This window comes from Bos javanicus, chromosome 12, assembly GCF_032452875.1.
Source record: "Bos javanicus breed banteng chromosome 12, ARS-OSU_banteng_1.0, whole genome shotgun sequence".
NCBI lineage: Eukaryota > Metazoa > Chordata > Mammalia > Artiodactyla > Bovidae > Bos > Bos javanicus.
In genome coordinates this window covers 29,089,698-29,378,055 of record NC_083879.1, presented here as the reverse complement: position 1 = coordinate 29,378,055, position 288,358 = coordinate 29,089,698, and the positions used below count along the sequence as shown (strand labels likewise).

The window sequence follows — 288,358 nt, the reverse complement described above, 5'->3', positions numbered from 1 at the left end:
ACAGGCCCACCCCCGCCTAAGAAAAGACCCTAACTGAAAAGCCCATGCCTAGATATATCTATGCAAACTGCAGAAAACCAAAGACCAAGAGAAAATCATGAAAGAGCCCAGGAGGTGTGAAAGTTCAGTGTGTCCGTCTGACCTGCACAGGACAGACAGCCAACTGCTCCTGGAAACCAGCAACATCTGTTTTCTCCCTTCACCCAAGGGTGGCCTGCAAGCCCTCAGATGGAGCTAGGCGTGGGCAGGAAGAGTGGGGTTTCCTGGATTGCCAACAGGGCTGGGCTGGGGCCATAGGGGCTGAATGGTTTGGAGTGCGACAGAGGGCTGTGACTGAGGCCCTGAGTTGCCACGGATACAGGATGGACTAGATTCTCCCAACAGGGCACAGCCCTCAAGCCCAAGGGGCTGCCTCCACCACCTCCCTAGAAGAGGCCTCACCTTGCAGGACCTCAGGCTTCCTTGAGGGCCTGCTGGGAAGCCCTGCGATGAGAAACACCGGAGTGTTCTGGGTGCTGGAGGGGCCTAGGCCCAGACTTTCTATTTGCAAGGGTTCTAGCCCACGCCATCCATCAAGTAGACTCCAAACCTATTCAACAGGGCAATGTCTACCCCTCCCCATGGCCTTCACCTCAGGGGTAGGCAAAGTGTCAGGCAATGCCTCTGGACCAAAGCCCAAGCTGCCCAGGCAGGATGGTCCAGGACCAGCAGGAGCCACCCACTGAGCCTGCATGGCAAATCCGGAGCCTTCCATCCTTTAGTGGCAAACCCCAGGGCCCAAGCCAACCCTCCTCGGGATGCAGCAACCCAAACGTGCCATGCCGTTGCACTCCCTTGGGGGCTGGTTGTTGCTCTGGCACCTGTGAGGTGGCCTGGGTTCATCCCAGGAGACCTGTATCCAGTGAATTGTTCTTCAGAAGTGAAGGAGAAATGAAGACTTTCTCAACCATACAAAGCACTGAAGGAGTTCATGACCAGCAGAGCTTCCTTGAGAGGAATGCAAACTGAAGGGAGAAATGGGTGGTCCTGTTGTTAATATTTGGAGACTATTACCCAATCTCAGTAATGGATGGGACAACCAGATAGAAGATGAGGAAAGAAATAGAGAGCTTGGACAACACAATAAAGCAACTAAAACTAACACACGTATCAGTGAAAGTCACTCAGTGGTGTCAGGCTCTCTGCGACCCCTTGGTCGCGCAGTCCAAGGAATTCTCCAGAATACGAGAATTAGTATTAGCCAGAATACTAGAGTGAGTAGCCTTTCCCTCCTTCAGGGGATCTTCCCAACTCAGGGATAAAACCCAGGTCTCTTACATTGCAGCTGAACCACGAAGGAAGCCCAAAACACATATACAGAGCACTAATCAAAAACAGTACAGTAACCTTTCAAGTGAACTGAAAGAAACTGGAACATTCACAAGTGTGTGAAATTAACATATTCTTAGCCAATGATTTGGGCTCCCCTGGTGGCTCAGTGGTAGAGAATCTGCCTGCTAATGCAGGAGATTTTGGTTGGATCCCTGGGTGGGGAAAATCCCCTGGAGGAAAAAATGGCAACCCACTCCAGTATTCTAGCCTGGGAAATCTTATGGACAGAGGAGCCTAGTGGGCTACAGTCCGTGGCATCATGAAACAGATGGACATGACTTAGCAACTAAACTACAACAAACCAATGACTTAAAGACAGGATCAAAAAGGATATTAGAAAATAACTTAGAGATAAATGAAAATGAAACAAAGATCCAACAAGTTATAGTATGCAGCAGAAGCACTGCTAAAGGGGAAATAATGTAGGTGTTACAGATTTATATGTATGCACATATATGCGTATATATTTATATATAATTTATATATACATTTAATATGTAACATTTAAATCGGTTCAGTTCTGTTCAGTCACTCAGTTGTGTCCGACTCTTTGCGACCCCATGAATCACAGCATGCCAGGCCTCCCTGTCCATCACCAACTCCCGGAGTTCACTCATGTCTATCGAGTCCGTGATGCCATCCAGCCATCTCATCCTCTGTCGTCCTCCTTCTCCTCCCCCTATCCCTCCCAGCATCAGGGTCTTTTCCAATGAGTCAACTCCTTGCATGAAGTGGCCAAAGTACTGGATTTCAGCTTAAGCATCAGTCCTTCTGATGAACAGCGAGGACTGATCTCCTTGCAGTCCAAGGGACTCTCAAGAGTCTTCTCCAACATCACAGTTCAAAAGCATCAATTCTTCAGCACTCAGCTTTCTTCACAGTTTAACTCTAACATCCACACACGACGACTGGAAAAACCATAGCCTTGACTAGACAGACCTTTGTTAGCAAAGTATAATATCTCTGCTTTTGAATATGCTATCTACGTTGGTCATAACTTTCCTTCCAAGGAGTAAGCGTCTTTTAATTTCATGGCTGCAGTCACCATCTGCAGTGATTTTGGAGCCCAGAAAAATAAAGTCTGACACTGTTTCCACTGTTTCCCCATCTATTTCCCATGAAGTGATGGGACCAGATGCCATGATCTTCGTTTTCTGAATGTTGAGCTGTAAGCCAATTTTTTTCACTCTCCTCTTTCACTTTCATCAAGAGGCTTTTGAGTTCCTCTTCACTTTCTGCCATAAGGGTGGTGTCATCTGCATATCTGAGGTTACTGAGATTTTTCCCAGCAATCTTGGTTCCAGCTTGTGCTTCTTCCAGCCCAGAGTTTCTCATGATGTACTCTGCATAGAAGTTAAATAAGCAGGGTGACAATATACAGCCTTGATGTATACTCCTTTTCCTATTTGGAACGAGTCTGTTGTTCCATGTCCAGTTCTAACTGTTGCTTCCTGACCTGCATATAGGTTTCTCAAGAAGCAGGTCAGGTATTCCCATCTCTTTCAGAATTTTCCACACTTTGTTGTGATCCACACAGTCAAAGGCTTTGGCATAGTCAATAAAGCAGAAATAGATGTTTTTCTGGAACTCTCTTGCTTTTTCCATAATCCAGCGGATGTTGGCAATTTGATTTCTCATTCCTCTGCCTTTTCGAAAACCAGCTTGAACATCTGGAAGTTCACGGTTCATGTATTGCTGAAGCCTGGCTTGGAGAATATTGAGCATTACTTTACTAGCGTGTGAGATGAGTGCAATTGTGCGGTAGTCTGAGCATTCTTTGGCATTGCCTTTCTTTGGGATTGCAATGAAAACTGACCTTTTCCAGTCCTGTGGCCACTGCTGAGTTTTCCACACTTGCTGGCATATTGTGTGCAGCACTTTCACAGCATCATCTTTCAGGATTTGAAATAGCTCAACTGGAATTCCATCACCTCCACTAGCTTTGTTCGTAGTGATGCTTTCTAAGGCCCACTTGACTTCACATTCCAGGATGTCTGGCTCTAGGTCGGTGATCACACCATCGTGATTATCTGGGTCGTGAAGATCTTTTTTGTACAGTTCTTCTGTGTATTCTTGCCACCTCTTCTTTATATCTTCTGCTTCTGTTAGGTCCATACCATTTCTGTCCTTTATCGAGCCCATCTTTGCATGAAATGTTCCCTTGGTATCTCTGATTTTCTTGAAGAGATCTCTAGTCTTTCCCATTCTGTTGTTTTCCTCTATTTCTTTGCATTGATCGCTGAGGAAGCCTTTCTTATCTCTTCCTGGATATTTTTTGGAACTCTGCATTCAGATGCTTATATCTTTCCTTTGCTCCTTTGCTTTTCACTTCTCTTCTTTTCACAGCTATTTGTAAGGCCTCCCCAGACAGCCATTTTGCTTTTTTGCATTTCTTTTCCATGGGGACGGTCTTGATCCCTGTCTCCTGTACAATGTCACAAATCTCCATCCATAGTTCATCAGGCACTCTATCAGATCTAGTCCCTTACATCTATTTCTCACTTCCATTGTATAATCATAAGGGATTTGATTTAGGTCATACCTGAATGGTCTAGTAGTTTTCCCCACTTTCTTCAATTTAAGTCTGAATTTGGCAATAAGGAGCTCATGATCTGAGCCACAGTCAACTCCCAGTCTTGTTTTTACTGACTGTATAGAGCTTCTCCATCTTTGGCTGCAAAGAATATAATCAATCTGATTTCGGTGTTGACCATCTGGTGATGTCCATGTATAGAGTCTTCTCTTGTGTTGTTGGAAAGAGGCTGTTTGCTATGACCAGTGCATTCTCTTGGCAAAACTCTATTAGCCTTTGCCCTGCTTCATGCCATACTCCGAGGCCAAATTTGCCTGTTACTTCAGGTGTTTCTTGACTTCCTACTTTTGCATTCCAGTCCCCTATAATGGAAAGGACATCTTTTTTGGGTGTTAGTTATAAAAGGTCTTGTAGGTCTTCATAGAACCGTTCAACTTCAGCTTCTTCAGCGTTACTGGTTAGGGCAAAGGCTTGGATTACTGTGATACTGAATGGTTTGCCTTGGAAACGAACAGAGATCATTCTGTCATTTTTGAGATTGCATCCAAGTACTGCATTTCGGACTCTTTTGTTGACCATCATGGCTACTCCATTTCTTCTAAGGGATTCCTGCCCGCAGATATAATGGTCATCTGAGTTAAATTCACTTATTCCAGTCCATTTTAGTTCGCTGATTCCTAGAATGTCAATGTTCACTCTTGCCATCTCCTGTTTGACCACTTCCAATTTGTCTTGATTCATGGACCTGACATTCCAGGTTCCTATGCAATATTGCTCTTTACAACATCGGACCTTGCTTCTATCACCAGTCACATCTACAGGGAATGTTTTTGCTTTGGTCCATCCCTTCATTCTTTCTGGAGTTATTTCTCCACTGATCTCCAGTAGCATGTTGGGCACCTACGACTCTGGGAGTTCCCCTTTCAGTATCCTATCATTTTGCCTTTCATACTGTTCATGGGGTTCTCAAGGCAAGAATAGTGAAGTAGTTTGCCATTCCCTTCTCCAGTGGACCACATCCTGTCATTCCTCGCCACCATGACCCGTCCGTCTTGGGTGGCTCTACATAGCATGGTTTAGTTTCATTGGGTTAGACAACGTTGTGGTCCATTGATCAGATTGGCTAGTTTTCTGTGATTATCATCAGTGTGTCTGCCCTCTGATGCCCTCTCAAAACACCTACCGTTTTACTTGGGTTTCTCTTACCTTGAATGTGGGTAATATTTATATACATTTAAATTATATATATTACATATATATTATATCTAATATATGCATATATATTTATATATGTTACATTTAAAAAGTTAAACACCCAATCTAAAAAAGCTATGTAACGTATGATTCCAGTTAGATGACACTGTGGAAAAGGCAAATCTATAGATGTAGTAATCAGGTCAGTGGTTGCCAGGTACTGGAGAAGGGGTAGAAGGTTGATTAGGTAAAGCATAGGAAATCTGGGGGGAGGGAGGTAGTGAAACTATCCTGTATGATACTTTAATGGTGAACATAAGACATTATGTTCAATAACCTCAGATATGCAGATGACACCACCCTTATGGCAGAAAGTGGAGAAGAACTAAATAGCCTCTTGATGAAAGTGAAAGAGGAGAGTGAAAAAGTTGGCTTAAAGCTCAACACTGAGAAATCTAAGATCATGGCATCTGGTCCATTCACTTCATGGGAAATAAATGGGGAAACAGTGGAAACAGTGTCAGACTTTATTTTTCTGGGCTCCAAAATCACTGCAGATGGTGACTGCAGCCATGAAATTAAAAGACGCTTATTCCTTGGAAGGAAAGTTATGACCAACCTAAACAGCACAGTAAAAAGCAGAGACATTACTTTGTCAACAATGGTCCATCTGGTCAAGGCTATGGTTTTTCCAGTAGTTGTGTATGGATGTGAGAGTTGGACTATAAAGCTGAGCACAGAAGAATTGATGCTTTTGAACTGTGGTACTGGAGAAGACTCTTGAGAGTCCCTTGGACTGCAAGGAGATCCAACCAGTCCTTCCTAAAGGAGATCAGTCCTGGGTGTTCACTGGAAGGACTGATGTTGAAGCTAAAACTCCAATATTTGGGCCACCTGATTCAACGAGCTGACTCATTTGAAAAGACCCTGATGATGGGAAAGATTGAAGGCAGGAGGAGAAGGGGTCTACAGAGAATGGTTAGATGGCATCACCAACTCAATGGACATGAGTTTGGGTAAACTCTGGGAGTTGGTGATGGACAGGGAGGCCTGCCGTGCTGTGGTTCATTGGGTCACAAAGACTCAGACACAAATGAACAACTGAACTGAACTGAACTGATAAGACATTAAGCATTTGTTAAAAGCCAGAGAACTTTAGAGACCAAAGAGAAAACCTTAATATATGCATATTTTTAAAGTCATTTAGGAGATCTGGGATCCCAGGATGAAATGCAGAATGTGACAGAAGAATCTAAATGCATTATGAATGTATGAAACAACTTCATTGAAGAAAGTGGAGGAATAAGATGCCAACCTAAATAACTTTGGAAATGAATGACTGTTAAGACTCAAGGCAAAAGGAATTATACATAAGGACTGTACTCTAGCTGATAATGTTTTTCCCATGGGGTATGGGTTAGCAGTTCTAAAACCACCATACTGGAACAGAAAATTACGTAAATGGATGTGAAACAGTGAGGGCCAGGGTTCTCACTTGTGGAGTGGGAAGTGACAGGTGAATAGGAGGACTGTGGGAGTGGACTATAAATGGAGATATCAGTATGAATTCATGTGTAACTTATTACAGGTATACCTGATTACATATAGAATAATTATAGACATGTGTGTATATACACAAGTTGGTATATACACATGTATCTCCTTGCCCTGTCAGCGGAGAGGGCCCAGAAGTAATGGCAAACACTCCAGTGGCAACTGGCACACCTACCACCCTGATCTTGGTTTCTAATAAAATTATCCAATAAAAGAAACCAGAGCTCCTTGTAGACGTGATTGATTCTGGAACTGGGCCAGAAATTTGCTAGATGACCCTAGAGCATTTTGTAGTTAGTGCCAAAAATTAAGAAAGTTCAAAAATGTTTTTAAATGCAATGATAGAAGTATATAAAAAGGACCTAGCAGCCAACTCAAAGAGTTTTCCAATAACTGAAAAGGGAAAAATTGAGCAACAAAACAGATATAGTAGTGCAAAATAAATATACATGACTCCACAATACTAAACTGATTAAGTAAATGAGTAAGGCAGATAGACAAATCTTCTAAACAGAAAAATTCTAACTAATTTATGTGCACACTCTTACTCTCAAGAAAATCAAACATAACTCACTACCCTTAAGTGTGTGCTTCACACAGTGACTTTCTTCCAAAGAGTACAGTATGGAAGGGGAAAAAATAATAATTAATTATGGTTAGTGGAGAATCCTGACAGACACTACCTCAATCCGGTGATCAAGGTCAACATCAAGAAAAGGTTATACTGATGGTATGTACCATGCATATGATGTGATAAGAATGGGACTTCTCTGGTTTTCCTCCCACAAACACACTTTTAGTCATGAGAAGACTATCAGAAAAATCCCAAAATATGTGGACAAAATACGAGATTGGTTAATTCTCAAAACTGTCAAGGTCAGCCTGAACAAGAAGGTATGAGAAAATATCACAAGCATGATCTCATGAAAAGGACTTCCCTGGCAGTCCAGTGGTTAAGACTCCAAGTCTCCACTGCAGAGGGTGTGGGTTTGATCCCTGGTCAGGGAACTAGGATCCCACATGCCAAGTGGTGCAGCCAAAAAGAAACTTGTTTACACAAATAAAAGAAAAAAAATCACATGATAAATAAATGTAGCATGAAATCATGGATAGGATCCTACAACAGAAAACAACATTACAGAGAAACGGAGTAGATTTGAATAAACTATGGGCTTTAGTTAATAATAGTGTTTTAATATTGGTTCATTAGTTGTGACAAATGTAGCACACAAACATAAGATGTTAATAACAAGGGAAACTGGGTGTTATATATATGGAAACTCTCTATATTATATTTGCAGTCATTCTGAAAATCTAAAGCTGTTCTGAAATTAAAGTTTCATTTTAAAAAATTTCTTCCTGATATCTGAATGTAAGTTGCAAAGTAACAGATAACCAAAGATCACTTCAGTAATAAATGTTATTTATATACATATCACACACATTAAGCATTTTTTTAATGATTGACTTTTAGGTTGAGTTTCACATGTGTTTTAAAAAAAGTTTTATTTCATTTCTTTAAAGACTTAATTTAAGTAACACTTAATTTTACATTCATTGAATCACATTGAGGAAAATAATTATATGAAACCAGACTGTTCAAGAAAATTTAGAGCGACATAGAGATGACCACAAAGTCAGCAGTTGCTCACGTCCATCAGGAATGCCAGCAAACATCCTGCCCAGTCCTCCAAAGACGTGGTTCTTCAGGGCTGTGCCATTCAGTAGCCATGCCCCGGTGTGCCCTGAAAGGAAATTCTCCATAGGGACTGCCATTAGAATCTCTATAGCATGTCTGTTCTCCCAGAGGCAACCTTAAAATAAAAGAAGAAGAAATTCTTTTATCTTAAGGTTGCCTCTAAGAAAAGAAATGCAAAAAAGCAAAATGGCTGTCTGGGGAGGCCTTACAAATAGCTGTGAAAAGAAGAGAAGTGAAAAGCAAAGGAGCAAAGGAAAGATATAAGCATCTGAATGCAGAGTTCCAAAAAATATCCAGGAAGAGATAAGAAAGCCTTCCTCAGTGATCAATGCAAAGAAATAGAGGAAAACAACAGAATGGGAAAGACTAGAGATCTCTTCAAGAAAATCAGAGATACCAAGGGAACATTTCATGCAAAGATGGGCTCGATAAAGGACAGAAATGGTATGGACCTAACAGAAGCAGAAAATGTTAAGAAGAGGTGGCAAGAATACACAGAAGAACTGTACAAAAAAGATCTTCACGACCCAGATAATCACGATGGTGTGATCACCGACCTAGAGCCAGACATCCTGGAATGTGAAGTCAAGTGGGCCTTAGAAAGCATCACTACAAACAAAGCTAGTGGAGGTGATAGAATTCCAGTTGAGCTATTCCAAATCCTGAAAGATGATGCTATGAAATTGCTGCACTCAATATGCCAGCAAATTTGGAAAACTCAGCAGTGGCCACAGGACTGGAAAAGGTCAGTTTTCATTGCAATCCCAAAGAAAGGCAATGCCAAAGAATGCTCAGGCTACCGCACAATTGCACTCATCTCACACGCTAGTAAAGTAATGCTCAATATTCTCCAAGCCAGGCTTCAGCAATAAATGAACTGTGAACTTCCTGATGTTCAAGCTGGGTTCAGAAAAGGCAGGGGAACCAGAGATCAAATTGCCAACATCCACTGGATCATGGAAAAAGCAAGAGTTCCACAGAAACATCTATTTCTGCTTCATTGACTATGCCAAAGCCTTTGACTGTGTGGATCACAATAAACTGTGGAAAATTCTGAAAGAGATGGGAATACCAGACCACCTGACCTGCCTCTTGAGAAATCTGTATGCAGGTCAGGAAGCAACAGTTAGAATGGGACATGGAACAACAGACTCGTTCCAAACAGGAAAAGGAGTCCGTCAAGGCTGTATATTGTCACCCTGCTTATTTAACTTCTATGTAGAGTACATCATGAGAAACGCTGGGCTGGAAGAAGCACAAGCTGGAACCAAGATTGCCGGGAGAAATCTCAATAACCTCAGATATGCAGATGACACCACCCTTATGGCAGAAAGTGAAGAGGAACTCAAAAGCCTCTTGATGAAAGTGAAAATGGAGAGTGAAAAAGTTGGCTTACAGCTCAACATTCAGAAAACGAAGATCATGGCATCTGGTCCCATCACTTCATGGGAAATAGATGGGGAAACAGTGGAAACAGTGTCAGACTTTATTTTTCTGGGCTCCAAAATCACTGCAGATGGTGACTGCAGCCATGAAATTAAAAGACGCTTACTCCTTGGAAGAAAAGTTATGACCAACCTAGATATCATATTCAAAAGCAGAGACATTACTTTGCCAATAAAGGTTCATCTAGTGAAGGCTATGGTTTTTCCTGTGGTCATGTATGGATGTGAGAGTTGGACTGTTGAAGAAGGCTGAGCACAGAAGAATTGATGCTTTTGGAACTGTGGTGTTGGAGAAGACTCTTGAGAGTCCTTTGGACTGCAAGGAGATCCAACCAGTCCATTCTGAAGGAGATCAGCCCTGGGATTTCTTTGGAAGGAATGATGCTAAAGCTGAAACTCCAATACTTTGGCCACCTCATGTGAAGAGTTGACTCATTGGAAAAGACTCTGATGCTGGGAGGGATTGGGGGCAGGAGAAGGGGAAGACAGAGGATGAGATGGCTGGATGGCATCACTGACTTGATGGACGTGAGTCTAGGTGAACTCTGGGAGATGGTGATGGACAGGGAGGCCTGGCGTGCTGCGATTCATGGGGTCGCAAAGAGTCAGACATGACTGAGCGACTAATCTGATCTGATCTGCATCTAAGAGAGACTGGTTTATTTATAAGAATGCAAATTTTAAAAGCCTTCTGTAATTTGGAAAAGGCTTGTCATTTAAAATCCCTATAAATTAGATACACGCTATTCTACGCAAAAAAAAAAAAAAAAAAAAAACTTCTACATGTTCTTTCTCACAAGATATGCAGCATCAACAATTTGTTAAATGTGATTCTTTCAGGGAGACTTTTGAATTTAGCCTCTAGGTTCCAGAAAATTAAGACCTTACTCAAATGTATAAAAATTCTTTTTTTTTTTTTTTGTAAACATATTTGTGCTCAAAATTTCCTGTAGTATTTTTTGTTTGTTTGTTTCATTGGAAATTAATTGTAATTTTATCAACTGAAGTTTTCATGATTTTAATTCACATAAAATTATGTGAATTCACATGAAATTAATCTTTTTAGAGTGGTTAACTGAGTGGCATCTAGAAAATTCATAATGTTGTACAACCACCTTTATCTAGTTCTAAAACTTTTCTACCATTCAATGTAAAACTCTGTACCCTTTAAGTAGTTTTTTTCCCATTTCCCTCTCTTCCAGCCCCCAGTAATCTCCAAGTATCTTCTGTCTCTATGAATTTATCTCTTCCCTGGTAGCTCAGAGGTTAAAGCGTCTGCCTTCAATGTAGGAGACCCGGGTTTGATCCCTGGGTTGGGAAGATCCCCTGGAGAAGGAATGGCAACCCACTCCAGTATTCTTGCCTGGAGAATCCCATGGACTGAGGAGCCTGGTGGGCTACAGTCCACAGGGTCACAGAGAGTCGGACATGACTGAGTGACTTCACTTTCAAATATTACATATACATGGAATCATACCATATGCTTCACAGTGTTTCTGGAGGCTTGAATATTGACTGGATTTTACTTTGTGATTCTTTAACTCAACTCCTTAAGAAACTTTTAGATTCTCTTATTAAATGATAAACATTTAATCTTATTAAATGATAAGCTTGGGTATTTTGTCTTTTTCTAACTAATCAATAAAGAACTGTCTTTGTTCTCTGACTTCCCAATAGCAAAATTACACTTCAATTACAATTATAAACCAGATTTCACATACAAGGTACTGCTTTATATGTCTGCATTTCCCCCCCCCCCCGCCTCCCATTTGCATATATTTGATGCTCATTTAGAGAACGACAATAGATTGCAGTCACATGAAAAGCACACGTTAACGATATACAAATTTGCCATTCCAAATCTTCCTGATAAAAACCAAAATATTTGAACAACCTTTAAAACATCCAATTTAAACAAACTCCGGAATCGAAGTATTGGGGGCATATATCACCTATAGCTCTATCTATACAGCATCAAGCAATATGGACTTTCAGATTATGTAAGTGACTCAGAGGTAATAGTCACTAATTCCCAACACAGAGATGACCATAAACATAGTTCCATGTCATGGCTGCCTCTTCTTCTAAAATGACACCAACAAGTGGTCTATTTTGTTTGTTATATTATTGAAATTTTCCAGGTATCTGTTTTATATTCCCTGGCAGTGCCTGAGACTACAATATTTTCATTTCTTCCCAGATCAAGCCATACACCTAAAAGCCCTTTTGGAGGTAATTTAACAAACATATCTATGCTCTTTGGCCGTAATGATATTTTCATGACAGCTCTTGGAAATTTTATTCCAGAGGAATGAGGCTAATGATAGGAAATACATGAAGATTGTCTGGGGAGATGTTTTGGAGTAGGCTGACCTTTTAAAACCTTTCAAATCTTCTATCCTGTCCTGTTTAGATTTACGGTTGACTAATTTGAGATATATATAAATCTTATCTTTCTTATGGAGACTTTGTTGCCTTTAACCAAAGAAAGATGAAAATATGAATTCTTATGATTATAGAACCAGGGACCAATGACCTTGATCAGCACTATCAAATCTAAGTAATATAAACTATGTTTATATTGAAACATAGTTTAAAAATTTCTAGAGGTCACATTAAAAAGAGGTAAAATTAATTTTGACAACATACTTTAACTCAATATCTCTATATTATCATTTTAATATATAATAAATACTTTAAAATTCTCATCACGATATTTTAATTCTTGTTCATACTGTCTGAAATCTTGTCCATTTTACACTTACAGCACATCTTGATTTGGACTAGCCACATTCCAAGAGCTCAATAATCACACATGTCTAGTGGCTACCATCTTGGATTGGGCACTTACAGATACAGTGGTGATTAACAGGGAGGACCTGGGCTTGAATGGTTTAAGAGGTGGAGTGAACATGATACAGTGGGGAAAATGTGAGGGTTCAGTTACCAATATTAAAATTCCACCTTCCACAATTAATTAATTAAGAAGCTTTAGAACATTTGCCTTGAATGCTTGCCAAATATTCATGTGGTACAGATAACATTAAATGAGATAATGTGCATAAATCTTTGGCTACACTGCAGATACTCATTAAATCTTATCTTGACTCCTTCAAAGAGAATATATCCTATGAATTTACTAATTCTGCAGCATATCTCTATTACCATGCTGCAGACTGTAGCCCACTAGGCTAATCTGTCCATGGGATTTTCCAGGAAAGAACACTGGAGTGGGCAGCCCTCTCTTCTTCAGGGGACCTTCCCAACCCAGGGATCAAATCCAGGTCTCCTGCATTGCAGGTGGATCTTTACCAACTGAGTCACCAGGGAAGCCCCATATCTCTGTTGACCAATTACTCAACTGTTATACATCAGTGAACAAAACAATTATAGCTAGAAAGTAGAGGAAGACAGACAACAAAGACATAAAATATGTTGTAGTATTTTAGAAGGTGACACAGGAAAGGGAAAACGTGCTAAAGGAAAAATAAAAGGGGTCAAGTATGAAGAGGACGTGACATCATTTTAAATAAAGTGGTCAGGCTAGCTGAGGGGGAGACGTTTGGGCAAAAACAGAAAGCAGGTGAAGGAGTTGACCATGTAGCTTTCTGAAGGAGGAGCCTGCCAGGAGGGGTCGGCTGGAGAAAAGACCCTGAGGTGGGTTATTCCTGGAGGGTTTGAGGAACAATAGGGAGAGCGTATGGCTGGAAGGCAGGGAGCAAGGGGAAAGAGCTAAGAGATGAAGTCAGAAATGTTCTGATTGTGTGGAGCTTGTGAGCCACTGTAAGAATTCAGGTTTTCATTCCAAGTGAGGTAGGAGCTACTGCAAGATTTTAAGTAGGGACCGACATACTCTGATTTCTAATTTTAAAGCATCACTCTTACAACTGGGTTGAGAACAGGCTATGGGTGGTAAGGGTGGGGGGCAAGGGTGCTAGTAGTAAGGGAAGAAGCACAGAGACCCATGAGGAGTTACCACAGTAACTGAGGAGAAATGATGGGTGGCTTAGACCACAATGGTAGTAAAGTGGTCATGGAAGTACTGAGAAGTGGTGAGTCTCTAAATCTATATTGAAGGTAGTATCAACAGGATCTCCTAATCATTTGGTTGTGGCATGTGGGAGAGAGAAAAGCATCAAGAATGACATCAGCATTTTTAAATGATACAACAGAACGTATTTACAAAGCAGAAATAGACTCACAGACATAGAGAACAAATTTATGGTTACCAAAGGGAAGGGGTGGGAGGGATAAATTAGGAGTTTGGGATTGGCAGATGCATACTATATATGTAATAGGTAAACAACAAAGACTTCCTATATAGTTCAAGGAACTATATTAAATGCCATGCAATAAATTATAATGGAAAAGAATATGAAAAAGAACACACCCACACACACACACACATATATAGGATGTATCAGTTCAGTTCAGTTCAATTCAGTTGCTCAGTCGTGTACGACTCTTTGTGACCCCATGAATCGCAGCACGCCAGGCCTGCCTGTCCATCACCATCTCCCAGAGTTCACTCAAACTCACGTCCATCGAGTCGGTGATGCCATCCAGCCATCTCATCCTCTATCGTCCCCCTCTCCTCCTGCCCCCAATCCCTCCCAGCATGAGTCAACTCTTCACATGAGGTGGCCAAAGTACTGGAGTTTCAGCTTTAGCATCATTCCTTCCAAAGAAATCCCAGGGCTCATCTCCTTCAGAATGGACTGGTTGGATCTCCTTCCAGTCCAAGGGACTCTCAAGAGTCTTCTCCAACACCACACTTCAAAAGCATCAATTCTTCTGTGCTCAGCCTTCTTCAACAGTCCAACTCTCACATCCATACATGACCACAGGAAAAACCATAGCCTTGACTAGACGAATCTTTGTTGGCAAAGTAATGTCTCTGCTTTTGAATACGCTATCTAGGTTGGTCATAACTTTTCTTCCAAGGAGTAAGTGTCTTTTAATTTCATGGCTGCAGTCACCATCTGCAGTGATTTTGGAGCCCAGAAAAATAAAGTCTGACACTGTTTCCACTGTTTCCCCATCTATTTCCCATGAAGTGATGGGACCAGATGCCATGATCTTCGTTTTCTGAATGTTGAGCTGTAAGCCAACTTTTTCACTCTCCATTTTCACTTTCATCAAGAGGCTTTTGAGTTCCTCTTCACTTTCTGCCATAAGGGTGGTGTCATCTGCATATCTGAGGTTATTGAGATTTCTCCCGGCAATCTTGGTTCCAGCTTGTGCTTCTTCCAGCCCAGCGTTTCTCATGATGTACTCTACATAGAAGTTAAATAAGCAGGGTGACAATATACAGCCTTGACGGACTCCTTTTCCTATTTGGAACGAGTCTGTTGTTCCATGTCCAGTTCTAACTGTTGCTTCCTGACCTGCATATAGGTTTCTCAAGAGGCAGGTCAGGTGGTCTGGTATTCCCATCTCTTTAAGAATTTTCCCCAGTTTATTGTGATCCACACAGTCAAAGGCTTTGGCATAGTCAATAAAGCAGAAATAGATGTTTCTGTGGAACTCTTGCTTTTTCCATGATCCAGCGGATGTTGGCAATTTGATCTCTCGTTCCTCTGCCTTTTGTAAAACCAGCTTGAACATCTGGAAGTTTGCAGTTCACGTATTGCTGAAGCCTGGCTTGGACAATTTTGAGCATTACTTTACTAGCATGTGAGATGAGTGCAATTGTGCGGTAGCCTGAGCATTCTTTGGCATTGCCTTTCTTTGGGATTGCAATGAAAACTGACCTTTTCCAGTCCTGTGGCCACTGCTGAGTTTTCCAAATTTGCTGGCATATTGAGTGCAGCAATTTCACAGCATCATCTTTTAGGATTTGAAATAGCTCAACTGGAATTCCATCACCTCCACTAGCTTTGTTCGTAGTGATGCTTTCTAAGGCCCACTTGACTTCACATTCCAGGATGTCTGGCTCTAGGTCGGTGATCACACCGTCGTGATTATCTGGGTCGTGAAGATCTTTTTTGTACAGTTCTTCTGTGTATTCTTGCCACCTCTTCTTAACATTTTCTGCTTCTGTTAGGTCCATACCATTTCTGTCCTTTATCGAGCCCAGCTTTGCATGAAATGTTCCCTTGGTATCTCTAATTTTCTTGATATATATATAAAATTGATCACTATCTGTACACCTGAAACATCATAAATCAACTATATTTCAATAAAATAAATCACTTTTTAAAAAAAGAATAAAGCAATAGAAGCTATTTTCATTACAAACCATGTGGAATAACATATCCTTGTGCAGCTTTGCTAAAAATAAAATAATAAATGATAAAAAATAGGACATGATCTAATGATGCAACACTTTATGCTTTGAGTCCTTTCAGAGCTTTCAGAGATCTGCTATTCCAAAAGCCATCTTCCAAACCACTACTAGAAGAACTTTCTAAAACTTGCTTGCTGCTGCTGCTGCTAAGTCTCTTCAGTCGTGTCCGACTCTGTGTGACCCCAGAGATGGCAGCCCACCAGGCTTCCCCATCCCTGGGATTCTCCAGGCAAGAACACTGGAGTGGGTTGCCATTTCCTTCTGCAAAACTTGCTTACATTTTGACTATCTCCAGAGATCCGTTTTGAACATTTTGTCATGAAGTTTTCACATCTCTTAAGCAAAACAGAAAAGTTGGTGTTCAAAGCATGGAGCTGTCATGGAGGCTAGAGCCTTGAGGGAAAAGAGAAACCCAGAGAGCTAATGGGAAGTGAACCAATCTTCCCATAGATTCCCTCGGTGGGGAGTGAGGGGTGGGGTCAGCTCTGACAGAGGCTGCTGTAATTGTTACTGACTTGAAGAAAGATACTCTTTGGGTCTGGCCACTGATGGTTCCTTGCCAACTCCATGGGCCACAGACAACTGCTGACAGACCCACATGTGGCCCATGTGGTAGCCTCCAGGGCCACTGGAGTCAGGCATCAATCTTCAAGTGACCAAAATAGTATTCATTCTTCACAGCTCAGCTGGAGCTGGATAAGGGATTCATTTTTTCGTTGTTCTACTGATCTTTAATCAGAAACCTATAATTGTTCAATTTGGCAAAGCAATGAATACAATCTTTTCTAAAAGAGAAACTGGAGGGGAAATAGCCTAGAAGTGCCAAGTTGATTTGATGCTAAATCAAGGCAAGGATGTACATTTACAGTATAAGTAAAATTTGAGTTTCAATGATGAGAAAAAGAAATTCAATCTGCTGAAGTCATTGAGGCAAACTAAAACAATCAACAACAACAACAAAACACATACACACAAGCAAAAACAACAACAGAAAAGAGAAGTGTATGTTTGCTTCATCAAGTCCAGAAAGATGCGACAATTAGAAAAACTGTAAAAAGTTGTAATCAGTTGTGTGTCCCTTAGGGGAGAAGACACAGAAATGTTTGTTTCCAGCTACACAATGTCTTTTCCATGAGAATAACCATGCAACCACAAATCTTTAGAGTATGCATAAATGAATAGATAAAGAAGTAGGTAGATACAGAGCTACTCAAGAGAGCAGGACAAGAAGTCGGAAAAATGACAAAGAGGGGCAAACTATTAAGTACACGGGGCACTGATACTGTGGTGGGAGAAAACACCAATACCTTGCTATCAGAAGGCTCAGGAAAAAACAAACCCCAGGGCAGCAAATCCATGAGCAAAGCCAGGAGCCAGTGTAAACAGCAAAAACAGTTCTTTTATTGGTGCCAGAGGGGGTGAAGATTATTACTGCAGGAATCACTCCAGTCGACGGAACTTCCTACACAAGCATCCATTTTTACCGAACCAGATAATTTGGAGATGGCTGCTGTATTCTAAGAGTATGACACAGAAATACATCTTTTACATAGCAAACATTTCTAATGACTTTTCTGTTTTTGAGCACAGCTAACCTACCTAGCAGGAAATAACTGAATTGGGAGAGTGGTTGACAAGCAAGTGGCTTTTCTAAAACTCTGGGGAAGGGGGGGTTGTTGCTGACTCTTTCTGACAAGATGGACTGCAGCCCACCAGGCTCCTCTGTCCTCCACTATCTCCCAGAGTTTGTTCAAATTCATATCCATTGAGTCAGTGACGCTATCTAACCATCTCGTCCTCTGTCACCCCTTTCTCCTCCTGCCCTCCATTTCCCCCAGCATCAGGGTCTTTTCCAATGAGTCAGCTCTTCCCATCAGGTGACCACGGTATTGGTGCTTCAGCTTCAGCATTTGCACTCATTTTCCAGCCTGAGAAAATAGCAGAATGCAACGACTATGTTCCACAGTGTCACCTAGTGGCCTTGAGGGACAGGATCCAGAACCCAGGCAAATTCCAGTAAATGTACATACAGTCGGCTTCAGAAGCCTATCATTTCAGAGAGCAGCCTTCTCCCTTGATTGGAGGAGTGGGTGGAACAGGATTAATAGCTAATCTTGTGGCTCAGCAGTGAGGCTAAAATTCCCAAGCCTGACCTCCACTGTGTGTCTCACGGCACTGACCTAGGTTGCTTTTATAAACCTAAAACCACAGCTTTGAAATCACGTTTCCATTTACCTGATATGAAACATCTCAGTCGGGTGTCTCTGAGATTTCTGAGATCCACATAGAGAAAATACCAAATAAACAGATGTGTGAGTTTATCCAAGTGTCATTTCTGAGTTGTGTGGATTTGTGATTTGTGCACCTAGTAGTAAAGAACCTGCCCGCCAATGCAGGAGATACTAGAGATGTGGGTGAGACCCCTGGGTTGAGAAGACCCCTTGAGGAGGAAATGGCAACCCACTCCAGTATTCTTGCCTAGAGAATTCCATCGACAGAAGAGCCCGGTTGGCTACAGTCCATGGGGTTGCAAAGAGTGGGACAAGACTGAGCACATACACACAAACATAGCTTCATTCTCAGGTTCCAGTCTCAGTGTATCTCCAGACCAGTTTGTCACGTGATGAAGAGATCTCAGGCCTCACTGATGTGGAAATCTTTAGTTCAGGACAGTCTCCTTTGTTTTCAGAGTCACTGCAACTGACTTGCCTGCCTGTAGCCTGGACGCTGCAGAATTTATCACCCATAGACCTGCTAGTCCACTTTCTAAAACACAAATGCGATTGTGCTATTCCTGGCCTCAAATCCTTTACGGCTTCCTCTTTGCCCTCCACAGAAAGTTCAGATTCTTTAAGAGACATGCAAGGCCCCAGGCTTCACCCCGTTTACCTGCCAGGTAGAACCAGCCACTGCTGTTCACACTCCACACTGGGCCAGTCTGTGTCCTATGGGACCTCTGGGTGCTGGCTCATGCTCTTACTGCTACAATACCTGTCCCCACTCCCCTTTACCTGGTATTCCTGTGCATCCTTTGACCCTCCCCAACCTCTAGCCTGGGTTAGTGGCCTTTCCCACACTCCCCGAGAGAATCCCACATGATCCATAATGTGACATAATACTCCATTTGGTAATTACTCTTCCATCTAACTACTAACTCCTGGAGGATCTGACAAATCCATCTCTCAAGTGCCTGGAAGACTGCCAGGGACAATAGTTACTCTAGATAAATATTCAGATAAAAGAAGGCATGAATGAGTAAATCAATGCCCTACTTCTCTGTCCCCTTAGTGCCAATCAACTTAGTTCCAAACATAAATGGGATCTGATGCTTAGTGGGACATGCCTGTGACTATTAAACCACAGAGCCATAGACAAAGAAGACACATTCTAAAGAGAGCCCACAAGAAAAGCTAGACATCCGTCTCTCACCCCAGACCCTATTGCAACTAACCACCATCTACTTTTGGCCTCCCTCCTCACCCTAGGCAGGTATCCTCTAAGAGGTCCAAGGAGAGGTAGGAGAGTGGCCATCATCAGCCTTATGGGGGACTGTGGTGTTCCTGTGGGATTTATCCCACTGCCTCTAGTATCACGTAAGGGGGAGAGCCCAAGCCCTCCCTGCCCCATACAGGTGTGAGGAGTGCCAGCAAGAAAGGAAGCCCGGCTCTTGCTCCCCAGCTGGGTGTTGGCAGAGTGTGGTGCGAAACTTCCTGGGAAAGTCTGGGGTGTCTTCGGGAACAGGGATGCAGAAATATGGAAACGGGGGTTTGTTTCTTAGTTGGTTACTTCCAAATGCAGGAGGCTTGATGGTGGTGGTGGTGGTGGTGGTGGCTTAGTTGCTGTGGCCAACTCTTTGTGACTGTAGTTCCAAGGACAGTAGCTTACCAGGCTCCTCTGTCCATGGGGTTTTCCAGGCAAGAATACTGGAGTGGGTTGCCATTTCCTTCTCCAGGGGATTTTCCCAAACCAGGGATCAAACCCATGTCTCCTGCATTAGCAGGCAGGTTCTTGACCACTGAGCCAACAGAGAAGCCCCTATGTTAATATTACATCAAGTAAATTGTTTAGTAAGCAGAAAGGGACTTTATTGAACTAGATTAGTGCCTGGGACCCACTCCAGTACTCTTGCCTGGAAAATCCCATGGACGGAGGAGCCTGGTAGGCTGCAGTCCATGGGGTTGCTGAGGGTCGGACACGACTGAGCGACTTCACTTTCACTTTTCACTTTCCTTCATTGGAGAAGGAAATGGCAACCCACTCCAGTGTTCTTGCCTGGAGAATCCTAGGGACGGGGGAGCCTGGTGGGCTGCTGTCTATGGGGTTGCACAGAGTCTGACACGACTGAAGTGACTTAGCAGCAGCAGCAGTGCCTGGGAAGAAAAGGACAGGAGGATACGGTCCTTCTAATTCCTTAGGTTCTTTGGTACCATGAAGGAGCTCGGAGTAGAGGACCAGCCACATGGGGAAGGGGTCCTCAGGAACAGAAAGGGCCAGAGGGACACAACACCATGTGCCCATCCACAGAGACCACTGTATCAGCAAAGAAAGACTTGATCTAAAATCTGCTGAAGGGACATGAAGGGACCACAAGGTATGCCTTCAAAGAGCATGGTTGGCGGTAATACTCAGAGAAGAGAAAACTGCTCATGTGCAGACTCAGCCTGCAGACTCTTCCCTCCTTTAATCACACCTGGACTCCCAGCCTCTAGAGCTATTGGAACCAAACTCCAAGGAGGCACTGAATTAATCCTCCCTCCTCAGCACATTGTTCATCAGCCTCTTTCCTGTCTCATCTTACTCTGCTCATATCTAACCACGTTCATTTGAGTTAAGGCACATAGGACTGTGTGTGAGAAGAGGACATTTAATTCTTAAATTTCTTGAGAAGAAAAGTACTTTTCAGTAAAAACGTTACATCAGCATGCAGAGGAATTACTTCCAAAGTAACCCTAACTTCGTGGATCTGTACATGAAAGTTCTTAAGTATCTTAATTACTTCACCTTTGAAAATGTCTACTTGGAATTATTTTCACTCTCTCGTAAACACAAAATTCACTCTGATTCCTTTATGTGTACCTAAGTTGAGGAGACCTCTATTTTGATCAATTAATTCAGATATGAACTCCTTCTACACTGCCTTTATGAACAGGTTGGTGGTTTAGATACTTTACTTTTCCTAGTGGAAAACACCACCAGATGCTTGGAAAAACTCCCAACAATTTGACAGATAGTGATGATTTCCATTTGTTGAAATTGGTTTCTCTTTATTTACTCCCTATCAAATAGCAGTATGAAAAGAATTCTTAGTGCCAATGATGATCCAAGGAAATAATAATTTAATATATTAGGCTGGCCAGAAAGTTCCACCCTCTGGAAAAGCCCTAAGGAACTTGTTGGCAAACCCAATATTTTGAATAAATAAGAGAAATTTTTGTATTCTTTTCATTTGTATCAAAGTAAAGTAGGAAAGTTGTGTAATAAAATGCTATGTAATAAAATGTGGTTCTTTGTGACGCTACAGACTGTAGCCTGCCAGACTCCTCTGTTCATGGAATTCTCCAGGCAAAAATACTGGAGTGGGTTGTCATTCCCTTCTCCAGGGGATCTTCTTGACCCAGAGATCAAACCTATGTCTACCTGCACTGCAGGCAGAGTCTTCACCATCTGAGGCACCAGGGAAACCCAATAAGATGTGATATAAAGCTTTATTTCAGATCGTACAGAAAAATTTTGGAGGCAATAAATTTTTACAGTATGTGCTAGTATTCTTGTTAAACTAGTACCAACTCTAGTAGAATACGGAAATTTTCTCTCAATCTCTTCCCCAAAGAAATTTATATAGAGTCCTTTCTTTAATATTCATATGAAACAGAGACTTAGTGGGCTTTGTAAATCTTCTGAGTGGCCTCTATGAATACCTTCATAGAAGATAAACTCTGGTTCATACAAGAATGGTACTTTTGCCATTACTGTTGGAATTCCCTTGCTTGTGCTATTCTACAGCTACTTTGTGAAATGTGAAGAAGCCTCTCATATTTTGTGCAAGTCTCAAGATAACAACTTTGGAAAGATCCAGAGGGTAGAGTCAAAGTATTCTTCCCATTATATCTGCTGAAATGCTGAGCATTAATTGCTCACCTATGTTTGACTTATAAAGTATATTCCTCATGCTCAGATTTTGGTTGGCACCAAATTGAGGTATGGAATTGGGTCTTGTATTCTTGCTCTCTCTTGCTCATTAGCCGAATGATTATGAACTGAATCTCTTTTTCTGGGCCTCAGGTTTTGCAATTATGAAATAAGCTGAACTAGATGATTTCCAAGATCTCTCAATTTTCACAGATTCTGAAAGTGGTTAAATGTATTGTCATGTAAAAATTATACTTTACATCAACAGAATATTGTCTTTTCTTGAACCTCCAAATGATGCTACATTTCAATGATTCAGAATTTGCATGGTGTGCCCTCTGCAATGTTTTTGACCCTGTGCAAACTAAAAAAAACAAAAACAAAAAACCCCACAATCATTGAATCTACTGGCAAGAAGTATTAATCATATTTTTCTTTGAGACGAGGACCTAAAGAAATGTCTGTGAGATTAGCACTTGATTATAATTTCAGTTATACATCCTCTGGCCAACATTTCCCAAAATGTATTTTCAAACTGCCTTTATGAAGAAGTTGGTTGCTTAGAAATTATTTCACTTTTCATAGTGAAAAATACCACTCGATACTCAGAAAGGCTTTAAATGCCAGTCCTGATAAGACAGTGGTGATTTCCATTAGTTGAAATTGGTTTCTTTTACTTTATTTTTAGCTCTACAGTGGGCTAACAGATATTTGCTTTTTAAAAAGAAACCACCACAGTACTGTAATTATCTTCCAATTAAAATAAATACATTACTTTAAAAAACAAACAAACAAAATGGAGTCTTGGGACTTCACTGGTGGTCCAGTGGTTAAGACTCTGAACTTCCAATACAGGGGGCAGGGTTCAATCCTTGGTCGGAGAGGATGCATTGACCAGAAAACAAACAAACAAAAAACAAATGAAAAGGAATCTTGTTGGCAAATGATTTGGAGAGATGATGGGTCGACAAAGCTAGATTCAGATGATTAAATTTTCTAATTTGATTTTCATTTTCTCATACAAGAGTGGTTGTCGCTGTTGTTTAGTCGCTAAGTCTATGTCTGACACTTTTGCAGCCCCATGGACTCTAGCCCACTAGGCTCCTTCACCCATGGAATTTCCCAGGCAAGAATACTGGAATGGGTTGCCATTTCCATCTCCAGGGAATATTCCCAACCTAGGGATCAAACCCACGTCTCCTGGTTAGCAGGCAGATTCGTTACCATGGAGCCACTTGAGAAGCCCATACAGAAGTAGTGTGTCCTGTAAAGGGAGGGGCCTGCTGCCGTATCAATAGGTAACTCCTGCCCACGCCACCTAAACCCCCAATCCCGCTCTCACAGTGGGTAATAAGACAGTGAGAATTTTGGCCGGAGCAAGTCTTTCTGCACCACAGATATACACACTAAGTCAAACTAATTTTGCTTTGAGAAGTAGGGCAGATCTTGAGCCAGTCCAAAAAATGTTCAATTCATAGTTCAGTTTAAGCCATTCCCAGTTCTATTTAAAGGACTCTTTACAAAGCAGAGCTAAGTAAAAATGGAAAGAATTCTTTCTGGAGGCAGTGGGTTTCGGTCCTGGGAAATGTTCATACAGACGCAATCAGGAATTACAGGAACCAGGTACCCTGAGCATTTCCCCTGGGAAAGGTAGGATGTGATTTTCGTTTGGGATCTGAACATTGCAAAGAGCATGATAGGCTTGGTGGCAGTGCTCTGCCATCCAGTCATTTTGCTGGGAGTATGGGTTGATACACCCATTGTGGTGGGTTGGGGGGACAGAGCTTATCTGTATGGCCTCAGGCTCGGGTTGAATACAAGCCAGGGAAAGGAGTAGCATCCTCCCAGAGGTCTCGTCCTAATTCAGCAACTGCCCACCTCTACTGCCATGGACACCTGGCCCAGCCTGGCTCCATGTACTGTTCACAGTACAAAGTTTAGCAACAAGGCAGCAAAATTTGGAGGTTAAGAGCATGGCCTTTGGAGCCAGACTCCCTGGGTTGGACTTTTGAACAGATGGGAACTTTCTATATCTTAGTTTCCCCATCATAAAAAGGACGTGATCTTAAAAGCTGCTCCGGAGTGTCATTTTGAGAGATGAGTGGGTTAGTCATGTCAAACAATTCACAAATGTCAACATAATAATACTTAGCACTTCTACAGTAGATATAATTTTGGAAGTAGTATTTCCAAACCTATTACCTTACTTGAACCTCATACGACAACTCGATAAAATAGGTAGGGCAAATGTAGAGTAGTATGCTTTTTTCCTTCCCTGATATGAGGACATTGAGGGACAAAGCAGTTGAGTGATTCAGGTAGTCAAGAGCTTTAGAATCAGGGAGAACTCCTTCTGAATCTGAGTCTACCACCAACTAGCTCTGTGTCCTTTAGCAACTAACGTAACCTGTGTGTTCCTTTATTTACTCATCTCTAAAATGGGAATAAAAATAGTAACTACTTCATAACGTTGTGGTGAGAAATCAAAGAGTCCATACATGTTAAGCATTTATAATAAAGCCTGACAAGTAAGAACTAGTCTTTTTTTTTTTTTTTTTAATCTTTTGGCCACTCTGCACAGCCATGTGGGATCTTAGTTTACCAACCAGGGATTGAACACTTGCCCCTGCATTTGAAGCACAGAGTCTTAACCACTGAACCACCAGGGAAGTCCCAAGAACCAGTCATTTTAATTGCTGTTTTTTATTATTTCTCCCCTCTGATTAATTATATTCTTTTCCTATTTCCCCAATTCTTGGTATAGTACTTGATACATAAATTATGATCAATCATACTTTGTTGAATGAAAATGCTACAGGACTTCAGAAGAGAAGGAGATCTTGCAACCTGGGGAAAGTCTAGAAGGTTTTATGAAGGAGGTGGGGCTTGGGTTGGTTTTGTAGATAGCTAGAACTTAAATATGTGATAAAAAAGAAAGTTTAGTATTTTTGTAGGTGACAGAAGAGACTAATATATGAGTACTCCTGGATTACATATTTCACCTTTTTCTTTGGGTTTAATGAATTCTACATTATATTATTTAATTTCTCCCATTTGTAGTTAATTGATGGCAAAACCTATTTAAACTGCATTATAAAATGTAGCTTTATCTTACACATATCTTGTGTGCTTGCTGTAAATTCCAGCTAGCATAATCAGAAATCAAACTGAATTTATCGTCATTTTAAGAAATGGAAAAAATTACATTGAAATGCTTTAGGGATATTGTTTAGCTGCATTATAAAAAATAACCCACAATAATTTCACAGAAAGCATTCATTTTATCTGTTTCATTTTTGCTAAATGAGTCCAATTACAGCTCTATTTCTCTTAGTAGCTTGGGATTTTTTTTTTTTTTTCTTAATGGTCTCCAGGCAAAACATCTATGTTTAATTTGCCTGAAGTGAAACTCCGTCTTCAAACGTCAGAAACTGTTGAATTCACCATTTGCTACCAGCCCTAGAGCATCTTGATTTCTTTGTTCAAATGTCTGCCATTGCCAGTCAGGGTGCATTATGCATATTGTAACATAATTAACACTGAGGGTTTTTCAGAAAGTAAAAACGGTTTCTTTTTCCTCTTTTTAACTCTATACTTGTAACCCTTCCCACACCATGCCACAATAGCCAAACAGAAGAGGAAAAGCACAGGAAGCCAGCTGAACATTCGATCTCTCTGATGTTGGTGTCCAGATCGTGTGGTCATTTCCAATGCTCCAGATGATTAACCCCTTGTCATGTGACACCCACACCTTCGGACTTGACCTCTCCCAGCTCCTCTTTGTCGTCATCTCTGGACCCCTCCCTATTCTCTCTCATCCTCTGATGATTTTACCAACTGTCCTCCTCCTTGCTCCTGTCATCATTCTTAACAACTTCAACATCCACATAGACAACTGATTTCAACATTTTAGTCTCTCAAATCCTTGGGTTCTTTGCTTCCAATGATGTGTTTACTTCTTCCCATCTCAGCATCTCTTCTGGAGTCTTTAAAACGTTCTCCCCTTGACAATCACATCTTTTCCTTCCAGCTCTCCTACCCTGAGTATCCACTCCAGAAATTCTCAGACCTACCCAAGCACCGACTTGATCTTTCTATCAGCTTCCCCTTGGGTTTGTGTCCCTTCTTATTTAGTGTAGATTCCATAGATCATAATTAGAAACATAACCCCCTCACTCTTCTCTTCCTAACTTCACTAGCCTTGCAAAGCCAAAACCCTATGTAAGCCCCACTATGCATCTGCTTCCCACCTGCATCCAAGCAGCTCAACAAATGCTCCATCAAATACACAAGCAAGCAGACTCATATCTCCTTAAGTTTATACTGACAACTCAAATGAATATATTTTCTACTATGTGTGCTTGTTCATTCTCCAAAAAAATAATTTCCTGTATTCTCCTTTCTGTTCATTTCTACTCATTACACACGCGCACACACACACAACTCACACACACATAAAAAAAGTATTTCCTTCTTGCTGCAATCTTTGCAATTACCAGCGACCTGGCTTCACACCCTACTAGAAGAAATACACAATCCATTAGGCACAGTACTGATTCACTTTACCTGGATGAATCTAGATTAAGAACTTTGCTCTTAGGTACAGTGATGGATCAAGATAGAGAACTTGTTTAATAAAAGCAGAATTACACTTTTTTTGTTTACCTGAGGCTTGTGAATTGAGAACATTATATCTTCAGTAAAAGCAGAATACTTGAGTGTCTTTTAAATCTTCATTAAAATATACTTTTAAATTATTGCTACAAGAGAATATAAACACAAGGACATCACCAGATGGTTAATACCAAAATCAGATTGATTATATTCTTTGCAGCTGAAGATGGAGAAGTTCTATACAGTCAGCAAAAACAAGACCAGGAGCTGACTGTGGCACAGACCATGAACTCCTTACTGCCAAATTCAGACTTAAACTGAAGAAAGTAGGGAAAACCACTACACCATGCAGGTATGACCTAAATCAAATCCCTTAAAATTATACAGTGGAAGTGACAAATAGATTCCAGGGATTAGATCTGTTAGACAGAATGCCTGAAGAACTATGGACTGAGGTTCCTGACACTGTACAGGAGGCAGGGATCAAGACCATCCCCAAGAAAAAGAAAAGCAAAAAGGCAAAATGGTTGTCTGAGGATGGCTTACAAATAGCTGTGAATAGAAGAGAAGCGAAAGGCAAGGAGAAAAGGAAAGATATACCCATTTGAATGCAGAGTTCCAAGAATAGCAAGGAGAGATTCGAAAGCCTTCCTCAATGATCAATGCAAAGAAATAGAGGAAAACAATAGAATGGGAAAGACTAGAGATCTCTTCAAGAAAATCAGAGATACCAAGGGAACATTTCATGCAAAGATGGGCTCGATAAAGGACAGAAATGGTATGGACCTAACAGAAGCAGAAGATATTAAGAAGAGGTGGCAAGAATACACAGAAGAATGATAGCAAAAAAATCTTCATGACCAAGATAACAATGATGGTGTGATCACTCACCTAGAGCCAGACATCCTGGAATGTGAAGTCAAGTGGGCCTTAGAAAGCATCACTATGAACAAAGCTAGTGGAGGTGATGTAATTCTTGTTAAGGTATTTCAAACCCTAAAAGATGATGCTGTGAAAGTGCTACACTGAATATGCCAGCAAATTTGGAAAACTCAGCAGTGGCCACAGGCCTGGGAAAGGTCAGTTTTCATTCCAATCCCAAAGAAAGGCAATGACAAAGAATGCTCAAACTACCGCCCAATTGCACCCATCTCACATGCTAGCAAAGTAATGCTGAAAATTCTCCAAGCTAGGCTTCAACAGTATGTGAACCATGAACTTCCAAATGTTCAAGCTGGAATTAGAAAAGGCAGAGGAACGAGAAATCAAATTGCCAACATCTGCTGGATCATCAAAAAAGCAAGAAAGTTCCAGAAAAACATCTACTTCTGCTTTACTGACTATGCCAAAGCCATTGCCTGTGTGGACCACAACAAACTGTGGAAAATTCTTCAAGAGATGGGAATATCAGACCATCTGCCTGACTCTTGAGAAATCTGTATGCAGGTCAGGAAGCAACAGTTAGAACGGGACATGGAACAACAGACTGGTTCCAAATAGGAAAAGGAGTACGTCAAGGCCGTATATTGTCACCCTGCTTATCTAACTTATGTGCAGGGTACATCATGAGAAGCGCTGGGCTGGATGAAACACAAGCTGGAATCAAGATTGCTGGGAGAAATATCAATCACCTCAGATATGCAGATGACACCACCCTTATGGCAGAAGGCGAAGAAGAACTAAAGAGCCTCTTAATGAAAGTGAAAGAGGAGAGTGAAAAAGTTGGCTTAAAACTCAACATTCAGAAAACTAAGACGATGGCATCTGATCCCATCACTTCATGGCAAATAGATGGGGAAACAGTGGAAACAGTGACAGACTTTATTTTCGGGGGCTCCATCCAAAATCACTGCAGATGGTGACTGCAGCCATGAAATTAAAAAGACGCTTGCTCCTTGGAAGAAAAGTTATGATCAACTTGATGTAAAGTGAAGTGGCTCAGTCATGTTCAACTCTTTGTGAGCCCATGGACTGTAGGATACCAGTATCCTCCATCCAGGGCATTTTCCCAGCAAGAGTACTCTAGTGTGTTGTCATTTCCTTCTCCAGGGGATCTTCCCAACCCAGGGATCAAACCCAGGTCTCCTACATGGCATGCAGACACTTTACTGTCTAAGCCACCAGGGAAGCCCCCTAGACAGCATATTAAAAAGCAGAGACATTACTTTGCCAACAAAGGTCTGTCTAGTCAAAGCTATGGTTTTTCCAGTGGTCATGTATGGATGTGAGAGTTGGACTATAAAGAAAGCTGAGCACCAAAGAATTGATGCTTTTGAACTGTGGTGTTGGAGAAGACTCTTGAGAGTCCCGTGGACAGCAAGGAGATACACCCAGTCCATCCTAAAGGAAATCAGTCCTGAATGTTCATTGGAAAGACTGATGCTGAAGCTGAAACTCCAATACTTTGGCCACCTGATGCAAAGAACTGACTCATTTGAAAAGACCCTGATGCTGGGCAAGATTGAAGGCGGGAGGAGTAGGGGACGACAGAGGATGAGATGGTTGGATGGCATCACTGACTCAATGGACATGAGTTTGAGTAAAGTCTGGGAGTTGGCAATGAACAGGGAGGCCTAGTGTGCTGCAGTCCATGGGGTCGCAAAGAGTCAGACACAACTGAGTGACTGAACTGAACTGAACTGTGCTCCTATGTGATTGAATAAAAAGAAATCCAGCATTATCTGAAAGATCAGTGGCAACTAAAGATGACCTTTATGTCCTTTAAAGTTTGTTCTTGGATCGATCTCCTTGATATTTTATGGATGAAAGTACATAGATGCTAATAAGTTGGAGAATAAAACTAATATGCTAGATGAAAAAATGTTGAAAAGATTTAATTTACCAAAACAATGGGCTGAGACAAATAAGATACAATTTAATAAGGATAAATATAAAATCCTTCATTTACCTTTAAAAACAAATCTGTGATATAAAGCAAGATGGACAGCACTGCATTAACAGAAACAAATCCACAGACTAGGGGATCCCCAGGTGGCTCAGCAGGGGACACAGTTTCAATTTCTGGGTTGGGGAGAGCCCCTGGAGGAGGAAATGGCAACCCACTCCAGTATTCTTGCCTGAAGAATCCCATGGACAGAGGAGCCTGGCAGGCTGCAGTCCATAGAGGCTGCAGGGTCAGACACGACTGAGCATGCACATGCATGCACACATGCAATTGCACAGAGTAGTCTTTCATTAACAAAGATATACATTAATCACACAAAAATTTATGTTCATCACAAAGAAAACAATAGACCAACTATCCTAGGCACAGACTAGACCTCAGCTGAAAAACTAGATTTAATTCTGGGGACTTAATTTCAAGAGAAAGTTATAATGTCTACAGTACACCAAATTAAGGGGAGATGGGATAATGAAGAATGAAGAGAAGTGAAAGTCGCTGCCGGGGTCCAGCCCCAGTGGATCCAGGGAATTCGAAGGGGAGATGGCTTCGGCGATCAGGAAACAACAGCTTATTTAAATGTTAATTAAAGATATAAAGAGTGGCCGGGAGGACCAACCTCACATCCAAGGAGCCGTGGCTGCGCGGGCGCAGGAGGGCCTAAAGGAGCTATCCCACATTGAAGGTCAGGAAGGGTGGCGGTGAGGAGATACCCCTCGTCCAAGGTAAGGAGCAATGGCTGCGCTTTGCTGGAGCAGCTGTGAAGAGATATCCCACGCCCAAGGTAAGAGAAACCCGAGTAAGATGGTAGCTGTTGCAAGAGGGCATCAGAGGGCAAACACACTGAAACCATACTCACAGAAAACTAGTCAATCTAATCACACTAGGATGACAGCCTTGTCTAACTCAATGAAACTAAGCCATGCCTGTTGGGCAACCCAAGACGGCCAGGTCGTGGTTGGAGAGATTTGACAGAATGTCGTCCACTGGAGAAGGGAATGGCAAACCACTTCAGTATTCTTGCCTTGAGAACCCCATGAACAGTATGAAAAGGCAAAATGATAGGATACTGAAAGAGAAACTCCCCAGGTCAGTAGGTACCCAATATGCTACTGGAGATCAGTGGAGAAATAACTCCAGAAAGAATGAAGGGATGGAGCCAAAGCAAAAAGAATACCCAGCTGTGGATGTGACTGGTGATAGAAGCAAGGTCCGATGTTGTAAAGAGCAATATTGCATAGGAACCTGGAATGTCAGGTCCATGAATCAAGGCAAATTGGAAGTGGTCAAACAAGAGATGGCAAGAGTGAATGTCAACATTCTAGGAATCAGCGAACTGAAATGGACTGGAATGGGTGAATTTAACTCAGATGACCATTATATCTACTACTGCGGGCAGGAATCCCTCAGAAGAAATGCAGTGGCCATCATGGTCAACAAAAGAGTCCGAAATGCAGTACCTGGATGCAATCTCAAAAACAACAGAATGATCTCTGTTCGTTTCCAAGGCAAACCATTCAATATCACAGTAATCCAAGTCTGTGCCCCAACCAGTAATGCTGAAGAAGCTGAAGTTGAACAGTTCTATGAAGACCTACAAGACCTTTTAGAATTAACACCCAAAAAAGATGTCCTTTCCATTATAGGGGACTGGAATGCAAAAGTAGGAAGTCAAGAAACACCTGGAGTAACAGGCAAATTTGGCTTTGAAATACAGAATGAAGCAGGGCAAAGACTAATAAGAGTTTTGCCAAGAAAATTCACTGGTCATAACAAACACCCTCTTCCAACAACACAAGAGAAGACTCTACACATGGACATCACCAGATGGTCAACACCGAAATCAGATTGATTATATTCTTTGCAGCCAAAGATGGAGAAGCTCTATACAGTCAGCAAAAACAAGACCAGGAGCTGACTGTGGCTCAGATCATGAACTCCTTATTGCCAAATTCAGACTTAAATTGAAGAAAGTAGGGAAAACCACTAGACCATTCAGGTATGACCTAAATAAAATCCCTAATGATTATACAGTAGAAGTGAGAAATAGATTTAAGGGCCTAGATCTGATAGATAGAGTGCCTGAACTATGGAATGAGGTTTGTGACATTATACAGGAGACAGGGATCAAGACCGTCCTCATGGAAAAGAAATGCAAAAAAGCAAAATGGCTGTCTGGGGAGGCCTTACAAATAGCTGTGAAAAGAAGAGAAGTGAAAAGCAAAGGAGCAAAGGAAAGATATAAGCATCTGAATGCAGAGTTCCAAAGAATAGCAAGAAGAGACAAGAAAGCCTTCTTCAGCAATCAATGCAAAGAAATAGAGGAAAACAACAGAATGGGAAAGACTAGGGATCTCTTCAAGAAAATCAGAGATACCAAAGGAACATTTCATGCAAAGATGAGCTCGATAAAGGACAGAAATGGTATGGACCTAACAGAAGCAGAAGATATAAAGAAGAGATGGCAAGAATACACAGAAGAACTGTACAAAAAAGATCTTCATGACCCAGATAATCACGATGGTGTGATCACTGACCTAGAGCCAGACATCCTGGAATGTGAAGTCAAGTGGGCCTTAGAAAGCATCACTACGAACAAAGCTAGTGGAGGTGATGGAATTCCAGTTCAGCTATTCCAAATCCTGAAAGATGATGCTATGAAATTGCTGCACTCAATATGCCAGCAAATTTGGAAAACTCAGCAGTGACCACAGGACTGGAAAAGGTCAGTTTTCATTCCAATCCCAAAGAAAGGTAATGCCAAAGAATGCTCAAACTACCACACAATTGCACTCATCTCACATGCTAGTAAAGTAATGCTCAAAATTCTCCAAGCCAGGCTTCAGCAATATGTGAACCGTGAACTTCCTGATGTTCAAGCTGGTTTTAGAAAAGGCAGAGGAACCAGAGATCAAATTGCCAACATCCGCTGGATCATGGAAAAAGCAAGAGAGTTCCAGAAAACCATCTATTTCTGCTTTATTGACTATGCGAAAGCCTTTAACTGTGCGGATCACAATAAACTGTGGAAAATTCTTCAAGAGATGGGAATACCAGACTACCTGATCTGCCTCTTGAGAAATCTGTATGCAGGTCAGGAAGCAACAGTTAGAATGGGACATGGAACAACAGACTGGTTCCAAATAGGAAAAGGAGTTCATCAAGGCTGTATATTGTCACTCTGTTTATTTAACTTATAAGCAGAGTACATCATGAGAAACGCTGGACTAGAAGAAACACAAACTGGAATCAAGATTGCCGGGAGAAATCTCAATAACCTCAGATATGCAAATGACACCACCCTTATGGCAGAAAGTGAAAAGGAACTCAAAAGCCTCTTGATGAAAGTGAAAATGGAGAGTGCAAAAGTTGACTTAAAGCTCAATATTCAGAAAATGAAGATCATGGCATCCGGTCCCACCACTTCATGGGAAATAGATGGGGAAACAGTGGAAACAGTGTCAGACTTTATTTTTTGGGGCTCCAAAATCACTACAGATGGTGACTGCAGACATGAAATTAAAAGATGCTTACTCCTTGGAAGGAAAGTTATGACCAACCTAGAAAGCATATTCAAAAGCAGAGATATTACTTTGCCAACAAAGGTTCGTCTAGTCAAGGCTATGGTTTTTCCAGTGGTCATGTATGGGTGTGAGAGTTGGACTGTGAAGAAAGCTGAGTGCCGAAGAATTGATGCTTTTGAACTGTGGTGCTGGAGAAGACTCTTTTGAGTCCCTTGGACTGCAAGGAGATTCAACCAGTCCATTCTGAAGGAGATCAGCCCTGGGATTTCTTTGGAAGGAATGATGCTAAAGCTGAAACTCCAGTACTTTGGCCACCTCATGCAAAGAGTTGATTCATTGGAAAAGACTCTGATGCTGGGAGGGATTGGGGGCAGGAGGAGAAGGGGACGACAGAGGATGAGATGGCTGGATAGCATCACTGACTCGATGGATGTGAGTCTGAGTGAACTCTGGGAGTTGGTGATGGACCGGAAGGCCTGGCGTGCTGCGATTCATGGGGTTACAAAGAGTCGGACACGACTGAGCGACTGATCTGATCTGATCTGATCAGTGAGGAAATTCAGTGGAGAAAAGAGGATGAAATAAGGATAGCTCAGTGAGGAAATTCAGTGGAGAAAAGAGGCTGAATAATTCAGCCAGAAGGTGAGAGAAAGAACAACATGGGGAGACCAAGTTTCGGTGAACGAGGCCCGCACTTTATTTTCCAATGTAGTTTTTATACCTTAAATTATGCATAGAGGATAATGGGGGAAGGGGTAGAGTCATGCAGTAAGCCAGGCTTTCTTCCTGCAAACTTATCATATGCAAAAGTTCAGGTGATTTGCATCATCTTCTGGCCTGGAGGCCTGTTAACATTTTAAGACCCTTTCTTCAGAAAACTTATTTTTCTCTAAAGGTGATTAGTCAGGCGCCACCCTCTAAAAGCATTAGATAAAGTTGCATTCCTATAGGGCAAAGGTGTGGTGGGCTATAACAAGAAAAAGAATGAACTCAAGGGTCCAAGGTTACAAACATTAAAGCTACTACTTACACCAATTATACTAATCAATACACTGCCAGGGACACAGCAGGTAAGGGATATGGAAACTTAGCAGCAAACATTGGCCCAAAAAGTGAAAAACCCTTCACCAATACAATTTCTAATCAATCTTTTAACTGCTCAAAGGAATCTGTATTTAGACAGTTTAGAACATCTCATGTCTCTCACAGATGGGAGGCTCTGTGCAATCACATGTGGCCGGAAAATCCTATTCAGGCAGGCTAGAGGACTTCCAAAGGAGTTTGTAGGTTGAAACACTGTCACACCCAGGAATTATTAACTGGAGCTGTAAGTTAACTCTTTTTTCAGAGAAAGGTAGTGGGGGACAGCCCCCCATAAAGTCAGAGGTGTAGGTGAGAGCACAAAGCAGAAAGTAGGCAGACTCTGGTTTTGGGGGTAGATGCTCGAGAATTTCCAGGGGGACTCCTGAGGCTCGATCCCGCCTTTTCGTATGCCGAGCCTCCTTCCTCATGACCTTTGTCATGGGCGGAGTTCCTCACGCTGGCTCAAGTCACTCAATCAGACTATACAGTCCATGGGCTTCTCTAGGCCAGAATATTGGGGTGGGTAGCCTTTCCTTTCCCCAGGGGATTGTCCCAACCTAGGGATCGAACCCAGGTCTCTCACATTGCAGGCAGATTCTTCACCAGCTGAGCCACAAGGGAAGACCAAGAGTACTGGAGTGGGTGGCCTATCCCTTCTCCACCGGATCTTCCTGACCCAGGAATTGAACTGGGGTCTCCTGCATTGCAGGGAGATTCTTTACCAACTGAGCCATCAGAGAAGCCCATGGAGAACTTCATGAAACACCTCTCTGAGAGCTATATGGGTGGATCCTGTACTGACTGAAGGGCAAATCCAATGCTGTCTGGCATAGGGGAGTCTGAAGTCCTTCATAAGCAAGCTCATATCGAAGCTTCGTCAGTGATGCACCTTTTAAACTTTAGTGAGTTCCTCTCATCTCCAAACCTCAGTTAACTTCATTTACCAAAAAAATAAAAATTACAAGATAATCTTATTAACAACTGCCTCACTAAAATGTATGAAAACCAAATGAGATAATCCATTTAAAGCAATTTGCCCATTCCTGTGAGCATGCTAAGTTGCTTCAGTTGTGTCTGACTCTCAGCGACCCCAAGGACCATAGCCCACCAGGCTCCTGTGTCCATAGAATTCTCCAGGTAAGAATACTGGAGTGGGTTTCCATGCCCTCCTTCAGAGAATCTTTCACACCCAGGAATGGAACCTGCATCTCTTTATGTCTCCTGCCCTGGCAGGCAGGTTCTTTACCACTAGCACCACCTGGGAAGCCCTGGCCCATTCCTAGTAATAAATGTTAAATAAACATTTGTTCTTGGGCAAGGGAAGAGCTGGCAGAACTGGTAGAACAATAGAGTTCAAAGTTGGTGCTTTCAAAGTTCAGTTACTTTTTATGTTCAGAAAATATTGCTCTATTTTATCAGTTAATTTGGGAGGGTTTTGTTGTTGTCGGTTTTTCTTTTGTATGTCTTTATTGAATTTGTTAAAATACTGCTTCTGTTGTTTATGCTCTGATTTTTTGGCCACTACGCACGGGGGGATCTTGGTTCCCTGACCAGGGATTGAACCCCCTGCATTGGAAGAAGAAGCCCTAACCACAGGACTGCGGGGGAAGGCCTTATTCTTTTTCTCTAATGCAGAAGATCTGATCCTAGTTAGGGGGAAAAGTTGAAAAGAACAGTGTGTTGCTGAGCCAGAGAGCAGAGGGAGAGAAGCATCTGAAAGCATCAGGTGTACAGTACCCAGAACCACGAAGCGGTGACAAACACATGGGGCGTGGGGGACATCGTCAGGCACTGCTTGGTTTCTGTCCCCCAGGGCCTCTTCTGGAAACTTCTGCTTCCATCTGGAGGACATGGTTTTGTCTTTATGAGGGTGGGGTGTCCTTACCTGCCGCACGACAGGGACTGCATTGTGAGCTTGGGGACAGAATGTGACATCTGGGGGAGAAACTCAAAGTGGCCCTTTGACTTGAGCCCCGGCCGAGCCAAGAGCTTTCCGTATGACCGCTGCAGGACACGCCTCAGTAACTTACCAGTGCAACAAATACGGAGCTTCTGTCATCAACCCTCTGGAGCTGGGCCACAACCAGGGGCCTTCTGCCCTGTGCCTGCTCTCACCAATGGAATGAGACTAAGTTCGGTTCCAAAGGCAAGGAAAGCGTTCTCCTCAGATCAAAGAGTGAAGACGCTCGAGCTTCCGCTCCAGAGAAGGTGTTCTCGCCACCCGCCACTGGCAGTTGCTTAGTTGATGGCGACCTCTACCGCCCGCAGGGGCGGGGTAGTTTTGCAGAGGCGCGCAGGCGCAGCTGTACCGCTCAAGCTCCTGTCAGGAGGCGGCGCAGCGCCGCCTCCGCCATCTTGGATGGAGTTAAGTGCGCAGTGTCTGTACAGGAGCCCGAAGCTGAGGCCGCCGTGCAGCTGTTTGGCACCAGGAACGCAGGTCAGAAGGGCCTGGGCGTGAGACCTCTACTCGCGGCACCCTGTGAGGCAGTGAAACTAGGCTCAGCATAACGGAAAAGGAAAAAATGGTTAAACTTTATTTTGTTGTTGTTGTTCAGCCAGTACGTTGTGTCTGACTTTTTGCGACCCCATGAACTACAGCACTCAAGGTTCCCAGGCTCCTTTCACTGCCTCCTCTGAAGGGCTTCTGGGCACCTTTCCACTCTCCCTTGTGTCTTCAGCTTCCCACTGTCTGTTTCAAAAGTGCCTTTCCTGCCTTCTTCCGCCTCCGGCCCACATCACTCACACCATTCTGTCCTTCAGAATCAAGCTTCTCCAGAGAGAAGTCAGCCTGCTTTGGTCCTCACGGTGCAGTAGATGCAGTAGCATGGACTGTGTAGTGTTTTTCAGGTGGATGGTGATATACATTTATCACTGTGTTTCATGCTTGAAAAAGATGAATTGTGAAGTGGACTACTGGGTTCATGAGTTACCTAAAATGCTTTTTTTTTTAATATTTAAATATTTATTTATTTGGCTGTGCCTGGTCATAGATATGGCAGGTGGGATTTTTTTTTCAAGTTGTGCCATTTCCACATGTGGGATTTAGTTCCCTGGCCAGTGATAGAACTTGGGCCCCCATATGTTTCAAGCACACTGTCTTAGCCACTGGACCACCAGGGGAGTCCTCCTGATGTGCTTTTGAAAGTATCAAATAAGCCAAAGGAAACAGAGTGGTCCCATGAGTTGCTGTTGTTTTGTTACCTGGTCTTTTCTTATCCCCTGGAATGTGGCCCTCTCCCCACCACGCCACTGAAACTGCTCTACCAATGTGACCAGTGCCCTTTGGGGTCTGTGCTTGCTTCGCTGGAATTCTCTGCTGTGTTTGATGGAATTAAGGCTCCAGGACTCTTGGCACCCTTTCTTATTTTCTGGACAAACTCTCTCCTTCCTAGTTGGCCTCTTCATCTTTTCCCCCAGAATCTCTTTTTTCCTACTTAACCACCTGTCACCGACCTTATGTGCAACCACTGAAGAAGCTCATCTGCTTGCCTGTGAAGAGGTGCAGTGGTGGGAAAGGGTGAGCAGCAGGGCTTAGAAAGGGAACTGGCTGGAGCAGGGCTGGAAATTCTCCTTCCCAAGGCTGCCGTTCCCTCTGTGAGGACAGGAAAGTGAAAGCAGTGAGTACAGCTGACCCCCCTAACTAGGGGTTACAGGCACCAACCCTCTGGTCAGTGGAACATTCAAGTGTAACTTTACAGTCAGTCCTCTATGTCCATGGTTCTGCATCCATGGATTCCCCCAGCCCCTGTATGTAGTACTCTAGTACTACATGTACAGTACATGTAGTACTCTAGTACATATTTATTGGGGGGAGGGGAAATAGTGTATATATGGGCCCTTGCAGTTCACATCTATGTTGTTCAAGGGTCAACTGTATATAAAATGTGTGGTATATGTTGCTTTTTGATAACTGAATAGAGTCTGAGACTTCCAGATCTCAAAAAATGTAGGCAGGAAGGCATAGAAGGCATAGAAGGGGAAGAGACTTTACAAGTATAAACATGTGGACATGGCTTGAGAGGAGGCCTCAGCCTTTTCTGCACCATGACAAAACAACCATGTCTTAGTTTATTAAAAAGTCAACTGAGTGCCTGCAAGAGACGCCCTGACTCTTCTCTCCAGATAAACGACCCAGTGTAGAATGGAAGCAGGAGATTGTCTCTTGCCTTCCTCCTGCTCCTACCTTAAGCTCAGAACAAACAATCAGTTTTCAATTTTTCTTTCCTGCCCAACCCCTCCAATCTCCAGATTGAAATCAGTGGGAGAAGGTGCATGCATCAGGTCATTTCACAGGGAGAGAAGCAGGCAGGAGAGAACACGGCGGGAAATGCTTCTTTTAAATCAAAATGCCGGTCTAGTCTCTAGCTTTCCTACCTGAGGCCTCTACTCCTGTCTTGTGAGGTCTGAAAAGGACTGAGGACTGAGAGGCAGGGTAAAAGGATAAAGGAATCTATGTTTGCATGGTTCCAGAAGTCCATCCTGAGGGTCCACTCAATCAGTGGCCTGTCTCCAGGGCCTGCTCCTCTCCCTTCACCAGGTAATTCCCACCCTCTCCAGAGGCCACCCCAGGCTGTGCTGTGTTGCTCTGCCAGAGTGTGGACTTAGGCACACTTGAGGACTCAACTAATGCTTGATGGCAATTAATGGAAGACTTGCAAAACAGCAAGTGGAATTTGAAGTAGAAATAAGATGAATGTCTTGGCCCGTTTGGACAGTTATAACAGAACACCACAAACTGAGTGACTTCAAATTTCTCACAGTTCTGGAGTCTGGGAATCCTAGATCAGGGTATCTGGTTAGAGCCCACTGCCTGGTTTGCAGACGGCTGTCAGAGACACACAAACATTCATTCTGTAGCTATGACTCTTTTTCTCAGTGTCTGCATGTTCCAGACCCTCCAAATGGGTCCTTGTAGTTACATCTTTTCTCTGACCCTGGCATGATGCTAAATCTTGCCCCTTACATGGGCAGTGGGCATCTCCTTGACAAATGTCCCTCCTGCATAGTGTCTAGCTTCTGACATATGGAAATGGACAAAGACTTCCTGATAGATACAAGAGTTGGATAAATGGAGAGATTCGCTGTGTTCTCGGGTGGGAATACTGAATCGTTTAAAGATAATGACCCTATTATTTTAAAGGGTTAACACAATTACAATTTTAAAATTCCAACAGATTTTTGGAACTTTATAAATTGATTTGATTGCCAATTATTGAAAAAATAGACAGGCAAAAATTGCTTGAAAAAGATGAATTATGAAACGAACTACTGAGTTTCAAAATCCCTTTTAGAGAAAGCTAGTGATGATGAGGATGACAAACTATCATTTGTTGAGAGCTTGTGATGTGCTGGGCATTATGCTAACCACTTTGTGCAAATTATTTTTTTTCTGTTCTAACTGTAGTGCTGTGAAATAGGCACTGTTATTACCCATATTTTACGGATGAAGTGACAGAATGAAAGTGGTTGTTCAAGATCAATAACTTGTTCAAGATCAAACAGCTAATCCGGGTCTGCCTGATTCCTAGGCTTATCGCTTCACTCCTCTTCACCGACATGGAACCCACATGCTGCTGATTGAAGAGCAGGCAGATGGAGCAGTAGAATAGAACAGAGTGCTCAGGGTAATTTTCTTAAAAATTATGAAATAAGACACAAGGAAAACATGTATGAAAGTAACCAGGCAAAAATTTAAGCCTATATTGTTACAAACACATACACATAGTATACATACAAGTGAAGGCTTAAAAAACCAAAATGGCAGCAGATATAACAAAGAGTTGGAAAGGGGTCAAAGTTAGAATTGCAGTCCATAGCTGGAAAAGAAAAGCAAGTGCAAGCAGAAGGGAGTCAAGGGTGAAAGAAAGTCCAGAAACACTTGGAATCAATTTCTAACTCAGTATCAGCTGCCCTTTTGACCCATGTGGCTGAATGCATCGAAGATAAACCAGAAGATATGTGAGAAGTCATATTAAAACAGTAGCCACTCGTTCTTACCCACTAAACTATCTCCCCTTCTAGGGTTCCACAGCCCCAACCCAGAACAGAGGAGCAACCCCCAAAGGATTGCCATCCTCATGTGTGAATGTGCTCAGTCCCTCAGTCATGTCCAACTCTTTGTGACCATATGGATTATAGCTCGCCAGACTCTTCTGTCCATGGGATTTCCCAGGCAAAAATTCTGGAGTGGGTTGCCATTTCCTTCTCCAAGGGATCTTCCCAACCCAGGGAGAGAACTGGTGTCCCCTGCATTTGGAAAAATTATCCTTTAACTTTGTCACATTATTATTATATATAATATATTTATATTATTATTGTCACTTATCCTTTAACAAATTATTGTTATTCGCCCTTTGACAGACTATGGTATATTTATCCAGTGATTTTCCTTTATTCAACTTACGGAGAAGTTGTGTGTTTGTTCAGCGTCAGGATCTGAAGAGGTTTTGTTTTGTTTTTGAGACTGAAGTGTTGTTCTACATGGTGAGGCCTGAGCCCCGGCATGGCTTGGGGATGGAGCAGTCTCTTGGTCTGGTGTGCAGGCTCTTAGTCCAGGAGGACAGGTCTGACTTGACCCAGCCACCCTCTGGAGGGTAATGACGTGGGCTCCAATGGTTGGCTTTTGCTGCTGTCCAGGGTGTGGCTAGGGCAGCCTGACCACTGTCAGCACAGCCCCACTATCAGCACCTCTTAAGCGGGTATCACCTCTGCACCCCACGTGCTGATTGATGGCCGGCCTTCTTTCTTCTGATGTCTGAGATTTCCCAGGGCTCTTTGGGTATCCTGTGTACCCATTTCCTGGGTGAGATCTCTCCACTGCTTGTGTTGATGTGGGGGCAGTTTGCTTGCATTACAGCTATACAGTCTAAAAACGACTAAGTATTTTCCACTTGTTCACAGTGACGTCCCTAATTTTTCAGGGCTGATAGAGGAGTTCCTCTTTAAAAAATAATAATTCTTTACCACTTTCAGTGGGATTGGGGAAAAAACAAGGCAAATCAGTGAATCAAATAATTGTCAATCTCATTGTTTCTAAGGTTTAACTTGTGTAAATAGCAATGATATCACCTTCGTATGTGTATGATTTTTTTTTTTTTTGGCTGCTGTTCCCTGTGTGGCTAATACTGTGTGACCACGATCAGCAGGAGCCCACTGTTGACCGATGTTAGTGAATATAGGAGTAAAATTGGAGCAAAATCTCCCTAGTCCCATAGTGGAATTACTGGTCCATGTATATTGTCATATTTATGTCTCTTAATACGTAATTGCTAAATTGCTTTTTCTAAAAGGTCAGTTCCTTTTCCAGTGGCTTCAGTGACAGATGAAGATGTGAAATGTCAAGACTAGTTTATCGTGAACATTTTTCCTCCCTAATTTGGTAGCTAAAATAGTACCCACTGCTTATTTTAATTTGTGCTTCTTTTATTCTTTTGAGGAAGAGTCTGTTACCTTCACATTAGCTGCAAGGATGCTAGCAAGCTCCCCTGCTTGCTGGTTTCACCTGTTCCATTTTATTAAATAGCTTCAGTTCTCTTGGGTGATGGAAACCTGGTGTCCACTGTGACAGATCTGAAGATCTGATATTTTTCCTCCAGTCGATTCTTATTCATATTTTTCAAGTCAATGGAAACCTGTGTTTCTCCCATTTCTTACCTCATGTGACTGCTGTCGCTCTGTTTCCTTTTCTCCATTTCCCTAACACACTCTTCATACCAGGGGCAGCAAAAGGAGGGGTGGACGTTTGCAAGGAAACAAAACATCTCAGCATGGCAAACAACCTAAAGATTCGATATAAACCATCTCCATCATAAAGGGGCACAGCCACTCCTCCTCCTGGGAACGTGTCTCTGGTCCCTTGCATTCTTGGATGCTGGCTTCCTTCATCTGGCTGGCCTGTCTCTTCCTGACCACACCTCGTCCACTTCCCCTTCTAGAGCCCTCAGTCTGGGCTGGGCTCCTTGCCTTGTGTTTCTCTGAGGCTTATAGTCCCCTTCTACTACTCACTTCTATTTGGCCGTATAGATTATTATTGTAATATAATAAAATATTGAGTCCCCTTCTACTCACTTCTACTTGGCCATATAGATTATCATTGTAATATAATAAAATATTATTATATTTTAATAAGCTAGAATGACCCATTTAGTGCTTACCTAAGCAAAATGCAATTTCCTCTCCCTAGTAACTATGCCAATCACTTTTAACCATTATTTTTTTTTCACCCTTTTCCTCCAGTCATATTTCCTTTTGTCTGTTTTCCGGTCAGGCTCTTCACTTGTTTATCTACTGATGTCTTAACGTTTCTCTTATTGCTTAATACCCTTTTTTTGTTCACTTAAAGATTCCTGAATTAAGAAAAATATTATAATTAACAGATGTTCTCTCCACAATAAACAGAAGGTACTATTTCTTAGTTTCCAAAGAAAATTACTTTTTCATAGAAGAATCAATAAGTCTTTCAAAATATTATTACATATATGGCTTCAAGCTACAGAAACTCAAATCTCATTTTTTATATATATATATATATATATATATATATATATATATATATCAGAATAAATTTTCCATAGTTGTGTTTATTTATCTCTGGCTGATCTTGGTAATCAATACCACATTGTTACCCATAAAAAGTACAATAAATAGTCAACATCTGAACTTTAATAGGCAAAACAAACATCTTTGTTTTGGTTATTAGATGTATGTTATTTTATTTTGAACCTTATTCTGAATAATTTGAAAATCATCTAATTTTAGAAACTTCTCTGTAAAACTCAAATCTTTGGCTGTATCTTTCCAGAAGTTACCTCATCTTGATGTTTATTATATCTCAGATGAAAAGAGGTAGATTTTTAGAAAATGCAGTTCATTGTTATTGTTGTAGTTCATTCGTTAAGTCGTGTCCAACTCTGCAACCCATGGACTACAGCATGCCAGGCTTCCCTGTCCTTCACTATCTCCTGGAGTTTGCTCAAATTCATGTCCATTGTGTCGAGGATGCCATCCAGCCATCTCATCATCTGTCACCTCCTTCTCATCCTGCCCTCAATCTTTCCCAGCATCAGGTTCTTTAGCAGTTGAGTCAGCTCTTCACATCAGGTGGTCAAAGTATTGGAGCTTCAGCTTCACCATCAGTCCTTCCAATGAATATTCAGGACTGATTTCCTTTAGAATTGACTGGTTTGATCTCCTTGCTGTCCAAGGTACTCTCGAGAGTCTTCTCTAACACCATAGTTCGAAAGCATCAATTCTTTGGCCCTCAGCCTTCTTTATGGTTCAACTCTCACATCCGTACTTGACTATTGGAAAAGCCATAGCTTTGACTTAGACAGACCTTTGTTGGCAGAGTGGTTTCTCTGCTTTTTACGCTGTCTAGGTTTGTCATAACTTTTCTTCCAAGGAGGAAACATTTTATAATTTCATGACTGCAGTCATACTGTCCACAGTGATTTTGGAGCCCAAGAGAAGAAAATATGTCACTGTTTCCACTTTTCATAGCCAGTGCAAATTAATAATAAATGCTCATACCCTTTGCCAGCATTTCTCAAATATACATACAGTGACCCTTTGAAGAAAGCAAAAAAAAATTAAGAAAAAAAAATTTAAGAATGATACACAAAGGCAGACTATAAAGAATCAATGGGGAATTAAAATAAATAGTAGATAAGTGCCATAAATATAAATATTTAAATATATTTTACAAATAAAAAATCAAATCAAAATAAAGGGGTTGTCATAGCAAGAACTTGAAGGTGGAAGTAATTCTCTGCCACCAGATCTCTGTGACTATTAGCAGGCTGCAGAAGAATAAGGAGGCTTCACATGCCATCTCCGAATGGGGGTTAATGAATTCCAGCCTTTTCTGGAGAGGTCCCTCCCACCATCCTAGGCGGAAGATTCACCAACTGACTGTTCTTTATGTGACTCTATCCAGCAGACAGCCTGCCAAAATACAGCAAACCTCTTACCTGTCAAACCTTTCAGCTCCTTGCTTCTGCCCGTATGTACAGGAGTAATTCATATAAACTGAACAGACCTGCCGAATATCTGCAAGAACTTTGACGTGCTTGGAAGGAAACGATAGATCTTAAAAATATAGGTAGTATGTTCATGTTTTCTTTAACTTTCATTCAAAGTGAACAGAAGAGCGATAAGATAGAAGTGAAAACTTGTTTTTATGGCTGCTGTCAGGGAAAGGGATTTGCTAAACATGCGCTCCACCACCACACACTACACTGAACTGTGTACGAGTTTGCTTTTCTAGATTACAGCTCAAACTTTCCAAACAATGGGTCTTAATAAAGGACAGAATGATTATCCTGAAGACCAGGGAAAAAAGCATTTTTCCCCGCTTTCATCCAAATATACAAAGGCTAATTATGTGATTAGGAATGCTCGTGAATCAATTTGGATAAATTATTTTTGTAACCTTTGGTATTTGGAGCCATACTAACTTGTGAGAAGATAAATAGAAGTGTAATTAGTATTCTTATTGTTGGTGAATATATTCTTTGTTTCTGAGCCTGCAACAAAGGATGTTGAGATCCCAGCACCCACTGTATCATCTCCCACATCTTGGTCTTTGCCAGGTCAATGGGTGGCTTTTCCTCTCTTGCTGAGTATATAATGTTGTGGTTGGGGGGGAATGTCAGGTGTGGGAGGCACACAGAAACCAGAACAGGTTTGTCTCCTGCTGTCTTTAGCACCTAGTACAGTTCCAGGATCTACTTTCTATGGATACGGTGAGGATGAGTGGAATAATCGGAAGAATTATATAACATTGTGGAAAATAAAACCCTATTTCAGGGGCCAGATGAGATGGTTTCAAATTCCTTCACTTCCTAACATTACAACTTAACAACAATCACTTAACCTTTCTGTACCTCTAGTTCTTCAGCTGCAAAATAAGAATGCTCATAATAGTCTCTTGTTTTGAAATGTTGCCTCCATGCCAAAAAATAGAATAAGTCCAAATTCCTTATAAGTACATATAAACTTCATATTTTGGCCTCAGACTAACCACCGCTGGCTCTTAAAACCTCCTAATGCACCTTCTTCTCCTAGCATATAACCTGTTCCTGTAGGACCATAGGGTAGAGGAGGACCCCTTAATAACGTGCCTGTTAGACAAGGTTGCTCTTTATCTTTCTGCCTTATAAACTCCTTCTCACTCTTACTGTTGTTGTTCAGTTGCTAAGTCATGGCTGACTCTTTGCAACCCCTTCACTCTTAAATTTCTCTCAAAATCTCTTCACATTTCTGATGTCTCTGCTTCATGGGAATGAGATGGATCCACTCCTCTGAGTGCACAGTGAACTCTGAGTTTCCTGCTCTCTACCAAACATCTGTTTTACGCTCTTTTTGCTTTAACTTGTAAGCATCTTGAGAGCAAAATATGTTTAATTTATCTTGTCTACCATCTCTGGCACTGTAATGGTACATAATGGGCTATTATTTAGTGTTGAGTGAATTAAGTTCTTCCATGTGTATTTTTTAACATGTTTTCTTAAAAGTTAAACAATGTGACAAATAGTCTTATGTAAGAGTTTATATAGTAGCTCAGTTTGATCAATGAATGAAGTGAATGAACCTTCTTACTATTGAACATCTTCGCTGATGTTCAGTTCTGTACCTTGAGGCAGGTTGATTCTAACTTAGCTCATAGAGGAAGAGACACAAAAAGCCAGTAAACATATGAAGGAAAAGGTTCAACTGAACTAACAAAGAAGTTAAAGTATAACAACAAGATACAAAAAGAAAATCCAATAGAATAACTGAAAAAAAATTAAAGATATATAATTCTGGCTAAGGTGCTGTGAAGCAAACTCTTATACATTGCAGGTGGGAATACTGTTCTAACATTTCTGTAAAGCAATCTGATAATATGCATAAAGAGTCTTACAAATCTTATCTGTTCTGCATAGGCAACTTCTAAGAATCTCTCACAGGGAAATAAATAGAAGTCATGACAAAATACTGTGCCTGTAGGTACTCTGCATATAATAACAAAATTTGGAAACAATCCAACTGGAAAGAGTTAAGCAAGTTATAATATGTCCATGCAAGAAATGTTATGTAGCTACTGAAAATTATGACTATCTAGAGTCAGTAATACTGTTGAGAAATGTTGAGGATTACTAGGGCATCATGAACTTTAGCACGAGGATGATGGCGCATAAGCAGTCTGTAATGGCAACAGCACTTCTGTTTGCTATCTTTTATTTTTTTCTGTACTACATTTTTCCTGTCTAGTTTCAGTTTTCTTTAATGAGCAAATATTTTGTTTAAAAATTAAAGCATTAGTTTAAAATTAAAAAAAAAAACTGAGCTTATCAGAGAGCTGCAATCATGGCCTTAAGTCATTTCTTCCATAAATGGATCCTCTAGCCATCTCCCCTTTAAGAGCACCCCTCAGGGAAGGGCTCACTAACATTTAAGCTGAACTTTGAAGAATCAGAAGGAGTTTGTTAGGCGAGAAGGTAAAAAGGCATTCCAGGCAAGGGAATGAATGGCCTTGGCACAGGAGATGGGATATCTTTTGAGATCAGTCTTTAGGTATTGCAGAGTGGGGTATGAGAGATGGGTCTGGTATTGACAACAGGTTCATGGAATATAGGGCACTGGGGTCTGTGCTGTGGAGTTTGGACTTAAGCCTGCTGTTCGAGACAAGCCTGAGGAGTTCTGCTCCTATGTACATACCCAGCTAAGTTGCACACATACGCTCACCAAAAGACACAACTGTGGATGTCCATGGAGCGCCTGTTTGCAGTGGTCACAAACTGAAACGGTCCAGCCAGTCACATGTGAGGGATGATGGATGAATCTTAATGTAGTCTTCAGTAGTGGAAAACAGCGAGACTGGATGAGGTTTAGTTGCAAAATGTAATTGAACTGTGCAGTTTTGGTGTTGAGTGAGGGAGGCTACTCACATAGGGGAATACGTGTGCGATTCCACGGAATTCTGTGTGCAGAGAAAAAGAACAGGTCAAAGACATGTATGCTCTTGGAAGTCACCATGGTGATTGCCCTTGTGGCAGGGGGCAGTGCTAGGAGGGAGACACTAAGAGGGGCTGTCTCTGGTGCAGTGTGCAGTTTCATAAGCTGTGTTTGCAGATCACAATATGATCTGTGTTTGCATCCACTATGTGAAAATATATTCAGCCGTACAATTAAGATTTGCATACTTTTCTGCATGTCACATTTCCACAGTATTTACAAAAATAAAATACAGTAAAATAAAATCAACTCTGGAATAACTTTCCTTTCCTGCTTCTCCGCTGCAGCATATGTAGTTGGAAGCCCTTGCTTTCTGACTGTCAAGGTCTGGAGGAGTCTTCTGCCTTCCTAGCTCCCTTTGTAGTCAGTCAAAGACCCCAACCACTCAGGGGTCCAAATGATTGCTCTGACATCTACTTAATCAATATATTAGCATGGGGAGGAAAGTGCTCAAGTTTACCTTAGACCTGAGATGATGACTGGTCTAATCCAGGAAAATCTACAGCTGCTTATCTGATTTTAGACTTCCTCGTTCATACAGATTTTGACTCTGTCCCTGAGGATTGATACTGTGACGAATCGCACCCCTAACACAGTCCAAATTACAGTGCCTGGGGTTCATCATCAGGCCAGACTTCTATATATATTGCCAAGTAATCCAGATGTTTTTTTCCTATTTCAGTTTAAAAGTTGTAATGTTTTCTACATACATATTCATAATGGATTCCGTTTCAAGCAGAAATTATGGACCAGCCTCTGCAAGGTGGTTGGAGAATATCTTACCCAGAAAGGAAATACATTAAGGTCATGAAAGCCCTTTGGAGCATCCAAGTCTTGGCTCCGTTTTTTGGACTTCCTTCCACTTTCCAGAATCCTTCCTTCAGATATTTTCTTTAGATAAGGTGGCCTGTGATGACCTCAGCACACCCTGATGGTTCCTCCAGATAATATGTCCTCAACACAGAGGAGCCATGTGGTTTATTGAGAGCACATGTTCCCCACTGTCATCACTCAAGCTGCTGGCCGCTCTGTGTGCCAAAGCCACAGGCAATGCCAAAGCTGTTGAGTCAGAGAAATTGCTCCCCAATATCAACATGCCAACTCTCCTCTCAATAATATATGCTGCTAAGTCGCTTCAGTCGTGTCTGACTCTATGCGACCCCATAGACAGCAGCCCACCAGGCTCCCCCATCCCTGGGATTCTCCAGGCAAGAACACTGGAGTGGGTTGCCATTTCCTTCTCCAATGCATGAAAGTGAAAAGTGAAAGTGAAGTCGCTCAGTCGTGTCTGACTCTTAGCGATCCCATGGACTGCAGCCTACCAGGCTCCTCCATCCATGGGATTTTCCAGGCAAGAATACTGGAAAGGGGTTCCATTGCCTTCTGCGCTCAATAATATAAAGAGGTCTTCATTTGCTCATGAATTCATTCACTCAGCCCCTCCAACATTTCTTGAACGTCTACTGTAGCCAAGCATGTAGCAGTAGGTATTGAGGATAGATAATGAAGAAAATGGTCACAAACCTTGGCCTTGAGGAACTTCCATTCTAAAGAGACAAGACTGGCAACAAAGAGGCAGACATGTGAAAGGATTGTGGGTGGAGAGAGGGCTGGGAAAAGAAAGCAGAGAGAGGGGAGATGGCAGGTGGACCTGGATATTTTGGGTAACCCAGTCAGCGGGGCCTCTCTGAGTATGGACCTCAGTGAAGGGAGCTTTAACTCCACCAAGATCCAGGGAAAGAGCATTCTGTGAAGGGAAACAGCCAGAGAGATGTGCACCAAGAAAAAGAATCAGCTTTGCTCATTCACCATGGAGCCCAGGTAACTGGCTTTAAATATCTGCCAAAGAAGAGTCAAAGCCTGGTTTAACTGGTACAAAGCAAGCAAGTCCTTAGGGACTTCCCAGGTGGCTCAGTGGTAGAGAACCCACCTGCCAATGCAAGAGAGGCAGGTTTGATCCCTGGATTGGGTTCCTCGAGAAGGAAATGGCAATCCACTCCACTATTCTTGCTTGAGAAATCTCATGGACAGAGGAACCTGGTGGGCTGCAGTTCATGGGGGTACCATAAAGTCAGACAGGACTTAGTGACTAAACAATAACAAGCAAGTCCTTTCCTGCTTCTCCTGTTTTTCTGTGGCTTCCACTTATACCTTGGAGGGGTCAGAGGCCATACCAGGTATGTAGAGGTACAAGAATACATTCTAGACAATGAAATAGAGAAGAAGTTGGTGGGTGATGTCCTACAAAGCATGACCTGGCAGTGCGTGCTTCCTCTCTCTGCTGCTCTTATGGGCTGAACTGTCTGTCCCACCCCACCCCCATTCATATGTTGAGGCTTTAACCCCCAGCACCTCAGAACGTGACTATTTGGAGACAGGGCCTTTAAAGAGGCAATTAAGGATAAATGAGGTCTTGAGGTGAGCCCTGATTGAATATCACATAAAAAGAGGAGATTTGGTCATAGATATGTACAGAGAGAAGACCATATGACACAGAAGAAGATGGCCGTCTATAAGTCAAGGAAAGGAGACTGAGAAGAAATCAACCCACCTTGATCTTGAATTTCTACCCTCCAGAATTGCAAGAAAATAAATTTCCGTTTTTTAAACTGCCCGGTCTGAGGTATTTTCCTAGGGCAGCCCTAGCAAAAATACTACAGTTGCCCATTAATGTTTAGACTTGGGAAATGACTTAAAACATTGAAGAACTACCTTTGTAAATCAATCTTAGTATCCTACAATGTTCTGGAACTTTATTGGTAAATCAGTCCAATAAGTCTCAGCTGTACTTATTTTCCAAGATCAGTTGAAAAATCTTTAATCAGAGGGGTAAAACAAATGGAGTGCCAAAAATGTCAACTTTTGAAGATATTGGTGAATTGCATTTGTTGAAAACAACACATTTTCTGGCTTTTCCTCTATTAAAGCTGAGGAGGAGTTGAACAGATTAAAATTAAATCCAGTTATGCCCTGCATCTAATTTTGAAAATTTATGAGTTTTGAAACATCTTGACTTGTAGGAAGAGCCTTTGATGAAGCTCCTTTGTACTTAACTGGATACATTTATGTACTATCAGGAGTAAATAGAATAGAGGAGGCCTGAAATTTTTAGCCTCTAAATTTGGCAAAACATTAATAATTATAAAGGCAACTTATGTAATGAATTTTATTTTTTAAAATGTGATTTAAAACCATCAACAAAATGAAAATTGGGGGGAGTGGATGGGAAAATATTTACAAATCCTATATCTAATAAAGGGCTAATATCTTAAAGATCTAATGAACTCCTACAACTCATTTTGAAAAAAATTTAATTGAAAAATGGGCAGAAAATCTGAATAGACATTTTTTTTAAAGGGAACATCCAAATGGCCAACATGTACATGAAAAGATTCTCAGCATCACTAATCATCAAGGAAATGCAAGTCAATAACCACTGTGAAATATCACCTCACACCTGTTAAAATGACTATCACACACAAAAAAAGAAATAGCAAGTGTTAGCAGAAAGTGATGAGAAAGGAACTCTCATACACTGTTATAAATTGGTGCAACCATCAGGGAAAACAGCATGGAGTTTCCTCAAAAAATTAAAAATAGAACTACCATATAAGCCAGTGATTCATATCTGGGCATTTATTCAAAGAAAACAAAAAAACTAATTTAAAAATATCTAGGTAACTGCACATTTATTGCAGTTTTACTTACAATAACCAAGACATGTAGAGACCTTATGTGACCACCTTGGGATGAATGCATACAGGAAATATGATACATATACACACACAATGGAATATATTCAGCCATAAAAAAGATTGAAATATTGCCATTATTTCACAACATGGATGGACTTTCACAGTGAAATAAGTCAGATAGAGACAGACAAATACCATATAATCTCACTCATATGTGAAATACAAAAACAAAGAAACCAAGCTCATAGATACAGGAAACAAATCGGTAGTTGCCAGAGGCAGGAAGGGAGTAAGGGCTGAAATGAGTAAAGATGTCAAAAGGTACAAATTTCTAGTTATAAAAAAAAATAAGTCATGGAGATGGACACCACATTCTGTGTTGTGTATTTAAAAGTTGCTGGGAGAATAAATCTTAAAAGTTTTTATCATAAGAAAATAAAGTTTGTAACTGTGCATGGTGACGTATAACTAGACTTAGTGTGGTGATAATTTCACAATATATACAAATATCAAATCATTATATTGTACACCTGAAACTAATATGTTGTGCATCAATTATACCTTGATTTAAAAAATATATATGAAAAAGAAAGATACTCTTAATGGAGACCAACTACTTATGAGAATATTTGTTTACCCAGGGATTGAGTGAACCTGTGTCTCTTATGTCTCCTGCATTGGCAGGTAAGTTCTTTACCACTAGAACCACCTGGGAAGTCCTATAATATTTATACAGATCAATATTAAAAATAAACTAGGATCAAATATATCCTTCATTTAGCAAAATTTTCTCTGAGCTTGACACTTGGCATGTTTCCTGGGTCCTCACCTACCAATGGGCTTCCCTGATGGCTCAGTAGTAAAGAATCCACCTGCAATGCAGGAGACGCAGTTTCGAACGTTGGGTCAGGAAGATCCCCCAGGAGGAAATGGAAACCCGGCCCAGTATTCTTGCCTGAAAAAACCCTATGGACCAAAGGAGCCTGGTGGGCAATATTCCAAAGGGCCACAAAGAGTCAGACACGTCTGAGCACTTATGCAGGCACCTACCCCACTCTTACCCCCAGGTGGTTTATAAAAGTTAGCCAATTTTAAAACCTGAAATGAAGTTTGGGATCTTGCTTCTGAATGAACTCTTTGATTTGTGCAAAAAGTGCACAAAGGCGTCTCTGAAAAACACACAGTTTTCCTTGATTCACACTCTTATAATACTCCTGATGCCAGATGAGTGGATTTGTTCCCACACCCACCAATTCTCCCACACCAGCTGGATGGTTTATAATTCAAATCACTTCTGACACTAAACAGATTTATCACAGACCCCACCAGATTGCCCCCTACTCCAGATCAGATGCTGGTCACAAGCAGTGAGTCCCCAGGTTGGTACCACTTATGTCCTTCTTGGCTAAAATTAGAGGTTCCCGCCACCTTCTCCACTGGTTAAGTAATTTGCTAAAGCAGCTCATGGAACTCAGGAAAACAGTTGACTTACTATTGCTGATTTATTACAGAGGATATTTTAACGGATACAAAGGAGAGAAGAGACACAGAGGGTGAGATCTGGTAGAGTCCCGAGCAAAGGAGCTTCTGTCCTATAGAGTTGGAGAGCATCAACCTCCCAGCCTGTAGACCTGTTCACCAACCTGGAAATTTCTCTGAACCCCACGCTTTTAGGGATTTTTTTTTAAATGAGGGTTTGATTATTTATTAACTCAATTGCCAGCCCCTCTCCCCAAAGTGGGAATTGAACCTGAAAGTCCCAAGTTTCTGATGATGGCTTGGTCTTTCTGGTGACCAGCCCCAATTCAGGAATCTATCCAATGTCACCTCATTAGGACAAAAGGCACTCTTATCACAAGGAACTTACAAGCAATTTAGGAGCTCTGTGTCAGGAATTAGGAGCAGAAGCCAATGGATATTTATTTCCTATTATTTCGCAAAATGTTTGTCCTGCTGTCAATGTCAACAGTGCCTGCCTTACCCATTCACTCTCTTTCCTTTTTGTTTCACAAATTATTTTACAGCTCATCACAAGGGAAGGCGACATTGGAGGAACAGCTATAATAAATTACAAGGAATTCCACAATACGCTTAAGGTTCCTTGCCCTTGTGTGCCCCTCCCCCAGAGCACTACCAGTGGGTGGTCTTAAGGAAGATCTGCAGGACCACTCCCTTCAGGGAGCCTGCCAACAACCCCTTTTCCTGCTAAGGAATGAGGAGGGGGGTGGTCATACTTGTTCTGTTGACGCTGGTGGATCAGCTGAGAACAGGAATTTAAAAGTGATTTGTTACCTCTAAAAACCTCTGTTGAGATGCAATGAATTGGTATTTGGTTTCCAAAGCAGGTTTCACTACTAGGAGGGAAAATGTGTTGATATTTCCTGTCAACATGATCCTGGCAGTCATCTTCCTCATTAAAAATGACTGAGTTGACTTTCGCCTCTAACTTGAACTCCTGTGGGATTGGACAGCATTGCTGCATTTCCCAGTGTATTCCTGCTGGGAATACTCAGCAGGAGTTAACTCAGGTTAACTCAGCCACAAAAGAAACTTTAAAAAAAATTATTTATTTTTTAATTGAAGAATAATTGATTTACAGAATTTTGTTGTTTTCTATCAAACCTCAACATGAATCAGCCATACATGTACATATGTCCCTCCATCTTGAACCTCCCTCCCATCTCCCTCCCCATCCCAGCTCTCTAGGTTGATACAGAGCCCCTGTTTGAGTTCCCTGAAACATACAGCAAATTCCCATAACTAAAACATGGAAGCAACCTAGATGTCTATTGACAGATGAATGGATAAAGAAGTTATGGTACATATACACAAAATAAACTTTCAAGGTTCACTTCTGCCGAGCTGACAGACCAAATGGAAGTCACGTATCCTTTCCCACCACAGCTGGAGAATAATCATAAACATGAATCTTTATAATGGGGCCAGTGCATTAGAACAAGGAGCTGAGATGCTTGGGCAGTGCTGAAGTGACCTTGAGGAGGCCATGTGAACTCTGTCAGGCTGAATTTGTCACCTAGTAAAAAAGTGGGGTGAACAATATTAACCCTGCCTATTTCAGGGTTGTTATGAAGATTAAACAAGGTCTGTAAAAACACTTGGCAAAGTATGAAGTGGGTGATAGAAGTGAAATACTATCAGTTATTTATTATTATATAACTGAATTACTAATTAGAAAAGAAATTGAGTTGAAACTAAATCAAAAAGGTGTTTCTCATATCATAAAAGACGATGTTTGGGGAGATCATAAAATAACAGTACTAACAAACCGTGGTGTAAATGTATTATCTCATTTACTGCTTATAAAATAAAGCTCCCAAGATTAGGGGAAAATCTCCCACTTCTTTAAACTTGAGATCAGACATATCTTTAATATTACAATGAGCAAACAATTATGGAAAAATGACTATAGCTGGGTCACTTTAATCCACCTTGGACATCAAGGTGTCTGCCTTTGAACAGTTTAGAACTTAAATGAGGAATGAGAACATATACCCAAGAGAGCAATTAACGTATATGGTGGTGGTGGTGGTTTAGTTGCTAAGTCATGACCCCATGTACTGTAACCTGCCAGGCTCCTCTGTCCATGGGATTTCCCAGGCAAGAATACTGGAGTGGGTTGCTGCTTCCTTCTCCAGGGAATCTTCCTGACCTAGGGGTTGGATCAGCATCTTGAACCCATGTCTCATGCATTGCAGGCAGATTCTTTACTGCTGTGCCCCCAGGGGACCCCAGTTAATGTATATAGGCAGCAATAAATTATATACTGCGAACAAAAATTGCCTCAGAAATTGAGAGGAGGGAGAAATCTCTGTGAGCTGAGAAATTTAAAGAGTTTTGATAAGAAGGCAGTGGGACTTTTATCAGATCTTAAAGCACACATCATATGTAGTTGGACATACATAGATTCCTAGGCAACCACTGCTGGCAAGGAGAACAGTATGTGAGCAAAGGTAATGGGTGAAAATTCACGGGTGCATTTGAAAAATGCATCCGTAAATTTAGGGTGAGTGGCTGGAGTCAAGGAAGCATGAAGTGGCCAAAGGAAAACAGGGTTGGATTACAGGTGTTCCCAGATGTGCTTTGTCTTCATCGATAACTCCCTCTGGGGATCTTCCATTCCCAATTTCAGCTCCATCCCAGTCATCACTCCTGCCCCGTTTGCAATGACACCCCAAGGGAGTCCCAGTTTGCACATATACCATCTCAAGTTAGGAAATGACCTCTAGGAAAGACACCTCAAAAGAGGAATATTCTAAGATAATACTTGTGTCAGAGACTTTTTCCAATCATAATTAAATATCTTTTGGTTTAGGACATGCCTGTTCTTGACTTAAATAACACTATTATGCTTAGAATCAGAATGCTATTTTCTTAGAGTGTCCCTCTCTCTCCAAAGGTTAAAAATAAGAATAATCACCCTTAGTATTTAAAATAAAAGTTTTAGAGCCCAGTAACATTGAGAAAAGAAGCAAAGCAAAACTTTTGCTTACTTCAATGCTGCTATCTTAAAATCTGTTTTGGTGCTTTTGTAATAATGATGTTTAGTTAGTTCATCAAGCAGTTATGGGCAATACAATAATTTTTTTTCTATGAAGAACTTATAATGTCAAAGGGAGAAATCAACCAAGGCTTAAAAATAATCTTTTTTTGTTTTCTGAGAACTATAAAACAGTCAATTTACTCATGGATTTATCAGTTTACTCATGGATTACATAAATATTAAGATTCTTTTTAGCCAATAAACTTAAATTCTTTTATGGAACTAAATTGGAACTAAAACTGTTGCTGCTGCTGCTGCTGCTAAGTTGCTTCAGTCATGTCCGACTCTGTACAACCCCAGAGATGGCAGCCTTCCAGGCTCCCCCATCCCTGGGACTCTCCAGGCAAGAACACTGGAGTGGGTTGCCATTTCCTTCTCCAATGCGTGAAAGTGAAGTCTCTCAGTCGTGCCTGACTCTTCGCGACCCCATGGACTGCAGCCACCAGGCTCCTCCGTCCATGGGATTTTCCAGGCAAGCGTACTGGAGTAGGGTGCCATTGCCTTCTCCGGGAACTAAAACTATTGGAATCTAAATGTATTTGCACTCCATGTTGTATTAATTTAAATGAGGGAAATGGTAAAAGAGAAAAGGGAAAAGGACAAGATAGTGAGTAACACAGAGAGTAAAGAGAAAGATTGATGGAGGAAATATCCCCTGTTTACACAATAAGTAAATGTTTTCGGAGAGTCTCCTCTGTGACTGGACCAATGCTAAAAAGGAAGAAGGAAAGAATAAAACCAAAAAAAATTTTTTTTAATAAAATGAAAAAAAAAGAGGAGCCATGTGGTTTCTGGACCAGAGGGAGTCAGGGTGAAATGCTGTTCTCTAAGGCTGTGCTTTCTGAGGTCCTTCTGTCCTTCAACATTTTGATGAGTTAAAACATGCGGTCCATTGGTCTCCCAAAGCGTTGTTAAACCTTCACCATCATTAAACCCTCATAGACTCCTCACAAAATGGAATAATCCCAACAAATAAATGTGCCCTGAAGGTTGTAGCAGCTCTTGTCAGGCCCACATTCACATGGGGGATATTTGCCAAGATTCAGATGAATGAGAGCTGGGGCCATGTTTGGCCCATGGGCTGGAGACTTGCCAGATCCAAAGTAATCCAGTATGTTTCTCCAGCAAATATTATGCAGTATGTGATCGTGTCCTGAGTTCAGAGTTCCATGTAGTGAAAAATGATCATAATCAAAAGTTATGTATTCGTGGATGCCAACCTGTTTAGATTCCTAAAAGATACATTAAATGAAAAGTTTTCAATTATTCAATATAATTGGAATATATAATTATTCAAATACATAATTGGTGCCTGTTATAAAATCCAACAGACTCAATTTACTAAAATTAGTACTTAAATGATTTTTAAACTACAGAACTAGTTCAACATATGCTAAGGACAGACTCGGAAGACTTATTGGATTTTCAGTGTTTCTTTCAGCTTAAGAGGTTTTCTGGTTTATTCTATGGCCAGACTTTCTGGATTGTTAACACTATTTTTGCTCTTTCAGTTTCTTCAGACTCAGAGGATTTTTTTCCCCCCTCTCCCTTCCCCCTCCATCTTCTCCTTCTGTCTTGCATGCTCTCTCTCTCCGCTTTGTCATACATGCATGCACATATTCTCCTCTGTTTCTATAGTTTTCTGTTAGCAGTGGCTTCTGAAAGGTAAAGAAAACATGTCTGAGAATGCAAACCAAAGAAAGATGAAATATATTCTGCTTTGAAATGTTGGAGAAAATTTTTACAAAGCTGAAACCTTCTGATTTAGCAAAAATATAAATTTCACATCATTTATCATTCAGACCTTTAAGCTAAAATGAGAAAAAGGATTGTGTAGATTTTTAAAATATATTTTCTTAGAGCTTATTTGATTTATTTATTTTACTGGAACTACAAAATCTTTCTTTATATAAATTATTTTCAATAATATGCTGTATCATGAAACATGGTTTTCCTGTTATTTTAGGATCAAATGTTTTCTAGAGAAAAGTATTTTTGGTTTCATACTGAAAATCAATCTCTTATTGACTCAATGGAAAGAAATGTATTCTACAGATACTATTGTTGGGACTTCAGCTATTTCACTTTTCTGTTATACGTTAAGAATTTGAAGTTTTGGCAAGATTTTTTGACAAGACAAATTCCCTTAGAAATTCTATAATGTGGGGTCTCTGTAACAAAATAGAACTCAACTAGAGGCCCCTGGTTTGTCTTCTGCCAATCTGTCTTAAGGGCTTCCCTCATGGCTCAGCAGGTAAGGAATCTGCCTGCAATGCAGGAGACACAGGAGACTCAGGTTCGATCCCTGGTTCAGGAAGATCCCCTGGAGGAGAAAATGGTAACCCAGTCCAGTATTCTGGCCTGAAAAATCCCATGGACAGAGGAGCCTGGTGGCCAAAGTCCACGGGGTTGCAAAAGAGCCAGACCCTACTGAGCGACTAAATGCATAACATAACCTGTCTTTAAAATAGTCATGAAAACAAGAACAAGGTATAAAGTTCCTACCCCAATAGAAGCTAGATAGAAATGTGGATCAACATTTACAGGAAGAATTCACCTTATTGAAGCTGCAGATAGTAGAAGATTGGGAGTAAGGTAAAACAATATGGCACCTCACATGTCTCTCTGTGAAGTCTCTGCTGCTGCTACTGCTAAGTCGCTTCAGTCGTGTCCGACTCTGTGCAACCCCATAGATGGCAGCCCACCAGGCTTCCCCGTCCCTGGGATTCCCCAGGCAAGAACACTGGAGTAGGTTGCCATTTCCTTCTCCAGTGCATGAAAGTGAAAACTGAAAGTGAAGTCGCTCAGTCATGTCCGACTCTTAGCAACCCCATGGACTGCAGCCTACCAGGCTCCTCTGTCCATGGGATCTTCCAGGCAAGAGTACTGGAGTGGGGTGCCATTGCCCTCACCATTATAGGGACTTTGCTGGGCAAGTGTGGACCATCAGTCTTTTCGAATCTCTTTTTTTAGGTAAATGAGCTCTTTAACAAACATAGTAAACCCTTCCCTTCTTAGAACAGCTCTTTCTGTTTAATTTAGGGACTGTAATTTCCAATGATACAATAGAGCCATGGATAGAAGTGCCAGGAGTTGTTCAATATAATTCATCATATTTTATATATATATGTATGTGTGTGTGTGTGTGTGTATATATATATATATATATATATATATATATATATATATATATATATATGGAGATCGAACCAGTCCATTCTGAAGGATATCAGCCCTGGGATTTCTTTGGAAGGACTGATGCTGCAGCTTAAACTCCAGTACTTTGGCCACCTCATGCGAAGAGTTGACTCATTGGAAAAGACTCTGATGCTGGGAGAGATTGGGGTCAGGAAGAGAAGGGGACAACAAAGGATGAGATGGCTGGATGGCATCACTGACTCGATGGACGTGGGTCTGAGTGAACTCCAGGAGTTGGTGATGAACAGGGAGGCCTGGCATGCTGTGATTCACGGGGTCGCAAAGAGTCGGACACGACTGAGTGACTGAACTGAACTGAACTGATATGTATATATATATATGTATACACACACACACACACACACACACACACACACGACAAGGACTGTGTTAAGAATTCAGGATAATATGATGATGAAGTCATAGTCTTTGTTATTGAATATAGTGGTTAAATGAACATATATAAATTACAGTATAAAAAGCATCCTACAAGAGGCTCCCAAAGGCCTGCAAGCTAAGGAAGCGTCTTCAGATATTGCAAGTTGACCACTGCAATATCCCTTCTCTCTTTCCTTCTTACTAACTTTTTGTTGCTGTTTTTGAGTCACTAAGTCATGTTTGACTCTTTCCCACCCCATGAACTGCAGCATGTCAGGCTCCTCTGTCCTCTTCTATCTCCCGGTTTCCTCAAATTCATGTCCATTTAGTCACTGATGCTATCTAACCATCTCACCCTCTGCTGCTCCCTTCTCCTTTTACCTTCAATCTTTCTCAGCATCAGGGTCTTTTCCAGTGAGTCAGTTCTTCACATCAGGTGGCCAAAGTATTGGAGCTTCAGCATCAGTCCTTTCAATATATATTCAGGACTGATTTCCTTTAGGATTGACTGATTTGATCTTGCAGTCCAAGGGATTCTCAAGAGTCTTCTCCAGCACCATAGTTCAAAAGCATCAATTGTTTGGTGCCCAGCCTTCCTTATGGTCCAACTCGCATCTGAACATGACTATTGGAAAAAACAGCTTTGACTATATGTTCCTTTATTGGTAAAGTGATGTTTAGCTTAGTTAAGTTTAGTTAACATAGCCCTGCTTTTTAATAGTTTGCATGTTTCCACATGGAATGAAAGACTGCTGCTGCTGCTGCTAAGTTGCTTCAGTCGTGTCCGACTCTGTGCAACCCCATAGACGGCAGCCCACCAGGCTCCGCCATCCTTGGGATTCTCCAGGCAAGAACACCGGAGTGGGTTGCCATTTCCTTTTCCAATGCATGAAAGTGAAAAGTAAAAGTGAAGTCACTCAGTCATGCCCAACTCTTAGTGACCCCATGGACTGCAGCCTACCAGGCTCCTCCGTCCATGGCATTTTCCAGGCAAGAGTACTGGAGTGGGTTGCTGTTGCCTTCTCTGGGAAGGAAAAGACTACATCTCCTATATTCTCTGTGTGGCTTGAGTCCTGGTTGTCACAGCAAATCTACCTGGCCAGTCTGGAAAATCAAATTTCCAGAATTTTTTTATGTGAGAAGGAGTTAAATTTTCTTTTTCACCCTTACATGGGAGTTTAGCAGGTAAACCTAAATATGATACAAGGGCTAGTCAGAGGTGGAGAAAAGGAAGAAAGGGCTGCTTTAAAGATAGAAGCAAGAGATGGAAGACCTCCAGGAGCAGTGCATTCTGCTATTGTGGGTTTTTTGTACCCTACTTCTCATAAAGGAAGACCTAAAATCACAGAGCAACTGCTCCTCATTCTAAAAGAACCACAGTAGATAAATGAAACCCTGGCCTAATATATTTAAGAGAAAGATCAGCATATCAATACATCAATCAGCATTCCAGTATGAAAAGAACACAAGTGAGGGGGTCCCATGAAAAAGCACCAGTTGTTTACATGACTGCTGGAAAAACCATAGCTTTGACTCTATGGACTTTTGTTAGCCAAGTGATGTCTCTGCTTTTTAATATGCTGTCTAGGTTTGTCATAGCCTTCCTTCCAAGAAGCAAGCATCTTTTAATTTTGTGGCTGCAGTCACCGTCTGCAGTGATTTTGGAGCCCAAAAAAATAAAATCTGTCGCTGCTTCCACTTTTATTTATTATTATTTCTTTTTATTATTATTATATTTTTTCTTTCATTACCTTTGCATTTTGATTCATAGTTAGAAAGTCTTTCCTTACATTAAGGAAAGATCATCCCTACTGTCCTCTAGTGCTTCTGTGCTTTCAGCCTTGACTTTTTGATCTCTAATCCATTTGCAGTTTATCTTATGTTCAGTGTGAGATATAGACTTGAGTTTATCTTTTTTTCAAGTTGCTCTCCTATTTTCAGGTCTCTCCCTCCTAACTCTGTTTAATCAGTTCACACCACTGCTTGATCTGTCCCCCTAAAGCCTAGCTTCCCTCACATGCCTCTCTTGCTCAGTGGTCACAAATAGCTTCTTGTCACCTTCTTGTCATCTTTGGACTTCTTATCATTCTTTGGACTTCTTGCCATCAAGTCCAAAGGCTTCGTGCCAAAAAATTAAAGTACTCCGTAATATGTACCATTGGACATATCCAGTCCATCTCCGGAGAAGGCAATGGCACCCCACTCCAGTACTCTTGCCTGGAAAATCTCATGGACAGAGGAGCCTGGTAGGCTGCAGTCCATGGGGTCGCAAAGAGTCGGACACGACTGAGCGACTTTGCTTTCACTTTTCACTTTCATGCGTTGGAGAAGGAAATGGCAACCCACTCCAGTGTTCTTGCCTGAAGAATCCCAGGGACGGGGGAGCCTGGTGGGCTGCCGTCTATGGGGTCGCATAGAGTCAGACACGAATGCAGTGACTTAGCAGCAGTAGCAGCAGCAGGGCTACATACAGCTAATTTCAGATTACTATCTAATGACCATTCATTATGGGGCCAGCATACTGTCTCCATTTGGGTAAGCCAAAGTGAAAGATTTAAGAAAAGAAAAATGACAATACCACAATGACAATACCAATACTAATGATATTAGCTGAAACTAGGTAAGTAATACGCACCTGTGCACATTCCCAAGTACATATGCAGGAAATTAGCTAGAGCCTGTCAATATAATAGTACTAGATTTTAGAATCCATACCTAAAGCACATAAACCTAGCAAATGAATGACAGTAAACACTAAACTCCATGAAAATACTGAAAAGTTTTATTTTGTGGGATCTGATACAACAGCTAACTCCAGAATCAAGCTGATGAATTCAAATATGTGGGGCCAAGTACAGGGCTAGATAAAGGATGTTTTGTATAGACTCACTCAATCGTGTCCAACTCTTTGCAGCCTCATGGACTGTAGCCCTCCAGGCTTCTCTGTCCGTAGGATTTTTCAGGTAAGAATACTGGAGCGGGTTGCCATGCCCTCCTCCAGGGGATCTTCCAGTCCCAGGGATTGAATCTGCATCTCTTGTGTCTGCTGCATTGGCAGGTGGATTCTTTACCACTAGCGCCACTTAATATGACCTAGGAGGATGACAGAGGGAGGTATTTGAAAAGCAAATACTCCAAGAGAAAGGAACTAAGTAGCAGAGCAACTGTTAACAAAAACTTATGAAGTGAACGTGTACATTGGAGAACAATGAAGAAAAATAGGCTAAAATAATGAGATGTTTCCGCTTCCCTGGTGGCTCAGACAGTAAAAGATCCGCCTGCAATGTGGGAGACCTGAGTTCGATCCCTGGGTTCAGAAGATCTCCTGGAGAAGGGCATGGCAACCCACTCCAGTATTCTTGCCTAGAGAATCCCCATGGACAGAGGAGCCTGGCAGGCTGCAATACATGGGGTCGCAAAGAATTGGACACGACTGAGTGACTGAGCATATGGCACACAGCCATATTTAAGAGTAAGCCCATGGAAGAAAAGGGAAGCTCCAGAACTGTATATAGTATGTATTTTTTTTTTTTTTTTCTTTTCTGTTCTGGAAAGCTCAGAGAGTGAAAAAGCTTCTCTTCCAAAAATATGCTAATAATAATTACACGTTTTTTTCATCTCACATCTGCCAGTGTTATTTTCCTGTTTGATGTGGTTAATAACCAGTTCCTCAGGAAGTCACATGACCATACTGGGCAGGATAATATACAGAAAATTGACAACAGAACATGACATGGCTCAATGATACACAGCAGTTTTCCCAGGAGTAGCTTGGTTGCTTGTTTTTGAGGAAGATGCAAGCTTACATCATTATGGACTACTGAGACATTTACATGAGCTGGAGCTCAAGAAATATTTAGTAAGGAACCATGTTGATTTCCATATAGCAGAGTTCTTTTGTCATTTCCTTATTCGTAAGTTGTGCAATTTTTACCTTTTTTGCTGTTGAAGTTTTTCAGAAACAAATCTGAAACCCTTCAAGGCAACTGTGTTAAGGATTGTTCAGAATTATAATTTACAACTATTGCCAAATGTAACAGTGAAGTCTCTAGTGAATAAAACAGATACATAGAAGGACCACCCCCCCAAATTAAAATATTAAATGCAACTCTGTTTCCTTATAAACTAGAGACATGTAGTTTGTACAATTTTCCCAGGCTGGACCCTCTGGATTCTAAATGGATCATGGACTGAACAGAGTACTTTGTAAAATATCATCTTACTAGGAGAAAAGAACTTATAACTCATTCTTTTATTATAATCAATGTAAACAAAAATATGTTAGGTACAATAATGGATATATATTTATATATTTTAAAAACTTTACTAATAGTTTATATACAATAAAATTTAAAAATATATAGCTCATATAGCAATTCATATATCTATTTATATAAATTTTAGCTCTTAAAGTTTAAAAAGAAGAGGAATCAGAGATCAAATTGCCAACATCCGCTGGATCATTGAAAAAGCAAGAGAGTTCCAGAAAAACATCTATTTCTGCTTTATTGACTATGCCAAAGCCTTTGACTGTGTGGATCACAATAAACTGTGGAAAATTCTTCAAGAGATGGGAATACCAGACCACTTGACCTGCCTCTTGAGAAACCTGTATACAGGTAAGGAAGCCACAGTTAGAACTGGACATGGAACAACAGACTGGTTCCAAATAGGAAAAGGAGTACGTCAAGGCTGTATATTGTCACCCTGCTTATTTAACTTCTATGCAGAGTATATCCTAAGAAACGCTGGGCTGGATGAAGCATAAGCTGGAATCAAGATTGCTGGGAGAAATATCAATAACCTCAGATATGCAGATGACACCACCCTTATGGCAGAAAATGAAGAAGAACAAAAGAGCCTTTTGATGAAAGTGAAAGAAGAGAGTAAAAAGTTGGCTTAAAGCTCAACATTCAGAAATCTAAGATCATGGATGGCATCTGGTCCCATCACTTCATGGCAAATAGATGGGGAAACAGTGAAAACAGTGGCTGACTTTTATTTTTCTGGGCTCCAAAATCACTACAGTGAATGCAGCCATGAAATTAAAAGATGCTTGCTCCTTGGAAGGAAAGTTATGACCAACCTAGACAGCATATTGAAAAGCAGAGACATTACATTGCCAACAAAGGTCTGTCTAGTCAAGGCTATGGTTTTTCCAGTAGTCGTGTATGGATGTGAGAGTTGGACTATAAAGAAAGCTGAGTGCTGAAGAATTGATGCTTTTGAACTGTGGTGTTGGGGAATACTCTTGAGAGTCCCTTGGACAGCAAGGAGATCCAACCAGTCTATCCTAAAGGAGATCAGTCCTGGGTGTTCACTGGAAGGACTGATGTTGAAGCTGAAACTCCAATACTTTGGCCACCTGATGGGAAGAGCTGACTCATTTGAAAAGACTCTGATGCTGGGAAAGATTGAGGGCAGGAGGAGAAGGGGATGACAGAGGATGAGATGGCTGGATGGCATCACCAACTCAATGGATATGAGTTTAGGTAAACTTTGGGAGTTGGTCATGGACAGGGAGGCCTGGAGTGCTGCAGTCCATGGGGTTGCAAAGAGTTGGACACGACTGAGCGACTGAACTGAACTGAACTGAAAGTTTAAAAGACTGGAAAGTCATTACATGCTCAGATTATGGAGATGGGTTTCCATTAACTAAATGATTACAATTTTCTAATTGTAACTTTTCAATTTCTTTAAAGTATTGTAGGTAATTATTCTACCAATGAGACTATTTCAAATACCATACCTGTTTCCTGAATTCTAACTTCTCTACCTCTTGACACTACTTTCTGGATGTTCCTCAGGCCCCTTAGGGCTTCCCTGGTGGCTCAGATGGTAAAGAATCTGCCTACAATGCAAGACACCTGGGTTGGATCCCTGGGTCAGGAATATCCTCTGCAGAAGGGAGTAACAACCCACTCCAGTATTCTTGCCTGGAGAATCCCATGGACAGAAGAGCCTGGTGGGCTACAGTCCATGGGGTCACAAACAATTGGATACGACCGAGTGACTGACACTTTCACTTAAAGTTTTGGGCTTCCTTGGTGGCTCAGATGGTAAAGAATCCACCTACAGTGGGGGAGACTGGGGTTCAATCACTGGGTTGGGAAGATCCCCTGGAGAAGGGAACAGCTATCCACTCCAGTATTCTGACCTGGAGAATTCCATGGACAGAGAAGCCTGGCAGGCTACAATCCTTGGGGTCGAAAAGAGACAGACACAACTGAGTGACTTTCACTTTCAGGCCCCTTAAGTTCAACACATGGAAATACTCACTCAATACTGTCTCTGATAACCAGTGGCTCAGTTTAGAGATCCTGAGAATCCCCTGAAGTCTCTCTCCCGTCCTTCCATTGCTCCCTTCAACTTTACCTCCTAAGTGTATCTTAGATTTGTTTCCTCTTTATCCAGAAATTAACTGATTTATTGCTTTGTGGGGTCTTGCTTCTGCTCTGTCCTGTCTAAGACCAACAGTTTAGGCACTCTTCTGGATACTGCATCCAACTGTCAGAATTGTAAAGTTATAGAATGAAGAAACAGTGCACAGATCGGTGTTTATATGCAAGCAAAAGGCAAAATAAGAGAACAGGATGAGGATAACAGCTGTTAGGAACATTCAGGCTGGTTTGAGGGCATTGGTAGGCTGTGCCAGGTTTGTATTTTTATGATCCTATAAAAGGAAGGGCTGGCATAATGAATTCGAGAAGAATTTAGATAAAAATGATTTGTGGATTTTCACTTTACATCAAAGATCATTACCCAGCAGTAGATATGATTGTATTTTGTAAATAAAGGTCCATTCACTCAGAGTAAACTCAGTATACAAACTTAAAAGTAAAAACATTCACCAAATAGTGTTCAAATTTATTTTATGTTACCTGAAGTTGTAAAATGGAAGGCACTTAGAAACCATGGTACACAAGCACTAGAAAATAGCATCTACTAACTTATTTAAGCTCAGTCATATTTTATAGAATTTCAGAAAGCAAAAGAACTTAGGAAATATTTAGGAACCATTTTGTGAATACTGAAGGGAATGTCACCTCAGCAAATAATAGCTGCATAATATACTCTAAGAAACATGGGAATCAGGTATAATGTAGAAGACATTTCAAAAGAAGAAAATTACTTCAAATAAAAATGGAATTTGTGCACTAATTGATTCAATATATATAGCACATCAATTCTTCGGCATTCAGCTTTCCTCACAGTCCAACTCTCACATCCGTACATGGCCACTGGAAAAACGATAGCCTTGACTAGACAGACCTTTGTTGGCAAAGTAATGTCTCTGCTTTTTAATATGCTGTCTAGGTTGGTCATAGCTTTTCTTCCAGGGAGCAAGCGTCTTTTAATTTCATGGCTGCAATCACCATCTGTAGTGATTTTGGACTGCGATTTTGAATTGTGGTGTTGGAGAAGACTCTTGAGAGTCCCTTGGACTGCAAGGAGGTCCAACCAGTCCATCCTAAAGGAGATCAGTCCTGGGTGTTCATTGGAAGGACTGATGCTAAAGCTGAAACTCCAATACTTTGGTCATCTCATGCGAAGAGTTGACTCATTGGAAAAGACCCTGATGCTGGGAGGGATTGGGGGCAGGAGGAGAAGGGGATGACAGAGGGAGAGATGACTGGATGGCATCACCGACTTGATGGACATGAGTCTGAGTGAACTCCGGGAGCTGGTGATGGACAGGGAGGCCTGGCGTGCTGCGATTCATGGGGTTGCAAAGAGTCGGACATGACTGAGCGACTGAACTGAACTGAATATAGCACATGCCACTAACCCAATATCTTTAGTTTTTGTCCTGAAAACCTAAGGTCAGGATGAGTGACTTCCAGATCCATCTCTCTGAGTCAGGTTTTGTTGTTTTGCAACCAAAACAGCAACAAAAAAAAAATAAAAAATCTCAGTGGCTTACAACCACAAACATGGATGCCTTGCTCACGAGTCTGTGGGTCATGTGTGGCTCTTCTGGGCTCGGTTGGGCTCAGGTTCAAGCCTGCTGCACGTGGCTCTCACTCTGGCTAAGGAGTGGGGAAGCTAAGCCACACCACACAAGACATTTGAAGCCTCTCCTGGAATGCAGCACATGCTACTTCTGGTCACATTTTATTGGTCAAGAGGCAAAAATCAGTGCAGCAGAGAAATACACACTCATTATGAGAGGTTCTGCCAAGTCACATGGCAAAATGTGGAACAGTGCATAATCCTTTTGCAGACAGTGGAATAATTGGGAATGCTAATCTGATGTAGCATAATATCTCTCATATGCGTCTTTTTGGTCTGGCCATGTATGCGTGGCCAGGAGTCTCTCAGTTTTACTCGGGTAGAAGAACCAGTTTTACTTTCTTCTGCCATTAGCCTGACTGTGGACTTAGTTGCTCCACACCATGACATGACTTCTTAATCTCTCAGTTTGTTCTATTCAAGATGTGCATGGCACAGATTTCATCTAGTGATCTTTGCAGTTCAGACAGATTGCTCCCTTCCTTGAAAAGCCACTGAACTTCTTATCTGCACCTTTCATTTGGAGTCTTAGCTGACTTTTCAATATATCTAGTGCTCCCTTTAAAATACATTTTTCCTAAGAATACAGTTTTTAGTTGCCAGTCATTTTCTCTCAGAATTTGAATGCTATTGCATCTATGGTGGCTTCCATCATCGTTGTTGAGAAGTCCGTTAGCATTCTAGTTTTCCCTGTGTAGCTCATCTGCTTTTTCTCTCTGCTTTATTTTAAAGCTTTCTCTGTATATTCAATATTACCCAATTTTAATGCCAAATGTCCAGATGTGGATTTATTTTTATTTGCACTGCCTACCAGACATCATTCTTCCTATATCTATAAATTTTATATTTTATCATTTCTAGAAAATTCTCAGTCATCACCTCCCTAAATGTTCTCCTTTATTCTTACGACTTGTTCTTTCTGGGACTCTAGCTGCATGTTGAAACTTTTCATGCTTTCCTCTGAAGCTTTTAATTTCTTTAGTTTTGTTCATTCTCTGTTTATCTGTACTAAATTCTGGATAATTTCTTTACCTCTTTATTCCAGTCTACAACTTTTTTTCTCCTCAACTACTTCTTAATGACTACTTTTACCCATACATTGAGTTCTTAAGTTCCACAAATATGTTGTTTGTTTCTAAAAATTCTGTTTCTTTTGAATGGTTTCTTATTTCTTACTTATTTTTGTGATTCTGTGTGTTTCTTTCTTTAAACATTTTATATTCCATAACTGATAATTTCAATATATGAAGCTCTTGGGGTTCTGAATCTGTTTTCATTTGTGCTAAGTGTTACCCTAGGGTGCTTGGTTGATCGTTGATAGTGAGCCAGTAGTTGGTTGACGTTAATCTGGGTAAACCCCGAGGAACTAAACTGAGGATGTTTTCTGCAGAGTTCGTGTTTCTGTTGCGCGGTGCTGGAGGGTGACTCTGACGGTGCATGGCTTTGTCCTCTGGGGAGGCTGAGGCTGAGCTCTGAGACCTTGCCACTCCCCCAGTTTAAAAGTTGATCTTTCAGTTGGCATCTGCTTTGTTTGTAGGCATATCTTGCCTTTTATGTTTGTTTACTGTTCTGCATTGGCGTTTCAGCATTTTTGCTTTTGTCTTGTGTTTTTCCTTTAGGCTTGATTCTCCTTATTTTTAACACTGCAGAAATGCAATGAAAATTGTTTTCGTGCAAGAGCTTTTATTTTCAAGCAAGAAGGCTTTTCAGAGACTGTCTAATCTACCCTCCTGCTGGGAGTGGTTGTCTCTGTGATATTTTTTTACTCTGGGTTTATAGCTATGCTCCTATTCACTGAGCTTGCCAAGAGCTTGAAGTTCCCAGATAAATGGAGCATGACTTAAATTATTTTAAATGTAAAGTATTAGAGTGAGAATACTTAACTGAGACTTCCCTTCTCAAAACAGACCCTATATGAGGACTGGTTTGCTCAACTGACTGACATTCTACGCTAATGAGGTTGTGTGATTCAGTTAGGTTTGTTCTGCCTACAGAGTAACAAATAGGTCTGTTACCACTGCTGAAACGTTACTCAAAATATCAATCTTATTGAATGAGGAGTTAATGATGTATCCCATGAAGAGGGGGCTAACATAATTATAATCCTAATCCTAATCCTAATTATAGCTGAATATCTAAGGTTTTGGAACTTCCTCAGTGGCTCAGTGGTAAAGAATCTGCCTGCAGCACAGGAACCACAGGAGATGTGGGTTTGATCCCTGGGTTGGGAAGATTACCTGAAGGATGGCATGGCAACCCACTCCAGTATTCTTGTCCTGTTTGACCCTTTTGCGACCCCATGGACTGTAGTCAGCCAGGCTCCTCTGTCCATGGGATTTCCCAGGTAAGAATACTGGAATGGATTGCCATTTCCTTCTCCAGGGGATCTTCTCAACAGGGGTCGAACCCACATCTCCTGAATTGGCAGGTGAATTCTTTACCACTGAGCCACCTGGGAAGCCCAGGTAATTATCCTGTTAGTGAATTCCCTTGAATTAGCCAGAATTACATTGAATTGTGCTATTATTAAGTACTATATTTATATGAGCTTTTATACTGTTATTGCCAAAAATGTGAGTGCTACCCACAAGAGACTTTCACGAAGGAGTAAGTTGATTGAGCCAAGGATCAATAAAATACACTTGTGCAAGTTTGACGTTAACATCCAGGGATGAATCAGTTTGTACAAGTCTTCCTCTCTGCATGAAGCACTCTCTGGACCTTCTGTACCAACTGTGTCTCCAAGGAAAGAGTCAATCTGTTCACCCTTATTTAAACCCCTATATTATATCCTTGTGTACATTTCAACCATTTGGGTTTCAGTTCAAGATACTGGATGCTCATACTAGGTAAATCAAAGTTAAAACTTACTAAATGAAATATCTTACAATACATGCTCTTTCGGCCTTTAGAAACCAATAATGAGCCTAAGACGTTCTTAACTATTATTTATAATTATGGAGTTCTGAATTATTTATGTTAATATTAGAAAGATTGAAAAGCTTAACACAAAAGGATGATGATTCAATGTTTTAACAATTTAAATCTATTTCTAAGGCTTAATATTCAAGAAGCAGTCAAAATTAAGGGCTTTGAAATCTTGACATTTCTTCTTTCTCCAAAAATTGTGTTTTCATGAAATATACATTTAAAACCTCAAATATATTTGTGATGGGCAATTCATGGTATTTAACTGCACTTAAAAAGTTATGCTTAATGTTTCAATACCAGACACTAGCACCCCTCATTTTGACAGTAGAACACAAAATATAGGAAAAATTCATCACTCTGAATTTTTTAATGAAAACTAAGGCAAATTTTATGTAAAAAGACCTCAAAATTAGTGAAGAAAAAGGGTGCTTGAAATGTAATAAAAACCTTGAACTATTTCTTTTCATCATTTCTTTTATTCTTGCTACTCTCTCTTTTGGTTTGAAAAATAAGATGAGAATACAGCTAAATGTATCTGGAAGGAGTTTTGGAGAATTTAGCTCACTTCTTAAAAGAGAAAAGAACTAACTGCATTATGTGATAAATGAAATATTTTCTAGTTGAAATTCCCTTTGAATCTTTATTCTGTCAAAAGCTGGAATGAAAGAAAGAACAATGAAAACCCCATTTCTTATGATTTGTGATGATGTAGCCAGTCATCACAAGATAGTTTTTCAGTGTTGTTGTGACAGAATTCATAGCAACATATAAGAGTATCATTTCCTTAGAAAATCCCCTGTCCAAATCACAACTACGAAATGTTTAGTATGTCTACATAGACATTTCTCAGAATTTCTTAGACGATGAAATTCTACAATGTCCTTTTGTAGACTCTTTATCATTAGACTAGGATCAACTGAATTCTATGACCAAAGTCTCTTTCTCTAACTTACACTGACTATGCTGCTTTAAAAGCTGCTTTCAGGATGTAAGATCTGAATTATAATTAATATTTTCTAATAGATGTGAAACACGGGATTGAAAGCAAGAATAAAAGTATCCATTTTAAAAAAAGGAACATAATTATAGAGGAAGTAAATGAAGTTTAAAATATTGTGTGAATGTCTTACAGTTAGTAAGTATTAAACACAGGGCCATATATCTTAGTTATTACTATCTTTCTGTATGCCATTTGAAAACATTTAAGTGCATATGAATGGAAGCAGGTATTCTTTGTATATTTGCCAGTGAGTAGCTTTTTGTTAGTTGTTTATTGAATGAAAAATATGTTTGCAAAGAGTTTCATCACCTATTCAGTGTAAATCTATTTCCCTCCCTATTGGAGAACTTCTATATACTATTGGATTTAAATTAAGAGCAAATCTGTGTTCGCTTTGGCAGCACATATACTAAATTAGGAGCAAATTGTGCTACATGCTTTAATGGGAAACTTTTTTAGAGTGATTTTTTTAAAATGTTTTTATAATACCAGAGTTTTATGTATGTCTCTCTGTACGTACTATAATGAATTAATGATCAAGAACACAACTGTAGATTTGAAATAAAATGAAACCAAAAAAAAAAGAATGAAAAAGATAGGCTGCATAGTGACAAAGACCGTCTCCTCTCGTGCCAGTAAAGTTCTAGCTGTGAGCATGCTCAGACACAGGGGAGGCACCGAAGTCAGTATATCAGAACTCCTTCTGAGGTATAAGGAGCATACATCTAATAACTCAGTTGCTGTGAACCCATTGTTACGTTTCTGGTATTAAGTGTCTCTTCAGCCGCAGATTGATTGCAATGTTCCTTCTACTTCATTTCATCGTTCTGATGGATGTCAAAGGTAAGGCTGCTGCTTTCTCACTTAAATGAGTGCAATTCCAAAAGAACAGAATATTTCTACTTAGTTCTATCATATTTATAATACACTCATTGCAATGTTTGATGAGCAGACCTCCAGTTTGCATTGTCATTGTCACTAGTTGCTTGTAGTCTCATCCTAGCAGTTTCTAGATGCAACAGATTTTTCGTGGAAACTTGCCTTTTAAATGTGGTTAAAATTGTAGACAAGATAGCTTAAAAAAACGATGATGAAGAAATCAATGATAATGGAGAAATTTTTTTAGTATTTGAAAAAATGTACGACACGTTAATAAGTTAAAATTTTGCCTTATGAAATTTCAACCTGTTGAAATCTGTTCATAAATTTTATATAGTTGTTATATTTCATTATTGCTATATTTCATTATTAACATAATTAAATATTGCTATATTTAATAATATATTGGTATATTTCATTATTAACATAATTAAACTGGAAACTGCAAAACCAAAGACAAATCTAAAATCAATATTTCTCCCTAAGAGCAAATTTAGATAAAAGACAATAATTTAAATGAACCAAAGCTACCATAAGATAATTCTTTCTGTTTTTAATTTTTAAACATTTTCATTTTAGCCAGACTGCTCACTTTCAAGTTGGTGGCATTTTTATTGTATAGCTGAGAAAAAAAAATGAAATTTAATCTTTACCTGGTTTTAAAGAAAAATATAGACTTGTTTTGCTGTGAGCTTGTGCACCTCTAAGTAAATAATCTATTCATCATACCCAAGGCATGTGGGTTTATTATTAGTCTTATTAAGGATGTTTTTAGATTCATAGGCTTTCTTAGAAACTTTTAATAAACCTCTGAGAATGAAGTTAAAATTTGAAATTGTATTTCTTTTCTGAGAAATTTGTTTTAGGTTTAAAATTTTTTTATTTTATTAAATGAATTCAACTGCATATTTTAAATATTGAAATAAACTGCAGTATTTACGAGCAGTTATTTAAGAATATCTACAGATAAAATATTTTTAATATTCAAATTTTAGCTTGAATTTGGAATACTAAAACTTTTTTCAAATTATTTTAAAATATTTTAATACATGTAGCATGAGTTTTGTCATATTTTAATCTTTCTTACATGAAAACTTAAGTGTTATCTAAGGAGAAACATTATATGAACTCATTTTGCATGAAATACAGTTGTAGAAAGGAGTCTACTTGATTTAAGGTCTTCTTCCTTCAGAAGTTAATGCTCTATGCACATTTGTAATTTCAACTTTTTATAATCTTTAAGAATAGACAGTTTAAAATAGGTTCTTGTATTCAACACATGTCATAAAGGTTATCTATGCCCTTAAAAATTCTTTAATGTACAGATATGTAACTATGGTTAACCAATTTTACTAAAATACTTGCTTATAGTAATGCATCTAAATTGATTTGCTTTGGAAAAGCAAAATCTTTATCTATTACCAAAGTAATGTTTTTAAGATTTACCACAATGTAATGCTGTTCTTTAAAAAAGAAGGAAAAATTTAAGCAGATGATTTTTTTTATTTCTAAGTAAATGCCATATTTAAAATCCATAGTACCAATCTAATAAATATTTATTAATTATAATTCTCTGGAAATTTATATTTTCTAATTTTATATTACTTTTAAACCCTTTATATTTAAAATCATTTACTTTCAAAGTTAGATATGTTAATGCTTTGATATCTTACTCCTGCTTATAAAAATAATTTGGTATATATATCAGCAAAATCTTTTTCTTTTCCATGATAAAATTATAATTGTTAGTTAAAGCAGTTAAAATTACACAGTTAAAGCAACAAAGTTGTTTATAATAAACAAAGGAAAGTCATTTAGAATTATAGGAGTAAAAATTGCTTTTTAAATTTATATTTAAAAAAGAATGAATGATATGGCTATCTTAAGCTACCAACATTAGTTAATCAGTCAAGATAACAGATCTGATCATCACTTTCTTCATGTATTTTATCATCAGTTCATTTACTTGTATTGTTAACCAGCTTCAAACTCCTTCCCCATAAAAATTTTATGGGCTAATTATGAGCAATATTACAAACTAAAAACATGGGCTGGGAAATTGAAAGCATGAAGTACTGAGAATGCTACTTGATAACTACCAGTTGCTACTTATTTAAATAATTTGTAACCTTGAAAAAACGCAGTCATCAAAAGCAGAGCTAGAGCTTTGAGGAGAACAGTATTTGACTGCCCCCTAATGGACCAATTCAAATCTCAACCCTGTCCTTTCTAAATCCTGTCAGTTCAGCCCTTGAGAAAAGGGCTGAGACTGTGTCTTGAGAAAAGGTTTATGAACTAAATCTTAGTTTCACACAATTACATCCATGCTGCCAATAGCTGTGAAAATCAGTTATACTGTGGGCCAGTCATACTGAGAGGCTGAAGCAGCACTGCTAATGAAAATTCACCTGCTTCAGGGCTGAATGGAGCCCACTGTGAGGGAAGAGGAAAAATAGCAGAAACCCAGAAGGGAAGGTCATTGGAGATATCTCTAAAGGCACTACCTAAAATACATCTCCCAACAGATGTTATTCATTTGTTCATCTTACCGTGAATGAATATGACCCAGTGTAATAAAAGAGTTTTAAGGATTCTCACTTGAAGTGACAAAATTGGCTGTCACCTGAATTTTAAAGACAAAAATTGGGATGTTGCTTTCCAGTAAGCTGATATTGAAAAATGGCACATTTCATCCTAAGACATTGTGAATAAAATTCAATTAATTAAGGATAGTTTTTGTGTACACAGTTATATGATGATAAATAAGAAATCATAAGAAATAATAGTGGAAAATAAGAAATCAGAAAAAATAGTGGAAAATTTACACATGAAATCATAGTGGGGAAAAAAAAGAATTCATAGTGGAATTAGCAGAAGCATTTTTAAATGCTTCATTCACATGCATCCATCCCTCATCCCTATAATTCTAGATCTTCAGTAGCATAGAAAAAAATAAGTTTGCAATAAATGTTCTCATCAGTGGCATATCACTTTAATTTTTTCCCCACCTCAGGCAAGTTCTGTGTGAATAGAATATGTGCTTGATAAGGGGAAGATATTTTATCTCCCAATTCCCTAGGCATGAATTTTCTCTTTTTTGAAGGCCTGGACATTTTCATGACGTTGGAGGGATTTTCCTCCTGCTCATTTCTCCCTATGAGCGATCTCAGAATTGCATCAACATAGTTCATTGGAGTGTTCAGTTCTGAGCCGTGGTTTATATGAGAATCTCAGGGACTTTGCCTTGTGGGTGATCAAGTTCCAAATCTCATGCCCAGTTTGCAGAGATACCACCGCTGATTTCCTTCCTGGCCAGTATTAAAATCACAGCCTTGGGTGGTCAGCAGAGGTAACTTATCCCCCACGCATTGTTAGGGGCTGTACCCCAGCAGGTGGCTTCATGCAGGTCCCAGCTTCTGCTGACCGGCTGTGTCCAGCCGCTTCCTCAAGCCAGCTTGGAAGCCGGATCTAACTGCTCTTACAGAGCTTAGCTCCTCTCACAGCAGCAGCCTTTTCTCTGGTCACCTTCTGTGGAGATTCTCTCTTCAATAAACTAAATTTTTCAGTGAAAAAGCAGAGTTGTCAGTCGGCCCTTGTGTCTTCGGAAAAGTGAGTGTGGTGGGGAGCGTAGTTGGGATTTGCTCACAATAGATCATCTTAACCCAAAGCTCAGAAAAGAAGGTAGTTTTTAATTCTTCTGGTGTTGCTTTAATCAGAGACTGGACACGGAGGGCATACACAACAGAGATTTGGAATCACGAAGTGCTACACCAGTGGAAGGGATTAGGACAGGAGTGGCGTGGATGCTAGATTTAGGGGTGAGCCAACCTGTGTTCCAGTTACAGCCCTCATCCTCTGCAGTCTTAGACCTTCTGCGTCCCAGACAACCTCTGAGCCTTGGTCGGACATTCGTGCAATTATTAAACTCTCAGAATTATTGTATCATTAATCCTAAGTCCTGATATACAGGTAACCAGTTCTCTCAACTCGTCTTCCTTCTTCAAGACACAGCTGGCTTTTCCTGTCCTTTTTTGTCCCCATATGTGTTGGAGAAACAGCTTATCCATTTCTACACACATATACATACCCATCCACACTCCTGGATTCTTACTGAAATTGCTTTGAACCTATATATCAATTTGAGAGAAGAATTAACTCCATTTATTTAGGTCCTTAATAGCTATCAATAACTTTACATACTTTGCACAAATGTCTTGCAAATTTTTCTTAGATTTGATGCTATAGTAAACACTGTTGATGCTATTGTAAAAGGCATTTTTAAAAATACTTCATTTTTCAATTGTTTGTAATTGATATAGAGATATTAAATTGACTCAACAGAAACCCTTCATAAACTCTATAATGCTAATAATGTATTAGTTTGAATTTGTTAATGTTCACACTGATATCATTTGTGAATAGTGACAATTTTATTTCTTCCAGCATGTATATCATTGATTTGCTCACCTTGCTTTACTACATTTGCTAAGTCCTCCAGTGCAGACCACCCCCACCCCCCCCACACACACACACACAAAGTGTTTATTTATTTGGCTATACCAGGTCTTAGTTGTGACTTGAGGGACTTTTAGCTGTAGTATGAGAACTCTTAGCATGTGGGATTGAGTTCCTGGACCAGGGATTGAACCTGGGCCCCCTACATTGGGAGCTCGGAGAGTTAGCCACTGGGCCACCAGGAAAGTCCCCAGTGTAGTCTTGAGAAGATGCAGTAATAGTGGATATCACTGCCCTGTTCTCAACCTCCAAGTGAACGTCTCCAAAAATTTCCCATTAGGTATATTATATGCTATGGATTTTTATAAATATCCTTAATAAATCAAGTAAGTTGCCTTCTATTTTTAGCTTGCATAGTTATTTTAAAGTCAGGATCTGATCATTTCCTCTCTAGAGCCTCTGTTGTAAGCAAAGTTAAAGACAAGTGACACAGTGGCAGAAAACACTTGTGAGTTATAGAACCGAGGGGCTAACCTCAGCAAAGAATTCTGCTTGCATTGCCAGATTCAGTTTTCTCACACATAGTTCCAAACACTGTGTTCCAGGCCACTGCTGTCAGGAATGAAAGTTTCACCCATCCATGAGCAAAAATAAGTTAGTCTTTTGTAAAGCTAAATGTATTCCTTTCAAGGGACTGTCTTTTCTTCTGTGCATATATTCTCTCAGATTTTTAACAATAAAATACTGTTTTTCTTATAATAACCATTCTAATAATCATAATTTAGGGTTTTTTTTAATGTTCTTGTTTGACAAACTAAAATATTAGTAACTCTTCACAGGTCCCTCTAAATTCTTTAACTGACTTGATTCTGACCTAATGCGTATTGGTGACATTCAGGATATTGATGAAGAAAAAGGAGCCAACACATTAAGGAGATGGGATGGAACTAGAGGCGGACCATGAGAGAGTGTGGAGAAGAAGGAAGTAAGCCAGGACAGTGAGACATCACAAAGCCAAGGAAGAAAGGCTTCAACCTGGTGACTGTGGCTGGCTGGGTCAAATGCTGGCAAGAATTAAGCAAAATGAAGACTATCAAATATCTATGGTGTTTAGAAATAAAGAGGACATTAGTGATTCCAGTGGGAAAAATTTCAGTGGAGCAGCACAGCCAAGACTGATGCTGTGAACTGAGAAAAGAAAGGGTGGTAAGGAACTGGAAACATTGGCTAATATGATTTTTCTGGGAAATTTAACTTTGAAGGGAGGAGTGTCTCAGCTCCAGTAGGACTGGGAGTTGTTTAGTTGATTGGTTGGTTGCTTGCTTGCTCAGTTAGTTAGTTGGTTGGTTGATTTGTTTGTTTTGAAGGTTAAGAGGTGATTGAGTAAGATTAGTGTTAATGGAAAAGCCAGTGGAGAGACAGGGATATTGAAAATACAGGAGAGAAAAGAGATAATGCCAAGAGATGCTGAGAAGAGGCGATGAAGTGGAATATAAGACACAGATGGGAGATTTGTCTGAGGGCAGGAAGGGAGCCCATCAACCTTTGTGCATCATAAAGGGCGCATCATCCAGGGCCTCAGGCTTGGACCCTGTGGCTCCTACACAGCTCAGCAGTAGCAGCTGTGTGAATGGAGCCCCGCACTTGTGCAAGGTTCATCCTGCCCGGTCGTACGCAGCAGTCTAGGACACAGGTCAGTATGTAAGTTGGAGTGACACAATTTGAGACAGTTACCACCAAGAAGAATAGCCCGTGAAAGTCCCTCAAGACAGAGCAGCCAACAAATCAGAGAGGGTTAGAAGAGAGGTGAAAGGAAAAAGGTATCATCTTTTCTCCTCTCCACATCTCCCATGCCAAGTTTCCATCAAATTTCACCCCATCTCCTTCATAATAACCCTTTCCACATTCTTCTTCCATTCACCCATCACAGTGTTCATTCTCTTAAGTTCATTTTACACGGACAGGTTTTAGGAAGAAGTCAGTCTCTTACAGAACAAGATGTGGATTTAAATAGTAAAAGACCAGATACGAACCTAAAAGGATGCATCCCTCAAAATGAAGTTTAAGCAGTGAACTGATCAGTAGAAGAGATCTGTTGAAAAGAAGTCTTTCTTGTGCCTTTATATACCTTAGAGCCCATCAAGAGCCATGGTGTTCATTGCGCCACCCACATAAAAGCACCCAGCCCAGGGGGACATGGGGTGGAGATCCATCCCTTGTAAGGATAATGTTGGCAATTTAGAATTCTTTTTTTTTTTTTCCCAATTTAGATCAACACATATTGAACCAATACTCTATTCCATATAGTTAGACATTGTTTTTGGAGAAGGAAATGGCAACCAGTGTTCTTTCCTGGAGAATCCCAGGGATGGGGGAACCTGGTGGGCTGCTGTCTATGGGGTCGCACAGAGTCAGACACGACTGAAGTGACTTAGCAGACCTCGTTTCCCCAAATTTGTCCAAACTTCAGACAATAACCTGAGGAGGGAGCTGGGGTGATAGTTTCTGCAGAAAATCTGTGAGTAGGATCATGAAGAACATTCACCAGTTGGAGGTGGTCAGTTTGTCTCAGGAGAAAAGAACAGAAACTGGGGACTTAGAGAAACTCAGTTAAGGCCAGAGTCTTTGAAATGGGAAGAAGGTGGAGTCAGTGTGTGCATAAAATTGGATCTGAATTCTGCACACTCACTGATGTGTGTGTGCCAAATTTTCTTTCAGTCGTGTCCAACTTTGTGACCCCATGGACTGTAGCTCACCAGGGTTCTCTGTCCATAGGATTCTCCAGGCAAGAATACTGGAGTGGGTTGCTATGCTGTCCTCCAGGGGATCTTCCTGACCCAGGGAGTGAACCCGCATATCTTATGTCTCTTATGTCTGCCGTATTGGCAGGCAGGTTCTTTACCACTAGTACCACCTGGGAAGCCCATATTCACTGATAGGGCCTCACAATATTGTCAGGGCTGGGAGGACCCAACAGTGGAGTAAAAGGATAAGATTTCTAAGTTTAGAAAACAACTGCCAGGAGGCCAGTTTCTCTCCACTCACCTTAACATAGACTTCCCTTGTGGCTCAGCGGGTAAAGAATCTGCCCGCAATGCGGGAAATCTGGGTTCAATCCCTGGGTCTGGAAGATCCGCTGGTGAAGGGAAAGGCTACCCACTCCAGTGTTCTGGCCTGAGGCATTCCATGGTTCGTACAGTCCTTGGGATCACAGAGTTGGACGTGACTGAGTGACTTTCACCTTAACATCACGGCTTTTTTTTTTTTTTTTTAAGAGAAGATTTTACTAGTTTCCTTCAAACAAATAATAAATCCTGTGCCCTGAAAAGGTGGGGTGTTAGTGGAGCTCAGACTCTTCACAGAGGTCAGGGGGGGCTCCCGAAGGTGATCTCAGGTACTGGGCTGGATTCACCTTTGCTTCGCTGAGTGGCATTGCTGCTCCCCTTGGAGATCCTGCCACCTGAGCTCCAGGTGGGGATGGGCAGTGTTGTGTCTGCCTTGTGGACAGAGCACATTGTAGGCACTCAGCTGACGTTTTCTAGATGTTAAATGAATGCTCCTTCCCGTGATGCAATAACTGTCTCTTTAGAGTCAACAGCAGAGGCCTCATCTCCATCTGAATTCCACTAGCAGTAGAGAAATGGCCTCATGGGCCAAGATCCCCTGGGCTTCCTGTGGGTGGCGCCCCCCGTCCCTGGTGGAGACGTGGAAAGAGCCTCAGCCAGAACACCAGGCTGAGAGGATAAGGACTTCCTTCCACAGCATGCAGGACGAGCGTTGGCAGAGAATCCAAGAAAGCAGAGAGGGACTCGCTCATCCCCATCAAGTCAAACTGAGTACCTCAAAGATCATTCTCATCTGTTTTTCCCCCTCAGGGAAGGGGTGAGCAAGCAGTAAAGTATGTCCTTAGGCAGCAGTCCAGTTGGCTTCAAAAAGCTATCAAGGAGTCATTTCAGAATCCCTTTGCACAGACATGTCTAGAATATTGACCAGAAGAGAAGAGAGGAAGACTATTACAGAGAGATTCTCCCCTCAGCTGCATGTTTGGCAGGGGTCCCATTTAAAAGCTATTGACACAACTTTTATGTAGGCATCCTCCATTTTTATAATCCCCGAGTTTCAATAAAAACTATCTCCACTTGCACAGATGGCAGGAAGAATAGACAGCATGATATGCTGTCTACAGACCGGTATTGGCTCTTTTTCAGTACATGCCAACTATAGCAAGGACTCTTAATCATTTTCTAAATTGTATAATGACAGAATGATAAATGATAAGCACTTTGAAGACTAAACAATATTTTGTCATCAGAATCAAAACATTAGCCTGCAACTTTGGAAATTTCACATTTTAAAGGGGTTCCTCCTTCAACCCTTCTTTTATTCCTAAATGACCCATTAATTCATTTAAAAAATTAATGAGCACCAACTAAGTACCAGGCACTAGGTTAGATAATAAAGATTCATGATACAGAGGGCAAGGGGGTAGGTAGGGAATAGATTTTATTTCTCTTCCACATACAATTTTTATTGTTATGCTGTTTTCAGAAAGATTCCATTCTAGGGTGAAAAATGGGAATTTTTAGAAGTACAGTTGGTAAGGTTCTGTTTTTACATGGTCAGTCTTTCCCCTCCCCTTCCTTCACCCATACTTGGTGAATGTAGCCTATTTTTTTCCCCAAGGAAAAGGAAACAACCTTGATCCTTCCTGTCTTTGACCCTGGATTGTTTGTCTCACTCAGAATGAGTCTGCATCTGTAGGATTGACATTTAATGGGGCCAGCCCTCGGGGAACTCAAGGTTATCTTCATAATAAACCCCATGAGAGAAGACAGTGTTCTGCCTTCAGAATATCCTACACAGCCTCAGCTGTCTATTTCAAAACTGTCTTTAAAACCGAGTCCTTAATCACCTCTTCTAGATCAATAAAAAGATATTATTAGAAAATTGCAAGGATATTTCTGTTGCCTAATCATTTACAATCCCCCTTCAGCTTTCAAGAGGTTGAGGTTACTTAAAACAGAAACCATGTATGTCACATGACTTTTAAAATAATAACATGAAGCAGTAGGAGAAGCTTTATTATAGTCCTGTTATTTCTCTCATAGAAGTTGTATAAAAAGATCATGCAATGGTAAGGCCCAGCAAGGTTCCATCAAAGTTTTATGCTTTTCACCTTGCATTGCAATTGCCAGCAAACTGTGGTGTTGGAGAAGACTCTTGAGAGTCCCTTGGACTACAAGGAGATCCAATCAGTCCATTCTAAAGGAGATCAGTCCTGGGTGTTTTTTGGAAGGACTGATGCTGCAGCTGAAACTCCAGTACTTTGGCCACCTCATGCGAAGAGTTGACTCATTGGAAAAGACTCTGATGCTGGGAGGGATTGGGGGCAGGAGGAGAAGGGGACGACAGAGGATGAGATGGCTGGATGGCATCACTGACTCGATGGATGTGAGTCTGGGTGAACTCCGGGAGTTGGTGATGGACAGGGAGGCCTGGCGTGCTGCGATTCATGGGGTTGCAAAGAGTCGGACATGACTGAGTGACTGAACTGACCTGAACTGAACATTAACCAAGGGTCTTCCATGGGCCAGGCATTCTCCAGCACTTCATAAGCACTAGCTGGTCTGCTTCCTGGGATATTATCATTAACCCAGTTTTAAATATGAGAAAACTAGAGTTTACAGCTTGTTCAAAGTCACATAGCTAGGGAGTGGCAGAGAGAGTTGTAATCTGGATCTGATGGTCTCCAGAGTACTTCATTACTAATGAATATTTTAAAATAGTGATTCACATCCCATTGGTGCCTCATGAGATCAACTTAGTGACTTGTGATGCCTTTTTAAGTGAATGAGATAGAATGGTAATGATCAGAGTTCATCCACCATAGTAAAAGGTAAGTAATATTTGAATAAATTTTGTTTTCTGTGTGTGTGTATGCGTGTGTATTTGTATGCCAAATTTTGATGTGATGCAAAATTTATTTCTAACTGTGAGTTACTATCTTAATCTTAAAGCTGCTTCACTAAGAAATATTGACTCTTACTCATTCATATTCCAGGGCTTCCCAGGTGGCACAGTGGTAAAGAAACCGCCTGCCATGGTAGGAGACCCAGGTTCGATCCCTGGGTTGGGAAGAACCCCTGGAGGAGGACATGGCAACCCATTCTAGGATTCTTGCCTGGAGATTTCCATGGACAGAGGAACTTGACAGGCTACAGTTCATGGGGTCCCAAAGTCAGACATGACTGAAGTGACTAACACTTTCACTTTTATGCATGTTCCAAGCACAGGAGGACTAGTTTTTATAAACCTGCCCTCTGTAGAAATCTTTGTAAGAAAGCAGTTAAGAGATTTAAAAATCTATGACCTTTCATTGATTTTTTAATCTATGAAATCCTTTCCGTGTATGAATAGGCTTAACAAGCCAACCTCCAGAGCCTCACAGCAGAGAGTTTTCCTAAAATAGTCAGACCTGACTGGTCTTATGCCCAGTTGCTCACAGTAAATCATTCATCGATCACTACAGAAAAGGCAGAGAAAATATGTTCTGCTTTTGTAAAAACAAAAACCCAGTGGGGAGAAAAGAATCCAAGGGCCACGCTCCCCACTGAGGGAAGGCCTCGTGGATGCAGCGGGTTCCATAGGAGAGTGAGCATCGCCACATCTCAGTGTCCCCATGAAAGACCGGATGCTGGTCCTTTATGTGTTTGCAGGGTCGTCAGGGTCGTCAGGACTAAAGCTCAGAATATCCAATAATCTACTCATGCTGTCTATCAATATCACTAAAAGCTTGACATATAGTATAACTCAGACCTAGCTTTAGTGTCTGTATCAAACTCCTGCCCATTTACAAATGGCGTGATTCGTTAAACAAGGAGGGTCAGCAGGCATGACTGACTTTAGGAGAGTGAACACTCTGGCGGGAGAACACTTCATCACAAAGCAGCGTGGGCTGGGAGGACTCAGAGCTCACAGGGCATTTTCCCAAGGACCAGAGTAGAAGTGTCCTTCATATGCTCAGCAGCCATTCATTATTTTTGTTATTGTTGTTTAGTCGCTAAGTCCTGTTTGACTCTTTGCAATCCCATGGACTGTAACCCACCAGGCTCCTTTAACCATGGGATTCCCCAGGCAAGAATAGTGGAGTGGGTTGCCATTTACTTCTCCATGGGATCTTCCTGACCCAGGGATCGAAGCCACATTCCCTGCATTGGCAGGCAGATTCTTTAATGCTGGGCCACCTGGCAAGTCCACATTCCTCATCTTCACATGGAGACAGTAATACCAACAACACAAATGTGTTAGGATTAAGTGAAATAATTAGGAAACTAGCAGTACGCAGTAGATGATGCTCCCCAAAGGTTAGATTGTCTAGTCCTCTGCTGTATTAAAAGGCACCATAAAGTGTGAAAGTTAAAGTCTCTCAGTTGTGTCTGACTCTTGGCAACACCATGGACTGTAGCCTGCCAGGCTGCTCTGTCCATGGAATTCTCCAGGCAAGAATATTGGAGTGGGTAGCCATTCCCTTCTTGAATCATGGGATCTTCCTGACTCGGGGATCAAACCCTGGTCTTCTGGTTTGTAGGCAGATTTTTTACTGTCTGAGCCACCAGGGAAGCAAAAAGCACTGGACCCCCAACCCAGGGAAATTCCTAGCCATGACGCCAACCTTCATGGGCATGATTAGGAAAACTTTGCCAACATCCCTTGTTCCCTTCAATTAGTCATAATGAACTATAGCCCTGCCTGAGAATGCACTCTCCTTAAATCAATTTATTTGAAGTTTCATCTTGCACTTTTTCCCCCTACATTGTACATTTTATACCTTTGACTCATTTGTTTTGCAACTGGAAGTTTGCACCTCTTAATCCCCCTCTCCTATTTCTATCTAACCTCTACTCTCTTAAAAAAAAAAAAAAAATGACTCCTAAATTTTTATTAGATATTTGCAAAAAAAAACCCCACATATCTTTATTTTCTGGAAAATATTCTTTAAAACTTGAGAGAATGGCTCTCACATCTATGTTTCTGGAATCTCTTTGGTCATCTTATCTACAGATATAGTAACTTTCCAAATATTAATTATGTTTCCTTTCTGCACTTTCTCATTCAATCTAGCAGTTATTCAGCTCTCATTCATTTTCTTTTATGTTGCCTGCACAAGGAGAAGACTTTTAGATCATCCTCATAGAGGACTTATGCTCCTTGAAATTCAGATTCCTGATTCTCCCTAGCATGATGGTTAAAAATGGGCCTCTGGGGTCAGAGAGATGATTCAGATCAATCTGTATGATTTTGCATTTTGCTTCCCTAACCCTGAAACTCTCAAGAGTCTTCTCCAAGACCACAGTTCAAAAGCATCAATTCTTCTGTGCTCAGCTTTCTTTATAGTCCAACTCTCACATCCATACATGACTACTGCGAAAACCATAGCCTTGACTAGATGGACCTTTGTTGGCAAAGTGATGTCTCTGCTTTTTAATATGCTGTCTAGGTTGGTCATAACTTTCCTTCCAAGGAGCAAGCGTCTTTTAATTTCATGGCTGCAATCACCATCTGCAGTGATTTCGGAGCCCAGTTCAGTTGCTCAGTCATGTCCAACTCTTTGCAACCCCATGAACTGCAGCATGCCAGGCTTCCTTGTCCATCACCAACTCCCAGAGCCTACTCAAACTCATGTCCACCGTGTTGGTGATGCCATCCAACCATCTCATCCTCTGTCGTCCCCTTCTCCTCCCACCTTCAATCTTTCCCAGCATCAGGGTCTTTTCCAGTGCATCAGTTCTTTGCCTCAGGTGGCCAAAGTATTGGAGTTTCAGCTTCGGCATCAGTCCTTCCAATGAATATTCAGGACTGATTTCCTTTAGGATGGACTGGTTGGATCTCCTTGCAGTTTAAGTGACTCTCAAGAGTCTTCTCCAGCACCACAGTTCAAAAGCATCAATTCTTCGGTGCTCAGCTTTCTTTATAGTCCAATTCTTATACCCATACATGACTACTGGAAAAACCATAGCCTTGACTACACAGACCTTTGTTGGTAAAGTAATGTCTCTGCTTTTTAATATGCTGTCTAGGTTGGTCATAGCTTATAGCTGAGATTACCCACTGTGCAAACTACCCAGTACACAGTAAGCCCAATGAGTGTTACCTGTTATTACATAGTATTATCTCTCCTTATTCCAACGTGGTCCTGAATTTCTCTCTCATTTACACTTCATCTTTCCTTCTGCATGTGTATTTTCATTATGTCACCTCAAATCCTTCTTATAAAGGATTAATGAGTAAATAAATCCATCTGTTTGATCCTGTTAGCTCATGGTTTTGCTTTCCTGTTTCCAGGGAGTGAACAAGTCTTTGATTACATACACAAGTAGGACAGTCGCTTTGACTTTGTTTACTCTTGCTTTCCTGAAGCAGATTCATAACGAGCCTTGATTCCATTCTTGGTAGAGTTAATGTTTGGTATGACGGTGATTATTTTAAATGTTATAATTAAGAACATTACTCAGAGAAACTGTAAACTAAGAGTAACGCCAGAAAACTCAACTCATAGAGCTTTGGGAAAATTAAACAGGATAATATGAAAAGAGTTTGGCCATATCAACAATTTCTTCTCATTACTTAAGATTCCTGTCCCCTCTTTCATACAGATTGTGCACTGACTGAAGGCAGTACAATCACTCCTTTGTGCCCAAAAGGATATTTTCCCTGTGGGAATCTCTCCCAGTGTTTGCCTCGTGCTTTTCACTGTGACGGCGTGGAGGACTGTGGGAACGGAGCTGACGAGGAGAACTGTGGTGAGTCCACTTGCTCAGCTCCATATGGACACACCCCCTTGTGAACTCCCCAGAACTGTGTGTGGATCGAATGCTAACAGTGATGAACTGGAAGAGGTGATTTGGTATTCTGTAGGGACTCCTATTGTGACACGACTAAACAACTCCTCTCCAATGGATTTGTGATAATTACCTGCATCTTCCTAGTTAGAGGTGGCTTGAATCAGAAACACAGTATGATAAAAAACAAAATAAAACTATTTTAAATCCTACTCAGATACCCATATTTTAGTTTTAAATGGCTTAAACGATGACCACTTCCTTCTGGCTTGGAAATTGGGTTCAGCTGCAAGAATATCTATAAAGTGTGAATAGATCTTCCTAGAGAAGTAAATTATTCAGTAGACCTATATCGTGTCCACTGCGTCCTCCCCAAGTCAGCAGGACATGACAGGCTCAGGGGAGACAGGCGCCTTACCCTTGCGGGGTTCACAGAGACCGTGTGAACAAGGATGTGGGCAAACTTGTACTTAAATAAATAATTTAAGAGAGTAGTAAGCCCCATGAGGTATGCAGATCAGGATAGTGGGAGAGGAAGTGACTTGGAGGAAAGGCTACTTTAAAGACATAGCCACAAAACCCCTCGCTGAGATGATGACGTTTGCGAATGAAATGAAAGAAGAGGAAAACCATGAAATATTCTGGAGGAACAGAGTTACAGGCAAAGGAGACAGCAAATGGAAGGCCCAGAGGCTGAATGAAATAAGATAGCTGTGTTTGTGGGAAGTGAAAGCCAGACTGAGATGGGCGGAGCGAACAGGATAAAGAGGGTAAAGAGGTAAGAGAGGCCAGACCAGAAAGGTCTCCCAGGCCACTTTAGGTGTGTGTATCAGGACTGTATATGTCTTCTCATCTAACCTGTGCATTTTGCCCGTGGAGAAACTGATGTCCTGAGAGGTCGACATGTCTAGTTAGTTGTAGAGTAGACCCTAGGAACCAGGTGTCCTGAATCTGGAAGAATCGTGTGTGTTTTCTACCACACCAAACTGCCCCTCCTTGGAACGGCCCAGCTAGCAAGCAGGGGTGACAGCAGAGTCCAGGAGTGCCTGGTGTCTGGCTCTAGAATCTGCTCTCACGCCCCTGGGGACTCGTGCACACTCCCGGCACTCTGCCTTCACCAGCTGTGCGTCACTCCTCCTCAGCCTGTAGGACAGAGTTCAGGCGTCCCATCCTCACCTGAGAAGCTTGGCTTCCCGGCCATGCCTCCCGCCCTGAGGCTATACCACTGTCTAGGACAAGCACCCTTTCTCTCTGCTGCTATCGCATCCTGGTGTGCCTGGATGATGGTACTAAAGACGGCCTCGTCTTCCCACCGTACTTCTCTCACTAGACAGAAACACCTTGCGAAGGGTTCTTACAGGCATCTTACTTGCTTTGGTGTCACCAGAGCCTAGAACAGGCAAGGACAGTCAGTGCTCTTGAGTGGAGCAGCTCTCTGGGTGCCAAGGGCAAGTCACTCACGTTTTTGCTCTCTCCTCTTCAACTGCTTGGGAATCTCAGACCATGCATATTGTCTGCCTCATGCGAGTTTTCCAAATGCAAATTAAGTAATTCATGTAAAGACACCAATAGAATAATTATAAAAACTGTTGGGAATATTAATAAGAAATAAAAATAAACTAAAATTTGCAGGGATCTGCAAAAAGGTACCTATGGAAGGAGTTCCCTGTGGTCAAGTGGTTAGAATTTCAGGCTTTCACTGCTGTGACTTTGGTTCAGTCCCTGGTCAGGGAACTGAGGTCCCATAAGCCACACAGCGAAACCAAAAAAAAAAAAAAAGCAGAACAGTAAAGGGACCTGTGGGCAACTATTTAAATTTACTTTTCTATTTATATAAACTTTAGGATCCCGCATCATATTGTATGTTTTATTGCCTCTAATAGCTTATGCTAATGCTAAGATAATCATATTTCAAAAATCAAGCCTTCTTTTTTAAAAAGAATATGTTTTCATTGCTAAAAAAGAGAAGGAAACCTGGCAAATAAGCAGATCATATCATCTGACAAATTGAGAAAATATTTTTCTCATCAGGACTAGACAAACTTTATTAAAAGGAACTTCATTTTTGCCTTATTAAAAAAGTCAAAGGACATGAATTTTATCAGAATTCATTACATGTATCAAGTAGGTATCTACATACACATATACAGATTATGTTTTCTTCTGAGGATCTCAAAATTAAGATCAAACATTTAAAATGTCAGCATTAGAAATCGATGATATTTTTCAAGGTGGATACACATATGGAAAATAATCATCATATATTTAAAATATTTGTAATTGCAGAAACAGACAAAACTCGAGATGTTTGCCTGCTTTTTCTTCCTTACCATTGTCGTTATCTTTCTATTACTTAAAACTTTAAGTTGATTTCATGATCAAATTTTTATATTTTTGGTTTGTAATTTGATATTTTATTTATAGAATAACTGACACATGTTCATCACCGTGTGTTTCACAGGAGACACTAGTGGATGGGCGACTATATTTGGCACAGTCCATGGAAATGCTAATAATGTGGCATTAACACAGGAGTGCTGTAAGTGGTATTGGTTCGAAGATTCAGTATCAGCTTTGCGAGCAACATGATTTGTGGTGCATGGATTTACCTGGGTAGTGTCCTTCATTCCCTTAAGAATCCCAATTTCAGTTCAATGTGTTTCAGTGGTCAACTGGTCTATTATCTGTTCGTGGGACTGAAAAGAGAGAAAAAGGAAAACAACATGCTCTATTCATGCTTCTTCTGTGTATTAGCCTGTGACTGCACGAATGCATAGGTACTGAATACTTGTGACAAGTAATGAAGGTCTTACTCCCTTCAATCACCAACTTTTTTCAGCCCCTCTGTTAGGCACTGAGAGGGCAAGGATAGCTAAAGTGTGGCCCCAATCTTCAAATACCTCACACGGTTCCAAAGTAGAGACAGTTCCTTACAGAAGCAGGAGTGATACAATATTAGTGCTGAACTGAAGGAAGAATGTTTGCACAAGTGGGTATGGAAGCCCTTTGGGAGAAATGATGTCTGTGCCAGGGAGGGTGAAAGATCCACAGACAAGGTGACACTGAGATGGACTCAGAGGTCCTTGGATGGAGGGAAGAGTAAGAGGTAACAGAATGAGCACCGGAGCATGACCTGCAAAGCAGCGGGGTAGGAAGTTCAGAGCCTGCTTCCCGATGCCTTTCACATCGGTTCGCAGAGTGTAAGATGTAGGAGCAGGAGGTGGACCCAGAGGGTGGGACCAACCTGCAGGGGGCTCTGGGTGCACAGTTCAGAGTTTGGCCTCTGTCCTATGGTAGAATTATCTCTATATACATACACAGATTATATTATATACTATATATTACACACAATATATAAATGGATAGATAATTATAGTGTATATATAGTTACATACACACATTAGTATGTATACATAATATACATGTATAAAGTACATACATTAATTTTTACACTATTATATACTTTATAATATTAGGTCATAGCTACCACTTAGTATATAGTTTACTATATTCAAATATATCATACATAAAATTAGAAATCAAAAAAGAGTAAATTACAAAAAATGAAAAATAAATATATGAAAACTCTAGCGTCTTCTTCCTGAGCCACAGCGGGTCATCTTGTACACACACCGTTGTGGAGGCCATTGCTGTCCACAGTGGGCAACCACCAAAGTCGTGAGCTTATTTCCATTTAATGAAGAAGAGGAACCACATGACAAGAAGTGTATGGACCAATGATTCTTGCACCAGAATTATAAAGAATGAGTTAGAACAGTGTTCTCAGCTTGAGACACGTATGCCCCTGGAGAACATTTGGCAACGTCAGGTACATTCTGTGTTGTCACTTAGGAGAGGGGTGGGTGACTGCTGGCTTCTGGTGAGTGGAGGCCAAAGATACTGCTGAACCTTTTACAATGTGAAGGACAGCACCCACAACAGAATGACCTGACCCAAATGTCAATCTTGCCAGGGTTGAGGAGGAAGCTTGGTGAAGGAGACACTGAGCATTACAATTCTTGCAGTGCTCCAGACTAACACTAAGAATCTGAGCCCAGAAAACACCTCTGGGAGGAGTGAGGTAGGGAGGGCAGCAAGAGGCATTTCATAAGAAGAATCCAGAGGTTGAGGTGTGACTGACCTGCAGGTGAGGGAGTTACGCTCACATTTCTGGTTTAGTCAATTGGCCCAGCTTCGACTACACGCAGTTCTTCTATTGGTAAATAAAGAGTTCCCAACCCTAGTAACGTAATCTAGTAATGTAACTACTTCAATGTCAGTTAAACATTGAAGTAAACATTCTGAAGTCATCTTTAAGAAGTTGAGATCATTAGCATCAGCCTATGAGCAACACAGAATATTTTCTAAAAGTTTGTGCACTAGAACGTGTCTTTTGAATTAAGCAGGTACTCGATAAAAGTTTGTTGGGTATATTAAAAGTCAGTGAAATTGATTTTAAAAATAAAGTTTGAATAAAAGTGATCTAGAGGAAGCAGAGCAATCAGAAAGGACTTATAGTCAGAGTTAAATCAATAATAAATATAAAAAATTGAAAATAACTCACTTTTTTTAGCTCCGTCACAGCCAAGTACCATCATATGCCCCATAAATCTCATTCCCCAAGACTCTCTCTCCTCTCTCTTTTCTCTCTCTCTCACACACACACAAACATGCACACATGGTGATTGTTCTGTTGACTCACTTGGCCAGGTTTCTCCATAGATTTCTCACATGCTGTTATTTTAATAATTAACATAATTTTAAAAATAATTAACATAATTAGTAATTATATATAATAATGAATAGAATTACATGATGATGATTATATATTATTAATATATCATTAAAAATCTTAATAATTATAATATGCCATTATATTAATAACTTCCTCCTTTGGAGTCAATCCTAAATCATTTTTCTTCCCTCTGAATGCTTTAGATAGATGGAGCTTTGGTTTTCTCCGCTTTATAGCTTCTCTACCACTTTGACCTACCACTTCAACTTCATAGTAATGGAAAACTAAGAACCAGAATAATAGGGTATCTGAGTTGGTTGGTTTTAGTAAGACACAATGGTGGCTATGGCAGAATCTGCATCTAGCTCTCATCACAGCTCTAAGAGAAGTTTGAAAGGAGGGAAATAGTTGAATTTAGCTTTAACCAACAGCATGTATTGAGCAGCCTTTCTGTGCCATTCAATTAAGTGAAATTGACTTAGTTATACCCATTAAATATTTAGTCAGTCACACTCACAGTTTTCATTGAGAAGAGCTTAATCTTGCTTCACTATATACTTTTTAAAACACTATTTAAACATGTTTGTGATTTCTTTCTAATCTCTTGTTAAATGCCTCTAAAATGACCACTGGAAGCTAGAACTGAAATGAATACCACATGAGTCTATATTCAATTAGAAGAGATTTCTTGTTTGCTTTTATTTGGGGCCTGAATAAGTTCATTTAACAAAATGTGACTGTTATACATTCAATGGAAAAAGAACAATGTCAGTTACCAGAGATAAAGTCATAACTAAAGATAAGTATTTTTTCTTATTGAATCATTGCTCTTTTTGCCCCCTAGTTTTAGATCAGTACCCACAACGCTGTGTGTGCAAAGGAACTGAGTTGGAATGTGTAAATGCTGGTTTGAAGTCTGTGCCAGTGGTTTCTAGCAATGTGACATTACTGTGAGTAGCATTCAAATCTTGATATTTGCTCCTGACCTCATATGAAAACCATACAGTCTAATCTTTGTTCTGTCTTATGCTACTTGTGTATTCGCAAAATAATAGAAAACCATCAGCCATCAGAGAATTCTGCATGCTTCCTCTCCTGGGAAAAAGTGTTTTAAACACTGTATGTTGGACTATCCGGGTTATCTTTAACTCACAAACTTCTGGAATTCTTATTTCCAATTACTTTCCAATTTATGTATGATTACTAATATGCCAGTACTATTCAAGTGAAAATAAAAATTGGGGGGAAAAGGAAGAGCACCTTACATGTTCTATCTTGTTTTAGACAGTAGTAATTTGTCCCAGACTTTAAAGGTGTAGAAGATGCGTGAAGATAACTATGGCATAATCAATCATGGAAGTTTTTTTTTAACTCTGCATAGATATTTGGAGAGCCTCAGGAAGTTGTTTGCAAATATATCATAATTTGGGCACACGTGAATTGGTTAGGATTTTTGTTGTTTTTTGGATGTGCTTGCTGTGTTTTGTTAAATTGTCTACAGAAGAAAAAGTTAAATCACCATAGATGTTCCAGTCTATTATACTAGCTGGCTAATGTGGTCAAATATTTGCAAGCTGCTTTAATTTTGCTTTATGGACTTTTCATTCTCATGTGAAAGTTTTCATTTATTATGGGCATTTTCAAATGTGTGTGAAGTAAAATGGAGCATGATAAAATATTCTCAAGCATGTAACTTCTAGAAAAGAGATTGGTTAGTCATAAATTCCATAATAAAGTCTTCTTTACATGTTGTTTTAGGTCTCTTAAGAAAAACAGTATTCACAGTCTTTCAGATAAAGTTTTCATCAAATACACAGAACTTAAAAAGATGTAAGTAGCTTTTAATAGTGTTTTTATGAGAAAATCTATGAGATGTTTTGTTTAAGATGTTTTTAATCTGAGAATAAAATGAAATATAAAGTTAATTACCTTTATCATTAAGGTTATTTTTCTAAATGTAATTAAGGTTAGACATTAAAGCATTGAAAAGTATGCTTTCTTTCCATTTCATAATTTAAACTAACAACTGATTTTATTTAACCTTTGTTAGAGAGTTAAATTGGAGTTGCGATTAAGCATCTCAGTTTACACAACTCCACACTCTTACTTCAGAGCATTTGGAAAATGACATTGTAGATTCAGAGATACTAGATGTGCTTTTTAACCTGGGAGAGTGGTGGCAGAGACAGGAACTATCAGATCATTTAAAATGCATCATGATGGGGTCTAGACTGTCTACCAGGATAAAAAAGAGCAAAAACATGATCTTGGTCAAATCAGTGAAATTAATATATTTGAGGAAGTGAGTGAAAGTCTCTCAGTTGTGTCCAACTCTTTGTGACCCCATGGACTATACAGTGCATGGAATTCTCCAGGCCAGAATACTGGAGAGGGTAGTCTTTCCCTTCTCCAGGGGATCTTCCCAACCCAGGGACTGAACTCAGGTCTCCTGCATTGCAGGCGGATTCTTTACCAGCTGAGCCACCAGGGAAGCCCATATTTGAGGAAAGAAAACAATAAATAGGAAACAGTCAAACACAGAAACAGAGCATCGAGATGCTTCCAGCATCATCAAAGAAAGAAAACCGGGACCTGAGAGATAAAGTCCCTAGACACAGTCTCCAGTGAAGGGCAAGGAGGGACGGTCAGCCTACACCAAAATGCCCATGAACTTTATTGTGATGCTGTCCATATCAGGATGGAAAATCTCTTTGCTTTGATTCCCTGCTCTTCAATCAACCTTATTATGATTACATTAACTTCCTAAATTATTTACACTCAAGTATTTGGGAAGTTACCTTGGATGGAGAATAAGACTGTTCCAATTAGTGGAATGGGATATATCTGATTTAAATAAAGGGATTAAATATTCAACCTCTTGAGAGTTCGGTTACTGAGTGTCAGTCCCTCTGAGCCTGAGTCACTCACTCGGATAATGGAGAGGTCAAATTTCTACAGTTGCGAAGATGATCGTCAGAATAGATTAGAAAATTAGCGAGACAATGTTGTAAGGTCATATCATCGTCTTACAGTTTTTGCCCTTTAACATTCAGAATAGAAGAGAAGGTTTCTAGAAATGTGATATATGTTAAATTCCAGGACTAAAAAGAATCTGACTTTTTTGCTGATACTCTACAAATGTACTTGGTTTGAAGTGGCATCAATAGTTCTATGTTCTCATGAGTCTTTAGGTATAGACTCACTCATACAAGAAAGGAAGTCCCTGAAGGAAGTCCATTAGTGAGAAGAACCTTGTGTGAGCATGAAGAATCATGCCTGGGTTTGATGGTAGCGTTGGTGGTTCCCGTCTGCAGTGAGCTCCTTCTGTTCCATCATATACCATGTGGTCATGTTGTCATTGTTCCACTGGAGCAGCTGTGCATTGACTCTAGGGTTCCAGATTCCTCTAGAGAAGAAATCTTAGCAACACTGCTTCTGGTCTTACTGGAAATGCAGCACTAGCAGAGAAGAAGGAAAAATATTCATGTTTTAGAGTAGCTGTTTAAATCTATTATTTAGAGTCATAGAAGTCTTATGAATTTCTAATTAAATCTTATCATCATTTATAAGGCAACTGAAGTTTGCAGCAATTAAATGACTTACCTAAGATCTACAGCTACTTAGCAGAAGAAACAGAATTACAGTCCGTATCTTCTTCTTTATTATTATTTTTTTTTTTACTTTACAATATTGTATTGGTTTTGCCATTCTGATGCCCAATGCAACGTTCATTTTACAACACAATAACCAGAAATCTGGAGGTGGAAAGAAATTGTTCTAGTACCTAATTGAATCTTCTACCGACACATACTCTTCTGTCCCACACCGAACTCCATTCTATACTTTTGGTCCCCAATTTAGGGGAAGCTGACCTCTGGTGAGGCTCACTAGAAGATCAAGCAAAGAGGTTTAAGATAGGACTTCTGAGGGCAAGTCTTTCCCTGAACCACTGATCCACGCTTTGTTCCGTGTCAATACTTCTTCCTCAGCAGCTGGTAGCCATAGAAGGGAAGAACATGGAAGCACTAATTTGCACATACAAGTCCCAATTTTTCCTGGTTAAAAAAAAGTTGAGATTTTTTTTCCTGCCGGATGGCCCAGATGAGCTGTAAATTTCTCCAATTAAATGTTTAATTCGGCTTTTTCTGAGAAAACTTAGGTACCGCTGAGTACCTAAGTCATAACCTGAGTATCACCCAGCAGGAGTTCCGTAATGCAAGCTGCTTTTTGATGCTTTCTAGGTGAATTTGATTCTCCCAGAGAACCAGAGAGAAAAGAATTATTAGAGTCTTCTCATTAAACATTCACCAAGTGTCTTTTACGTGCAGGGTACAGCACAGGAGACAAAACACAATTCCTTACATTTAAATATCATTTTTTAAAGTTGACAAAAGACTTCCAGGATTTGGAATTCTCATTTGGACTTTGTCTCCGAAGTCTATGAGGTGAGATAAACAGCATTAGATCCCTTTCAGGAATGAGGACACCATCCTTGGAAAAGAAAGATTATTTCCCTGATGACTCAGATGGAAAAGAATCTGCCTGCAATGCAGGAGACCCGAGTTCAATCCCTGAGTCACAAAGATCCCCTGGAGAAGGGAATGGCTACCCACTCCAGTACTCTTGCCTGGGAAATCCCATGGACAGAGGAGCCTGGCGGGCTACAGTCCATGGGGTCGCGAAGAGTTGGACACGACTGAGTGACTACCACTTTCACTTTCTTTCAACCAGCTGACACGTATTAGAATTTAACTTTAAAGCCAAACCCTTGACTATGGTCTCCTGGAAATCCACCCACATGGGCCAGTCTCAGTATATTGTTACTGTCGGTGAAAACGCCCAGAAACCGAACCTTGGTTGCACAATAACAGAAGTTCTTCGTAAGCATTATTCAAATATTCTAAAGCCATTCATAAGCTCAGCAACTCTTCTCTAAATCCTTTCCTCCCATCTATTTTTTTCTACTTCTCAGCTCCTCCTGCCACTCTTCCCCCAAACTCCCAGGAAAACCGCTACAGTTTCAAGCAGTCCCCTGTCCTGTTCAGTCCCTTTTTCTACCAGTCCTGCATTTCAACAGTCCAAACAACCAATGAAACTAAACATAAACCATCCCCAGGAAAAGATGTCCAGGGAAGGAAGAAATCAGATGGACACGCCCAGAACTGTCGGCAGAGACAGCAGGAGGGGAAGTGGTAGCCTAACCCACATTTTAGTGCATTCTTTCAATGAATAGTTGTGGATACCCATCAGGAGTCAAGGATATAGTGGTAAACAACACATCTGAAAATCTTCCCTCAAGGAACTCAACTTCCAATGGAGAAAGACAAAAGTGCAGTGTGTGTTAGATACACAGCGATTATGGGGGAAAAAATCAACCAAAAAAAAAGAATTAGGAGATGCTGAAGGAAAGGAATGCTATTAAATTGTCCTGCCATGTAACTATTGTTGTTGTTTGGTTGTTAAGTCATGTCTGACTCTTTACAACCCCATGGACTGCAGCACACCGGGCTTACCTGTCCCTCACTATCTCCCGGAGTTTGCTCAAGCTCATGTCCATTGATTCAGTGATGCCATCCAATATCTCATTCTCTGTCAATCCCTTCTCTGGCACTCGTTCTTTCCCAGCTTTAGGATCTTTTCCAATGAGTCACCTCTTCGCATCGAGTGGCCAAATACTGGAGCTTCAGATTCAGCATCATTCCTTCCAATGAACACTCGGAGTTGATTTCCTTTAGGATTGACTTGTTTGACTTCCTTGCTGTCCAAGGAACTCTCAAGAGTCTTATCCAGCACCACAATTCAAAGGCATCAATTCCTCAGTGCTCAACCTTGTTTATGGTTCAACTCTCACATCTGTGCATGACTACTGGAAAAACTACAGCTTTGACTAGACAGACCTTTATCGGCAAAGTGATGTCTTTGCCTTTTAATATGCTGTCTAGGTTTGTCATAGCTTTTCTTCCAAAGAGCAAGCATCTTTTACTTTTGTGGCTGCTGTCACTGTCTGCAGTGATTCTGGATTCCAAGAAAATAAAATCTGTCACTGTTTGCACTTTCTTCCATCTATTTGCCATGAAGTGATGGAACTGGATGCCATGATCTTAGTTTTTTGAATGTTGAGTTTTAAGCCAGCTTTTTCACTCTCCTCTTGCATGCTCATTAAGAGGCTTTTTAGTTCCTCTTCACTTTCTGCCATTAGGGTGGTATCATCTGCATATTTTATGTTGTTGTTGCTATTTCTCCCAGGAATATTGATACCAGCTTGTAATTCATCCAGCCCAGCATTTCGTATGATGTACTATGCAGAGAAGTTAACTCTACTACTGCCCAAAGTACCTGTAAATCTTTTTGTGATTCTGAGAGTTACCCCATGAGACTGATCAGAACACATAGTCTCCTACCTAATTCCTCTGATATTCAAAGCTAGCCGTTATCACCACGCCCCCCACCAAAGGTCTCTCCCCCAAGCAGCCTCGAATCCTTAACTTCTTCCCCTAAGGACCTGATTTCAAATCTGTTTGTCACTCTGTGTATGATCACTTACACATTCCTTACATATTGTGTCTAGAATAAATGTAACATTATCACCTGTATGACACCTACAAGGGCAGAACAGGGAAAGCTAGCAACCCTTCTTTTCTAAACTGCATATGCCCTAAGGTTACATTTGTTCTTTTTGTGGCTGCTTCATACTCTTTAACTCCTACTGTTTGTGTCCCTAAAATTCCTAATCCCATGCCACATGCGTTAACTGAACAAGTGACGGCTTCTCCATCCTGTACTTGTGCACTTAGCATCTGAGAGCTAGTTGTGGGGCTTCAAATTTATCCTGGTTCAGTTTCATCCTGTCAGATTCAACTCTTCTTACCAGACTGTGAAGATCTTTTTTGGCTCATCCCAACAGATTTACTACTCATCCCAGCATTCTGTCATCTGAAAATAAGATGAGCCATCTTCACCTAAGTCATGGAGTAGAATACCAGGCAGGATGCTGTGAGATCTTCTTTCCAGATCCCTTCATCATCATCATCACCATCCATCAGACAACGTGTCTTGTTCTTTGTCTATAAAACTGCTTGATCACTGCCTGGTAGACATATAAGCAAAGTCAACCACATTTTTATCTGATGAGTATTTCAAAGTAGAAAATCAAGTTGATCTGACATGTCCTGTTTCTTGGGAACTGCCCTGTTCCTGTTCTCTCTGAGGTGCTCACAAGCCCCCATCACAAGATCCTGTCCTGTGATCTTGCCTAGAATCAACCTCAAGCTCATCCAGCTATAGCTTGTGAAATCTACTTCCCTTTTTGAAAAATCAAAATGGCATTTGCCATCTTTAATTTTCAAGCTGCTCTCCTCTTTTTCCAGATTCCTGAGCCATTCATCATGACTGAGTATTCACATTTTCAGTGTTTTCTCAGTGTCTAGGAGAAATTGTCCAAACAAGCGGGTTTTAACTCATTTTGGTTAACATATTCTATCCTCTTGGGCTTTCACTCCCACAACCCCATATGCTATTTATTCACTTCAGTTCTGAGATCATCTTTTTTGACCAAGAAGACAAGAACAATATAAGAGTTGAGAATTTATATTTTCTTAGTATTTCACCATATTGTAAAACAGGTCCCATACCACAGGCTTGGGCTTCTCTGTAAACATTTTTTTTTGTTTTAAAATATAACTAGAAATTCATCCCTATTTCTCATAGTAGTCTTCACTTTCTGAGTTTTGAACAAGGCTTAGGTCATTCTTTCCATTATGATTCCATTTTTATGAACCCCTAACATTCACCCTTGGATTTTGAAGGAGGCCCTCACTGACCAACACACCCTCCTCCTGAACTGAATGGTCCTTCTGGTTCCCTCACAGTACCATGTACCACCACTGCCACCACCCTTCATTGTCAACTGTGTTGAAACATACAGAAGGGTCGATGGGTATTTATTGAAGGGTGCTCATTGGAAGGGTTAATGTTGAAGCTGAAACTCCAATACTTTGGCCACCTGATGCGAAGAGCTGGGAAAGATTGAGGGCAGGAGGAGAAGGGGACGACAGGGGATGAGATGGTTGGATGGCATCACCGATGCGATGGACATGGGTTTAGGTAGACTCCGGGAGTTGGTGATGGACGGGGAGGCCTGGCATGCTGTGGTTTATGGTGTCGCAAAGAGTTGGACATGACTGAGTGACTGAACTAAACTGAACACAGAGGGCAAAACAGAAGGTAGGGAGCATCTTCAGCAAGGAGGACCCAAGAAACATGAACAGAAAAACTCGAAGGCTGTTAGGAAGAGAGTGACTGGGCAAGTTTGTCTAAAGGGGGAGTTACCATAGGAAATGGTGGAGTATATGCTGGAAAGGTCATTGAATCATGATGCTAGGGCCTTTGAATGCCAGGCTGAAGAACTGGGGCTTTATTCTGTTTGTCCCAGGGAAAGACCTTCATGGACACACATTTTCAGTTGTATTGAGCTAATAAATCTGGTATGCATTTTTAAGTTGTATTGGGATATATCCTAGGGAATCACCCAATTTAGTGTCAAGTGGGTCTCTGGTCTTGCATGCTCTAAATATTCACAGTGAAATTGAGGTCATTGAGGCATCCAGAAAAATAAATTTCTAAGTAAAAAAAAAACTAATTGCTAGATGAACAGATGTCACTCAACTTACTTGAATCCTTTTATTAGTGATCAGTTTATTCATTTTAATAATTTGTTAAACTTTCTAACTCTGGGTGATAAGAAGCAATTTAAGATGAACCTTCAGAGAAACAAAATACCATGTATGAGCTTGACCATAATACTTTATGACTGCTACCATGGAAACCAACAGCAATTCCTCTCACTGGGACATAAATTGGACTTCCTTCTTAAACTGGGCTCTTGTTCAGTGCAATCATTGGCAACATAATGTAACTCAAGGAGTCTGCCTGGCTCATAAATACAAAATGTGGCATTTAAAAAATAGCCTATAAACATGCATGTCATTAAAGCATTTATTTGCTTTAGTTTCAGGTACATAAATTCCTGGCGTTTCTGCTCGAAAAGTCCTGACAGCTGAAACAGCAGGAATTCATGAACCAGTAAGTTATTCTTAGAAAAGCCACTCAGTATAAAGTATATTAGACAGACTCATATCTCAGCTCTGAATAAAAAGAGGACATCACTTGCCAAATTGTCCCATTTCCAAATTTCCCCCTCACATTCACCAAGTTACTATTCTGTAGAAAAGAAAGCAGATACTGGAGGATCAAGCTAAAATTCAGCAGCCTAAGTCTGAAACAAGGGACCTGGGACTCTAGTTCTCCATGGGGTGCCAGCAAACTGACTAAATAGATTAGAGGCTGTTTATTATTTAAGAAATTGGGAATCTTAACTCATGTCAGTGAAGGCAGATAGACTGAACACATCAGGTGAGTCACGCAGATCAAAAGCACAAGGTCAGATTCACAATGTCTGACTGCCCCCACCTCTTCAAGATTAACAATGTGTAGGTAAAATGCACAGTACTGCACCTTTTGACTTAATGATCTTAAATGAAATGTTGCAGAAATAGCACTAGTTAGGTGGTAAATTTTATATTTAAGAGAAACTTCAAATGCACATACTACTGTATACTTTCTCCATTTTCATTTGCTTTTGTAATATAATTCACCATATTAGCTTAATGACATCACTCCAGGGGCTCTGAAAATGCTAAAATAGATATTGATCTCTTCTGTTTTAGAACTCTAAAGCAAAAGCAGAATTTATGCTACAACGTGAAGCATCTCCTGATAGGCACGTTGCATCAGAGAGGGAGGAATGGAATGGCACAAGTGCTTACTGGGTTTCAAGTTCACTTTGTAGCATTGAAATTGATGCTTTGCATGCCGCTGCAGCTGTAATGCTTGTGCTCTGTGACACCCACATTTTCCACATGGTGGTACACAGAGAAAATGACAATATTTGTTTGATTCTGGGGGTAAAAGATGGGTTTGTTAATAACTGGAAGCTAATCTTGGCTTTACTTTGCCACCTTGGAGAAGGAAATGGCAACCCACTCCTGTATTCTTGTCTGGAGAATCCCATGGAGAGAGGAGCCTGGTAGGCTACAGTCCACGGGGTTGCAAAGAGTTGGACACGACTGAGCAACTTCACTTTCACTTTGAGGACTGAGGGCATCAACCTGCCCGCACACCTGTAACATTCATGACCCAAAGGCTGGGAAGCTCTGATGAGGAATAATCGTGGCATAACAAAATTCAGAGTAGAGCCAAATGCCGAATGAACAAGGCCACGATCTACCCAGAGTTTTGCAGTGAAGTAGCATGACAATAAGAAAGTGTTGTAAAATATTTTAGGAACCAGGAATTCCCTGGCCATCCAGTGGTTAGGACACTTAAGCTTCCACTGCCGGGGGCACGGGTTCAATACTGCAAGCCACGTGGCAAAACAAACAAAACAAAACCTCAGGAACCAAAACATATCAAAACAAGAGATAGGGAAGCTACTCAGAAGATTATACAGACATTAGTTACTATTAATAGAGTGATTATTTCCTGCCTAAAGATCTTTAGAAAATATGAATTCAGGGCTAACCTCTCATTGTTTAATGAGCACAGGAAATAGAAATTGTTTACTTAGATACTCCTGAAAGAGGGCTTCCCAGGTGGCTCAGCAGGAAAGAATCCACCTGCCAAGACAAAAGAAGAGAGTTCAGTCCCTAGGTTGGGAAGATCCCCTGGAGAAGGAAATGGCAACCCACTCCAATATTCTTGCCTGGGAAATCCCAGAGGAGCCTGGTGGTCTACCATCTATGAGGTCAGGTCACAAAAGAGTCAGACATGACTTAGTGCCGAGGACCAGCCCCGGCTGATCCAGGGTATTCGAAGGAGAGACGGCGTAGGCGAAGATCAGGAAACAATTGCTTAATTAAATGTTAATTAAGGATATAAAGAGTATGAGGCTAGCTCAGTAAAATTCAGTGAAGAAAAGAGGCTGAAATAAGGATAGCTCAGTGAGGAAATTCAGTGGAGAAAAGAGGCTGAATAATTCAGCCAGAAGGTAAGAGAAAGAACGACATGGTGAGACCAAGTTTCGGTGAACAAGGCCCGCACTTTATTTTCCAAAGTAGTTTTTATACCTTAAGTTATGCATAGAGGATAATGGGGGAAGGGGTAGAGTCAGGCAGCAAGCCAGGCTTTCTTCCTGCAAACTTATCATATGCAAAAGCTTAGGTGATTTGCATCATCTTCTGGCCCGGAGGCCTGTTAACATTTTAAGACCTTTTCTTCAGAAAACTTATTTTTCTCTAAAGGTGATTGGTCAGGAGCCACCCTCCAAAAGCATTAGATAAAGTTGCATTCCTACAGAGCAAAGGTGTGGTGGGCTACAACAAGAAAAAGAATGAACTCAAGGGTCCCAGGTTACAAACATTAAAGCTACTACTTACACCAATTATATTAATCAGTACACTGCCAGGGACACAGCAGGTAAGGGATATGGAGACTTAGCAGCAAACATTGGCCCAACAAGTGAAAATCCCTTCACCAATACAATTTCTAATCAATCTTTTAACTACTCAAAAGAATCCGTGTTTAGACAGTTTAGAACATCTCCTGCCTCTCACAGTTGGGAGGCTCTGAACAATCACATGTGGCCGGAAAAACCTATTCAGGCAGGCTAGAGGATTTCCAAAGGAGTTTGTACGTTGAACACTGTCACACCCAGGAATTATTAACTGGAGCTGTAAGCTAACTCTTTTTCAGAGAGGTAGTGGGGGACAGCCCCCCGTAAAGTCAGAGGTGTAGGTGAAAGCACAAAGCAGAAAGTAGGCAGACTCTGGTTTTGGGGGTATATGCTCGAGAATTTCCAGGGGGACTCCTGAAGCTCGATCCCGCCTTTGCGTATGCCGAGCCTCCTTCCTCATGACCTTTGTCATGGGTGGAGCTCCTCACGCTGGCTCCCGGCAGTGATAGAATTCCAGTTGAGCTATTCCAGATCCTGAAAGATGATGCTGTGGAAAGTGCTGCACTCAATATGCAATATGCCGGCTCCCGGCAACTTAGAAACTAAAACAAGCAACAAGCTTATGAAAGTGCTATTATCAAATCCATGCGCTCTTGCTAGATTGAGATTAAGTAGATCATGACCCTGTGAGCTAACCTTGGTGCGCTGGTCCCAGTTCAGCCACTTGTGACCTTGAACACCTCTCTAATTTGCTGTGTGCTTCTCACTCTGCATCTTGAAACAGATCAAAGTAAGACTTGCCCTAACCTTTTTTCATGTGAGTAGAATGAAAAGAAATGAGGAGTTGAAGGTGAAACTCTGGTACTGAAAGAGTGAGGAAGCTCAGCAGTGAGAACCTGGCTAATCTCACTTGATGGGCAACTCCTGCAAGTCAGAGAAGGAAGGTCACCAGGGTGCCAGCTCGCAGAAACAAGACTGGCTCTTTGCTCACACACAATGCACGGACTTTGGTGGGTTCAAGTCAGAGATGCCGGCATCTCACTGCACGGGTGCTCTCAGAACATCAGGCACTGGCTAGATCCACAGCCTTCTCTCACGGGCGGTGCTCCTACCTCCCAACGTGAGACTAGGACTTAGGACTTTATGAGCTGGTTTCACAAGTCATCTTTATGTGAACAAAGTGGACAGCACATTCAGCAACCTAACAAAGTATGAGTACCCTAATCACATGACTCTCCTATCTCATTCCTACCAGATTCCTCCAGAGGAACTGTATTACATATATATCCAGGAAAGCATTCTTTGGATTACATAACCTGCAAATACTGTGAGTAACTTTTTTCATAATTATATCTTGAGTACAACTTTAAGTAAAGATTAAAAGGGTAGAATGATATTTTGTTAAAGGCTCGGCTGTGGATGTAAAGAGGGAGCAATAGGTTTTCAGAAAGTACCTAGAATAGTTGTTACACTGAAAGAATTACGGAAAAAAAAAAAGAAAAATCCTAGTTTTACCAGAAGATAGATATGAAGGCTCTCTTTAATCTTGTCTCCTCAAGTTTGGGTCATTTCTACAATATTTTATCATATTTTTTCTAACCCTTGCTAACTTTACCTTTATGGGGCTTCCCTGGTGGCTCAGTAATAAAGAATCCTGCTGCAATGCAGGAGATGCAGGTTCGATCCCTGGATTGGGAAGATCCCCTGGAGGAGGAAAAGGCAACCCAGTCCAGTATTCTTGCCTGTGAAATCCCATGGACAGAGGAGTATGGTGGGCTACAGTCCATGGGAGTCACAAAGAGTCAGACAAAACTTAGTACATACTTTCTTAAAACAATAGTCTACAAAGGAGGTGAGCTAAAGCAAAAATCACCTCACACGTTTATCCTACTCTTCCACGCTAAGGTCATATGATACCCCAGTGGATTATTTTCAGCCACTTTCCTGGTGCTGGCCCTGGTGCTTGTCACACTGGGCTTGGGATCATCTGTATCTCCTGGTTGTCCTTGGTTTTCTCTCCTTGCCCATCCAGTTGAGTGCTGTCAGAGACAGATGTCCATACTTCATAATCGTTAACAGAGGCTCGTATTCTAATTATATGTAACTAAACTGGAGTATTAAGTTTGCCTCATTGACTCACCCATTCTATTTGCAGATATCTCAACCACAACTGCATTACAACTCTCAGACCTGGAGTCTTCAAAGACTTACATCAGCTGACTTGGCTGTAAGTATTCTAGCTTTTCCTTCTCTGGGATCACAGTCCTAATGATACTCATCAAGGCTCATAGTTTCCATCTATTTATGTATCTTGCTTATCATACCAGTTTTTCTGCTTATCACATAATCTGGAGCACGTTGCTCTGGCAATTCAGATCATGGCATGCCAGATGATAGCTGTGTGAAGAGACATCAATGCTGTGCTTTCTCAGGTGGGCTTCTGCGCCCAGCAGTAGGCTTGCTAAGTCATCCATCCATCCAGTGTTTACCTGTAACAGGAGTCTCAGCCCAGCTCTCTGTTGGCCTTCCGGCCCAGATAATTCTTTGGCTGGGCTGGGAGGGTGGGGTGGGGGTGGGGCGGAGTGGAGGAGGGATGGAGGGGTGGGGCTAGTCCTGTGTGTTTTTGGATGGTTAGCACCCTCTGTGGTCTCTACCCCACAAGATGTCAATAGTACTGGCTCCCAGAGTCATGCCAATCAAAAATGTTTCCAGACCATCCCAAATGTCCCTTGGGGGAAAGAGTGCCCTCTGTTGAAAACCACTGACCTAGAAAGTAAGCAAGTTGAAGACTTTTTTGATTTCTAGAGAATGTATAGAAACAACTGAAAACATGAGAGCTTGTAGTGTTTCATCACTTACCTGGCTGAGCCACCAGCTCCATCCCAGGGAGTCTTTTATCAGAGGTCCACGTTTTCATCAGGGGAGATGAACAAGGGCAGTTAGAAGGCTGTGTCAGTTTTCCCATTTCTCGAGGTCAGCCTGGTCCAGAGGAAAAGCCAGGACTTCAGTTTCATCCAGATCCTTGTGTATGCCATAGCCCTGTGCTTTATGTTCCAGGCAATTTTCTTAATCTCCTAGGCCTCTTTTTCCTCATCTGTATTTTTTTTCCTAATGCCATTTTTGTAATTAAACTTTTTATTTTGTATTAGAATATAGCCAATTAACAATGTTGTGATGGTTTCAGGTGAACAGAGAAGGGACTCAGGCATACACATACAGGTATCCGTTCTCCCCCAAACTCCCCTCCCATCCCAGGCTGACTCATAACATTGAACAGAGTTCCCTGTGCTCTACAGTAGGTCCTTGTTGGTCATCCACTTAAAATACAGTGACTGTATTGACTATAGCCCCCCAGGCTCCTCTGTCCATGGGATTCTCCAGGCAAGAATACTGGAGTGGGTTGCCATGCCCTCTTCCAGGGGATCTTCCTGGCCCAGGGATCGAACTTGCATCTCCTGCATTGCAGCAGGATTCTTTACCACTGAGCCACCAGGGAAGCCCCTTAAATATAGCAGTGTAAACTATAATTATAATTCCTTTTTTTCTAAGAGGGATGTTGTGAGAATTATGTATGTAAAGTGCCATATGCAAAATGCTTGTCATATAGTAGGTGTTCAGTGAGCTTCCTTCTCAGAATCCTACCCTCAGATTCCTCTGAGGGTAAGGGGAAATGGTAGCTGGCTTTGAAGGCAACAAGAGAAAAGAAGTCATATTTCCCCTTACAGTAATTTTTTCCTAAGAAAATACCATATAGAGTTTAAAACAGTGATTTAAATTTGTAAATCTTTTCACTCTTTCACCCTCAAAGCTCCCAATAAGTTTGTTTGCATTCATTTAAGTTCCATGAGTCTAAGGAATCACTTCCTAAGAATTCTTTTTCATTCATTCTTCATTCAGTCAATCAGTAGATCAAAGCATTTATGGAGCCCATAAATCAGCCAATAAATAAGAACAGCTTGTCCGGACCCATGTATCTAGAGGCGGAGGGTCTTAAGTCCAAAGGGAGGTGGATGAAGGGAATGAAGACCACCAGGATGGACTTGATAAGTGCTGGGGGAAGTGGGGGCTTGGAGGAAAGTGTTTCTCCAACCACAGTGGGGAGGAAAAGCTCTCTGGGAAGAGACATGAGCCAAGTGTGGACAGACAGGAAGGAGGAGAGCAGGTGTTGGGGGAGGCAGGATTGACATGACCTTTTATTTCTTCCTGGCTGTATTTCACAAACATCTCTAACATTGGAAATGTTTGTGATGTGTTTTGTCAGAATTCTAGATGACAATCCCATAAGCAGAATTTCACAGCGGTTGTTTACTGGATTAAATTCCTTGTTTTTCTTGTAAGTATTCATCTACCTTTCAATCCATCTGTCTATGAATTGCAATGACATCTAAAACTAGCTTACGAAAAAGAGCTTTAAGAAAATCAAGTCTCTAAGATTTCTATTTGTCAAAACATTTCCTGTATTTCAAGCCACAATTACTGTTGCTACTTCCTAGCCATGGCTCATGGCATATTTTAAGCCTACTAGTTCATTTCCTTTTAATCTCCTTTCATTCCTTTTAGTTTTAAGGCATGTTTTTATTTGCCATGGTTGACCAAAGATAGTATTCATTTTTATCTTCTTACTACATTTAAATCTGTCAGAATCTCCCCAGAGTTCAGCTCCAGCTACATTTTTTAACAAAGAAAAATGTGTTTTTGCCCAGCAAGAGCCACTGAAAATTCCAAAATCTTTGTCTTACCAACTAAACTTTTCTCATCATTACATTTTCCGTGTTTATTAATAGACTGGATGGTTTGTCAGCAAGGGATTATTATGCTCCTTTACAACTGATCATATAGCATCGTTAATATTCCATTTGTGAAATGGGATATCACAATATCATAAATTAATCGTGCAACTTAATGTTCTCATGAGTTGTCTTCTTCCCCAAATGTTCCCCCTCCCCACTGTCATCACTTCTTAGATTTAATGCAGTTTCCAATGTGACCTTTTAATGCCATAAATGATTAGCATTTCTCTTAAAGTGAAACTTTGGATGTATGATGCTGGAAATGATCGTAACTTTGAAGTTTACAAGGAAAATTACCATGAACTTCAAAACTATTACCCAATATACTTTTGTTTCATCTCACAAAGTCATACTGTTTCAAATTTATTCCTAGGTTATGTATCACACTTATACATTCATAGTTTCTCTGACATCTGCTCCCTTATCCATGCCTCATGTGTATCTAGAGACCATTTTGAAGGGGTAGTTATGTTTATGGTTTTCATCCTAATATATTGATTTTAACATGCAAGTTTCCCAGTTGTGGAAATAGTGAAAACACCATCCCTAAAGTGGCATGTCATTTTGTCTCTAATCAACCTCTTCCGCGTGTAAAGGTCCATGGTGAACAACCACTTACAAGTCCTTCCGAAGCAGATGTGCGCCCAAATGCCTCAGCTCAACTGGATGTGAGTATAAGCTTAGTGGCTGATTTATTAATCGACCAGATTCAGAAAGCTAGCCCTGCAGGTAATTCACAATTACACAGAAAGCTCATCTGTGCTTTTCTTTCTAAAACCAAAATCTGATCATATCCCTTCCAGGCTTAAATCCATTTTATATATAATTTTATTTATTTGGTTGTGCTGGATCTTTGACATTGCACTTGGACTTTCTCTAGTTGCAGCACACAGGGGGCTCCTCTCATGGCAGTGGCCTCTCTCATGTGGAGCACGGGCTCCAGAGGATAGGCTCGCTGGTTGTGGTGCACGGGCTTAGTTGTTACACAGCATGTGGAATCTTCTTGGATCAGGGATTGAACCCATGTCTCCTTCATTGGCTGGAGGAATCTTATCCACTGCACCACCAGGGAAGTCGTATTTGGACTTTCAAGGGACCACAGTGTTTATGTGTAATTGCTGTATTTTAAGAGCGAAAAAAAAAGTTGAGTTCCCGCAAGTCCTCCAAGATGGTTTAAAATAGGAATTTATATTAAGGGTAAGTTAATTAACGATAATGTAGACATTTGAAACATTAAACATCAGATGTTCTAAGATGCAAACAGTAAAATAGGATTTTAAAGGCAATACAAAGGAATTGGTAATTTTAGTGTGAGTGTGAGGAAGGTTCAGAGGCAGTAATATAGCTACTGTCTGGACCTGGAAGACTGTAGGACGCCGATCATAAAAAGAATTAGGAGACTTGGCAGAACAGCCGACCCTCTCATTCCTCGGCGCTGCTGGGAGCGGTCATGTCAGGGTGTTCCTGAGGTTGTTCCCTGACGACGTGGGTGCTGCTGTCATAAGGCTCACCTGCGTAATCTCTACCCCAGGGCTACTCCAGCATCAGCAGGCATCACAAATAGCTTAGGGACTTCAGATAGACGGCTGGACCTCAGTCCTAGGGTTTCTGATTTAGTGGGTCTGGGAGAGCCTGGGAATCTGAACATTTAACAAGCTCCCATGTGATGCGGAGGCTTGGTCCCGGGCACCCTTGGAGCAGCTCTGCTTTCAGCATCAGCACCACAGAGGGAGGTAGAAAGAACGGACATTTTCTGTTACATGGCTTGGAGTCTGCATCCTGACTCTGGCATCCAGTATTTGGAAGGCAAACTAGACTGAGTTTCTCCTTCAGCAAAACAGAGACACAGATATCCACCTGATGTTGGGAGGACATGAGAATTTAACCATCTGTGATGCCGTGGCTAAGTGTCTAGGAATCCGATTCAGGCAGATCTGAGTTAGAGGGTCAGTTCTACCACTCAGTAGCTGTGCGACCACAAGAAAAGTGAATTTCCAAAGTCCTCAGATTCCTCAAATTATTACCTCAAATGGGAGGTAATAATGCCAGCTTCTCAGGAGGGTGTGTTATGCATGCGGAACAGCCCCTGACACTGTGAAAGCCCAATAAATGGAGTTGCTGCTATTATGGTGGCAGCATTATGAGAATTAATAGCATGATGTCCAGCATAGAGAAACATTCACTAAATAGTGGGCTGCCCTTTTGCTCAGTTTTTGTTTTAAAGTTCTAAAATTAATTGGAAGGGGAAAAGAAGCAGAATGTTAATTATACTGTTCATGCAATAATTAGGAGGAAAGCCTAAAAAATTGGAATGAAGTAAAAATAAAGTTTGAAACTGTTACATCACTGACAAATGGCTTAAACATATGATTTGTGCAGAAACATTAAAAAAAATTTTTTCCCTCCATGCCTTTTAGGGATTTGGAAGGCAACGGGATAAAATTCCTCACGAATTCCACCTTTCTGTCGTGCAGTTCTCTCACAGTGCTGTAAGTATACAACGGTGAATGAGGGGAAATCTAGCAGCTTTGGAAATCAAAAGAAAACATTGACAAGGAATTTCAAAGTATGTTTTGTTTACAGCCTTGGTCTGAAACTACAGTACTGGAAAATGCACACATGGATGGTGGGGCCAAGCCTTATGATTAGCTGCCAACCATTTAAGCTTCCTTCTTTCTGAGGGCAGTTGTTATTTCTGTGCACTGCCCACCCCCCCCCCCCCCGCCCCAGCTGACCTGGTACCATGGTCATGAAGGAAATGAGATAATGTGTGTGAAAGTGGTTAGTGTTGCTGCCAGTGACACATCACTTAATATTTCTCTCTTTAAAGAAAAAAAGTTTATTCTAAAGAGAAGAATTTCGAACACATTCTGGTTGGGCAAAGATTCTGATTGCTGTTTTGTGTTTTTTATGAGGGCAGGAAGGCAGATGGATCAGTTAATTGGCACATTTGCGTGGTAAGCTTAAAAACCCAAAAATGTGCTTTTGCTTTCATCACAGTTCTCCATATATAGTTAGTGCTCAGTAATGTTTGTTGCTTGGATGGGTAGTTGGAAAAGAAAAATCATTGTATATCCGTTTGTGGTGGTCCAACCACTTTTCACCAACAGAAAGAGACAAAGCTATTGCCAGGTTACAGATTAATCAATCAGATTGAAGATTAGCATACTCAGTAAGGAAAGAGGGTGTCCCACATAGGAGATGGGTAATGAGAGAGAGCGCTGGAAAACTAAATGAATGACACCCATGCCTTCTATTTCATAGCTCCATGTAGCTTTTGAGTCACCTTCATACTCATTCGGTGACTTCCCTGGTGGCTCAGATGGTAAAGCGTCTGCCTACAATGGGGAAGACCCAGGTTTGATCCCTGGGTTGGGAAGATCCTCTGGAGAAGGAAATGGCAACCCACTCCAGTACTCTTGCCACGGACAGAGAATGTGGTAAGCTACAGTCCATGGGGTTGCAGAGTCGGGCACAACTGAGAGACTTCATTTTCACACTCATTATCTCATTTGTTAACACCTCTGTAAGGCGGTCAGTCGCCAACCCCCTCTTTTTTGCCATTTGTCCTGGAAGATTCCATTTCAAACAGAGGAAATGTAAAACCAGTGTTCCCCCACCCCCAATTTAAAATCTGTTTGTGGCCCAAATGGGGTTGGTTCATGCTTTGCTCTTTCTGAGCCTTCTTCTTGTAAGGAAGGTGCCTTGCTCAAAGATCCTCTCGAAGCCTTCTCTGAGAATCATTAACAGGGCCCAAATTTGACATTCTGTGTGTATGTTGGGAAAAGAAAAGCTTTCTAAAATAATCAAAATCCAAACAAAGTACAGCTCTGTAGCCCACGCTTGGCGCCTCAAGTTCCGTGTGGCAGCATGTCCTGGAGCCAGTGAGCATATGGAGACACTGTCAGTGAGAAACCGCCACCTGTGTCCCACTCCAGAACGTGCCTCACCTCGAGGTTTATTAAATTACAGCCAGATCAATGGCATTTCCCAATGAGAACTGATTACTACAGCAGACTCAGACCAACAGTGCTGACTCTCACCATGTCTTACAGGTTTCTGCCTAGAAATCAAATTGGTTTTGTTCCAGAGAAGACATTTTCTTCATTAAAAAATTTAGGAGAACTGTAAGTAGCATTGTCTACTAGGAAAAATATGATTGCTTCTTCAAGATTACAAATTGAAATGACTAGTGAGACTGCTTTTTCACTAGTAGCAATCAAAATCCTGTAGACTGATATTCAAAATCAATTAAGAAAACCAGCACTATCCTGAAAACAAATTAAAATCAGACAGTGGGCTTGATATGGATTTAGCCTACTCTGATTTCCCTGCCTGTTTTCTTTGGGTGATTTCATATATGTGTGTGTTTGGGAGTAAATAAGTTTTCCATGGCCCCTTAAACTCACAGATTGTATCGCTGACAGCTGGAGTACAATTAATTCTCTGTTGAAGTTTGCTGAATGAATAATGGACTGAATGAAATAATATTAATTAGCTATAACTAAGCAAAGGAATGAACATGCTTATTATCCCTTAAGAATTTATGACTTCTAGAACAAATGAAGCAAACAGAAATGTCTAGAAAGAGGATTAGGCTCACTGAAAAATATTCAGAGAGCTCTTGTACATTTTTCCATTCAAATATATATTTTGTAGATCTAAGCCTTTTGAAAATCATCTGTCTTGCTATTAATTCATTGCTGCCCACAAAGTAGGGCATCACTGGAGTTTAAAATTGTCTGTGACATTACAAATAGGGTAGAGATCTCCTCCTCCTGATCTGAAGTCTAAAAAATGGAAATCCATTTCTTAATCATCTTCTCCCCCATTCTTTATACTGTGTTTTGAAATCCAGAAAGGATGAGAAAAATAGTTCAGTCAGAGTAATTTCAAAAACACTTATGAATAAGATAATTTAATCTAATAATGAGCATCATAAACCAAACCCACACATATTTATTAAGTGCCTACAAAGTACAAAGCACTGTATTAGAACTAAAATGCTACCATTTTATGGCAAAAAATAAAAGACTGGTCACTCCTTTCTCACAGAGGAATTCCTAATCAGACCTTGGAGGATGGATGTGGATTTGGGTTATAGGAGTGAGATGGAGGAGTAGCCCAGGACAAACAAAAATGTGTTTTTATACAAACTTAAGAAAACAGTGGTATGAAGTCCACATTTGGAAGATTTTCCTAATCCTCCTCTTATCCTACACTTAGGCAAAGCGCTCCCTCAAAAAAAGAGCCTAATTAAGAGATGCTAGTTTTCCTTTTTTTATCACCACCAATAATTCATTCCAATCCAGACAGCATCAGCATGATGGAAGAAATTCAGAACTAAATAGAATGAACTTGAACAGGGCATTTATATTTCTTAAGCTGACAAAAATGTCAGATAATTTTACTGTGCCTCCATGACCATAAACCCCTCCTGGAGAGGAATAAGTCCACGTAGGTGAGATCACTCAGATCCTTTTCACGCAGAAGACTACTCTATCTCTCAAGGTAGCACTTTGCAGGACGTTCTCTAGGTGTATGAGGTCGTCGTCCTCTTGCTCTGTTGTCAGGCTCCCTCTGATCTGTGCACACCTGAGGCTTTCCTCTGAGCCGCGGCCCACATGTGCTCCTTGCACCTGGAGCACCAGACCAGAATACCAGCTGGCAGCCTGTCTACACTTGGATGTCATGACAGCACCGCAAAAGCCATCTTTTGAAGTTAATTTACAGATGACCCTTACCCCACAGCTTGCTTCTCCCCCTCGACTCTCCCGTCTTAGTCAAATGATCATTCTTCCTGGCAGCCTGGCTGGAAGAGTGCTCCCTTCCTTCTACCTCTCTTGACATTTGATATCTCTTGATATCCCATCAACCCATAAGTCCTGCCAGTGCCTCCTTAAACCCTCAGCAGCTCTCACCTGGTCCAGGGCCAGAGGTCCCCCTCCTCTCAATCTCTGCCTTTTCATTTTATCTTTCATTCTTCTAACAGAATTACCATACCATAACCCAGAGCATATTTTGCCACTGTCCTGTTTAACATTGACCCTGATTGTTGCCTGCGATAAGGCAAAGTTTTTACTGAGGTTCTCAAACATTAATGTTCAGAGAAATCACAGGGAATTCTGGCTTTAAATGCATATTACCAGATCCCTTCCAGAGATTCAGGTGTGATGGTTATGGAATGGCCCCAGCAAGGTGCTCTTCTTACAAGCATCCTTGATTCAGATGCCTAAATTGTACTCTGAGAAATGCTGCCTTGGGAAGTATTCTCAGCCTTCCCATTTTGACTCCACTCTCTTTTCTGGGCTCACCTCCTCTATGTCTTGCCATCCTTTCATCCACACTAGACCACTTACTGACTCCTGACGGTGTCACCGACTTTTAGCCTCTGTCCTCTGGTCCCACTTCATCCTCACCTGAATACCTGCTCTCCTTTGACTCCACCTATACAAATCATCAGTTCAGTTGCTCAGTTGTATCTGACTCTTTGCAACGCCATGGACTGCAGCACGCCAGGCTTCCCTGTCCATCACTAACTCCTGGAGCTTACTCAAACTCATGTTCACAGAGTCGGTGATGCCATCCAACCATCTCATCCTCTATAGTCCCCTTCTCCTCCCGCCGTCAATCTTTCCTAGCATCAGGGTCTTTTCCAGTGACTCAGTTCTTCGCATCAGGTGGCCAAGGCCAAAGTATTGGACTTTCAGCTTCAGCATCAGTCCTTCCAATAAATATTCAGGACTGATTTCCTTTAGGATGGACTGGTTGGATCTCCTTGCAGTCCAAGGGATTCTCAAGAGTCTTCTCCAACACCACAGTTCCAAAGCATCAAACCTTCAGTGCTCAACTTTCTTTATAGTCCAACTCTTACATCCATACGTGACTACTGGAAAAACCATAGCTTTGACTAGATGGACCTTTGTTGGCAAAGTAATGTCTCTGCTTTTTAATATGCTGTCTAGGTTGGTCATAGCTTTTCTTCCAAGGAGCAAGCGTCTTTTAATTTCATGGCTGCAGTCACCATCTGCAGTGATTTTAGAGCCAAAAAAATAAAAGTCTGCCACTGTTTCCACTCTTTCCCCATCTTTTTGCCATGAAGTGATAGGACCGGATGCCATGATCTTAGTTTTCTGAATGTTGAGTTTTAAGCCAACTTTTTCACTCTCCTCTTTTACTTTCATCAAGAGGCTCTTTAATTCTTCTTTGTTTTCTGCCTTGAGGATGGTGATATCTGCATATCTGAGGTTATTGATATTTCTCCCAGCAATCTTTATTCCACCTTGTGCTTCATCCAGCCCAGAGTTTCTCATCATGTACTCTGCATAGAAGTTAAATAAGCAGGGTGACAATATACAGCCTTGATGTACTCCTTTTCCTATTTGGAACCAGTCTGTTGTTCCATGTCTAGTTCTAACTGTTGCTTCCTGACCTGCATACAGATTTCTCAGGAGGCAGGTCAGGTGGTCTGGTATTCCTATCTCTTTCAGAATTTTCTACAGTTTGTTGTGATCCACACAGTCAAAGGCTTTGGTATAGTCAATATAGCAGAAGTAGATGTTTTTCTGGAACTCTCTCACTTTTTCGATGATCCAGCGGATGTTGGCAATTTGATCTCTGGTTCCTCTGCCTTTTCTAAATCCAGGTTGAACATCTGGAAGTTCACAGTTCACATACTCTTGAAGCTTGACTTGGAGAATTTTGAGCACTACTTTGCTAGCGTGTGAGATGGGTGCAATTGTGTGGTAGTTTGAACATTCTTTGTCATTGCCTTTCTTTGGATTGGAATGAAAACTGACCTTTTCCAGTCCTGTGGCCACTGCTGAGTTTTCCAAATTTGCTGACATATTGAGTGCAGCACTTTCACAACCTCATCTTTTAGGAGTTGAAATAGCTCAACAGGAATTCCATCACCTCCACTAGCTTTGTTCATAGTGATGCTTCCTAAGGACCACTTGACTTTGCATTCCAAGATGTCTGACTCTAGGTGAATGATCATACTATCGTGGTTATCTGGGTCATGAAGATCTTTTTTGTATAGTTCTTCTGTATATTCTTGCCACCTCTTCTTAATGTCTTCTGCTTCTGTTAGGTCCATACCATTTCTGTCCTTTATCGAGCCCATCTTTGCATGAAATGTTCCCTTGGTATCTCTAATTTTCTTGAAGAGATCTCTAGTCTTTCCCATTCTATTGTTTTCCTCTATTTATTTGCACTGGTCACTGAGGAAGGCTTTCTAATCTCTCCTTGCTATTCTTTGGAAGTCTGCATTCAAATGGGTGTATCTTTCCTTTTCTCCTTTGCCTTCTGCGTCTTTTCTTTTCTCAGCTATTTGTAAGGCCTCCTTAGACAACCGTTTTGCCTTTTGCATTTCTTTTTCTTGGGGACAGTCTTGATCCCTGCCTCCTGATATTTCATGAACCTCTGTCCATAGCTCTTCAGGCACTCTGTCTATCAGATCTAATCCTTTGAATCTATTTGTCACTTCCACTATATAATCATAAGGGATTTGATTTAGGTCATACCTGAATGGTCTAGTGGTTTTCCCTACTTTCTTCTATCTAAATCTGAATTTGGCAATAAAGAGTTCATGATCTGAACCACTGTCTGCTCCCAGTCTTGTTTTTGCTGACTGTATAGAGCTTCTCCATCTTTGGCTGCAAAGAATAGAATCAATCTGATTTCAGTGTCCACCATCTGGTGATGTCCATATGTAAAGTCTTCTGTTGTGTTCTTGGAAGAGGGTGTTTGCTATGACCAGTGAGTTCTCTTGGCAAAATTCTGTTAGCCTTTGACCTGCTTCATTTTGTACCCCAAGGCCAAATTTGCCTGTTACACCTGGTATCTCTTGACTTCCTACTTTTGCATTCCAGTCCCCTATAATGAAAAGGACATCTTTTTTGGGTGTTTGTTCAAAAGGTCTTGTAGGTCTTCATAGACCCATTCAACTTCAACTTCTTCAGCATTATTGGTCAGAGCATAGACTTAGATTACTGTGATATTGAATGATTTGCCTTGGAAATAAACAGAGATCATTCTGTCATTTTTGAGATTGCATCGAGGTACTTCATTTTGGACTCTTGTTGACTATAATGGCTATTCTGTTTCTTCTAAGGGATTCTACAAATCATTAAGCTTTGCTTAAACACTCTATAATTTCCCACGCCAAGTTTGATGAGTCCTTCCTCTGTTTTTAATCTGTACTTCCGTAGTAGCCCTTGTTTCTATCTTTTCTTATTTTATAATCTAGTTTTTAAATTCTAAGCTTTTTTAGAGAATGAATTTTCACAGTCATTTGTAACTCCCGTATATCCATCAGGAGCACCACAGCATCAGAAACAGATCTTTTGTTTGACTCCTAGGCAATTTCATATCTGTTTCACTTTAACACTTTCTCTGGCTCAGAAGGATATTTTGGACTTGAAAAGATTCCTGATTCCTTCTTTACCCTGACAAATCTTGTTTTCACATTCTCTAGAAACGCTTCCCTGCGATTCTTTCTGGATTGGACAGCCCTGTTAGAGTCAGATCTAAAGTCTCAATTTCTTCTAAAAAAAAAATTGGCACCATGTAAAAATAGACAAAAAATATGTGAACTTATCCATTCAGGATTATCTCGGTGGATATTACATGGTCAAAACTCTTAGGTGGAATGCAAAATACGTGGAAGACACTGGTCTTGACCTCAGAAAGCTTCTAATGTAGTTGGGTAAACAAGATATCACGTGTGTGAACCAAATAGGAATCGTAGAAACAAGGAATGGTTGAAGGTACAAAAAGTACCTAAAACAGAGGAAACTAACGAAAGTAGACCTTGAAGCTAGGTTGGGAATGTGTTGGAGAGCAGCTGAGAGGAAATTCCAGACTGAAACTGGATAAGCAGAATGTCACCCGTCTGAGAGTGGTGGAAAACATACCCATTTGGCTGAATCACATGGCTTAGTTGCGTAACAAGCTCTCAGGTTGGTTAAAGTGGATTGTATTTTCTGTTATGTCAAAGGGGATGATGACAGTTGTGAGGAGTAACAACTATGGCATTTATTTTCATTGTAATTGCTTTGGGATTTTCACTGTCACCAACAGGGACCTATCGAGCAATATGATATCGGAGCTACCACCCCACATTTTCAAAGACCTGAAGTGTCTACAGAAACTGTAAGTTCTTCTTCCCACCCCCGTCATCAGAGTTAAATGGCAACATCTTGAGTTTCCAAAATAATAACATCCTGATGCTTCTTTCCTCCTCCCTTCTAATGGTACAAAAGGAATCTGTCGTCCAATCCTCTTTTGTATCTCCACAAGAGCCAGTTTGGAAGTCTTAAACAACTTCAGTCTTTGTAAGTGAAATGTAACAGTATGTTGATTGTGATGTTAGTGGGTTGCTTTACTCAGAATCACATTTATTTATAAATGAGTGTTTGGCACACAGGAGGGCTTTTACTGTGAGCATGCATTGTCAGACAGTGGTGAATATCATGGTTATCGAATGACAAACAGAATCTCATTTTTTACCATTCAGTGTATAAAGACCATTTCTGGGTTTGAAGCTACACACAGCTCCTTCCTGAAAACAGGATTCTCATGGAAAAATCTCATCTACGGTTCTCACAAAGATTTAAATTTGCAATAGTTTCATCACTAAGTAGTTGGTTAAAAAAAATTTTTTTAAGACTTCTCTACTTTTTCCCTTTCTTCTTTCCTACAGCCATCTACTTGATAATCAATCTGCAGAGCACGCTTTTTACTTTCCAAACAGTAAATAAAAATTACTCCACAAATATGAACATTCTGACAAATAGCAGTGTTTTACAATTTCAAATGTACTAGATTTCAAATGGTGCCAAGAACTCTGCCAGTTAGTCCTAAAACCTCAACAATTCCTGTCCCATAAACAGCCACTGTTGATCAAAGCTTTTCTTTGTCCCCCACAAAGGACATACTGCCTTACCTGATCTCAGCCAAAAGCTTTTCTTCATTTAATTCCAAAAACCATTCCTTAATACCACTTTTTATTCTTGCTAAATAGTTTTCTATTGGAAATTAATAGAAGATTTAGATTCTCTCTCAGTAGGTATTAGTGAACATCCAGTGATGAAAAAGTCTTGGTTCCTGCTCTCAAGAAGCTAGAATATGTGTGTATATATGTATATATGTGTGTATATATGTGTGTGTATATATGTGTGTATATATGTGTGTATATATGTGTGTGTATATATATGTGTATATGTGTGTATATATGTGTGTGTGTATATATGTGTGTATATGTATATATGTGTGTGTATATATGTATATATGTGTGTGTATATGTATATATGTGTGTGTATATGTATATATGTGTGTGTATATATGTATATATATATTCTCCCCTGGTGGCCCAGACTGTAAAGAATCGTCCTGCAATGGACCTGAATTCGATCCCTGGGTTGGGAACGTTCCCTGGAGAAGGGAATGACTACCCACTCCTGTATTCTTGCCTAGAGAATTCCGCAGACAGAGGAGCCTGGTGGGCTATAGTCCACGAGGTCGCAAAGAGTCAGACACAACCAAGCGACTAACATGATGATGATAATATATATGTATTACATATATATATAATATATATATGTATATATAATACATTGTTCTTAAGTATAAGGAAAAAGGCCTGAGGATGTGGACCAAATGATCTTCCCTTCACTCACCACATACTGAATTCTAAAAACCAAAATATCATTACACATCCTGCCTTTCTGAAAGATAATTCAAAGTAGTAATTTACTACTTTGTAAATTTACTCCATATGTCTCTTTCTTCTTTTCTTTTCTTTCTTTATTGCTTCATTTCCTATTCTCTAAAGATTCATTTACACATTTATTTTACAAACATTTATTGGCCAACATAATCATAGCACTGTCTTGGGCACTCAGTATACAGTAGCCTCTGCTCTTTTGAAAACTACAGGGCATTCACCAAATAATCACATAACCCGTGTAATGGTGAAGCTATGATAAGTCCAAAAGAAAGCTAGAGATCAAAAGAAAGAAAAGAGAAAAATTCTTTAAAAAGGACTCCAGAGTTTTCTGTAGGAGGGGCCCTGTTCAGTAGTAATAGTTGTTCCCCAAGTCTCATTTCTGACCATCAAGGTCCTCAATGAGCAATGGACAACTTGGAACCTTGTCAAGAAATCCTTATTCTGATTTGCCCAAAAGAAACTGAATGAGAATCGCACATTTTTCAAAATAAGCCTTAAAAGGAATAGGTTTCTGTCTTCCTAGATTATCCTCTTTCTAGCTACATTTCCTGAGAACATGAAGACTCCTCTAAATCATGTCATCCTAAAGAGTCTTCAAAGAATCCCCATTTAAAGAAGCTTCTGGATAAATGAGGAGTGTTGGGGGTTACCATTGGAGCCCCCTGAGGACGTTTTATGAGGCTGGAGGAGTGAAAGGAATTATGCTTCCCATGGTGGTCTGAGAAAGCAATTGCCCTGAATCAGAGTTCCTCTTACCACTCTCATGGTTTTCCACCTTAAAGACACATAGGCCAGGAAGAAATGACTCTATTTAAATCTGGTTTCTGACAAAACTCACTTAGGTAATGTTCTCAGGTTGAAAATATCAGCCCCTGTCTGAAACCCTGTAACTCATATTGTTTGGTTTATGAGATCAAGCTACAGAGCCAATTTCACAATCAGACCAAATCACAGCTGCAATTTTTACATCAAAAAAAAATGAATGAAAGTGTTTTATTAGAAGGTAGTTCTGCATGTGAAAGTGACAAAATCAACCCCAAGTTATGGGAGGCATAAATAGAAATGGCAATTTTCTAAAATGGTTTATTGAAAAATTTTCATCCTATTTTGAATTGATAACAGAAGATTTTGAAGCATGGTTTTTAAGATCGGCAAAGAAAACAATGATTAAAAAGTTAAACCCTAAAATCAAGAAACCTATTGTGCCTATTTTCCAGAGACCTGGAAAGGATAGAGATTCCGAATATAAACACACGGATGTTTCAACCCATGAAGAATCTTTCCTACATGTATGTATGTCTGAAAGAACAGAGAAGAACATATGGTGAAATGTTACAGATGCTGCAGCGTAAACTGTCTAATGTATCACTGCAATGTGTTTTTATGCAAGAAAAAGTCTTTTTTGTTGAGAACTTTTTAATTTTGTCACCTTTGGTCCCTGTTCAGATAGAGTTCAATATTATGATGTGCCGACATGAATGACACTTCTCTCTGGAAACACGCTGTTTATCCAATTGAGGCCCAATAAGAGATCAGGGTACCAGAATGCCACATATTACACAGGATGAAGTCCCTGGCTAATGGTACTCGAGAGACCTGGAAACATTAATTCACCTCACATGAGTGAGCAGTCGGCCACTCTAAGAGTTGAGCCCTTAGGAAGAAAGATGCTATATAAATTCCAGGTGTTGTTTCTGTTACTGAGTGCACTGCAAAATGGAGGTAATTCATCTTTATAGTAGTTTTTGATAAGTCACGTTAATATATTTGGCTAAAGTGCACTGTGTAAGTTGTGTTAATATATGTGTATATGACATGATCATTTCTTTATCAACTGTGTAACCTATATGTTCTGATTTCAAAAATTAACCCTTGTCATCCACAACAATAGGGAGGATTCGATGTAAGATATCAAGTTGGGTGCAGCAAGTGGCTGAAATGGTTAGTGTGAAGGTGCACTTTGGGGAGAACATTTTGTTTATGTTTATGCAGCAGGACTGATTACCCAAAGACAAGTATTCGATGTACATCCAAATGGTTTTCATAACTTCTCCTTCTGTGGCTCCAGTAGATAAATATTTAATGAGGCTAGCATTTCCTTGTTGCGGGCAGAATGTGAGGTCTTCTTAGAACAGAGAAATTCAACCTTTGTAGAATTTGATGGAGAAGCAGCTGCTTTAAATGTGAACCTCGGGTTGAGGTCAAGAAGGACCCAACAATTAACAGAAAGTCTGTGAACGTGGTTCCTTCCCTACTAAGGGACCTAGTGATTCTCCTTTCATCTTCCTTGTCCATTGTTTATTGAAATACCTCCACCTGCCCACCTGCCCTGGTCACAGCGGGCAGAGAGGCTGGACCACTGCTATTTGAGGACCGGGGTACCTGACACAGCCAGAGCTAAACCATTCATCTGCTTGCCTAACACATGTGTGTGTCCAGGGCCTCCCTCAGGCCAGGGGGAACACAGGGATCAGCAAGAGAGAGAAGAATCTGCCCCATGGAGCTTCCATGGAGCTTCGGGAGCCAGAAAGTAAACTAGGAAACAAATAAATGATGAAGAAATGCTGGGAAGGAAAGTGTTGCGAGTTCAAGGGATGGAGGAAGGGAATGTGGATGGTTCCCCCAGAAGTCAGAGATGTGACAGTCAAGCAGCCCTGAATGGAGGGAGGCAATTCTGGGGGGAGGTTCTTGCAGGCAGAGGGAAAAGCAAAAGCAGCACACTGAAAAGAAGGTGAACCTGCTTGTCTGAGGATCAGAAGAAAGCCCACGTGTCTGGGTGGAGGGAACATGGTCAGGAAGTGGTGAAATCATCAGGGTAGCCAGGGGTCCAATCACAGGAGGCCTGGAAGCCAGGCAAAGTAAAGCTTTCTTTAACGTGCTAGTTTAGCAAAATTGAATGAACAGATTAAAAAAAAAAAAGAAGAAAAGATTAGATGAGAAAGGAAGTGAAAGAAATGGTAAATGAATAAAAAAATAGAACGAGTTTTATGGGAGAAAATCCTAAAAATAACATGTTTGGAGAATGACCTTAAATCCAAATGACCTCCCCAGTTTAAACCCTTGAAGATTGCACACACTTAGATCATAAACACACCAATCACAGACGAGCCTGTATTTTCTTCTCGAAATGGTTTAAGTCCTTCCAGGCCCTGACCAGGAATCTGTGTAGCTGCTTCTCCTACTCGCTGCCATGAGACTGAATTTTCCTAGTCTCACGGACCCTCCCTTCCTGCCCCTACCAGGGAAAAGAAGGCTAGTTTAAGGGAATAGACTTAAAAGTAAGTAATGTTTTTAGTGAGAATCTTAATGTCCCAAACCCAAGCCCCTGAAAGTTTGTTAAATATCAGTTTCACAATGGCCATCAACTTCTTATAACACCCCCATCAACTTCTTATAACACACCCAATGTGGCAGGGAAAATTAGAGCCCTGGAGACTTCCCATTCTCACGTCCTTGCCACAGATCCCGTGTTCTTCAGGTTCTTCACCTTAAAGGAAGAACACTGCCTAGAGTAAAGTAATACTGAATGAAGAACTCTGTCCTCCCATAATCACTACTAAACAAAAATAACCAAGCCTAGTGAAGCCACACACCTTCCACAGCTGCAGCCCCAGATAGGACTGCACCTGTCGTCTCTGTGTCATTGCTGTCAAGTGACTCTTTTTTCCCTTTGACTTTAGTTATTTCAAAAACTTTCGATACTGCTCCTATGCTCCCCATGTCCGAATATGTATGCCCTTGACTGACGGCATTTCTTCATTTGAGGACCTCTTGGCTAACAATATCCTCAGAGTATTTGTCTGGGTTATAGCTTTCATAACCTGCTTTGGAAATCTTTTTGTCATTGGCATGAGATCTTTCATTAAAGCTGAAAACACGACTCACGCTACGTCCATCAAAATCCTTTGCTGTAAGTATATTTCCCGTGTAAATGGATTAAGGGTATCTTCAGTGTGCTGTGCTCTAGATTATATCAGCCTTCAGCAAATGGCATTTAATATGAGTTACATATTCTGGGAAATTTTTTTTTAAGTATGAAAGTCCTATTGTTCTCTTTGGTTACTCTGTTCTGGATTGCATGAGTCTGCAGTGATTTATGTCTTGGAAATGAAGTAACAGGGAGTCAATGAGTCAAGGGATGGATTATAGAAGGACAGGTTGTAGGTTACAAAACTATGCTTTGTTTAACCTTTAATTGCAGTAACATCCATGTTCCTCAAGCCCAGAAAATTACTCCTTTTATTAAATATGTAAGTTATATTTTTTACTGTTTAAAACCTAGATTCCCTACATGACCCAATGGACTGTAGCCCACCAGCCTCCTCTGTCCATAGGAGTCTCAATGCAAGAATACTGGAGTGGATTGCCATACCCTCCTCCAGGGAATCTTCCCGACCCAGGGATCAAACCTGTGTCTCTTATGTCTCCTGTATTGGCAGGCAGGTTCTTTACCACTAGCGCCACCTGGGAAGCCCAGGCTCCCCACAACCCTAATTATCTCCCTACCACCACTTTTTCAAAATTATAAAGATGCAGTGTAGTACTTTAGAGATAATATACCTTTTGAAGTCTGTTGACTTCAAACAGTACTCCTAAGTACTATTGTGGGTGTTTACGTTAGTTCGTTTAGGACAGTATAGAGGAAGCAGATCTAATCAGAAAACGAAGACAGAGATGCTGAAACTGCCAACACACACTCTGTGATTCTTCAACAGGTGCGGACTGCCTGATGGGTGTGTATCTGTTCTTCATTGGCCTTTGCGATCTAAAGTACCGAGGGCAGTATCAGAAGTACGCGCTGCTGTGGATGGAGAGCTTGCAGTGCCGCCTCCTGGGCTTCCTGGCCATGCTGTCCACTGAGGTCTCTGTCCTCTTGCTCACATACTTGACCCTGGAGAAGTTCCTGGCCATTGTCTTTCCCTTCAGTAACATTCGTCCTGGAAAATGGCAGACCCTGGCCGTCCTCATCTGCATCTGGATTGTGGGGTTCTTAATAGCTGTGACTCCATTGTGGAAAGAGGATTATTTTGGAAACTTTTATGGAAAAAATGGAGTATGTTTCCCACTTTATTATGACCAAACAGAAGATATTGGAAGCAAAGGGTATTCTCTTGGAATTTTCCTAGGTAACTTATTTCTCATTTCCTGGACAAACATCATTTTGATAGAAGTACCTCAAATTTCAGTAAAGCCATATTTGTCCATTTCAGAAAGTAAGCAAATATAGTTAAGACTGTCTCCTTTTTTTAAAGAAAAGTTCTTGCTGCATATTTATAAGTGTTTTATTAAATTTTTATTAAAAGATTTAGTATGAAAAACAAAAACATACTGTCAGGATCTCCAAATGATCTTTTTTATTATCTGTGAGACCCTTTGATTTTATGTTCATACACAATGACAATGATCTGGAGGAATTCCAGTTCACTGCCATGTCCTGTGACCCTTCCAAGTTATTTGAACTCATTTTTTCACAGTCTAGATATGAGCCAAATAAATAATAATAACAAAATTCTTGAAATTCACTAGCAGGAGATTATTTGAATGGAAATGCCAGAAAAGTTTATTGCCTTTCATAAATGCAGCTCTAGAGTCAGCAACAGAAGGGTGCTTTTCCATTTCCTTAATTCTCCCTAATTTGTTAGAAAAGAAAACCCAACCTTTTCTATTACAAGTGAATGAGAAGTTTAGCCCCTAAAGATTAAAAAAATGTTTTATATTGTCTAATAGGTATCTCTCTTGCTTAGCACTAAGGCCATCTCTGTGTTCTGTCTTTAACCAGGGCTGTATCATCAATTCATTTCCCCCCTTCGCATCTGGTCCCCTCATCTAAGGAAGAAATAAGCTCTGTCATCCTTTCTTTTTCATCAAATGTTTTTTCTTCAAAATATGCCTCTGACTTCTCTTTCTTTCAGTCTCTATCTGCTGCTGTACCTTTCTTTAAAGCCTTATGACCTTCACCCTGAATTATTACATTAGTACTTGCTGGTGTTTTGGCCTCTGGGGTCTTTGCTCTCCTGTTTATCTGTTCACCACCTGAGTATCCCAAGGACTGAGTATCCTCTGCTTGGAGACCTTTAGGAACCCCTACAACCAGGGTTAAGTTTAAATTAGTCACTTTAAAGCCCATCACAAAATGGCCCTAAGCACAATTCCCAGCTATTCTGGTCCTATTCCTTCTCCCTCTGAAAAAGAAAACACTTAATTTGCACCATTTTAATAATACTTCTCACACACAAGCCTATTTGGTAGTTGTGTTTCATGGCTATATCATGTCTGCAGTAATGTAAGCCGTTCCCAGTAGAGGTGCACTTCATGGAAAACTTCCCTCCCCGACACACGCATAGCCACACACACACACACACACACTAACTACCTTATATTCATGGATTCAAAAAGGATTTATTGAGCACCTACTATAGGCCAGGCACTGTTCTGGGTACTGGAGATCAAATAGATTGGTCCCCACAGACCTGCAGCCAGCAAGGAGGATGAAGACAAGTAAACACGTCCTTGTGTCACCAGCTGACAGAAGCCAGGAAGGAGGAGTGCAGACTGTCCTAGGAGCCCAAGATCTGAGGACCGGGGAAGGCGCCTCAGGAAAAATTAGCCCAAATGGGGGCCCAAAGCATGAGGATACACGGGCCAAGTGAAGGCAGACATTGTGTTCCAGGAGTCAGAGACCCGCAGCCAGGGAACAGGCCCAGATACAGGGCAAAAGAAGTTTGTGTGGCTGGATCTTGTGGTGGAGGTGTGGGGTGGTTGACAGGGTTTAGCACACGCACACACACACACACACACACACACACACACACAAATATCATCTGCGTTTACACAGCTTATGTGTGAGACATGGAGACTTAAAGGCCAATATTTTTGCTTAAAAATAAGAATATATAGTTTTAAAATAATTTATAAATTTTAGAATATATTTAGATTTAGAGAAAGTTGCAAAGACAGTACAGTTTCCTGTATTCCAGACATGCCTCACCAGATTCCACTGTTGTTAACATCTCACATTCCTATGGTGTTTCCAGAACATACACTTCTGAACCTTTCTATAGGTCTGTTTTCAGGATTTGTACCGGAGAAACATCTTTAACAGTCTTTTTTTTTTTTATTTATTCTTAACTTTCTGACAGTAGACCTAAGATCAACCCATTTTGTGAAATCCAATTGTATGGTTTTGTAATGAGATTCCATGCGAAATGTTTTGGATAAAAAAAATGAAACACCATGAGTTTATAGTATTTTTCCCTAGACTTTACTAGTCTTACATACAATCTACTCAGATGGACGTTTTAAAACAACTTTGAAATTATATGGATATTTTACATTCACTATAAGGAATAAGATGAGCCCTCAGGATTTTTATGGTAGCAAGAATATAACAAAGTGACCAAAAAGTCACGATCGTGGGATAAGTGGCTCTAAAGCAGTAATTCATATAGTTGACTTTTTAGTTTTTCTCTTACTCTTCTTTTTTCTAAAATAGTCTAAAGAGTTCTGAATTTGGGTTTAGATGACTATGGACAATCTGAAGGAAAATAAAGATTTTTTTTTGTCCTAGGTATTATTTTGATTTAAGACCAATAAACATGAGAAATAATGTTTCTGATGCTATTATCTTCTTGATATCCCAAGGTTATCTTAATCATATTTATAAGATAAAGGAATAGGGCATATTGATTTTTTGATATGTACATGTGATTATAGTAATCCCTTAAGGTTTGAATTTGCAGAGAGATAAAAAATTAAGTAGCCTTTTTCCTGCTTTAAAAAAGCTACAGATTACCCCATGATAGACCTAGATCTGAATTTCAAAGTCTATAATTCTTGGTAATGTGTTTATGTATTTGAAATATCTTTTTGATCTGGCGAACCCAATGCCTTTATTCCAGTTTATAGCCGTGAGTTCAGGGTTTTACCTGATTACCACTTGGCTAATATGAAGAATGGTTCTTGGAAAAGGCACCATACCAAACATCTAAGTAATACAGTGTCTCTGCTGTTGATGTATACGCCCGAGATGTTAAGCGCTGTGCTTTTCCCAACAGGTGTGAACTTGCTGGCTTTCCTCATTATTGTGTTTTCCTATACTGTCATGTTCTGTTCCATTCAAAAAACTGCCCTGCAGACCTCAGATGTGAGGAGTCACATGGGAAGAGAGGTGGCTGTCGCGAACCGTTTCTTTTTTATAGTGTTCTCTGAAGCCATCTGCTGGATTCCTGTATTTGTAATTAAAATCCTTTCCCTCTCCCGGGTGGAAATACCAGGTCAGTCCCTTCTATGATTCCCAAGCACGTTGTGTCTGCTTTCGTCCTCTGTTTGACGAGGCCAGAATACAGGGTCTTACGTGTAGTGAATTCTCCACAAATCCCTACAGCTTGAGTTATGATTTCCTCAGTGTTTATATACGCATATATACGTATATAAATAAAATATATATTACATATATATTTTTATATAAATAAAATAAATATATATGTGTATATATATATAATTTTATTTGTTTTTTACTGTTCTAGCCTTGCTTGCTGTGCGGGCTTTTCTCTAGTTGTGGCGAGTGGGGGCTCCTCTCGAGTTGCAGTGCACGGGCTTCTCATTGCAGTGGCTTCTCTTGTTGCAGAGCACGGGCTCTAGGGCGTGTGGACCCAGCAGTTGCAGTCCGTGGGCTCCAGAGCACAGGCTCAATAGTTTTGGTGCATGGACCTAGCTGCTCTGCAACATGTGGGATATTTCCAGACCAGAAATCGAACCCATGTCTCCTGCATTGGCAGGCGGATTCTTTAGCACTGAGCCACCAGGGAAGCCCTCCTCAGTGTTCTATAATCAGTATTTTAAGACAGGAATTGGATAATGGTGTAAGCCTGACTAGAATAATAAAAACACAGGAGATAGAGAAAAACCGCATCTTAGTGTCTCACTTCCACCGGAGCTAGATAGTGGTGCTTCACCAAGGGTGCGTAAAACAGAACAAAATATCTATGCCCAGGTTCCAGCCTGCCTCTGAATTCAGTCTATAGGGACCAAGGCCTGGGTATGGATATTTTAGAAAAGATCGCCCTGTGATTCTGAGGTGCACCCCCCTGGTTAAGAACCACTAGTCTGTTTCACGGCCCTGGCCATGTGGTTGTCACACTGGGCCCGGTGGATGGCTAAGTAACAAACGTGTGTGTGTGCTTAGTCACTGTCACGTCCAACTCTTGCAACCCCACAGACTATAGCTTCCCAGGCTCTTCTGTCCATGGGATTCTCCAGGCAAGAATACTGGAGGGGGTTGCCGTTTCCTTCTCCAGGGGATCTTCCCAACCCGGGAATCAAATCCAGGTCTCTTGCATTGCAGGCAGACTCTTTAAGTAAAAATCTCCTCCAACTATTTATGTCCCTCTGGCTTGTCAGATGTCTTACAAATGCCACACAACACCCACCACATCCCTTTAACCTATCAGCTTAGTCTCACGACAAGGTTTTCTGATAATAGGGGTCGTGGTAGTTCGTTAGTTGCTAACTTCTATCCGAGTCTTTTGGGACCCTATGGTAGGGTAAGTAGCCCGTCAGGCTCCTCTCTCTATGGGACTTCCCAGGCAAGAATACTGGAGTGGGTCGCCTTTTCCTTCTCCAGGGAAGGAACCTGCATCTCCTGCTTTGCAGGCAGATTCTTTACCACTGAGCCACCAGGGAAGCCTGATAGCAGGGGTAGTAATCGTCATTCTCGGAGAAAGTCTAAGACATTTCAGACCATGATAGGGAACCAGATCAGGAAGAAATTACTATGAAACATTATTGGGCCACACGTTAGTCTTTCTCTACATTTTATAGTTCAGCAGTTTGAGGTTTGTCTTGAATGTCGCAGTGGAACCAGGAGAAAAGTCTTTACCACACTTGACTAAGCCTCTCCTTCCTCGCCCAACTTCCCATGGTGTTGGGAAAACTTAAACCCACCCCTTCCCCACCCTCCAAGAACTGTGGGGTCTTCTCCACCATGACAGGTGGCCAATAGTACCTGGGCTCAGCCACAAAGGTAAGCCGGCTTCAGCCCTCCCATCTCAGTCCTGAGATGATCTAACCTTACACCACCGAGTGACCCTGAGACTAACGGGACACCTCATTCCTGATCACAGCTTCCTTTAAGGACTCAATAGACAAAAAAAAAAAAACAAAACAGTTTTTCTTCCATCACATACTGTTTGTATCTAATTTTTTAAAAAATTAAGGACAAGTAATATATAGTAATATAAAACTTCATTGAATCAATCTAAGATATGCTAAATACAAATGTTTTTCTTTCATATTCTTTCCAGTTAAAAAGAAATAAGGAAAAGAAAGAGAAGACGGGATGAAAAAAGGAGAGGCAAACATAGAAAAAGGAGAAGGGAGAGGTCAAAGGGGAGGAGGAAGGGGCAGATAAGTAGTCAGAGAAGAGATGGAAAGCAAACCGGAAGAAGAACAGAAAGGATGTAGGGAAGAGCGGGACTAAGAGAAGAGCAAGCAACAGTGTGTGAAGGATAAGAAACTGCGGGGTGGGGAAGCAAGAGGTTGCAGTCACAAAGGAGTGGGAGAGGGGAAGGCAGGATGCTGGTCTCCCGAGATGACAGTTCTCTGACTCTGAAGATAGGGGAGGAGGCAGCAGAGTGTGGTGGGTCTGGAGAACCACAGGGCTTAGTGCTGAAAAGGGACGTCCGCAGAGCCGGCCCAGCTCCCGGACATCAGTCATGTAAGTTATCATCAGCCCCTTTCACAGATAAGGCAGTTGAGGTCTGGGGAGCTTAGTGATTTGCCCACAGTCTCAGAGCTAAGAAGTGTGCAAGCCTAGGGTCAGGCTCTATTTGAGGAGGAAAACACATTTCATCCTAACCAAGTAAATGATGTAGTCGGCCCATCGTACCTCTGCATTCCAAATCCATGGATTCAACCAACCGCACACCGAAAGTATTGGGGGAAAATTTTCCAGAAATTTCCAAAGAACAAAACTTGAATTTGCCTTGTGTTAGCACATATTTGCATAGTATTTACATTGTATTTATAACTCTTTACATTCAAGTACATTGTATTAGGTATTATAAGTAATATAGAGATGACTTAAAGGGAGGATGTACATAAGTTACATGCAAATGCTATGCCATTTTTTATAAGGGACTTAAGAATCTGCTGATTTTGGTATATGTCCCACCGTGGATATCAAGGGACAACTAAATTCAGAAAATGCTCTGTCATCCAAAATATCTCCTCCCTTTTTGTGAAACATTTCCCTTACATTTCCCTTATATTCTATTAGCCTTTGAAAGGCTTCACACAGAAGGAATTCACTGAGTTTTGAGATATATATTTTTTGCTCCTCAGATCTTCTGACTCCATTCTGAATATAGTAGTGTAAGGCAGGAAGATCTTCAGGACTGAAATTTAGACCAAGTTCAGATCTGACTCTAAACCAGAAGATTCCTGGACATTGTCCAATTAATTGCTCTTTTTCCTATTTTTCTATAAGGAGAGGCAATAGAAACTAGAAAAGTACGTATCAATCTATAGTTTATAAAGTGTTTTCACATAATGTTTCCTCCCATATTGATTTACGACGAATACAGAGTAGTTACTAAAACTCAGAAAAGTTCATGTAGGACCTTGAATCCGTAGCTCCTATGCTCTTCTGGCAAAGAGATTTTCCATAAGGTCAGAGAAGACTTAGATGGAACAGGTAGCCCTCTCAAAAATGGCATTAACTATAGCATGTAATGTGTTTTGTGTGTATTAAATCTTCACCTTTCTTTCACGTTTCGTTTCCTTCTCCAGACACAATCACCTCCTGGGTCGTCATTTTTTTCCTTCCAGTAAACAGTGCCTTGAACCCAATCCTCTACACTGTCACAACCAGCTTTTTCAAGGACAAGTTGAAACAGCTGCTGCACAAACATCGGAGAAAATCCATTTTCAAAACTAAAAAAAAAAGCGTGTCTACTTCCATCATGTGGGCGGATGACTCCTCCGCACTTAAACCTGGGGCTTTGAGCAAAATAAACCTCGAGGACAATATAATGAAACCAATTTCCTAGTCACGGTTTTGGAGCACTGGGCTTCAAAGGGACTACCTGAAAAAGCACAGCGTTTGGAAGATGACGCCTGCAACGCTTTTCATCTTTACTGAGAGCAAAACTTGACTGCACTGGGAGCATAGTAGGAGGGTGTCGGGCATGACGTTCCGATGGCAGCCGTGGTGTTTACCACCTGAGGACTGCACCTGAGGGTCTCCTCACCCCGACGTGCCTGCGAGGCACTAATGACCCATAAATAGCAGGCTGATGGGCAGTGGACCTCTATCTCGGCAGCACGGCCAACCTACCAATGGATGCCCGCCCTTTGGCCCTGCACAGTCTGCTCTTAAATTGAGTTGCACTGTCATTAAATGAAAACATTCATGACATCTAATTCTAGCGTGGCCATAATCGCATTAAGCCTAAATCGCTTTCCTTGCTTTTTCAACGTCAAATGAATCCATCAGCATCCTGCTGAAGTGATAGCAAAAGGACTTCTGAGATGTCCACTCACCTCAAGTCCTCCCTAAGGAGGCCAGTGGAGCGGCAGCTTTGAAAGCAGAACTTTGCACAAGGCTCCAAGTCTAATATATGACCAGAGGGGCGTGCTGACTATTCACCTGGTACCCTTCACCTTTCTGGCTTGTATGTGATGTCAGAAGAGCTGTGCTCTCAAAATACTTTTCTTAAGGTTGCCCATACCACAGAGGAAAATTGGGCATTACAACTGCCAAAAACTATATTTCCATATGTTTTAAAATATAATTTCTCTAGAGCATCATCCCTATTGCTGGCAAGTTCTGCCTTCACAGAACACACAGATAAGTGTGAAGGGGGATTTAAGAATACTGGACTCAAATAAATTCCCACTGTTTTTAACAAAAAAAGCTAGTAAGTTTGTTCGTTTTGGAAAATGAAAAGCACTTGTGAAGGCCTGGACATGTTTTTGTACTGAAAGATTATATGTGAAAAAAAGAATCAGGTAAATAAAATTCTATTTTGCAATTGTCTGTGTATTATTTTAAGTTCAACAAAGACCACATTCATGTGCTCAGTAGCTTCAGTCATGTCCAACACTATGGACTGTAGCCTGCCAGGCTCCTCTGTCCATGAGATTTTCCTGGCAAGAATCCTGGCGTGAGTTACTGCGCCCTCCTCCAGGGGATCTTCCTGACCCAGGGATCGAATTCATGTCTCCTGTGTTTTCTGCACTGGCAGGCAAATTCTTTTCTGCTGAGCCACCAGGGAAGACCAGCAAAGACCAGTGATAGGGCTTATTGACTATTAACCACTTTTTCTCTAGTAGAGAATATAACTCAGAAACAAACACATAACCTCAGTTAACAAGATGCTTTTTACATTTTTTTTCTTCCCCCCCTTTTCCAAATCATGAAGCAGTAACTTAATTTCTTTATTTTTCACTTCCTTCGGAGTTCCCTTAACGAGATGAAATGTAAGCAGGTGAGAACCCCAGACCACCTCCTACTGCTTATTTATCTAGTAGCACCCAGGATGAAAGGAATTCCAGAATTGATGCATCACACCTGTTTTGGTGACCTACTGTTATTATCTAATATTGACTAAAACCATCATGTGAGTTCCTTTATTTTGATCACGTGAGATATTTCTGACATCAGTGAAATCTTTCCACATTTATTCTAGAAATAATTTCCCTCCCCATCGACAAAGCTGCCCTTTTTTCTTACAGTTTCAAATTTTCCTCCTCTTGTCTCCTCACTATGATTAGTTACTTCCCCATGTGCCTATTTTATTAAATGTCCTTTCTAGTCCTTGAACATCATATGATTTATTTCCTAATACATTTCCCAACATCAGAAGCATAAATAAGGAATAGACCCTGAGCCTTGGGTATTTCAGTCTTAGCACAAATGTGTATCTCCCAATTTCCCATTCCTGAAAGGCATCAGGCATGGGCCAGGAAGTGAGGCTCTGGGAACTGTTTTTGAGTGTCTGCGCTCTTGCTATTGAGCTTTGGGCATGAGGAGAAGCACAAGGGCAGATGCACCATGGAAACTAGCAGCATATGTCAGAAGAAATGGAGGTTATTGATGCGTATTGGTCAGCGGCATGCCAACCAATAGTACAAAATTGAGTTCTAATAGCTTAGTGATATATAATCTTATTCTGTATTGAATATATAAACAGAAAACCATCAGAAACCATCAGAAAACCATCAGCTTTATTTGTGCTAGACATAGCCTGGCTTTCCGCCCCCCCACCCCTCAAAGGGAGGGTTTTTTTTTTTTTTTTTACTTTACAATATTGTATTGGTTTTGCCATACATCAACATGAATCCGCCACGGGTGTACACGTGTTCCCCATCCTGAACCCCCCTCCCACCTCGCGCCCCATACCATCCCCCTGGGTCATCCCAGTGCACCAGCCCCGAGCATCCTGTATCATGCATCGAACCTGGACTGGCCATTTGTTTCACATATGATATTATACATGTTTCAATGCCGTTCTCCCAAATCATACCCCCTCCCTCTCCCACACAGTCCAAAAGATTGTTCTATACAGCTGTGTCTCTTTCACTGTCTTGCATAGGGTTATTGTTACCATCTTTCTAAATTTCATATATATGCATTAGTATACTGTATTGGTGTTTTTCTTTCTGGCTTACTTCACTCTGTATAATAGGCTCCAGTTTCATCCACCTCATTAGAACTGATTCAAATGAATTCTTTTTAATGGCTGAGTAATACTCCATTGTGTATATGCACCACAGCTTTCTTATCCATTCATCTGCTGATGGACGTCTAGGGTGCTTCCATGTCCTGGCTATTATAAACAGTGCTGCGATGAACATTGAGGTACACGTGTCTCTTTCAATTCTGATTTCCTTGGTGTGTATGCCCAGCAGTGGGATTGCTGGGTCATAACGCAGTTCTATTTCCAGTTTTTAAAGGAATCTCCACACTGTTCTCCATAGTGGCTGTACTAGTTTGCATTCCCACCAACAGTGTAAGAGGGTTCCCTTTTCTCCACACCCTCTCCAGCATTTATTGCTTGTAGATTTTTGGATAGCAGCAATTCTGACTGGCGTGAAATGGTACCTCATTGTGGTTTTGATTTGCATTTCTCTGATAATGAGTGATGTTGAACATCTTTTCACATGTTTGTTAGCCATCTATATGTCTTTTTTGGAGAAATGTCTGTTTAGTTCTTTGGCCCATTTTTTGATTGGGTCGTTTATTTTTCTGGAATTGAGCTGCATGAGCTGCTTGTATATTGTTGAGATTAATTCTTTGTCAGTTGCTTCATTTGCTATTATTTTCTCCCATTCTGAAGGCTGTCTTTTCACCTTGCTTATAGTTTCCTTTGCTGTGCAAAAGCTTTTAAGTTTAATTAGGTCCCATTTGTTTATTTTTGCTTTTTTTTTTTTTCTTGTCTATCCACAAACAATTTTATTTTTTATTTTTATTTTTTTAGATTGATGTCCAAAAACAGATAAATATATTTTAAGAAATTAAACTACCTAACAATATTTCGTATAAAACAGGGTACAAAAATTCTGAACAAAATTTTAGCAAATCAAATAGAAAAATGCATATGAAGGACAATATTTCATGGCCAAATATGATATAAATTGAGAATGTAAGGTAGATTTAACATTTGAAACTAACACATCAGATCAGATCAGTCACTCAGTCGTGTCCGACTCTTTGCGACCCCATGAATCGCAGCATGCCAGACGTCCCTGTCCATCACCAACTCCCGGAGTTCACTGAGACTCATGTCCATCGAGTCGGTGATGCTATCCAGCCATCTCATCCTCTGTCATCCCCTTCTCCTCTTGCCCCCAATCCCTCCCAGCATCAGGGTCTTTTCCAATGAGTCAACTCTTCACGTGAGGTGGCCAAAGTACTGGAGTTTCAGCTTTAGCATCATTCCTTCCAAAGAAATCCCAGGGCTGATCTCCTTCGTAATGGACTGGTTGGATCTCCTTGCAGTCCAAGGGAATCTCAAGAGTCTTCTCCAGCACCACACTTCAAAAGCATCAATTCTTCGGTGCTCAGCCTTCTTCACAGTCCAACTCTCACATCCATACATGACTACAGGAAAAACCATAGCCTTGACTAGATGGACCTTTGTTGGCAAAGTAATGTCTCTGCTTTTGAATATGCTGTCTAGGTTGGTCATAACTTTCCTTCCAAGGAGTAAGCGTCTTCTAATTTCATGGCTGCAGTCACCATCTGCAGTGATTTTGGAGCCCAGAAAAATAAAGTCTGATACTGTTTCCACTGTTTCCCCAGGTATTTCCCATGAAGTGATGGGACCAGACGCCATGATCTTCGTTTTCTGAATGTTGAGCTTTAAGCCAACTTTTTCACTCTCCTCTTTCACTTTCATCAAGAGGCTTTTGAGTTCCTCTTCACTTTCTGCCATAAGGGTGGTGTCATCTGCATATCTGAGGTTATTGATATTTCTCCCGGCAATCTTGATTCCAGCTTGTGTTTCTTGCAGTCCAGCGTTTCTCATGATGTACTCTGCATGTTTATTTAACACCCTGTTAAATAAACAGGGTGACAATATACAGCCTTGACGTACTCCTTTTCCTATTTGGAACCAGTCTGTTGTTCCATGTCCAGTTCTAACTGTTGCTTCCTGACCTGCATACAAATTTCTCAAGAGGCAGATCAGGTGGTCTGGTATTCCCATCTCTTTCAGAATTTTCCACAGTTTATTGTGATCCACACAGTCAAAGGCTTTGGCATAGTCAATAAAGCAGAAATAGATGTTTTTCTGGAACTCTCTTGCTTTTTCTTTTTTTTTTTCTAATTTTATTAACCTTAAAAGCTTCTGCACATCAAAGGAAACTATTAGCAAGATGAAAAGACAGCCTTCAGAATGGGAGAAAATAATAGCAAATGAAGCAACCGACAAACAACTAATCTCAAAAATATACAAGCAACTCCTACAGCTCAACTCCAGAAAAATAAACGACCCAATCAAAAAATGGGCCAAAGAACTAAATAGACATTTCTCCAAAGAAGACATACAGATGGCTAACAAACACATGAAAAGATGCTCAACATCACTCATTATCAGAGAAATGCAAATCAAAACCACTATGAGGTACCATTTCACACCAGTCAGAATGGCTGCGATCCAAAAGTCTACAAATAATAAATGCTGGAGAGGGTGTGGAGAAAAGGGAACCCTCTTACGCTGTTGGTGGGAATGCAAACTAGTACAGCCACTATGGAGAACAGTGTGGAGATTCCTTAAAAAACTGGAAATAGAACTGCCTTATGATCCAGCAATCCCACTGCTGGGCATACACACTGAGGAAACCAGAAGGGAAAGAGACTCGTGTACCCCAATGTTCATCGCAGCACTGTTTATAATAGCCAAGACATGGAAGCAACCTAGATGTCCATCAGCAGATGAATGGATAAGAAAGCTGTGGTACATATACACAATGGAGTATTACTCAGCCATTAAAAAGAATACATTTCAATCAGTTCTAATGAGGTGGATGAAACTGGAGCCTATTATACAGAGTGAAGTAAGCCAGAAGGAAAAACATAAATACAGTATACTAACGCATATATATGGAATTTAGAAAGATGGTAACAATAACCCGGTGTACGAGACAGCAAAAGAGACACTGATGTATAGAACAGTCTTATGGACTCTGTGGGAGAGGGAGAGGGTGGGAAGATTTGGGAGAATGGCAATGAAACATGTAAAATATCATGCACGATGCTGGATGCTTGGGGCTGGTGCACTGGGACGGCCCAGAGGGATGGTATGGGGAGGGAGGAGGGAGGAGGGTTCGGGATGGGGAACACATGTATACCTGTGGCGGATTCATTTTGATATTTGGCAAAACTAATACAATTATGTAAAGTATTTTTGCTTTTATTTCCAATATTCTGGGAGGTGGGTCATAGAGGATCCTGCTGTGATTTATGTCAGAGAGTGTTTTGCCTATGTTCTCCTCTAGAAGTTGTATAGTTTCTGGTCTTACGTTTAGGTCTTTAATCCATTTTGAGTTTATTTTTGTGTATGGTGTTAGAAAGTGTTCTAGTTTCATTCTTTTACAAGTGGTTGACCAGTTTTCACAGCACCATTTGTGAAAGAGATTGTCTTTTCTCCATTGTATATTCTTGCCTCCTTTGTCAAAGTTAAGGTGTCCATAGGTGTGTGGATTTATCTCTGGGCTTTCTATTTTGTTCCATTGATCTATATTTCTGTCTTTGCGCCAGTACCATACTGTCTTGATGACTGTATAGCCTGGCTTTATTATATCACCATGTTTTATTCTTGCTTTATATCTGATTAAACTAGCCCATGCCCATCAAGAAAAGACCCCGATGCTGGGAAAGATTGAAGGCAGTAGGAGAAGGGGGTGGCAGAGGATGAGATGGTTAGAGAGCATCACCGACTCAATGGACATGAATCTAAGGAAACCCTGAGAGATAGGAAAGGACCGGGAGCCTGGCATGTTGTAGTCCATGGGGTCGCAAAGAGTCAGACATGACTTAGCAACTGAACAACAATGCCCATCACAGTTGCTGAAATAGCTTAAATTAAGGATATCAGAGCTTTTGTGTAATTAGCAGTATCACCTCCCCCCAACCTCATCTTGCACCCCAATTCTGTAGCTTCATCTACTGGTCTCTGTAGCATCAAGGAGCCACAAAAGCAGACCCACCTCTCCAGCATTTGTCTCCTAAGGATGACTTTGTTGCCAGGTCAAGTAAGTATTTGGTCATTTGCTACCTATCTACTCATGACACATTTTTAAGATTGTGTCTAATGCCCCAGGTAAATCTTCTCTCTGGTTTAGCATCCTCAGGTTCATAAGCAGAGATCCAAAGAGTGCACATGTTAGAGGTGAGAAATAGTAAAGATTTCATATCCATCATATCCACCCTATCATGTGATAAATACCCCAAGAGAGTCTGAAGGAAATGTATCTTCCAAAACTAACAAGGAATGCATATAAGACGTTATTTCTTTTTTATTTTTGCAGTGTGACATAAACAGGCATACAATTCTATTTAATAAATAGCCTTAGGCAACTTTACTCAAGAAACAAAACATTGAAGATAAGAATTTATGGTTTTACTTATTTCCTTATCCTGGTGAGTAACAGAGAGAAATTAAAAAGCTCTCTTTATATGTATGTGTTTACTTGTTCATGTATGTATCTGTATTATCAGTTGTCTGATTTCTTATTTATGAAAGACAGAAGATGCATATTTAATAATGATAGCATTTATTTCTGAACCAGGAAAATAAAATGAAAGGGTTCTCCTTTTAAATGGCTTTTCAGTGGGAGATCTCAGAGTCCTTGAGAAATACTTCCCAAAGCCCTATAAGCTAATTGAGACCTATTACTCAATGTATTTCATCACACTCATCTTCAGGATATTTCTCCACATGACACAGACAGAAGAAATAAATTGAATAAATGACAAAATAGCGAACAGAAAGGCCAAGTGACAAAACTGCAGATCCGGGAGGGGAACTGCTGTCTGAACAGCCTGGTCCTAGCCTTGGTGGCACTCCTACCTCTAGGACCTAAGCAAACTCATAATGAACTTGAGTTATAAACTCGTAACTACTTTATAAAACAGAAGAAATTATTCCTGGTCTGTACAGGACCTAGTAAAGCATTTACTCATTTAGTGACTCTCTAAATTCATGGTTCAAGGGTGTTTGATTCAGTATAGGTTTCATAATGAAAGCCATATACTTTCTAGACAAAGATAACACAAATTTAATACAAGCAGAAACAGTATCACAAGTGAGGGGACTGGCACCGTAATTCCAGGTCAGCCATCAACTACTTACAGGACCTCAGACAAATATTGTTCAATCTCTTTCATTCTATGTAACCAACTTTCCTTAAGATTATATCACATAAACTGAAATCTTGTCCGGTTTCTGGAGAGATTTGTTGTGTAGATTAAAACATATGCTGAAGGTTGGTGTAGATTAAAAATCTCAAAGTTTATATAAAGTTCAAGGATTACTCGATTCTCAATTTCCCTTTTCTCAGGAAAAATCAATGCACAGAGCACCCGTGTTCTGAAATCCACCCCTTCTAGTGAATTTCTTTCCAGGAAGATTCTCTTCTGGAAAAAAAAGACTGAAGTGAAGCCTCAGACACTGAAGCTTTTCTAAGATACAGGCACTTCCAACAACACAGCGGTAAGTACAACCTAAAAATCAGGCAGTTGATTGCTAGCAGAATCTAGGAATGCAGTTCAGTTCAGTCAACCAGCCATGTCTGACTCTTTGTAACTGCAGCATGCCAGGCTTTCCCTGTCCCTCACCAACTCCTGGAGCTTATACAAACTCATGTCCATTAAGTCAGTGACGCCATCCACCATCTCATCCTCTGTTGTCCCCTTTTCCTCCCACCTTCAATCTTTCCCAGCATCAGGGTCTTTTCAGATGAGTCCATTCTTAACATCAGGTGGCCAAAGGATTGGAGTTTCAGCTTCAGCATCAGTCTTTCCAACGAACACCCAGTACTGATTTCCTTTAGGACAGACTGGTCAGATCTCCTTGCTGTCCAAGGGACTCTCAAGAATCTCCTCCAACACCACAGTTCAAAAGCATCGATTCTTTGGTGCTCAGCTTTCTTTACAGTCCAGCTCTCACATCCATACATGACTACTGGAAAAACCATAGCCTTGACTACATGGACAAAGTAATGTCTCTGCTTTTTAATATACTGTATAGGTTGGTCATAACTTCTCTTCCAGGAAGCAAGCATCTTTTAATTTCATGGCTGCAATCACCATCTGCAGTGATTTTGGAGCCCCCCAAAATAAAGTCTCTCACTGTTTTCATTGTTTCCCCATCTATTTTCCATGAAGTGATGGGACCAGATGCCATGATCTTAGTTTTCTGAATATTGAGTTTTTTAAATTTCTGAATGCCAACTTTTTCACTCTCTTCTTTCACTTTCATCAAGAGGCTCTTTAGTTCTTCGCTTTCTGCCATAAGGGTGGTATCATTTGCATATCTGAGGTTATTGATATTTCCCCCAGCAATCTTGATTCCAAATTGTCCTTCATCCAGCCCAGTGTTTCTTATGATGTACTCTGCATATAAGTTAAATAAGCAAGATGACAATTTACAGCCTTGATGTACTCCTTTCCCTATTTGAAACCAGTCTGTTGTCCCATGTCCAGTTCTAATTGTTGCTTCCTGACCTGCATACAGATTTCTCAGGAGGCAGGTCAGGTAGTCTGGTATTCCCATCTCTTTCAGAATTTTCCACAGTTTGTTGTGATCCACACAGTCAAACACTTTGCGTAGTCAATAAAGCAGAAGTAGATGTTTTTCTGGAACTTGTTTGCTTTTTAATGATACAACGGATATTGGCAATTTGATCTCTGGTTCCTCTGCCTTTTCTAAATCCAGATTGAACATCTGGAAATTCACAATTCACGTACTGTTGAAGCCTGGCTTGGAGAATTTTGAGCATTATTTTACTAGTGTGTGAGATGAGTGCAATTGTGTGGTAGTTTGAGCATTCTTTGGCATTGTCTTTCTTTGGGATTGGAATGAAAACTGACCTTTTCCAGTCCTGTGGCCACTGCTGAGTTTTCCAAATGTGCTGGCATATTGAGTGCAGCACTTTCACAGCATCATCTTCCAGGATTTGAAATAGCTCAACTGGAATTCCATCACCTCTACTAGCTTTGTTCGTAGTGATGCATCCTAAGGCCCACTTGACTTCGCATTCCAGGATGTCTGGCTCTAGGTGAGTGATCACAGCATTGTGATTATCTGGGTCATGACAATCTTTTTTGTACAGTTCTTCTGTGTGTTCTTGCCACCTCTTCTTAATATCTTCTGCTTCTGTTAGGTCCATACCATTTCTATTCTTTATTGTGCCCATCTTGGCATGAAATGTTCCCTTGGTATCTTTGATTTTCTTGAAGAGATCTCTAGTGTTTCCCATTCTATTGTTTTCCTCTATTTCTTTGCATTGATCACTGAGGAAGGGTTTCTTATCTATCTTTTCTATTCTTTGGAACTCTGGATTCAAATGGGTATATCTTTCCTTTTCTCCTTTGCCTTTTGCTTCTCTTATTTTCACAGCTATTTGTAAGGCCTTGTCAGACAACCATTTTGTCTTTTTGCATTTCTTTTTCTTGAGAATGGTCTTGACCACTGCCTCCTGTACAGTGTCACGAACCTCCATCCGTATTTCTTTCAGGCATTCTGTCTATCAGATCTAATCCCTTGAATCTATTTGTCACTTTCACTGTATAATCATAAGGGATTTAGGTCATACCTGAATGTTCTAGTGCTTTTCCCTACTTTCTTCAATTTAAGTCTGAATTTGGCAATAAGAAGTTCATGATCTGAGCCACAGTCTGCTCCTGGTTTTGTTTTTTGGTTTTTTTTTTTTTTTTTTTTTTGCTGATTGTATCTTTGGCTCCATCTTTGGTTGCAAAGAATATAATCAATCTGATTTTGGTATTGACCATCTGGTGATGTCCATGTGTAGAGTCTTCTCTTGTGTTGTTAGAAAAGGGTATTTGCTATGACCAGTGTGTTCTCTTGGCAAAACTCTATTAGCCTTTGCCCTGCTTCATTCCATTATCTAAGGCCAAATTTGCCTGTTACTCCAAGTATTTCTTAACTTCCTACTTTTGCATTCCAGTCCCCTATAATGAAAAGGACATCTTTTTTGGGTGTTAGTTCTAGAAGGTCTTGTAGGTCTTCATAGAACTGTTCAACTTCAGCTTCTTCAGCATTACTGGTCAGGGCATAGACTTGGATTACTGTGATATTGAATGGTTTGCCTCAGAAATAAACAGAGATCATTCTGTCATTTATGAGATTGCATCCAAGTATTTCATTTTGGACTCTTCTGTTGACTATGGTGGCTATTCCATTTCTTCTAAGGGATTCTTGTCCACAATAGTAGATATAATGGTCATCTGAGTTAAATTCACCCATTCCAGTCCATTTTGGTTAGCTGATTCCTTTTTTTTTTTTTTTTAGTTCACTGATTCCTAAATGTCAATGTTCACTCTTGCCATCTCCTGTTTGACCACTTCCAATTTGTCTTGACTTATGGACCTAACATTCCAGGTTCCTATGCAATATTGCTCTTTACAGCATTGGACTTCACTTCCATTACCAGTCACATCCACAACTGGGTGTTGTTTTTGCTTTGGCTCCGTCTCTTCAGTCTTTTCTGGAATTATTTCTCCACTGATCTCCAGTAGCATATTGGGCACCTACTGACCTGGGGAGTTCATCTTTCATTGTCCATGAATGCAGAGATCAGGGTAATTAACAAGCAAACCTAACTACAAATCACAGACTGGTCTCTTCACATAAGTGTAAAAGTGGGTCTACTGTCACCTGTATTATCCTCTGAAACAGATATAGATGCACTGGGATGTCCAGCCCTTAGGACTCGGCATACTCCTGGGGAAAGCATTGTTAGGATAAAGAGATTATGACTTATCTAATTCCCCCATGGAACCAGCTTAGAACATGTGGTTCTTGACCCAGGATTGATCTCTACCTCCAACTTTGCACCATCAGCCATAAACTGACTCCTGGCTGGTCAACAATGTCTCCCTCCTTCTGCTGGCTCTTCCTCCTCAGCTGGTAATGCTCATAATTCTCAGCAACAAGAAAACAGTCCTCCCATCCTGTACCTTCCTATAGAATTTGTCTTCTCTTTATGGCTAAACGTTTTGAAAGAATGGTGCATTCTTGGTCATCAGCATCTCACCTCCTATGACTTCTCAACAACTGACCTCCACCTTCACCACTCCACTGAGCTGCCCTCCTGAAGATCGAATCACCAAGTTGTCACATGAAACCAATATGAGGTTATGTCAGTTATGCTTCGGGGCTTCCCTAGTGGCCAGACAGTAGAGTCTTCCTGCAATGGGGGAGACCTAGGTTTGATCCCTGGGTCAGGAAGATCCCCTGGGAGAAGGAAATGGCAACCCCACTCCAATATTCTTGCCTGGAGAATTCCATGGATGGAGGAGCCTGGCGGGCTACAGTCTGTGGGGTTGCAAAGAGTTGGACATGACTGAGCGACTTCACTTTCCTTTTTCCTTTTCAATTATGTGTCAATGAAAATGTCAGTAAGTTACTTTGTTTTCATTGAAGTGTATTTGATTTCCAACATTTCAGGCGTCCAAGGGTCTCTGGCTCTTCCACCACCTCCTGTGCGGGCCACAGGAGGGTGAGAGTGGAGGAGGGTTTCTGCAGCAGCTCCGGATGACGATGTCTAAAACTGCAGGGTGACTGACTTCTCCCCGAATGGACTTTGTCCACAGGAGAGAGAAGAGAAAGGCGGGCCAGCAGATCAGTTGCCACTTGTCCTCCTCCAGTTCACTGCTCCTAGGAATATGTCCCTCTATGGCCTACGTCCAGAGACACCCCGTTTGGCCAAGTGGGTCCACCTGCCCAGCCACTCTTCTTCAACTTGCAGGTGTTCACCCTGGAGAAACTGCAGCACATGGGCACAGACAGATGAATACAAAGATGCTCAATCTTACCATGTGTGTTCAGTATTTGTATTTGCGTGAAAGCAGAGGCAATCTAACTGTCCTGCAGTAGAAGAATGCATAAATGATGGTAATTAAAACAATTCTTATATAGCAGTTAAAGTGATCTCATGTATCAAATAGAGAAATGTCAAGAGCATAATACTGATTAAAAGCAAAATTATAAAAGATGAACAGTGTAAGTTATAAAAGATGAACAGTATAACATTTACCCAAAATTTTACAACACAAAACAATGTGTCCCCTTACATATTTAAGCCATGGGAATGATATTCTGCAATTTTAAGAAAGGATTTACCTCTGGGAATGAGAGAAAAAAATTAATCTGTCTTAAACAGTTGTTCTTAAAAAAGACCTAAAGCAAGTATCACTAATGTGATTATCTGTTTAACTTTGCCAGTGTATACATTGTTATCAATTATATTAGTTCATAAACCTTTCTGTGGTTCCACCATCTTTTAAACAATTTTATTTATTTACTTATGGTTGCTCTGGGTCTTTGTTGGTGCTTGCGGGCTTTCTCCCGAGAAGGCAATGGCACCCCACTCCAATACTCTTGCCTGGAAACTCCCATGGACGGAGGAGCCTGGTAGGACACGACTGAGCAACTTCACTTTCCCTTTTCATTTTCATGTGTTGAAGAAGGAAATGGCAACCCACTCCAGTGTTCTTGCCTGGAGAATCCCAGGGACGGCGGAGCCTGGTGGGCTGCCATCTATGGGGTCGCACAGAGTCGGACACGACTGAAGCGACTTAGCAGCAGCAGCAGCAGCGGGCTTTCTCTAGTTGCGGTGAGTTGGGTCTACTCTTCATTTCAGTGCAGGGGCTTCTCACTGTAGTCAGTGGCTTCTCTTGTTGGGGAGCCTGTGCTCTAGGTGCTTGGGCTTCAGTAGTTTGCAGCACCTGGGCTCAGTAGCTGGGGCACACAGGCTTCAGTTGCTCTGCAGCAGGTGAAATCTTCCTGGACCGGGGATCAAACCTGTGTCCCCTGCATTGGCAGGCAGATTCTTATCCACTGTACCACCAGGGAAGTCCCCACCATCATTTAGAATTAAAATGTAAATGTCTTAAGCCCTGATCCTGCATATCATGGCATTAACATGTCTTGAGGTGTCGTCAATCAAGGTTTCTTTAAATTGTCAGGGGATTTATAATTGGTGAAGTCAGTTCGTCTTCTGTGAGCCCTTTCCTTCCCCCCGACCTCTTGCTCTGGGCTTCCTCTAGCCTCATCTGTCTGGGCCACAGGCCTTGGTCCTCCCAACAACACAGGTGCAGAGCGGAGGGATGTTGTAGGCAGGACTGGGTTACCCCTCAACTCTGGGCATCATCGCTAACACAGAGCTACTTGTTTGCAGACTTAGAGCTGAGGATAATGAAGACAGATTGCAGTTCAGTCAAAAAAAGAACTTGAATAAAATGTGTTCTAAAACTTCATTCAGCCATTTCTATCTCTACATTTAGGTCCACATTGTCTCCATCTTTGGGGGCTTTTCTGTTATACACACACATGCATGCACATATACCTTCTCCTTACCCTGACTGCCAGCCTTCCATCCCATAAGTTCTGTTAATCCCTCCTTCAGAAGAGTTTTGTTTTTTAACCTCTGCCCCAAACTGAGTTTCAAGCCTACCCTTGCTTATCCAAAATACGAATCTACATTGCTAAACAAAGGGCCTTCTATTTAAGGTCTCCGCCCTTTGGCTGCACAAAACAGAAGGAAAAGCTTTGAAATTTTCGGGTTTCCTTTAGCATGAACAAATTTTATGAAAAATAGCTTCCCCCTACAAGTCTTTCTGAAAACAAAAGGAAAACAGTATGAAAATTCACTTCATATCTGTTCAAAATAAGTTTGCAAGCTTGGTGAAACGCCCCCATACCCAACTCAGCCCCCCTACCCATATATACAAACACTAGAAGCCCTGAAATCTAGATTCATTTAGTATAGGGGCAAATGCTTCATCCACCTTAGTTGACACCAAAGAAATGTCTGTATTATGGCCCAGTGTTAGAATGACTATTCATAAGGATGATGCCGTAGATGTGAATAGCCTTCCATAGTTTATGAAGAACTTTTATATAGAAAACAATCTGTAGAGAAATATACGTGTGTGTTGTGTTTGACTCTTTGCAACCTCATGGCTCAGATGGTAAAAAATCTGCCTGCAGTGCAAGAGACCCAGATTCAATGCCTGGGTTGGGAAAATCCCCCAGAGAAGGGGATGACAACCTACTCCAGTATTCTTGCTTGCAGAATTTCATGGACAGAGGAGCCTGGCAGGCTATAGTCCATGGGGTTTCAGTTCTACTAAAAATTATTTGTGATCCCTTATATATTTCTCTGGGCTTCCCTAGTAGCTCAGATGGTAAAGCATCTTCCTGCAATGCAGGAGACCTGGGTTTGTTCCCTGGGTCAGGAAGATCCCCTGGAGAAGGAAATGGAAACCCACTAAAGTTCAGTTCTCTCAACACTCAATATTATTCTTTATACCCTACCAAACTGTATCGAATCTTCTGTCACCAAGAAAAGATTAGATTAGTATAAGAGTTCTATAGAAATGATGCTTTTGAACGGTGGTGTTGGAGAAGACTCTTGCGAGTTCCTTGGGCTGCAAGGAGATGAAACTAGTCAATCTAAAGGAAATCAGTCCTGAATATTCAATGGAAGGACTGATGCTTAAGCTGAAGCTCCATTTGGCCACCTGATGCGAAAAATTGACTCATTGGAAAAGACCCTGTTGCTGAGCAAGACCGAAGGCAGGGGAAGAAGAGGACAACAGAGGATGAGATAGTCAGATGGCATCATCAACTCAATGGACATGAGTTTGAGCAAGCTCTGGGAGCTGGTGACGGACAGGCAACCCTGATGTGCTGCGGTCCCTGGGGTCACAGAGTCAGAAATGACTGAGTGACTGAACTGAACTGACTATAGAAAGGATCAAGTGAAAAGAAATATAAACGATTTCAGACGGAATTTATTCCAAACTTAAGCTTTGATGGATAAATGGTTACCTAGAATAGTGCCTAATGCATAGTAGGTGCTCAAGAATTTGTTGAATGAATGAATGAAATGTGTATATCCTTGGCTGCCTGAAAGCACTATTTAGTTATCCAGAATGACTCAAGGGTTTTAGATAGCTACAATGGTGTTATCCAGGATGCTAGGATGTATGAACACATCTCCCAGCATCCTGGATAAATGAAACTTTCTGGCACTTATTTTATTTATATATGTGTATATATATATATATATACACACACATACACCAGCTGAGCCACCAAGGAGGCCCTATACATATATATATATATATTTCTAAATATATATATTTATATAAATTTATAATAAATTTCTAAATATATATATTTATATAAATATATAATAAATTTCTAAATTTATATATAATTTCTAAATGTATATATATATTTCTAACTTTCTAATATATATATATAAAATATAAATTTCTATCTCTATTACTCTCTTCCTTGCCTATATCTTTGGTCTTCAAAGCCACATTAGGAGGTAAAGATTGTCAGTGTACAAGAAAACATACACAGGGATATGTCTACCTAGAGGAAGACACTGAGATTCCAGTAAGAGTTTTTCACAACTTTGTTATCTACTGAATAGAGTACCTTTTGTGTAATTTTCAGTGACATCAGACTTTCTTAAAGGAGTGAGCTTATGTGACGACCTTCTTCCTGGCACTGAAGATGAATGTGGCTGTGCAGAATACAGAGATGATAGAAGGTGAGTAAAGCCCTTGACTTTGATTCACGAGATGGGGAAAATTTGCTCAGAGAATGGAACACATCAGAGAACAGACCTCGGAGTCCCAGGCTTGGAAGAGACTGCCCAGTGGTTGAGCAAACAACAGAGTTTTATTAGGCAGAATTTGCTTCACAGAGTAAGAGAAGAGAGAAGGGATTCAAAGAGAAAGAGTGAAATCAGGTTTTAAACTTTTATACAAATACTGTGTCAGGCTTGAAGCACAGTGGAGAGTTTAGAAAACTAAACCAAAATAGAAGCAATGTCTATCTAACAAAAATGCCAGAATGTTCTTAAGTCATCTGCAAAGCACATTCAAGAGAGGAGAGAGGTCTTTGCAAGAAAAGACAGCAATCCCTGAATGGGTTCCTGGTCTATGACCATGCGAAGCTTAGAAAATACACCAAAATATTGAACTTGCATGATTGTGTTGAATTAAAAACTTGTTAAATGATTCAAACATCTTATGACAAGTGAACACGAATCCAAAGAAACAAAATTCCATTAACTCAATGCAATTTTGAATCAGCAGATATTAAGATTCAATTTAAGAATTAAAGATTTTGTAATAGCCTCTAGCAAGAAGATAAGGGCTTTCCTGGGGCTGGATTCAGCCTTCCCCGATATCCACAGCTGCTGAATAGCTTCCTCTGCCAGGTCTATTCCCCATCTCTCTAAACCCCATCTCACTAAACCCCATCTCACGGCTGAGACCCAACAGGCTCACTCCCAGGTTGACAGTGATGCTGGCAAAGCCACAACTGGTGGTTCATCTTCTCAACAATGTAAGTAATATCACACAAACTAAATAATGGCAACATTGAAAGGACAAACAAAAAAATGCAAACCACCCACAATCCCACAACTTTAATATAATATGACTTTCATTTATTTATGTTCTGGCCTTTATTATGTTAATATATACATTTCCATCATTTCAAATCTAGCATATGTATGTATGATTACATTGTGCTGTTTTTCAAGAGTGTAAATTTTTTTCATGTTCCCTAGTTTTCACAATTGCTGTTTTTTCTATATTGAGATGCATGATTTTCCACTGAAGTATTAATCCTAATTGATTTAACCACTTCCCTACTGTGAAACATTTTGGTTCTTTCCAACTGTGTTTATTCATTTGGAAAGCATGAAGTGCCTTTTATGTGGTAAACATGGCAGTAAACATTAGAGACATAAATAATCCTTGCTCTTGACAAATTCAGGAGGAAAGAAATACAGTCACTGAAGGGGAGACCTGGGACTACACTGCCTGGATCCAGAGGTCCCATGGCATTGGTCCTGCACCCCAGCTCACCTCTCCTTCTACCTAATCTGCCTCCTCCCACTCCCTTCCACAGGTGTCAACCCCGAGTACACCCTGACGAATCCCTTCAACACTAAACTCTGTCTCAGAGTCTGCTTTCTGAATACACCAACTGGTGAAACACCATAAGAGAAAGATGAGGTTGCCAGACCCTTGGGTAGAAATGGAATGTGAATCTCACATCAGGCATCAAAAGACCTGGTTCAAGTCCCAGATCAGCCATGGAGAGGCAGTGTGATCATTTTTTGTTTGTTTGTTTGTTTTTAATTATTTAGTTTAATTGGAGGCTAATTACTTTATAATATTGTAGTGGTATTTGCCATAAATTGACATGAATCAGCCATAGGTGTACACGTGTTCCCCATCCTGAACCCCCTTCCCACCTCCCTCCCCCCTCCCTCCCCATCCCATCCCACTGGGTTGTGCCAGTGCACCAGCCCTGAGCACTCTGTCTCACGCATTAAACCTGGACTGGCGATCTATTTCACATATGGTAATATACATGTTTCAATGCTGTTCTCTCAAATCATCCCACTCTTGCCTTCTCCCACAGAGTCCAAAAGTCTGTTCTTTACATCTGTGTCTCTTTTGCTGTCTCGCATATAGGGTCATCATTACCATCTTCCTAAATTCCATATATATGTGTTAATATACTGTATTGGTGTTTTTCTTTCTGAATTACTTCACTCTGTATAATAGGTCCCAGTTTCATCCACCTCATTAGAACTGATTCAAATGCATTCTTTTTAATAGCTGAGTAATATTCCATTGTGTATATGTACCTCAACTTTCTTATCCTTTCATCTGCTGATGGACATCTAGGTTGCTTCCATGTCCTAGCTATTGTAAACAGTGCTGCGATGAGCACTGGGGTACATGTGTCTCTTTCAATTCTGGTTTCCTCGGTGTGTATGCCCAGCAGTGGGATTCCTGGGTCGTATGGCAGTTCTGTTTCCAGTTTTTTAAGGAATCTCCACACTGTTCTCCATAGTGGCTGTACTAGTTTGCATTCCTACCAACAGTGTAAGAGGGTTCCCTTTTCTCCACACCCTCTCTAGCGTTTATGTTTGTAGACTTTTTGATAGCAGCAATTCTGACTGGCATGAGATGGTACCTCATTGTGGTTTTGATTTGCATTTCTCTGTTAATGAATGATGTTGAGCATCTTTTCATGTGTTTGTTAGCCATCTGTATGTCTTCTTTGGAGAAATGTCTGTTTAGTTCTTTGGTCCATTTTTTAATTGTGTTGTTTATTTTTCTAGTCAAGGCTATGGTTTTTCCTGTGGTCATGTATGGATGTGAGAGTTGGACTGTGAAGAAGGCTAAGCACCAAAGAATTGATGCTTTTGAACTGTGGTGTTGGAGAAGACTCTTGAGAGTCCCTTGGACTGCAAGGAGATCCAACCAGTCCATTCTGAAGGAGATGAGCCCTGGGATTTCTTTGGAAGGAATGATGCTAAAGCTGAAACTCCAGTACTTTGGCCACCTCATGCGAAGAGTTGACTCATTGGAAAAGACTCTGATGCTGGGAGGGATTGGGGGCAAGAGGAGAAGGGGATGACAGAGGATGAGATGGCTGAATGGCATCACTGACTTGATGGACATGAGTCTCAGTGAACTCCAGGAGTTGGTGATGGACAGGAAGGCCTGGTGTGCTGCGATTCATGGGGTTGCAAAGAATTGGACACGACTGAGCAAATGATCTGATTTTTCTGGAATTGAGCTGCAGGAGCTGCTTGTATGTTGTTGAGATTCTTTGTCAGTTGCTTCATTTGCTACTATTTTCTCCCATTCTGAAGGCTGTCTTTTCATCTTGCTTATAGTTTCCTTTGCTGTGCAGAAGCTTTTAAGTTTAATTAGGTCCCATTTGTTTATTTTTGCTTTTATTTCCATTACTCTGTGAGGTAGGTCATAGAGGATCCTGCTGTGATTTATGTCAGAGAGTGTTTTGCCTATGTTTTCCTCTAGGAGTTTTATAGTTTCTGGTCTTACATTTAGATCTTTAATCCATTTTGAGTTTATTTTTGTGTATGGTGTTAGAAAATGTTCTAGTTTCATTCTTTTACAAGTGGTTGACCAGTTTTCCCAGCACCACTTGTTAAAGAGATTGTCTTTTCTCCACTATATATTCTTGCCTCCTTTGTCAAAGATAAGGTGTCCATATGTGCATGGATTTATCTCTGGGCTTTCTATTTTGTTCCATTGATCTTATTTCTGTCTTTGTGCCAGTACCATATTGTTTTGATGACTGTGGCTTTGTAGTATAGCCTGAAGTCAGGCAGGTTGATTCCTCCAGTTCCATTCTTCTTTCTCAAGATTGCTTTGGCTATTCAAGGTTTTGTTTGTTTGTTTGTTTGTTTTGTATTTCCATGCAAATTGTGAAATTATTCATTCTAGTTCTCTGAAAAATACCATTGGTATCTTGATAGGGTTTGCATTGAATCTATAGATTGCTGTGGGTAATACACTCATTTTCACTATATTGATTCTTCCAATCCATGAACATAGTATATTTCTCCATCTATTTGTGTTATGTTTGATTTCTTTCATCAGTGTTTTATAGTTTTCTATATATAGGTCTTTTGTTTCTTTAGTAGATTTATTCTGAAGCATTTTATTCTTTTTGTTGCAATGGTGAATGGAATTGTTTCCTTAATTTCTCTTTCTGTTTTCTCAGTGACTAGATATAAGTGCAGGATATAAAATTAACACACAGAAATCCCTTGCATTCCTATACACTAACAATGAGAACACAGAAAGACAAATTAAGGCAGTGGGATCTTGAACAAGCCTCTTACTCTCTTGAACCTCAAGTGTTGGTTAAGACAAGAGTAATTCCTCCCCATCTATCTTACACAGTTATGGTCCTGAGGACTTAACAGTAAGATAAGATGTATCCTGGGAAAACACTCTATGGAATGTAAGAGGTTCAATAATTTGTTATTCAATAGATTCTGGAGTTGTTCTTTTCTTTGCTTATTATTTAAGTTCATCCTTCTCAGCATTAAACCATTCAGATTGCTCTAGAAAAATATTCCCCTGGACTGTTCTCATAGGCGGTTATAACTAACTCTTCAAGGCTCATGTGCATGTGAATGCTCAGTTGCTCAGTTGTGTCCAACTCTTTCTGAGCCCAAGGACTGTAGCCTGCCAGGCTCCTCTGCCCATGGGATTCTCCAGGCAAGAATACTGGAGTGGGCTGCCATTTCCTTCTCCAGGGGATCTCCCTGACCCAAGAATTGAATCTGCATCTCCTGTATTTTCTGCATTGGCATGCAGATTCTTTACCACTGTGCCAAGTTGGAAGCCCCTTTAAGGCTCATAAAGAGATGTAAAAAATCAAGAACTCTGAGTGACTGTCAAAGGACTCTGCAAATTTCACACAAACATTTCTATATAAGGGAATTCCCTGGCCATCCAGTGATTAAGACTCAGCACTTTCATTGCTCTGGGCCTGGGTTCAATCTCTAGTCAGGGAACTAAGATCCTGCATGATGCAGCCAAGAAACTTTTTCTACACAATATATTTTGTGACTACACACTCAGATCCTAGGCTACACAAACACCTGTAGTCTTGGATATAAATGAACTACATGAGACATAAGAGAGCTTGCAGTAGACAGGAACAGATATAAAGGACATATATGGGCCCAAGTCCTGTTAATGTATAGGAAGTTATCTGTTCAGTTCAGCCACTCAGTTGTCTCCAACTCTTTGCAACCCCATGGACTGCAGCACGTCAGGCTTCCCTGTCCATCACCAACTCCCAGAGCTTGCTCAAACTCATGCCCATTGAGTCGGTGATGCCATCCAATCATCTCATCCTCTGTCATCCCCTTCTCCTCCTGCCTTCAATCTTGCCCAGCATCAGGGTCTTTTCAAATGAGTCAGTTCCTTGCATCAGGTGGCCAAAGTATTGGAGCTTCAGCATCAGTCCTTCTAATGAATATTCAGAACTGATTTCCTTTAGGATTGACTGGTTTGATCTCCTTGCAGTCCAAGGGACTCTCAAGAGTCTTCTCCAACACCACAGTTAAAAGCATCAATTCTTTGGTGCTCAGCTTTCTTGCTAGTCCAACTCTCACATCCATACATGACTACTGGAAAAGTCATAGCTTTGACTAGACAGACTTTCGTTGGAAAAGTAATGTCTGTGCTTTTTAATAGACTGTCTAGGTTGGTCATAACTTTAATTTCATGGCTGCAGTCACCATCTGCAGTGATTTGGGAACCCAAGAAAATAAAGTCTGTCACTGTTTGCATTGTTTCCCCATATAGGAAGTTATAGTACAATGATTTTATGGGGAGGGGGTTATATTGCTGATGTGTCAGCCCATCCTGGGCTTCCCAGGTGATGCAGTGGTAAAAATCTGCCTGCCAATGCAGGAGACACAGGTTTGATCCCTGGGTCAGGAAGATCCCCTGGAGGAGAGCTTGGCAGCCCACTCCAGTTTTCTTGCCTGGGAAATACCATGGACAGAGGAGCCCGGCAGGCTACAGGCCATGGGGTCGCAAAGAGTCAGACATGACTGAGTGAGCACACACACACACAGCTCATCCTGGCTAGAGAACTTTGTAAGTACAACTTGGTTCACTTTTCTTCCTGTCATTGAAGCTTCTTCATAAGTAGGAATCTCATCAGAGAGATAGTAACTCAATTGGAAATCAGGACAATGATGGACTTTTGGATTTACAGTGGAAGGAGAGACTGACGATGCAGAGACTGGATGTAGTGGGGTCGGACCTAGAGTGTCATACAGAGTGAAGTAAATCAGAAAGAAAAACAAATATCATATATTAATGCATATAAGAGGAATCTAGAAAAATGGTATAGATGATCTTATTTGCAAAGCAGAAGTGGAGACACAGTTGTAGAGGACAAATATATGGATACCAAGGGGAAAAGGAGGGGTGGGAGGAATTGGGAGATTGGGACTGATATATATACAGTATTGACATTATGCATAAAACAGATAGCTAGTAAGAACCTACTGTACAGCACAGGGATCTCTGCTTGATGCTGTGAGGTGACCTAAATGGGAAGGAAATCCAAAAAAGAGGCAATATATGTTTACACATAGCTGATTCACTTTGCTATATGATAGAAATTAACACAAAATTGTAAAGCAACTATACTCCAATAAAACTAATTTAAAAAAAAAAACAAAACAAAGCAAAACAAAAGCCTACTCTTGGAAATGAAACTGCTCTGTCAACATCAGCAAACAAAAGTGAACAAATTATCCTTGATTTCCCCTAAAATATTAACAAATAATTAACAAAGAAAGTGGAGTCCACTTGATAGTAAATAGAATAAGATCTAGGCTAAACAAAGAAAATGCAAAAAAAGCAAAGTGTTTTAAGTTTCTCTTCTCTACCCTTCTCTGTTTCTCTCCTTTCTCTGACTCTTTAGATCTACCAAACTTTGCACAGATTTCTTCTCTTGCAGTCCCTTGGTCTCCCAAGCTCCTCACCCTAATTTGGCTCTCCATGACTCAGAATCCTTATTTTACCTCCAACCATCAATCCAAGGTATGTACTATTTCTCCACTTATAACCCCAATAGTCAGTGGGTTCTTACGCCCTTGGGTTTTAAAGGGTAACTAGCTAATCCAGAGGCTACCCAGGTGGCGTGCTGGTAAAGAATCTGCCTGCCAATGCAGGAGAGGCAGGTTCGATCCCTGGGTCGGGAAGATCCCCTGTAGGAGGAGATGGCAACCCACTCCAGTATTCTTGCCTGGAGAATCCCATGGACAGAGGAGGTTGGCAGGCTACACAGTCCATGGGGTTGTAAAGAGTTGGACACGACTGAGCTACTGAGCACACAGTTAATCCAGAGGCTAACATAGTATTACAGAAAAGAGTCTTGTAGGGATGGGCTACTCCCAGATAACATGTAAAAAATGCATGTTACTAATAACCTCCTAAAGACAAGTGGTCTGTGGGAACCATTTTTCCCATGAGAGAGTCTAATGATGGACACTCACACTTGACAGCTAAGAAGGGCCAGGCTCCATCTGCCTGGGGGTGCACAGATAACTGCAGCCAGAATGACCACTCTCACCCCAATCAGAGGAGGTTCCTCCCAGCCCTGATCTCTTGATGTCAAGGCCCTCTACCTCCAGTTTCCTTCCTTCAGAGTTCTGGGAACATTGATGCTATCTCACCAAAAGCCTTTCTGATTCCCTTAATTCCCTCAGTCTGGGAGTACACCTGGCTTCAGAACAGAGAGGATTGAAATGTCTGTCAATGATGATCTCCTCTGATCTGGCAATCCTGAAGGATAAATGTGCCAAAATGAGACAATTAAAGGAGCAGTGTCCTGTGCATAAGAAAGAACTATGATGTATTAAAGTACAGAGTGCCACCCAAATGATAAGGAGTAGGTACCCAGACATGCTGTCAGTATTTTCACTTTAATATTTACAAAGAAAAAAAATCATGAAGCTTTAAAATTCCTCCAGTGAAAAGAATCTTAAACCAACAAACAAAAAAAACCAGACTGGATATATATAGGGACTTCAAAGGTGGCTCAATAGTAAAGAATCTGCCTGCCAGTGCGGAGACATGGACTTGATCCCTGGGTCAGGAAGATCCTCTGGCTGAGGAAATGGCAACCCACTCCAGTATTCTTGCCTGGAGAATCCCATGGACAGAGGAGCCTGGTGGGCTACAGTCCATGGGGTCACAAAGAGTTGGACAAGATTGAGCATGCACGAATGTATAACTAATTCACTGAACTGCACTCTTGAAGCTAACAAGGCATTGTAATTCAGCTATACTCTAATAAAATGTTTAAAAGAAAAAAAAATTCCCCCAGCAGAATCATTCTGCATTTCCTGAGGTAGAGGCTGTGAAAACAGAGTGAGATTGCCAAGGGTATCTGGGGAGGCTGATCAGCAGTGACAGTAAACAGCAGTTTCCTGTGAGAAGCACAGCTGGCATTTAGACAGGGCGGGAAGAGCAGAAACCGAGCAAAGCGGATGGCGGGAAGTGAACCACGATGAATGGAGAAGCCAAGCCATGATAGTAAGCGGTAAAGTACCGAAGAAGACCTCAGCAAATGCCACTGCTCACAACACACACCCGCCACGATCTCAGGACACCTGAAGCATAACCCCCCACACAGCAACCCTTCCTTTATTCTTATAAATTGGCAACAGGCCCACATCACTGATGTTGCACCAAAGTCCTGACTATACAAAATAACTAGAGACAAATCATTCACTCATTTGGTGAAACGAATGGAATGGACAGTGGGGGACAGGGACAAGACAGATTTCATCAACTTCCACACATTCCAGAATGACCTTTATGCTTGCAGGGCTTCCCAGGTGGCCCAGTGGTAAAGAATCCACTTGCCAATGCAGGAGATGCAAGAGATGTGTTTGATCCCTGGGTCGGGAGGATACCCTGGAGTAGGAAATGGCAACCCACTCCAGTATTCTGGCTGGAAAAATCCCATGGATAGAGGAGCCTGGAGGGTTATAGTCCACGGGGTCACAAAGAGTTGGACACGCCTGAACAACTAAACACATTTTATGTCTGCCTTTCACTTGGATGTTAAGACATGTATGTGGTTGAAAGAGACTTTTATTCCTCTTGTTAACATATTCAGGTAGCTGTGTTTCACACGATTAATATACAGGTATATGATTTAAATTTGGTCAATTTTGCTTATTTTTGTTTGTGCCTTTTTATCAACCTCTCTCTATTTCTTTCCCTCCTTCCTTATCCCAGAGCAGCCACTTTTCTACACTTTGTTTGACATTTCCAAAATTTTATTTTATTTAGTCATTTATTTATTTCAGATTCCACATATAAATGATATCATGTGGCATTTTTCTTTCTCTTTCTGGCATATTTCACTTAGCATCATGTCCTCAAGGTCCATTCATTTGTCACAAATAAGAGCATATCCTTCTCTGTTATATTATTCTGTCTGAATCACAGTCAATTGTATTTACAGACCTTTCATGACTTATGATAGGGTTATGCCCCATAAACCCACTGTATGCTGAAAATATCATAAGCTGAAAATGTATCTGATACCCCTAACCTACTGAACTGGAGAAGGCAATGGCACTCCATTCCAGTACTCTTGCTTGGAAAATCCCATGGAACGAGGAGCCTGTTAGGCCGCAATCCATGGGGTCGCTAAGAGTCGGACACAACTGGGCAACTTTACTTTCACTTTTCACTCTGATGCATTGGAGAAGGAAATGGCAACCCACTCCAGTGTTCTTGCCTGGAGAATCCCAGGGACGGGGGAGCCTGGTGGGCTGCCGTCTATGGGGTCGCACAGAGTCGGACACGACTGAAGTGACTTAGCATAGCACAGCAACCTACTTAACAATGTAGCTTAGCCCAGTCTACTTTCAATCTTCTCAGGACACTTAACATTAGACTACAGTTGGGCAAAACCATCTAACACAAAGCCTATTTCACACACAAAAAAGTGTTGAATATTTCATGTCATGTATTGAATTCTGTACTGAAAGTGAAGAACAGAATGGTTGTTAAGGGTATGGAATGGCAACAGGAGTGTCAGCTGTGCAGTCACGTGTTCCTCTGGCTGACTGGGAGCCAGGCTCCCAGAACCACACGAGAGAATAGCGTAGCATGTTGTCACTAGCCCAGGAAAAGATCAAAATCCAAAGTACAGTTTCTACAGAATGCATATCATTCTTGCACCAACATAAAGTCAGAAATCATAAGTCAGACTGTCATAAGTTGGAGATCGTCCATGTATACATCGCACCGTCTTTATTCATTCTTCTGTGGATGGACACTTGGGTTGATTCCACGTCTTGGCTATTGTAAACAGTGCTCCTGTGAACGTGAAAGTAAAGCCATCTCTCTGGAACTCTGTTTTCGTTTACTTTGGATGTATACCCAGACGTGGGATTGCTGGATCAAATGGTAATTCTATTTTTAAATTTTTGAGGAACCTCCAAACTGTTTTCCTTAGAGGCTAAAACCATTTACGTTCCCACCAACACTGCACAAGGGTTCCCTTTCCTCCCTGCACCCTTGCCAATGCTTGTTATCTCTTGTCTTTTTTATTTTTCATTTTTATTGGAATATAGTTGCTTTACAATGCTGTGTTAGTTGCTACTGTACAGCAAAGTTAATCAGCTACAATGTGTACATATATCTCCTCTTTTTTGGATTTCCTTTCCATTTAGGTCATCACAGAGTATTGCGTAGAGTTCCCTATGCTATTCAGTAGGTTCTTATCAGTTATCTGTTTATATAGTAGTATATGTATGTGAGTCCCAATCTCCCAATTCATCTCACCCCCTCTTCCCCTCTTGGTGTCCATACATTTATTCTCTACCTCTATGCCTCTATTTCTGCATTGCAAATAGGTTCATCGGTCTTGTCGTTTTGATGATAGCTATTCTGACATGTGTGAGGTGATGTATCAATGTAGTTTTGATGTGCAATTCCCTGATGATTAAGAAAGTGGAAACCTTTCCATGTACCTTCTGATCATTTATGTGTTTTCTCTAGAAGAATGCTTGTTCAGTTCCTCTGCCCATTTTTAAATTGAATTGTTTGTTTTTTTTTTGCTTTGAGTTGTATATGTTTTTTTATATATTTTAAATATTAACCCCTTAGCAGATATATGAGTTGCAAATATTTTCTCCCATTCCCTAGGTTGCATGTTCTTTCATTTTGTTGATGTGCAGAGGCTTTTTAGTTTGATGTATTCCCATTTCTTAATTTTTGCTTTTGGTGTCAAATATAAAGAGAAAGTCACTGCCAAGACCAAAGCCAAAGAGCTTACCCTCTACGTTTTCATGTAGATCAGTTCTGTCAACTTTGGTCAGTTATAAAGAAACTTTATTCCTGAATGACTTGTTCATTGAGTTGTCACTGTGAAAAGAAAACAATATTAAAATACAGACTTAGAAACACAAAAACTATAACAAGTTTTGCAAGGTTGGAGTGCTACTCACTTTTGCTTAATATCAGGTTGTCAAAATTAATAATCATCACTGCAAGAAAGAAATAATTTATTTTTTCATAGCCTTGACTAAAGATTCAATTTTCACAAGGTGGAGAAAAATTGTATGATTTTTTTTGAGATGAAGAGTTTATTCAATTTGCTTCAAGGCCATTACATAACTGCTTATTTTGGTTAGCATAATATTTTGTTGTGCAATTAATGCTATTAATTTATACCATCAAATTGTATGATTTTTAGCAATTTTCCCCTTAGTATCTGAATAATCTTTTTATAATTAAGGAACAAAATTTTTTAAAAAAGAAACATTTAAAAGAAAAGTTCAATTGTGTCAATGTACCTAATGGATATTTTAAAATAAACCAGATTATATTGGATTGGGCTTCCTCTCCTAATAACTGACCCAGAAAAGAAGTTAATTTCTTGGAATGTAAAGTAGGACTATTTCCTTGTATTTGTCTGTTAGTCAAATATCTTAAATCCAAACTTATAATGGGTATATATAATACATCTGGCATTAAATTGTTTTAAAAATTAAATATGTTATTTCTCTGACCCAACAGCTATTACTGAATACTACAGAAATGTCTGTAATTGTGTTTGTATGCACAGTTATAATGGTTTCTGAAATATGATTTAAAAATCAATACCTAAAAGTATTTTAAATGCATACTTGGGCATTATTCATCCTAGAGGCATGCACATTTTATTTTCTAGAAAAATCAAAGACATATTTTGTCAAACCAAAAACTGCATTTTCAATATGGTCTATATGATTTGATTGTGCAGGGACAATACTTAGATTTAACCAACTTAAAGGATGAACCTAAAAGATGAAAGAATATTAAACTTGAATATTATTTCCCTGATGGCTCAGTTGGTAAAGAACCCACCTGCTCATGCAGGAGACACAAGAGACACGAGTTTGATCCCTGGGTCAGGAAGATCCCCTGGAGAAGGAAATGGCAACCCACTTCAGTGTTCTTGCCTGGAAAATTCCATGGACAGAAGAGCCTTGTGGGTTACAGTTTATAGGGTTGCAAAGAGTTGGACAAGACTGAGTGTGTGTGTGCACATGTGCACGCATGCACGCACACACACACAGAGGAGATGAACTAAAGGATGAAAGAATATTAAACTTGAACAGCATAAACATAGATTTTCTGCAGCTAAATTCTGTGTTTTAGTAATACGTAGCTACCACAACCACTGACTAATGATTAAAGTAAAAATTAACTGTAAGTTTCTTTTATCCTAACATTTCTTTTAAAGTATAAGAAAAAGACCATTTATATTATTTATGAGCTTAGTATTATTTTCCATTGATTATATAATGCTTATTTCATTTTTCTAATGTATGTTTGGAAAAACAAGATAACAATATTGTAGGGAGTACATTAATGAAGAGCAATTACTAAATAACAAATCAACAACATTTATAACAAATATAAAGTAATTGCTAGGGTTTTTAGGTCCTTAGGAATTTTTGAATATTGAAAGAGCAAACAGATATAAATATATTTTGCTTTAGTTTAGGTTTGTAATTTTTCTTCCCATGTTTACTTTTAGGGAAATTAAGACACATTTTTATGGAAAAAAATTTACTCTATGATTACATATTACTTCAAGATTTTTAAATTCATGCTCTATAAATAGACTGTAATCAAACTAATTAATAATACTACATTAACCTGGTTCATACAAATCAGGCTACAGTTGATACAACACTCATTACTATTCATCTGTAGTTTATATATAATTGAGTTGATTTGTTTCCAAACAAAAATATATTGAGAATATAATTTTTATTTATAATAATTAAGTGTGCAAATCCACCAAAATTATATATTTTGCTAATCCTTTGGCACTTGAGAATCTATAATTTGGGTAACTTTTCAGCACATGCCTGAAAATTCTAAATTTACAATATATTGTAGTTTTAGTTGCCATTGAATCGTGACCTCAAATTGGAAGCTTTAACTGTTAAATACTCAGAGCTTCTTACTTCAGACCTTGGTAGATGTTGGTTTGAAAAGACTTTGAGAGAAATACGTTACTTAGAAACATATAGTCTAGGGTGGAAATGAAATACATAAAAGATTTCACAAGAAATTCTGATGTCTGCAGGCAGACCCAAGGACACGTCCGCTGAACCACACCTGACCCACAGAGTGGCAGAGGGTGAGCTGTGTGCAAGATGGAAGCTGAGAATAATTCTGCAAATGTGCTGAAAACAATCCAGATCCTCTCAGTACAGTCTCTCAATCTCCACGTTCCAACTCAGGTGGGAATCTCCCTCCCCTTGTCCATTCCCATCCCTCAAGCTGTAATTTACACTTCTGTCTTCAAGGTGGCTGCTGAGTATAGTTTCACCTGATTTCATTTCAATAAGGGAGACGCTCTCTGAAGTAAGGGAGACGCTTGCTGTCGGGGATTTCCAGACTCTGCGCAGGGGTAGAGGTGGATCTGCCCTGATCGTCGCATTTCCAGGCCCTTGCAGGTGGCCAGTCTTCACGTGAGCCCTCCACGCTGTCTAGTTAACAAGTGTCCATCTGGTTTTTTTTTAATTTATTATTTATTTATTTGTGGCTGCACTGGGTCTTTATTGGGCTTCCCAGGTGGTGCTAGTGGTAAAGAACCCATCTGCCCGTGCAAGTAGACATAAGTGACGCAGGTTCGATCTCTGGGCTGGGAAGATCCCCTGGAGGAGGGCATGGCCACCTACTCCAGTATTCTTGTCTGGAGAATCCCATGGACAGAGGAGTCTGGCAGGCTAGGGTTGCAAAGAGTCAGATGTGACTGAGCAGCACAGCAGCAGCAGCAGCGTCTTTCTTGCTGTGCAGGCTTTCTCTAGTTGCAGTGAGCAAGAGTTACTCTCTAGTTATGGTGCATAGGGCTTCTCATTTCAGTGGCTTCTGTTGTTGCAGAGCATGGGCTCTACGTTCTCAGGCTTCAGTGGCTGCAGTGCTTGAGCTCAGTAGCTGTGACATAATGGCTTAGTTAGGTCTAAGCAACTAAGTGGAGCTCAGTTGCTCCGTTGCATGTGGGATCTTCCTGGACCAGGAATCGAACCTGTGTCCTATGCATTGGCAGGTGGATTCTCAACCACTGGACCACCAGGGAGGTCCCAGCATCCATCTGATTTTTAAATCACACTGAGGGTTGCAGAACACAAGGCCTCAGGAACCAACCTAAAACTGAAAACATTGCAGTTGTTAGTTATATATAGTGTAACATATACATGGTTCTTCCAGTAGTCAGGTGTCTTTTAACCTGATAAAAGCAGTGAAGTGCTAGCTGGAAATGAGAACCAAATCTGCAGAACTAGCTTAGGTGATTCAAATCTTCCAGAAAACACTTACCCTGAACCAGTCCTGAGACAGCCCTCCATCTATTGCAGTCACCACCAATGTCAGAGCTCCTCTAGTTCATTTCATAACTAGACCTACATCCTTTGAAAGGAGTAACATGATTGTTTCCATGTTAAGTGGTCAAAGACAACCTGGCTATAGTAGTTTTTAAAAGAAATCAAAAAGAGAGAGTTAAGAAGTAAAAAGGATGAGTTCATTTTTTGAGACAAGTTTAGCTACATCAAAAAATGCTTCAAGTCAATTTAAAAAGGAACGATTTCACTGTCAATCTTCTCCATATGCCTCCTTTGGGTTTTGTTTTATTATCATTTGAAGGTAACTAGAATTGCAAACATCAGCTTCTCTGAATAATCACTAAGATGTCTTCCAAAAGAAAGTCAAGGGCTATAATCCTAGTCTAAATTTTTGGATGGCTTCCCAGTTAAATGTCAAAACAGTAGCTTCCTTTGGGATAGCTATTCCTTTTTATTGTACTGAAGAGCCCTTTTAGTGGCTTGTTCTGAATAATTACATATCATGCTTGACTTTCCCTTTACATAATATGAAAATTTTTTATTTCCTTATTCTCTATGGTAACAGCCAAGTTGCTTCAAGCCTGTTTCTTTTCTCTCAAGTACAAAGCTATTTTCCTGGAAGTGGAGGTGGGGGATCTGTCATACACGCAGGCAGAGAACGTTGGAGCAGTTTAGATGAACAGAAACACGCACCCCGTCTGCACTTCATCTGCGTCAAGTTGGCCTGCCCGGGACTTCCGAGGTGCTGTTTACTCAGCATAGAGTGCTCTTCCCTCCTTCCCATCCTCAGACTACTGTTCGTCACTCATCTTTCACTGTCAGCTCAGAATCCGTCCCTATCATGATGACCTTCCCCTGATCATCCAGACAGGATCCTGTGCTCTTTTCTCAGCTAGGGAAAGGATGTGCTTAGTCATTCAGTCGTGTCTGACTCTGTGACCCCCATGGACTGTAGCCCGCCAGGCTCCTCTGTCCATGGGATTTCCCAGGCAAGAATATCGGAATGGGTTGCCATTCCGTTCTGCAGGGGATCTTGCCAACCCAGGGATCGAATCTACGTCTCCTGCATTGGCAGGTGGATTCTTTTACCATTGTGCCACCTGGGAAGCCCAAGGAATGGGTCCCCACTGTGAACTTTTAAAAGTATGCAATAAACGGTAGCATTAATTTTGATTTTTTTTAATTCACAATTTTCACAATACCTACAAAATTGTTCTTTTTCATGGGGTTACCAACGTTTGTAGTCACCGTCTGCATGTATCCTTTCCTGAAATATTGTCATAAGATATATTAATTTTCCTAGAACAGAAAGGGGGACCCCTGGCTAGCTGATTGGACACACCAGCATTGAGCGGACCACTCAGCAGGGGAACATGCTGGCTTCCTCTGTCTTTTGCTGTTGTTGTTGTATTTTGTATTTATTTTTTAATCGGAGGAAAATTGGTTTACAATGTTGTGTTGGTTTCTGTTGTACAGCAACATGAATCAGTCATATACATGTTCCCTCCCTCTTTGATTGGCTTTTCTCCCATAGAAGCAGGTCGCATCAATATCCCAAGGGCAGAGGCAGTCACTGTCCCAGTGGCTCTCTGCCAAGTGACCTGGAACGAAGGAAGGCTGCTTAGAAGGCTGCTGAGCCACAGCTTGGGGGCAGATGATGGCTGACAACCCCCTGAACCCCTCCAATTGCACCTCTTCCCTCCTCTTGAGGACTACTCCCACACTCTGTTTGTTCCATGTGGTCCAGTTAAGTCAGTTGTGTTAGTGTTAGCTGCTATGTCGTGTCTGACTCCTTGAGGCGCTATGAACTGTAACCCGCCAGGCTCCTCTGTCCACAGGATTTCTCAGGCAAGAATACTGGAGTGGGTTGCCATTCCCTTCTCCAGGGTATCTTCCCTACCCAGGGATCGAACCCACATCGCCTGTATTTGCAGGTGAGTTCTTTACTACTGAGCCACCTGGGAAGCCCTCTGATTAAGTCAATCCTTTTGTGCGAAGCACTTTTTTTCCTAAAACTATTAGGGAAACTGTCATGTTCATCAGCTTTTTATTTTTATCAGTAAAGGATACTTATTTAGGGAGCTATCTGTCTGGGGCTGATGATATTTGATAACATTCACAAAGCAGTTTGCTTATTTTCATTATCTCATTTCTTGCAGCACATCCTAACTCCTCGGGGAGGGCAACATCTGTTCCTGCAGGGGGAATGTTTCCAGCCTTCTCATTGGTTCCCCCCAGCTTTAGACTCCAGGGAAACCAGCTCTCCCTCATTCTTGTGGACTCCCTAGATTTTTGCATGGAGATTTATGAAAAAGAGACTTGTAATGCTTCAGTGTTAATTAGATATCACAGTCTTGTGAACGATAAAAACGAGACTAAAAGGATGATCTGAAAAAAGAAAAAGAAAAGCAAAGGAGATTTAGAAAAGATTTCAAAGATTCTTTAAAACCACTAGGAAATTCTCTCTTCAGAAGGAAAAAAAAATTCTACAACAAATATGAAAATTATTCTGCTTCAAATACTTAGCTTATTTACTGTTAAAATATTAATATTGTGCCTTCCTAGACTGAGACTAACTTTTAAATTTCAGGCATTTAGATTTAGAGTTCAACTCACAGTTTATTAAAGTGTGGAATGTGATTCGCTAATATTCTTACAACTATACCCCAGAACTCCAGAGCGTACATACTATATGGGCCAATTAATTTTCAAATTTCATAAAGTATGTCAGTGCTATAAACAATTAGTGAGAAAAGAAAAATGATACCCTTTTTGATGGTAGAATGACATGGAGCACTTAAACATTCATTGAGGGCCTGTTGGGCTCCAATGGTAGGGATGGGGGTGGGGAAGGGGACAGGGTAAGGATAAATGGAGATGCGAGTGGGGGGAGGGGAAATCAGGAAATTCACAAATAACAGTACCTGCTTGCAAAAGGTGTCCACAATCCCATGAGGGGAAAAGAAAAGGTGGAGGAAAAGAAAATGCTGTTGGTATGCTGACAGTTGTATCATGACAAAACATGTAGGTAGCCTCCAGTTTTCAAACTGTTGAGCCACTTTTTAAATAAAGCCTGGAATCCAGGATTATCCAGAATAGGCCCAACTAAGGAGCTAAGGGGATCAGTAGCTGTTTTGTTTTTTTTTTTTTCTTTCTTTCTCTTTGTCCCTCTTAGGGCCTGTAATAGTCCTACTTCCTGATCAAAAAGTAGATCAACTCCAAGTGTAAAAACAGTTTCATTCTCTGCAGCTTAAAAAGCTTTCTTAGCTCAAGAGTTCAGTGATGGAGTTCTGTCCCAGCTCCACTATTCAGAATCCACGAGGTCTTGAGTGCATCCCCTCACCGCTCCACCTTCAGGAGAAACTGCAGGAAAGCCCTTTGTGTGCTAAAAGGGTAGAAGCAAAGGCCAGCTAATGGTACTATGATGCTCCAACAAGATGATGGAACTGGGTTTAGAGTAAGACCATTCACCAAAATTGCACACTATACCAGGGATAAGAAAGACCCAGAGAAATTCAAATTTTCACTTTCTGATTAAGCTGTCCCTCTTGAACTGAGTTCTGATCCACCGTGATATTTTGTCCTGGGAGTAACTGTCCAGCTTCACTTTCTGCCACACTTCCCACCCTGGGCCACATCAGCTGTCACTAAGACACCCAACTCCAGTCTCTCTTTGACTGTGCCAAGGTCCTTTCTTAGGTCTTAGTACCCAAACCTGTGAGAAGTGGACCATAACGAAGGCTGAACATTGAAGAATTGATCCTTTCAAACCGTGATGCTGCAGAAGATGCTTGAGAGTCCTTTGGACAACAAGGAGATCAAACCAGTCAATCCTAAAGGAAATCAACCCTGAATTTTCATTAGAGGGACTGATGCTGAAGCTCCAATATTTGGCCACCTGAATCGGGAAAAGCCGACTCATTGGAAAAGACCCTAATGCTAGGAAAGATTGAGGGCAGGAGGAGAAGAGGATGACAGAGGATGAGATGGTTGGATGGCATTGCCAACTCAATGGACATGAGTTTGAGCAAATTCCGAGAGATGGTGAAGGACAGGGATGTTGCATGTTGCAGTTCATGGGGTCGAAAAGAGTGGGACACAACTTAGGGACTGAACAACAACAACAGGATTAAACCTGGCACTGTTTTACCTCCTTGGAGTGACAACTTATTGTATTATAACAAGTGCCCCCTAACAGTGTGGGCACCCATTGAAGACAGAGATCGTGTATTATTAATCTTTGTACCCTTGTCAGTGTACCTGGCAAAGACACATGGCTTAGTGAATGAATGGATGCATGTACACCAATCATAATTTCTGCCCATAAAGAACAGGATTGTGACATACTCCAACTACATGTTTCTGTGTGTTTCCCTAAAGCACTATAACTGTCTACATAGTTTTATAACAGCTTTGAGTGAGTGAAGTCGCTTAGTCGTGTCCGACTCTTTGCGACCCCAAGGACTGTAGCCCACCAGGCTCCTCTGTCCATGGGATTCTCCAGGCAAGAATACTGGAGTGGGTTGCCATTTCCTTTTCCAGGGGATCTTCCCGACCCAGGGATTGAACCCAGGTCTCCCGCATTACAGGCAGATGCTTTAACCTCTGAGCCACCAGAATACAATGTAACTGCTATATAAATAGTTGTAAATACAACGTAAATGCTTTGTAAATAGTTTGGCTTTCTGGAACTTTCTGGAATTGTTTTTTCAAATAATTTCTATCAGTCCTTGGTTGAATCCATGGATTCAGAACCTGTAGACAGGAAGAGGTCACTGCATAACTAGAAAATCTCTAAGGTCCTTAGACCTTCCAAAGCCTTAGAGCTCCCAGTCAATTCCCTGAGGCATGGGGAGGGACTGGAGATTACCAGGAGGAATCTCTCCCAATAATATACAATATAGAAAGGTAACTGTGATGCTCTGAAAAATGAAAGGAAAGCTATAAGTACACATTCCAAAGGGAAAGAGGAACAGAACCTGTGAGTGAACTTATGAATGATCCACTGTACTTAATTACACAGCCTTTTTGAACAAATGTATATGTGTACATGCAAATATTTATTCCTGAGTCAATAAGAACATCTTAAAATTATTCTAGAACTTCATTTAAATTGTATCTTTTGGGTCTGTTGATTGGAATGGAATTGGCCTGTGGATCCTTCTGTGGAAGTTTTTATATGTTCATTTGCGAACGGTCATCAGTTAATTTATCTTAAGATCAAGACCAGGAGTCAAAGCTATGATGGTGATGAAGATATGGAAACTCTTGCTTTGGTAGACTTGACCCTAAGCTAAGTGGGACAAGAAAAAAATTAAATTGAGGGGTTAAGAATACTGAATCCATGATCTACAAATTGTAAATGAAAAGTTCCCTTTAAAGAAAGACTTTTTATGATAAGAGCACTGAGATGTAATTCCCAGGTAACCTCAGCTTTTCAAAAGTTTACTGGGTATCACTTGTTATGAAAAAACCACATTAGTTACCGTTTTCGATCACCAAAAGAAATCCAAAGAGGGTTTTTGCTTTTATGTAAAAGGCAAAAGGCAAAAATAGCACTCAGCACTCGATTTGCAGCAAGCTTATACAGAGGCTGGAGAAGGAAATGGCAACCCACTCCAGTGTTGTTGTCTGGAGAATCCCAGGGACGGGGGAGCCTGGTGGGCTGCCGTCTATGGGGTCGCACAGAGTCGGACACGACTGAAGCGACTTAGCAGTAGCAGCAGCAGTATACAGAGGCAGTGTCAAGCTCCACCTCCTGCCCCCAACTATACTGGGCATCTCGGTATCAATCTGCCATAGATTTGAACTAAGTCTGTGAGCATCTGTGCTTTATCTTGATTGATTTTGTGTGCTCATTAGCAAGATGTGCCCCAAGGTAATTCTTTTGTGCTTTCTGCCCTTTTGGCTTATGAAAGGTTTCATAGAAACACTCTACTTCAGGTAGTGGGGAAGCTTGCACAAGTTCACTCAATGTGTATTAATATAATGCAGTGGTTTTTAGTGGATTCAGAACTGTGCATCCATCACCACTAACAAACTGAGGGAACAGTCTCGTCACCTTCAAGAAACCCCAACCCATTAGCAGTCACTCGCCAACCCGCCTCGCGCCCCTAGCAACCATTAATCTACCTTCTGTCTCTATGGATTCTTAATTTCTTGTTACACTGTGTACACAGCATCAACTATTAGAACGCATCTCTGTGCCCGACTGAGACATAAGAGCAGAAGCAGTTCTGATTCAGCGAAGAAGTACAAAATCAATCTCCTTGCTTTGTGACCTTGGGTAAGTTGTTGAAGTGGATTTAGTTTCCTCCTAAAAATAAAGAAGTTTGGACTGTGCAAGAGGTTAAACAAACAAAAAAAAAGCAAAACCCCTCTGGCTATAATTCCAATAGGCTTCCTAATACATGTCTTCCTGTAATTAAGATTTCATACCAGAACTGCTGCAGCCGCTGCCTTCCCCGCGAAGGGCCCTAGAGAAAACGTTTTCTCTTTTTCTGCCCTTTGTGGGTGTCTATTCCTGGGCGGGCCAAGGAGAAACTGCAGAGCCCAGGAGCGGAGTCTCTCGCGCGCGGCGCCCGCAGGAAGCCTCGCCCAGCTCGGGACCGCACCCTCCGCGGCGCCCCTGGGAGAGAGCCGGGAGCCGCGCGCGCCACGGACGCGGGGAGGGGCGCGGCCATGGGGAAGGGGGCGGAGCCAGCGGCCTGGCAGCCAATCCGGGCGGCCGCGCGTCCCGAGGGCCGCGGCTCTCCGGGCGCGCAGGGGGCGGGGCTCCGCTTGACAGTGGCGGTCGCCGGGCAGCGGAGCCCGGGCACAGCAAGCGCGGCGCGGCGCGGCGCGGGGAGCACGGGCGGCGGCGGCTGCGGCGCAGGGCCCCTGCCAGCACAGGGTCTCGGCGCAGCGGAACAGCCTCCCGCGGCGGCGGCGGCGGCGGCTGCGTCCGGGCGATGCGGCGGGTCTCCTCAGGCGCCGGTGTCCCGACCTCTTCCTGAAGGTACCGCGCGGAGCTCGCCCCCTCGCCCCCGGGCGGCGCAGCGCCGGCCCCGCCGCTTTGTGAAGCCCCGGCTGGGGCGCGGGGTGGGTGGGGCCGGGCGGGGCGGCGCTGTCTGGGCAGCTTTCCCCGCGAGGAAGAGGGTGGCGGCGGAGGGAAGCGGGCTGAGGGAGGAGGGCTCTCTCCCGGGCGCGGCTGGCGGCCCTGCCGCCCTCCATCCTCCTGCCACCCCTTCCCTTCCCACCCCACGTGGCTCGAAAGAGGTCTCGTTCCCGGAGAAAGTTTGGTGCTGAGACGCGCCGAGCCGGACTCGGGGGTCCCTGAGGCGCGCCCCAGTAGAGGGGAGGCAGGTCGTCCTTGCCGGGAACGCCCGTGACCTGCATATGGGCAAGCGGGAACCCAGGCCACTTTCTAACCTCTCCCCACATCCACTCTCCCCCCAGCAGCATTCCCGACGCAGGCTCTTCCCCGAGGAAATTCCTCGATGGGGATTCCCCCCTACCCCAACTGGAGCAGGGGACAAGCACCCAGAGCCCCCACCCCCCACCCCCCACCCCTGCTGTGGCTTCTGCCGAAGGTAGTAGTTCAGTCTCCCGCACCTTCTAATTAAAGGTCCCTGAACAGTGTGTTGGAGCTGCCGGTGATTCCTTCTGTGTCACATCTTGAATATTTATTTCATGCCACTAGGCTTACAGTTGGCTTCTCCAGCGTGCTGGGGTGTGGAGCACAGGAACGGGAGTAGAAGCTGTGGCCCATCTCTCAGGGTGCAGGGTGGGGAAAAAAAAAGAATACAGAACGCACTGATTCACTTGACGATGGGAAAAAGTTTCAGCCTTCAGAAAAAGATGGGTTTCCATGTGGATTATTTGCTTTGACGAAACTTCCTCAAATGCAGAGAAATAGAGTTAGTATTGTGTTTTACACAAGGTTGTAGGAACAGTCTGTCGTCACTGTAGCTGGGAGTAGAGGTGGCCATGTGTTTATCATAGGGACTTGAAATGAGCAGATGTCGACAAGTGTGTGTTGAATTCTGTTTCATTCTCATCAGCCTGATCATACGTGTGGATTCTCACAGGTACTTTATTTCTTACCAAGAGTATTCATACCATAAGACAACTTCATAATACCTTCAGTATCTGCAGACTGCCTTAGCCACAGACACTGGCCTCTTGTTCTGGTCCACACTGTTTCTCCCTTCACCAGGTCCCATCACTTCCATAAGAACGTTTACATACAAAAGAGCAGGAAACCTCCTTCGTCCATGGTGACACGATATATACAGCATATTCATAGTGCATACAGGTGTCCTAGATATTTTGTATGTAACTTTGATTCTCACAGTCACCCTGATGTGTTCTTGTCACTTCCCCTACTTTAGGATTTAAAGAGTTTTGCAGTCTTCCAAGATTGGAATTTGAACCTGGATGTCTTTGACTTCCTGCCTGGAGTTCGTTTCCACTAACCTATGCTATCTCTTGGACTCTCTAGGGAGAGAGTTATCCGTGTGATGATATACTAGGAAATCCCAGCATGGCAACATAGACTGCGTCTCCTGACCTCCTGGGTCAGAGCCCTTTATGGAGTGTCTTCTCCTGGGAGCCCACCACTGTGTGCCCAGCCACTATGACATCAGGGATTGACATCAGGGACTGACATCATGGGCTCCGCACAGTACCCCCACTCCCCTACACCCAGGATGTAAGTCAGATGGCAATCTCCAAACATATAAACACCTTCCCCTTCCTAATACCTTGGTTCCAGAAGGCAGATGAGTGTTTTCCCTTTCTGCTGCTTAAGGAGCAGTTTCTCCCCTCTCAGCCATTCAGGTCTATTTTAAGTCTGCACAGATAAGTACACCCCACCAGCTGGCAGCCACGCTTCCCCTGTGGTGTTCACAGGGACACACTCACCCTCCTGTACCAACTGTCAGAGAATTCCTGACACAGCCCTGCCTACTTACAGCGGAAGACTGAAACAAGGTCTCTGGGGAAGATGGTATTCGTCCAGGGAACCCCTGGATTCTCCTCTACTGACCAGAAAGGAGACTCACCCAAAGACCCTAGGGGCAGGAAGCAGGCCTTCTCAATAGTATCAAATGCCGTGTGTGTGGTGGCCTGTTGTCAGCACTGTTAAAGATAATGTACTCGCAGTATAGAAACGCTATGACTGGTTGGTTGTCTTCGTGATGGACGGAGGTGATCACCTATTTCTGATTTGATTACTCACTTTTATACTGAGGCAGTTTTCACCTGGGTGAAGGGTCTGGAAACATGGTATCACAGTTGTGATAGTGAGTTTGAAGATATATCTTAAAAAAAAAAAAAAAAGTGACTTTTATTATAATCTACAGCTACTCTTTTATCACTTCTCTTCCCTAGGCGGGTTGTATGTATGTCTGTTCTCTCCCTTGCTATAGTCTTCAACTCTCCTCTGGTTCTGAAATGGTTTGCAGTACTAAGGCTAAAAAGAGATAAATGCATTTTTGAGCTGTGACCATATGCTGCCTGGAAGCCTGTCCTCGTAGTTGGCATTTTACTCATGTTACTCTAGTGTTCAGCATCTCAAAGTCCTGTGTGCGTGCTTTGGGATTTCATATGGGCTCTCCTGTCTAATCATTTTACTCCATCCCCCACAGTGTGGTGAGGTTTCAGTCTAGAAGATAGCCCTTGCACCTCCCCTCTGATAGCTCTAAACTGTGGAAAACTGGAGCAGCACTAATTAAAGTTGGGAAAGTGGAACATGAGGTGTACTCATTGTCACTCTCGCACCGGAATGGGAAATGTACCGAAACCATTTGCGGGGAGAAAGAGTGAAGCCGACTTCTTTAAATGACTGGGGATCTGCAAAACTGTACCAGATGGTTGACATGGTACAGCCAACCTGAAGTTGGGAGCACGCAGATACCTCACTAACCTAAAAGTGTCCACAGTCAACAAACTTCCACTCTGCATTCTATTCAGGTTTTAAAACCTCTTATTAACTGGCAACCCATCTTTATTTCTGTATTTCATCAAATTGGGAATGTCATCAGAATGTAGGACATAGCATGATTTTTCTTATACAGGGAGGAAAAAAAAGTACTGCCAATTATATTATGACTTGCCACTCTAACAGTGGTCTTCCAGGAAGACACTGCATGAAATTGTCATGCTAGCATCTCACAGCTTTCAAGGTTCATCTTTTCCATCAGTTGTGGTACTTTTTACTGCTGGTACCTCAGTAGCATTGCTTATGGTGTGATAGGCAATCAGTTTGTATATGTCTTAGTTACGAACTGTAACACAGATTTCTCTTCTGTGTTTTCCTTCAGTCTAGTTAAGCATTTGGATTTTGCTTTGCAAGGTAATGTGGAAACACTAAACAAAGACAAATGTTTCCTTTAGTAACAGAATATTTAGACCCCACTACTCTGTTTGCCTTGGTGTACACACAGTAACATCTTTAAGTGCCAAATCATGGTGTAATCTTTTTGAAAGCCATTTAAATGGCAATTTAACAGAATACGTGCAATGCCAACGATGCCTCTTAGTGGAAGCAATGACAAAATGAATAGCGGTGACCAAGTTGATGCAAATACAGGGAAATGATGATTGTGCTGTGACTACTGCCAAGTTGTCAGTCATTTTAAGATACTGTCCTTATTAAGACCCATCCTGATTTCAGAGATATTAAAGTGCGGGGGAAAAAAATGAACCTTATCAATGAAATATGTTAATCTGTGCCCACTTAGCTTGGGGAACTTGACCTGCCTACCATCTTGCATGTTTTCATTCATTCTTTCATTCACAGAGTCAGTCATTTTGTTAAACTCCAAGCTTCAAAGGCTGATGATGACAGCTGGCAGAGAGTGGCCCAAGTGAGAGAGCCAATAAGGAGGTGGTTAGGAGTGTGGCCTCAGGATCGGCTGGTTTGCATATGAAAGGCTTGTGGGAAGGCCAGTCTTTTTATCTTTAGGAATTGGCTCTGCCTGAGAAGGGCACTCCCTCCAGGGTCCTCAAGGCACCCCCTCCCCACCCCGAGATGTCAAAACATCAGGATACAGAAAATAAAAGGCTTGGTTGATTACCCAGAGATTTTTTTTAATAGTCAACTAATGGATTCAGCTCTGGTGCAGCCAAGCATGCGGAGGTGCCTAGCTCAGGATGTGACACATGGTCTCATCCAGTCAACATTCATTAAATCCAAGTTGTGGTGCCAGATGGTCCAGCCATGCTCACAGTCAGACTGTGCTGGATACTGTATCAGGTGTGCACTGTTCATCTTGAGAGAGAGCAAAAAAATGAGAGACTGTACACTGCCCAGAGGACCCCCAGATGAAAGATGAACCACCCAGGACAAAGACAAAACCCAAGTCTCTAAAAACATAAATGAACCCTTAAGCAGATACATCTTCAGCTTTAAGATCTGAAAATCTGTAAGGTAATTATATATTGGGGGCTTATTCACTGTGGATTTGGAAAATCAGTAAGAGTCAGGAAGCATGAAAAAGTTAGTATTAGTTGCTCAGTCATGTTTGACTCTTTGCGACCCCATGGACTGGGGGTCAGGTTCCTCTGTCCATGGGATTCTCCAGGCCAGAATACTGGAGTGGGTAGCCTTTCCCTTTTCCAGAGGATCTTCCCGACCCAGGGATTGAACCCACGTCTCCAGCATTGTAGGCAGATTCTTTACCGGCTGAGCCCCCAGGTTGTTTGTCAGAGTGAAATTGAAGTTGGAAAGTGAATTTAGTGTAGGTGAGTGGTGTGCTCAGGAGTCGATCGCTAAAGGTGAGTTACTCGAAATAACATGAAGCATCCTTTTCTTCTCAGCTGCAGGCAATATCGATCAGATGAGCAGATGGTTTACATACACAGAAAAGAATGTCACTGGAGAGAGTTATTTGAAGGCAATTATAGGATGTGTGGTGGCGACAAGTCTAAGCGTAGAATGTTTCACGTATACCTGACTGACAAGTGTCTGCTTTGAGGACACTGATGGAGAAGGCAGTGAGTGGGATGGACCTGGGTTTAGATTCAAGGCATTGCTCTTAATAATGAAAACGGGGGTGTTTGAGGATGGCGTGTCTGGACCCACAGTGAAGTAAATGAGTCCTTCCTCTGGGCAGCCTCTTGACTTTTCTTTATGTGGCTGGTTAATGGTTATAACGTGTTCAGAATCCTATGACTTTTTCCTTAGAATCTTGACCATGCATGTTAAGAAATAATCATGAAAACATAAGCAGGAGGTCAGTCTCTTCATGTAAGAAGGGTAATTCCTTTGTAGTGAAAGCTGTGCAGTAGCCCTCCACGTGCAATTCCTCCTAGTCTGTGACTTTGCACACATCATTCTTGTGTTTGTGTAGGAGCTCATCTGTGTTGATGGAAGTTGCAGAAATGTGTTCACTGGAACACACAGCTGCTCTGCCTTTGTGTTTCCACACTGATGTCATAACTCTTTAGTTAAAGTAGTGATGGTAGCCAAAACTGGCCAGCGAAAGCATTTCTGCCTGGCTTAGTTGCTGACCTGGATTTGACGTTGGTCAGGATGGTCTTTGGGTTTATCCACTCCAGTGATGAATTACGTCTCAACCTCACATACATTTCATAATCCAGGCTTTTATGGCCTTTTAACCTGATTCCCTACATGAATTAGGTCCATGTGAAAATGGAATATTCAGTCGAATGAGATAATATGCAGACATATGTGAATCGGCCAAGAAATGTAATGGACAATTACATCAAGCTGAATGTTGCTTTCAGGTGTTACTCAATGTCAGCGATCCCTGGGAGTCCTTGGCTTTCTGGACCTCTTTCTTTGTGTTGATTCTTAAGTGAGACCCCCTATGGAAGGCTGCGGGGAGAAGGGACAGCCTTCCTGGAGCTATTCTTGGTAACTATGTTCTAACTTTAACCTTTGTGAATTTGAATTGCTCTCTTCTGGGAGTGGGTGGAAAGAGGCATCTCCCTGCTGATCTCTTCAGCCCTGGAGCCTAGAAAAGTGCCTGCAAATGGCAGGGGCTTAATGATTACTTGCTGAATTAAAAAATATCCTTTGACTGGTTGACACAGGTATTCCCATCCTTCTTTGGTCCAAGATTCTTATTGCTTATGAATAGAAATCCTCACAAAATACCTTGTGATTTCATATCTAAATCATTTAGTATAAAGAATCAAGGATATCAAACCTGAAATTTTAAAGAATGGAAGTCATGAAGATAAACTCTCCTTAACAAATTAAAAAATGTATTGTGAGTGATCATTATTAAAATTCTACAATATTGGATTGTAAGATAGGAAGACTAAAAATAATGGTATAGAAAATACAGATTTTGACTCAGATTATTTAGGGAGCTTAACACATACAAATACAAAATACAGCTTTTGAAAAAAGACTCAGTTACCTAAGGAAGCTTGCTAGAACAACAGAACAATAGCTTGAAGAGAAAACAGTAAGAAAGAGAATAATTTACATTTTGGCCTTAAGCAAATACTGCATTAATTTCTGATAAGTGTTAAACGTTGGAGAGGAAAAAAAGAAATACCATAATGATGGATACATGTCATTATGCGTGTGTCTAAACCCACAGAATGGACAGCACAGAGGCTGAACCATACCGTTAACCATTAACTATAATGGACTTTGGGTGATTATGAAGTGTCAGTGTGGGTTTATCAGCTGTAACAAATGTCCCCACTCTGGTGGTGAGGTTGACAGTGAAGGAGGCGGTGTATGTGCGGGGACAGAGAATATACGGGAAATCTCTGTACCTTCCCCTCAACTTTGCTGTGAACCTAAAACTGCTCTGAAAGAATAAAGTCTTATTAATAAAAAAGGAAAAGCGAGGAAGAGGAGGAGGAATGGACAGACAGAAAGCAGAGTCATTTTTTTATTCCAAGTCTGAAAGCAGTGAAGACTTTTCTGAATATTCATGTCATCTTATAAGACAAATACATTAGAATATAGAAACCTGATAATCATTTAAATAATGATCCGTAATAAAACCATCCTAAAAGGCAGCATGACAGAACATGGCTAATGGAAGCATACGTAAAATATGTCAGGGGTTGATATGAATATGGGATGTGTGGCCTGGTCACACATTCCAGGGGTTGAGGGAGGGAAGCAGATGTTTTGGTCCTTGATGTACAAATGTGAGATCATTGCATGATAGGCCCAGAGTGTAAAACATATACATTAATCACTACCACTTAAAGGCGTAGTTTGTGTTTTGACAAAGATCAAAGATCAGAAGTAATTGGGAAGTTGGAATTCTGTATCCACTGACTGCTTGTTCATTTGTTGCACTACTGGAAAACAAACAAACAAGCCTTCTATAAAGCACAGGAAGCTCAGTTTAGTGCTCTGTGATGACCTAGATGGGTGGGAGGGAGGTCCCAGAGGGAGGGAACATATGTATACATATAGCTGATTCATTTGGTTGAATCACACAACATTGCAAAATAATTGCACTCCAATTAAAAAAAAAACACACAAAACACCTAAAAACCAGAAAACAACAGAAACCATCCTTGAAACACCACTCAATAGTAAACCACTTGAGACAGAATTACGTATCAGAATTTTCTTCTCTTGTTTTTCCAGACAATAGAAACAAATTTCATAAAAGGCTACAGTTTGGACCCTTGGAGGTATTAGTAGCACATTAGACAGTGTCTCTGCCTTAGTTGTATGCCTTAAAAGTGCACTTATCTGAAACAGTAGTTTAGGGTTTGAAATCTGCTCTCAATTCTCATCACATGTCCACTCCAGCATTGTTTTTCTTATCTCTGTGGGAAGTGGAGGTAGAAGCTCTGTCTCTGTGAGTATTGCATGTGGCTGGACAGTGACCTTCCAGCCCATCGAAAGGATCAGAACAGAGGTTGGGAGGTCCCTTGAGCAGTGGCTATGTTATATCAGGTGTGTCTGGGGGGTGGAAAGAGCTTCGACTCAGACTGACGTGGGCTTGCCGTCCGCTTGTCATGGAGTGAGAAGTGCATCATTGCCCAGTGAGGGGGCTGTGTGGCTGATACCCAGCTAAAGGCTCTCTGTTGTCTCCCTATGCTGTTTAATCCTCATACAGCCCCTGGGCGGTCAACCTTGTTACTGTCTCTGTTTTGCAGATGAGGAAACTGAACAACAAAGAGGTTAACTGTTTTGCTTTGGGTGACCTTGATATCCAGTGAAGAGGCTGAGAGAAGAACCTGGAGCATCTGACCGGGATGCAGCACCGACTTTATGCTCCCATGGGGTGTGCTTAACACCCTTCAGACTTAGCTTCCTTGTCTGTAATTGGGGCCGTTCATTTCTTTTCTTTTTTTTTCGTTCATTTCTATACTCAGCCAGTTGGTGGTGAGTTTGCGTTTGCAAGAGAATATGAATAAAGTATCAAGCACGTTATAGCCCAGTGCACAGTGGTTACCTGTTACCATTGCTGTCTTTTTCCCTGGTGATCCAGTGGCCAGAACTCCACACTCCCAATGCAGGGTCCCAGGTTCAGTGCGTGGTCAGGGAACTAGATCCCACGTGCTGCAACTAGTTCACATGCGGCAGCTCAAAGATTCTGGTGCTGCAGCCAAATAAAACTTGAAAACAATCTTAATAAAGTTAAAAAAAAGATTTAGCCCATTGCCATAGCAGCCAGTCATTCCTAGCTGTTCACTGTTACAGGTCCACAGGAGCTTCTTTACTGATGTCCATTAAGTCCCGTCTAGAACCCTCTCTTCTCCACCTGGATGGATATTTTCTTCCTTCTGTAGAGTAACTGGATGTGAGGGAAGCAGAAGTGGAAGAGCAAGCACTTTAAAAATGGAGGGAGGCAGAGCAGCCTTAATCCTTGTGGGAACCTCACCCCCTCAGCAAAACAGTAGACTTAAATCCACTGAAAGTAACACAGAAGGCACGTTTTCACTCAACACTCCGGTGTCAAGAACTGGGGAATCTTCATCTGTTATCCTTTGAGTCCTGTATCTGTTGTCTTCTCAAGTAAGAAGAAAACTATAGGCAACCTCTGGTGTACTCTTGAAGCAGTAACTATATAGAAAGAGTACATGTAATTACAAGGTCTTAAGTAGTTAGTGACCGTCAACATTCTTGTAAATATATTGTAGCTAGTGAAACCTACAGGGTATTCCTCTAGACCTTAAAGAGATTCTGGTACATCCACTTTGAAGTATTTAGAAATCAATTAAGAAATAACTTTTCTTTTCCTCACAAGTCCAATGTCATGTTTATAGAACACCTCATTTATACATTTGTAATACATTTTAACTTGTATAAAATACCCTGTGGCTTCCCAAGTAGCGCTAGTGGTAAAGAATCTGCCTGCCAGTCCAGGAGATACAAGAGACTGGGGTTCGATTCCTGGGTCAGGAAGATCCCCTGGAGAAGGGAATGGCTACCCACTCCAGTATTCTTGCCTGGAGTATTCCCTGGATAATGTTGAAAATTTTAAAGATTTAGTTAAGCAAATAGAAGAATATAAAAACCATCCATAATTCCACCTCCTAAATATTATCACTGTTTGCATTTTTGCATATTTTCTCCCAGATTTCTTTTTTTCGTTTATAGATGTATACAAGACTGAATCATTTAGTATACTGTTTTATAAGCTGCTTTTTTCACATAGCACAGTTTATCCCAAATCTCTCACCATGACAGTAAACCATTATGTAGATTTATTAGACAAACGTCAACAGACCTTGGCCCTTGTATTTCAGGACACTAGAAAGGCCTCCACTTAGCCCCGAGGCCGAGGACTGTTGTCCAACTCTATACAAAACATGCTGTCTGCCTGGTGGAGCTTTTAAGCCCCCAAGCTGGGCCTCACTTGCACAGTGTGAGGTCTCCATCTGCACTCCTGCCTCTGCCCAGTATCCTTCTCATCCTGAGGCTCCTGCTGTTTATCTCCTGAAGGTTCTCGGTGTCACCCTGGTGTTTCTGACATGGAACTGCAAATGAGCTTTTTCTGCCTCCCGTCCTCTGACGGGTGAAGGTCGGGAGATACACAGCCCTGCCAACTGGCTTCTTAAAACCAGGACCATCTGCCGATAAAAACCTGCCATTCAGAATACTTACTCCCTCCCCATTTCTACAGCTGGCTCTCAGTTACTGCTTCCCCTGGGAGCCAAGATCCCCAAGATCATTAAACCCCACAGTGGAAAACCGAACTTCACGAGAGTTTAAAATCTCCTCCTTGTCCATCTTTCAACTAGAGCTGCTCACCAGTGCACTGATTTGAGTTTCTTCTTTTATCCCCCTGATTCAGAGCCTAATGAGCAATGAGGTAGCCAAAATCTGGTTATCAGACAGACGAGCAAACAGCCTGTCGTTATGATCCTACAGTTTGAGTGTATGTCTCTGAAACCTCTCCTGCCTTCCCTGTGAAGGGTACTAAGCAAGGTGTTTTATAAGTTGCTTTTATCTATCTAGGTTTTCCAAAAACCCATCAGAGCTCTTCACATTAAGTTCTAAGTAATTGATACTCTTTTCTTTTTTAAACACTATTTCCTCTGTTTCAGTCTGCCATCTAATTTCCACCCTTCTGCGAAAAAAAAAAAAAAAACTATATACACACACAAGTCTATGTGTATTTCTGTGTATGTATATTCATACAAATACACTTTTAAAAAATGAATCATCTGTACCATCTTTCTAGATTCCACATACAGGCGCTCATATACAATGTTTGTTTTTCTCTTTCTGACTTACTTCACTGTATATGACAGACTCCACGTCTCTACAAATGACCCAATTTCATTCCTTTTTTATAGCTAATATTCCATTGTATGTTGTATATATCTACCACATCTTCTTTATCCGTTCATCTGTCAGTGGACACTTAGGTTGCCTCCATGTTCTGGGCTGTTGTAAATTGTGCTGTAGCGAACACTGGGATGCATGTGTCTTTTTGAATTATGGTTTTTTCAGGGTATATGGCCAGAAGGAATAGAGATGCAGAGGTGAGGAACAGACATGTGGACAGGGGGGTGGGGGCGGAGAGGGGAGGATGAGCGGGGAGATTGGGATGGACGTGTGTGCATTGCCACGTGTCAAACAGATAGCAGTGGGGACCTGCCTGTGTAGCACAGGGAGCTCAGCTCGGTGCTCTGTGGTGACCTAGAGGGGTGGGATGGGGGAGCGATTGAGAGGGAGGTCCAGGAGGGAGGGGATATAGGTATACACACAGCTGATTCACTTCATTGTACTGAAGAAACTAACTCAGCGTTGTAAAGAAACTATACCCCAATTAAAAAAAAAAAAAAAAAGAATCAGAGTCACCATTCTCTAGCCATGCATGTTTTTGTTCGGTTATACCTTCTCCATCAAGGAGCACTGAGCCTTGACATTGCCGGGCATTCAACACGCCTGTGTGCATGCACATCCATCCTTTCCTCCCCGGCCACCGTGGGCAGCTGCTTGTCCTGTCTGCTCCTCTGTCCCCCAGCTTCAAGCCTGCCTTTAGTCCTGACATATCTCTTCTCCCCCTTCTTTCCTGCTGGTCAATGCTCTGACATTCTTGTCCTCTCAGGGAAGATATGTGATACATCCGAAAGAACAAACCTTAGGACCACGGTATTCTCTGCAACCATCACAGTTATTAACATTTCCTGAAACAGCACTCCCTGTTTAAAAGATTGTGGGGTTTTGGTTTCTGTTTTTTCTTAAAGGAAGCCTTTCCGTGCACTGGCTTTCATGGCACTCTTGTGGCTGGAAAGGGCTACTGCCCTCTGGTTACGTCATAGATGCTGAGAAGGGGCATTTCGACTAAGGCACAGCCAGCACTTAGTTCTGAGCATTCCAACCGTCTTGCTGTATAAGTGGCTTATTCCTCAGCAACAGTAGTGATTCAGGCCCCATGGGACCACTCCGGCCTATTTGAATAAACTATCAATAACATTAAAAGCCTTCCCCGGCATCGACATTTGCCAGCACTTACAGACCAATGCAAATGGGATGAGTGGCTTTTGGACGTTTTCAGTTTCTCCCCAGTGTTTGTTAAACATCCAGGGTATTTATCAGAAATGGCCATGGGACACGAACACCTTCTAGTATGTGCTTTTAATTGTATTTTTGCTGAAACTGTCAGACTCGATTTCTTGTTGGATCATGTCTTTAGCCCCGGAGAGGAATCCTGGAAGTGCTGAAAAGAATTCTATGTGAATTACCCCTATTTAGAAGAAGACCAGTCAGAGTTGGCATAGCAGCCTAAGCTTTCAGCCAGGGCTGAGTGTGAGGACTGCCAATTAGGAGGCTGGAAGCGGGACCCAGATCTGTGCCCCTCCTCTCCTCTCCCACTCAACAGAGCGCCCCAGGCCCACTGACCCAGCCAGGCACCAAGTCCGCTGGACCCCAGACTAGAATCTGAGCAACACAGTCCAAAGCTAGCAAGGAGCCTGGGGAGGTGGCCATGGCGTGACTGATTTCATTTGCGTCCTGGATGAGTTTCAAGACAACGACGACCTCTCTCTCGAAAATGTGTTTTTCACACAAATACCTTCTTTTTTCTTTTTTTGGAAAGAGTCCACTGCTTCGATCAAGTTCTTCGATCTTAGAGGAATCCGTGGCTACAAAGTGCTTAAGATCCATGGTCTAGCTTTTCTCTCCTGTTGAAAATAGCCTCCCCTTTGCTGACTCCTAAGTTTTATTCAAGTCCTGAAAGGAAAGAAGTTTGAGGTGTTCTAAACCTCTGAGTTAAGCTACAGGGGTTTAGGGGGCATTTTAAACCCAAACCCTTACCTTCCTGAGCCCAAGAAATCACAGAATCAGAGGAAAGCTGCTCTGATGAGGTTTAACAGTATGTGTGAGAGGGGTGACACTGTCCACTCCCAACATGAGCTGAGGACTCTGGGAAGATGCTGGACCATATAGTGGAAGTGGGCAAAGTAGTTGCCAGTCGGGCTCTGCAAAAGAACCTTTATTATTTTTGCTAAAATGGACATAGAGTCCTACAACTTTGTGTGTAGCCCCAAACAGCTAAGGTCCAAATACACGTTTCACAATTCTGAATTCTAAAATACACTCTACTGACAATAATTTACATGACCTTTTGGATCAGAAGTATAGTGAGAATTGATTATATTCATTTGGTTTTTCACCTAGGATATAATTTCCTCAGGAGTATTGGTAATATTGGTCAATATGAAAAGAATGGGTGCCTGAATGACATATACAAATTAAAGTCTCCTTTTTAAAACATGACTGATCTGAAATACAAACAAGAATACCACCAAGTCATAACCAAGTCCTTTTCATACGGGATTAGGTTTTGAGAGTTTAAGGGCTGTCCTTTATTGTCTCACATGGTGATGAACTGACCAAATATACATACAGGAAAAAGAAGTAAAGATATTAAATTTTTATTTTTAAAAGTTTGCTCTTTACATCTGGGCTTCACTGGTGGCTCAGTGGTGGAGAATCCGACTGCCAGTGCAGGAGAGCATGGATTCAATCCTTGACCCCGTTAGATCCCACGTGCCACAGAGCTGCTAAGCCCGTGTGCCCCAACTACTGCGCCTGCGCTCTAGAGCCTGGGAGCCGCAACTGTGGAGCCCACGTGCTGCAACTGTGGAAACCCGTGAGCCCGAGAGCCTGTGCACCGCGACAAGAGAAGCCACCGCAATAAGCTCAGCTCTCCCCAAGCAGCAATGAAGACCTAGCACAGCCAAAACTACGTGAATAAATAAAATTATTTTTAAAAGCTTGCTAATAATATCTTCAGATCAACATTATTATCAGTATGGTAGAAAAGGCTAAAGCTTATTTTCCAGAGGAGAGTTTAAGTAACTTTTATTTGGCCAATGTGACTAGCTAAATTCCCTTCTGGTAATCTTTTAAAATACTGGATCTACTTATGAGTTTTATCTGTGAACTTCAGTGGAGTTTCTGGATTTTCCTGGATGGATTTACTTATTTGCAATACTTTGCAAGGTGGTCTCTGTTTCACTTGAAAGCCCATTAAATAAGAGGATATGCTTGACTGAAAAGAGAGCTTGAGGATTAACCAGCCAAAGCAGAAGAAAGCAATGACTGAGTGAAGTTAATCTGATTGTCCCAGAGTTGATCCTAAACCATTACTGCCTAAGCCTTGGTGGATCCCTCTGTTTACAAGGAGGACACTGCCTGTGGCATCAGCAGGAGCTTAGTGTGCTGTTTGGAGGGCTTATGCAAAGTCGGTCACTCAAGATTTCACAAGCACAACAAGGCCTCACTTATCTGTCATTACAGGGCTTTGCTGACAAAGGTCCATATAGTTAAAGCTACAGTTCTTCCAGTAGTCATGTACAGATGTGAGAGCTGGATCATAAAGAAGGCTGAGTGCCGACTGGTGCTTTCCAACGGTGATGCTTGTTGTGAGTCCCTTGGACAGCATGGGAATCAGACCAGTCAATCCTAAAGGAAATCAACCCTGGTTATTCATTGGAAGGACTGGTGCTGAAGCTGAAGCTCCAATACTTTGGCCACCTGACGGGAAGAGCCAACTTATTGGAAAAGACCCTAATGCTGGGGAAGATTGAGGGCAAGAGGAGAAGGGGACGACAGAAGATGACAGTTGGATGGCATCATCAACTCAATGGACATGAGTTTGAGCAAACTCCAGGAAATAGTGAAGGACAGGGAAGCCTGGTGTGCTGCAGTCCGTGGGGTCCCTAAGAGTTGGACGTGACTGAGCTACTAAACACCAATAACGGCTTCCCAGGTGGCTCAGTGGTTAAGAATCTGCCTGCCAATGCAAGAGATGTGGGTTCCATCCCTGGGTCTGGAAGATCTGATGGAGGAGGAAATGGCTGCCCACTCAAGTATTCTTGCTTGGAGAATCCCATGGACAGAGGAGCCTGGCGGGCTGCTAGTCCATGGAGTCAAAAAGAGTTGGATGCAACTGAGCACACACACAGGACAATGCATTCCAAATATGTTAGTTTTTTACATAACATAAGCTAACTTTTTTTGGAATCTATTAATTAAAGGAAGACACTGTCTTCCAAAACAGTGTTGAAGTTACCTCTCCCTTTTCTGGGTGTCTTGGGCATGGTGTGCCTCGTGCAGCTGTAAAACTAGAAATGTGAGGTCATTTGTCCGTTAAGCCAAGTTACTCCAGAAGGCTGTGCTTTCTTCCCTGCCCTGATTTTGTGGACCCATTTCCTCCACGGATCCTGAGGGAGGAAATGCTCCTCCCATTCCTGTTGGAGTATTTAATCTACATCTGTTACCTGGATGGCTCCACACCTTTCTTATGCTAGAGAGAGCGCTTTGCAAGTTCTGTTCTTTTAAAAATAGAGAGGGACTTCGCTGTCAGCCCAGTGGTTAAGACTCCCAGCTCCCAATGCAGGGGACCTGGGTTTGATCCCTGAACAGGGAACTAGGTCCCGTTTGCCTCAACGAAGATCTCATGTGTGGCAACTAAGAGCCCGAGCGGCCAAATAAATAGATAAAATACTAAGAGAGTTAGTGTTGACAACATGTAGTTCAGGGTAATGAAACTCATTGGCTTTAATTATTCTCAAAATGGATTTGGGTTAAAGAATAGCTTCTAGTTCATTATTGTGACATTGGTAAAATTCTGACTGGACCTTTTAATTTAAAATTTTGAGCTCTTTAGAAACTGTAAGTGCAAAGCCCTGTATCTAGCTTCATCTGAAGTCAGTCTCCTAATTCTACCTTGACCAGAAATTTTGTCTTAATTTATGTTTTATGTGTTGTAAGGGCTCCCCAGGTGGCGCTAGTGGTAAAGAACCTGTCTCCGAATGCAGAAGACTTAAGAGCTGTGAGTTTGATCCCTGGGTTGGGAAGATCACCTGGAGAAGGAAATGGCAGCCCACCCCAGTATTCTTGTCTGGAGAATCCCATGGACAGAGGAGCCCTGGTGGGCTACAGCTCATAGGGTCACAAAGAGTCAGACTCGACTGACGTCTCGCACACATGTGTTTACATGTTGTAGGGTAAATAACACAAGTGATAAAATAATGCAAATGATAAGGACCTAAGGGGAAAGTAAATGGGAGTTTTGAAGAGCTCACATCATCACTATGCATGACTGTGTAACTTTTTAGTAAGTATGAAGTGAGAAGTGAAGTGAGTGAGAGTCGCTCAGCCATGTCCAGCTCTTTGCAACCCCATGGACTATACAGTCCATGGAATTCTCCAGGCCAGAATACTGGAGTGGGTAGCCTTTCCCTTCTCTAGGGGATCTTCGCAACCCAGGGATCGGACCCAGGACTCATGAATTGCAGACGGATTCTCTACCAGCTGAGCCACAGGGGAAGCCCAAGAATACTGGAGTGGATAGCCTATCCCTTCTCCAGGGGATCTTCCCAACCCAGGAATTGAACTGGGGTCTCCTGCATTGCAGGCGGCTTCTTTACCAACTGAACTATTAGGGAAGCCTTTAGTAAGTATGCTGCTGCTGCTGCTAAGTCACTTCAGTCGTGTCCAACTCTGTGCGACCCCATAGACGGCAGCCCACCAGGCTTCGCCATCCCTGGGATTCTCCAGGCAAAAACACTGGAGTGGGTTGCCATTTCCTTCTCCAATGCATGAAAGTGAAAAGTGAAAGTGAAGTCGCTCAGTCGTGTCTGACCCTCAGCAACCCCATGGACTGCGGCCTACCAGGTTCCTCCATCCATGGGATTTTCCAGGCAAGAGTACTGGAGTGGGGTGCCATTGCCTTCTCTGTTAGTAAGTATAGAGAGATTTAAATAAATTTAGAGTTGTGTTTCTCTCAGATTTAAGTAATTGGCTACACACTAAATGGCTTGATGACTTGGTTTCTATGTATGCTGCTGCTGCTGCTGCTAAGTCACTTCAGTCGTGTCCGACTCTGTGCGACCCCAGAGACGGCAGCCCACCAGGCTTCCCCGTCCCTGGGATTCTCCAGGCAAGAACACTGGAGTGGGTTGCCATTTCCTTCTCCAGTGCATGAAAGTGAAAAGTGAAAGTGAAGTCGCTCAGTCGTGTCCAACTCCTAGCAACCCCATGGACTGCGGCCCACCAGGCTCCTCCATCCATGGCATTTTCCAGGCAAGAGTACTGGAGTGGGTGCCATTGCCGTCTCCGGGTTTCTATGTATATAGCCCTACAAAAGAATCTTTTCCAGTACATGCTTAACAATCAAAAAGTAATTTTTATTTATTTTCAGCGAATTAATTCTTTTGTGGAATGGAGACAGTGTCTCCATATTTCATACGCCTCTTCCAATATGTATTTATTTCACAATGCTTTTTTCAGCATTGCGAGTAGACACATAGAGCCAGTAGATGTAAACATGTACAGTTTGCTTGCTTTAAACGTCTATATAGTCGTGGTGGCGGTGGCTGTTAATAGCGTAACTAGATGCTATGGAATTAGGCAGAAACATACTTGTTATATAGAAAAGTCTGGTTACCACAGCAGCTTCTCCTTTTGTCCTGGATCAGCATTTTTTTTTTTTTTTTTCCCTTTAAGTTCCAGACTAGAGTTGTTTACAGTCTTTTTTTTTTCCTTCACAAATCCCAGTCGCCTGGAGATATGGCAGCTGATCAACACAACTTATTACTCTGCAGGTGTAAACCAGATAATTTAGGCCCCCAAGCCATCCGGGACCAGAAGTACTTAGTTGCTTTTCTTCATTAGTGAAATTCACAGGATGGTTCTATCAATAAATCGTCCCTTTACATCTTAGGTTTGAAAATCAGACCCTCATCACAATGCCATTGGCTTCCCTGATGGCTCAGCAGGAAAGAACCCACCTGCCAGTGTGGGAGACACAGGGTTTGATCCCTGGGTCAGGAAAATCCCCTGGAGAAGGAAATGGCAACCTACTCCAGTATTCTTGGCTGGGAAATCCCAGGGACAGAGGAGCCTGGTTGGCTACAGTCCATGGGGTCACAAAGAGTCGGACACGACCTAGCGACTAAACAACAGCAACACAATGCCATTTAGCTGGTCTGGGTGGGAGCATGCGTATCTAGGTGAGCCACTTAGATGAAGTGAGAAGTCAGTAGGTCAGAGCAAGAACGTGAGTTATGTGACCACTCCAGCAGCATCATTATTATTGGTCAGGGAAAGGCACTAAGGTCACTTTATCTGCTGAAGTGGTAGGGGATGGTGATTTCATCGCATATGGCTTTTGATTAGAATGTCTTAATGAGATTGTCAGTGACGGGGAGATGAATCTCGGAGAACAAGTTTGGATTGTGTGTAGGTATGTTTAAGTAGCATCCTAATGACTTTTGAGAAATTACCTGAGGAAGATGTAATCAACTAGACCATACTGGCTTATCAACATTGGGCCATATTCTGCATTTCTAATTTGGTTACCTGGAAACTAGTATCATTAAACTAAAAGACATCTGTGTTGTATGTCTTGATGGCAGGGGGTGGGGTGGGCAGACCAAAGAAAGATTAATGATACTTTAGGAAATGCTCTGACTCTGTGCTGGAAATGATCTCTTCTCACAAATTTTGCATTCCAGCCTAAAACAGCCCTGTCCGTGCTCTATAATTAGAAATATAATAAATAGTCAAACCCAGGCACTAGGAAAAATGTCAGATTTATTTTCCCCACCCCCACTTGTCCTATATTTGTTTGGTTTATTGTTCTCTTGGTCAGTGAAGAAATTTTATTTATATGTGAGTGACAGCATAAAAGTAAATGATTCAACAAATTTACCATTTGGAGTATATTCTATTTTTTATAGTAATTAACCATATTTTGGGACATAAAGTACAGGAAGGCTTCCCTATAGTATTTGTATGATAACTTTTCTGTCCACAGAAATGTGTTGCATTTTAAACCCATATGACAAGCAAATACTTCTATCCTAAATGTCTGAAATAAAGATATCTAGTATGATTTCCTGTGCACAAAGATGTGGATTACAAGGCTTTCAAGAGCTGTAAAGTTGGTTTTCTGTTTAGACCTACCTCATATCTAAGGTATTTAGAAATTAACTGGTGCAAAATAGTGTACTATTTACTAGAAACAATTTTAAAGGACCGTAGCCTATCATCTGTTTCAAATAATCTTTACTGGGGACATTCACACGAGCATACTGTGGCCTGGTGCATGAACTTGCTGTTACAGTGTTGGGGACCACTGCTTTCTCAGATTTTACACTGGATCAGAGACAGTCTTCATGCTGATAGATGATACTAGAGGAGTGTCAGTTTCCCTGGACACTCTCAGAAGCTACTCCCATCCTAGAGTCCACTCACCAGGTAGGCCCAGAAATCATCTGCTCAGACCAGAGACATCAGATGGGTGTCCTTGCCTGAGGAGGCGAAGACGGTGCAAGAAAAATGCAGGACAGAATTCCAGTCTATAAATAACTCAAGAACATAAGAGAAACAAGGAACCAACTAAACTATGGAAAATTCAGTACTCGATTGTGTGAGGTTCAAAGTTCTTTTCTTAGAGAACCAATCAGGAAAGAAAGGAAGCCCTGAAGCAGGGCTGATTTTTTTAGACATACAAAAGGTCAGAGCTTTCCTGGTGGTTTTGATATGATGTAGGACCAGAGCTTGTGGCTCAGGGGTTAAAAGAATACACCTGCCAATGCAGGAGATGCAGGAGATGAGAGTTTGACCCCTGGGTTGGGAAGATCCCCTGGAGGAGGGCATGGCAACACACTGCAGTGTTCTTGCCTGGAGAATCCCATGGACAGAGGGGCCTGGCGGGCTCCACAGGATCACAGAGTTGGACACAACTAAAGTGACTGAACACACGTGCACAGGACCAGAGCTTGGTACCTCTTAGTATTAACTCTTGGTTTTAACGGCGGCAACCCACTCCAGTGTTCTTGCCTGGAGAATCCCCGGGACAGGGGAGCCTGGTGGGCTGCCGTCTCTGGAGTTGCACAGAGTCAGACACGACTGATGCGACTTAGCAGCAGCAGCAGCAGCAGCAGGGCAGACATCCTAATCCTGAGCCACCCTCATTGTGTTCTTGCCCCTGTCATAGTTTAGAAAAGGCTGTTTGGCATCAGTGGAGAAGCTGTGCTTCACCTGAGGTGGAGATGAGTCTCCTGTGCATAACGGGAGACCTCTTGACAGCAAACTACATGACCGGCAAAGAGTCTGTCCATAATCTAGCGGGCGGTGGGAAGGAAGAGAGAAAGCTAGCTCATATGCATCTCATCCTGCCCAGGAAAATTTTTGCTAATAGTAGTTCTACTTGTTTTTGTAAACTGTGGGTAGAGCACTTAACATGAGAGCCAGTCTGTTTTAAAAAAGAATGTTTTATTATTTTTAGCTACTCTCTAGTTGCCATGCACAGGCTTCAGTAGTTGCGGTGCACGGGCTTAGTTGCCACTTGGCATGTGGAATCTTCCCAGACCAGAGATAGAACCTGTGTCCCCTGCGTTGGCAAGTGGATTCTTAACCAGCAGACAACCAGGGAAGCCAGGAAAGCTATTCTTTTAACACAACTCTTAAGTGTACGTTCCAGTGTTGTTGACTTTAGGTACAGTGTTTTACAGAAGATCTTTAGAATGTATTTATCTTTCTTAACTGAACTGTTAATGTCAGTTGACTAGTAACTTCCCATTTTTCCAATCTTTGATTCTAGAAATTTGACTGTTTCATTAGATAGCTTGTGTCTATGGAATCATGCAGTATTTATTCTTCTGTGATTGGCTTATTTCATTTAGCATAATATCCTCAAGGTTCATCCATGTTGTCACATGTTGCAAAATTCCCTTCTTTTTAAAAGGTGGATAGTCTTCCATTGTCTGTATCTGCCACATGTTCTTCATTCATTTATCTGGGCTGCTTACGTTCTTTCCACATTTGGCTACTGTGAGTAGTGATACAATGAACAAAGGAGTGCTAATATATCTTTAAGATTCTGATTTCAATTATTTTGGATAAATACCCAGAAGTGGGATTGCTGAATCTTACGTAGTTTTGTGTTTAATTTTTTGCAAAAGCTCCATACTGTTTTCTGTAGCAGTTGTACCATTTTGTGTTCCCACCAACAGAATGCAAGGGTTCCAATTTCTCCACATCCTTGCCAACACTTCTTGTTTCTTGTTTGTTTGCTTTTCCATATATAATAACCATCCTGACAGGCGTAACGAGATGTCTCATTGTGATTTCGATTTGCATTTCCCTGATGATTAGTAACATTGAACATTTTTTATATATGCTTTTCCATATAAAATAACCATCCTGACAGGTGTAACATGATGTCTCATTGTGATTTTGATTTGCATTTCCCTGATGATTAGTAGGAGAAGGCAATGGCACCCCACTCCAGTACTCTTGCCTGGAAAATCCCATGGATGGAGGAGCCTGGTAGGCTGCAGTCCATGGGGTCGCTAAGAGTCGGGCACGACTGAGCGACTTCACTTTTACTATTCACTTTCATGCTTTGGAGAAGGCAATGGCAACCCACTCCAGTGTTCTTGCCTGGAGAATCCCAGTGACGGAGGAGCCTGGTGGGCTGCCGTCTATGGGGTCGCACAGAGTTGGACACGACTGAATCGACTTAGCAGCAGCAGCAGCAGCAGATTAGTAACATTGAACGTTTTTTATGTATGGCTCCACCATCAGTATGTCTTCTTTGGAAAAATGTCTATTTAAGTCCTTAGCCCAGTTTTTTTCAGACTTGTAGGAGTTCCTTATATGTTTTGGAGATGAGCTCTTGTCAGATGTACAGTTTGCAAGTATTTTTTCCCATTACATAAGTTGCCCTTTTATTCTGTTGATTGTTTCCTTTGCTTAAAGATGTTTGGTTTGATCTTAGAGGAAAAGCTTTCAGTTTTTCACCATTAAGTATAATGTTTCCTGTGGGTTTTTCATAATTAGTCTTTATTATGTTGAAGTAATTTCCTTCTGTTTCTAGTTTGTTTTGAATTTTTATTATAAAAAGCTGTTAGATTTTGTCAGATGCTTTTTCTGTGTGTATTGAGATGATCGTGTGATTTTTATCCTTTATTCCGATAATATGGAATATCACATTAATTGATTTTCATATATGAAACATTCTTCCATCCTAAGGATAAATCTCACTTGGTTGTGGTATAGAATCCTTCTCATGTGCTGTTGGCTTCAGTTTGCTAGTAATTTGATGGGGAATTTTGCATCTATATTCATCAGCTATATTGGCTATAGTTTTCTTTTTTTGATGTGGATCATTTTTTGGAAAAATCTTTATTGAATTTGTTATAACACTGCTTCTGTCTTATGTGTTGGTGTTTTGGCTGTGGGGCCAATGGGATCTCAGCTCCCCAAGCAGGGATTGAACCCATAGGCCCTATATTGCTTAGTCGTAACTGCTGGACCACCAAGGAAGTCCCTGACTCGAGTTTTCTTTTCTTGTGGTGTCTTTTTCTGGTTTTGGTATCAGGCTAATGCTGGCCTCATGAAATGTTTGAAAGTGTTCACTCTTCTTCCGTGTTTGGAAAGAGTTTGAGAAGGATTGGCACTAATTTTTCTTTATTTGGTAGGATTCATCATGAAGCCAAGTATTTTTGTGCTTTCCTTTGTTGGGAGATTTTGATTATTGATTAATGTCTACACTTATAGATCTGCTCATACTTTCTCTTTATTCATGATTTAGTCTTTGTGGGCTATATGTTTCTAGGAATTTATCCATTTGTTCTAGGTTATCTGGTTTGTTGGTGTATTGTTGTTCATAGTAGTCTCTTATGATCCTTTTAATTTCTGTAGTATCAGTTGTAACGATTCCTCTTTCATTTCTGATTTACTTGAGTCTTCTTTTTATCTTAGTAGGAGTTTGTCAATTTTGCTTATCTTTTCTAAAACTAACTGAAAAATTCACAAGTATGTGGAAATTAAACAGCCTGCTCTTGAATAACCATTAGGTCAAAGAAGAAATAAAAAAGGACATTAGAAGATACCTCTAGACAAATGAAAATGAAAACAAAAACTACCAAAACTTACGGGATGAAACAAAAATAGAAGAGGGAAGTGCATTGCAATACATGTTTAGATGAAAAAATGAGAAAGATCTCAAAGATTACACCTCAAGGAGCTAGAAAGATAAGAATAAACTAAACCCAAATTTAGCAGACGGAAGGAAGTAACAAATATTAGAGCAGAACTAAACGAGATATAAAATAGGAAAACAACAGGGAAATGTCAAAACTAAGAATTGGCTTTTTGATTGCCACTTTTCTCAACTCTGAAATCAAGAAAATAAGTGAGTCTGCAGTAGCCACTTTAATTGAAGCAGGTATCTGTATGCACGTGATTTGGGGCAGAAATATGATTCAGTTCAATTCAGTTCAGTCACTCAGTCCTATCTAACTCTTTGTGACCCCATAGACTGCAGCACGCCAGACCTCCCTGTCCATCATCAACTCCCAGAGTTCACTCAAACTTATGTCCATTGAGTCGGTGATGCCATCCAACCATCTCATCCTCTGTCATCCCCTTCTCCTCCTGCCTTCAATCTTTTCCAGCATCACGGTCTTTTCAAATGAGTCAGATCTTCGCATCAGGTAGCCAAAGTACTAGAGTTTCAGCTTCAGTGTCAGTCCTTCCAATGACTATTCAGGACTGATTTCCTTTAGGATCGAGTGGTTGGATCTCCTTGCTGTCCAAGGGACTCTCAAGAGTCTTCTCCAACACCACAGTTCAAAAGCATCAATTCTTCAGTGCTCAGCTTTCTTTATAGTCCAACTCTCACATCCATACATGACTACTAGGAAAACCATAACTTTGACTAGATGGACCTCTGTTGGCAGAGTAATGTCTCTGCTTTTTAATAAACTGTCTAGGTTGGTCATAACTTTTCTTCCAAGGAGCAAGTGTCTTTTATTTTCATGGCTGCAGTCACAATCTGCAGTGATTTTGGAGCCCAAAAAAATAGTCTCCACTGCTCTCACTGTTTCAATTGTTTCCCCATCTATTTGCCATGAAGTGATGGGACCAGATGCCATGATCTTAGTTTTCTGAATGGTGAGGTTTAAGCCAACTTTTTCACTCTCCTCTTTTACTTTCATCAAGAGGCTCTTTAGTTCTTCTTCACTTTCTGCCATAAGGGTGGTGTCATCTGTGTATCTGAGGTTATTGATATTTCTCCCAGCAATCTTGATTCCACCTTGTGCTTTATCCAGTCCAGCACTTCTCATGATGTACTCTGCATAGAAGTTAAATAAGCAGGGTGACAATATACAGCCTTGACATATTCCTGTCCCAATTTGGAACCAGTCTGTTGTTCTATGTCCAATTCTAACTGTTGTTTCTTGACCTGCATACAGATTTCTCAGGAGGCAGGTCAGGTGGTCTGGTATTCCCAACTCTTGTAGAATTTTCCAGTTTGTTGTGATCCACGCAGTCAAAGGCTTGACATAGTCAATAAAGCAGAAGTAGATGTTTTTCTGGAACTCACTTGCTTTTTCGATGATCCAACGGATGTTGGCAGTTTGATCTCTGGTTCCCCTGCCTTTTCTAAATCCAGCTTGAACATCTGGAAGTTCACAGTTCACGCACTGTTAAAGTCTGGCTTGGAGAATTTTGAGCATTACTTTATTAGTGTGTGAGATGAATGCAGTTGTGTGGTAAGTTTGAGCATTCTTTGGCATTGCCTTTCTTTGAGGTTGCCTCTCTTCCAGTCCTGCGGCCACTGCTGAGTTTTCCAAATTTGCTGCCATATTGAGTGCAGCAGTTTCACAGCATCGTCTTTTAGGATTTGAAATAACTCAACTGGAATTCCATCACCTCTACTAGTTTATTGTGTGTAATGATGCTTCCTAAGGCCCACTTGACTTCTCATTCCAGGATGTCTGACTCTAGGTGAGTATTCACACCATCTTGATTATCTGGGTCATGAAGATCTTTTTTGTGTAGTTCTTCTGTGTATTCTTGCCACCTCTTCTTAATATCTTCTGCTTCTGTTAGGTCCATACCATTTCTGTCTTTATTGTGCCCCTGTTTGCATGAAGTGTTCCCTTGGTATTTCTAATTTTTTTGAAGAGATCTCTACTCTTTCCCATTCTATTGTTTTCCTCTATTTGTTTGCACTGATCACTAAGGAAGGCTTTCTTATCTCTCCTTTCTATTCTTTGGAACTCTGCATGCAAATGGGGATATCTTTCCTTTTCTCCTATGCCTTTTGCTTCTCTTCTCTTCATAGCTATTTGTAAGGCTTCCTCAGACAACCATTTTGCCTTTCTTTTTCTTGGGGATGGTCTTGATCACTGCCTCCTGTTCAATGTCACGAACCTCTGTCCATAGTTCTTCAGGAACTCTGTCTATCAGATCAATCCCTTGAATCTATTTGTCACTTCCATTGTGTAATTGTAAGGGATTTGATTTAGGTCATACCTGAATGGTCTAGTGGTTTTCCCTACTTTCTTTAAGTCTGAATTTGGCAATAAGGAGTTCATGATTTGAGCCACAGTCCACTCCCAGTTTTGTTTTTTTGTTTTTTGCTGATTGTATCTTTGGCTCTGTCTTTGGCTGCAAAGAATATAATCAATCTGATTTCAGTATTGACTATCTTGTGATGTCCATGTGTAGAGTCTTCTCTTGTGTTGTTGGAAGAGGGTGTTTGCTATGACCAGTGATTACACCAGGACAAAATGTGTATCAGCTTACTCACAGGAAGGCTTTACCATTGCCTCTTAGTTTAGGGATATAGGAAATTAGAAAATACAGAAAATCATGAAACCTCTTTAGGTGATAGTTGAAGTTACTGGTGGGCTCTGCTGTCAGTGACTGCCAGGAGAAAGGAGTGCAGATTCATCACCCTCTGTCAAACTTTGTGGACCATTTGCTATAGAAATATCTCAGTCAGCTCATGTCTACAGCAGTCTTCAAGACTTCCCTACAGTTCTTTATTGTTCACTCATTCTTTGTCAGGGTGTGCCATGAAATGATGCTGGGAGTCTGGTTTCTTGCTTTGATTCGCTCTTTTTCCTTGTCTAAAGCACTTCCCAGTGGGGACAATAACCTAATACACTGAGCTCAGTGTAAACAGGAAATCTGGCAGCAATAACTGGACCAAGGGCTAACTTTGCAAAGCCAAGTTTTAATGAGTAATTTGCAAAGTAATTAATCAGGAGGCCACTGTCCTTAGAAAATGGGGCAAGTGCACACCACGCTGACTTGGTGCCTTTCCTGTTGCCTGAGGTGACAGCGTCTTATGGACTCCTGCCCTCCTTATGACCAGCAAGCTTTTCTTAAGTCATCTGCTGTTACCAGGATCGAAGGGAGAAAGTTAGTGAACTCCAGAATCCGCTTCTTTAGTCTCAAAAAACTGCAGATCATGAGCTGTTAATGACCGATCAGTGGATCAGAAAATCAACTTAGTGATTCCAGTCTTAGTCCCTCAGTCGTGTTAATTCTTTGTGACCCCATGGACTGTAGCCCGCCAGGCTCCTCTGTCCATGGGATTTCCCAGACAAAAGTACTGGAGTGGGTTGCCATTTCCTTCTCCAGGGGATCTTCCTGACCCAGGAATCAAACCCCGGTCTCCTGCATTATAGGCAGATTCCTTACTGTCTGAGCCACCAGAGAAGCCCAAAACCAGCTATCAAAAAAAATTAAGTGGAATAAATTAGAAACACCAGTGTGTCGTATGCTATAAGGTTAAATATTTTGCAAAACAAATTTTTTATACACATATAGATATGTACACCTATGTTGGTACTGGATTATAATATATATTTCTTACTGTAGATCTTGGTCAGAAAAGCTTAAGCATCATCACACTATTTAAAAATTTTTTGAAATATGGAAATATTTTCTCAATTACATTTTAGATAGTGATCAAGAGATAGTTTATTTCTTTATGCTTAGGAAAAATAAATTTTCTAGGAAAATAATGAATGTATTTAAAGTTTCTGTAATTAGACAAAAGAAATGAATGTTTGTATGATTCTCCCCAAAAGACATTAAGTGTAAACTGTTTGATAGCTCATGCTATTAAGTATCCTAAATATTTCAAAACTATATTTATGATATATTTTGTATGCAAATTAATGATAAGGCAAATAATACAAATATTTAAACATTTTAAATAGCATTTCAAAATGTAGAGTCTTGACACTAAAAAGAAAAAAGTAAAATTGAATTAAAAAAAAGTACAAACAGCAAGTCTACAGGTTCTTCCAAGGAGCAGAGAAGATAATTGAGCTATTTCAAGGCTGTCATCAATATACTTTTCAGATATTATCATAGAAATTCTATAAAGCCCTATTACTTTTATTTAGTATTTGAGCAGTTTTCTTCATCATCCACAGTGACACATTTATTTGGTGCGGGGGGAGTAAGGGAATCATTGTGTTTTAAAGAATCATCATTTTTATGTAAAATATGTAACACAAGAAGCAACACAGGAACATAGACTCCAGAACCAGATTGCTTGGGTTATGTGACCAAGAGCTGGTGCTTTAACCTGTCTGTGCTTCTTCATCCATAAATGGAGGAAAAGAGCAGTGTCTGTATTAAGGAGGATTAAGTGAGTTAATATTTATAAATCGGGCAAGTTAGGAAGTGCTCTTGAAATGTTTGCTGTTTCTCATGGCACCTAGTCAACCTTTGTTTATTCAGCAAACATTCACATTGCACCTAGAAGATCAAATGCTGAGCTGGGGATGAAAGAGCAGCCTCCAGCATCTTAAGAGTACAGCTGGGTAGATCAAGTTTCTGGAAGGGTAGACGGGAGACAGGACGCAAAATGCCACTTTGGTGATGGGGGAGGGGAGCTGGGGTAGACAGTGCGAAAACTCACTTTTCTTAAACAAATAATAGTTGCCCACAGTCTAAACAAAGTCCAGATGTTGACATTTATTTTGGATTTTCCCCTTGACCAAGCAGCCTAATTCCTGGCTTTTCCCTTCCCTACCACCTCGCCCTAAGCTTTTTGTTGCCATTTCTCTAGTCTGGCTTTTCTCTAAGCGTTCAGTCTCAATGGAGCAGTTGAAGGGTTACAGTTGGGATTCAGGAGCGATGGATCACACAGGACTCCAGGCATAGGTGGGGATCTCTCAGTGCTGATCCATATGCCTGTGGTTGGTTGGCCCCTTTACCAGAGGTAGAGAGAGGGATTACTGCTTTGGTTTACAGGCCTTCTTCCCTCCCCTTCCCAAGCCAACTGCTGAACTTGCAAAATGCTTCAAATATCCTCTAATCATACTTGGTATATAGTATAAATCTTCTAAAGAACGTTTCACCTGTGAAAAATGTAATCCCTGCATGGTTCTGATTTCCCTAATAGTTTGTCACGCTGTGTATTTACTCATAAAGTCAATATTACAGAAGGAAAATTGGGCATTTGGGTCCAGGGTTGAGAGTGAGGGAGCCATTTCAGGAACATAGAAGTCTTATTCGTTAAGCGCTTGATAAGCCCCAGCTGTGAAGATCCAAATATGAACCAGACACTCACAGGGCTTGAACTCGGATGGGGAAACAGATGCAACTACAAGAGTTAGGAGCACTCTAGTAGAAACACAGACGTGTTTCAGTGGTGGCTCAAAGTGGGGCGTGATCAGTTAATGCTTTGGTGCTGTTAGGGACCTCACGTTAGCATGTTACTACCCAGAGCACCAGCGCGTGTTAACCAAGGACCTTCTGCAGGTGGAACACCACACCCAGGAGCTGGGCTGTCCCCCAAGACAGGACAGTGGGAAGGTAGATCAGGAAGCCGCCCAACTAGCCACATCTAGCCCAGCCCTGTGTACACATGACCGCATCTGAACTGAGGTCATGTCCCATGTCCCACATCTATACACCATTCCTGTTCCTGTAGGGATGGCTTAGAAGCTATGTGCCTGTCTGTGGAGGTTGAGAATATGTTTACCTTATATAAAGTATGCAGGAGGTGGTGAAGCAAGAGAATGATAGATAAACCCCTACCCAAATTGTCAACAACATCAGCAAAGCAAAAATTTGATGCAGATGTAACCACAGAAAGTTAACAATGGTAAAAAATAGGAAGAGAAGCTTTCGGAAGGAGTATGACTTTGAATAGGATGATTCACAAGCAAAGAATAAATGCTTCGTTCACCTTGACCCTAAAAATGAGAAGGTTAATTGAATGCAAAAGGAGGAACATTATGATAAAAAATTCGAGTGACTGAATGAAATGAAAAATGATTTATTAGGTGATGGAGATTCAGCGGGAAGCTCAACCTCCCATCTGGGGGGAAAAGGGAGACATTAACCTTCAATGTGACTCTCCAGAGCTCAGTAATAATAACGTTGAAGGATAAGTGAGCGGAGCCTTGGTTAGAAAAATCAGGAGAAGTAGTCATGCACCGAAGAGATGTTTCCAGGTTGGGATCAGGAAACCAAGATGATTAAATCAACGCAGAATTATTGTGTGCAACATGATCAAAGTAATGAAAAGACCTGTCTTCTCAAACTGTATATGAGCAAGGAAATCCCAGAATGGCAGTGGCAGGGGTACATGCGAAGGACAGAAAATGGTGTCGGGAGTTCAGGAACCAAGTAATAAAACAATAACAATAACAACACCCCCGTAACCTGTAGATCCTCAATGTAAGGCCTCAGAATAAACTAAAAGGCATCACAGTGATCTTTGCAAGCCACACGAGGTATCTGTGTTTGCCCGGCCACCTGCCTCCTGAATTGGGAACATTGCCAGATACAAAAACAAACAAGATGAAAGAAAGAACAAAGCAAAACACTAAGACCCTGATGCTTGAAAAGACTGAGAACAGGAGGAGAAGGGGGTGACAGAGGATGAGATGGTTGGATGGCATCATTGCCTCAGTGGATATGAGTTTGAGCAAACTCCGGGAGACGGTGAAAGTCAGGGAAGCCTTGTGTGCTGCAGTCCATGGGGTCGCAAAGAGTTGGACATGACTGAGTGACTGAACAACAACAAACGATTCAACCACATGAGCTTGATGATTTCAAACTTGAATTGGAAAGGGCAGCAATGTCATAAGTGAGAGAGGAAAAGGAGGTGGTTACCAGGACATGGACAGATCTTGAGAAGGAGACAGATTCTGAATGAATCTGATGAATTCTGATCTCATTGCTGTTCCCACCTGGAACAGCAATGAATGAATTCTGATCTGTTCCCACCTGGCTTTGTGGTTCTGGTGAGGGGGTTTCCCAGTGTGTGTGTGTGTGTGTGTATGTGTGTTTTCCTTGCCTGTAAAACAAGAGTCTTAGAATAAATGAATTCTAAGATCCTGATTGCACTTAAAGATTTCCATAAGGATATAGAGAATATAAAGTGAATTCAGTTCTCATGACAAGTTCAAAGTGAATTCACTACTCAGGATGTAAGAATGAGGTTACTATCAGTTGGTCATTTACTTATTTTCCTTCTTTTTTTAGTTTGCCAACCCACTCTTGATCTATCTAGGTTCACACTCAGAAAACCTGTTCCATCCGCTTCCTCAGAACCTTCCTAGAATATCACAATGTCTTCAAAGGACTTCTCTCCCAATTTCAGTAAAAATGGGCATATTTTGCACCATTAAAGGCCATAATGTCCAAAGTTTGTCCATGTTCTGCCAATTTTGGTCCTGCCGAGCTCCTTCTAGAGATGTCAGGGCCCTTGGCTTACTTGGTTTTGTGGGTGGATACTACCTTTTGGGGAATATAGTAGCTAAGGGATTTAAATCATGTCTGTTTAAAGTTGCATTGTAGGGACCTCCCTGGTGGTCCAGTGGCTAAGACTCCTTGCTCCCAGTGCAGGGGGCCTGGGCTCCATCCCCGGTCAGAGAACTAGATCCCACATGCCGCAACTAAGAGTTGGCATGCTGCAGTGGAGATCGAAGATCCTGTGTGCTGCAGTGAAGACTTGGTGCAGCCAGATAAATAAATAAATAATTAACTGGAAAAAAGTTCTGTTGTGTGGTTTAGGGGGAACGGGGGAAGGTGGCCCAAGAGTACAAAGCCCCAATTATAAGATAAGCAAGTGCTGGGAGTGTAGTGTACAGTATCCTATATCCTTACTAAGAGAGGATCTTAAATTCTCATCACGAAGGAAAAGAATGTGTAACTGTGTAAAGTGACAGATGTTAACCCAACCAATTGTGGTGATCATTCTGTAATATATACTTATATCAAATCATTCCACTATACATACTAACCTCGCCTAGTGTTATATGTCAGTTATGTCTCAGTAAAGCTGAGGGGAAGTCAAGTTGCATTGTGCAGTAGGATATTGCTTGGTAGCTTCAGTTATAGTGCCCGCGTGGATGCTACGTCACTTCAGTCGTGTCCGACTCTTTGCAGTTTTAACAATCATAGCCTGCCAGGCTCCTCTGTCCATGGGATTCTCCAGGCAAGTATACTGGAGTGGGTTGCCTTGCCCTCCTCCAGGGGATCTTCCCAACCCAGGGGTGAAACCCGCATCTTTTATGACTCCTCCATCTCCTGCACTGGCAGGCGGGTTCTTTACCACCAGTGCCACTTGGGGAGCCCCATCAGTTGCGGTGGTAGACGTCAAATGAAGAGTGTGAGGCACGTGCTGTCTTATGCCTTCTGCAGACTCCAGTGCCTTTTCTCTTCAGCGTAAATGGGCAGTAACACACCTAATAAAGCCAAAGAATAGAATGATCATTTCAGCCTGCCAATTTAACGGGGCATTGCCCTGACTTTTATCCCATGGGTGCTAATGTGATCCTAAACACTCAGGAAAGTGGGACCTCTCTCTTTTCTGTAGGTTCAAAAAGAAAGACAAGTTACTTAAGAATGTTTCCATGTCTTCCATGAAAATGCACCTTCAATAGGATTGAACCAGAGGCTCTGCAGGGACTTCCCTGGTAGTCCAGTGGTTAAGACTCCACACTCCCAATGGAGGGGGCTCTGGGTTTGATCCCTGGTCAGGGAGCTAGATCCCACATGCCACAACTCAGAGTTTTCACACTGCAGCTAAAGATCCCATGTGCCACAGTGCAGCCAAATAAATATTTTTTAAAAAAAGAAAAAGGGAGTCTTGCAGCCAGAAGGGGCAAATCAATGAGAGTGGAGTTAGAGAAAGATGTTGAAAGGCAAGGGTCAGATGACAAGACTAAGCCACCCAGGGGAAAGTCCTGCTAAGTTTTAGACAACAATCTTGGTCAAGTTACACTTGAATTACCAATGAGCTGCCACATAGAAGATGCTGCAGAGATAACTGACAGTTAAGATTCCACAGGATGAAGAGATCTGGGCTGGGCAGTCAGATCAGGGATCTGCAAACATAGGGCAGATAATAGAATTTGAGGACAGGTGATCAATAAAAAGGGTGGGCAGTCGACCAACAGTAGAATCTATTAAAAAAAAAAAATAACACGAGCAAGAAAAAGCAGAGTCTTCAAGGCTATGTCTACACTAAACTTGCAAGTGAGGTTGAAGGGTCCAGAGCATCTCTTACTGTTCATCACCACCCTGCAACCTGGAGCTCCCCAAGAAGTTTTTGAAACGGATGCTCCATCTGCATTCCAGGTAGGATATTGCTTGGGGTGAGGGGGCTCCTTTTACTCTGCTTTGATTCTTTTACGGAATATCTGCTGTTGTCGACTGTGGTACTCCGTTTGATCTTTGGGTTCAGAAATATGAACTTTTTAAAGAGTTGAAGCTTGGACGTGACCTGCCTTGAAAGCGCACGTGGAAAGATGATCAGGAAATCCTGAGAAGGCCAGTGTCATTAAGGAAATTCCAGGATATGGACTTAAGGGCAAGGAAAGTCTCAGCTAGAAAAATCTACCCCTCGTTGGATGAAGATAAAGGGATTCTAGAAGTGGTTAGCATTGTTCACAAGAAGCCAAATACTGGTTTTAATTGAGACCAAAAAAAGACAAAGAAAAAAATTAAAAATTCAGTAAAGCACCAGGGAAGAAAATAATGATTATCACAGAGTATATAACAAAGGTTTCTGTTAAAGGGGAGGGAAAGAAAAGAGCATGTTAGGCAGGAATAGCCATTTGGTTCAAAAGAGGCTTTTATGAAAATTAGCTTGAGAAAGTGACATTCATAATTAATGACCTAAAGGCAGGAAAATGTTTCCTGCACACTCTTGTCTTTTTAATTTAATTACTCCACATCCTCTGAGATACACCAGGGCAGTGGTGATTTTGCAACATTAGTTATCTGTTCGAGTTGAATATTATAGATGTAAATGTGTGTGCCTTACATAGTAGGGCAAGAATGTGAGTCTAACTTCTAGTTCAGATTTGAGAGTCTTAGCCCGGGTTTAAGCTTAGCTTAAATTCATTAATAGAATTTAATTAAATGACAGCCAACTGATTCTGTTTGAATGAAGATATGTTTTCTTTTTTATTCTTACTCCACAACTAAGTCGTTATGTAAGTTTTCAAAATTTCTACTTCAGTGGCATACTAGAAAAAATTTGAATGGAGGCAGAATGAAAGCTCACTTGCAATTTTAACCCCAAGATAGGCTCATTTCTCCCTTGCCAATAGAGGAAATCTACAGGGACCTTTTTGTTTCCAGACAGATGGAAAATTCCTATTTTGGGAATCCACCCCTACTATTTTTAAATAGTATTCAGCCATTACTTAATCTGAGGCCCGGCTTTTGATCCACTGCTCAGAGGATTAAGTGAAATTCTGGGTTTCAAGTGAAAAGTCAGCAGATGCTACATAGCCTGCGCGGAAAAGGCTGAGTCACGTGGTTTGTTACTGCTCACGCATCCCTGAGATTCATTTGCATGGAACTAGTCATTTATTTCAAGTTTCTTGTCAAATTTTTTTAAGCACTTTTTAACAATTGTTTATTATGATCTTGTAAGGGGGACCCAAATTCAGTCTGATACGTTGTTTGCATTGAAGTCTCTATGTTTGCTAAGTGAAATGTTGTAAACTGTGTCAATTCATGACCATGATGGATGCCCGCACATGCCTTCCAGTAGCCCCGTACCTTGAACTTCAGTGCAGTCTGACTGACTGCAGATTAAGTAACAAATGGAATTGAGATGCAGTGGAAACGTGAAGCTAAGTCAGATAAAGAGCACTAGCGTTACCCTCGGATGTGCATCAGAGGGGAAGAGGAATCTGGGAACCCGATGTTGTGATAGCGGTGCCTGAAATGTGATGCTGTTAGCCTGTGGAGAGACCTGGTCATGTGTATGTATAACATTTTAGTGTATATCTGTTTAGAGGGGACCATCTATGATATATATGTATATAAATATGTGTGTACACATATATATCATAGATCATAAATATATATGTGTTAGATAATCCCTTCAAATATATATGCATATGTGTATGTGTGTGTATCTGTATTTAAGGGCCAGGGGGCAGGGAGGGACTTCCTTGGTGGTCCAGTGGTTAAGACTCTGTGCTTTCAGTACAGGGGATATGAGAACTAAGATCCCACATGCCATTCTCTGTGGCCAAAAAAATAAAAGTAAAATAAATGAATAAATAAAATCTCAATTTTTTAAAAAAGAGAGAGACGGAGATAGTTCACCCAAGCATGTGTACAAGTGCGTGTGTGTGTGTGTGTGTGTGTGTGTGTGTGTTCTGTGGACAAATGTATGCGTGCCCATGTATGTATGTACACTTATATTTAAGGATATGTCACAGATGGCTAGAAATCTTTCTCAGATTGTTTCCCTGCTTTTTAAGTACCTTCCTGAGCAACAGAACAGTTGTAAATGCCTCTAGGTTCATAAAGCATTATCTATCATTTGTAAGTATGATAGATAGTTCAGTTCAGTTCAGTCGCTCAGTCGTGTCCGACTCTGCGACCCCATGAACCGCAGCACGCCAGGCCTCCCTGTCCATCACCAACTCCCAGAGTTCACCCAAACCCATGTCCATCGAGTCGATGATGCCATCCAACCATCTCATCCTCTGTCGTCCCCTTCTCCTCCCGCCCTCAATCTTTCCCAGCAGCAGGATCCTTTCCAATGAGTCAGCTCTTCGCATCAGGTGGCCACAATATTGGAGCTTCAGCTTCAACATCAGTCCTTCCAATGAACACCCAGGACTGATCTCCTTTAGGATGGACTGTTTGGATCTCCTTGCAGTCCAAGGGACTCTCAAGAGTCTTCTCCAACAGCACAGTTAATTCAATTTAATTCAATTCTGGATAGATAATGTCTAAGCTTCTTGATTATAATACATTTTTGTTTTCTCTGTAACAGTTTTTCTTTCTTGAAAAATAAAGGCAATGGGAAGCTTTTCCAGTGATTTTTTTTTTATATGTGAAATTAATTGTTGGCCTCAGTCCCAGGCCTTAGTGGGTAGACATCATTATAGAACCCAGGTGCCAGCTGCTGTCATGACATTAGGACTAACTTTGAAATGTAATTTCCATAGGAGCCCATGGTTCAAATGTGAGGTGTCCCTAACTAAATCCAGAATTTTCAGATTACCATGGAATCAAAATTTATTTCTTGAGAAAAAAACCCTTATGCCTAGTGGGAACATAAGCTCTGAGATGCCAATATTCAGGTGCTTATGAGTTTTATCTTTGAGATTGTGATGGCTATTTCTGAAAATGTACCTGATCACCAGGGAAGCCTAGAGATTTGCTTCCAACTTAAAGATATATATGATATTTATTCTATATCATCATAATATGGCTTTCCCAGGTGGTGCATTGGTAAAGAACTCACCTGCCAGTGTAGGAGATGCAAGAGATGCGGGTTCGATCCCCTGGAGTAAGAAATGGCAACCTACTCCGGTATTCTCACCTGGAAAATTCCATGGGCAGAAGACCCCAGTGGACTTGTTTTCTGAGCAGCACCATGAGCTTAACAGTATGCTAAGCATTATTCTTGCAAGCCATCTGCTGATTATCAGAGTCAGCAGTCCTTCTCGTCCAGGCACTCCAGTGGTGCTGTAGGGCTTCAGGGTGCTGGCACTCTCCTAGACTGACAGAGACTCCTTTGCATACATTCCAAACACTTGCATCCTAGTAAATATTCTTCCAGACCTCACGCGTATCCCCAACCAGTCTCGTGAGTACTGTTTCTCTCCACTTAATTTTGTGTGTTCACGGAACTTCTTATTACTCAAGCCAGGACTCATTCAGCCAGCCTAAGTTGACAGTAGCCTCTGCCTGATAGCATTGTGGGTGAAGACTCTTACTGAACCTACACTCTGAAAATGTTCTCACATGGCAAGCCGACAGTGGCATGAATGAAAGCTTTAAGGTAGAAAACCTTATAATCTATTCTGAGTGTCCAGTGGGAGGAGGCAGCTGTCAATAGGTCTTATATTTAAAACCAAGAGCAAAGGATCACATGTGTTTGTGCTGCCAGCTTCATGTTTCAGAAAATAGTTGACTCTTCTGATGGTTGAGTTCATAAAGAAATGGAATACTTCCTTCTCAGCTTCAAATTCAGTGAGCTTTTGGGTTCTTCAGGGTATCTACAGTATTCCTCTCTTCTGTTTAGCAAAACATAAACATTGTTCTTCTTGAAATGCACGGGAAGAGCCAGCATAGTTGCTTCCATGTGCAAGGCACTTGTCTTGCTATTTTCATCACTACTAATGTTAAATGTGATTTCTTTAAAGCTTTCCTTTCATCTGTGCTAAGTCGCTTTCAGCCGTGTCCAACTCTTTGTGACCCACCTGGTGGGACTGTGGCCCACCAGGCTCCTCTGTCATCCGAGATACACTGAATTCTTAGTGCTCCTGTGAAATGTCAGTGAATGGAATTAAGCAGGCAGTGAAGCAGAGACAGAAGCTACGTTGGCATAACTACATTTTAGCATATATATTTTAGGGAAAAAATAACCCAAGAGACGGGAAAAGTATTTTTAAAGGCATCAAGGGACTTGTTAGCAGTGAGTGCTCTGACACACCATTTTTATTACACGTTTTGATCTTGGTGTTCTCCAGTATTCTTGCCTGGAGAATTCCATGGACAGAGGAGCCTGGTGGGCTACAGTTCATGGGGTCACAAAGAGTCAGACACAACTGAGCAACTAACACTCTGGGCTTCCCTGGTGGCTCAAACGGTAAAGAATCTGCCTGTAATGCAGGAGATCTGGGTTTGATCCCTGGGTTGGGAAAATCCCCTGGGGAAGGGAATGGTTACCCACTCCAGTATTCTGACCTGGAGAATTCCATGGACAGAGGAGCCTGTTGGGCTACAAATAAATGTGTTTGAAAGTGATAGAAGAGCCATGATTTCAGATTTTCGCGACTCCCATAGACAGAGAAGTCTATGGGGTCGCAAACAGTTGGACACGGCTGAGTGTCTAACACTTTCACTTCACTAATTTTAATACATCTTCTTTGGTAAGAAAAAGAGTAGTAATTTAAGTGATATCTTTGCCAAAAAAAGAAGAAGAAAACTAGTTAGAATGATTCTTATGGTCTTGGCTTGCAGTCTTTTTGTCCCATACCTGCTGGAAATTAATTGTAACAGTCCACTTATTTAATTTAATTAAATTAAAAGTTTATAAAAAGAAATTTATCCAGTAAAATCATAAATTAATGGCTCTTTGGAAATGCTTAGTAGGCCAGAAGTCTTTATCCTTTACAACAAGAATTGTGGAAAGGATTTAGATGAATGGATTAGGTTTTATTTTATTTTAAATTTATTTATTTTAATTGGAGGCTAATTACTTTACAATATTGTATTGGTTCTGCCACACATCAACATGAATCCGCCACGGGCGTACACATGTTCCCCATCCTGAACCCCCCTCCCACCTCCCTCCCTGTACCATCTCTCTGGGTCATCCCAGTGCACCAGCCCCAAGGATCCTGTATCAAACCTGGACTGGCGATTCATTTCTAGGTTTCATTTTGAAGGCATCTATTTTGTCATTGTCAATATCAATACTTCCTCGAGAGTCAGACTTATATAGGATGATCCTTCTGTAGAAATAATTTATGAGATAAAGGAGAGAGAACAAAAAAATCAGGGACTTCCCTAGTGGAGCAGTGTCTTTAGACTGGAAAGACTCCGCATTCCCAGTGCAGAGGGCCCAGGTTCCATCCCTGGTCAGGGAACTGATCCCACATGCTGCAACTAAAGATTCTGGGTGCTGTAACAAAGACTGAAGATCCTACATGCCACAGCTAAGACCCAGCACAGCCAAATAAATAAACATTCGGTTTTTTAAAAAATAAATGACATAAATAAATGTGAGTAGTTTACCTTGTAAGTTACCATAAGTACCCTAAGGAAAAGAAAATAGGAGCCAAATACTGGAGTGCTTATAAAGTTTCAAAGCAACAATAAGGTATGGAGAGGAATAAATGTGTTTGAAAGTGATAGAAGAGCCATGATTTCAGGTTTTTATGTGAACTGTAATTGATTTAAATAATCAGTTTTTTCCACTCTGGAATTGTTTTCTTGCTTAATAAATGGAATGCACAGTTATGCATTATAAGGAGTTGATATTGAAATGATCATTCCCTCTGGGGAGAAGAGTTGCAGAGATATTCTGTAATGGAAAAGGCATATCATGTGAGCCATACATGTCATTTTAAATTTCCAGTGGATGCATATAAACAAGTAAAAAAAAAAAAAAAAGGCAAGTGAATTAATTTTAATAATACATTTAAAACCCAGTCCATCCAAAACATTATCATTTCAACATGTGATGAATAGAAAACAATTAATGGGATATGTTCCATTTTTTCCCTACTGTCTTCTGAAAGCTCGTGTGTATTTTATACCTGCAGCGCATCTCAGAGTCAGACTAGCTTCATTTCCTGTGTTCAGCAGCCACCTGTGGCTTGTGGCTACTGCACTGGACAGTGCAGCTCTAGACCGAGGACTTACAGGGACTAAAATGTGAGAAAAATGGAGCAAGAGGCCAAATGGTGCCAGTGATAAGCTGTGACTTTTCTAGAATGAGCCAAATTGTTCTCAGCCCAGCTCATTCCTGCCATAGCCCTTGAGCTGGCAGATTGTCTGGTTTTTATTTCAGGGAAGCCAGAAATTCAGAGTCCTGTGAGAAACGTCTTGATTTTTAAGTGTTGGCAACAAATTCAAAATTTTTAAAACATCTTATGGGTCTGGCCCTCAGGTTGCCAGTTTGTGGCCTCTGTTCCCAGCATTTTGTGTTTTAAATCAGTTTTCCTGGCTCATCCAACATACAGTATTAGGTTTGGTTAAGGACAATAAAGGGTCCTTAATTTTCACAAATGCAAATGTGTGTGAACATATTTATAAATGTATAGAGATGTATCCCACATCTAGGCAGTGGTTGCCCAGCTAACTCAAGTGCCTTTAGGAAAGAAAATTTCATATATTCACGGAACCTGGAGCTGGAAAGCCTCCGGGATAAGCTCTTCATTCTTTCAGCTGACTGCATTCCTCCTTTTTAAAAAACACTCATCCTACCTGTGTTTGTTCACCATCCCTATGCTGTGTCAGGTTGCAGGCTTCTCCAGGGCAGGCAGAATCTGTCTTGCTCCTCACTGTAGCCCCAGCATCTTGTATATGGCAGGATTTGTGCAAATGTCTACTCAACGAATGAGTAAATAGCTTAAAAATCCAAGGAGGAAATGTTGGTGAGAATGTGGAAAAATCGGAACTCTTGTGCACCACTGGTGGGGATGAAAAGGGTGCATCCACTTTGGAAAACAGTGTGGCAATTCCTCAAAAAATTAAAAATGTACCACATCATCCAGCCATTCCATTTCTGGATATATGTGTGGATATACCCTCCAAAATAGAAAGCAAGGACACAAAGAGGTATTTGTACACCCGTGCTCATAGCAGCATTATCCACCCTTGGCAATAGGTGGAAACAGCCTGTCCATCAATGTGTGTGTTGTGTATTCAGTCACTAAGTCATGTCTGACTCTTGGCGACCCCATGGACTACAGCACACCAGGCTTCTCTTGATATAAATAGATGAAATGCCATACATATGTATTAATAAAAAATAGCTTAATGGCTATTCAGCCTTGAGAAAGAAAATCCTGTCACATGTTATATATAACATGCGTGAAACTTGAAGACATTGTGCTAAGTGAAATAAGACATTGTGCTGAGTGAAATAAGCCAATCACAAAAGAATAAGTACTATACGATTCCACTTACGTGAAGTATCTAGAGTGGTCAGACTCATAAACACAGAAGGTTAGAATAGTGGTTACCAGGGACTGGGAGGAGGAGGCAGTGGGGAGTTATTATTTGATGGGAACAGAGTTTCAGTTTTGCAAGATGAAAAGTGGATAGATGGTGGTGATGGCTGCATGACAATGAGAATGTGCTTATTGCCGCTGAACTGTGTGCTTAAAATGGATGAAGTGGTAAATTTTACCTTATATATATTTTGCTACAATTAAAAACATTAAAAAAAATACCTAGGAAGGTTAAATGACTTATCCAAGGTCACAACATACTACTCTGGAGCTTTTAACACATTGTTGGTCAGAGAAAATTAACGCCACAGGCATCAGTTTCTGCAAAAATCTCCCTGTCAATAATGTGTTAAAACTATCCCAGACTGTTTGCAGTGTTTTCTGACGTAGCACAAAAGTGAAAGGAAGGACCTAAAGGTGGGCACCAGGAGACTGAGATCTTGAGAAGTTCTCTGAGGTCTCGGTGCCTCATTTCCCACACGTGCTGTGCAGTGTCCCTCGAAGCAACTGACCAGTAGTTAAGAGGATGAAATGAAGTATGTATGAGAAAGAATGTATGCTGGGTTAATCCGGGCTGAATTCATTATACTCTGGGGAATGAGTGTGTTATTGAGATAGAAACTTCCAGGTAATGCAGGAAATACGTGAGGTCCTTGCTGAACGGCTGCCCAGTGTGATCATTCCTCAGTTCAGTTGAACGGTCGACTGAATGTAAAAGTTTGTCTCCGTCCCTGAGCGAGTTTGTTTCACTTTGTTGTCATTATGATACTGACGGTTTTATTTCAAAGCAGTCTTGCGTGTATGCTAAAATGCCCTTGGAGTCAGATTCATCTTCTCTTGGTCTCAGAGAAAAGTGAGGTGGGAAGGGAATCTGACACCCCAGTAGGATATCTAGTCTCAGGACGGCAGTGCCCCACCCACAGGAGCAGCATCTCCAGGTGACCTTGACTGGCTCAGGAGCTATGTGAATGTCTACTCTTCAAAGCAGCCAGATTTCAGCAATTAGAGGAGAAAGCATAAGTGATTGAATTTCTTCGTTCTCTAGAGATTTGCTTTCTTAAGGAAAGCAAACTCTCCCTTGTCTGTCATGTGCTGTACCGAGTCTCATTGTTGAAGACGACATTATCTTGAAGCCGAGAAAGTAAATGAGATTCTGTACTAGTTCTGCATCGCAGATGGTCCAGTTTATCCACCCTTATGTTTTAAAAATGAACACAGCACATGCCTTGTGCGTTGCTACTTACAGATCGATTCTTCCCGTTGTTGGGAGAGCTTTCAGTTACATCATGCACTAAAATAAATTCAGGATGGATTAAGTGAGTTGAATGTAGCAAATAAAACCATAAAAATCAAGAAGGAAATAAACTTGGAAAATTAGTTTGGGAGAGGCATAAATGCCAGGAAAATGCTGCAGAAGAAAAATTGATAAACTGATAAATTTAACTGCAAATAATCTCTACATATCAAAAATATAAAGCAACATTTTAGGAAAGATTTTGCAGTGAGTATGATCAACAAAGCGTTAATATATAAATAAATCGGTAATCAATTATAAAAACCTTTACCACTCCTAGAAAATAATGGACACAGGACATGATTTGTTATTTAGTTGCTAAGTCATGTCCAACTCTTTGTGACCACAGGCTCCTCTGTCCATGGATTTCCCAGGCAAGAATACTGGAGTGGGTTGTCATTTCCTTCTTCAGGGCATCTTCCCGACCAGGGATTGAACTTGTGTCTTCTGCATTGGCAGGTGGATTCTTTATCACTGAGCCACCTAGGAAGCCCATAGGACATAACTAGGGACATGATTTTTCTTTACAAAAGAAGAAATGTAAGTCACTAGTTAGTGTAAAAAAGTCATTATCTCTAGAAATTAAAGATATGCAAACTTAAATAAGATGGAGATTATTTCTACTATTAAACTGGCAATTCTTTTTTAAAAAGATAACATTTAATACTGGCATTCATATATTGCTGGGAGGAGTATAAATTAAAATAGCCTTTCTGGAAAGCTATTTAGCAACAGATACTTAAAGCTTTAAATGTGATCATACACTTTAGGACTTAGAATCTTTTCTAAGGAAATAATTAGAAATACCAGTAAAAATTTATGTGTAAGGATGTTTCCATCAGCATTATTTGTAGCAGTGAGAAATTGAAGTTAACCCAGGTGAACAACGATAGGGAATTATATGAATTATGATTCACTGATGACAGTGTTAAAAATCAGGAGTCCTAAGAACATTTATTAAAGTGTTCAGTGTGAATTGTGTACATTTATATAATGTGTAATTGTGTGAATGTGTACACCCATATACCAAGATGTAACCTGGCAAATATATACATTTCCATTGCTCAGTTGTGTCTGACTCTTTGTGACCTCCATGGACTGCAGCATGCCAGGCTTCCCTGTCCATCACCAACTCCCAGAGCCTGCCCAAACTCCTGTCCATTGAGTCGGTGATGCCATCCAACCATCTCATCCTCTCTTGTCCCCTTCTCCTGCCTTCAATCTTTCCTATATATATATGCATTGAAAAGAGATTACATGACAGTTGTCAAATACGTTAGAAACAGTTATCTCTGCATGGCCAGATTACAGATGCTTTCAGTTTTCTTTATACTTTTCTGCCTATTTCAGATTTTCTACAGTAAAAATATATTATTTTTGTCAATGGTAAAGAAAGTTTTTAAAAATGGAATTGCAACCAAAACAGATTTATTGTGAAAAAGACTCTACATCTTTTCTGTAAACTTTTTCCTGGTACCATCACTCACTTCATCATTAATGACTCTACCTTTCCCCCCCAATCCATCAAATTTTCAGGTTCTATAAAATCTTCCTCCTCAATGCTTCCTAGATCTGGCCCTTTACTTCCCCTCCTACAGTCAGTCCTATCGTTTGGGGTGTGTGTGTGTGTGTGTGTGTGTGTGTGTGTGTGTGTGTGTGCGCGCGCATGCTCAGTAGTGTCCAACTCTTTTCAACCCTATGGACTGTAACCTGTCAGGCTCCAACCCACATCTCCTGCATTGGCAGGCAGATTCTTGACCCCCTGAGCCACCTGGGAAGCAGGTTGGGTTCCCTTCTCCAGGGGATCTTCCCAACCAGGGATTGAACCTGGGACTTCTGTATTGCAGGTAGATTCTTTGCCACCTGAGCTACCAGGGAAGTCCCCTCATTATTTATCACCTGGTCAAAAACTTCCATTGTCTCTCCATCGCCCTGGGGTTTGAACCCTGATTCTGAGCCCCACATCTACACTCTTGGTGACATACCCCTCATATAACATTCACATGTTAGTCCTCAAGCTCCCTATCCCGTCAACCACACTGTCCCTGTGTTCACATCTCTATGATGCTCCTTCTGCTGGCAATAAGTGTTCATTCATTCATTCATTCAACAGCCATTTACTGAGCAAATGTCCCATGCTAGGCAGTCCAGGGCACAAAAATGAATCAAACACAAGTCTCTGCCTCACTGTAGCTCAGTCAACTTGGGGGAGACAAACGAATAAGGAACTAGTAATGTTTTGTAAGATAAGAGCTGCTGCTACTGCTAAGTCACTTCAGTCGTGTCCAACTCTGCGAGACCCCATAGACGGCAGCCCACCAGGCTCCCCCGTCCCTGGGATTCTCCAGGCAAGAACACTGGAGTGGGTTGCCATTTCCTTCTCCAATGCATGCAAGTGAAAAGTGAAAATGAAGTCACTCAGTCGTGTCCGACTCTTAGCGACCCCGTGGACTGCAGCCCACCAGGCTCCTCCATCCATGGGATTTTCCAGGCAAGAGTACTGGAGTGGGGTGACATTGCCTTCTCCAGGATAAGAGCTAGTTATGGTAAATAATCTCTCCAGGGATGGAACGGGATTTGAACTCAGGTTAACTTGCCCTTGGGGCTGCCCTGGTGGCTCAGACAGTAAAGAATCTGCCTGCAATACGGGAAACCTGGGTCGAGAAGATCCCCTGGAGAAGGAAATGGCTACCCACTCCAGTATTCTTATATGGAGAATCCCATGGACAGAGGAGCCTGGTGGGCTACAGTCCTTGGGGTCGCAGAGAGTCAGACAGGACTGAGCGACTAACTTCCAAGTCCAAGCTCACTCTGCTTGCCGCAGGAGGGGCCAATGAATCCAAGAGTTGGGGGATTGCAGCAAGGAAAAGACTTTAATAGGGGAGTCGGCTGACCAAGAAGATGGCAGGCTAGTGCCTCAAAATTACCCTCTTACAGAGGTCTGGGTGCCAGATTTTCTTTCACAGATCAGAGATGGAAGAGTAGGTGAGGAAGCAAAGTGAAAAGGCCATTTATCCTGCAAACATCTCCTAGAATGGCAAGTCTCAGGCAGGGGATGTGTTAATTTCTTCCTTCTTGCCATTTACAGGGGGACAGGGTTCTGAAAAAAGCACTTTAGTTTACAGTCAGCCAGAGGGGCAGGGTTCTCTGAGGCAGGCCATTCCGTGTGATTACAATAACAAAAGCAAGGAAAAGCAAGTCGAGGAACAGTTCCAACATGGAGTCAGGATTGGCTTCTTCTCTGCAATAGAGTCAGATATGGCTGGTGCTGAGTCTGTGTCGGTGGAGGAGCAGGAGCTGAACCTCAGAATGGCCCATCTGCCACACTGAGGGGGTTGCAGCTTAAACCTCTTTGTAGCTGGAATAACAATAGTTAATAACTGATACTCTGTGCCAGGCTCTAAGTACTTTGCATAGGGACTTAATTCATCCTCACAACCACTCTATGAGGGAGGTAGAAACAACTGTATCTTTTTAGAGACAAACTGAGGCACAGGAAGATTCAGTCATTTGAACAATGGCATGCAGCAACTCCCTAGCTCGGGTGTCTGAGCTCTTTGCCAGTGTGCTTCAGCAGTTTCTCTTGTGTGCTTAGTTGTCTCTTCAGTTAGATCGTAAAACATGGAAAGTCAGCGACTTTCCTAGGCACTGTAGCATCCCTAGTACGACTCTGTGCATTGACACCAGTCAATAGGAGTTGAATGGAATTGAACCAAGAGCCTTCACAGACTCCTGTGAAATATTCCTACTGGTTTTGATAATTATCCAGACCTGTGTTTTGGGGGTGGAAATTGAAGAAAAAAGCAAAGAACTGTTGATCCTTCCATTTCAATCCCACATTGAATGTCCTTCAGAAACAGATAACACACCTGCGTTGACTGAATTCACATTACATGGTTCCTTCAAGTTGGAAGCAATCCGGCAATGACCTTGTTGAACCGCCCACTGGTTCGAAACTGTAACTTGACTGAAAGACACTGAGAATGGGATTCCAGAATGTGAGAGGCTCTTGCTTTTTTATACTCACTTGTTCTAAAGCCTGTAGCTCTTTAGAGGAGATTACGAGCCCTGCCGGGCTGGACTCCAGCATAATAGAGTCCTAATAATCACCACTTGTTTCCTGTTGGAACCCTGAGAGAGGGCACCGTGCTCAGGAGGAGTCTTGCGTTTTACATCCTGAGGGCGGTGACTGACCTGCGTGGCCACTATAGGAATGTCACTGGACACTAGCAGCCCATGTGCACAGAGGTTGGACCATGTTAATCCTTTATCTGCCTTACCTCCATGCTCACTCACACATGTGGGAGGAACAAGCTGCCATGAGGTCATGCAAGGACACAAAACACTTCTCATTCCAACCATAGCATCACGTTTGCTTTAGCAGAGCTGCCGGATGGAGGGGAGAGATGGGAGGTGGGGCGGTAGCGAGGACATGTCACACCACCCTCTCCCGCCACGGCTTTTGTCACAGCTTCCCCTTCACAGCCTGACCTCCATGCCAACGATTCAAAATAGTGTCTAGCCTTTGAGGCCAGGTCCAGCCAAGGCCTCATTAAGAACATTAGTAGCAGCTAACGTTAATTGAGCCTGTCCACCAAGTGCCAGACACTGTTCTTTCCATAGAGCAATGCTTGTAGCACTGGAGGGCTGCGTCCGTTGTTCTTGTCTGCATCGACCAACTGCAGTAGGTGGGGCTTGGAGCAGTTTGGTGAATTGCCTGGGATGGAGGAGCCAGGACTCAGCTCAGAGCTGTGTCACTCCAAAGCCCCGGCTCTAAGCCTTCTTGATTCGCCTTCTTGGCCACAGACTTCTGGCCTCCAGGAGTGCCCTGCTTTAGCCTCCAGCCAGAAGTCATTTATCCTCCTAAGCGATTCTCACAGTGCTTGATCTGCATTTCTTTCTTGGGACTTCCCAGTTCAACACCCGATTATCGTTATTTGTATAAACTGTTCACTTGTCCTGTTCAGTGGTGGGGTGGGGCCCAGAGGTAGAGCCCATTTCTTACCCCTCAGTGTATTTCCCACGGCTCCCAGTGTAATATGTAGGGCCCTCAGCAAGACTAAATAATGAGCGAGGCTGTTTTTGATTAGTTCTGTTCCCTGAGCACCTGCACCTCAATGGGAATTTGGGAATCAAGAAAGCTGTTTGTTGAAATTCTTTGGCTCAGGTTTCCCAAAGAAAGATTTACCTGAGAAAAGTTGAATCATGGTTTTCCTAACAAAAACAGGTAACTCTTACCCCGTGGTCCTCCTCACCCTGCCTTACCCGTGATGCCCCGGTTCCTTGCTGTCCTAGAGGCTCAGAGAGCATCAGCATCCTAGGCGGCACAGATCCTCTCCTTGTTTATGGTTCAGATTTCTTATCCCTTTCTGCGCCATCACATTTATCTAGTGTCTGGGTGGACGCTCGGTTGGATCCCCTGTGACAGGCTGCAGAGACACTTCTACCTCACGGTGCTTCAGTTCAGACCTTAGAGGATCTAGTTACTACCTGTACTTGGAGGTTCTACTGTTACATAAATTTATCCACACAGATTTCAGAACATTCTGGGAAATGCCTGCTCAGCTATTTCTCATAGCAGGAATGCACACCCATCTCTCTTTCTGTTTCTGTCTCCCTTTCTCTCTCTCTCTCTCTGGAAGTATGCTTCTGTCTAATCTTGCTTCTTGGGCTGTGACAATTGAGAAGTGTTTGAGGTTCATATCTTCATCCAGTTTTTGGCAGAAGAGAACCCTTTTGAGGATGAACCCAACCTTATAATACCTCCCACAATCCACCTGTTCTGGATGCGTTACTCGAGACGTTTATGTTTTTCTCTTTAACCATTTCATGATCACTGGTTTCGAAGCTATCCTAGCACAGTATTTTGTTCAGAATTATGCACAAATACGGAGAAGGCAATGGCACCCCACTCCAGTACTCCTGCCTGGAAAATCCCACGGGCAGAGGAGCCTGGTAGGCTGCAGTCCATGGGGTCGAGAAGAGTCGGACATGACTGAGCAACTTCACTTTCACTTTTCACTTTCATGCATTGGAGAAGGAAATGGCAACCCACTCCAGTGTTCTTGCCTGGAGAATCCCAGGGACGGGGAGCCTGGTGGGCTGCCGTCTGTGGGGTATCACAGAGTCAGACACGACTAAAGCAACTTAGCAGCAGCAGCAGCACGCATGAATAATGAGGCGAATGAACTAATGAGAGGGAAAGGGAAGAAAGAAAGTAGCATGTCCAGAGATTTCCCTGGGGGTTCAGTGACTAAGAATCCGCCTTGCAATGCAGGGAACACAGGTTCGATTCCTGGTCTGGGAAGATCCCACCTGCCTGTGCTCCACAGCTATAGAGGCTGTACTCTAGAACCTGGGAGCCACAATTACTGAAGCCTGCGCACCGCAACTAGAGAGTAGCCCCTCTCACCACAACTAGAGAAAGCTCGCACAGCAACAAAGACCCAGTGCAGCCAAAAATAAATATTAAAAAAAAAAGGAAAGTAGTGTGTCCAGTTGCACTACCACAAGCAAACCACCCCTTTTCTTCAAGTGCAGCCCTAAACAAGGTGTCCAGATGGAGCACCCCAGCCCCTCCCCTTGCTGATTTCAGTAAATCACAAGGAGCTTCTGTTTGCCCTGGGGTCAGTCTTGGTGTCTGAGTTGCCTGCTGGGGAGCAAAGTCTACAGCTGGCCCAGATGTTGCTGTGCATTTATATAAGTCTGTGTGTTTGCATGCGCCTGTGTGTGTACACTTTGTGTCCTGTGTCTTCTATGCAGAAACCATGCCTGTCTCATCATGGGCTGTGGGGAAGCAGGGGTTGGCAGTCGCAACTCAGGAGGCCCCCTGCCTGCTGAGCCACCCCCATGCCTGCGACCTCATTCACTTTGGGTTCTGCCTCCTTTTCTGCAACCTCCAAATGCTTTCTTCTTTTCTCAAGGCCAGATCACACATTCGTGAGTGGTTGGGCTATCTTTGAACCCTTAGTTCTTGCAGGATGACTGAGGGGAAAGCCAGGAATGGTGATAAGGAAGCAGCAGAGACATGGCATGTCATCATGGCCACTTAAATAATTCCTGTTGCTATTTTTAAGTGTTGCTCAGTTTAATGTTCGAAATGAACGTCTGTTGTCAGTGCACAATGCATGCTGTGCTTTGGTATATGGTCCTGCCTGAGTAGGATTTGCCAGGCTGAATCTTTGGCAGGTATCCATCTGCCTGCGGATTAATTGAGGCAAGTCAGTATGGGAGAAGCCCCTAAACTCCTCAAGAATGTGGCTGAATGACTGAATGCCTCAGGGGCAGGCGCAGTGCACTACAGCAGTTCAGTGGCATCAGTGAACAAACCATCGCACAGTGAAGCTCCTACTAAGCACCAGGCACTCAAGCATCTAACTCTGCGGCCAGCTGCTGCCAGCACGCTCCGTGCTACCATGGTCACCTCTTAGATGCCAACCTTCGTGTCAGTGCCCAGAGTGTTTGGAAAACGTCATTAACAGATATGGCAATTCATTTCCTTAAGACAGAACTTAGAGTCGTGAGGAGGTTAAATGAAAAGGAACACAACAAGGCCAGGTTTCCAGCCCTTTCTCTTGTGCATAAATATTGATAGATATATATAATAGATAATATATTATATAATGGAAATATAATACATAAACATTAATAGATAATTGGCATAAGAGTTCTTCAGCTTTGCCATCTCCTGTGATAGTGGCAGGGCTATGGGTTGCTTGTGCACTGTTAATTCTCCATTTGCTCGTCTTTGGTATTCAGCATATTCTTTGCCCCTAATGAGGGCATGACAAACCAGAGCAGTCCAACAGGTAGAAGCAAGTGAAGATAAACCTCCTTGTGACCAGGACTTCTTGTCGCATCTCCTGATCTGCTTAAAATATAAAAGGAAGACATTCCACCTTTAAAGACACTTTCTATACCTTTGCTCATGGAATGGAACAAACCTCTGTTTAGCTGGGGATTGGAAGGGGGTGTTGGCTTTGCTTTCAGTGCATCAAAAGTACTATTTGTCTAAAACTAAGGGTTGACACGAAAACATCTCCAAAGCATACTGACAAGAGGGACTTAGGATCTAGGGAAAGATGAGGCATAAGGCTTGGGTCCTTTGCTCTGTGCCAGTGGGACACATCCACTCAGGCAGTCACTCATCTGAGACAGTTTCTGCAGGTGCAGTAAAGGGTCCCCAGAGCAGCTGTGAGTTTGCAGGGAGATGCATACCTGAGCATGCTCTGAGCTCAGAGCACCACCTTTTCTACCCCTTCTTTAATTGCCTCTTTATTGCATCGTGAACAGTATCATATAACCGGCATCATTTAACACAAAGCTGTCTGCTTTTTCAGTCTCTGTTCTGTGTGGTGACGAGCATAGAACTGGGCACACAAGATGGCCCGGGATGCCGTCAGGCCCATCACTTGCTCATCTGAGACCTTGTAGTGCCTGTCACACAGGAACGGCCTGTAAAGTAGCTTTTCTAATCTTAGACGTAGATCAATTATTCACCCGCCTGGCTCCTCTTGTGCATTATCTTATAGAATTCACCCTGGCAACATTGCACCTTGTGTCTAAATCTTAATCTGAAATTGATACATGGATATTAGGTTTCTTCCGCTTTAGATTGTTCTAAATGTCAGCCAATTGTGAAAATGGTTTTAAAATGTTTTCTCTTTCCCTTACTTTCCCTTACGAAGGTTACTTAGCTTTGTATGAAGCTTGATAGGAAGTTTAAGAAATTAAGAGCTGGCTCTCCTTCTCTGCCTTTTAGTGTCATTTATGAGGTCAGACTTCAGAAATATCAACCATTTAGCTTTTAAGAAGAAATGTATAAGCAAGAATTTCTGTTTAAATTTATTTTTTAGTTGCATATAAGAATTGTGTGTATTTTTTAATTAATCAACTTTATTTATTAGAGCAGTTTTAGATTAACAGAAGTTTGTGTGGATAGTAGAGAAGGTTCTCATTTCACCCTCGATTTTCCTTTATTAATATCATCTTGCATTAACATACCATATTTGTTAGAATTGCTAAACCAATGTCATTACATTGTTAATTAAAATCTATATACTAGGGCTTATTTTTTGTGTTGCAGAGTTTTCAACATAATTAAAATTTATACAATTTTCACACAATACCTAGATACACATTCTATTCAAGTTCAGTGTCTCCTGGTTTATAGTCTCTGCTTAAATCTATTTTATATACTATGTTGTTTTCGGTGTTGAATGCAATAGTATAAAATGTGTTTTCACTTTTCAAATAAGTGTCATTCAAAATTACACATACTAAAAACAAAACAAAACAAAATTACACATACTAGAGTCATTCTTTTTCACTGCATATGGAGAAAACTGTGTATAGTATCAAGTTCCTGATAGTCTCATATGTAAATCAGTAAGTCCGTGATTGCCAGAAAAGTGATATGGACATGAAGAAAGTCATTCATTTTGTTTTTTCTTTTTTACCTTGGGTACAAGCAAAGGAAACAAAACCATGTTGAGGGAGGGGCCACGTCATGTCATTAATTGGCTCTCCTGACAAGATGGATAATTATGCTCTTGAGCACCTTGCATGAAAGAACTAATGGCTCCTGGAGAGAGTCTAGCCGGCCCAGGAAAAAATCAGAGACTACAGTGATGACATTAATAGCCTTAATGAGCGTGTGTACATTTATCTTCAGAGTGAAACAGTGCCCCTTGGTCCACACGCTGCCATCAGTCGGTGCTTCCATGTCGTAGTCATGAAAATTAAACGGCGGATGATTTCTCGCTAGAAAAGTAGCATTCTTTTACATATATATGTGTGTGTGTAATTTTATTTATTATTTATTTCTGGCTGTGCTGGTCTTTGCTGATGCACAGACTTTGCTCTAGCTGTGACGAGCAGGGGCTTCTCTATTGTGGTACATGGGCTTCTTGTAGCTTCTCCTGTTGCAGAGCATGGGCTCTAAGGAAAGAGGGCTTCCGTAGTTGCGGCTCCCAGGCTCTAGAGCGCAGGTTCAGTAGTTGTGACACAGGGGCTTAGTTGCCCTGCGGAATGTGGGATCTTCCCAGATCAGAGATAGAATTTGTGTCTCCCACATTGGCAGGTGGATTCTTTACCACCGAGCCACCAGGGAAGCCCGAAAAGTAACATTCCTAAAGAGGTGTCAGAAGAACACAAGTGGACACGCTCCACATTTAACCCCATGTGCAAAGGTGGGCCCGGGAGGGCTGCCCATCAGTAATACTTCTGTTGTTTCATCACACATCGGACACATGGGAACTGATTCAGCCCAGGTCAGGGGTCAGCAAATGAGCGACAGGAGGGAGAGCCTGCATAGTCTGAGAGTCAGGTGCTCAAATGAGTGGCATTTTAGGACATAAGGTCTAAGTAAATCGAGGATCCAATGAAGGAAATTAATAATATCTCAGTTAAACAATGAATATATTCTCAAGCATCTTCAGGGTCCTGTTATGATATCATAGAACATTTTCACTCCACCCTTGGAGAGTTTAGATTGTGCTAAGTAGAATATGCTGAAATATTTCTGCTTATTTCTTCAAAGACTGTTTCTTAGAGCAGTTTTAAGTTTACAGCAAAAGTGGAAGAGAAGGTACAGAGATTCTCCATTTCCCACTGTGCTCACACACGAACAGTCTCACCCATTAGCAACACTCCCACACCTACTTATTTTCACGAATATTTTTGACAATATTTAACTATCCAAATCTTTCCAGTGTTTGTGAAGTTTCCCCCGCCACCATGGGCCTTTGTCCATTTGTTTATTTTTTTTAAATTTGCTGGAGTATATTTGATTTAAAATGTAGTGTTAGTTTCAGGTGTACTGCAAAGTGAATCGGTTATACATATACGTATATCACTTACACATATACATCTATCCCCTCTTTTTTAGATTCTTTTCCCAATACAGGTTATCACAGAGTATTGAGTAGAGTTTCCTGTGCTATACCGTAGGTCCTTATTGGTTGTCTACTTTATATATTGTAGTGGGTATGCATCAATCCCAATCTCCCAGTCTATCCCTCCTTCCCCCTTCTCTGATCAGTAGCCTTAAGTTTGTTTTCTACATCTGTGACTGTACTTACAGCTTAGAGGCTATGTAATTTTGCACAATTTACCTCTCAGAACGCCAGTGTCCTGTCTATAAAATAAAACTAGTAATGTTTTATGGGGAATAAAGGTACAGTTTGATCCTCATGGTACACAGGGCATTGTGTCAATGTTGGTGACAGGACTTAACCAGAGCAAACACAGGGCCCGTCCAGCTCTCTGTGGTGGCCCTGATGGATTGTTAGTGTTGATGTCATATCAATGGGAAAAGTGTTCAAAACACTCGACCTACTATAGACAGATTGTGATTATCTTAAATTGTAATTTTAACAGAAAATTAAGAAAAACAAATTTAGAGATATTCAGGGTGTTAAAGATGTTCAGGGTGGGAGAGATACAAGCTGGAGCAATTAGAAACATTCTCAAAATTTGGAATATTCTTTGGAAGGACTGATGCTGAATGTGAAGCTCCAGTACTTTGACCACCTGAGGCAAAGAGCTGACTCACTGGGAAAGACCCTGATGCTAGGAAAAATTGAGGGCAGGAGAAGGGGGCAGCAGAGGATGAGATGGTTGGATGGCATCACCAACTCAATGGTCATGAATTTGAGCAAACTCCAGGAGACAGTGGAGAACAGGGAAGCCTGGCATGCTGTATAGTCCAGGGGCTCACAGAGTCGGACACAACTTAGTGACCGAACAACAACAACAAAGATTTGGTGCTTGAAGAATGAGTGGGAGGAAGGGGTATTCAAGTTCAGGATAATTTTTTTTTTTAATATTTATTTATTGTTTGGCTGTGGAGGGTCTTAACTGCGGCACTCAGGACCTTCGTTGTGTCTCGAAGGCTCAGTAGTTGCAGCAGGCAGGCTTAACTGCCCCGCTGTGTGTGGGATCTTAGTTCCCCGACCAGGGATCAAACCCTTGTCCCTTGCATTGCAGGGCAGATTGTTAACCACCGAACCATCAGGGAATTCCCTGAGAGAGTGTTTTGTGCTTGCTCGCATAAAGATGTCAATGTGGTTCAGTGCCAAGCTTGAAGAAAAATGCCTCCGTGTCACTTTGCTGGGAAGAAAATCAGCAGATAGCAAGCCTTTTAGGGTTGCTATTAGGCGTTCCAGACAAGCCTGTTGTGAAGAGGGACCCCCAGTGGTGAGAGTTGCCATTTAGAAGATGCTCATCTGAAATGACCGACAACCGGAGGAGCCCCCCACCTCCCACCCCACCCTGCAGGCCCTAGTCCTTGACAGCAGCCCCCAAAAGGGACTGTCGAGGCTTATTCTGTGACCGTGACAGTTGTGGGTGAGAACAGCGACCCCGGCACACAGGGAGAGGCAGGGCGGTCCCTCCCCTCCCCCGGCCCCCTGACCAGCCCTGTGAGAACTGCTTTCCCACCCTCGAAACAGGACTCCACCTCAAAATAAAGCAGACGCCATCCGTAGCTGCCTAAGCAGCCCCGTGGGGTTTCTGGGAGCTGAAAACCACAGCAGAGCTTTCTCCTGACTGGGCATGACTCTAAGACAAGAAAAAGGATAATTTTAGACCACCAACTTTGACCTTGCGAGTACAAGGAGAATGGTATAAAGAAAGAAAAATAAAGTGGAAGAAATGAGCGGAAAATGATAGGATTTAAACCACTGGATCCTAAGATCAGACCCAGTTTTTTTAAATACCCTAAAACCTCATACTGGAGAGTTTAAATCTGAACTTAGCTATTGTTTCTTGTGTTTATTTTATGTGTAATATAAATGATTGTTGTTGTTTAGTGCCTAAGTTGTGTCCAGCTCTTTTGCGACTCCATGAACTGTATAACCCACCAGGCTTCTATGTCCATGAGATTCTCCAGGTAAGAATACTGGAGTGGGTTGCCATTTCCTCCTCCAGGGGATCTTCCTGACCCAGGGATTGAACCATTATCTTCTGCATTGCAAGCAGATTCTTTACCCCTGAGCCACCTGGGAAGCCCAATTAGGAGCTGCTTAATATTAATGCTCTTCTGACGCCTACTGTTTATCGACATTTTGCCTTGTGCAGATCACACAGAATGCCCCACGCACCATACTCAGTGTATTAGTTGCTTTTGGCTGCTGTAACAAGTTTCCACAAATTTTGTGGTTTAAAGTGACATGGACCTATTCCCTTACATTTCCAGAGACCGGAAATCCAAAATGGGTCAGCAGGGCTGCATTCCTTCTGGAGACTCTAGGGAAATATCCTTTTCTTGCCTTTTCCTGCATTTCTTGGCTTCTGGTCCTGCCCGTCCTGACCTCTGCTTCCGTAGTCACGTCTCCCTCTCTGACTCCCATCCTCCTGTCTCCCTCTTATAAGGATCCTTAGACTATATGTAGGGCCCACCCAAGTAATTCAAGATAATCTCCCATCTTGAGATCTTTAACTTAATCCCATCTGCAAAGCCTGTTTGGGCAAGCAAGTGACATATTCCCAGGCTCCTGGGACTGGGATGTGGACTTCTGAGGGTCTGTTGTACCACACTGAGGCTTCCCGTGTGTTAGGCCATCAACCTAGACTGAAGTCCATCAGAGGAGAAAATGGCCAAATGTTACAAGTGGAAGGTTGTGTTACAAGTGGAAGGTCAGTTAGTTCCTGTACAGAATTCTATAGGTTAATGTATTTTATATGGGCTTCCCAGGTGGCTCAGCAGTGGAAAAAAAAAAAAAAATCTACCCGCAGTGCATGAGACGTGGGTTCAATCCCTGGATTGGGAAGATTCCCCTGGAGGAGGAAATGGCAACCCACTCCAGTGTTCTTACCTGGAGAATTCTGTGGACATAGCACAGTAGCAGTACATGCATGCTCAGTCGAGTTCGATTCTTTGCAACCCCGTGGACTATAGCCCATCAGGCTCCTCTGTCCTTGGGATTCTCCAGGCAAGTGGATTGCCATGCCCTCATCCAGGGGATCTTCTCAATCCAGGGAATCAAACCCAGGTCTCCCCCATTGCAGGCAGATTCTTTACCAACTGAGCCACCAGGGAAGCCCACGTGTACTACTACTACTATGACCACTAGTACATTTTATATGTGGAAAATGAAAATGTATTTAAGTGTTATATTCAGAAAGAGGAAGTTTCTCCCTTAACATTCTGTAAATATTTTAATGTGTGGTCCACAGCATCTTCTCCTTCATCCTGTAGCCTAGCTAACTGTGGGTCCTCCATCCTCTGGGGGCTGCTGTCAACTCCAGGTGAACCACTTAAGGCAGCTCATTTCTTCTCAGGTACAGTGTGTCTTTGCTTTATGTTTAGCATTTAAGCTGGTTGTCCGCCCTGCCCCAGAACAGTGACTTGAACTTGCAGTCTGCACGCGTGCTAAGTCACTTCTTAGGGATGCCATGGACTGTAGCCTGCCAGAGTCTTCAGTCCATGGGATTCTCCAGGCAAGAATACTGGAGTGGGTTGCCATGCCCTTCTCCAGGGGGTCTTCCTGACCCAGGGATTGAACTTGTGTCTCTTAAGTCTCTTGCATTGGCAGGCATGTTCTTTGTCACTAGAGCCACCTGCAGTTTAGCGCAGCACATCCTCTGAAGTACAACAGTGTCTTTCTGGCTTCCTCCTGTGGCTTGTGGTGGCTCAAAGAAGCAGGAAGAAAGTTCAGGGTAGGGAACACCCTGGAGTGGTGGGAGAGGGGGTGGTTAGCAGATGGCACCCTGGCAGTAGAGGAGGTTGTCTGGGCGTTGATGGGTGACGGAACTGTGTGCTGACGGTCCCAGCAGGAACTGCCTGCAGAGGAGGGCTTGGAATTCAATTCCCAGTGCAGATGGAGGAGCTTGCTGTAGAAGTTTCACATCCGTGGATAAGATAATAAAGATGTTGAAGAGGTACTTACCCTCCTAGAGAGTGTCGATACCACGGCATTGCGACTCACTGCAAAGCCAAGGGCTTGCTGGGGGCACCTGCTCAGCTTGGACGCTGGAAGCTTGGGGATCTCTTAGTGACACTCAGCACTGTCCCATGTGTGGCTCCTTAGAGGCTGGTGGGGGGGTCACATTCTCCTCGTACTTAATTACTGGAGTGGAGTCCTAGTCAGGACTAGATTATGGTGACATTTGGTTGTATTTTAATTTGTGGTGACCAGACATAGATGTACTAGTTTCCTACTGATGCTTTAACAAAGAACCACAAACTTAGTGGCTTAAAGCAACACACGTTGGTTTTCTTACAGTTCTGTCTGTCAGAAGTCCAACACGTATCTCACTGAGCCAAGTTCAAGGCTATAATTCCTTTCTGGAGATGCTGGAGAATCTCCTTTCTTGCCTCTTTCACCTCCTAGTGGCTGCCTACTTTCCTTGGTTCATGGCCCCTTCTACCATCTTAAAGCCAAGCAGAATCCTTCTTCTTTTTTTTTTTTTTTTTGTTATGGGAGAGTGACTATTTCTTTTCTTTTCTTAAATACTTGTTTATTTGATTGCACTGGGTCTTAATTGTGGCATGTGAACTCTTAGTTGCTGCACGTGGGATTTAGTTCCCTGGCCAGGGATTAAACCCAGGCCCCCTGCACTGGGAGCATAGAGTCTTAGCCACCAGACCACCAGGGAGGTCCCCAGAATCTTTCTTATATTCCCATCTCACTGATGGTCTTTTTTTTTTTTTTAGAATTGCATCTTCCTCTTCCTTTCTCTTCTGATATCTGGATTCTGAACATTTTGGGATTATGCCAATCTCTTCCAAAACTTTGTTACCAGTGTTGTGGTTGCATTTCAACTAAAGAGTTATGAGTGAGGAAATAGTGATCAAAGTGAAAAGAGAGAGTTTCAGAAACATTGTAGCCAGGGGTCAGAAGCATGGGCAGGTGTGAACAACATAGAAAAGAAAGAGTCAGTCAGTCCGTCAGTCAGTTCAGTCGCTCAGTTGTGTCCGACTCTTTGCGACCCCATGAATTGCAGCACGCCAGGCCTGCCTGTCCATCACCATCTCCCGGAGTTCACTCAGACTCACGTCCATCGAGTTGGTGATGCCATCCAACCATCTCATCCTCTGTCGTCCCCTTCTCCTCCTGCTCCCAGTCCTTCCCAGCATCAGAGTCTTTTCCAGTGAGTCAACTCTTCGCATGAGGTGGCCAAAGTACTGGAGTTTCAGCTTTAGCATCATTTCTTCCAAAGAAATCCCAGGGCTGATCTCCTTCAGAATGGACTGGTTGGATCTCCTTGCAGTCCAAGGGACTCTCAAGAGTCTTCTCCAACACCACAGTTCAAAAGCATCAAATTCTTCGGCGCTCAGCTTTCTTCACAGTCCAACTCTCACATCCATACATGACCACAGGAAAAACAATAGCCTTGACTAGACGGACCTTTGTTGGCAGAGTAATGTCTTTTCAATATGCTATCTAGGTTGGTCATAACTTTCCTTCCAAGGAATAAGCATCTTTTAATTTCATGGCTGCAATCACCATCTGCAGTGGGGCACCAAGAAGTATGTCCTGGTGAGTCTGAGCTTTTTATATCAATAAAACTTGTGCTTTTCAAATAAATGAACTTTAAATGCTTGTAGAAGCATCAATTGTTTTTGTTATTCAGAGGAAGTAATTCATGATAAAATAATAAAGAAGCTGAACAGATACAGAAGTATCTAGGTGAATAATCACCTAGATAGTGTTAATACCATATAATTGCAAGTACTTTTCAGAGAAATACAATTCTGTTTGGTTTGTAGGAATTATAATTCCCATATTTATTTCTCATTGATCTATTGCATTCTCCATTATAACTCTGGGAGAATATAAAAATTGACCTGTATCAAATAGAAACATGATTCTGGCAGCAAAATAGGTTTCCATAAAAACCAAGCAAAGTGGACAAAAGAGAAGAGCTAGGCAGATTTTATTAACATTTATTTTTGTCCGGTCCCTCAGTTTTTCCTGATTTATTTTAAAACCCAGGTCACATGAGCCAGAATCTATATTTATTGTTAAATAAATATATCTGTTAGACTTGAACCATATATGGAAAATATTGCTAATCTTGATTCCAGTGGTATTTTAAAATATTAATATTCTGAGTTGGTTTAGTGGCTTTAGCCTTTATTTTTTTTTTTCTCCAGGCTTTGCACTCAAATATACTTGCCAGCTTTTCTCCACTTTGCTCCAGTTTTCTCACTTCCTGTGTCCCATTAAAACTTGAAAGGATGTCATCCCTCATAGGACATGATTCTCATCCCCCCCTTCTTCTTTATTTCCATCCTTGCATTTCTGTCTTAGCTAAATGTTAGCCTCCAGTGAATAATTCCTTTTAGCTCAATGGACAAGAAAACCAAGCAAAACTTCATTCTTGAAGAAAGTTATTAAGCTAATTTTTACACCATGTCTTTTAAAATTCCATCACTGATTCTTAATCAGACACTTTTGTTAAATTCTAGATGTCAATGAGCAGAATCAAAGGCCCATAGTTATATGCTTTTCAGAATAAAGTATTGCTGTTGCCTCTAGCTTTGCACATTCTGATCTAAAGCATTAATATTTCATTTATTTCTGCCTCAATCATCCGGTGGTATAATGCTTAAAAAAAAATCACAGGAAGATGACTGAGGTTTGGTTAGTAGTGAAAGAAGGCAAGTCTTTTCAGAATCACAAAAAGCTACAGACAGTGTTTCAATTGTACTTACTACAGAGAGGTCTCAATTCATGTCCCAGTCTGTCCTAACTGAACAGCTGTGCCAAGAAGTCTGGATCTGTGATCAACCAGTAATGTCTGTATGGATACAGAATGTGAGAGTAGGAATATATATATGTGCCACATATTTACCATTCTTAAAATCTAGATGAAGGCTTCCTGACATTTTTTTTCTTTTAAAGACAGCGTGGGGGCAGAGGAGGAATTGGGAGGTTTGAAACTATGTATAAAATAAATAACTAATGAGAACCTACTGTATAGCACAGGGAACTCTACTTATTAAATGCACTGTAATGACCTGAATGGGAAGGAAGTCCAGAAGGGAGGGGATACATGTATATATATTGCTGATTCATTTTGCTTTACTGTAGAAACTAACAGAACATTGTAAAGCAACTATACTCTAATAAAAATTAAATTATCCTCTAATTAAAAATAAATTTTAAAAGTACTTAGGAAAAAACTAATTTATAAAAGGCAGTATGGTAGTGGAAGGAACTGGGTGGGTTCAGGAATCAGATCCATTTGGGTCCAAATCTCTCCTGTGAGTGACTGAGTGAGTGAGTGAGTGAAGGTGCTCAGTTGTGTCCGACTCTTTGCGACCCCGTGGACTGTAGCCCGACAATCTCTCCTGTAGTTTTATCCAATTGTATGATGCTAGGAAAGCCAACTACCACTTGTGCAGTCTTTAAGATGGGATCAATAATACCTGCATTTCATGGTTGTTGGAATAATTAATCAGAACACTGCATGTGAAACCCCTGGGCCCTAGGAGAGTCTTCATCTGTGGTAGACTGTTCACTTCCTGTGTCATCTTTCCACACTGTCACCCACCCATCTGCCAAGACAAGGTCTTTACCAGACCATGGGGTTCTAGTAGAAGGGAGAGATATCTCAACTAAACCAGTCACATTATACTGCTTCTCACTCAGATCAGACCAAAACAAGTTCTTCCTTGGGGAATTCGCAGGCTTAAGCTGGTGAAGAAGACAAGCTTTGTTGTCCTGTGCTCCCAGAGCCGAGGATTCTCCTCCTGTGACAAAGCCTGTTCACAGTGGGGAGAATGAACTCATGGTGCAGCATCTGAGTGTCTAGTTCTAGAGCCTGGGCCGCTGGAGCGGCCCCAGATCCTGTCCTCCCAAAGCTTGGTCATCTTTTCATTTGATTCATTAAGCTCCATCCCACTCCAAACACAGACTTCTAGTCCCGTTTAACTTTTTTTTTTTTTTTTAATGTAGTTATTGTTGTTTTTAAATTAATTAATCTGGCTGCACCGGATCTTAGTTGCAGCACATGGGATCTTTACTTGTGGCATGTGAACTCTTAGTTGCAGCCATGTGGGACCTCGCTGTCTGACCAGGCATCAAACCCAGGTCCCTGGCATTGGGAGCATGGAGTCTTAGCCACTGGACCACCATTTAACTTTCAGCTAGATCCAGACTCGAAACAGTTCTGACTGATACACTAATTATTATTATGCCTGTTTTTTAAAGAAGTTTGATTTCTACAGATTATCACTAAATTCCATCATTGCTCTTCTCTTGATATTTTGTCATTTTCTTTGTATGAACAAGTCTTAAAATCCAAAAGAAGTGGATTTCAATGGCTTTGCTTATAAGCATGTCATATTAAATAGCTGAGCTGTGAATATTTATGATTGATGCTGCTGCTGCTGCTGCTGCTAAGTCTCTTCAGTCGTGTCCGACTCTGCGTGACCCCATAGACGGCAGCCCACCAGGCTCCCCGTCCCTGGGATTCTCCAGGCAAGAACAGTGGAGTGGGTTGCCATTTCCTTCTCCAATGCATAAAAGTGAAAAGTGAAAGTGAAGTCACTCAGTCGTGTCCGAATCTTCTCAACCCCATGGACTGCAGCCTACCAGGCTCCTCCTTCCATGGGATTTCCCGGGCAAGAGTACTGGAGTGGGGTGCCATTGCCTTCTCCTATGATTGATGACATACTGGTAAAGTCTTTCTCTTGCAGTGGCTTAAGTAGATAACATTTATATCCAAAAATTGGCACTGTTGAGTGGTCTTTTAAAAGTTTGGTGCCATATGATGCAAATGAAGCCACAGTCATCCTTCTAGAACCTGTTCAGACAAGATAGGTCTATAGAAAGAAAGCTCCACTCCATCTCACAGATGGTGCCTGCCAGTCTGGGGTCCTCAGGGGCCTGGGTAACCCTGGGAGCACCTCAGCCTCAGTGTCATCCTGGTGGGAACTGTGTCAGAAGGCATTTAATCTCTGTTATTCTCCTTCCTGGGCTTCCCTCCTGGCTCAGTGGTAAAGAATCCACCTACCATACAGGAGACACAGGTTCGATCCCTTGGGTCAGGAAGATCCTCTGGAGTGGGAAATGGCAACCCACTCCAGTTTTTCTTGCCTGGAGAATCGCATGTACAGAGAAGCCTGGAGGGCTCCAGTCCACAGGGTCGCAAAAGTCAGACATGACTGAGCATGCATGCACACAACGCACTCTCATTCCCACCCCACCTCCTGCAACCGCCGACTCCAGTGTCTGGCCATGGTTGGTCTTCCAGAAATGCTTGTTTAATTTTGGTTTTGGCCACCCCTCGAGCATCAGGAGCTTAGTTCTTGGACTGGGGAGTGAACCTGCGCCCCTGCAGTGGACGTGCAGATTCTTAACCCCTGGACTGCCTGGGAAGTCCTGTTTGTTTGATTGATTAGAACCTCAAGCAGAGAGAAAACATTAATCTAGTGCACCTTTTCCCTAAATCTCACCCCAACAATTGTCCCTCACTATCTTCAGGCTTTTTCTATGTAAAAGCACCTTCTTTTCTACTTCAATATTTCTCAGCTCCTTTAAGAAGAAAATATTTCTTTAAAATGAAAATTCTAGATTCAGGAGAATGATTTTTCCATAAGCTATATAGAAAAATCAGATCTACAGATTTCAACTTACTACTTATACACATACACACAACTATTCTTGCCCTTAAGAAATGCTGTGTATTATTTTATAAACTCATACACATGAAATAGTTGGAAAATCACAAATTCACAAACTCTCATAATTAGGGAAACTGAAAAAGAGGCAGCCAGGGAGAGTCCTTTTTATTTTCCATTTTCCCCATCACAGTGCTAAGCATGAATAGAGCAGATATTTGCTGTTAATTTGCACTTTAACTAAAAGCCTATATAATCCAATTCAGCTTTTTGTTGAACTTTAGTTGTTTCACCTAGATTGAGCTTTTATATCTTATTTGTTATAAACTCTTCATGAACCAAATTTGAATTATGCCTTTATGATTATCTTTTACATTAAATACTTAGTCGATACTTGATAACTGAATAGGGAATACAAGAAAAAAGAATGTTTTCAGAAGCTGATAGTGTGGTGGGAAACACAGGATCAACTCAAAGATGACTGTAATTTCCCAAAGAGCATTCAAATGAATAATTTAACCAGCTTTCACTTTAAAGCTGACCTAAGATGGCATTACTCAGTAGGACTGAAATTGCTGTGTCCCAGAGCACACGGAGAAATATAATATGTAGGCCAATAGGCGGATAGAATGTTCGGCTCAGTCGTATGTCTGTTTAGTATAATTTCAGAATCTGAGGAATCATGAGCATCTTTAATCCAAGTCCTTCATTTTGTAGACAGAAGTGACTTTCCCAGAATCACCCAGTTAACTTGAGATAGAAAGCTCTATCTCAAATCCTCCAGTTCCTAACTTTCTCATCTAGTGATGCCATTCAGTCCCCCTGAGCCTCAGCTCTTTAATCCATGGGATGAGATACAGTATTTGATACTGGATTTCCGCACCCAGTGAAACATGTGTGTAAAGATACTTTGTTCGTTGTAAAACTTCAGGGTAATGGGAGGTAGTATTCTTTCTGTTGTTGGGGTCTTGAAATCGCTAGAATTTCTGATACTAGAGAATGCTAGTTGCAGGAAACACCTGTTTTTTTTTACTCTACACTTACTTATCCAGGGATGTGACTTGAAAACATTAAAAGTAAAGACTGCTTTTAGATAGAAGCTTTCAAAAGAAAGCTTTTTTTTTTTTTAAGTGACTCTCCATCTAGAGCAATGAAGAAAAACATTGTTCTGATTCATGTCTTAGCCGGCTATCACTTATTAAAAATTATTTCCTCTAAGAACAGGTCTATTAACTAACCTGTATTTGTCCATCTAACACTGAATTTTCATCTCTCTATTATGTTCCTGTTCAAATGGAAGCAGCTGTGCGTGAATATCAATTAAAGTTAATGGAAATTTGGTCCTCCTCTGTCTGAAAAATTGTGAATTGATGTTTTAACTGCTGTTTGCATAGTACTAGATTAGGCACTTGGGAGTGTAGCTGCGGTGGAGAAATTTAAATTGTCACCAACACAATGACAATAGCTCATGAGTGGCCTCCGCCAGAGGGGAGTGTGCTGGGTAGTCCTGTGTTCAGAGGACAGAGTGGGAGGTCCCACCAGCAACTCAATTCAGTGGCTCTGGGTGGAAATTTCCCAGGCTCTTAATATGGAGATGCTCCAACATGTAAAGACAATCATCTAAGTAAAAACAGAAAGAATGAGAATTCTGGGTGGGACACACAAGTCCTTCTTTTCCATCACTAAGATTCACTTGCAAGTTCTACACAAAGTAGACTGTGCTCTGCAGTAAAATGGGAAAAATACATCACTTGAATCATTGAAACCCGGAGATGCTGACCAAACATTATTTTAGCAAGTGGTTTCAATTTTTTTCAGAAAAGAATGTTTTCTACAAAGGGTCGCCATTAATTGATTTTAATTTTCTTTTTTTCCTGCATGGAATATCCTTGATTTTCAATAGAGTAAGATAAAGTAGGAAAGAAATAGAAAGGCGATCAATATTGATAAAGCCTGTTTTCAGTGTATGCGTTACAACATGTATTTATACGGTTAGAGATATTTAGAGGCTTCCCTGGTAGCTCAGCTGATAAAGAATCCATCTGCAATGCTGGAGACCCCAGTTTGATTCCTGGGTTGGGAAGAGCCCCTGGAGAAGGGATAGGCTACCCACTTCAGTATTCTTGGGTTTCCGTGGTGGCCCAGATGGTAAAGAATCCGCCAGCAATGCAGGAGACCTGGGTTCAATCCCTGGGTCGGGAAGATCCGCTGGAGAAGGAAACAGCTACCCACTCCAGTATTCTTGCCTGAAAAATTCCATAGACAGGGGAACCTGATGGGCTGCAGTCCATGGGGTCGCAAAGAGTCAGACACGACTGAAGGGACTCCCTGAAGTCACTTCCCTGCAGAGCAACCACAGTGATCTTTGAGAAGCTTTAATATTTACCACACTCTCCTTCCCCCACTTGTAATTCCCCAATGGCGTCCCCTCCACCTGCCATGACATCCAGACTCTGTCCTGGATAACAAAGCCCCTGCCTCCCCTGGGTCCTGCCTGGGTCTCCAGTATTGATTTCTGTCACTCTGCCTTTTTTCACACCCCAGTATAGTGTTTCCTTCTTGTTCTCTAACACATCATATATGTTCCTACCACTGAGCTTTTGCATAAGTTCTCTGCTGTATGAGCTCTTGGCTCTCATCTCTGAGTGGCTGGATCCTTCTTAACTTTCAGATCTCAGCCTAATGCACCTGCTGGAAGATGCCTCCCACAACAATCCCTCTAAAGTAGTCACCCCCTCTCCTGCCCCTCGGCTTTCCCTCCTGTGTATTCGTTGCTGTCTGATACTGTCTTTCTTATCTGTTTATAAATTTTTCACTTTTCAGTCTGTGTGCAGGCATGCATCCCTATACTGTAGGCTCTGAGAGCAGGGCCTTGAAAGTATTCTTTGCCGTAGTAAAGAAGTTGGAACGGTGCCTGTAGAAGATGCTCAAAAAACATATTTGGAGCAAATGAGTGCATGCATTCAAGCAACAGAGAAATCTGTTTGGGGGAAATTGATGACGTCTGCTTTATTTCATAGTGAGGACTTGGCTGATCTTGCTAAATTCCTAAGAACTAATCAAAAAATAAAAAAATACAAAATAAAACTTCCTGTTATTTGGCCAGTTCAGTTCATTGAACTCTCTTTCTTCTGCACTTGTGATCAAGGCTGCCGTAAAAGAGAAGCATGTTGGCATTGTGAATTTCTGATTAGATGCATGGGAGAGGTTAATGTGACATGGAGACAGGATCCTTATGACCCAGGATGTCTAGATTCTCATTGATTTGATAAGATTGTGGCCGTGATCTTCAGGTCTTTTGGCAGAACCAGAAAGTCTGCAGTACTAAGAACTACTCCAGTGGATGGCTATGGTTCTCTCACCAGTCCTCCTTCCTTTTTTTTTTTTTTTTCTGCTACCAAATGAAATAAAAAGTACAGCAGGCATGGCCCTGGGATATTCTCAGTCAGAACTAACCATGTGGAGATTCTCACCTGTGGGGCTGAAGCGCCCGTGTGAACCTAAGTCTATCTCTCAGCTAAGCTACACTCTTTCCCTAAGGAGATTTCTGAGGCCAAGACTGTTGACCCATTTAGAGATCCAGGGGTAAGGAGCTTTCTATTTATTTGCCAGTAAAGCACTATTTATGGCATTCTGATCACACTTTGCTCTTAAGACTATACTTACAGAGTTTTGTATGGGGAGAGTATAGAACACTCCTTGTAGGGTTTATCCTTTGGGGATTTAGGATTGAAAACATTGAAGATGGTTTTACTTAGTATTGAAAATAGTTGTATATGGCCTCTAGCCATTTCCCCATTCCTCCTTTCTCATTTCACAATTGCAGAGTGCTACTGGTGTAGTTTGCATCTGTTTTGAGCCCCACCCTTCCTGTTGCTAAGCAGATGAACTGGGTTGCATAAATTGTCAATTACTCAGCTGTGACAATGAAAGCGACAGGACAGCCATGGGCAGAAATGAGGACAGCAACTTCTAGCCCTTGGATTTCAGATTAGATGATAGAGAGGTAGAAGGCAACAGGTGAACTTATCATGAGTAAAAGTTTGATCCTTACAAACTGGTAAAATTTGAAAACAGAACAAAAACGCCCCCTCCCCTTGCCCTAATTTCCTTTACGTATATTTTCAGGAAGACCTGAGCAAGCTCATTCTCCTTTTCAGAATATTTGTTTATTGAAGGGAATTCTTCCTTTAATGTAAAAGTCATCTCTTATCATGACCAGAAGTAAAAAAAGAAGAAAGGATATTATGGAAGGAAACATGAAATATAATTCTGCTACTCTAATACCACCTCATTAGAATCTGTGTGTGTTTCCTTCAGAGATTTGTATTCATTATATTAGAGGACATGGGTTAGATTTGTTTGGGTATTCATTTCTTTGTTTGTGTCTGGTTACAATTTACATACTTTATCCTTTAGTTTTGGGATTCCCTGGTGGCTCAGTGGTAAAGAATCCACCTGCCAATGCAGGAAACGCAGGTTCAATCCCTGGGTGGAGAAGATCCCCTGGAGAAGGAAATGGCAGCTCACTCTGGTATTCTTATCTGGGAAATCTCATGGACAGGGGAGCCTGGAGATCTATAGTCCATAGGGTCACAAAGAATCAGACATGACTGAGCAACTAAACAGCAAACATCAATCCTTAGTTTTAGAATATTTATTGAGTAGCAGTTACTAGTTTAATATTTCAGGTTAGGTTGACTCCCAAGTCTGAAGTCAGTTCTAAATCTGTATGTAATCACGAGCATATTTGCATTTCTGACCCAACAACAACAACAAGAAAAAGCTGACTTTGCTTTGGGCCATGAATCTTGACTCATCTCATTTACCCAGCTTCTTTAATAAAGCAGGTTTAGTGCGGCAGGTGTCCACCAAACCTTCGGCTCTCGGCACGTCACCTGTGACTTCCCACGGAAATTTTCCACGAAGCAAACATTGAATAGGATTACAAAGATTTCCTTCTGGAGTCCTAGTGTACTGACTCCACTCACCTATATGAGGCAGAATAAGCTCAGTGCCTGCTCTAGCCCCCGCAGAGAGAGGTGAACCGTGTGTACAAGCATAATTAGCGCACCATCAGGTTGTAAGAACCAGTATTTGGTTTTCTCTGTTGGGATATTTTCCTCCAGTGGCTTCCCAAAGAGCTTCTTTGCAAATAGCTGTGGAAACTGCTACAGCAAATAATGCACTCAAAAAAAAAAAAAAAAAAGAGCGTGCTGCAAATGGAACACTAGAGGGCACTAGAGTAACATTGTTATGTGATTGCATTTCCCTTGGCTCTGCCACCAAGATACTGTTTTTATTGAAGTGCAGTTGGTTTACAGTGTTGTTAATTCCTGTTGTACAGCAAAGTGGTTTGATTATTGTTGTTGTTCAGTTGCTCAACAACTCTTGTTGTTTGTATCCGACTGTTTGTGACCCCATGGACTGCAACACACCAGGCTTCCCTGTTCTTCACTGTCTCTCGGAGTTTGCTCAGACCCGTGTCCATTGAGTCAGTGATGCCGTCCAACCATCTCATCCTCTGTCGCTCCCTTCTCCACCTTCCCTCAATCTTTCCCAGGATCAGGGTCTTTTCCAATGATTTGGCTCTTCGCCTCAGGTAGACAAAGTATTGGAGCTTCACATATATATATATATATTTCCCCCCATATATACATATATTTATTTATTTACATTCTTTTTTAAAATATTATTTTCCATTATGGCTTATCGTGGGATATTGAATAGATAATTCTCTGTGCTATTCTGTAGGACCTTGTTGTTTATCCATTTGATATATAATAGCTTACATCTGTTAACCCTATCCTCCCACTTCATCCCTACCCCAATGCCCTACCCCTGTTAAAAGCTTTTAAAATATTGCACTGCCTTGTCCTGAACACATTTGTTGGAGTTTACACAACATAGATTTATGATATGAGTCAAACGTTTGTTGTTAGTTATCATTCTAATCAATGTTTTCTCAAAAGCAGGTCTTTTCTTCCTATGCTGAATTTAAAAGAATCTTTAGTAATTTCTTCTTAGTTTTGTTTTTGAAGGAAAGCATATCTTATTCTTCTAAAACTGTAACTTTCCTAATAGTTCTAATACTAAAGATATTAGAATCTGCTAGATATTAAAGAAAGGAATTATTCCCAAACCTGCTTTTAGACTCACAGGATGTAGTCATCATATTAATATGTGCCTGCTGTTGAATTTAAAATAAAGCGTATGAATGCAGCAGGATAATGTAGCCGTGCTAAAAAGTAGATAAGTATGCGTAGTTAGAAAATTACACTGTCACTTAGTCCTAAACAAACAGTTTAACCAGAAGGTTTTCTTTTACAATGCTAAGCTATTTCAGAATTCTAAATGAAATAGTTTTATTCGATATAAATTAACTTAAAAGTGGGAATTTAGTGTCTAATGTTTATGTGCCTGCGGGCCTACAATTCTCTTTTAAATCATCCTTGCTTCCCCTCAAGATCTGTCAGTCTACTTGAAGAAACAAGGTATTTTCCTTTTAAGAAGTTGTCACATGACAATTTAATCCAAGAGATAAATAACACTGACCAAACATACAGAATTTTGCACATGTGTATCAGGTAAAACTGTGTTTAAAGGGTGGAGATGCTACAGGAGTGGAGGGGCTGGGGGGAGACTTGCAGAAGGGAAAGGGCTCTCTGGGCTTGAAGGCTGGGTAGGATTTGGGCAGAGGACAGGTAATTCAGAATCCCAGCCCGGCGAGAAGGGAGAAGGAAGAAAGTGTTAGTCCCTCAGTTGTGTCCGACTCTTTGCAATCCCATGGACTGTAATCCGCTGGGCTCCTCTGTCCATGGGATTTCCTAGGCATGAACACTGGAGTGGGTTGCCATTTCCTCCTCCAGAGGATCTTCCCGACCCGGGGATCAAACCTGTGTCTCCCACGTTGCTGGTGGATTCTTTACTGTCTGAGGCACTAGGGAAGCCCTGGTGAGAAGGCAGGCATGTGTGCTGTTGTGTCCGACTCTCTGTGACCGCAGAGACTGTAGCCCGCCAGGCTCCTCTGTCCATAGAATTTTCCAGGCAAGAATACTGCAGTGGGTTGCCGTTTCCTTCGGGAGAGCCAGCAAGAACTCCTCAGCCCCAACATACCAGGCATCTTCTGGTCCCTCCACGGGGAGGTCCCAATCCAGGGTTATATGTGCCATTTGTTTTTATGTTATTGCTTTGTTTGTTTTTATGTTGGAATTTGGGGTAGTTGTTTTCTGTTTGGGTTTTGTTTTGGAGTTTGTGTTGTTTGTTGTTTTGATGCTTCTTTCAGTTCAGTTCAGTTCGGTCACTCAGTCGTGTCTGACTCTTGCGACCCCATGGACTGCAGCATGCCAGGCCTCCCTGTCTATCACCAACTCCTGTTGTTGCTTCTTTCATCAGGAAAAAAAAAAATCCCACCGTTTGTAAGACAGCAATTCATTCTCCATCCACAATATTGCTGATCCTTTTCCTGGCCTTTCTTGGCTCTGTTGCAGCCAAATCTGTGTGTGCTGCTGTGATGCCCAACTTGACAGCTGGGCTGCCTTGGTCGGGTGTGGGGAGGGTCCTGAGTGTTCGCACTGAGTGTCACCCACCTGTCCGATGCACCTGGCACCAGTCCCTCCAGGGCCTGAAGGAAGAATCAGGGCCTGATTTCATCTTTGTAGTCCTGACACTCAGTACACATTAGGAGTTTGGTAAATATTTATTTTATAATTAAAAATATCTTTTTGTTAGTGTAAGAGCAGTGTAAATCCATTATGGAAAATTAGAAAATACATAAAGCAAAAATACTTTTGAAAAACAGCATATTCTCACATAGGTTACTATTAACATCTGAGTGTCTGTCCTTCCAAACTTATTTCTATACATATCTGTGTTAATTTGTCTTTCTTGTTTTAAAATTTTTTTTTAGTTGGAGGATAATTGCTTGACAATGTTGCGTCACTTTCTGCTACACAACAACATGAATCAGCCATGAGTACACATATATCCCCTCCCTTTTCAGTCTCCCTCCCACTTACCCCCTCCACCTTTCATCTATCTAGGTATTTTAAAATGAGATTATGTTATAATACACAGTTTTATTAATGTGCACTGTTTTCTAGTCTCTTTTTTTCATTTAATAATCTCCCCATTTATACATAAATATGTCTGGTCTCTATATGATTCCTATCAACAAACACACTGCATAAAAATCTTCCAGGAGAATGTTGGTTAAAATTCAGATTCCAGGACTTCCCCTGTAGTCCAGTGGTTTAGATCCCTCGCTCCCGATGCAGGGGGCCCAGGTTCCATCCCTGGTCGGGGAACTAGATCCCACATGTTGCAGTCAAGACTTTGCATGCTGCCACGAGAGATCCCGTGTGTCAAAACTAGGACCTGATGCAACCAAGGAGAATGGTTTTAAAAATTCGGAATCCTTGGCCCTAGTTGGATCTTGAGGTTCATAATCTCCAGGGTTTGGCTCTGAAATCTGTATTTTAGCCAGCGACTAAACGCCCAAATCCCGGTCACTGATCTACAGCGTCACCGTGTGTGGGCTGGGGGTGGGATAGACTTTTATTGTATGAATGCACCGCGGTTTATTTAAGCAATCTCTACTGGTTTAAGTCTTGGCCTCATCTTGAACCAAGTGATAAAGGTCATTTGGTGATGAGCATAAGTCAAGATGATAAACATTTAAAATTTCTGTGGACGTCAACGTAGCTTGATGTATTAAGCGCTAGTGTTACAGCATTTTAAATCTGCTCACTGTTGATAGAGGGCGACCTTTAGTACGATCCCCAAGCCACAGGACGGACCACCATAGAGTGGGCTGACCTTAAACTATGGCAGGGGCCTTTCTTTCTTTCTTTCGTCTTTCATTCACGGGCCACGAGGACATAAATCTGTGTGTCTGTGTGCGAAACCAGATAACTCAGGTCCACATGTCTAGCACCCTCGTCTCTGGGTTATGTGGACACACTGACCCATTTGCCTCTTAATCCTTCTGCTGTCTGCTGAGTCTTTCTTACCACTTCACGCCAGTGATTAAGTGATAAGCAGACAACTCTGCCCAGCCCACATTATTTCCCCCTAATGTGTGGATATAATTGTCTGGTACTCCCAAGTTCTTGGCCACTGTAGAGAAAGTGTCTGCCCAGGATTTTTTCTTGTTTTTTTTTTTTCTCCCCCTTTCAATTATTTTCTGTAGTTCCCCAGGTTTCATGATGTAATAGCCATGGAATTCAACTTGAGCAGCTTAGAATTAGTAATTGACTGCATGACGCTTCAATTACGATTACTAATTGATCCCCGCCTACACCTGGTGGCAGCAGACTTCCCAGTGCTGTGATGGACACACAGGAAAAGCTCTGAACTGTGATGCATGAGATTCAGGTAATTAGGTTAAAAAATGTTTTCCAGAGTCCTCATATGGGCCACATTTGTAAAACACTATTTGTGGACACCTAGACATTATAATGTTAATATTTCCTAATCTATTAAGTATAAACTTACTGATTCTATTTCAACACAAAAGGTAAGGCTTAGAAATTCATTTATTCGTTCACTAAATAGTTACTGAGCCCTTATTGGATGCAGGCAGGATGCTAGGCACCAAGATTCAATTGGAGAACTAGATGGACCTCGTTCCTGCCCTCATGAAGTTTACAGTCATGAGATCAAAGACAAACAGGCAGTTCGTACTAACACAGTAGGGACAATTTAGCCCAGACTCAGAGTGCCAGGATAGGCTTCTCCTGTAAGTTCTGTCCAAACAAATCAGTAGGAACTGATGAAACAGGAAAGGAGATTTCTAAGGCAAAGGAGCAGCATCTTCAAAAGCCTGTGAGAGGAACTTCCCTGGTGGTCAAGTCGGGACTCGGGTTCTATCCCTGGTCAGGGAACTAGGATCCCCTGTGCTGAGGAGCAACTAAGCCCATGTGCCTCAACTAGAGAATCCATGAGCCGTAACGGAGATCCAGTATGCTGCAGTTAAGACCCGACGTAGCCAAAGATGAAGTCCATGAGGTACTGAGTCCCATTCAGGGAGCTGAATGAAGCCCACTGTGGCTGGAATCTGAGCTTGACTGAAATGGCTAAGCCAGACCAGGTTACCCCATGCCTTGAAAGCCCTGGCAAGAAGTTTGGGCTTCACAGGAGGCGCTAGTGGTAAAGAACCTACCTGACAATACAGGAGACATAAGAGACACAGGTTTGATCCCTAGATTGGGAAGATCCCCTGGAGGAGGGCATGGCAACTCACTCCAGTACTCATGCCTGGAGAATCCCATGGACAGAGGAGCCTGGAGGGCTACAGTCCATGGGGTTGCACAAAGTTGGACACAACTGAAGTGACTTAGCACTCAGCACATAAGAACAATAGGGAGCCATTGACCCTCTTTAAGAAGAGGGTTATAATCAGATTTACATTTTAAAGGTATTACTCTTGCAGAAGTAGACACAATGGGTTGAAAAGTAGTGAGACAATAGGCAAGGAGATTGGTTTGGGTCCCCCCAGCGTCACCCAACCAAGAGCTGCTGCTAACCCATGGGAGACAGGAGTCATTTCTGTTCTATTTATTTAGTGTGACTATTTGGTTTGTAATATTACACTCAGCTGATAACACTGCACTTAGCTTAGACTCTTCCTGCCAGAAGCCAGGCACTGTTCTCTTTCAACAGTCTCTGTCTTTTGGGAGCTTACAATCAGGTGAGGAGAGACAGACAATAAACATGTTTTTTAAATTAATATGGGAATTCCCTGGAGGTCCAGTGGTGGGCCTCAACAGTCTCACTGCCAGACCCCGGGTTCCGTCCCTGGTCGGAAAACTAAAAATCACACAAACCACATGGTGTGGCCCCCCCAAATAAAGTTAATACATCAGCAGCCTTCCTCACAATGACCAAAAGTTGGAAACAAAGTTAATGTCCATTGATAGATGAATGGATAAACCAAATATGGTGTATACATGCAATAGAATATCATTTTACCTTAAAAAGGATGAAATTACCTTAAAAAAGATATATGCTGAAACACAGATGAGCCTGGAAAATGGGGTGCTCAGAACGCTCAGGGAGATGAGCCAGACAGAGAAGGACAAGTGCTGTGTGGTTCCACTTGTGTGCGGTACCTAGAGTCACCAAACTCAGAGAGATGGGAAGAACAGAGCTTACCAGGGGCTGGGGTTCGGAACGTGTGCGGAGTTACTATTTAATGGGAATAGAGTTTTTGTTTGAGAAGGTGAAAAAAGTTCTTGAAATGGGTAGTGGTAATGTTCACACAACGTCGTGGGTGTACTTAATGCCACAGAATTACATACGTAAAATGGTAAATTTTACTTTATGTCTGTTATACCACAATTTAAAAAAAAAGAAAACCTTGTTTCCCCCGCAGCCAAACATTCTGTAAGGCACTGGGGTAAAGAAATGCAAGGAGTGGCCAAAACTATGTTTCAGGTAAATTTTGGTATGGACAAAAAAATGTAATATAGATGGTGGTAAATTAAATGAAGCAATAAAGCAGATGATACTGGGGAGATTTCCTTGGGGGGCCAGGTGGGGGCTGGGCTCTTTCTTTAGGGGATGTGGTTAGATAAGGACTCGAAGGAGGGGACATTTAAGCTGAAACCTGACAGAAAGACTCAGCCGTAACCTGACGTGTGAAACTGCATGATCCGTGACTGTATGATCTGAATCACATGAAAAATGAGTGCTTAGTTGGGAAAATACACAAATGAGACCTGTAAGGACACATCAAATGGTAAACTGCTTGTGATTATGAATGAATTTGGTTTTTGCTTGTGGTTTTTTTTGGTTTCCTATTATGCACATGTTTAACTTTTAAGAAACAAATGTTATTTTATAAACCTTAAAAAAAAAAAAAGGATGACTCAGCTGTGCAGGGACCCGGCTGAGGAACATCCTTGGAAGAGATGAGCAGGGAAAAAGGTGCCACGGTCCTGAAGCGCTTGGCAGAGAGAGTGATGATCACTAGGGCCAGAGGGCAGCGAAGAGAGCAGGAGGTAGGAATAAGGCAGGATTAAGGCAGGAACCAGAGCCCAAAGGGCTCGCAGGTCATGGGAGGGAGGTGAGTCTTATTCTAGCTACAGTGGGAGGCACTGGAGGATTTTAAACACAGCAGAGATGCGATCAGGTTTATGTAACAGGAAGATCGCTCAACGGGGAGGTCAGGGCCGTGCAGGGGGAGGGAAAGGCATGAGGAGGCGCTGGCAGTGAGGGGGAAGTGATGCCAGGACGTGGAGAGGGCTGTGATTTGGAAGCAGCTGGAAGGCAGGGTCCCAGGATTCCACACTTGAACAACCGCAGACAGTGTGCATCTGTGATGCCCGGGTTTCCAGCCTGGGTTTCTGGATAAAGGTGGAGCCGCCGTGGGGGTCAGGTTGCTAGAGTGCTGGGTCCACGCTCACTGTTGAGGCCGGCATTTGGTTTCATCCAGGAAGTATGGAAGGAGAAGAGTAGTAAACGTGAGAGCCTCGGCTTTGGAGTCCAGAGGCTTGGCTGTGCGTGGGCATGACTTACCAACTTTGGGAAAGATAAATTGCTTCAAGCCTCTGAAAATGAGGCTCATGATAGGAAATCTGGGTGCAGTGGGACCTCTAAAAATGAGGGATGCCCTTCCCTTCTGTGAGCCCCTCACCAGCCTCACAGCCTCAAAGTCAGTAATACAAGGTCTGGTCTGAAGGATCAGTCAGGCATATCTCAGGTAATATCCCAAATCCTGCTCTTCTCCAGAGTAGCTGAAAACGGGAGACGTATTAACCTGAGGGAAGCCAAGAACCCAAACAGCCGCACAAGCAAGGTCAACCTGCAAACACCTAAAGGCTTCTGGCTCCAAAGAAAAACCATGTCAAGTAAAGGGGGTCAAGGGGATGGGGCGGGGGTTGGTTCTCATTCACAATAGTAACAAAAGCTAAAAGGCAGGAATAAATCTAAAAGATATTCAAGGCCTTATAGAGAAAATTACAAAACATTACTGAGGAACGTGGAAGAGGAAATGGCAACACACTCCAGTATTCTTGTGTGGAAAACTCCATGAACAGAGGAGGCTGGCAGGCTACAGTCCGTGGGGTTGCAGAGAGGGACCATGCGTGGACCGCACACTGAAGAATGTAAAATAAGATGCAAATCAAAGGCGAGAGGCCACGTGCCTACATGGTGGGATTCAATATCAAAACCAGTTTTCACCATCATTGATTTCAAAACTCAATCAAATTTCAATCAGTCTCTCAGCAGGTTGTGTGTGTGTGGGAGTATGGCGCTGTAGAAGCCAAATGCATGTAGAAAGCACAATAAACAAAATTATCTAGGATGAGTTTGAAGACTATCAAGAGAAATTTCCTCTATCAAATACCAAAATTTATTTAGAAACTACACTGGTTTAGTCAAAGGAGCATTGGTGCAGGGATTAAAAGTAGACCAAAGTTGAGACCCAGAAACCAATCCATGCACATATAGAAACTCAATTTATGGCATCAGATATTGGCATTGCAGATAAAGTAGGGGAAGTGATTGATACTTGACTCGTAACATATACATACAAAAATAAATTCCAGGTAGATTGAAGACCTAAATGTTAGCAACACACATGTAAGAACAAATGTCTGCAAAATTTCATATCATGGAGGGATTTTATAGACAGGATACAGAAAGCACAATCACAGTTGATAAGTCTGCCTACATTAAAATGAAAGTTGTTTGTTCAACAGAAAATCCTATGAGCAAAATGGTAAGCTACATAATGGAAGAAGATATTTGCATTGGCTCTAAGTGATTAAAAATTAGTATCCAGAATTTTTTTTTTTTTTTGGCTGCACTGTGTAGCATGTGGGACCTGAAGTTCCCTGATCAGGGATCGACCCTGTGCCCGCTGCAGTGGAAGCCAGGGAAGTCCCTGAATATATTTTCAACCTATAAATCAATAAGATATAGAAGCATAGCCTAACAGAAAACTGAGCAAAGAAAATGAACATAAAACACACAGAGGAAATTGAACTGGTCTGAAAAGACACCCAGCCTCCCTAGTTACGAGGTTGGAATGGTAAGGCTTTCCAGATGCCCATGCAATGGCTCAGTCTCCTGGGGACACTTGTGACAGGTCGAAGGTTCACAGTCCTTAGGAGTTCATAGGGTCGCCCTGTGGCTTGGAGCTAGATGCCAAGTTGATGCCCATCTCTTTCAACTTTGACAGAGTTTAGAAAGTCAACAGCCAGGGTATTGTGAAATTCAGGTCTTAAGCTAAAACCACACAGGATGAAGACTTGGTGAGATGGGAAGGCTCAGAGCTATAGGGATGAGCACCCCAGAGAGCTTCAGAGCCAGTGGACAGCACAGGTCACAGGAAGCCAGAACAGGAGCTGAAATTTATGCCCAGTTGATTCCCATTTAGCATGGGGCAAGTGAAGGCTGGGTGCTTCCCCGGTGGCTCAGGTGGTGAAGAATCCACCTGCAGTTCAAGAGACCCGGGTTCGATCCCTGGGTCAGAAAGATCCCCTGGAGGAGGAAATGACAGTCCACTCCAATATGCTTGCCTAGGAAATCCCACGGACAGAGGAGCCTGGTAGGCTACAGTGAGGCAGCAAAGAGTCGGACGTGACCATGCACACACACACACACATGCAAATGAAGCATGGGGCTCTAGGCAGGCTGAGCCCCACATGGAAGGTGGCGACTCTGCAAATGATGTGATATAAACTTTGTGGCCACCTCTGGCTACTCGTTCACCTCTGTCCTTGTTGCCAACTAATCTCAATCTTAATAAGTAAGCAATGTCTCTTGAGCAAGACTAATCCCCCAAAGTCAGAGTTGGCGTTTTGGCCCATTCCCTGGTTTGTTGGTAACGCCATTCGCTCATTCAGTATGAGATGACCAAGTGCCTCACAGCCCCTGGACACTGTTCTATGGACTTGAGACCTCTGTCCTCCTGGAATTTACACTTTAGAAGGGGGAGGGGAAGTGGAGGGAATTATAAATCACCAAAATGAACAAGTAAATTACTTATCTCAGCCTCTACCCCAGACCTACTGATAAAAGAGTCTGTGTTTTAACCAGTTCCTCTAGTGATGTTTATGTGCATAGAAGTTTGAGAAACTCTGAGTCTATGAACCATTGGCTTTTCCATTCATAATTCTGCATCCAGTCGTCACAGTTGGATTGACTTTCTGCCAAGTCAACACCTAACCTGTTTTTGGTAACAGACAGGACATCTCCTGCCGATGGGAAGTAGTACTTGTGAGCAGATATTATAGGCAACACTTAACCAAGTCGTTCTCGATTTGGGACTCATTCCTTTGCTATAAACGTGCCTATTTCTTCTTATACTGAGTAACTACTGGCTATAATTAAGCCAACTTTAACAGCAGCAAGTGGTTTTGTTATTTTATGCAGCTTGCTATTCTGGACCAATTTATTTTAGTTCTGGTACATCTGGTTATACCAAAAAACTTGGCTCCTTTGCTAAATAAAGGTGTTCTCACTGTTTTCTTCATTTTAACACAACAAGGTAGGCAAGTAGTAAGAGCAAGTGGTCAGAATTGTCTGAAGTGCTTTCTCATTTCCACACTTTGGCGTCCACCACCACTTCCAGAAGTTTCTCTGCCAAAACAAAGTATTCCTTTTTGGTAGCCAGTTCCTAGTTAATCAGTTCCATTCATGTTTTCCTGCTCATCCCCAAATAAAGTAGTTGTTTTTAACTTTCAACTCATTAGCACCTACAGTTACTGTCTCTCTGATTCATTTTGAGATGAATCATGTACTGACATGCCAGCTCTTCCACACTCGTCTTGAACTGTCATTTACGTCTGGTGAACTGTCATTGAAGTCTCAGATTATTGTTTACATTCTCATACTCAATAGAGTTTAGATTCCTGATGGACAGGAACTCTGTCTTATGTATCTTAATGTACTTCATACATCCCCTTAGTTATTGGATACATGCTTCTTGATTTTAGGACTTCCCTGGTGGCTCAGATGGTAAAGTGTCTGTCTACAATGTGGGAGGCCTGGGTTCGATCCCTGGGTCGGGAAGATTCCCTGGAGAAGGAAATGGCAACCCACTCCAGTACTCTTGCCTAGAAAATCCCATGGACGGAGGAACCTGGTGCAGGCTACTGCCCACGGGGTCGCAAAGAGTCCAACACGACTGAGCGACTTCACTTTCACTTTCTTGATTTTAGTGTATGTTTGTTCTATCGGTAAAAGTTGTTTTTTTTTTAAGTCAAGAATCCCATATATAAATTATAAAATTTGAGGCTTACATCACACAGACATTTCCATTTGCTGTTGGAGTAAAGCTTTAAGTCATATTTTAAGGGACTGAATCATATTTAGCTTGAAATGACATTCCCCAGGCAGCTGGTTTGTTCTCAGCTTGTGAGACGGTAGAAACTAGATTCTTGTTTGAAGAGCAAGGTAATCGGGTTCCACCATTAGAAAGCAAGCAGAAAAGGTAGTTAGAATTCAAATTGAACACTATTAATTTTCAGTATGGTGTTCCTTGTACAATGTCATCACCAGACATTTGAAAGAAAGCTATGACTCAGATGTAAATAGCATTGTCATAAAAGCAGAAAGAATGTGAAAAGCATAGAGAATTTTTTTCATATCGCACAGTGGAAAAGCAATTCAATACTGAATCTAGGACAGTTCCCAATAAATGGTATAGATCACTACAGGACAGTGTTTAATCCATTTATTCCTAACTATGTGGTTTACCCAAGAAGAGATTAGCAAGAACTCTGAAACTGAGAGACTATACTAGAGCTAGGATAAAAGATTGCTTTCCTCATGCAGTCTTTTTTCCCTTCAACAGAAGCACATTCTTACTATATCAATTTTCCTCTTTCCAAAGACTTTCCCTTTATATTGATGAAAGGAAGAAATAGGTTATCTCATTCTTCAAATATTTATAATAGCTCAGCACATCATTCTAAGCTTCATTGGGCCAACTGGGATCTTGCTAGAAACTGAACTCCAGATTTCCAAATGGGATGAGCTGAAGCTGCCTACAAAATTGAATTTTTGGAAGATGGGAAAAACAAAATAATAAACACTGAAAGTTTATTTTGGAAAATACACAGACCCCTATTTCCTGACTTTTTCAGGATTTTTACATGTACATAGCTGTAAAGTTTCATATTCTAAAAGTAAATCTGCTTATCTAACCCAGAATAAATGGCAACCATTGTTTGAATTGTAGGAGAGTACTCATACTCAAATTTTCAGAAATCTGATTGACTATTTCTCAAACTCAGATGTATCTAAAGATAGAAAATGGACTCAGAGGTCCCAGTGTCCAAGAAGCATCCTGTCACACAGAAGCCCATCTTAGTGGTCAAACATTTCCTTTTTAGAATGAATTTGTTCTTCCTTTCATTTATCTGTTTGGTTCTTCAAACTGTTGTCATGAGTCATGTGTCATGTGTGTGTGCTCAGTCATGTCTGACTCTTTGCAACCCTGTGGAGATGGGAAATGGACATGGGCTACTCTTTGTAGCCTACCAGGCTCCTCAGACCATGGAATTTTCTAGGCAAGAGTACTGGAGTGGGTTGCCATTTCCTTCTCCAGAGGATCTTCCCAACCCAGGGATCAAACCTGTGTGGATGTATTTATTCACACAGAAATGCCGGGTAAAAGATGAAAAAGATGACTCTTGGTTTATTTTTGTGAGATGTTTACTATGACCTTAACATGAGTGGGAAAAGTAATGGCCATATTAAAGATGGTTTCATATGGTCAGCATAAATAAACTCTTACATAAACCAGATTTTCAAACAATCAAAATCACTGATTATTTGACTTTGGTAGCATCTGCTCTCTGAAATATCAAATCCATGGCGCACATAATCTTTGAGGGAGTTTTGCAAAAATTGAACTAGATTTCAAAAAGATTGTCATTAAACCACAAGATATTTATACCACTTGTTATGTGGAAAAAGTAAAAAAAAAACAAAAAGTTTTACCGACATGTTTCATAGTCTGCTTAGGAGAGAGCAGGGACTCATTTTAGGCAGGAAGAATGAATTTTAGATAATTTCAGGGTTAATATATTCCTGCATCAAATTATTTAAAAATATTTTCATTGCACTTTCTTTCCCCTTGGAATTTAAAGAATCAGACCATTTTACTTTCGTACAAGGCGAGCTCACCCTAACTCGAGCCTTTGAATCACAGCCATTTGGGTAGAAAAACGTATTTTCTGTGAAAATAACTAAAGTAGTAAAGTAGGATGAGGAGAAAAGGATTAGGAGGCATTATTAAGAAGACCGTTTTAAACAGCAAAAATCAGCTGTCTCTCCATACTTTGTTATTCAATGGAGGGTCCAAAGAAGGGAATTGATTTCAACCAGCTGACATGTTTTGGCTTCTGGTTCTGACATTATTCCAAGCGGGCTCACGTGACGGTCTTCAGTTACTAAACCCTTACCGACCAAGCATGTGCTGTCCCACGACGGACAAGACAGACACAGTTCCTGCCTTCATACAGCCTACAGTTTAGTGGAAAGTCCTTTAGGAAGCCCTCCTCCTTCAAAGGGCAGGCCACCCCAATGTCCAGTGAGTCTGCGTTGTATTTACGTTTTTGTCTCTGAAATTCCCCACCTTAAAAAGCTCTTGTCCCTTGAATTTCAAGATATCATTGTCTTCACATCTTCTCTAATTTTAGTTCTGATCTTTTTCTTTTCCATGTAAAGAAAAAAAGAACTGGGTTCATACTACCCTTGCTTACCATTCTAAAGTCCTCTTTTGGAGTCAGTCCTGTTTTCTTTGAATTCTACGACCACCCAAGGACAATACACTGGTGACTGGTTCATCAGCCCCACACGGACTCTCCTCAGCTCTAAACTCCACACCCCTAGTCCCTGGGTATTTACACATCCTGTCTCTCAGGTAACTCAAGCTGAACTCACCCTGTATTTTCCCAAATTTTTCCACCTCCTGTCTTACCTGTCTTAAGAGCATTATCCAATTTCTCAGGCTAGAAATCCTGGGGTCACACTGACCACTCCCTTTCTCACACCCTTGCTTCTCCTAAGTCCTATATTTTGTAATTAGAATATATTCTAATATATTCTAATTTAAAAATCCCTTTCTGTCTGTTTGGGGGCTTCCCTGGTGGCTCAGATGGTAAAGAATCTGTCTTAAATGCAGAGGACCTGAGTTCGATCTCTGGGTTGGGAAGATCCCCTGGAGTAGGAAATGGAACCCCACTCCAGTATTCTTGCCTGGGAAATTCCATGGGCAGAGGAGCCTGGTGGGCTGCAGTTCATGGGGCCACAAAGAGTCGGACACAATGGAGCACGTATAGACATACATTCTTAGATTCATCAATTTTACAGTTTTCTAATTCATTACTTTCTGGTTTTACATGTCTCTTAACTATTCCCCTTCCGTATTCTTTAGATTTATGTTATTTCTGTCATCTTAGGTAATATATATTTAATTTGCTTGTTTAAATTTGTTCCTGTTTAATAATAGCAGTCTCACTTGCATTTTGTCCCCTAGAGTCACAGGTGTTTTAGAAGTGGAGGAAATTGTCAAAACCATATAATTCAAACGTCTTGTCTTCTGTGTTAAGAAGGCAAACAGACGTGTTTCACAGCCAGCTGCTTGCAGAAGCGAAATCTCAATTTTTGTGATCCTCTTTTTCCACTCCACCACCCTCCATGGCTGCTTAACCAAAAAAAAAAAAAAAAAGAAAAGAGAATATAGTAAAGAGAGATCATTTCTCGTGGGAATGTGACCTGTCTGAAGCTTGGGCAACCTCTCAAAAGGCCAGGACTTAATGTAGCCAGCTAAAGGCTTTCTGAGCGCTGTTTTTTCCCTGTCTCTGGGACAGAGGTTAGTTTGTGTTGACACAAGCTGTATAAATAAACCCATAGATTCAGGCAGGGCGCAGGACCTGTAGAGGGGGGCTCTGAGACTAGAGTTCAGACCACTGGAGCTGCACCTGTCCTAAAGGAGCTCACGTTCCTTTAACTGCGGGCTCCCAACCAGACCTCCTGGTTGAGAGAGCCTCCCTCTTCCCACTCTGTTCCAGTCTGACCGCATCCCCCACCCCAGCCCATTGTTCCAGCCTCCTGACCTGACTGAGCTGCCTGGGAGGACTGTCATCTCGTTGAATGCTATGTCCCAGGCTAGTCAGCTCAGCAGCGGGGGCGGGGAGAGGAGAAGAGCAAAGGGAACAAGAGCAGTTCGACTGCGGAAGCGTCTGGCCTGTATGCCGCTGTGCTCCCTCCGTTATCCTCCTTTCTTGCCCTGACTTGTGTTAGTGAATGTGGAGGGATGGGGCAGGGGGCTTCCAGGTGGCTCAGTGGTAAAGAATGTGCCTGCAGTCCAGGAGACCCGGGTTCGATCCCTAGGTCAGGAAGATCCCCTGGAGGAGGACATGGCAACTCACGTCAGTGTTCTTGCCTGGAGAATCCCATGGACAAAGGAGCTTTGTGGGCTGCATGCAGTCCATGGGATCCCAAAGCATTGGATACGACTGAGGACTCAACAGCCGCAGTAACAGGGATAGGGCATAAAGCCAAGTGGTGTAGACAGGGATTCGAAAATGAGTTTTTCTTCCTTTTTACTTACAAATGCTTAGGAAAGTTCATTGCTTTAATTTAACACTGGATGTTGATGACCTTTTGAGAACAAAGATGTGAAAAGATGGATGTGTGTGTATACACATGTATGTATACATACATATGTATATATGCACATACATTTACACACCTAGAAGAGTCTGAAACTCACAGAAATCTTGTGATGGAGCATCTCTATGTAAAGTGCTGGATGTTTTTGCCATGGGAATAATTTTACTCCTTTACTCCCCTTCCCCTTTTTCCTACTCAAAGCTTCTCCCGGCTGTTCTTTATAATAGCCAGATAGTCCATGAGGTCAGGTAGAGTTGTTCTCTTTGGTTCATTAAATTGTGATTCCTCGAGCTCAGGAGTGTTTTTATTCTTTATTCCCACCTTCCACCCCTGGATACATAAAAGAGATCAGTAAATATGGTGACGCATTGAATGGAATAGGGCCATAGCATCATATGTATGACCCCAAGGGGGTCAGCCCTTGGTGGGTATACTATTTGTACCTCCACCAGCCCCATGGTATGTTCAGAGACCACTGTTTCCAGAAGGGGATTGAGGTTCACAAGGAGATGCCATTCACGTGGCAGACAGTAGAGCCAGGCCCCCACCCTTCCAGCCCCTATATTAATATACGTAATCTAGAAAATGGTACAGATGAACTTATTTGCAGGGCAGGAATAGAGATGCAGACGTGGGGAACAGATGTGGACACAGTGGGGAAGGAGAGGGTGGGACAAATTGAGAGAATAGCATTGACATATATACCCTCCTATGTGTAAAATAAGTGACTAGCAGGAAGCTGCTATATAGCACAAGAAACTCAGCTTGGTGCTCTGTGATGACCTAGAGGAGTGGAATGGGGGTGGGTCGGTGGGAGGGAAGGGATATATGTATACATACAGCTGATTCACGCTGTTGTACAGCAGAAACTAACATGACATTGTAAAGCAATTTATCCTCCAGTTAAAAATTAAAAAACAAGAAAACGCTTTACCCTTCTGTCTTCCTGCCTCTTCCCTTGGAATGGGGCTGCTGTCCTTGCCGAAATCTATTGTGTATCATTTAGATTCTAAATTAAGTATCAATTAAATGAATTAGCACTAGAATTCTCTTCCCTTCTTTCTCTCTTTTTCGGTATATTTTTTTTAAAAATAACTTTTTTTTATTTTTTTATTTTTTTTTTGCACTCCTTTGAAACTTAACCAAAGCAGTTGTTTTATGGTCAGGTTTACACCATATGTGAATCAAGAAAATCAACCTGGGAAGTTTAGAGTCTGGTTTTCAGGCCTTATCCTAACACATCAGCCTTTTACCTACATATTTCAGTGGGTGTTGAACTCATTTTCCTTTTTCTAACTTCCTTTCTTCCGCTGATGTCAGCCAGTTAGGTATTTGTATTAGAGTGTATGAAAATAAAATCCTGCAGCCCTAAATTGCTTCTAGAAGCTGCAGGAAGTCAGGAGACACAGTTCTCCTGGAACCCGCTCTGCCCTCTGCTCTTAGCCCTAGGAGCCTGGCTTAGGTGGCCCCAATAAGTCAGAAGGGTGACCGTCCAGTGCCACAGCCCAGGGAGCAAAGATGTGTAAGAAGTGAGTTATATGCCAGCAAGGGAGAATAAGGATGCACGGGCAGATCATAATAAAACAGTGTCAGAAAGGCAGTGGGAAGCTGAGGGAGCTAGGAGCTCAGAGATGCTACTAAAGTAGCTGGGAAAAGCCAGAAAGTTTCTTTCTTCCTTTTTTCCCTATTGTTTATTTATTTGGCTGCACTGGGTCTCAGTTGTGGCACACGGGCTTAGTTGCCCCACGACATGTGGGACCTTAGTTCCCCGACCAGGGATCAAACCTGTGTCCCTGCGTTGGAACACGGATCCTTAACCACTGGACCGCCAGGGAAGTCCCCAGAAATAGTTTCTTAATGGAGCCTGGGGAATTGGGGGCAGAGTAGGAGAGAAGTGGTGCCAGAGAGGGCGAAGGGAATTAAGGGATAAGGAGAGGGTAAGAAAAGGACCCCGGGAGAAGACAGCAATGAGAACTAGGACATTAATTGAGAGACGGCTGGGAGTGGGGAGCAGTCAGAATGTAACCATGTGCAGCTGAGCATTGCTGAGCAGGCCAGTGCAAAGAAGGCTGTTGTAAGAGGTGAGTATAAGGAGGTGAACTGGCCCCAGGTCGTGCAGCGAAGGCTTAATGATGCCAAGGTATTGAGATGGAGCCTTCATTGGCTTTCCACCTATAGACCCAGGAAGGCATTAGGACAAGTCTAGGCAAGAGTTAATGGAGACCTGCACTGGGACAAGGTTGACAGGAACAGAGGAAGTGACGCATTCAAAGAGGTAAAATTGGCAGCACTGGCTAAGCACTCTATGTGGTGTCGGGGAGAGGAGGGAATTTAGAGTGATTCCTAAGTTAGAAATCCAAGTGGTCAAGAAAATGCAGGGTGAGTAGCAATTTAGAGACAATGATGATTTCAGGGCTGGACCTGTTGAGCCTTGAGTGATCTTGAATACCCAGATGGAAATGAACATCAGGTAGTTGGACATGAGCCCAGTGATGAGGTGGTAGCACGCGTGCGTGCCAAGTTGCTTCAGTCCTGTCTGACTCTGTGACCCCATGGACTTTAGCCGGCCAGGCTTCTCTGTCCGTGGGATTCTCCAAACAAGACTACTGGAGTGGGTTGTCATGCCCTCCAGGGGATCTTTCCGAACCAGAATTCGAACCTGTGTCCCTTACGTCTCCTGCATTGGCAGACGGGTCCTTTACCACTAGCGCCACCAGGTGGCATAGGTCTGAGGAATTTATGTATCTGAAGAACACACCACCAGTACTTGAGAAAGAGCACAGGGTGATGAAATGTTATCCCTCAGTGAATAGTACCTGTCTAAAAATCCCTGGTGACTCAGTGGTAAAGAATATACCTTGACTGCAGGAGACAAGGAGATGCGGGTTCGATCCCTGGGTTGGGAAGACCCCCTGGAGGAGGGCATGGCAACCCACTCCAGTATTCTTGCCTGGAGAATCCCATGGACAGAGGAGCTTGGTGGGCTACAGTCCATAGGGACACAAAGAGTCGGACATGACTGAGCGCTTGAGCACAAAGCACGCACAAAATCCCAGGCTGCTTAGACATACAGATAAAGATACAGATAAAGATACAGATGTGTGCACAGATACACTTATGTCTTCTTCTGCTCCCCTCCCCCACTGAGGATTAGTAAAATAGGAAATCTTCTGTGAAGCATAGCATCAGAAGAAATGTTCTCAAGGAATGTAGACAAAACAACATTAACCAAAACCACATACCTCCTCCAAAAAAAGAGCACTGCATGTAGAAAATTACAGCTTTTATCCATGTCAAGGAAGAGCATTTGACAGCTACAGGATGTGAGAATAAGATGCAAATGACTAACTGGTTTGGGGAAAAAGAATGTTCACACAGAGTCACAAGAGAACCACTTACATCTTCAGTATCTGATAAAGTCACCATTAATACTCCAGCCCACTCACTGTAACAGTGTGTTTAATGTGATCACCTAGCCTCTGTACCCCACTTCCCACCCCCTAGTAAACTGTACAAAATACTGCTGATTTTTAGATCTGGGCATTCACTTAAGTCATTTTGGTATTTCAAGGTGGAAGTTAAATTGTAGACGTTTTCTAGGGAAAAGAAGCTTCATATGTGTATCTCTGTACGAGCTTCCCAGGTGGCTCAGTGGTGAAGAATCTGCCTGCCATTGCAAGAGATTCAGGAAATGCAGGTTCGATCCCTGGGTCAGGAAGATTCCCTGGAGAAGGAAATGGCAACCTGCTCCAGTATTCTTGCCTGGAGAATTCCATGGACAGAGGAGCCTGGAGGGCTACTGTCCATGGGGTCCCAAAGAGTTGGACACAACTCAGCATGTATGCACTCACATATATAGTATAATATATACAGCTGGCCCTCCACATCCACAGGTTCTGCTTTCTTGAATTAAGCCAGCTGCGACATTTTACCAAAGAGGCTTGAGCATCTGTTGATGGATCCTGGAACCACTGCCCCTCAGATACTGAGGATGACCTTCTCGGTATTATCTTTTGTATTACCTTACTAAATGACACCTCAGTACAGGGAACTCATATTGAGTGATTTAAATAATTTTATTTCTCATGGGTCCTCTCCTGGAATGGGAAAGAAATAAACATTTGTAGTAGTTGATTAATATTCTATCATTTTTTCAAGTCTGAATTACACAAGAATTCCATGCTAATTTCTACAAAACCCTAAAATGTTTTAGAATTTGTCAACATTTCATTACTGTAGGAATCCTCTGTCAATGTAGAAAGTGGAAATGAGAGAAACCACAGTTATAAACAGTGGCTTTTTGATCAACACTAAATAAAAATAAAGGTTTGACAAAAATAGAAGCATATGAAAGCTGGAGCTGAGGCAGTGGGTCATTTTTGAGAATTTCAGAAGAATTATTGTGGAAAAATGGAAAACCACAAAACAGCTTTTTTTTCAAATTACTAGTCAAACCTCTTCTACATCCCTGTAAAGACTGAAATGAAACCACAGGCAGTCACAGATGGAAAAAAACTGACCTCCCTAATAGGGCAGCATTTCATCAAGGTGGTGTGATAACTGATCGTTTGTGGAGAAACTTGTTCAACAACAAGAAAAATACAGGTTTGTGTGTAACAGAGTAACTACCGATTGAGTGAGAACACTGCTGAGTTTCAGTTATTTTCTGTCTACTTTGAGGACAATCTGTAGAAAAATATAATGATATTTTGACTTCCCTTGCCCCCTTCCAACAGTTGGCGTGTGTTAGAAGAGTAAAACCCCTTTTCTTTCGTTGCCTGGATAAATTATAATTGTAAGGATACTTCTGTGGCTTGTATTGGATTTCTGAGTCTGAGTTAAATTATTTGAAGTTACTTTTCTCTGGTCCATCTTTTTCAGCACAGGCAACAGTAGTTGGTTTTGTATTGATTGCTTCGCACTGAGATCTGTTCTCCTAGTAGGGGAGGGCGGACCTGGCAAACAGCCTGCAAAGATGTAAAGCTTGTTCCTTTCTTCTCTGTGGCCTGTCACAAGGCCCAAAGAGGCCTTAGCAAATGGCCTTTTGTTTTGCACAACATGAGGGCTTGAAGGATACTAATAATTGTTACAGAGAAAACAAGGGGAAAGAGAGTTTTCAGTTCGACCACTTTTGGAAAATGCCAGTTAAACAGAGTTAAGTGGGGTTGATTCTTTGCTGCAAGACTCAAAAGTCTAAGACGTGGACTCTTGCATGTTGACTGTCTAAGAGAGGACAGTTGTTGGCAGAACTTCCAAGATGTTTCTCACCTGGACACAGCTCTGTCACTAGAACCCCTCTTAAAAAAGGATGGTTTAAGGCACTGACTCAAGTTCTATAAAGACTGATCATGTGGCCCAGGGAAGGGGGTTAAACCACAGGCCTCAATTGATACATAGTTTTGGTTTCTTTGGTCTATATCCTGTCTTTAAAAACCTGAAGTCAGGGACTTCCATGGTGGTCTAGTGGTTAAGACCCTGAGCTTTCAGTGCAGGGGGTTCTGGCTTGAGTTTGATCCCTGGTCAGAGAACTGAGATCCCACATGGCCAAAAACCTCCCCACAAAACCAGAAAAACAAAAACCTGAAGCCAGCATTTACAAATCAGGCTTGTTGTTGTTCAGTTGCTAAGTCATGTCCTACTCTTTGGGACCTCATGGACTGCAGCACGCCAGGCTTTCCTGTCCTTCACTACCTCCCAGAGTTTGCTCAAACTCATGTCTGTGGAGTCGATGATGCCATCCAACCATCTCCTCACCCCTTTCTCCTCCTGCCCTCAATCTTCCCCAGCATCAGGATCTTTTCCAGTGAGTTAGCTGTTTGCATCAGGTGGCCAAAGGATTGGCGCTTCAGCTTCAGCATCAGCCCTTTCAATGAATATTCAGGGTTGATTTCCTTTAAGATTGACTGGTTTGATCTCCTTGCAGTCTAAGGGACCCTCAAGAGCCTTCTCCAACACCACGAAAATCAGGGTTTCTAGCTTTTCTTGAATGGAGAAGGAAATGGCAATCCATTCCAGTGTTCTTGCCTGGAGAATCCCAGGGATGGAGGAGCCTGGTAGGCTGGAGTCCATGGGGTCTCGAAGGGTCAGACACGACTGAGCGACTTCACTTTCACTTTTCACTTTCATGCATTGGAGAAGGAAATGGCAACCCACTCCAGTGTTCTTGCCTGGAGAATCCCAGGGACGGGGGAGCCTGGTGGGCTGCCATCTATGGGGTCGCACAGAGTTGGACACGACTGAAGTGACTTAGCAGCAGCAGCAGCTTTTCTTGAAAAATCAGAGGATGAGGCACATCTGATCTTCGGTCCTCCACAAGCACTGGTCACTGGACTTGAGAAGCCGCTGCCCTGCAGGGGAGAGATGTTCACTCATTTTTCAGTGTCTACCCACCGCATTTCAGTACGCACGACAGCCCCGCTCACTGGTCTCCCTTGGGTGGCTTCAGACACACTGGCCCCTCCAGTCACATGGTACCCCTCTCACGGATGAGAAGGGGCTCTGAGGTTGAATCTGGGCAGGTGGGGGATGGTAAGACAAAGCCTGGAATCTGGAACCAAAAATGCCAAAATGTTGACAATGGTTGTCTTTTATTTATTACTTTTTTGTGCTTTGCAGATACTCTGCAACAAACATGTTCTTTGCAATTAAAAAAAAAAAAAGAAGAAGAAGAATTTAGAAAAACAGCTAGAAAGAATCTGAAATAGGAAATTTTTTTTTTTAGATTTAGCTACTATGAAAATATCTGCCTTCCTTTCAATCCTAATTACTAATAGTGCTTATAAAACCAGCAACAGAACCATGAACTTGTGCAAGAAACCAAAAATAGGTCTGCTTCAAGAGTTGTCTTAAGATCCTGTGTCTTAGCTATTCATCCTGAGTTAATAATATACATTTGCAGTTATGTTTTATGGAGGCAGAGTTGAAAGATGTTAGTTCAGCTTATGTGAAGTTTGGTTTCTGATACTTCAACCTTTCCTAGCTTGGAGAATATGATATAAATTAAATCACCTTTTATTTAGAAAATGATAAATAAATAACTAGAAGAACAGATAGATCTTTCTGAGATGATTTGGAGGCCTAAGAGAATTGAAGATTTGAGGCCCACCTTACTGGTGAAGACAGGAGGAGAAGGGGATGACAGAGGCTGAGATGGTTGGATGACAACACTGACTCAACGGACATGAATTTTAGCAAACTCCGGGAGATGGTGAAGGACAGGGAAGTCTGGCATGTTGCAGTCCATGGGGTTTCAAAGAGTCGAGCATAACTTAGCGACTGAACAACAACAACAATTACGAGTTAAGATAGTTCCAAGTTTTCATATAGTTTCCTCGAAGCTGGCTAGGACTCAACAGACATTTGGAACCCAGAGTTGGAATTGAATTCATGGGGAAAGGAAATAAAATAGTGGCTCCTTTCAACACCCAAGGGAGAGATACTGGAAGGACACCATTTGAAATTTCTCATTTGATTCATTTGCTCTTTCTTGGTTATATATAAAAAAAAAAAGACCCCAAAATGAGGGTAGAGCAAAGGAGATGCTTTGATAAGGATAAGACACCAGAGAGAGGGAAGACAAAATCAAAAGAGAAGAGCCTGGAGATAGTTGGGAAACAAAGAATCATAAGGGAAATTATATATTAGAGAGTTTAGTAGGCTTTGTTGTAATTAGTTACTAATGCAGCTTCTCAAGGGGCTTCCCTAGTGGCTCCAACAGTAAAGAATCTGCCTGCAAAGAGGGAGATACAGGAAGATCCCCTGGAGAAGGAAATGGCAACCCACTCCGGTATTCTTGCCTAGGAAAACCCATGGACAAAGGAGCCTGGCAGTTTCCTGGCCCCTCTTTTGTTCATTTTTAACTTTTTAAAAAGCTAAAATTTTTAAATTAGAGTATAATTGCTTCAGGGTTTTGTTAGTTTCTACCATACAACAAGATGAATCAGCATATATATATATATACATATATATACATATACACACACACACACACACACACATATATATATATACACACACATATATATATGCCCTTGCTCTTGAGCCTTCCTCTCAGACTGAGAGAAAATATTTTCAAACAAAGCAACTGACAAAGGATTAATCTCCAGAATATACAAGTAGCTCATGCAACTCAATATGAAAAAACCAAACAACTCAATCAAAAAAATGGTCGAAACACCTAAACAGACATTTTTCCAAGGAAGACATAGAGACAGCCAGCAAACACATGAGAAGATTCTCAACATTGCTCATTATTAGAGAAATGCAAATCAAAACTACAATGACATATCACCTTACACTGGTCATAATGACCATCATCAAAAAATCTACAAACAATAAATGCTGGAGAGGATGTGAAGAAAAGAGAACCCTCTTGCACCTTGCACTATTCTTGGCCCCTCTTAAAGAGTTTCCTCCTCTATAAAGTGGAGGCAGTGGTGGTACCACACTCATGAAGACCAAGGAAATACTACAGGAAAAATACTTAGACAGGACATGACTAGGAGAATACATAACAAAGACTATTATCAGCATTAGACTAAAAGAAAATGTTTGTTGCTGTTTTTTATTGACTCCCAGTTTTATTGGGTTGTGATAAAAGAATATCTCATAGAGTATGATAAAAAACAATTCTAGTATTTTGAATTTTGTTTCATGGCCTTGTCCGTGGTCCATACTGGAGTGGGTTGCCATTCCCTTTTCCAGGGGATCTTCCTGACCCAGGGACTGAACCCAGGTCTCCTCCATTGCAGGCAGATTATTTACTGTTTGAGCCACCAGCAAAGCCAATCATTTTTTAGATGTTCTAAATAAATTTAAGACATTATTTTGGGGTAGAGAATTCTCTGTCTGCTCCATCAGATTTTTAAATTATGATGTTTAAATCTACATTCTTAAGAGTTGGTTTTGGTCTGCTTAATATCAGTTTCTGAGAGACTTCATTTTTTACTTTCGTTTGCATAAGAAGCAATGAGATGTTTTTTAAAAATGCTAACCATATAAAGTTATCTTGGGATTTAAATGGCGTGAATTATAAAGTTTTTTTATTGTGCAAGAGCCGACTCACTGAAAAAGACCCTGATGATAGGAAAGATTGAGGGCAAGAGGAAAAGGGGGCGACAGAGGATGAGATGGTTGGATGGCATCACTGACTCAGTAGATGAGTTTGAGCAAGCTCTGGGAGATGGTGAAGGACAGGGAGGCTTGGTGTACTGCAGTCCATGAGATTGCAAAGAGTCGGAAATAACTTAGCAACTGAACAACACCTGAATTTGCACAGAAGAGCTAGTTCAGTGACTATGATATTTCACAGTTTTTCGTTAAATGGGTGATGTCACCTGAATGATCAGTGCAGTGTTGGATCCAGCTACAAAGCCAGTGCAGGCACTCATGCTGCCACTTAAGTCTGGAAGGTTCCCATAGGAGAGTCCCAAGAATGTCAGCAGCGTCTGAAATTGTGGGAAGTCTTCAGACCAGCAGGGGCTTCCCTGGTAGCTTAGCTGGTAAAGAATCTGCCAGCAGTGCAGGAGACCCCGTTTCGATTCCTGGGTCAGGAAGGTCCGCTGGAGAAGGGGTAGGCTACCCACTCCAGTATCCTTGGGCTTCCCTTGCGGTAGAGAATCTGCCTGTAATGCGGGAGACCTAGGTTCAACCCCTGGGTTGGAAAGATCCCCCGGAGGAGGGAAAGACTACCCACTCCAGTATTTTGGCCTGGAGAATTCCATGGACTGTATAGTCCATGGGGTCGCAAAGAGTCGGACGTGACTGAGCAACTTTGACTCATTTTCAAACCAGCTCATTTCATCCAGCTCTCAGTGTCTAGCAGGGTTACACCCAAGTCATTTAAGATAACCCATGTTTATCTTAATCTTGAAGTTCTTTGGCCTAAAAGATCTCACGCTTTTTCTTGGTAGCTTGTAAGGAAACTTCCTCTTAAGACATGCCTTCATTTTTTTTTTCTTTCAATTGCAGTCTTTTACTCATTTACTTGTTGTTCATTCTGTAGTATTTATTGAGCACCTTCTCTGGGCAACTCACAGTGAATGTGTTACATGGGATTATCAGATAGACGTCTTTCAGGCATTCTTGGAGCTCTGCAGTGTGTAAATTGAACACTGAAGACATGATTCAGGTTAAGAAAATTCTTAAGTGAAAAGGACTCACATAACTCTTGAGTCTGTGTGTATTTTTTACTCCCCCTTGAGGCAGATGACCTGAGTCTGAGTGAACTCCGGGAGTTGGTGATGGACAGGGAGGCCTGGCGTGCTGTAGTTCATGTGGTTGCAAAGAGTCGGACATGACTGAGAGACTGAACTGAACTGAGACAGATGATGCAATTGGAATTTTTTCTACTTTTATTGATTAATTTTATTAACTGAAGCCCAGAATATGTCTGAATCTTGGTTGAATGCACTGGGGGAGAAGTATAACTTTGCCTTTTGAAAAACAGTTGTATTGCGGTATAATTGATGTATAATAAATTGCTCCTGTGTGTGTGTGTGTGTGTGTGTATGTGTGTGTGTGTGTACTGTGTGCTCAGTTGAGTCTAACTCTTTGTGACCCTCTGGACTGTAGCCCACCAGGCTTCTCTGTCCATGGGATTTCTCCAGACAAGAATACTGCAGTGGGTAGCCATTCCCTTCACCAGAGGATCTTCCTGAGTTAGGGATCAAACCCACATCTCCTGCATTGGCAGGCAGATTCTTTACCACTGAGCCACCTGGGAAACCTGTCATACTTAAAAGTATAGAGTTTGATTCCTTTTGACAAATGTGTACACCACCCACCGTCTCAGATCTAGCACACCACGGAGAAGTTTGAGGTGGAGTTGGACTTAACGTCCTCGATACGCAGACGGAAGTTACAGTCGGGGCTGAGACCTTGGCTGAGCCCCACTGAGTGACAGCGCTGCTGAGGCTGTCTGAGTGACAGCAGACACTTGTCAACCTGGTTTTAGCAACCGCATTTCTGAGGTTACACCATCTAGTATTTGGACAAAATAAACACTTCAATTCTCTTATGCAAATTTCAGTTCAGTTCCTTAAAAAGAAAAAATTAGCTACCCATCCTTCCTCTCGCAGACCGTGTGGGTGTGTTGGGGGCAAGGAGGGAGATTTGTTTATGTTGTCCTCTCTTCAAAGAGCTCCTCAACAAGCCCAGAAAAATGTGCCCTTAAGCCCTACCTTCATTTGAGAACAGTCCAGGCAGTTATGCTGGCATTTTGCTGAGACTTGCAAAATTGGACAAAGAAGAATGCAAGCGCAAATAAAGTTGGATTTCAAGCCAGTAAGAGCTGGTTTGAAAGCTTTTTTAAAAAAAGGTACAGCCTGTATGACATTAAAAACTTGGGTAAGAGTCTACTTCCACAAGCCTCTGTATCATAGATTCTGGAATAAATAAAGATGGTTCAGGAGAAGGGTTACTTACTGGAGCAAGATTTTTTTTAAATGTCTTTTTAAATTTCGTTCAGAATTACCAAAGTGTTTGGAAAGGTTGGAGTCAGTTTTTTTTTTTTTTAAAGGAGATTGTCTTCTGTATGTCCAGTTTGCGGTGGTGTTTAGAAATATGTATAGTAATGCCAGCTTACGGTTTTTCCTTCTGTCCCCTATCTGCTGGGATCGCTCCGTCTCTTGCCGTGTCTGGCAGGCCCAGTGTCGGTGCAGAATCGTGTGGGCATTGGGTGTGATGTCACGTGTTAGTGCCTTTGCCTTGGTTCCCTCCATCTTTCTTGCGAACTCGCTCCTTCTTCCCTGAAAACCCTTCCCTTCCCAGTCCCCTCCCCACCAGAAAGAGCTGACAAAGTAGCTTTCTCTACCTCACCTCTGCACAGAGGGATCACTCTGTGCGCCAGTAACTTGTTTGTTATAGGTCTGCTCCCTTCCCAGACGCAGAGCTTCTTGAGGGCAGAGACCTTCGACTTCTCACGGTGTCAGGCATGTTGTTGTTTAGTTGCTAGCTGTGTCTGACTCTTTGCAACCGCATGGGCTGTATAGCCGACCAGGCTCCTCCGTCCATGGGATTTCCCAGGCAAGGATACTGGAGTGGGATTTCCTTCTTCAGGGCATCTCCCAGACCAGGGATCAAACACAAAGTAGATGCTCAACCAGTGGGCTGGCCAAAGAAAAGGGGAGAGTGAAGGAGGGAAGAAAATACACTTCTAAGGAGTCCTGAAAGAATCCAAGCATAAGGGATCTGAGAGGGAGGACGAAAAACAAGAGATATTAGTGTCAAGGACACCAAGGGAGCAGAGAATCGGAAGAGGGAAAGGCTGGCCATTAGTGTTAATTTGCCAGGGACAGCCAATGAGATAAATACTGAAAACCTCCATTGTATTTTTAGGAACTGAGGGAAGATTTCTTCTGCCGTAGTCACACCCTGGATAATACTGCAGGTGTGCTAACAACACCAGGCAGAGATGTGTCGGCAGTGAGAGGCGGCAGGTGACCTCTCAGAGGGATGCTTCGGTGGAGCTTGGCTTGGTGATATATTCTTCATCCTGATATTCTGTACAATGATTTTTTTTCCTGGTGTCAAACCCACTGAATAATGGGTCCTCTCAGTTTACAAACTGAATAGAGAGCTCAAAAATTCAGAAATATTTGCAGGATATAAAATTGAGAGTCAGATTGAGTCAGACTGAGATTTGGGAGTTTATTGGGTGAATCTTAACAGGCCTAAAATCCTGGTGGATCATTTCTCAGAAGGTGATAATGAGCAAGATGGTGACAGTTATAAAATTGTACAGTTCTCAACTTGCCTTTTACTAAAAAAATTCAAATAATTTAGATTTTTTAAAACTACCAAAATTCACTTTAAAATTCTCTTCTTAAAACTACCAAAATTTGCAAGAAAATTATAGCCATAAAATAAGGAAATAAATGTCTTTCTATGGAACATTTGAACACTCAAAGAGAAAGAAGACAATGTCTTATTAGCAGGAAGAACGTTTTTATGTTCTTGAGATGGTAACATCTCAAGATGTTCATGAGATGGTAACATCATTTAACAAAAAAAATAAACAGCTTCTTGAAGTATAAGATATTAGAATAATTCAAAGGAGATGAATATATTGGATTTTTAGGAGAATGGAAACCTTTAAAGCATCATGGTTATTAAAAGTATAGGAATAGAAGATGTCCAATTATATATTTTAAATTACTTAATTACACTCTAAGATTTCTTTGAGCTCAGAGCCCAATATCAACATCATTCTTTGCACTACTTGAAAAAAAAATGAAATTCCACTTGTGACTGTTACCATGAAGAGGGGGAGATGGACTTAACATCACAGTCTGTGAATATTCTCCTTTAGCCCAAACCAAGCTGAATTCTTTGTGGCTGATTATCATTCATCTTGTCAACCAATTTAAATATTTTGAAAGGAAAGTTTATTTTTTTCATGTTCACAAATTTAATACTATTTTAAAATAAAAACTGGCCCTTTTATCATTATCCTAAAATTTGAATAATAGCACATTTAAGCTGTTCTCACTTTTCTCTTTAAGAAAACATATTAAATGACTAGAGTCATATCTTTTTTTATTCCCAATGAGTGGAGAATAGTTGGGCAGGAGAAGGGTTACATTGAGAATATCTGGAACCCTAGAACCCTCTCTAACATCATTTTATTTTTAGAAGATCAGGAGATGAGGGACACCTTCAAGTGGGGTGGGATTTTTTTCCCCCTAATTATAATTTAAATCTCAGGAAAATGTAATACGTTTATCTAAAAGGCATCTTAATATGCAAAGTCTCAACTTGAATACATTTTATTAAAGCAAGAATCTGAATTCTCCTTCTGCTTTTTCTTACTGCCATTCCATGGATGTTACAAATGTCCTGACAGCTGGGTTAATAGCGGGGGTGGTGTTGGGGGGCTGGAGTTAGGTCAGCCAGACCCCTCCTCCCTCACTCAGTGGCGCAATGGAAATCTGCCTAAAACCTAGACTTGTCTTAGGAAGGTAGAGAAAGACTTTAGAGTTCTTTCAGATTTCACGTATACATTTTAAGAATGCAGCATGGCGTACTTTTGAGTATGGTAGTTTTTGTTTTGTTTTCTTCAGTATGGTGTAGCTTACTTGGGCAGAAGCATTGGAGGCAGGTCAAATCTGTGTTCCGACCTCCTCTCCCCGGTTCCTTGGCATTTGGCAGTCTCGGTGTGCTCGTCTGTAGAACAGGGGGATTAGGAGGGATCCGTGAGATGATGCATGTCCAAAGCTTAGCACAGAACCTGGCCGGTATTAAGTGTGCAGCAACCACAGCTGTTGTTACTGTGTTCCAGATGCCTGAGCTCTTAACCCTGTGTTGCAGCCAGGCTCTCCGTGGGCAGCCATGCCTGTCCCACACTCTATGCGATAATCACACCTTGCTTCTGAGGCTCCATTTCATTTCGTCTGCACTCTTGTTCAGTCCCCTGAGGATACTGTGAATTGGGAAATAGAGTCCCTCAAAGCTCGACTTTCAGCTTATCTTTGCTAGATTTCCCTCTGTTAACATCCAGTATTTTGTGGCCTAGGGCTCTACCCTGTTAAGGACTCAGACCTTAACCACTGTTCTCTAGATTTTTATTATGGGAATGTATTTTTTCTCCTGTTAACTCGTTACCTCAAACTTTAAGTAATGCTTTACTTTTAATTTCTTTGCTGGAAAAAAAAAAGTGTGTTTTTATTAAGCTAAGGGAGATTCAAGAAGTCTCATGGGCTTTTCAGAATAGTTTTGTACAAGCCACTCATTGTTTTGAAGTTTGTGGTGTGTTCCAACTTGACAAAATAGTTTTAAGTCCTGCAAGGGAAATGGTGTATACTTAGTAAAATAACTTAATAATCTAATATGTAAACAGTTGCTGGATTATAATTATAATTTATGGGTTATAGTGCAACCCTAATCTGGACACACTTCTTAAAAAAAAAAAAAAAACTTTACTCTTCAGAAAATCTGTTGTAAAAAGAACTATTTGCTAAAAGGAGAAAAGAGAATGAAACTTATACTCAGGTGAAAAGACCCAGCTCCTACATTCTATCAAATAATCTAACCTACTTGATATACAGTAAACCAAAGTAAGGGCTTCCCAGGTGGCACTAGTGGTAAAGAACCCACCTGCCAATGCAGGAGACATAAAGAGATGTGGGTTCCATCCCTGGTTTAGGAAAATCCCCGGAGGAGGGCATGGCAACCCACTCCAGTACTCTGGCCTGAAGAATTCCACGGACAGAGGATCCTGGCCGGCTACAGTCCAGAGGCTTGCAAACAGTCTGTTCACAGGCACGCATACAAGCACAAACCAAAGTAAACAGTAATTTCTGAAACAGCCTCTAAATCCCTTATAATGTTACGCATCTACTGATTCCAGGCACTGGGAAGAGAAAAGGCAGATTTTATCATCTTTATCTTCTGACTCACACTGCAGTCAGACAGAACATAAGGGGAGTGTGTGTGTGTGTGAGAGAGAGAGAGAGAGAGACCCAGGAGGAGCAGGGGAGAGGAGACCCAGCCCTGGGACATGAGAGGATAAATGGTAGAACTATGAGTTCTGCAGAGTCAGAGAAAAGAGGGCAGAGCCTTTCCACATAAATGGAGCAAGGGGGAAGGGAACAAAGGATGTATGAATGCAAAGTCCGGAAGAGAGAGAAAGCAAGCATGGGACAGGTCGAGCTGGAATCTGGTGAATGCTGCTTTTTCTCAGACCACCAAACCAGTTGGCCACGTTAGTTGCGAGCCAGGCGGGATCCCGGCAGAGACCTCAGGGTCCTTTCCACTGGCTGAGTGGAGGGTGCCATCTGTGGTAGGTCACAGCTCACTGGCTAGACCTCTGACTTCACCTTGTCAGACAGCTGACCTTTCCCAGAAGCCATCTTCCAGGTAGAGCGCAGGAGGGGAGGCAAGGGTGGGGGGCTGCACTGGGTTCCCGGCGGCACTGCTGCTCATGCACGCCCACCCCGGGGTCCTTCCTGCTCATCCCAGCCATCTGTCATCTCCGTCCAGCCCACTTCCAGTCCACTGCCCGCCAGATAAGGAATGTCGTAAAGATAGACGTTTGCTCTGCCTGTGTCGTGTGAAACAAAAAGGTAGGAGGGAATGTAAAACTGTTTCCCAAAAACTTCTATAAAAAAAAAATCTCCAAGAGTTTCAGAAAACAGTAATAATTAGGCTTGTGATTTGCATAGGTATTCATTCTGAAAGAGTAAGTTGTGGTTGCTTTATGGCGTCGCACCAATAAAACAGAGATCACGCTCGGCACTCATCTGGCCCCTTTTATTACCCGTGTGCCACAGCTGTTGGCATTCCTCAGCCTCCTGCACCTAATGATTTTTTAGATCTCTCCTCCCCTGTGCTCTTTACTGTGGATAGGAGGGGCTGCTTAGTAATTCTACACCTGTTCAAGTCCACGCCTATCAACTTGCTAAGCTTCCCAAACAAGTGCGGGGCAAAGCATGAGAACTCCTGAGTCTGGGGTGGAGACAGAGGCGGCTGCGCCCGGGTTTGGCTTTTCAGAATTTTTTGCCAGGAAAATCAAATGTATTTCCTACCATGGCGGTTGATGACAGCAATTTATATTCCAGGACGAAGAACAAACTAAATTCATCACAAAATGATTATAAATCAAGACGGAGCAGCCTGCCACCTGAATTACTCATAGGAAATGATATTAAAGCAAGACTTCAAAGAAACTTTAGAAACTTGGAACCCATTCACCTGAGGCGCCCAAAAAAGAGACCATCCATATTTCCAGGTAGGATTTGTTTCAATTGATGCCTGCTGGTTAAAACAACAACAACAAGGATTGTATTTCATTTCTAACATCAGATGTGTTACATTTCAGATTAACTTGGGACATGTTTGAGAACTTGAGGCAGTAAACATGTTTAATTGTAAAAAAAAAAAAAAATTAGAACAATTCTTTCACCTGAAAGCACTCTCATCCTTTTTCTTTTCTTGATTTATTTTCATATCTTTAAGGGTCTGTAAATAGGTGACTCTTTGACTTTAAGTATCTGTAAATAGGCGGCTATTCTGTTGGGCTGCGGAATCTGGGACCTGCTTTGCTTGCAGTCCTGGAGAATTCCATGCTGCATTTCATTTTCTGACATATTTTCTTTATTTTGCAAGATTATTGGATTGTTGAGTGAAGCTGATGTTTGTGTGCACCAGAAATTAACGCCATTAAATACTCAAATGCATGCTTCAAATTCCTGTCTTGCATTAGAGCCTAAAACCATTTGTAGTAAAGGGCTCGATTAAACAGTGTAGATGGTGGAGTGTACTGGAGCTCAGAAGACTCCCAGATTTCAATCTCGATAAAGAGACTCTGGTGGTGGGCTTAGGTGGCCAAGCCTGGTATTACAGGTGTGTAGATTGTATAAGGTGCCTGCGACAGTGAACTCTCGCTGAGGTTTCACTGGTGCGTGATCCCTGGAGAGGATGAATTATTTAGTCAACTTATTTCAGTACTGTTTGCATTGGAATTTTCTGGAGAAACTGAAAATGGCCTTTTGTTGTGATTGATCGGTTAGATTGATAGATTAGACCCAGCTGCTGAAATCTAATTCTGTGATGATAGAAAATAAACGAGAATTCATTCAAGCTTTCGTTCGTCATAAAAATGAAACAGACTCCCCCTCAGAGTCTTTGTACTATTTTAGGAAATATTGAATAGCTAGGTGATTTAGAAATGTGAGCCACCAAGGCCACAAGCTGAAAATTTCAGTTCATAAGGAAGTTCTTGTGTTCATGAAGTTCCTGGGTCAGTGATGCTACCTTGGTGTGGAAATACTCTGCAGGAAAAAGCAAAGCCCGGGGTTGCAGTGGGCCAGAGGTGTACGTGTGTAGGTGCATTGGCAGGAGAAGGAAGGGGATGATGGAAACAAGGCTGTGAGGAGGAGCGTTTGAGTGTCTGAAGTATCTAAAAACACAGTAACTTTCTGCCTGTTCTCTTTGATCTTAAAGTAATGAGGAGCCCAGACCTGCCTCACTCTCCTGAGCCTGTGTGACACGAAATGCTTTCTGTAGAGCTGGTTCCCTAGCCCTTCTTCAGAAACCTGCTCCCAGGCCTGTTCTTCACCTTCCGCTCTTTCTTCTCCTTGTTTTTGGTTTAATGTACGGGAATCCATATGGGCTTCCCTGGTGGCTCAGTGCTAAAGAATCCGCCTGCCAGTGCAGGAGACACAGGTTCGATCCCTGGTTTAGGAAGATCCCCTGGAGGAGGCAATGGCAACCCACTCCAGTATTCTTGCCTGGGAACTCCCATGGACAGAGGAGCCTGGCAGGCTAGAGTCCATGGAGTCAAAAAAGAGTGGGACGCGACTGAGCGACTAAACAACAACAACATTGGATCCACGTGTGTCATGATTCACCAGGCTTTTCTCTACTACCCCTCCCCCACACTTCCAGACAGCCAGATCCGGAACATCTCGCCCTCTCCAGCCCCCATTTCCGTTTTGCCTTCTCTTTCTAGAAGGTTATCTCGCTCCAGGCTGTCAGCTACAATCACAGAATTATGAGAAGACCTCTAACTCTAACCTCACACAAGTCATTCCTTTCTAAGATCTTGGACTGTCCTAATTAACTGGACAGGGTGGAGTTGTGGAAGAGGCGCTGAACTTAGGGGACCTGGGTTTTAGAGTAGACTGTGTCCCTAAAGGGCTGTTCGTGGTTTCCGAGCCACCTCACCGACCCCTGTGGCCTTCAGTGACATTCTTTTTCTTCTGCCTAGTTCTGCTGCCATTCCCCACCTTGGGGACAGCAAGAGGGGATGAACTCTTAACAGCCTCCCTGTGTGCCACGGTATCCAGGTGACAAGGTGGAGAGTTACCTGCCTGAAGTTTGAACAATGCTGGCTGCTTCTTTTTTGTCTACATTCAATTTCAAATAAACCACAACTTCACTGTCATGCAGGTTGCACTAACTTCTTTTTACGATAGATGACTTAGAAATACCCCGGCCTGAAAAACCCACCGCAGCTCCTGAAGGTCAGCTGAAAGAGAAGTGTACATCAAGTGTGTTGTTGTGCTCAGTCATGTCTGACTCTTTGCGACCCCCATGGACTGTAGCTCACCAGGCTCCTCTGTCCACAGGGATTCTCCAGGCAGGAATACAGGAGTGGGTTGCCATGCCCTCCTCCAGGGGATCTTCCCAACCCAGGAATCAAACCCAGGTCTCCTACATTGCAGGCAGATTCTTTACCATCTGAGCCGTGAGGGAAGACCAAGAATACTGGTGTGGGTAGTCTATCCCTTCTCCAGGGGATCTTCCCAACCCAGGAATAGAACCAGTGTCTCGTGCATTGCAGGCAGATTCTTTACCAGCTGAGCCACCAGGGAAGCCCCTATATGATATGTAGTGACACGTAAAGAGCAGATATAATGTGGGACCAAGCATCAGGGGAATTTAAGCACCAACTCAAAATGATCATTGTTGTTATCATTTGTCTGATGAGATTCAAGATTGAAGACGTGTCAGTGTTCTGATGTGTATTCACTCTGACCCTTACAGACTCCCAGGTAGCATTATCCTCTATCTCAAGTCCCCTGTTCTCAATCCTGAGCCAAGCGATTGACTGCTGTGTTGATCAGTTCATTCATTCACTCATGAAATATTCATTTAGTTCTTACACTGGGCTAGGTTGGACCATGAAGAAGCAAGCTACATGTTATTCTGTTCTTATTGCCCATTTCTCCTCTAAGGACCATCCCACATGTCAGATGGTTATCTACCCAAAATGAAAATGTGTTTGTTTCATTCCCTTAAATTCTTCAGTGACTCCCTTCGCTCTTAGGATAAAGTCCAGACTTCTTAATGCAAAGTACCCGAGACTGCTTACCCAACCAGTGCTTCTGTCCTTGGCCCATCTCTCAGCATTCCTCCTCTTGCTGTCCTGCAAACCCAGCCCACTTCAGATCCCCGTGGCCCATCACACCTGCTCTTCTGGGTTAAGTGCTGTATCACCTACATGCCCAGTTACACCTGACTAATTCCTACCTTAGCTTCACGTGTCAGCTTGACCACCTTCTTAGGAAACGTCCAGGAAATTTTCCTGACCCTCCCATCTGGGTTGGGTCCCTTCTCCGTTCCTTCTCATGACACCTGGACTTTTCCCTATCATAACACTTATTGTATTGTATTGTAATTATCCGTTTACTTGTCTATATCTTCCGCTAGCCCGGGAGCCAGGGACCATATCAGGGACCATATCAGTCCTGTTAACCATTGTGTCCCTTGTACCTGTCACAATGCTTGGCACACAGCATGAACTCAGTAAATATTTATTCAGTTGACTCAAATTGTGGTGGACAGAGTGAGCTCCTGGTGTGCCTGTGCGCTCTGTATGCCTCTTTCACCCTCCCATCCTCTCTCACTCCCAATATACACACACAAACACACACCACACCGCACACACACACACACCACAGACACACACACCACACACACACATACACCACACACGACACACACACACACCACATACACACACCACACACACACACACCACACACACATACACCACACACCACACACACACATACACCACACACACACCACACACATACAAACACCACACACACCACACACACACACCACACCACACACACCGCACACACTGCACACACATACACACACACCACACACACACACACACACACCACACACACACACACCACACATACACACAACACACACACACACACTGCACACACACACATTGCACACACACCACACACCCACACACACCACACACCACATACACACACACCACACACCACACACACACCACACACATACACACACCACACACACATACCACACCACACACACCGCACACACCACACACACTGCACACACACACCACATACCACACACACCACATACACACACACACCACACACACACACTGCACACACATACATCACACACACCACATACCACACACACCACACACATACACACCACATACCACACACACACACCACACACATACACACCACATACCACACACATACACCGCACACATACCACACACCACACACACACACACCACACACACTGCACACACATACACCACACACACCACACCACACACCACACCAGAGACACACATATATACCACACACACACCACACCACACACCACACCACAGACACACATATATACCACACACACACCACACACACTGCACACACACACACACACACACACACACACACACACACCACAGACACGCCTGTATTCCCGTTCTGCTCTTTCTTCCCTTCTCCACCTGGGCTTCAAGGCCTGATTTGCGACTTCTGTCTTCTTAATCGCCCAGTCTTCTGGCCTCTCTTGCATTCTCCTCTGTGCTGACCACCTCCTTGGCCTCATTACTGCATGTAGAGTCCTTCCCTTTCTTCCTGGGGTTGTGTTCAGTTGTCTTAGGTTGTGAAAGGGTTCAGTACTTTATTGCTTGGTGGAAACTGTTAAGTTTTGTACAGAAACTCTTTGAAAACAGGGACATATATGTCTTCGAGCAGCCCAGTTGTATCGGAGGAGTTGGGCACCATAGGTGGTCAGTGTTCAGTGAAGTTAACTAATTAACTTCAATTAGTGGTGAGTTAACTAATTTACTGTGAGGCAGTGTCCTTCCTGTGGAGCCCATCTCATTCTAGCTCTAGAAAAGAACTAGTTGGCAGTAGAGACTGTCAAAGGGCAAGGTCTTTATTAATGATGTTCGTCACTGTAGGAGCTCCCGGTGAGGGGGAGTGCAGGTACCCCTGTCTCAGTGTGTAATTCATTCATTAAAATGTGTTAGGATCCTCTGTATCCCAGGATCTATTCTAGCCCTTGGGAAGACAGCAAAAAAGAAGACAGTTTCTTATGTGACTGATGGGAACGAATTTTCCTAGCAGGATGCCTTGCATACCGGATAATCTGGCAAATACCTCTTGAGTCAAGGAATGAGGGGACACCATACTCACAGCAATGAATCGTACCCAAAACCAGTACATATAAACATCATATTCATATGATTTTTACAAAATCATCAAAAATTAACCATTTATCTTTCTCTTGAAGAAACCTCAACAGTAGAACTAGTTTGAATTGCTCATTTGAATTTCCACCATCTCAGTTCTGCCAGGCCAGGCATTAAGAATGTACGTAGGTCTCAGGACTTCCCTGGTGGTCCAATGGGCTAAGACTCTGGGTTCCCAATGCAGGGGCCTGGGTTCATTCCCAGGTCAGGGAACTAGATACCACATGCCTCAACTAAGACCTGGTGCAGCACCCCACCCCCCCAAACAAAATTGTAGGTAGGTCCCTAGCAGGCAGGCAGCCTGACTTCCTCATCCTCCTGAAAGAATTCCAGCAGCTTCAGAGCAGGGGGCTCAGCTCAGTGATCTAAGAAAGCAAAGGAGGAGAGAGAAGTGGTCCTAACACATACCACACCCATGGGCATTTCAGATTGAAGTGAGCATCCCTTCCTGCACGTGGAACAGAGTGGGGCTCAGGTTCCAGGTGTCAGAGGCTGTTCACTCAGCTCTCCTAAGCAGACAAGTTGATGCATCTTATCTGCTCAGTCTTAAAATATCCTACGGATTTTGCAGTCATCTGTTTGAGAAGCAAGGAGCCATCTGCCTGGAGGAAACAGGCCGTTCCGCATACTTCCTTGTTGCTTAGAGGACGAGTGTGGGGAGTCTGCTGGGGCCACGAGGAGCAGGGCCTTCCAGGCAGGACTCACATAGCAGATATCCCAGTGATATAAGCGAACCTCCATTCTCGTTTTTAAATCAGTTCTATTCCAGAGGCTTTCTTTTAAAAAGAAAATCCACAATCTAAAAAAAAATGTCATTTATATCATTTTAATAATAAAACAGAATTTGAACATTTCTGGCTTCCCAGGTGTCTCAGTGGTAAAGAATCTGCCTGTCAAATGCAGGAGACTCCAGTTCAATCCCTGGGTTGGGAAGATCCCCTGGAGGAGGAAATGGCAACCCACTCCAGTATTCTTGCCTGGAAAATTCCATGGACAGAGGAGCCTGGTGGACAGGAGTCCATGGGGTCGCAAAGTGTCAGGACACCACTTATCAACTAAACACTAAAAACAAAGTAAAATTTCCCCTTGCTGCACGTAGGATTTTATTGGAAACACAGGGAAGCAGTAAGAACAGTGGCAGCTAGATGGTTCTGGGCTCCCCAAGGTGGCCAGAAGGAGACAGTGAGGCTGAAGAGTTGGGCTGGGCGCCCTCCTGGGAGCCTCTTATCCTGGGCGCGGGGAAGGACTGTAATTAAGCTGCCTCCCCCAGTACTGTGTTGGCTGTCAGAATTCTGTCACTCAGGCCTCTGCTGAGTAGTGATTGGATGACGGTCCAGCAGGGCCTTCCAGGGACCAAGAGGCCGCCATAGCGCCTCCTTAAAGATGTGCTGTAAACTGGGCTTCCTGGGATCCTGTGCAGCTGGGTTCAGTGGCTTCTCTTGGTGACATCAGGACCCATGTTTCCCATACCTGGGTGTCCCCACAACACCCTCCTCAGGGCTTTGACGTGGGAGGTGCCCTGGAGGTGGTAAGATGGGCAGACAGGGTGGAGGCAGGTGCGAATGAATGTGTCATCACCGATCCAGGGCCCCACCCCCGTCCATCTTTCCTGCCCATCAGGTCATGTGACTTCCTTCTGCAGCAGGTTCCAGAGGTGGCTGTGCTCCAGACTAAGGTCAGAAAGCCCCAAAGACATGAGTTTGAACTGCTGCTCTCGTGAAAGAGTTCCAGCTGAAGGATTTCACAAAGTACCTCACAACTGGGTTCAAGTTCTAACCCCGCATCTTACTAAATGTGTAACCTCAAATGAGTCACTTGATCTCATAGAACCTTTTATTTATTTATTTTCCTAGTTGCTGAACAAATGCTTTCTGTTGGAAAAAATAGATAAATAAATAAATGAAACAGTTGTGAAACTGAAATTAAGTGTAAACTTCCAGGCTATTAAACACTGGAGACTTCTTTCTATATTTCCTCTCGGAAACTTTTTTATTTCTTCATCTGTAACATGAGGGTGAAAATCCAGTGTCACCGAGTCACATGAAACTCAAATGAAATAATGTATGATGATGAAATGATGCACAGCTGGAATTTACAGTGTTCGCTTATACTTCAGTAGTATCAAAGGTCTTGTTTCTCATAATTTGTACTTTTCATGGGTAGGTGTGATTGGAACACTTTTGCAAATCTTCATGGTTGGAGAATTATCCTAAGGTGCTAACCAGGCCCTCTCCTTACACAGGAGATGATGCTACTAAAGACCTGTTAATTTCATTTTCCAAGAAAAAGAGGATAACACAGAAACTCTTGTCATGATATAAATATCCATATATTTTCTCAACATGAATTATCAAACTTGAGAATGTTGTCATGACAGGCCTCTAAAAAAAACTGTTCTGTATAAGTAACAACACTGTTGGTAATTTCAAAACTTAGTTGCAGTCTTGTTATGTTTAATAATTTTTCTTAGTTTCATCTAAGGCGCTGCTTTTGGAAATTCAGCCCTGGCTTTCCTTTGAACCAAAAGTTGGAATAGGATGGTAATTGGTTTGTAATTATATATAATACATAGCTTATCTATATGATTATAAATGAATTAACCACTTGAAATTCATCTTTTTAAATATTAGGAGTATTTAGACTTCAAAACTTTTGAATGTCAAAAATTTGACATTTTGGGGAAATGGAGGTTGAGTGTTAGGACTTGGTGCTTTCACTGCTGGAGTTCACTTCCTGTTTGGGGAACTTAGATCCTGCAAGCCACTTGGCACAGCCAAAAAAAAAATTTGACATTTTAATTTAAAATATTTATAGCATTTCTCCAAGTCTGTGAGTCTGTTTCTGTTTTGTAAGTAAGTTCATTTGTATCATTTCTTTTTAAATTCCACATATTAGGGATGTCATACAATATTTCTCCTTCTCTGTCTGACTGACTTCATTCAGTATGACACTCAAGAAAGAGCTTGTGGTTGTCAGAGGGATGGATGTGGGGAAGGGATAGTTAGGGATTGGGAGATGGACAGATACACAATCCTATATTTAAAGTGGATAAGCGACAAGAACCTACTGCATAGCACAGGGAACTCTGCTCAGTGTTATATGGCAGCCTGGATGGGAAGGGAGCTCGTGGGAGAAGGGCTACATGTGTATGTATGGCTGAGTCCCTTCACTGTTCACATGAAGCTATCACAACATTGTCTGTTAATTGGCTATATACCAATACAAAATCAAAAGTTAAAAACATAAAATATTTACAGTATTTCTTACTCAAAAATATTAGTGCAGCAGAACCCAAGGAATCCTCTCTTCTTACCCAAGGAATCCTCTTTTCTTAATCAAATGTATTTTTTGGACAAGTTTCTTCAGGAAGGCAAAATTTCTGTTCTCGTTTTGCTTTGTTCTATTTTCTAAAAAGAGACAAAGCCAAAAACCTTTAATGAAGCTATTAATATGGTGCTCCAGTTACTTTTAAGGAAAACAAAAATGCTAATACTATAAACATGCATGATAAACAAAGGGAAATAAGTTTTACCTTTATGCAGGGACCCAGAATAAGCAGAAGGTGTTAGATTTACAGCTTGACTTCAGACTTTTTCCCCTTGTCATAAAAAGATAAATAAATACAAATAATATGGTTCTGAAGACAAGACTTACGATATATTAAGAGGTGGCTTAAACACTCTTGTTCTAAAAGCAGTTCATTTCCATTTGCTGATCTATAGCAAATGTATAGCTGTACAGATTTGAATGCTCCCACAAACTTATTTCCATTCTTAACATTTAAGTTCTAGTAGTCATATCTAGACTGTGAAAAGATTATATATTCTTACATCCACATAAATTTATATTAAGATCCCTGGTGGTTCAGACAGTGGAGAATCTGCCTGCAATGAGGGAGTCCTGGGTTCAGTCCCTGGGTCAGGAAGATCCCCTGGAGGAGAGCATGGCAACCCACTCCAGCCTTCTTGTCTGGAGAATCCCACGGACAGAGAAGCCTGCAGGGCTACAGTGCACAGGGTCACACACAGTTGGAGATGACTGAGCAACTTCATATTTACTCAAGCTACTTCAGTGATAATTTTAAATATTTTTTACTGTTTTCATGAGGAATGTACTTTTAACAAATATTTAGCAGGGGGAATGGTCATCCATTTACCCAGTTAAATAAATAAATGACCAGACCCCAACATTCCATTACTTCAAATACTTTGGGAGTCTGTAAAGAATGTTTACCTTCACATTTTAACTAGAATACCTCCTACTTTTCTTTAAAGTCTAGGAAAATGTAGACTTAGGAATAGGGGTTTACAAAATGAGCTTAAACACGTAGACATGTTTGGGTGACATGCATGTAAAAACTTTCATTACAAAATGGTCGGGTTGTTTTTCAGTCACAAGTTTAAAACCTCCCATCTTGAGTAGGACATGAGTTAATTTTTTTGTGTGCCAAACAACTTATTATCAGAGCTATCTTTGAACATCCTGGGAGTTCAGAGCCCCAAGGTGGAGGAACCAGGAAGATGGTGCGTACTTTGTCAGTAGATCAGGTTTCTCTATGGTACTCCCTCAGCTATCAAATCACGTTCTTCTGTCCCACCCTGATACTTAAGAAAGACTGAATCCTCTTGATGGATAATCAATACTGGATGGCATCTTGGAGCAATTAAGGGCCAGAAAGATTCAGTTTAATGAAACATTATTTTAAGTATCAAAATAGCTCAAGGATAAGGACTTCCCTGGAGCTCAGTGGTAAAGAATGCACCTGGCCAGTGCAGGAGACACGGGTTTGATCTGTGGTCTGAGAAGATCCCATATGCCATGGAGCAACTAAGTCTGTGCACCTCAACCTCTGAGCCTGTTCTCTAGGGCCTGGGAACTATACAACTACTGAGCCCATGCACCACAACTGCTGAAGCCCATGCACCTAGAGCCTGTGTTCTGCATTAAGAGAAGCCACTGCAATGAGAAGCCCGTGCACCGCAACTCGAGAGTAGTCCCCGCTCACTGCAACGAGAGATACGTCTGCACAGCAGTGAAGACCCAGCACAGCCAAACATAAATAAACAGTTATTTTTTAAAAACAGTGCCCAAGGATAAAGGAAGCTATGCCATGAGAAACACAACATCTATTCAACAAAAATCTAAGCTATCTTGTTGAATGTCTACTAGATGCAAAGCACTGTGAAGGCCTAGTTGATGGTTAGGACACTGACATGCCGCAATTTGTTCCCTATCTAATTTTTTACCGGGACAGTAGGGTGCACTAATTTGGGTGTTCGTGCTTCTCTGGCACCAGTATTTAAACCTCTGTGTTGCACCAGCTAATAGCAATACTGACACCGTGTCATCACTGAAGCCCTAATTGGCAGTGGAGTGTCTCCTACAGGAAAATGCCAGGGGACCGTAATTGTCCTCCGCATCAGGGGGCTTTGCTGAGGGGTTGTTTACCTATTGTAATTTGGGCCTCTTCTGCACCCTCTGGAACATAGCTAACTGGGAGAGGGGTCATAACTCCACTGTTCCTTCCCAGAGTCCAGCTCAGGAAGGGTTTCCTGTCTTTTGAGATTTTCAAATGCTTGTACAACTAAAGGAATATTAATTTAGCAACATAGAGCATTCATTTTCAATCAATATTGCAAATGCAAATTATTGAAGGAGGTTTTTCAGAATTCACAGCCCTGGAGATTGGATTGAGGAACTCTGGTGGGCAGGGGCTGGGCTTCTAACTGCAATGTGAAAATTTTCCCCACATACTTGGGACGTTTGTCCCCGTCCCCTAGTAGAGAACTCTTGACTTAAAAGAAGTAGAAAAGGTACTAAAGATCAAAGTCGTTCTTAAACTCTCTCCTGTTTCACACGTAGGAAGCAGAAACCCGCCTCCCCCCCGCCCCCCCCCCCCGCCGGCCCCTGCCAATCCCAGCCTCTTGTCATCTGCTCCCCTCCCTCTCACACCCAGCCACCACCCACCTCAACTATCAGTATGTTCTTGGGCAAGAAGAGAATCTGCATTTTCTCTCCTAACAGTGCCTGGGTTTGGGTTCCATTATATAGAGACTTCCTCCTGGTTCCCACTCATAATCTTACAAACTGTTCATCTAGGTCTTTGTTCTAACCCCTGCTCACATCAGAGGGTGAAACACTAGAACTTTTCCTCCCACCCCTTGGTCCATTTAAAAAATTGTAACAATGTGCTATGGGCTGAATGTTTATGTCGCCCCAGGATCCATATGTTGAGTAATCCCCAATGCAATGGCATTTGGAGATGGGAGTTTTGGTGGCAATTAGGTCATGAGGATGGAGCCCTCATTAATGGAATTAGTGCCCTTGTGAAAAGATACAGAGGAGAGGTGATCTTTTTGATTTGTTTCTCTTTCCATCTCTGGGGCGGGAAGATCCCCTGGAGAAGGGAATGGCTACCCACTCCAGTATTCATGCCTGGAGAATTCCATGGACAGAAGAGCCTGGAGGGCTACAGTCTATGGGGTCACAAAGACTTGGAATGACGGAACGACTAACACTCACTTTTTTTTTCTGCCGTGTGAGGACACAGCAAGAAGCCAGGAAGAGAGGTCTCACTAGACACCAAACCAGCCAGCACCTTGATCTGGGACTTCCCAGCCTCCAGAACCAGAGATGTAAATGTTTGTTGTCAAAGCCACCTGGTCTATAATAATTTGCCATTTCCTTCTCCAGGGGATCTTCCGGACCCAGGAATTGAACCCAGGTCTCCTGCATTGTAGACAGACGCTTTACCATCTGAGCCACCAGGGAAGTCCAATAATTTGCTATAGCAGCCTTAATTAACAAAATCAATGGGATGGGTAAGAAACATTTGAGTCCTTAAGAACAAACACTGTCAAACAGTACAAGTAATATAATAAAATACAGATATATTTAGTGAATAAAAGTTGATGAATATCATGCATGATACTTAGTGCTGCACAGAAACTGCATTATTCAGAAATAAACTAGAATGACTTACTCCCTTTTGTTATTGAATCACATCCATAAATAACAGTTGAGCAACTTCTCAAAAGAAATATTGCCAAAATGTAATTACTTTTAATAAAGATGCCACAAATTGCTACATAATTATTTAAATAAAAGGCAATGCAGTTTTGGAAGACTTTATAAACAACCCAGTGTTGTAGCCTTGTACTTTGTCTTAATTTATGCTAAATTAGAAAGTGTTCTGCTGTTTCAAATATACCCGTACTATTCAGTCCTTTAGTAAAAAGACAGGTGACTAAAATCTATATGCTTAACCATGCTTAATGAATATTTATAATGGTAGAAGCCATTTTATTGGCAGTAAATAAGCTTCTGATTTCTATGCCAAATACTCCCACAAACATAAACATGGAGGGCGGCAAGCAGGAAATGGTCTGGAATTATATCCTTCATGAACAACCTGAACTGAAAATGCAAAATCTCCATCAATGGGGTCATGGCTGGGGATAAGGAAGTCCAGAAGGAATTTATATCATATACTCAGCAGAGGGATCTTGGAAAAAAAAAAAGCAAGCAAAAAGAAAATAATGTTATACTTACATCCACAATCACCCCTCCCATCACAGCAGGGAATTTGTGGGGTGGTTTTTAGTTTAAAATTTTTACTGCTACGGACAGGGCAAAATGACTTGCAAAAATGAAACTGGGTTTGGTGCTTGCCTCTGGGGAGTAGAATGACTGAATGTGTTAGTCTTTCAGTTGTGTCTGACTCTGCAACCCCATGGACTGTAGCCCACCAAGCCCCTGTGTCCATGTGGATTCTCCAGGCAAGAATGCTAGAGTGGGTAGCCATTCCCTTCTCCAGGGGTTCTTCCTGACCCAGGGATCAAACCGGGTCTCTTGCATTGGCAGGCGGATTCTTCACCTCCTGAGCCACCAGGGAAGCCCTCTGGGAAGCTCCTTAAATGTCACTGAGACGGTTCAGAGGGAGGGTAGCAGCAAGAGTGTAATACTTGTTTATTTGATAAGTAATGGTTCTCTTTATAAATGGCTCTTTTAAAGTTTCCAAACATTGAAAATAATGATGAGCTAACACAAGATAAATAAAGTGAGACAGGAAGAGTAGAAGACAGGAAGTGTTGTTCCCCCAAACAACAATGGATTGTGTGTCTCTACCCAACCACTGCCTCGGGGAATTGATTTGTAGGAAATTGGAGCAATGGGGAGGGTGATGGAGGAAGCCCAGAAGAGTCCATTGGCTTCTCCTCATTGTCACTCCTGGAAAGGCTCCCCAGGTCAGCCTGCACATTATTGGTTTAAAACAATGTTAAGACCTAACTCAGTTGTATTTGGGCAGCAGAGGTAGAAATTACTGATATATGAGATGCTGATATTCAGACAGAAGTCTAGCATTACACATTGCTTTCTTTAAGTTGGAAAACACAATGTGTAGGAGTTGAAAAATTTACTCAAAAATCCACCACACTCTGACAGGGGCTATAGTAGAGGGTTCTGCTTCTTTAAAGTGTGGACATTTGGGATGAACACATTAAAATTGATTAATATGTGATTGTTGAGACTTCTCTGGTGGTCCAGTGGTTAAGACTCTGTGCTTCCAATGGGGCTCAATCCCTGGTCGGAGAATGAAGATCCCACGTGCCATGCAGTGTGGCCAAAAAAAAAAATGTAGTTGTTGCTCACAAAATACAGATAAATCAGCTGACTGGAGTTCTGTCTCTGCTCTGGGCCAGAGTGTTTACAAGCCCTTGCTTACTCTACGGTTGTCATCTTAACGTCTCACATGGCTGTATGCTACTAATCGCTGAATGGAATGATCTCCTGCATTGGCAGGCAGGGTCTTTACCACTAGTGCCACCTGGGAAACCCTCGTATAGTGTCTACTCTACCAGTATTCTTCAACCTCCGGACATCTTGGTGTCTTCTTCTTTTCTTCTCCCATCTGTTCTTTCAAATTCCTTTCTACCACATGTCTCCAGAATTTCATGTTCTTCTCCCTCTGTCATATAGAACAGTTCAGATCTTTCCAGCTCTTATCCCCCAGCTCTTCTTCAGGCCTATCACAGCACATCTAGAAACAACTGAGGCGCTCATTGAAATCAAAGGGCCATCTGAGGTTACTTCCTTTAAGCCCATGGTTATCTTAAGGGTACGTAAGAACCATCTCAATTTTTGTTAAAATTAAATTCAGATGCTGGCTCATCCGGTTTGGAGTTGGCTGGGGAATACTTAGCTTCCCAGGTAGCTGAGTAGTAAGGAACCTGCCTGCCGATGCAGGAGATGAAAGAGATACAGGTTCAATCCCTGGGTCTGGAAGATGACCTATAGGCAAGCATGGCAACCCACTCCAGTATTCTTGCCTGGAGGATTCCATGGACAGAGGAGCCTGGTGGGTTACATTCCATGGGGTCTCAAAGAGCTGGACACGACTTAGCAACTGGGCACTCAGAGTACTTACTTTTAATAGTCATGATTTGATTCTGATTGAGGAATCTTCTCAAATCTATGGTTTTTCTGGTAGTCATGTATGGATGTGAGAGTAGGACTATAAAGAAAGCTGAGCACCGAAGAATTGATGCTTTTGAACTGTGGTGTTGGAGAAGATTCTTAAGAGTCCCTTGGACTGCAAAGAGATCCAACCAGTCCATCCTAAAGGAGACCAGTCCTGGGTGTTCATTGGAAGGACTGATGCTGAAGCTGAAACGCCAATACTTCAGCCACCCGATGCGAAGAACTGACTCATTAGAAAAGACCCTGATGCTGGGAAAGATTGAAGGCAGGAGGAGAAGGGGACGACAGAGGATGAGATGGTTGTATGGCATCACCGACTCAATGAACACAAGTTTGAGTAAACTCCAGGAGTTGGCAATGGACAGGGAGGCCTGGCGTGCTACAGTCCATGGGGTCGCAAAGAGTCAGACACGACTGAACTGAACTGAGGAGTCTTCAGCATCTTTGAGAAACTCTATAGTCTAATAAGGTTCATCCTCTATAGGAGCCAGTTGGAGTCACATAGCAGGGTTTTCCTCCTTTACATATTGAACGTACCTACTGAATCCTGGAAAGACCCCCACTGGGATGTCTCTCCATCATCCTATTTATTGCTAGACCGTCTTATAGTGTAAGCCCAGAATCACTCTGCTTAGAAGCTCTGTCCATTAAAACTTTGGTAGACTCATTAGTAGCGGATAAGAGTCGTATTTCCCATCTTCAGAGGATTTATCTTGTCAAACATGTTGTGTTCACTTGAACAAGCCCAGTGACCCATGTAACCAAGTTACATAGAGGACAGAGCTTGCTCTGGGTTGAACCAGGGAACTTTGCTTCCCATCTTCCAGTGAGGTAGAACAGAAGACAGGTTTAAGGGATCAGGAAGTAAGACCATCGTGGCTTAGCAGAAGGCCACATTATTTTCTATTTTTAATACCCAGAGTGGTTGTGATAAGTTCACATTGATTTGGGCAACATTTTTCGATATTAGCTTTGTTTCCCTCCATTTATAGGATAGCTATGTCTCTTTTAAGAGTTAATTTAATTATCATGCAAACCAGAAACTGATCAGAGGGTTATTATAAAGTGTATAAATTATCCATACTATCAGTTAATAAAAATTAATAAATTCTCTTACAGAATGCATTTCATTTTTTAAGAAAGACTTTTTAAAAAATGTATTTATTTGGCTGTGCTGAGTCTTAGTTGTGGCAGGTGGGATCTTTCGTTGGTGCATGCCAACTCTTAGTTGTGGAATGTGGGATCTAGTTCCCTGACAGGGATTGAACCCAGGCCCCCTACTTTGGGAGCTCGGGGTCTTAACCACTGGATCACCAGGGAAGTCCCCAGTAAGGTATTTTTAAAAATTTGTTTTACAGAAATGTGCACTTTTCAGAAAGCTGTCAGTTCTGTTGTGTAAAGAAATATGTACACATCAATACCATCTTTCCTAATGAGTTTAGTCTTTTGTGGTATTTCTGTCATCCTTCTACCTCAGTTTTTAGCTTTTTGATTAAAAGAGCTAAATTTTCTATTTCTTTAATGTTCCTGAGACATTTATCCTGTGATTTCTGCCCTCAGTGGATGTTCAGGAAAATCCTGTGCCCCACCCAGAGCTGTGTCATATTTTCCTCTCTTCCAGTAACAGAGTGTGGACCTGGATAAGTAATTTGGCCATCCTATACACCCTAGAATATTCCTTGAAAAGTGGGATAAAAACAGCATCTGATAAATCCACGCACATATGGACACCTTATCTTTGACAAAGGAGGCAAGAATATACAATGGATTAAAGACAATCTCTTTAACAAGTGGTGCTGGGAAATCTGGTCAACCACGTGTAAAAGAATGAAACTAGACCACTTTCTAACACCATACACAAAAATAAACTCAAAATGGATTAAAGATCTAAACGTAAGACCAGAAACTATAAAACTCCTAGAGAAGAACATAGGCAAAACACTCTCTGACATACATCACAGCAGGATCCTCTATGACCCACCTCCCAGAATATTGGAAATAAAAGCAAAAATAAACAAATGGGACCTAATTAACCTTAAAAGCTTCTGCACATCAAAGGAAACTATTAGCAAGGTGAAAATACAGCCTTCAGAATGGGAGAAAATAATAGCAAATGAAGCAACTGACAAACAACTAATCTCAAAAATATACAAGCAACTCCTACAGCTCAACTCCAGAAAAATAAATGACCCAATCAAAAAATGGGCCAAAGAACTAAATAGACATTTTTCCAAAGAAGACATACAGATGGCTAACAAACACATGAAAAGATGCTCAACATCACTCATTGTCAGAGAAATGCAAATCAAAACCACTCTGAGGTACCATTTCACACGTCAGAATGGCTGCGATCCAAAAGTCTACAAATAATAAGTGCTGGAGAGGGTGTGGAGAAAAGGGAACCCTCTTACACTGTTGGTGGGAATGCAAACTAGTACAGCCACTATGGAGAACAGTGTGGAGATTCCTTAAAAAACTGGAAATAGAACTGCCTTATGATCCAGCAATCCCACTGCTGGGCATACACACTGAGGAAACCAGAAGGGAAAGAGACACGTGTACCCCAATGTTCATCGCAGCACTGTTTATAATAGCCAGGACATGGAAGCAACCTAGATGTCCATCATCAGATGAATGGATAAGAAAGCTGTGGTACATATACACAATGGAGTATTACTCAGCCATTAAAAAGAATACATTTGAATCAGTTCTAATGAGGTGGATGAAACTGGAGCCTATTATACAGAGTGAAGTAAGCCAGAAGGAAAAACATAAATACAGTATACTAACGCATATATATGGAATTTAGAAAGATGGTAACAATAACCTGGTATACGAGACAGCAAAAGAGACACTGATGTATAGAACAGTCTTATGGACTCTGTGGGAGAGGGAGAGGGAGAGGGTGGGAAGATTTGGGAGAGTGACATTGAAACATGTAGAATATCATGTAAGAAACGAGTTGCCAGTCCAGGTTCGATGCGCGATACTGGATGCTTGGGGCTGGTGCACTGGGACGACCCAGAGGGATGGTGTGGGGAGGGAGGAGGGAGGAGGGTTCAGGATGGGGAACACATGTATGCCTGTGGCGGATTCATTTTGATATTTGGCAAAACTATAATACAATTATGTAAAGTTTAAAAATAAAATAAAATTAAAAAAAAAAAAAAAACAGCATCTGATCCCAAACATGTCTGCTATTTGAAGGACCCCTCTGAAGTCTAGAACTGTATCTGTCATCTTCTTGTAGCTTTTGTTCTTTTAAACATTGAGATACTTTCTAATAACCTGCATTTCCTTTCTGGTGGTTTCTTTACTTTCACTGTCTTTACTACACTCTTGAGCATGGCACTGAAGACCCAGGAGCCCTCCCAGGCTGGCCCCATGCTCAGATGAAGGCTTTGTCCTTCATCTGAGCATGTCCTTCACCTTTGTCCTGCACGCCTTCCCAGCCATGTGATACCATGGACACTCTCTGGTCCTGCTCCTCTCTGACTAGTGTGGGTCTTTACACAGGCTTCCTCATCTGCCCCCTTTGCTTTTATTTGTTATATTCTTTTTCAAGGCTAAGCTCAGGGACTTCCCTGGTGGTCTAGTAGTTAAGAACCTGCCTTTCAATGGAGGGGATGTAGGTTCGATCCCTGGTCGGGAGACAAAGATCCCACATGCCCTGGGCCAGCTAAGACCATGCACTGCAACCAAATAAATAAATATTAAGGCTGAGCTCAAATGTTACCTTATCTCTCAAACTGTCCCTTGTAATCCCACCCTTAGATAATTTAGTTATCTTACCTTTTGTTTTGGAGGTCTTTACACATTTCTATGGTGTTTAAGGCTGTGTGTATCTGTTGTTACTACCACCGTCTCTGCTTCAAGCCTTTTGAAGGCAGAAACAGTATATCCCATGAATGAATGAATGAGTGAACAAATGAGTGTGTGTGCTCAGTTGTTCAGTCATATCCAACTCTTTGCAACCCTGTGAACTGTAGTCCATCAGGCTCCTCTGTCCATGGGATTTTTCAGGCAAGAATACTGGAGTGTGTTGCCATAGCCTCCTCTAGGGGATCTTCCCAACCCAGGGATCAAACCTATATCTCCTGTGTCTTCTAGCATTGGCAGATGAATTATTTAACACTGAGCTGCCGAGAAAGCTCCTGAGAAAATGAACGAATGGATACTTTTCCTGTCTGTCTACATATTAACTGCCTGGTCTGTGGCACACCACTCCAGTACTCTTGCCTGGAAAATCCCATGGACAGAGGAGCCTGGTGGGCTGCAGTCCATGGGGTCGCTAAGAGTCAGACACGACTGAGCGACTTCACTTTCACTTTTCACTTTCATGCATTGGAGAAGGCAATGGCACTCCATTCCAGTGTTCTTGCCTGAAGAATCCCAGGGACGGGGGAGCCTGGTGGGCTGCTGTCTATGGGGTCGCACAGAGTCGGACACGACTGAAGCGACTTAGCAGCAGTAGCAGCAGCCGTCTGTCTTAGCAATCAGTAACAAGCACAAAGCTAAATTATTTCTCAAGAAGTGATAGTCATCCTTGATATTAGTTTTCCAGTGAAAGTGGTTTCTTTTCCTCTATCCAAATCCCTCAGCTTCTGGACTCCTGTTGTTTTACTCTTGTCTTAGCATATCCCATTTCAAGAGGATTTTTTCCTTGTAGTATTAACTACGCTAAATTCTTTGCAGGTTTGAGTAAGTCCCTCATGGCTTAGAGGGTAAAGCGTCCACCCGCAATGCGGGAAACCTGGTTTCAATCTCTGAGCTGGGAAGATCCCCTGGAGAAGGAAGTGGTAACCCACTCTAGTACTCTTGCCTGGAAAATCCCGTGGACAGAGGAGCCTGGGACGCTGCAGTCCATGGGGTTGCAAAGAATCGGACACGACTGAGCAACTTCACTTCACTCACTCTGAGTTAAGTGAGAGGTATAATGTAATCTCTTCTGCGCATCATATGAGCTAGATAAAATCTTTCTTCCATCCAAGGCTGCATCATTTTTTCCACTTCCCTTCCCCACCTACTGTATCCTGTATAAAACTGAGGTCAGCCGCTCGTGTGTCCATCAAGTTGCCTAATGTTTTGAGTCAGTATCCTTTATTAATTTATTTTGCTCCTGCATCCATGATTGGCTACAATTCTTTGACAATTTCTTTTTAGCTAGTAGATTTACAAAATCAAAACTTTCTAAAGCACTTCACTTGTGCTGGTATCGTTATACATGTTGCAGTAGCAGAGAATATAACTGTGTTTTGTGCAACACTGTGGAAGAGTTAAGTAGGAAGAATGAAGAGACTCAACAGAAAGAAATAACTGTAAGCTTGTCAGAGAATCAAAGTGAATTTCCAAAAACTGTTCATATGGTGACAAGTATATGTAATTTCTGCATTAAATCATCAGGTATAAAATCTTATTCTGAAGAAAGCTCATCAGAATGATGCTTCTTTGATGTATGGA

At 41.7% G+C, this 288,358-nt stretch overlaps 3 protein-coding genes and 1 long non-coding RNA gene across 6 annotated transcripts; 3 read left to right on the top strand and 1 right to left on the bottom strand.

Moving 5' to 3' along the window:
* Positions 1 to 36,617: 36,617 nt before the first annotated feature.
* On the top strand, positions 36,618 to 132,018 carry RXFP2 (relaxin family peptide receptor 2; the record flags this gene model as incomplete). Its single annotated transcript, XM_061434421.1, has 18 exons — positions 36,618 to 36,774; positions 86,097 to 86,243; positions 88,744 to 88,821; positions 91,862 to 91,967; positions 92,776 to 92,847; positions 103,722 to 103,793; positions 104,622 to 104,693; positions 106,728 to 106,799; positions 107,853 to 107,924; positions 109,674 to 109,745; positions 111,312 to 111,383; positions 117,340 to 117,411; positions 117,522 to 117,593; positions 120,205 to 120,276; positions 122,668 to 122,897; positions 123,703 to 124,113; positions 127,042 to 127,260; positions 130,775 to 132,018. Coding segments are annotated over 18 exons (2,328 nt in total), but the record flags the coding sequence as incomplete, so codon positions are not given.
* A 36,282-nt stretch (positions 132,019 to 168,300) lies between these two features.
* On the top strand, positions 168,301 to 268,065 carry LOC133258337 (spidroin-1-like). 2 transcript variants are annotated; one of them, XM_061434827.1, is made up of 2 exons: positions 168,301 to 168,998; positions 267,978 to 268,065. In XM_061434827.1, exons 1-2 carry the CDS (start codon positions 168,683 to 168,685, stop codon positions 267,992 to 267,994), a joined length of 333 nt encoding a protein of 110 aa, XP_061290811.1. In that variant the 5' UTR covers positions 168,301 to 168,682; the 3' UTR covers positions 267,995 to 268,065. The 2 variants fall into 2 exon arrangements, with proteins under 2 accessions (XP_061290811.1, XP_061290810.1); XM_061434826.1 differs by lacking the exon at positions 267,978 to 268,065 and adding an exon at positions 177,095 to 177,381 and having other exon boundaries at positions 168,307 to 168,998.
* Positions 268,058 to 284,511, top strand: LOC133258334 (histidine-rich glycoprotein-like). Of its 2 annotated transcripts, none has more exons than XR_009739962.1 (2): positions 268,058 to 268,147; positions 280,112 to 284,511. XR_009739962.1 is itself a non-coding variant. In XM_061434817.1 (2 exons), exon 2 carries the CDS (start codon positions 271,660 to 271,662, stop codon positions 272,749 to 272,751), a length of 1,092 nt encoding a protein of 363 aa, XP_061290801.1. In that variant the 5' UTR covers positions 268,058 to 268,147; positions 270,128 to 271,659; the 3' UTR covers positions 272,752 to 275,654. The 2 variants fall into 2 exon arrangements, 1 of the variants encoding a protein (XP_061290801.1); XM_061434817.1 differs by lacking the exon at positions 280,112 to 284,511 and adding an exon at positions 270,128 to 275,654.
* LOC133258341 (uncharacterized) lies at positions 276,589 to 280,112 on the bottom strand. The gene is made up of 4 exons (XR_009739976.1): positions 279,757 to 280,112; positions 277,950 to 278,071; positions 276,951 to 277,016; positions 276,589 to 276,825 (listed from the first exon to the last, which is right to left on the bottom strand). It is a non-coding gene; the product is annotated as an uncharacterized LOC133258341 (long non-coding RNA).
* Positions 284,512 to 288,358: the final 3,847 nt, after the last annotated feature.

Excerpts from the sequence above, each read along its gene's own strand:
- LOC133258337 (XM_061434826.1), top strand. The coding sequence starts at position 168,683 with ATGGGGAAGGGGGCGGAGCCAGCGGCCTGGCAGCCAATCCGGGCGGCC. Across the intron at positions 168,999-177,094 it reads GTCCCGACCTCTTCCTGAAG|ATGAGGAAACTGAACAACAA; the intron begins GTACCGCGCGGA and ends TCTGTTTTGCAG.
- LOC133258334 (XM_061434817.1), top strand. The coding sequence starts at position 271,660 with ATGAACTCAGTAAATATTTATTCAGTTGACTCAAATTGTGGTGGACAG.